Genomic DNA, 214,613 nt, shown 5'->3' with positions numbered 1-214,613 from the left:
TTGTTTATAAAAAACTGTCAATTTGATTTTTCTCAAAATTTGACCAGATGTTAAAAACGTTATTTTTTATTGTTTTTAGCACAAAATAGTTTTGGAGATGAAATCTTTTTTTATACCTCCAATTTTCGAGGTGACAAACATTTTTATTCAGTTTTTTGATTTATAAGAAAACCCGTTAATTGTATTTTTCCAAAAATATACTGGTTTGGTATCACGTTACAATATATAATATAAAATTTAATTTAAGTCTGCAGCGTTATTGGTTCGTGAGATATTTAGGGTTAACCAAAATGTTCACCTTGTTTTAAACTGCTATGGTAAAAAAAAACACCCAAACAATTTTCTTGAAGTCCATATCTCTACTACGACAAAAAAAAAAACGTCGACAACGTACGGACGTACGAACGCACGTACACACGCACGCACAGAAATATTTCTTAAAATATTTTATGTTGACCCTAGGGACCTTGAAATGTCAAAACTTTGAATTCGACAAATCGGAAACATTACAAAGGAAAGTTAATAAGTCAAGTTCTATGCTTTGTTTTATAAAATGCTGGCCAAATGGGTTCAATGATCACTTTGTTACTCTTTCTTTGTACAGTTGCCTTTTTTGTCCTAATCACAATTACGAAATTTTTAGAAAACTTATTGAATTAATTTAACATAATTTCATTCGCTTTGCCCTAAATGGTCTTCATTTGGATGATCCTTATGATCTGCCTCCCTATGAAGATCGTATTGTGCTTCTTCAAATGCAATCTCTCCATCAAAGTCGTGTTAATAATGATTTAATATTTCTTCATCAAATCGTTAACTGTGAAATTGATGCACCTCATTTTATATAACTTAAACTTTTCATCGATAGATTTAAATTTAAATAAGAAGGGAGTTAAATCATTGTTTGGAACCAGTGCTTCAATATAGTAAAAGTCTTCATTTTCTGTTCTCTAGTAGTTTATGCTAAATATTATTATTTTCATTATTATTTAGTATTATTTTTTTACTAACAACTAACGCTTAACGCTTGCTATAAACTAACAACTTTCTGATCATTCTGAAAAAAGATTTCAAGAATATTAGGAGAACAAATAAAGACCAGCATATTTTTCGGGCAATGAGGTTTTGTGTGGATTGATAGAGATAGAAAAATAGATACATAATTTTATTTTGTAAAAGATTTTACGAAACATGAGTATTGCTGGTTTAAAATTAGTTTTGGAAATTTAAAAATATACAAGCTTAGTAAGTAGACTAAGTTACAAACATACATATGTAATGAAAATTAATTTATAATAAGATTGCGATATTTAATTGACGCTTTTAAGAAGTAATATAAGTTTGAGTTTCAGTAGCCATTAAGAACTTTGAGAAGTTGAGAATGTCGCTGCCAAGAAGTTTTCTTCTGTACTTTTTGAATACTGGGCAGGTTCCAATGAAGTGCATGGTATTCTCCGATTTATCCATATTACATAATGTACATATTCCATCTGCATCTCCTTGTAAGGCTCTTCCACTGATATTAAGAAGCGAGCAGCGAGCTTCAAGAATTATGGAAATCATAAAACGTCAATTGGAGTCATCAGAGTAGTTCGGTATGCCAGAGTTCATTATTTTGCAATATTTATCGTGAAATTTAGGCTGTGTCGCACTAACTGTAAATGCAGTCTAGTGTTTTTCGTTCATTTTCAGTAAGAGAATGTTATGTAAGCTGGGCCATTCAAGTAGATGCATGTCCAAAAAAAAATCCAAGACACATCCATAAAAAAGATCCAACCATTCATTAGCTCAGAAGATTTTCTAGTTTATAATGGCTTTCGATAAAATATAGCTGGAGGGACGTTAGAAAACCCTTTGGTAAGCCTGTTTCAATGTGCAAAGCATAGTTAGGCGTATTATCGGGCTTTAAAAAACATCTTTTCATGAAGAAACGCTGCAACTCTTCGACTTGGTTGTATTTGTGGTATCCCCAAACTTGAGCACAGTACAACATAATAGCTTTTGAGGCGGCATTGTCTCGCAGCAGTCTCGACCAATTTGCATTGATGGAATTTTAAGATGCTCCCAATCTGTTTGTTAGATGCTCATTCCAAGACATGTTAAACACTACGTCAGAATTATTGTAAAACCATTTTTCGCACGCAGCTCTTCTTCTTCCGAAATATTACTATTTCCGACTTATCAAGATTTATTTCAAGATTCCATTGAATGTAGTAAGTCTTAAAACCCTCAATTATCTGTTGCAAATTGAAAGGATTATATGACAACAGTACAATATCATCCGCATATAAGAGGGCGTTAATTTGAAGATCGTTTAAAACAATACCGAAGTTCCACATGAAGATCATTTAAAAACAGAACGAAAAGAAGAGAGCTCAGCACACATTCTTGACGAACACTTTTCTTATTGGGGAAGAATTCTGACAAACACGAACCATCCCAAACAGCTGCAGTAATATTCTTATAAAGAGACTTTTTAGTAGCCAGTATCTTAAAAGATATTCCCAGAGTCGATAGTTTATAAATAAGAGCATTCCTTTCAATGCTATCAAAAGCAGCCTTGTGGATTGTCTAAGTCATTGTCTTTAATCGCCAGATAAATAAACTGCTACGACATCTTCAATTGCTACGAAAGCTGCGAAAACGATACATTTAGATCAACAGCAATAGCAATGTTTTCGATTGAGCGCACATGACACATAGAACTTACGACATCAAGATCTTTCATCCATTATCTTTAAAATTCTTCACAGTCTAAGCTGCATTTTTTGTTGAATAGACCGAAAATAATCCGCAGTGTTATGTGCAAAAAGTGGCTACGTTCTAATGGCAAATATTTAACTTTTATTATTACACGGATATATACGGATGCGAATAGGAACTTTAAACGATTATGTTATGCCAAGAGAGTTTCCTTTGAAAATTTAAATATTGCTGTTATAAATAGCACCCGCCCATCTTCAGAGTTTTGGAAAGCTGTTAAGCATCTTAATGGAAAAATAAATACTATAGCTCTGTGTTTGCAGGCATCTGATCTTAGAGACTACTTCATCAGCCTTCTCAATCGCTCAGCAAATGGTCCTTTGGTGCAATATGCAGCTAACTCGATCCTCGATGAGTACTTAGATGCACCTTTTTCGATCCAAGAAGTGAAAGAAGTTGTTGCAAATGCAAAATCAAACAAAGCCCCAGGGGATGACCGGATCCCCTTTGAATTCTTCAAACACGCCACGGAAAAATTTATCTTTCTTTTAACATCCGAATTCAACCGAATTTTCGAAAGTACCTCTGTTCCGGAAGTTTTTCATAAGTCAATTATTTTTCCGCTTCACAAAAAAGGTAGCTACGAGGACCCAGCAAACTACAGAGGGATTTCCTTTCTTAACACCTGCGCTAAGCTATTTGCTGGACTTATTCACAACAGACTGTCGAAGTGGGTGGAGGACAAGAACATTCTATCGGAATTCCAGGCTGGTTTCAGGAAAAGTTATTCAACCATAGACCATATTTTCTCACTGCTGAACATTGCTGATCTTTATAAAAGGAAGCAGAAAAAATTATACACTTTCTTTATAGACTTCCGTGCAGCTTTTGACTCTGTCGACCGTCAAGCTCTCCTTTACAAGCTCTCTGTATCAGGTGTGTCAAGTAAAGTTATAAACGTGCTAAGAGCGATGTACGACAACAACTTAGCTTACGTTTGGGATGGCGAGTCTATATCCGAGGAGTTTGCAACAGTAACTGGTCTTAAGCAAGGCTGTATTCTTAGCGCCCTCCTATTTATAATTTTCATAAATGATATTACTGATGAAGTGAGAGGTGGAATCACTGTAGAAGGATTGACTGTTCCAGCCCTTATGTATGCAGATGACATCGTGCTATTCTCCGAAACAGTAGATGGCATGCAGCTGATGATAATCAGGCTTGCGATATATTGCAATCGATGGAATCTGGAAGTTAATTTACAAAAATCGAAGATGATGATTTTCAGAGGTGGGGGTGGCAGATATTCAAGAAATGAGCAGTGGAAATATAACGGACAGACAATCGACATTGTTCGCGAGTACAAATACCTAGGAGTTTTGGTAACCTCAACCCTGAATATGAGACAACATCTGGAGGGAAAATTGGCGGAGGCCAAGCGCGCAATCTCTTCGTTATGGGAAAGGTGCTTCAGAAACAGGCATGTTGAACACAGTGCTAAGCAAAAGGTGTTCCGCTCTACAGCCCTGTCAATCCTGCTCTACGGAACGCAAGTTTGGGGATATTCCGCCTTTGAATCTGTGGAAAAATTCCTAAGATATTTTGTGAAAAGAATACTTTGTCTACCAAAAACTACCCCAAACTACATGGTTTACCTAGAAACGGGTACACCACCTTTGATTATGGACACCCTCGCAATACACTTCAACTATATTGTTAAGGTATTTGAAATGGATGGTAATCGGATACCAAAAAAAGTTCTAACAGCAGCTATCCAAGGAAAAGGATCAATGTTCGAAGAATGGACTAACCTCGCCGAAACATGTTGTACAACCATGAACATATCTTCAAGGGAACAACCGTCAATGCTAAGGAGAAAGTTCAATGAGATCCTCGAAAAGTTTGGAAGCATCTTGTTTGAGAGATATGCATCGGAAGCCAGTTCTTCTCTGTCTAGATGCTACTATAATCGTCTTAACTATAACCTTCAACAGAACTCGTACCTTCTAAATAAGAACTCATTAAATAAAATAAATATCATTTTCAAAGCAAGAGGAGAATTGCTCAGTCTCAACTTTGTAGTTGTACCCCACCGACCAGATCTCCCTTTACTGTGTAGTCTATGTAACTTGAAAGCGCGTGAAGATACATTTCATTTTATTGCAATATGTCCTGTTCTGATTGAAATTTGGTTAAGATACTTCAACAAACGCAACTTGGAAGAAGGAGAAATGCTCAGCATTCTCAACGGCGACCAGGGATGGGATGGACTTTACAACTATGTTATCACAGCACTGCGTTATAGAAAAGCTATTATTGAAGAAGATTTTTAATTATATAAAATAGTAAACAAAACAAATTTTAACAATTTCTGCATTTTTTCAATGAATTCATATTATAATATGTCACTCTGGTAGACGGCCAAATAGGCCATACCAATTAGGCTTTAGAAATTAATATTATGTAATGTTATTATTCTAAGAAATAAAGAAGTCAATTAAACTAAACTAAACTAACTTATGACACCTGAAAGCACGAAATGAATGACCCTAAATTTATTAACCAATTTTAAATTCAAATTTTAGAGCAATAGACATGTGGTTACAAAATAACTTTTTTTGCCAATACCACCCATCAGCCATATTATTTCCAAAACAAAGTAATAAAACAATTGATAAAAATTGTAATAGGTTGTTGTTTTTATTTATGACATACTCGTACATAACATCCAGAATTACGCAAACTTTAAATTTTATTCTGATTCCTTCATAAAAATATTATATACGAGTCAAATGCTCATAGACAAAGTGCTATATTTATTTTCGTTTTTATGGGGAGGCAGATGCAGAAATTATAAAGTATATAATATACTCGTATTCGTAGTAAAACTTTTCTGACTCAATAAACTCTATTTTTGTTTTCTATTTTTCAACAAAAATAAATTTAAACTCCGCTGTCTTTTTTCTTTTTCAACATATTTGTTATTTCAGCTACCATGGCTGCTTCCGGTGGTGGTAGTTTTTCTTCCGGTTGAAAGTCAGTGCGACGTTCGATTTGCAACCGAGCCCTTTCGGTGTTTAAGGAAATAGGCGTTTGCAACCACGACGAATAATCTATTTTCAGCGATCCCGTCAATAGCTGTGTGTATTATATAAAATAAATATTGTGATTTTTATAAAGTATTTCATTTTTAATTTGTTCTGTGGTGCGAATGACTTACCTGATCAAAAGGTGTGTTGCCAATGAAAAACATTGATCTAAGAATTGAAGTTTTAACTTCGGTTATGTTTTGTCCTTGAATAGATGAGGAGTCACTTGGATCCATGTCCGTGACATGGAGCTGTTGGAAAAGCCAATCCTTGTTGTTTTTTAAATAGTTGTAGGAAACCTAAAATCATAACCGATAAACATAAATTCATTTAATCATGTTTTTAAAAGTAATAAAAAAACAAATAAAGGTTAACAAGCCACCTTGTTGCGGGTGTCAACTATAAACTATTTGATAATTAAATAATAAAAATGAGATGAAAAAGAAATACCTCTTCGTTTTTTAAGAACGTACAATTTTACAATAATATGCGTCAATTTATAAAGGGTAAGCAAAATACAAGTCTTTTATTCAAAATACAATTCAAAGCGCAGAATTGAAAAGAGGCTGGGGTGCGATATTTGATATATATTTACTTGTATGTCAGCTTTACATCAAGTTAAACATACATATAAATAGTTCAGGATAAAAAACATTGATTTAAGATACAATTAACAAAAGATATATTTTGAACAACATTAACAAAAAAAATGGTTAAAATTAATTATACATTAAAAATTGGCTAAGATTAAGAATTTAAAGGTGGACGAGAGCAATAAAATGGAACGACTAGAAACACAAAAATTAAGGCTGTTATCATAGAACTTGGAGTCTCTTTAACAATTAATTCGAAGAGTAAAATACAAATATGATGTTCAAATGGTAGACATCTGCATTCAAGAGGACACAAGCGTCCACAGGTTTTTCTTAAAACCAACCTCTGTCTATCAACTCGTACTCTCACCTCCCCGCGGTGAACATCGGGTGCCTAGTACCTCAACTGGAGATTGGGTTCCAACCCCAGTGGAAAGTTGTTGGGGGCAGCAAACGAGAGAGGTGGGGAGAGGTGTTTCCACTAAGGCACCTCTCCTTATCCAGACGGCAGCGGAGGAATTCCCCAGATGGAATCAACGGTGGCGTCTACAGTTCCAGTAAGGTTGAACTACTTAGTGAACACCTTATAGGGCTTCTTCGACTTATTCGAAGCCCAGGCCTGTAAGGAGCGGTTTTATCCTGCTCCCAATCCTTGGAGTTATACTTAGGATCTGGCCCTATAGGTTGGGGGTTGTGCGTCAGGGTGACTTCCTGGCCGGACGGATTTACTGTTGACAACCAACGCAAACGAATAAAGGACAACGAACTTCGGATATGCACGTGGAATGTTAGGTCCCTTAACAGACCACGTGCGGCCGAAGAATTAGCGGAGGCCCTAGAACGATATAAAGCAGATATCACCGCCATCCAGGAAATACGATGGGATGGGCCGGGCAAAAAGAGGATGAAAAACTGCGATATCTACTATGGTGACTGCTACTACGAAAACCAACAGCATTTGTTTGGATGCGGATTCGTCAACGGAGCCAGACTTAGGCAAGAAGTCTTGAGCTATAGGTGCATCAATGAGCGCCTCATGACCATACGCATCAAGGCTAAATTCGGCAACATTAGCCTGATATGCGCGCGCGCCCCCACAGAAGAGAAAGACGACAACGCCAAAGATATGTTCTTCGAGCTCTTAGACAAAACATATGAGCAGTGCCCTAGCTACGATATTAAAATAGTCCTGGGCGATTTTAATGCCAAGCTAGGAAGGGAAGACATCTTTGGTGGAATAATCGGGAAGAACAGCCTGCACGACAACACTTCCGACAATGGATTCAGGCTCATAGATTTTGCCACGGGCGAAACGTAATGGTAGCCAGTACGCGTTTTCCACACCTCAACATCCACAAAGGAACTTGGACTTCCCCAGATCAATCTACCGTCAACCAGATTGACCATATTGCGATCGACGCCAAACACGCTTCCAGCATCATGGATGTACGAACTTTCCGAGGAGCTAACATCGACACACTTCGGATTTCCAGACCCAAGGCAAGACAGGGAGGTGCTGGGAGAAGATACAACGTCGAACGGCTGCAATCGCCAGAGATCGCCAAATCCTTTTCTGACCGCGTTACAAGTAACCTCTCTCGAAGTTCTCTGCCGCCAACACAATGTATCGAAAACCAGTGGCAACATTGCCAAGATGCAATCAGAGAAGCCGCCTCTGATGTGCTGGGTTTCAAACAGCCACCAACAAGGAACCCCTGGTTTGATGAGGAATGTCGGCAGGCAAATGCAGCCAAACAAGAGGCACGCAAAGCGGCGCTGCATAAAAGGACGAGAGCTGCTCGTAAGCTCTATGAGCAGAAGAGGCGAGAGGAACGCCGACTTCTCAGATGGAAAAAGAGAGGGCATGATAAGCGTGCGGTCGAAGATGTTGAGAGGTATAAAAGCAGGAATGAGGTTCGAAAGTTTTATGAACAGGTGAAACGAAATTCACAGGTACATAAACCTAGAACCGAAGGCTGCAAAGACGAAAGTGGAAACATCATAGTGGAACCGCAGTCAATGCTGAGATATGGAAGGACCACTTCTGCAGACTGTAAAACGGAGACGATGAACTGAATTCCGCTGTCAGGCAGGATGATCCATTTAACATAGACGACAAAAGCCAACAATCCCGTCCCCCCGACTTAGACGCAGTAAAGATTGCCATATCTAAGTTGAAGTCTAATAAAGCCGCTGGAGCAGATGGCTTGAATGCCGAGCTCTTTAAAGCAGCTGGGGATAAGCTGGTTAGGAGCATGCACCAACTTATTTGTAAGATATGGTCGGAAGAAAACATGCCCGATGAATGGAACCTCAGTATTGTTTGCCCGATCCTAAAAAAAAGGAGACCCTCTAAACTGCACCAACTATAGAGGAATAAGTCTACTTAACATCGCCTATAAAATCTTCTCTGCCGAAATATGTGAACGTCTAAAGCCCATCGTCAACAACCTGATAGGTCCTTATCAGTGAGGTTTTAGACCAGGAAAGTCCACAGTTGATCAAATATTCACATTACGGCAGATCCTGGAAAAAACTCAAGAACACCACATCGACACCCACCATCTTTTCATCGATTTCAAGGCCGCATATGACAGCATCTACAGGGACGAGCTGTATAGAGCCATGTCTAGTTTTGGCATCCCTGCCAAACTCACCCGGTTGTGCAGGATGACCATGGAGAATTCACGCTGCTCCATAAAGGTTGGAAACAACTTAACAGAACCTTTTGATGTCAAAAAAGGATTAAGACAAGGTGATGCGCTGTCATGCGATTTTTTTAACATCGTGCTTGAAAGAAAAGTGCAGAGCTCACACGTCAACACTAGAGGCACTATCCTTCAAAAGTATGTCCAATTACTGGCACAAGCTGATGACATTGACATAATCGGAAGAACTCAGCGTGATGTCAATGGGGCTTTTGTGAGTATTGAGGCAGAGGCGGCAAATATGAGTTTAACGGTTAATGAGGGCAAAACAAAAACATGCTGTCGTCAAGAAAGTACATACAACACCAACGTCTTAGTCAAAACGTCACAATCGACAGACGTAACTTTGAGGTAGTCAAGGACTTCGTCTACCTAGGCTCCGCTGTAAACGCAGAAAACAACACCAGGGCTGAGATCAAACGCAGAATAACTCTTGCTAACCGCTGTTTCTTTGGACTAAGAAAGCAATTGAGTGGTAAAGTCCTCTCTCGAGGGACCAAAGTGTTGCTATATAAGACCCTTATCATCCCCGTCCTGCTATACGGTGCAGAAGCATGGACCATGACATAAGCGGATGAAAGCACCTTGGGTCGCTTCGAGAGAAAAGTTCTTCGTGTGATCTACGGACCCGTATGCATCGAAGGGGAGTGGAGGAGAAGATGGAACGACGAACTGTACGGGCTGTACAGCGACGTAAACTTAGCCAGAAGAGTAAAAGTCCAACGACTAAGATGGCTGGGTCACGTAGAGCGCATGGAAACCAATGCCCCGGCCCGGAAAGTCTTCGAATTAGCACCCACAGGACAGCGCAGTAGAGGAAGACCGCGGATCAGGTGGCGCGCACAAGTGGAAGGTGACCTCACCCAACTTGGAGCGCGAAACTGGAAACAACTAGCTAGGGACCGAGCTAGATGGAGAAGTTTGTTGGGTGAGGCCCTAGTTCACACAGGACTGTAGCGCCACCTTAAGTAAGTAAGCATCATACACATAAATATGAAACTGACAGTAAGACAAAACATAGGGCAGATCATTAATGAACTGAGATCATATTTTGAAATTAAGCTCTTGATATAATTTGATTGGCTGAACGATAAGATCTCTTGAAATCTCCAGTCCTATGGTTAAGGTGGGTTCACCCATTTCCATAATTTCAAAAAATTGTTTAAGATGCTGTTTGAAATTTACAAAATTGGATTGGCTATTTGTTGCCACAACATATGCATTGGTCACAGTTTGAATTTATATAGCCGATTTCTTGAAGTTTGCTACCAAGTTTCTTGTTCCATTCATAAATTGACTTTTGAAGCTTACAGACCTTTTATTTGTCATTCAAAAAAACCTGCAGGCTGTTCCATGAAGATTTCCTCGCCCAAGTCTCCATATAAAAATGCCGTTGATACATTTATGTGGTCAAGATCTAGGTCATGTTCCATAGCAATAGCATAGAGCATACAGATAGAGCTTATTTCAGCAACTGGAGCAAATGTGTCCAAATAATCAACACCATACAGTTGAGAATAGCTTTTAGCTACTAACCTAGCTTTCCTTCTTTCGATGGTTCCATCAGACTTTCTCTTAGTCTTTAATACTCATCGGCATCCAATCACGTTTGTATCATTGGGACGATCTACAATCTTCCAGGTTTCATTTTTATGTAAAAAATCAATTTCGATTTTCATGGCTTCTTTCCATTCGTCAATATTTAAAGAATTTTCAACTTCTTTTAGAGTCTTAGGATCATCGTCTTTTGATTGGTTTGACAAGTATGATTTCTCTTTATAGTTGTGAATAGGAACGTTGCGTTTGGGTCTGGGGTTTGAGTCTGGAATTTCTTCAACATCGAATTTGTTTACATCTTGGTCATCTAGGGCTTCCTCAAAGTTTTCAGAGTCTGAAGTTTCTTCTTGCCTATCATTTTGTATTGGTACCTCTGTCGTTTTTTCATTTTCATTTTCTTCAGCTCTATCGGTTCCTTCTTCATCAGCTCCACCATCATCATCAAGAAAATCTGACTTTTTCTCAGACTTCTTAGCTTCTGTCGATTGTGGTTGTTCGTTTATCCATTCAAAATCAATGAATTTTTACAACTTCTTGTTTTCCTTATTTCCGAGAAAAACAACGTCTCTACTTATAATCACCGATCTTGTACCCCTTTTCCAAAGCCTATACGCTTTCGCATCGTGGCAATATCCTATCAAAAAAAATTCATCGCTTCTGGCATCGAACTTGCTTTGGTTTCCAGATTTATTCAAAACGAATGCGCCTGAAGCTATCTCTTTAAAGTACGAAACATCGGAAATCTTTGATCACCATAACTCTTCTGGGGTTCTGTTGTGATTTTCTGTAGTTGGACAACGGTTAAAAATGTGAGCTGAGGTTACAACTAGTTCAGCCCATAAAAAATCTGGCAAATTTGCTTTGATTTTCAAACACCTAGCCATTTCGACAAGTGTGCGGTTGGCACGTTCAGCACCACCATTTTCCTGTGGTTTATACGGTGAACTAAATTCTTGTTTGATGACATTCGATTCACACAACTCTCTAAAAGCACGACTAGTGTATTCTAATCCATTATCAGATCTTATTCGTTTAATTTTGGAATTCAATTGATTTTCGACAAGTTTTTTAAATGAAATAAATTTGTCTATCATTTTGGACTATTTTCGCAATGTATAAATGAATAACTTCTTACGTGTGCCACAGCGAAACATTTTTTTTATCGTTATCAAAACGTTACGTTGGGTATGTTAAACTTGCTTGTTAATAGTCATATAGTCAACTTGTTTTCCTGAATCTTAAAGTCAACTGCACTCAATAGAATTTCTACATGAACAATGAAAACAGTAAAGGTCCAAGGATTAATCCTTGAGGAACACCATTTTATTAAGCTTGCATACGATTGGTTAAAATATGAGTAAATAAGTTTTTTAGCTGTGTCAGAGAAGCTAAATAGGGTCGTCAATTTATCACAGAGAAGATAAGGGTTTACACAGTCAAATGCCTTTGAAAAGGCAAGTGAGGTTATCACAGTTGTAAATTTATTGTCTAAAGCATGTCTTATGTCATCAGATACGTTGTGTAAAGATGAAACACAACTATGTCCGGACCGAAATCCAGATTGCAAAGGATTAAATAATTGCTTGTCTTTATTTTATATATTATCTGGTTACTTATCAGACTTTCAAAAACTTCAGATAGAAAAGATATAATAGATATCGGTCTATATTTTAGGATGGGAATTATTTTCGATGTCTTCCATAGGATGGAATACGTAGATGCCATTATAATGGTGTTAAATATGTGCGTTATGTGGGGACCCACACTGATAACTTCCCATTCCGTCTGTCGATTTGTCTTCTTAAAAGGTTTTTTGGTTTTCATATTTTGTTTAAAAAGTTGTCGATTTTTTTCTAAACAATGAACCAAGAATTACCAACAACATTCTGCATATGATGAAAAAGTTTAATTACCAAATCTATTTTTGTTAAAGAGATTTTTAGTCAAAAAACTTTTTTATCAAATTTAATTAGCATTTTTAAATAGTTTTTATTTTACATATTTACAAATACAAATTGTTTTTTCACGAAAATTTAGCACAGAATGCAATTATTTTGGAGTCAATACCTTCGTTCATTCATGAGATATCAAGGACCGAACATCAATTTTTACCAATTTTGTGTACTTTTTTTGTAGATTTTAATTTCGTATGAAAAAAACTGACTGTTAAATTTTTATAAAAAATTACTGAATGTTGAAAACAATATTTTGCATAAGATAAAACTAGTTTAAATCCATTGTCTCCTAAAGTTTAAAAAAAAAGATTTAAGCCGAAAATCAATTTTTACCAACTTTTGTTAATTTTTTTTAGGGTTTTAATTTTTTGTAAGAAATTCGAATTGATTTATAAAAATACTGTTAATTGGATTTGTTTCCAAAAATATATTTGTTTGGTATCAGGTTACAATTTATAATATAAAGTTTAATTCAAGTTTCTAGCGTTTTCGGATCGTGAGTTATTTAGTGAAAACCAAAATGTTCATCTTTTTTTTAAACTGCTATGGTAAAAAACCGACCACGAAGTTTTCTTGAGAGCCCTTTCTGCATCTTTCTGCCTTATTATCCGTACGACAACATTTATTTGAAGTCGATATCTCTTCTGGTTCTTAAGCTATGAAAAACGAAAAAAAAGGTCGCGAACGCACAGACATCCTTCCAAAAACCTTTCGACTCTAGGAACCTTGAAACGTCAAGAAATGTCAAAATTTACAATTCGAAAAATCGGACCCATTAGAATAAATCCCTGTGGGGAGTTAATAAAATGCCAGAACAGATATTGAAATACAAGTTAGATACATGTTAAATAGAACTTCCAAAAGAAGCAACTTAAATTCCAGTCTTGTAATAGTCCTTTTAACTCAAATGGTGTTTTTGAAGTACTTAACTTACCTTAAGCGATTGTTTCCCTATATTCGATGTCAAAATATCACTCGCCAACATCTCGGGCACGCAATGTGCGGCCCCAACATCAAGTTCTGCGGGATAGTTAGTCGCACATCTCTCATTGGCTTCATCTAGTTTCGCCGTCCTCCCATCAACTATTGTGCCATCATCTAAAAGCACTGGGTCAAAAAAAAAGGTATCCTTAGCATAAGCAAGAAATGCATCAATTTGTTGCGTGTGCTTATCGTCCTCGTCTATCGAACAAATGGCCTCGGAAAGAGAATAGCATATAGTTGCCTTGGCTTCGTCCTTATCTGTAAACGATAAACTTTACAAACCAAGCCCAACATAACCCAACCAATTTCATACTTCTCTCGAATGTTTCTGCATTTTTAATCAATACCGTATACAACGCCGCACATAGAACTTGCAATAAAACCGAGTCACCTAAAATGCAAAAGAACACTCGTTTAAGTTGGTCATATCACTGGCATCGAATAATGTATGTGATATAACTTTGATGGACATACTCAGGGGCTTCGTTGACACAGAAATAATGTCCTGTAACAGAACTGTAACTTTATACAGCCCTTGCGGAATACATTCCCACATCTCGGATACACATGTCAAGGCTAGTGACATGGCTTGGTACATACTCGCTTCACATTCGACCGCATTTATCAACATATCAACAATGCAATCGAGGACAGGGTAAACCAGATGCATGATGGCCTCTAACCAGGGTGGGCGTTTTTGATTCCACACCTTAAATTATAGACAGTTTCATCTTCGTAACTTTGCGTGACAATTTGTGGAAATTTCAATTGCTATAGCATAGCTACTATATGTACCTACCTATGTACATATATATTTAAGTATAAAAGACTCACCTGTCGTTTATCAAGACAATCACACCAGGTCGGTGGAGCATTTTCTAAAGCACTTATTAGGCATGTTTTTATGTCAGTTGTTTTGCCAATTGTAACCAAAATGTACGTCAACGATAGGACTACTTGACTGTTTGTCTGTCCAACGGGGTCTAAAAAGAATCTAAGTTATTTCTTCTTTTAAGTTCATCTGATATAATCAAACCAACCTAGCTCATCTTTTATGAGTTCAGAAGCATTAAAGCACTCCCGACGACACAAGAATGCGCCGCATTTTTCATTACTTTCCGATTCGGTAAATGACCATTTAGTTACGTTTTTAAAATTTTCTGCTGCTGGAAGGTATTTCATTAGATGAGGTAAGATGATGGATGTTAGCTTAGCATCTCGCATAAGAATAACCTTAAATAAGTAAAAAGAAATGGGTATATATTAAATAAGGCTTTAAAAATGATGGAATAAGTTTCAGCAATACAAAAAATGGAAATTCTTCCTTTTCACAATATAGCTCGATATAAATATTTTTGATGTAGTACCCGTGGGGTGATGGTTGGTGCGTTGGACTGCGGTTCAATGACGATTCCTTGGCAAATGCCATAATCGCCGAGCAAACGGAACCCAGTCCCTTGTTAGTGACGAAGGTTGAGCTCATCTTCAGTTCAATAAAAAACAAAAAGCCAGTAGGTCTCGATGGTATTTCCAACGTTGTACTAAGGCATTTACCGATGGAAGCAATTGACATTTACACCACACTCTTCAACAATACACTGAAGAATGCATATTATCCAGTGCATTGGAAGACCGCTGTGGTTCATCCTCTCCCGAAAAAGGGAAAGGACAACTCCAATCCGTCAAACCTTCGGTCGATAAGTCTTCTTCCGAGTATCAGCAAAGTTTTTGAAAAGATCATCAATAGGGCTCTGACTAAGTGGGCTGCGGTTAGGTTTTAGGTTAGGTTATAGTGGCTGTCCAAGATGGAAACGGACACACTTAGGCCAGTTTAATGGCCCATTGTGATACCACATGAATCTTGAGGCTTCCTCCTAAGCTCAATGTAACCAGCTTGAGCCCCTTACGAAACGTGAGAGGCTGATTATACCGATATGATTTAGATCGTTTAGATCGTTAAAGAAGAATTCTCCTAGGTAATTCTTGCGTTTTCGAGCTAGAGTAGGGCATGTGCAGAGAAGATGAAGAACCGTTTCTTCCTCTTCCTCGTCCATACAGCTTCTGCAAAAGTCATTTGAGAATACGCATAGTCTCCTGGCGTGCTTTCCTATTAGACAGTGTCCGGTTATGACACCTATTATCGAGCTTATATGCGATCTGCTTAGAGAGAGCAAGCAAATTGAACGTTTTAAATCCAGTGTTGGCCAAATGTTTTTTGTGGCTTGTCACGTGGAGATGTTGTTCCACCTGGTGTCTGCCAACCTCGCAGCGTCTTGCATTAGCAACAGTTTACAAGTAGCGATTGGTATGCCAGTACTTGCTAAACGTGGTAGGATGGACTGTACTGTACCGTTCCTGGCGAGTTCATCTGCCTTACAGTTACCTGGAATGTCTCTATGGCCCGGCACCCAGCAAAGGTGAATATTAAATTGTTGCGCCATCTCCATTAGAGATGATCGACAGTTATGGACTGTTATAGAGTTTGTAGAGACAGAGTCCAGAGATTTGATAGCGGCCTGGCTGTCGGAGAAAATGCGGATATCAGATGTTGATATCACGTTTTCTTTGAGCCAAGACAAGACTTAATCGGAAGGCGGAATGAGAGACTTAATTTCAGTCGTTCAGAGTACACACCTCCACCAACCCCTTCTTTGGTTTTTGACCCATCTGTGTAAAAGTGGATTGACTCATCCTCCAAGAATGTCCTATCCTCCCAAAAAGATCTGGTGGATATAGAAATCTGGAAATTCCTGTCGAATTGTAGTTGGGGGATGGTGTAGTCTGTGTGCTTTGGAATTGATTCTAAGTACCTTAGAATTACGGAGTGGCCAATGTTGTTGTTAGTCCACTGCGACGAAGCATTGAGGCGAATAGCAGAGCTTGCAGCTATTTGTTTGCTAAATATGTCAAGAGGTGTAAGGTAGAGCAAGGTGTCCAGTGCTGCAGACGGGGTCGTGCGAAGCGATCCGCTTATACATAGGTGGGCTGCGGACAGCAAAATAATTCCGGATAAACAGTTCGGGTTGAAGGCGGGTCATGACACAATTCATGCTGCGCCTAAAATTATTTCTAATATCCAATGAAATAAATCAAAACAACAATGCACAGGTGCTGTTCTGGTTGATTTGGAAAAGGCCTTTGACACCGTTTGGTTTCTTTACTTAAAACTGAGCAGGTTTGGCATAAGCAAGCCACTGTTGTATATACTTTATGATATTCTTAACGGTAGAAAGTTTGTTGCCAAAAGTGGCAACGTAACTTCTATCACAACATTCTTAATTTAAAATGGTCTTCAACAGGGAGCGGTGGATTCGGCGATTCACTTCAGCATTTACACCAGCGATCTGATAGGTAGTCTTACAAAGGCAAATTCGTACGCCGACGATCTTATTGCGTACAGACCGGCCCGAAAGATTGAGGTTATTAGAATTATCTTGCAGCGTGATTTCGATTCAGCTATATTGCGACGACTGGAAACTGAAAACAAATGTCCACAAGTCAGAGACAATTCTGTTCCGGACTCCGTTGGCTAGGGCCACGAGGAATACTTGCAAATTTGGCGCAAGATCGTTGATCTTCAGTGTTGTGAAGGACCTCGGTATCTGGTTAGATCAGTATTTATATTTCGACAGACATACAAATGCTGCTCTGACCATTGCCAGAGGAGCCTTCTCTCTAACGAAAGTGCTGTTTTACAGCAGACGGCTTGACCCCAGAGTGAAGGTAATTTGCTACATAGCTCTTATACGGCCGATGATGGTTTATGGTTGTCCTGTGTGGTTTAACGTTGCCCCTTCCCAGATGGAGAAGTTTCGGGTGTTCGAGCGGCAGTGTTTACGACGCTGTACCTGCTTATATCGAACAGCCGAATCTTCTTATGTGCATTACTATTCAAACGAGGTCCTATGCAATGGGGCTCGAATCAACAGAATTGACAATTTCGTGATAAAACTCGTTCTAGGTCACATTGCAAGAGCTTTGTCTTCGACTAACAATTTAATTTTTGGGACGTTCTATTCGAACGACGAGTATTTTGAAAGTGCACGTTTGAGCGGCTTCATTCCACCAGAGGCATTCCACTTTTTAGACAAATGCGGTCTGATACAGGATAGATTGGCAGTTCCGTTAATCTACCACGTCAGACGAAGAACCGTAGATAGGCGACTCCTGTACAATCGGGACGTCTTGGCACAAGGTGGAGCGGAGCTCCTTCGGTTCAGTAGGGCTGTGTCCGAGCGGGACCGAACTGATAGGGTGAAGCAGGAGAACCAATTTTGGTGCCTTCAATCGGTACTTGATAGTGGGTAGTCGGGATGGTGTTTCCAGCCTTCGCCGACTTAAATACTTGTTTTATAGTTTAAAGGTTTAGTTTTAAGAAAAATAATTAAAATAATTAAAAACACGTGGAATAAGAAGAAAAAAAGGAAAATAAGAAATACAAATTTAAAACAACAAATGTTCGATAGTTAGATTTTCTGCTTCTAGTTTCAAGTAGTTTATAGGTAGAATAGGGTAGAATAGGTAGTTTAAGTTAGTTTTAAGTTTTATTTAAGGACCTTATTTTAAGTAGTTTTTAAGTAAAAATAGAAAAGGATATTAAACTCCTCCAAGAGTAATTCTTGTCATGAAAAGTGATTTCTCGAATTAGGCGTTCGGATTTTGCTTAAAACTGTAGGTCCCCTCCAACCCTAACAACATTGCTCGTATACAGTATTGGCAGAGAGATGTACATAAGTCATTTGGACCTAGTTCTTAACGGAAGCGGTTAAGTGACCTAATTTATTTATGTTTTTAAATGCTTTTCAGCAAGATGCTTATGTGTATAGGAAAAATTAGGTTTTCCTTCGGCTTTTTTGGTCACTTTGATCGTTGCAATGAAAGATGTTTCAATTTGAAAAAAAAATGTAGTTATTTGGGAAGCTGTTAATTTTGAAGATGTCATCTTCTGACATTTGACAAACTACGTCATTACTAACAACGCTTTAAAAACGCATTAAATTTTTTAGAATTCATTTCAAAAATGATAGAAATCCTATGATATATTCCAATGCCTTATAATCGATTTAAGACCTAAAAGATGAAGTTTATAAAGTTACAGAGGGCAGCCTTAAATACACGAATTTGTCGTTAAAAATTTCAAGCTAATATCAAATCATTTTTATTATAAAATAAACATAAATTGGGCAAATTCAGGCAACACAAAGGACTTCATTAGCAGTCAAATACACTCTTTGAACTTTTACTTTGACCAAGGTAACTTTTAAGTTTTTCAAGTGTCATAAATGTCAAAAGCTCGGAACTTTACTTCACTAACCTCTAACTTCGGATGATCGTGTCAAAGTAATTGTTGCCTACAAAACACATCTAAGGCAACTTACAAGTTCATTATCTTGTACTCGTATTTTGTATTGTAAAGAAATATTACTTATTTCTGTTCCAATTAGACAAGAGAAGTTACCCATTTATACAAAACATTGAATGGAATTGTGATAAAAGTAAATGAATCATAGAGTAATAAAGTTCAGCTTTTAGTTGAAAGAAAAAACATGATCAACTGTCATTTTGACATAAGTTAACTTGCGTTGATAGTTAGGGAGAATTTTCTTGGCTAACTTTTTAGTAAACGTTTTAATAAAGTTGCCCTAAATGAAGGCCAATTTTTGACAGCTGGCAATTTACACTAGAAATTTACCTTTCTTTCAAGTCGCTTATGTCGTCTGAACCTGCCCATTACGTCTAATGGTATTTGATTTAAAACCGAAAATCAGTTAATTTATTTTTTTTTAATAAAAAAGAAAAAAGGGCAAAAAAGACAACTAGGCGTTCTTACTAAATTAAATAAAGAATAATTTTGACGAGAGAAAATCACATACAAAATTGACCTCGCTCAAGTTCCACATAAGGAAGGAAGGAAGGTCCTCTTTTGCTTAAAAAAAATGAACTAAGAACAAGGATAAATGTTGTTTGTTTTAATGTATACATAAACAAAAATACATTTAAAATTAAAATAATGATGAAGTAATTTTTTTTAAGCATACGTACTTTAACTAAAAATGACCAATCCGCCTCTGGATATCCCAATAGAACTTTTAATTCCAAAGCAATTGCAGTGTTTGCATTTAATTCAGAAAATTCAGTGACCCATTGGCTCGAGTGATCTTTTGGGAATAATCTAGGCAGAACAAAAATAATCCAAGCACTTGGTAAGCCGTGACGTGATGAAAACATTTCCATATTTGCCAAGCCCTTACGAAAAACCTAAGAAAAATGTCAAGTAAATGTAGTATGTATAGTTGATATATAATAATGTACATAGTATTTTTGTGTGGTATGTGTAGAAAGTTATTTGAATCTTTTTTTTTTGATTTTTATGAAGGTATATTAAAGATAGTCAAATTTAAAACCTTATTAAGGACTCCAAGAGGTGCACCTCGCAGCAGTAGACAATAAAAGAGCTCTCGACACTTTGCGTGGATATCTCGTATTATGACACTCTGTTCAGTTATTCGAAGTCCTGAAGTTTTATTTAAATTTAAAAAAGAAATACAAAATAATTAATAAATTTGCAATTGAGAAAAATGTAAATTTATAATAATTCATATTAATATACATACATATACATATAATTGTACGAGTATATGTCCACCCATTAAATGTATGCAGCTAATATACTGTGCAAAAAAATATCTCATAAGCATTGGCATCGACCTTATCTTTTACGTAGCCTCAAAGAATAAAGTCTAAAGTCTGCATTACTTAATGTTATCTTTTTAATGTATTCGAAAGGTTCAGACGTTCGTAAGGGACTTAAAAGTAAGGCAGGTTTCAAATATTTGATTGCCCAGCTGTAAAAAAATTGCCTTCCAATTAAGATAACTTTATTGGAAAGTTGACTGAAAAGATAGTCAATAAAAATCATCCTAACTATCAAATCAATTCTACCAATGTCAAAAAATGACAGTTAATCGTAATTTTTCATTCAACTGAAAGCTGAACTTTATTACATACATACATACATCGTTATGTATTTATTTTCTATTTAATTTTAACTCTAATAACATTCCTTGTTAAATTGGAAAAGAAAAAATAAGTTATATTGTTCTTAAATACAAAATACAGGGTCCTGATTATAAGGTTCGTGGCGAATCATTGTCAATTCGACCATTCAAATTCGACTCGCGTCCTATTTCCTTATTAATAAATTCGCGGCGAAGCGAAAATAGTTCTTCCTATATTCCAGTATTTGGGATTTTTGGTTTCACTTTTTCTTCCTACATTCCAGTGGTTTTAAACTTTTGGTTTGACAGCTTTCCTTTATTGAATTTGTGATATTTGCGGTTATTTATTCTATATTCAATATTTTATTGTGGATTGTGGATAAATTATAGGACAATTAAAATAAAGCTAACTCACATTTTTATATCATTACAATCAAGAAAGAATCCACGAGATCGAACAGCGAATAATAATAAACACTTTTTCGCCTGGGAATCCGCCAAAAAAAGCTTTCGGACTTCAACTCGCCAACAAACATTATGACTTTTCAAATTCGCCTTCGAATTCGTTAATTGGTCGAATTCAAAACGAAGAAGGCGAAAGCAATAATTGAAAAATGGCAAACTCACAACCAAAACAATTCGCCGTGAGTCCAACAATCAGGCCTTGGGTCGAGATGGAATTATATCTTGCTTGAGGCACATAACTGCCTACATAAGTAATTAGTAGTAGTTTTTGCACGATTAACTGAAGGTTAGTGAAGTAAAATTCCAAGTTTGGAGTTTATGACACTTGAAAAACTGATTTATTACCTTGATGAAAATGTACATTCAAAGAATGCAGTTGGCTGTAAATGTTATCTGAACCTGTTGCATTTTTGTTAAGGTAGTAGTTTTATTTTTATCAAATGTCAAAAAATTACATCTTCAAAGGTGACAACTCAAAATAAAGTGATATTCAAAATTAAGCCTTTTTATGGGGAACGCATATTTTATTTGTTCACAAAGGTAGTACGTCTTCAATGTCAAAAACAACTTACACCTGACATTTGTCAGTCTTATTGTTATGTCACCGTTGTTTTGTTAAAAATTTTGTGTAGAATCTTAGTATATGATTCTAGTGTATGTAGTTTCTCGATCTTGCTTTTATCTTTTAAAAATTAAACTAAACGACGATAATTTCCACGCACTTTGATTTTAAACAATTGACATTATTCAATGGCTTTATTAAATTAGCAAAAAATGTTTGTTTGAAATTAATTGTTGGCCAAACGGATTTCTTGCCTTCTTCAAATAGAAGAAGGTTAGGTTAGTTAAGTTAAATTAAGGTAAGGTTAGTTAACCTAGACTAACCTTGTGGCTGTCTGTGATTAAGTAGGACAAATTTAGGCCAGTTTAATGGCCCATTCTCATACAACAAGAATCTTAGGGCTTTCTTTTAAGCTCGATGAAACCAGTTTCAGTCCCTTCCGAAACATGAAAGACTGATTATATTGATGATGCAATTCTTGCGTTTTTGATTTAGAGCAGGGCAAATGTATATAGAGGAGGTAAATAACTGTTTTCTTCTATTCCTCTGCCATACAGCTTCTGCAAAAGTCATTTGACAATACGCCTAGTCACGTGCATTGCTTTTCTTTTAGACAGTACAGATTTATGGCTTACAGATAGCAAGCTCTTTAAGCGCTTTAAATCTAGTGTAGACACGTGGTGATGTTATTTCACTTAATGTTTTCCTTCTTCAAAGCGTCTTGCATAAGCAATAGTTTACATGTAGCGATTGTTTCCATCATTAGCCAAACATAGTAGAATAGGTTTTACTACACCATTTTTGTCAAGTTCATCTGCCTTACAATTTAATGGAAAGTCTCTTTGACCCGGCAACCAACAAAGGCAAATATGTTGTTCCATCTCCATTAGTGATGATCGATAGAATGTTATATAGTTTGTAGAATTAGAGTTCCGAGATTTGATAGCGGCCTGACTATCTGAGAAAATACGGATATCAGATGTTGATATCACGTTTAACTTAAGCCAGGACAAGACTTCTTTTATCGCCAAAACTGCCACCTGGAACACGCTACAATAATTGGGAAGGTGGAATGAGAGACTTCATTTCAGTCGTTCAGGGTACACGCTTCCACCAACCGCTTCATTTGTTTTTGATCCATCTGCATAAGAATGGATTGGCTCCAGGAATGCCCTATCCTCCTAGAAAGATACGGAAGATATGAACGTTTTTTCAGACCTAAAGTCCATGGAAATTAACATTAACCCTGTTTTTTGGTATTCCATATGTACAGTGAGAAATTGCCAAAAATCGATCCACAGTAGTCCAATTTTTATATTTAAAAGCTGATACAATTAAATATTTGCCAGAATAATTTATCAAAAAATTCCAAAAAATAAATAGCGAAATTCAGACCAGGGGTAAAATCGGGTAAGCTGATTTTTAATAGTTAGTTATCAAAATCAAGAAATGCGTCAATTTAACATAAAATAAAAACTTTAAGAAGGGGGTTTGTTCGTAGACTACTACATAAACATGTGGTGTTGAAGCGAGCTTGAAGCTCGCCTTCAACATTTTTGAAGAAAAACCTGTGTGGAGGATTTGGGTTTACAGATAATGCATTATGGTCTGTGTATTTGCATGTTTGTGTACAAAAAATATAGTTTTGTTTTAATCAAATTAAAAAAAATTGCACATGCAGAAGCATATTCGTATATAGTGCTGAATTTTCAGTTCTTCGTTGTTTAACACGAATCAAACTATCTTACTTGCACTTCATAAGAAACATTAAAACCCCATTTGCATTTTAGAAAGTGCTGCCGAACTTAATTTTTATCAAATCTTCTTGTGTGGTGAAAACACCAACAAGATTTATATAATACTAACTGAGTTAATGCTTTGATGGAAACATAGCAAAACCTAATTATCTTTTCTATTGTTTTCTCTTGAAAAATAAGCCCAGTTAGTCCATTTTGATTAACAAAACTAAAATCGACAGTAACAGATTGATTTTTTTCATCAATGGAAAACACATGATTCCAAATGCACAACTACTTAACGAACACTGCCATCGAGATACAAATGCAATATCAATCGTATCAACAGTTGAGAACGAAACCACATACGATCCATTCGAGATTCGTGTAAATGTCAAAAACCCATCCGTAGTAACATTCTACTTTAACTTTTATCGGTAGTATTCATACTGTGGATATTGTTTTTGTTATTCGTGAAAAATCCTACTATAATATTGATAGATTTTCCAACAAAAAACGGGTATTATTAGCATATAAGCTCACCAAACATTCTGATTGAATGTAAGAGATATTAGTATCACATTTTATTATACACAGTACTGTATTGTTTATGTAATGAACATTGCACAACTTAACTTACCAATATATGCCTCCCCGCTTTCACTAATGTGAGGCAAAAGCTCAGATATGCAAAACAGCAAGTTGCATATATCAACCAGATGCAATTGAGACCGTGCTGTGCTTGTTATTATCTGAGGTGTAAATAAAAACATATTTTTTTAAATTAAAGGTAGGTACTCATGTGCGTTAACATTATTGAAGTGTTTACATGCGAGTAACGAACTGTTAAAATACTTAGCGTCTCGTTAAGCATTCCAGCAAAAATACGTTGGGCCATCTTTGGGGGAACAGAGTTCCATAGATCATCCTTCGTTCCCCTCAGGTAGTGCCACCAATTTTGTATTGTATAAGAGCCTCTTTCAGATTCAAAGAACGGCTGAGTGTCCTCCCAATCCAGAGAATCAGCATCTTGAACAACATAAAGCAGGATAATACGACAATGCAGATCTAGAAGACGTTCAGCAAGTGCTTCAGCCATTTGAGAGTATTGCTTTTGAGATAACTTTTTGTAGAAATGATAAAAACAATCCAAAAAAATATAAATAAAATGTGAAAATAATGATTTAAAAAACAAAAGTGTGAGTTAGTTACCTTTAGTGATCCACCCTTCTCATCACCCCTTGGAGGGCAATGTTTTGTAGTTGCAGCCGATAGATAAACTTTCAAACAGTTCTTAATTAGAGCAGCTGCACCAATAGTTGCTGTCAGTACTGACAAGTCTGCATGATCTAATGATTCTTGCGTCAGAATGTGCAGATGTTCCATTAAAAGGTCTGCTGATTTTGTAACCAAACTCACAAATTTATCAGGATCCGAATCCTTAACCACAACAGTAGCAGCCTTTAAGAGAAGAAATTGGCTTTAACTCATACTTTGTATTCATTTTTTTAAACAATGTTAGTTTTTTGTATTGTATTTGTTTAAATAAATTCTAGGAAATCATTTTTGATACAAATTTTAAAATTAATGAATAACATAATTTCCAAAACCTAAAATCTCCACAGAGAAAATTCCCATTTCAAAAATCTCTTATTCCAATAAAAAAACAAATTGAAATCGTACGATTTTGAGATTTTGTTGAGAATTTGGGGAATGAAAATTGATTTCTTCGAGATTTATTCCATGCTTATTTTTTAGGTTAGAAGCATGCACCAACTTATCTATAAGATATGGTCGGAAGAAAGCATGCCCAATGAATGGAACCTCAGTATTGTTTGCCCAATCCTGGAAAAGGCAGACCCTCTAAACTACACCAACTATAGAGGAATCAGTATACTTAACATCGGCTATAAAATCTTCTCTGCCGTAATATGTGAACGTCTAAAGCCTATCGTCAACAACCTGATAGGTCCTTATCAGTGTGGTTTTAGACCAGGACAGTCCACAGTTGATCAACTATTCACATTACGGCAGATCCTGGAAAAAAACCCAAGAACACCAAATCGACACCCACCATCTTTTCATCGATTTCAAGGCCGCATATGACAGCATCTACAGGGACGAGCTGTATAGAGCCATGTCTAGTTTTGGCATTCCTGCCAAACTCGTCGAATTCACTCTGCTCCATAAAGGTTGGAAACAACTTAACAGAACCTTTCGATGTCAAATAGGTTTTAGACAAGGTGATGCGCTGTCATGTGATTTTTTTAGCATCGTACTTGAAAGAAAAGTGCAGAGCTCACATGTCAACACTAGAGAGCCAATCTTTCAAAAGTCTGTCTAGCTGCACGGGCTGTACAGAAACGTAGACTCAGCCAGAAGACTAAAATTCCAACGACTAAGATGGCAGGGTCACGTAGAGCGCATGGAAACCAATGCTCCGGCCCGGAAAGTCTTTGAATCCAAACCCACAGGACAGCGCAGTAGAGGAAGACTGCGGATCAGGTGACGCGCACAAATGGAAAGTTCCTCATCCAACTTGGAGCGCGAAACTGGAGACATCTAGCTAGGGACCGAGCTAGATGGAGAAGTTTGTTGGGTAGGGCCCTAGTTCACACAGGACTGTAGCGCCACCTTAAGTAAGTAATTAAGTTATTTTTTTTTATGTTTTGTCCAGACTGTGTTAATTTTATTCTCAAAGCTGCCAACTTCTTAAAAAGATATTTTTTCAGGAAAATAAAATATTACAAACGAACAAAGCTTTAATACCTTTTTTCGGCTTTACATAAAATATCAAAACAAACTCACATCTTCTTCAGCTCCTGGTTCAGTTTCAGTGTGCAATAAGCCTGAATGTTTTCTATAAGCTGCATAATACTCCTCTTCCCACCTTTCACAAATTTGTACATTGAATTAAGACAATTTTTGTTGTACCAATAAAATGTAAACAAAATTCTTACCATACGACTATTTTTATAGCAGCAAAAGATGCACATCGTGGGAAGTCTAGTTTACCTCCAACAACCCCCTGGCAAATAGGTTCCTGAAGAACGCTTTGATGCTCCTTAAAAAAATTGAATGAGCAAGAATCTACATTAGTGTACTTTTTGTGTAAAATAATTTTTCACCTGATAATATTGAAGATCTCTCTGCAAAAGTATAGGAACTCTGTCCATTAGATTACCTTCTTCCATTACTTCCATGGTCGAGGAATAGTTTTGCTTGAAATTCTTATAATATAAAAAATAAGCACTTCTACTTAATAGTTCATCAATATGATTGTTCAAATTATTGATCAAACAGTCAAATTATCTCTTTTACTATAATTTCAATTTGTTTCGAGTTGCTTAGAGATGAAGTTCATAAATAGGCTTTTGAAAGCCTTTTTTTCGGAGTTGGTCTTTTCGACAGTTGTTACTTGATTTATGCTCAATGTTTTTTGACATATCATAGTGAATCATGAAAAGTTTTTATCCTAAACAACGTTTAAAAATCGTAAAAATTTATTTAGAAAATAATGTTTGGACTGACATATAGCAGCAATTACAGCAAAAAGTGGTCGAAAATTAAAGCTCTAGACTGGAATTTATTCGAGCCACCCGCGGCCCGAAAACGTTTTTAAAACAAAACGGCAAACACTTATCTTCATAAAAGAGCGGAATTCTAGGCCATAAAATTAAATTAGTACATGTGTTTAATTTTTTCTTGAAACTCGATTTTTAAAAATATCGCACCTCCGGTGCAATATCGACGCAATTGCAATTTTTTCTGAAATTGGGTTAAGAACGCCAAAATGTCAAGTTTTATCCGTGGTAAAATTGACGTGATTGTATCTTTGCTAGTGCCCAAAAAAGGCCACTTTTTTGTTTGACACAAAAGTTTAAACTATACAATTTTTCGGAGCAACAAAGTCGTAATGTACCTTGCGCTCCACAATAGTTCAAACCCTTCACAAGCTCAAAAAAGAAACAGGTGAAAGATATAAAAGGTAAGAATATAAACTCTAACTCGCTGAATAGTCAGCTATTTTTAGGACTCTTGAAGTCGATTCTGTAGGCCTATTTTAGGGCGATATAGTATTTTCAATAAGCAAGCAAACTTTAACCGTGATTCCTGAACATTTAAGAAAATTGCATTTATGTCATTATTGCACCGGAGGTGCGATATGCCCTTTGCTACAACAGAGATTGATTTCACCGATTATAAATTTCATGAGGAGATAAAAATGAAAAAAGTATCTATTTGACTGAATAAACACATCATTCACTATTGTTTTCCTTATCGGAGCCAAAACTTGGACAGAGCCTCTGGCGCCTCTTACCTCTAGGCACATCGGATCACAGTGTCATATCTTTCTATTTCTCGTGTCAAACAAATCCAGTTAAAAAAAGAGCTCCAAAGAGAAAAGTTTGGCACTACGAGAAAGCCAACTGGGACGGTCCCAATAATTTCTTCAGGATCTTTAACTGGTCATTATGCTTCCTCAGTAGTGTAGACTACAGTGCAGATACACTGCCAATCACTAGAATGAGGCCACATATTTTTCAACCGATTTTCGTTCTTTATACCTGCTGGAAATTTCGTACCAATAAAAATTTACTACATTTGAGAAGGTAGATATTTTCTTTAAAAAAGTAATAAAATTAAGGGGTTAAATAGAAAAAACAGTTGGAATTTCCCTACATTAATTAAAGAGCTACTTAAAAACAGTATGAAAAAGTGCGTCACTTGGATGAGGCCACATGAAAAATCTTATAAAATATCAAAAAAAATGAAAGAAATGTTTACAGTTTTTGGTTTTCAAACATTTATTAATTAAGTTTTAAGTATAATTACTAGTATGATTAATCTGGGAATGAAAACTTTTATCCCAAATAGTGTTAAGAGTAATAAACCTAAGACTAAATCATGGCTCGATTCGAGCTGCAAAAATGAGGCTGGGATGCGACCCACACTGATAACTTCGTATCCCGTCTGTCGATTTGTCTTGTTAAAAGGTTTGTAGGTTTTCGGGTTGTGTTAAAAAAGTTGTTCGTTGAATTATTCTTACAAATTTTAAAATTACCAACAATATTGTTCATATAAGGAAATTGCAGTTTTTTGTAAATTTTATATTTTTATGAGAAAACAAGTTTGAAGACAATATTTTTAATTTTTAAAAGCTTTTTGAGTCGTAAGTAAATTCTTACCAAGTTTTAGTATTGTTTTTTTTTGTAAAAAAATAGATTTTCCTCAAAATTTGACTGAGTTGACAACAATATTTTTTTATAAGATAAAAGAAGTTTAAAGCCAATATCTCAAAGTTTTGAGAAGATATTTGAGTCTAAAATCAATTTTTACCAACTTTTATTAATTTTTTTGTTCAGATTTTTATTTTTTGTAAAAAAAACTGTCAATTCGATTTTTCTCAAAATTGTTTCGAAACTTTGGGTAATGTTTTTTTTTGGTCTTTAAAATTTTCGAGGTGACAAATGTTTTTGTTCAGTTTTTTTCAATTTATAAAAATAAATGTTAATTGGATTTTTCAAAAATATATTTGTGTATTATCACGTTACAATATATTATATAAAATTTAATTCAACTCTCTAGCGTTTTCGGTTTGTGAGATATTTAGGGTAAACCAAAATGTTCATCTTTTTTTTAAACTGCTATGGTAAAAAAAGGCCACGCGATTTTCAAAAATGTTTGGTCATTTGTAAAAAATATGAGGAATTCTTCTCTTCCTTGGTTCCTACGCTCGTTGTCAATGACACTCCATTTTTTAGCTCTTTAGAGAAAGCTAATCTCTTTGCTACTGTACTGTAGTGAGAGTTCTAAAAGATTAACATGCATAAATCCGGTAGTCCGGATGATATCCCCGCTATTGTTCTGAAGAGGTTTTCTTCAACGCTGGCAAAACTACTGCGTAAGCTTTTTCATCTGTCTTACTCCTCAAGTCTCGTTATAAGCGGGTGAAAAACCGAATTTGTCCAGCCTATTCCCAAAAACGGAGAATCTTCCTGGCCATCTAATTACCGACCGATTGCACTTACGTCCCTTCTTTCCAAGGTCATGGAAACGCTGATTAATTATCAGCTCAAGAAATATCTTGAAGAACGGAATCTTCTTAATGACCGACAGTATGGCTTTCGTAGCAATAGGTCCACTGGTGATCTCATGGTTCATCTCACCGAACAGTGGAACAAATCTTTACATAGTTTTGGAGGAAGTAAGATTATTGCACTTGATATTTTAAAAGCATTTGATAGGGTTTGGCATCAGGCTCTCTTATCGAAAATGCGTGCTTTCCGTTTTCATGAATTCCTCCTTCATTGGATTAGTAATTACCTTTCGAATCGTTCAATACAAGTTATATTGGATAGATTCAAGTCTGAAAACCACAAAATAAATGCTGGTGTGCCCCAGGGCTCTGTTCTATCTCCAAAACTCTTTCTCATTTTTATTAATGATCTCCTGTCTGCAACATCTAATCCAATACATTGTTTCGCTGACGATAGTACTCTTAGCTTTTCATATTCGTTTTCAGATTCACACCCCTCTTCTTCGGATGTGGAAATGCAACGACAAAATATGATAAGCTCATTAAATTCCGACCTAAACAGCATTGTACAATGGGGAACGAAAGACCGTGTGGAATTTAATGCTTGGAAAACGCAATGCTGTCTTGTATCGTTAAAGCGAGATATACCCCCATTGCCATTATTCATAAATGGCACTTGCATCGAGGAAACCACCTTTTGTGGAACGGTCACATACGCGATGTCGCCAAAAATGCCGCAAGATGTTTGGGTTTTCTAAGGCGATGCAAGAAGTTTTTTCCCCCCTCTGATTGGGCTATTATTTACAAGATTTATATACGTCCAAAGCTTGAGTATAACTCCCATATCTGGGCATATCTCGGCTGGTGCTCCTGCAACTTACTTAAGCCTCTTGGAAAGTATTGAACGTTGAGCATTTAAATTGATTGGTGATATTACCATCATAAGATCATTTACGTCGATTGAACATCGGTGAAATGTTTCTTGTCTCACCTTCTTTTACCGTTATTTTAACGGCTTATGCTCTAGTGAAATAGCCAGGTGCATTCCTCCCCTTAAACAGTTCAACCGTAATACTCGCGCTTCTAGGAATGCTCATCAATATATCCTCGAGCCAATCTTCGGTCGTACTGTCAAGTACAGAGATTCGTTCTTTAGCCGTACTAAGCGAATGTACAATGACTTGCCACACTCTGTCTTTCTCAGCTATTGCAATATTCAGGAATTCAAAACCAATGTGCACCGACATCTCCTTTCAACACCTCTCTCCCTTTCCTAGTGCTCACACTGTATCTACATAATATGGGTAATATATCCCTTTGAGTGTGCAGCAATCGATTCGAATACTTTAAATTTGTTGTGTTGAACAGAACGGAGTGACAAAGAGTACACTATTGTCACAGCAAATTGAACGATGGACGTTGTTTTTCGAAATTAATGTGAATGTTTGTTTATCTTGCATCATATAAATGTCTTTACCAAGGCTTTATTTAAAGTCACTTGACATTAAACATCATTTTCCCATGCAATACCTTTGTGTTAAATAAAGTTCCTATAAAGTTTATCTATAAAACTTTAATATAATAATTTTTTGGCGTATAGTGTGAATCTTAAACCATTCAATTAGCCGGATGTCATAAAAAGTAAGATGAACCTCAATGATTTTGACATTGAAATTTATACACACTTGAACGAACGCTTGATTTTATTTCACAAAGATTCAAAATACAAAATCCAAACTAACATTTTTCTTTATCTTTTTTTCGGAAATTTGTTAGAGATTAAAATAGTACTAAGCTCATAATATAACGGGAACATATCGTAACGTAACGAGAAGAGACTTCACCGAATTCAATTATACCTGGCAATACTACTCGCACAAAAAGAAATGAACATATTTCAAATGTCATTTCTGTCAAATTCCAAGTAAAACGAAAATCGTTTTGGTTTTTTTTAATCAGAATTCGATAGTGTTTTAAACATTTCTTATTTAATTTCAATAATTTTGCATTTGTATGGCTTCTTGACGGCAAAAGATTAAGATTTTTTTAATAAATTAAAAAATTACTACCTTCGGTAGCATCAAATGTTCCTATATTTGTATTTTCTTTATTAATTCGGAACCAGTCAAAATTAAAATATTAAATCGGTCTTTCAAATTTCAAAGATTAAAAAAGATAACTTATACTTAATTGGTGTAAATATTGTGGTAAACATTTCTTCTAGAAATCAACAGAAATTTCTATGAGTATATCAGATGACCAGTGATCGATTGGACGCATAGTTTTGTTTGCAAAAAAAAAAAAGTTGAAATGCCAATATTTGGTTGGGGTAACACCATTCATGGCGAACTTGGACTTGGTGGAATTGAAGATGAATTTGTAAATAATACTTGATTATTCTTATTGGAATTTATACTTTGTTTATTGATAGTGTTTTTTATGGTTTAGGTTTTGACTCCAAGGCAGATGACATGGAATCCCGAGCAAGAAATCGTTCAGGTTTCTTGTGGCTCAACGCATACGTTATTTGTGACAGCTAGTGGGAAAGTGTTCTCTTGCGGCAACAACGATAACGGGCAGTTAGGACATGAACTGCCGACAAAAAGGCCACGTATGTCCTTGTTTAGTATGTACTCATCACATTTGCTTCCATTCTACTTCATTGTTGCTTGAGTTCCAAATTTGGTTTTTATTTCTGTTTCTGTTTTTTTTTTTTGGTTAATGTTGATCTTTTTTTAAATTATTTTCTTGTAGTTTGGAGCCGCTCCATAATCTTGTTTCGTTTAATCAGTTGACTTTAATTGTTTCTTAACTTTTTCTTGTGTTTCAATTTTAGTTAAACAAAAAACACAACCAGTTTGCTCACATATATTTTATTATTTTTAATTCATACTTGCTTTTTACTATGGAGTCACAATTTGGTGGAGAAATAGATAAAGAAAATATATAATACGGGTTCCACCTTTTTGAATTCCGGATGTCATATTCCCTTTTTAGGACCAGGACGTATAACAATGAGATAGGTACCAAACAAAAGCTGATGTTTAGGTAAATATGTATTTCCCAAATCGGTTTTGGAGATTTTGAGATACAAACTAATTTTATCTTGAAGTTGGAATAATACAAATAAAAAAAAAGACTTTTTTCGTAATACCACTTTTAGATAGATAGATAGATAGAATTTTTTATTTCTTATAAATTTTAATAAATCATATAAATAAGAAAAATGGTGACATTCTGTATCGAATATACAATTTTAAATAGTGTTGAATGCCACATAAAAAAATAACAATACAAAAAATGAAAATGAATTAATGGGTGGGGTGACCATCTGTAAAAAATTACAATGATTAAAAAATAGCTAGTAAATTAATAAAAGAAAAGAAAAAGATATGAAATTTAACCAAGGAACATACTTCAAAAATCAATCATTAAATTCATTATTATTAGCCTACATATTTTTAAAATGCAAAGAAAAGATGCAAAAAGGAACAAAAAAAAATAAGAAATATTTAAACAATATATACAAAAAAAAACTCATTTAAACCAGAGTGCCAGAAATGAATGACTCAAAATTTGAATAATTGAAACCAAAAAGCCAAATTTTCAAATGTTTTATAAACAAACCAAGTGATGAAATTGCTCTTATAGATTGAGAAAGCTTGTTAAATAAACGAAAAGAGAAAATAGAATAAAAGTTCCGAAATGCAGTAGTTCGAAAAAAAGGTACCGTGTACATGTTCAAAGAGTTTCCACGCAAACCGTGACTAGATATTAATCGAAAATTTCGATTACCAGACTTCATAAAGAAAGTTTTAAGCACCTTAAAACAATACAGATGGCGCACAGGTAGAATTTGTAGGTCACAAAATAAAGGGAAACTCGGTTGTCTACTCGCCTTGCGACAAATTTTTCTTAAGATGTATTTTTGCAAGAGGTTGAATTTTGTTTAGGTATGCACCACCCCAACAAGCAATTCCATATTGCAGCTTGGACTGAAAAATTCTATAATAAATTGTTTTTAAAAGATCGTTTGAAACGATACTACGCAAATAATAGAAGTGTCTAAGTGTGCATCGAAGATACTGTCTCAAATTATTCGTATGATTTAAAAAATTCATTCTGGAATCAATAGTGAGCCCTAAATATTTAAATTCATCAACTTTTTCGATCAAAAAGCACTTAGAGCTACAGCTTATATTGTCAAAATAAGTAGGAGAACAATTACCATGCACACAGTTTCAACTCGGTAGCTTATATTTTTGACATTCTGGAGCATGAAAATATGTGTTTACTTCAAAGTTTTGTAAAGAAGCCAAACTAAAAAGCATAACTTTAGTTTTGGAACTCATAACCAAATTATGTTCCGCAAACCAAATTCTCAATAACTCAAGATCATGGTTTATATCGGAAAACAGATTCAATCTATCGTTAGAGCCATATGAAATTCCAATATCATCTGCAAATGCAGTTGGTATACCTTGAAAATCAAGTGCAAAGAGTGAATTGATGTAAATTAGGAACAAAATCGGTGCCAAAAAAAAAACCTTGCGGTACACCTAAGTTAAGGAACTTAATTTCACTCCTAATCTCGTCCATTTTCACCCTCTGCGACCTATTCCCAAGATATGACCTAAAAAAGTTGAGCATAAAGCCACGAAAGCCGGCCTTTTCCAATTTTCTCAACAGGTAGTTGTGGTTAACCATATCAAAGGCTTTGGTAATATCGATAAATAAACCAGCTGTAGATTTTTTCAATCATCGTACACAGATTATTGCTCTCGAATTCGCAGAAGAGGAACCACTATTGATCACATCAATAGTCAATAGACAAAGCTTTGTTGAAGATTTCCTTAGCCTTATTTACAACGTTGGACTCGTTGACATCTGGTACTCCTGCAATTTCAATGTCATTGCTAAGAAGGTGCTGTTGATGTCAATTAAATTTACTCTCCAGATGAATTACTTTTGATTTGAGCTCAGCATTTTCAGTACGTAACTCATTTATTTGTTGTAAGAAGCTTCGATGAGGATTCTCCAAGTTGGTGAGTTTAAGATACACCATTTGTAGAGTTCAATGATTCTCGCTGTTGGTGACGATCGTAGGTGAACCATGCTCTATGTCTATGTGATGTACTTGACAACTTCCCTCTACGTCTTTGATGGCATTGACCGAAGAGAGAGAAATATTGTTGTTGGTATCATTATGTAGAGTCTCATGAAGGGAATGACGTCTGAGCACTTTACATTTGTCACAACGAAGCGGAGTAGCACTGGATTTATAGAATTCGAAATATTCTTTTTTAATATTTACGCAAGAAAAATGAAAGACATTTTTGCAATCATGGCATTCGATTTTTGGTGAAGAATTGCGATCAATTATATGCGAACACCCGAAACAAATCATGATGATCATGAAAAACATCTTATTAAATTGTTAAACTTAAACAAAAGTAAATAATTATGAACAAATCTGAAGTATTTCCCACTAATTTGCCCTGGAAAAATAATTATACAGTTGCTCCCAAAATTTAGCGTACACTCAATTAAGAGTTAGTTATTTTTAACTTTTCATATTAAAGAGGTAAAAGTAATGAGGAAACTTTGTTTAAACCTCCAATTGCAATAACTGGTTGTAGAGATATGGAAAACTATTGGGGTAATTTAGACCATGTTTGCAGTGTCTATCTCCATTAAGGATTTCAGGGGAAGAAAACTCAGTTAGAATTATAGCCGTCAAATCTCTTGGAGTAGAAGACACGATGCAAAGAAATGTGTGATGTCTTCTGCTTACCCGGTGTTACAAAGGCTACAAATTTGAGAAAGATCAATTCGTTGCGGCATAGAGTTAAGATTCAGTATTTCGACTCGGGCTCTAAATATGTAACTAATAGCCTCAGAAGAAAACTCATTACTGAAATAATTAGCCTGTGATGTTATTTGGTAGTTGAGGTTTCTATACACATTTCTTAATGTTATTGAGGCTCTTGAAAGATGTTCACTGAAGACATGTTCATCAGTTCTGGCGATCAGATCATTGAACATGGTGCGCTATTGATTCAAATTGGACACCAAAAAGAATAGATTACTGCCATTAGAAGAAGCTATCTAGTTGCATTCCTTAAGCGGGGAGGCATTTGTTTGCATGAGCCTTGTCATAATGGATTTTGAATGCTTTCACCTCTCCTCATAACTTTCATATGTAGTTTGAGTTGGCTTTAAGGATTGTAATGTAAAGAGGTGTTATGTCAGACTCTACATATGTATATAGCATAATTGGGTGTTGAAGAAGGCAATCTGAAACGAAGCGGGACAGGTAAAAATGTGGTTTGAAAAACTATATATGATTTATATATTCCGTTCCTCATCCTTCTTATCATACTTTGTTTTTGTGTGGTTTATAGATCCTAGGTTAGGTTAGGTTAAAGTGGCTGTGAATTCTTAATCCACACACTTAGGCCAAAATAAAAGTCCCATTGTGTTACCACATGAATCTAGAGAGATACTTCCCACTAGTCTAACCATTTTGAGCTTTTTATAAAGCGAAGAAGATATTTGATATCCGTTTTAGCTAGTTCACTGGGATTATCAAGAGAGTAGTCCCACAGATGAAGTTTGCCTCTTAGTAAAAGACCAGGGCAAGTGCGGAGGAGGTGAAAGATTGTTTCCTCTTCCCCCTCGTCAATATAGCTCCTGCAGAAGTCATTTGAGGCTACACCAAGTCGTATTGCGTGTCTGCCTATATGAAGTCTGTTTTGAAATAACAATTATTTATAGCGCCTTAGGGAAGGACCCCTATGTCTTGCGACACAGCTTTCAAAAAGGGTTGTGGAGGCTCGCATGAAGCGTCTACCTCATCTTTTTTATAGATACGTAGTGTAACTGTCTCGAAATCGTATCTTATTTAACTCGCAAGAGAGAAGCCACAGAGTCTTTATTGATTACGATAATCGCACTTCGATAAAAACCCTTTGGCTCCTCCAGTTTCGCTATCTTCCAGTCGTGACAAGGGAGGTCCGTACATCATCAGGACATGAGTGTTCTTTAGGTATCCAAGCGCGAGCTTTCGACCTGCATGGAATATCTTCTTTTGCAACGACCTCGAGTTTTGCGTCTGGCCAAACTTCGCCCAGCATGCCGACAGCAAGCGAATAGAGATCACGCGTCCTCTGATCGTTACAAGCGATGAGTTTGACACGACCTTGATGTAAGCTTGATAACTTTGAGGAAACCAGCCGAGAGCCCCAGTTTCACCATCTGCCAACGGTCAGAAGTAATCGTGCCATCAATATTGCTTCTATCAATAACCGCAACTATGATTTTGTTGGATTCCTTAAGTACATCACTAAAAGTCTTAGTGAGAGGTACTCTAGCAATGTGCGGAGTGCTGGTGTTCTGCACTTTGGGCTTTTAAGGGACGGGAGTGAGCTCCACCAAAGACCTTTGACGCTTTGACGTGGAGTCGTAGCGACTAGTTTTATCTAGAATGGATTTAGCCCACTCTTTCCTCTTACTAGGGATGGGATTACTTCCATCCCCCAATGTTGAACCAGGGGATTTTAGAATCCTCATCGCATAGCGCCGGCCGTTGTTTATAAGAGCTCCTAGGAGCATTCTGGAGAGGTTTTCTCTCTTTAGTAGTGGAAAGATCATTATTCACGAACTTTCCACTACCGACCTGAGAAGGCGTATTCGTCAGTGATACATCCCTTCTCCGAGTTTGGCACAGGTGCAACGACAGCCGACGTTGCCGCCGAACTGCCGCCCGGTGAAGCTGGAGCTCCGGTACCGGTTTGAAGTTTTTGCTTTGGTTTATGTTTTTGTTTACATTTTCCATTTGATTCCCACGAATCGGCGAAGTAAGGGGGGGTCCATCTGTGCAGAGATTCGCTTACACATATAATCCGGATATTCCGTTAATGACTGAGCCATTTTTAGAAATTGGGCCCTCAGCCTGGCTGATCATCGGCACGGATCCTATAACACATTAGATCCAGCCCAATTGGGAAGTTGGGAAGGACATGTTTTGGAAAAAGGAGAGACGAACAGCAATTAAGACATAAGCGTCCCAGGAAGGAAACAAGGTATTGACAGACAGTGATACACTATACAATCAGGTAATAAGGAGCCATCATCCAGCATAATAGCACAGAGCCGATGTAGGAGGGGAATGATTGGGAAGGGGAGGAGCGAGCGACCTTTGGTTTCAGGACTCTTCTGGAGAAATAATTCCCGAGACTCATTGACCTTACTCAGCTTCTACGACTCGACAAGTTCGACGCTCAAGTAGAAGTGATAGATCCTAACCTGTAGAAAAAACTCAAGGCTATAGAAGGTAGAGAAGAAGAAAAAATGATACTCAGGTTGAATTTATTGGTATTTAGGTTTCCTCCTCTTCCTTTCTTCTTTAGTGTTGATGTTGTTAATGTTTTGCTCCGCCCTCATGCTCGTCTTTGTCCTTTTTTTTGCTTATTTTAATTAAAATAATTACCCGGAGACACTTGCGCACGAAACAAAAATGGAAAATGAAATGAAATAAACAAAATATTCAACTAGCTTTGTGAATGCAAAACTACTCAGTCTGGAATTGTCATATATCATCATATTGATAAATGCAAATATATAAAAAAAGAAACATTTTTGATTTGACAACTTTAACTTATCTTTTTTGTTTTTAAATTCAATATAATCAAATTTAAGACACAATTTGAATGATTTATACATTTGTATTTAAATACTGAACTATTTATTTTATTTTATTCGTGTGTTTTTACCGAGCAGCTGATTGTGAAACGTCAAAATCTTCTCCACTAACTTTGTAGCCGATTTTCGTACACTACGTCGAAGGGGAAATTTCAACTACTTCTGTAGTTAGATTTAGCCAATCAGAATCCCTTGACTATATAGCCACTAGCTTTGTGAATGTGACCAATCATTGAGTAATAAAATTCAGCTTTTAGTTGAATAAAAAAACATGATCAATTGTCATTTTGACATAAGTTGACTTGACTTGATAGTTAGAGAGATTTTTCTTGGCTAACTTTCCAGTCAACTTTCCAATAAAGTTGCCTTAGGTTAGGTTAGGTTAGGTTATAGTGGCTCTCCAAGATGGAAACGGACACACTTAGGCCAGTTTAATGGCCCATTGTGATACCACATGAATTTTGAGGCTTCCTCCTAAGCTCAATGGAACCAGCTTGAGTCCCTTACGAAACGGGAGAGGCTGCTTATACCGATATGATTTAGATCGTTTAGATCGTTAAAGAAGAATTCTCCTAGGTAATTCTTGCGTTTTCTAGCTAGAGCAGGGCATGTGCAGAGAAGATGGAGAACCGTTTCTTCCTCTTCCTCGTCCATACAGTTTCTGCAAAAGTCATTTGAGAATACGCCTAGTCTCGTGGCGTGCTTTCCTATTAGACAGTGTCCGGTTATGACACCTATTATCGAGCTTATATGCGATCTGCTTAGAGAGAACAAGCACCTTGAACGTTTTATATCCAGTGTTGGCCAGATGTTTTTTGTGGCTTGATACGTGGCTTGAACGATGTTGTTCCACCTGGTGCATGCCCTCCTCACATCGTCTTGCATTAGCAGCAGTAGCAAGTAGCGATTGGTATGCCAGTACTTGTCAAACGTGGTAGGATGGGCTGTACTGTACCGTTCCTGGCGAGTTCATCTGCTTTACAGTTACCTGGAATGTCTCTATGGCCCGGCACCCAGCAAAGGTGAATATTAAACTGTTGCGCCATCTCCATTAGAGATGATCGACAGTTATGGACTGTTATAGAGTTTGTAGAGACAGAGTGCAGAGATTTGATAGCCGCCTGGCTGTCAGAGAAAATACGGATATCAGATGTTAATATCACGTTTTCTTTGAGCCAAGACAAGACTTCCTTAATCGCCAAAAGTTCCGCCTGGAACACGCTACAATGTTTCGGAAGGCAGAATGAGAGACTTAATTTCAGTCGTTCAGAGTACACACCTCCACCAACCCCTTCTTTGTTTTTTGAGCCATCTGTGTAAAATTGGATTGACTCATCCTCAAAGAATGTCCTATCCTCCCAAAAAGATCTGGTAGGTATAGAAATGGAAGTTTCTGTCGAATTGTAGTTTGGGGATGGTGTAGTCTGTGTGCTTTGGAATTGATTCTATGTACCTTAGAATTACGGAGTGGCCTATGTTGTTGTTAGTCCACTGCGACGAAGCATTGAGGCTAATAGCAGAGCTTGCAGCTATTTGTTTGCTAAATATGTCAAGAAGTGTAAGGTAGAGCAAGGTGTCCAGTGCTGAAGACGGGGTCGTGCGAAGCAATCCGCTTATACATAGACAGGCTGAACGTTGGACTATATTTAACTTATCCCTGTTTATACCTTTCTCTAAAGCAGTCCACCATACTGCCACACCGTACGTTAAAATCGGTCTGATTACCGATGTGTATAGCCAATGCGTGATTCTGAGTTGTAAACCCCATTTATTACCAATAGCTTTTTTGCAAGAAAAGAGAGCTACAGTAGCTTTTTTGACTCTTTTCTGTACGTTGCGTATCCAAATTAGTTTTTTGTCTAAGACAAGACCCAGGTATTTAGCCTCGTCTGGGAATTTTAATTGGATTCCTTTAATATAAGGAGGGTTGACAAATAGAATTTTGTATCTCCTCGAAAATAAGACCAGATCGGTTTTGTGTGGGTTAACACCCAGTCCACACCGATCAGCCCAAAGTATTAGTCTGTCTAAGGCATTTTGTAAGAGTTCTTTTAGGATATTAAGATGCTTTCCTGAAAATGCTATAGCAACGTCGTCCGCATAAGCTATCACTCCGAAACCCTCCGCATCCAGACTAGTTAGGATTTCATTCACCAGAGGAGAGGGGATAGAACACCACCTTGCGGTGTTCCTCTACTAACGAATCGTCTGCAAGAAGAGTTGTCCAGTTTTGAGTTAATTATTCTGCTAGTAAACATTAAATGAATTAACTCCCGAAGCGAACTCTCTACATTTAGTGTGCAGATGTGATTGCAGATGTGTCCACGTTGTTAAAGGCACCTTCGATGTCAAGGAAAGCAACCATAGTGAACTCTTTATGCTGGAGGGAATATTCGATGGTGCGTACTAAAGTCTGTAACGCTGTTTCCACCGATTTACCTTTACAGTAGGCATGTTGAGACGAAGACAAAAGTCTTGTATCGATACGTGCCCTTAAATGGATATCAATCGATCTGCATCAACTTAGTAGTCTAAAATGTTTACACTACGGCGGAGGGGAAATTTCAACTACTTTTAAAGTTAGATTTAGCCAATCAGAATGCCTTGACTACGTAACCACTAGGTTTGTGAATGCGACCAATTATTGAGTAATAAAGTTCAGCTGAATTAAAAAACATGATCAATTGTCATTTTCACATAAGTTGACTTGACTTGATAGTTAGGGAGATTTTTCTTGACTTACTTTCCAGTCAAGTTTCCAATAAAGTTGCCTTAATTGGAAGACAATTTTTTGGCAGCTAGAAACTTGCCTTACATTCAAGTCCCTTATGTCGGCTAAACCTGCCCATTGTGTAAAAAGAATAATTGTCTGTTAACTGATTCAAACAGTCGTGGGTTCTCTTACTATCTCTTGAAATAATACTAATAAGAGAATTATACACCAGACAATTTTTAATATTTCTTTTAGTTGTTGTTTTAATAAATTTGTTATTATTATTTTTTGCAGAGATAGAGTTTGTTTTGTAAATCGCGTCATTAAAATGTTAGCGCATTAAACGCTGCAACCATTTTGTTAGCATATTGTTAGTACTCTTGAAACATGTAATTCTAGCCATGTAGTGATAGCACATTCAAGTTGATGTAACATTCAAACACCTGAAATATATATAATACCCTTCCCAAGTCCTTCATTTCATTCATTTATACATAAGCAACTCAATTCAATAAATGTGAAGTACATCGAAACAAATTATCAAACATATTCTAATTTTCTAGTTAACGCTTTTTGGTTTCATGGACAGTTGACATTTTTGCTTTGAATACATTTTCTTAATCTATTCCGTTTCAGAACCGTTAACCGTCCTCGAAAACTATGACATCAAACAAGTAAGCTGCGGAGCCAACCACTCTTTGGCTCTTGACGAATGGGGTCATATTTATAGTTGGGGCTTGGATGATTATGGCCAATTGGGAATTGGTGATAGTGAAACACGACAAACGGTCCCTAAAATTCTTAAGCATTTAGTATCAAAGCATTTAGTTCAAATAGCATGCGGACACAATCATTGCTTGGCTCTATCAAATAGTAAGTCCTTCAGTTTTGATACTGCGGTATGGGGCCGATTTTACAACAGTTAAACCATAATTATAGGTGGAGAACTGTTTGCTTGGGGCTCGAACATGTATGGCCAATTAGGATTTGATAATAGTGATTGTAAACATAGTTCCATACCGAAGCAGATAACCGCATTGAAAGGAATTCCCATAAGTTTTATTGCATGCGGAGCGAATCATTCTTTTGCGCTTTCCAAATCGGGGGCAGTGTTTGGCTGGGGAAGAAATAACCGTGGCCAACTTGGTCTAAATGACGAAGATACTCGGAAACTACCCACACAGCTGCGGACATTGCGTAGTCTAAAAGTGCGTTACATCGCATGTGGAGAAGAGTTCTCTGTGTTTTTAACCAAAGACGGTGGAGTGTTTACTTGTGGTGCTGGAACCTACGGCCAATTGGGACATGGTAACAATTCCAACGAAGCGCTGCCACGTAAGGTAATGGAACTAATGGGCAGCACAATAACGCAAATAGCTTGTGGCAATCGCCATACCTTAGCATTGGTTCCATCAAGAGGAAGAGTTTACGGATTTGGTTTAGGTTGTTCAGGACAATTGGGAACACGCTCAACAAATAGTTCATCTGTGCCTCAGGTTGTGCTTGGTCCATGGGTGAGCCATATAAAATTACAAAAAAAAACGATTTGTCATAAAGTTGTTTTGTTTTTAAAAGGTCTCCCCAAGCGGATCAACGTTACTTTCAAACGACATTCCCGAAGTTAATGCCTTGACAATAAAACAGATATTCTCTGGCGGAGATCATGCGCTAGTTACTACTAAATATTTCATGGATAAAATACCGGCTGTCGACTATCGTTTGTATAAGTAAGATTTTATAAAAACTCAATAACCAATTTTCAAAAAATATTTCCCTATTAAAGATCCGAAACTCAAATCCTCACATTAACAAATACTTTAGCTAAAGAGTGTTTGAAGGTAGAAAAAGAAGATGCAATTGACATGGACTTATTGGGTTCTATCGAATTGATATTCAAGAGCTTAGAGTGCCTTAATGGATCATTTCTGTTGGATGACGATAATCATTACTGCTGTACATCAAAACATCATGGAGTCGATCTCTTAAAAGCTACCGAAGTTTTTGACGATATCAGAAAAATAGAAAACGAAAGCCTTAAACAAATAGTAAATTACCTATTTATTTACTCTTACGTCCATTTCAATCTTTTATGTTTGCTTTTTAGATTTTAAACACCATAGACAGTGGATTAATAAGTTCTCTAGCGCCATCGCCTCCGGATGTTGAAACCCTGAGAATATATTTAACTCTGCCTTTGTACCACGAATTTGATAATTCTAAGAACTATACCGCATTGCACACACAATTTAGCAATGCTGTAATGAAATTAGAGACGATTCCAAAGAAGATAGTGGGTCAATGGTGGGCTGAGGCTCCTATCGAATATTTCGAACATATGGTCTCAAATTTCAAAAACGTTGTGAGCTATATTATCAATTTTAAACTATCTCTCAAAACAGGATTAACGAAAAAGGTAAAATCTTATTTCAACTTAAGATCACAGCATGACAAATCCTCGATTATTATTAAATTGGGTTTGAGAACTTGTCCTGCTTGATCTGAAATCCTCTGTGCTCTCCCAGTTTTATTCGTTGCTTTGGAATTATAGGCAATAACGTTTGAGCCAAATCTATTTGGTGCTTTAAATCTTCTTGTGTTTCTTCATAAAATTAATCATTCTCAAAGAAAAGAAAAGTCGTCTTATGAAATATTCCATCTCCCTGATTTGATGGATCACATCGACATCCAACAGGAGTATATAAATTGGTACATGGATAAAAATGTAAGTTTCTTTGTTAATTTATTTATTGTTTTTTTGTTTTCTTCAACTTAATTCAAGCTTGATCAATAAATTTGGATTTTCTTTTTGAATTTGAATTAGTCACAGTTATTTAATATCTGCAACTATCCATTTTTATTTGATGCAATGATTAAAATGATTCTTTTGCAAACTGATCAAGCACTTCAAATGCATACTGCAATGCAAAATGCTGTCGCAACAGTAAGTTCTGAAAATTTAAGTATTTTCAAAAATTATTTATTTAAGTTTTAAATAATTTTCTTCTTGTTAGGGTTTTTTTGCAATGTTTAATATGGCACCACCAACATCGCAATTTATTGTTCTTAATGTAACTCGTGAGAACTTAGTTCAGGATACACTGAGAGAAATAATGCAATATAGTCAGGCTGACTTAAAGAAGCCCCTCAAAGTAAGTGAAAAAGAAGAATAAACAACAAGACTGAGTAAACTCCAAAAAAACACATCAAATAATAATTATAGGTGAAATTTAAAGACGAAGAAGCCGAAGACGCAGGAGGCGTACGCAAAGAATTTTTCATGCTTCTATTAAAAGACATCATCGACCCGAAGTATGGAATGTTCAAAGAATTCGAAGACTCTCGTGCAGTCTGGTTTTCAGATGTTTCCTTCGAAACAGATGACATGTACTTCCTTATTGGAATAATATGTGGTCTTGCAATCTATAATTTCACAATAATTAACTTGCCTTTCCCATTGGCTCTGTATAAGAAATTACTTAACGAACCCGTAGATATTAGCGACTTGCGTGATTTATCGCCAACCTTAGCAAATTCCATGCAAAGCATTTTGGATTATCAAGAAGATGATTTGGAGAAAGTGTTCGATTTGACTTTTGAAATAACAAGAGATATATTTGGTGAATCGAAAGTCGAACTACTTAAACCAGGTGGTGATAAAATTTCCGTAAATCAACAGAACAAGTAAGTTTAAAAAATGTACGCTTATGTATTGACATTAATGAACTTTTTTTATAGAAAAGAATTTGTGGATCTCTATGTGGACTTTGTGTTCAACAAATCCGTCGAAACAAAATTCAACGAATTCCAAAAGGGTTTTATGAAGGTAAATAAATGATAATCGTGGACAAATTGTTTCATTTCAACAACTTGTCTTTTAAAAGGTATGTTGGGGCAGAGTTTTGCAAATTTTTAAACCTCACGAACTCATGGCTGTGGTTGTGGGAAATGAAGACTATGACTGGCATGCCTTGGAAGCCAGTGCAGTTTATAAAGGCGACTACAATTCAGGCGATGAAACTGTAAATCAGATTTGAACACAAAATATAAATCATTTTGAATATGTTTATATTTGAATAGATTCGTTGGTTTTGGGAAGTTTTTCATGATCTGCCAATTGAGGAAAAGAAAAATTTCTTGCTGTATTTAACTGGAAGCGATCGTATACCTATTGGTGGAATGAGCAAAATTCAAGTATGCCTAACAAATTTTTACAAAACTTATAATAATTGTAATTTATTTTTAATTTAAGATTATAATCCAACCAACCACCGACGATAGATTCCTGCCAGTGGCTCATACATGTTTTAATCTATTAGATTTGCCACGTTACAAAACAAAGGAAAGGCTAAGATTTAAACTTCTACAAGCAATACAACAAACTCAGGGATTTAGTATTGTTTAAAAGGGAAACAAAAATGAAGAGATATGTTATGATCTTGTTGGAAATGTTTTGTTTTTTATTTTATAGATATAAAATCTGTTAATATGAACAAATTGGCCTTAGAATGGTTCTTGATCTTTTTTTGTTTTATTTTATGCTATGAGATTAAAATCTATTTATGATGTACATTTTTTTGATAAACGGAATAAAGCTAAAAATTGTTGAATGACTGACTGCAAATTATTAAAAAAAAACAATGATTTTTTATCACTTTATTTTCAAATTTAAATTAGAAGGAAAATAAGTTTGAGCTAAATCGTTAACGAACTAGCGGTAGTGTGCTTTTATCCAATAGATAGATTTTTTTTATTAATCATTATCCTCATCTTAATAACTATAACATTTGATAAATCTTGATGTTTGAAGATTCTGAACGGTAATAATATTTATTTTCAATACATCAAACATATAAAAATCGGTAAAGTTTGATAACGATAAAATAAACTAAGTATTTAAAAACAAAGTATCTAATCTCAACTTTCAACAGGATTGGTAATTACTGCGTAAGATATAGCCTTCACATATTGGACTCTGTAAGTTGTTCTGTTAGTCTTTTGTATATTTAAGTAAACGAGGTTGTCTCTTTCAAGTGTCTTTATTAGAACAATTTATGTAATTTCACAAAAACTGTTATACGTTAAATATTTAGTATACAATTGTAGAATTTAGTAAAACAATAGATAATATAAGGGTTAAGATGGTGTAGACCTACACTTATTTTTTTAACTTAATGCAACATCTCTCTTCACAAATCAATAATCACAAAAATGAAAACAATATTTCAAAGTTCAAGATATTTTCGTATAAATATTAAAAATAGACTTAACTTTCTAAATTTGCAATAGTTTACTTAATATATTTAGGTGCGGCTACGAGTGTTGTGAACCTTACGATCATTAGATGGAATTACAAATTCTCTTTGGGGTGTTATTGTATTATTAGATCTTGTTCTAATGTGACCTTTGTTCCGTCTATATCTTCCCCCTTCATTTAATTTTACCATATATGACCTTGGTTCCTGACATTTATAAAGAATTTTACCAGTATACCATTTTTTGTCAGGTTTTTGCATCCATACAGATTCATTTCATGAAAGGTCTCTCTTTATATATGAAGTTTTGTTAAAATGGTTTTGTATTTCATTTTTGGATGGAATCTTCAACGTTAGTGGGAATGCAAGTAGTTTGCCGTGTATGGGAACCTTAGGGTGTACTCGTCTATTAAACAAAAGTTGAGCTGGGGAATATTGCATTCCAGATAACGGGGTATTTCTATATTCAAGGAGTGCTATATTAATATCTGTTTTCGAAGCATGACTTTTTCTCAACAAATTTTCAGCAATCCCTACTCCTAAAGGTCCATTTTTGAACTTCAATATTTATCGATCTAGACCACCTAGATGGCTGAAATTTCAGAATTGTGATCTAGGAATCATTCCCTTTCCAATAATTTTGTGTGCCTACCTTTGTATAAGACGAATTTTACAACAAGTTATGGGCAAAAATCCAAGTTCAAACTTTAAATGCGAATATCTCGCTTGATATGCGTCGTAGAGGGTCGAAAGTCCACTCCCAGAGCTCCATTTTTGAACTTCAATATTTCTCGATCTAGACCAAATAGATGGCTGAAATTTCAGGATTGTGATCTAGGAATCATTCCCTTTCCAATGGTGTGCCTATCTTTGTATAAGACCAATTTTACAACAAGTTATGGGCACAAATCTAACTTTAAATGCGAATATCTCGCTTAATATGCGTCGAAGGGGGTCGAAAGTCCACTCCCAGAGGTCCATTTTTGAACTTCAATATATCTTGATCTAGACCACCTAGATGGCTGAAATTTCAGGATTGTGATCTAGAAATCATTCCCTTTTCAAAAGTGTGCCTATCTTTGTATAATTTTACAACAAGTTATGGGCAAAAATCCAAGTTCAAACTTTAAATGCGAATATCTCGCTTAATATGCGTCGAAGGGGGTCGAAAGTCCACTCCCAGAGGTCCATTTTTGAACTTCAATATATCTTGATCTAGACCACCTAGATGGCTGAAATTTCAGGATTGTGATCTAGAAATCATTCCCTTTTCAATAGTGTGCCTATCTTTGTATAATTTTACAACAATTTATGGGCAAAAATCCAAGTTCAAACTTTAAATTCGAATATCTCGCTTAATATGCGTCGTAGAGGGTCAAAAGTCCACTCCCAGAGCTCCATTTTTGAACTTCAATATTTCTCGATCTAGACCAAATAGATGGCTGAAATTTCAGGATTGTGATCTAGGAATCATTCCCTTTCCAATGGTGTGCCTATCTTTGTATAAGACCAATTTTACAACAAGTTATGGGCAAAAATCCAAGTTCAAACTTTAAATGCGAATATATCGCTTAATATGCGTCCTAGAGGGTCAAAAGTCCACTCCCAGAGGTCCATTTTTGAACATCAATATTTCTCGATTCAGGCCACCTAGATGGCTGAAATTTCAGGATTGTGATCTAGGAATCATTCCCTTCAATATTTATCGATCTAGACCACCTAGATGACTGAAATTACAGGATTGTGATCTAGGAATCATTCCCTTTCCAATGGTGTGCCTATCTTTGTATAAGACCAACTTTACAACAAGTTATGGGCAAAAATCCAAGTTCAAACTTTAAATGCGAATATCTCGCTTAATATGCGTCCTAGAGGGTCAAAAGTCCACTCCCAGAGCTCCATTTTTGAACTTCAATATTTCTCGATCTAGACCACCTAGATGGCTGAAATTTGTGGATTGTGATCTAGGAATTATACCCTTTCCAATGGTGTGCCTACCTTTGTATAAGACGAATTTTACAACAAGTTATGGGCAAAAATCCAAGTTCAAACTTTAAATGCGAATATCTCGCTTGATATGCGTCGTAGAGGGTCGAAAGTCCACTCCCAGAGCTCCATTTTTGAACTTCAATATTTCTCGATCTAGACCAAATAGATGGCTGAAATTTCAGGATTGTGATCTAGGAATCATTCCCTTTCCAATGGTGTGCCTATCTTTGTATAAGACCAATTTTACAACAAGTTATGGGCACAAATCTAACTTTAAATGCGAATATCTCGCTTAATATGCGTCGAAGGGGGTCGAAAGTCCACTCCCAGAGGTCCATTTTTGAACTTCAATATATCTTGATCTAGACCACCTAGATGGCTGAAATTTCAGGATTGTGATCTAGAAATCATTCCCTTTTCAAAAGTGTGCCTATCTTTGTATAATTTTACAACAAGTTATGGGCAAAAATCCAAGTTCAAACTTTAAATGCGAATATCTCGCTTAATATGCGTCGAAGGGGGTCGAAAGTCCACTCCCAGAGGTCCATTTTTGAACTTCAATATATCTTGATCTAGACCACCTTGATGGCTGAAATTTCAGGATTGTGATCTAGAAATCATTCCCTTTTCAATAGTGTGCCTATCTTTGTATAAGACCAACTTTACAACAAGTTATGGGCAAAAATCCAAGTTCAAACTTTAAATGCGAATATCTCGCTTAATATGCGTCCTAGAGGTTCAAAAGTCCACTCCCAGAGGTCCATTTTTAAACTTCAATATTTCTCAATCTAGACCACCTAGATGGCTGAAATTTCAGGATTGTGATCTAGGAATCATTCCCTTTCCAATGGTGTGCCTATCTTTGTATAAGACCAACTTTACAACAAGTTATGGGCAAAAATCCAAGTTCAAACTTTAAATGCGAATATCTCGCTTAATATGCGTCCTAGAGGGTCAAAAGTCCACTCCCAGAGCTCCATTTTTGAACTTCAATATTTCTCGATCTAGACCACCTAGATGGCTGAAATTTGTGGATTGTGATCTAGGAATTATACCCTTTCCAATGGTGTGCCTACCTTTGTATAAGACGAATTTTACAACAAGTTATGGGCAAAAATCCAAGTTCAAACTTTAAATGCGAATATCTCGCTTGATATGCGTCGTAGAGGGTCGAAAGTCCACTCCCAGAGCTCCATTTTTGAACTTCAATATTTCTCGATCTAGACCAAATAGATGGCTGAAATTTCAGGATTGTGATCTAGGAATCATTCCCTTTCCAATGGTGTGCCTATCTTTGTATAAGACCAATTTTACAACAAGTTATGGGCACAAATCTAACTTTAAATGCGAATATCTCGCTTAATATGCGTCGAAGGGGGTCGAAAGTCCACTCCCAGAGGTCCATTTTTGAACTTCAATATATCTTGATCTAGACCACCTAGATGGCTGAAATTTCAGGATTGTGATCTAGAAATCATTCCCTTTTCAAAAGTGTGCCTATCTTTGTATAATTTTACAACAAGTTATGGGCAAAAATCCAAGTTCAAACTTTAAATGCGAATATCTCGCTTAATATGCGTCGAAGGGGGTCGAAAGTCCACTCCCAGAGGTCCATTTTTGAACTTCAATATATCTTGATCTAGACCACCTTGATGGCTGAAATTTCAGGATTGTGATCTAGAAATCATTCCCTTTTCAATAGTGTGCCTATCTTTGTATAATTTTACAACAATTTATGGGCAAAAATCCAAGTTCAAACTTTAAATGCGAATATCTCGCTTAATATGCGTCCTAGAGGTTCAAAAGTCCACTCCCAGAGGTCCATTTTTGAACTTCAATATTTCTCAATCTAGACCACCTAGATGGCTGAAATTTCAGGATTGTGATCTAGGAATCATTCCCTTTCCAATGGTGTGCCTATCTTTGTATAAGACCAACTTTACAACAAGTTATGGGCAAAAATCCAAGTTCAAACTTTAAATGCGAATATCTCGCTTAATATGCGTCCTAGAGGGTCAAAAGTCCACTCCCAGAGCTCCATTTTTGAACTTCAATATTTCTCGATCTAGACCACCTAGATGACTGAAATTTCAGGATTGTGATCTAGGAATCATTCCCTTTCCAATGGTGTGCCTATCTTTGTATAAGACCAATTTTACAACAAGTTATGGGCACAAATCTAACTTTAAATGCGAATATCTCGCTTAATATGCGTCGAAGGGGGTCGAAAGTCCACTCCCAGAGGTCCATTTTTGAACTTCAATATATCTTGATCTAGACCACCTAGATGGCTGAAATTTCAGGATTGTGATCTAGAAATCATTCCCTTTTCAAAAGTGTGCCTATCTTTGTATAATTTTACAACAAGTTATGGGCAAAAATCCAAGTTCAAACTTTAAATGCGAATATCTCGCTTAATATGCGTCGAAGGGGGTCGAAAGTCCACTCCCAGAGGTCCATTTTTGAACTTCAATATATCTTGATCTAGACCACCTTGATGGCTGAAATTTCAGGATTGTGATCTAGAAATCATTCCCTTTTCAATAGTGTGCCTATCTTTGTATAATTTTACAACAATTTATGGGCAAAAATCCAAGTTCAAACTTTAAATGCGAATATCTCGCTTAATATGCGTCCTAGAGGGTCAAAAGTCCACTCCCAGAGGTCCATTTTTGAACATCAATATTTCTCGATTCAGGCCACCTAGATGGCTGAAATTTCAGGATTGTGATCTAGGAATCATTCCCTTCAATATTTATCGATCTAGACCACCTAGATGACTGAAATTACAGGATTGTGATCTTGGAATCATTCCCTTTCCAATGGTGTGCCTATCTTTGTATAAGACCAACTTTACAACAAGTTATGGGCAAAAATCCAAGTTCAAACTTTAAATGCGAATATCTCGCTTAATATGCGTCCTAGAGGGTCAAAAGTCCACTCCCAGAGCTCCATTTTTGAACTTCAATATTTCTCGATCTAGACCACCTAGATGACTGAAATTTCAAGATTGTGATCTAGGAATCATTCCCTTTCCAATGGTGTGCCTATCTTTGCATAAGACCAATTTTACAACAAATGATGGGCAAAAATCCAAGTTCAAACTTTAAATGCGAATATGTCGCTTAATATGCGTCCCAGAGCGTCAAAAGTCCACTCCCAGAGGTCCATTTTTGAACTTCAATATTTCTCGATCTAGACCACCTAGATGGCTGATATTTCAGGATTGTGATCTAGGAATCATTCCCTTTCCATTGGTGTGCCTATCTTTGAATAAGACCAACTTTACAACAAGTTATGGGCAAAAATCCATGTTCAAGCTTTAAATGCGAATATCTCGCTTAATACGCTTCTGAAAGGCATAAAAGTCGGCACCTAGGGGACAATTTTTAAACTCCAATATTTCTTGATCTAGACCACCTAGATGGCTGAAATTTTAGGATTGTGATCTAGGAATCATTCCCTTTCCAATGGTGTGCCTATCTTTGCATAAGACCAATTTTACAACAAGTTATGAGCAAAAATCCAAGTTCAAACTTTAAATGTGAATATCTCGCTTAATATGCGTCGTAGAGGGTCGAAAGTCCACTCCCAGAGGTCCATTTTTGAACTTCAATATTTCTCGATCTAGACCATCTAGATGGCTGAAATTTCAGGATTGTGATCTAGGAATCATTCCCTTTCCATTGATGTGCCTATCTTTGAATAAGACCAACTTTTCAACAAGTTATGGGCAAAACTCCATGTTCAAACTTTAAATGCGAATATCTCGCTTAATACGCGTCTAAAAGGCATAAAAGTCGGCTCCTAGAGGACAATTTTTGAACTCCAATATTTCTTGATCTAGACCACCTAGATGCCTGAAATTTCAGGATTGTGATCTAGGAATCATTCCCTTTCCATTGGTGTGCCTATCTTTGTATAAGACCAATTTTACAACAAGTTATGAGCAAAACTCCATGTTCAAACATTAAATGCGAATATCTCGCTTAATACGCGTCCTAGAGGGTCAAAAGTCCACTCCCAGAGGTCCATTTTTGAACTTTAATATTTCTCGATCTAGAAAACCTAGATGACTGAAATTTCAAGATTGTGATCTAAGTCAAAAGTCTACTCCAAGAGGTCCATTTTTGAACTTCAATATTTCTCGATCTAGACCACCTAGATGGCTGAAATTTCAGGATTGTGATCTAGTAATCATTCCCTTTGCAATGGTGTGCCTACCTTTGTATAAGACCAATTTTACAACAAGTTATGGGCAAAAATCCATGTTCAAACTTTAAATGCGAATATCTCGCTTAATATGCGTCGTAGAGGGTCAAAAGTCCACTGCCAGAGGTCCATTTTTGAACTTCAATATTTCTCGATCTAGACCACCTACATAGACGGCTGGAATAAGGATTGTGATCTTAACTAGAGACATCTAGCTAGGGACCGAACTAGATGGAGAAGTTTGTTTGATGGGGCCCTAGTTCACACAGGACTATATCGCCAACTTAAATAAGTAAGTTTTATACAATATTTACAACACCAAATTGTAGATAAACTAAATATCCATCTTACTAACACTCATTCCCAAGTTGTCTCCTTTCGCCTTTTTTTACAATTTCTGTTCCTTATTAAATGTTTGCGGTTCAATAGCTTTTAGAGTTTTTGCGAAAGAGAAGTGAAATCATGCGGGAATGCTTATATACATATGTTCAAACAACATTAAACTTATTTGCTTCTATTTAATAAAGTTTAAACTTTTATATGGGTACATACTATACACACTAAATACGATTTTAACTCTACCAGCTTATAAAATTACCATCGTTATTATTTCCCACAAATGTTTTTAATAGGAATGTTCATGTTTTAAATAATTATCCACAAATTCCCTGGCGATGTTGGTGATATGCATTTATTTTATCTTTATCGGCCCCCAAGTTAAAATTCTCTCTTTTTGATCAAAACTCCTTTAAATCACTTCAAAATTAACTTAACTGTAATTTCGCATGGGTTTACTAAACAAATATTCACGCAGTCAATTAATCGCACGAATTCTTTAAATAATACAAACTAATTTCATTACTTGCTTCTTCCGAGTTCCCCTACAAACTTTGGATAGTTGCTTTCTTAAGAAAATTAATTCTTTGAATGGGAGACCTTTTTTCATTCGAGAATTTAATTTTTAAGGACATTATTATTCTTCTATATAAAATAAATGTATTGTCTTTATTTAAAGGAACCGTATTGTTATAAATCAATCAATTTAATTATTACAAAATAAAAAAATTCTCTGAGATAAAATTAAAAGGTTTGAAATAATAAGTAACACATTTTTATTGAAATTTCATAAAAATAAAATACATAACATTAGTTTAAACATTATCACTGAATAAAATTTGTTCTATCATTTGTTTACTTTATTTTCCATAATCCAATTGGCAACGATTGCTCCCATTTGAATGGACGAACGCAAGACAAAGGCATGTTCAATGTTTTTCGCGTCTAAAGTCGCATCAACATTGGGTATATCGCGTTTTAGTTCATCATAATATTTCACTGGCACCCATCCATCACGGGTTCCATAGTAAAATTTCAATAAATTAACATTTTCTCTGACCACTTCTCTATCGAGACCACGAACTTTAGCCATTTCATCTTTAGCCAAAAATACCACCTTCTCGACGACGCACGGCTTTGAGTATTTCAATCCAGTACCGATAAAATGATTTGGAATGGAGAACAACCAGAAGTAGATATGCAGACAGAATATTCGAACGATGGGCGGCAGGCGAGCGAAGAATGTTATGAAGAAACCCAAGACAATGTATGCCGGCACAGCGATGTTTGTGAAGACCCAACCATTGCTTGATTCTACCATACGCTCCACTGTAGGGAAAAGCAAATAACCCTTCTGAAGGCGCTTCTTGATATTTTCATTCTTCAAGAGTTGTAGAATCATCCAAGCCCCAATGGAATGACCTATCAAATGAATTTTGACATTCTCTGGCACATATTCCTCGATGAACTTTAACTTGTGCTTAACTTGGCTTTCTAGATCGAAGAGAGCTTCATTGCCGGCAAGTGGAGGCACTTCACGTATACTTGTGGACGGTGGGTCGTCATGACCGAGATGACCTTTGGGTTTTATAACATATAATCAAAATCAATATCAGTTAGAGATAAACAAAGCGCTACGTACCTATTACCCAAATGGGAATTTCACAATTTAACTGTCGATGGACGTTTCCCAGGAACTCTGTATAGAATCCCGGCAGTCCAGGATTTCCAGTTATGCATATTACAATTTCCTTGACATCGTCCAGTGATTCTTCGATCCACTTGCCCCATGTCATTATGTGAGTGGGAATACCACAGATATTAACATAAGCTTCCTGCATTCTTGGTTATTAATTGACTTTTGACTTTTTTAAATAAATTAACTCAATTTCTAGACTTTCATTAAGTTATGAATAATTTTTGTCCACATCAACACTTCAATTTTGTTTGGCCCTAGCGCTAGAGAAGTAAAATGCATAAATGCAGAATAGTGGCAGCTGGCAGGCGAGCCGGTGAAATGCTGATTTGACAGTTCAGTTTAGGAACGTACATAGGTCGATCGACAGGGTTGAAAAAGTTTATAAAATTGTACTATTTTCGGTACACTTCGATTTTGTTGATGCGGTGTTACACCGCGCATGTATTTCATTTCTAGTTATGGGCAATTTTGTTTTGAAGTGTCATGGAGTGAATTGTTCGTTGCCGTTATTACTTTGCGTTCGTGACTTTTCTGATTTTTCAGTGTTGTGCATCATTTTGACAGTTTATATTTCATTTCAACTTGTTGTGTAGTTTGCTTCGTGTTTGGGTGTATGGTTAAGAAAATACAAAAAAAAATAACAAAAATTTTAAAATGAAATTAGATTCAGTGTCGGCTTAATTTCATTTTCAGTAATCATATTGAAATGAGTTAAGCTGTTTAATTAACAAGGAATAGGGAAGAAATAAAATAAAGCAAATTCGAAAAACAGCAAAGAAGGAGAAAAAAAACCGTCAAAAACACGAAAGGAATATTCTGCCCACACATATCTAAAGCACTATTCACATCATAGACACATCATATATATATCAAAAATGTTTAAAAATGCAAAAATTGGAATTCATTTTGTCATTTGACAGTTAAAGTAGTATTCACATTAGTGCGACCAACGAACGACGAATAAATTACAAAATGTTAATTTGTGTACGTTTGAAGACATTATTTCCACACAAATTCTTAACAAAACGATAACGATAATAATATAGTTTCTATTTGATTTATGAAGCATACTTTTAGTTTTTAATGTCATATATTAATAAATTTAAGAAAACAAATAAAAAATTTAAGTTTATACGAACTGTCAAACTTTATTCGCATTCCACATTATCCACACTCGCAACGAATAAAATAATCGCGTGTACTTAACCTAAAAAAATTATTCTTGTTTTGGTTTTGGTGGTGAATGGTGTTTGGCTGTGGCTCCTTGTCAAACTTCATTCGCGACGAATTAAAAACTCTCATGTGAAAGAAACGTCAAAATCGACGAATATTCGTTCATTTGTTGGTCGTGCTCATGTGAATAGTGCTTAAAACCAAATCTAAAATTCTCACCATAGCAATTTAATACAAAAAAAACATAAAAATTGCAAATACAACAATGTAAACAAATGGGTGTTGGAGGGTAAAACGTACGAAAGATACCGGTCTTTATAACGAATGAACGAATGAAATGTGTTGAGAAACTTACATGTACATATGTATGTACCTACTTACAAAAACCCTTATACAAATTTTGACAATCACCCCTATTACCAATGTCGTAAACGACAGCAAAATATATGACACGACACAATCTGCATTCAATAAGTCTTTTTCAACTTTTGTCACTCGTTTTGTTGTCGTGTGTAAACGTCAAGTGTGTTGAACGCTTTCATTCAGCATTCTGTAAGACAAAAGGAAACAACGACAATGGAAAAAAATGACGGTATCTCTAGTTTGAAAATCACGACGAAGAAATAGAAGTTCGAAAAACTGTACGTTTCCTTGTTAAATAATTTATTTATGGAATGTATTAGTACTTTATTCGCAATAAATAAAAACAAAATATTTGTTCACATTTGCAGCTGAAATTAACAAATCAGAATCGGAACCAGGCCCTCGTCGAGCTGATGGATAGCAACGAGCAGTTGGCTAGGGAATTTTTAAAGGGAATTAACAAAACTGACATACAAAATAGCTGAGCAGCTGAACAGCAGGGGTTCTCCAGTAAGAGATGGAAATGGTGGGCAAAAGGTTTAAATCGCTTATTTCGTTGATGTAATAAATATTTTGTAATGTTTGCTTTAAGCAGGTTTGGAAGACTTTAAGTTCAAAGTGAAGAAGAAAATAAAAAACAATTCAAAAGAAATAAAAGCAACTGGAGAAGGTCCAAACCAATTGCAAATTTTATCTCCGTTGGAAGATGCTGTAGCAAATTTGCTTAAATACAAACAGTGGTAAACCCAAACGGAAATCCAATTGGTGCATCCCAGCCCAATTTACTTCCAAATACTTTGACGACTACATGCGGACATACATCAGCACGAACTCGGGCTACAGATGCAGACGCAAAACTTCGCACTTCACCTTCTTCATCATCATCACTATCGCCACTCGTGTTATAATACATTTCTAAACTTATCATTTTAATTACTTATTTGATTTTTTATTTAGACTTTAATTTCATTTTGACAGATGTTTGTTACTTTTACATCGTTTAAAAATCTGCTACAAACTCGTCGCGTCGATTAACTTATGGAATGCCACTTAAAAAACCACACGACAGAGAAAACGAGAGTCGTCGAAAAAAACGAGACGACATCGGTAATAGCCATGAATATCATTTTTAATTTGGTTCCAAGTTCATCAGAAATCCTTTGTCTAATTAGTTATCTTGTATACATTTGTTAAATTGTTTTTAATTAACATTTGCGGATATCACAAATATGAGAGTTTTTTTTACATCGCCTTTTGTATACAAAACTTCTAACGAGTCTATGTCCAATGTAAAAATTAACAGCGCCATGATAGTGCTGAAGATCTTATATACAAAGATGACATTGTATTCGAGTTATTAAATGAAAATGACAATAACTTACAGTTTTGTTATTACTTTTTTATTTGTTATTGTTTTTAGACAAGTACAATTTAACTATCAAATAAATGATACAAAGCTCTTCGTATTCTGATGTCTTTATTAGTTGCTTGACTTCGAACCAGATCTACTGCGTGAACGAGATTTAGACTTCGAATTAGATCTTGACCTTGATTTCGAGGCTGATCTAGACCTAGAGCCAGACCCAGATCGTGATCCAGATCTTGATCGAGATCGTGAACGACTGCGACTAACCGATTTAGATTTACTTCTGCCCGATCTCGACCCAGACCGCGAACGAGATCTTGATTTTGATTTGGAAACCGATCGACTTCCACTGCGTGATCTAGAGCGACTACCACTTCTCGATCGTGAGCCAGATTTTTCGTCATCTGAGACAATACGTTTGCGTCCTCGTGTTTCATTGTTGCTGTCACTGTCGCTATCACTTCCACTCTTATTTTTGTTTCCACGATCACTCTCTGATTCGCTGGTCGAAATGGTAGCCTTCGAAACGATCTTAAGACGTTGTTTTGAACTAAGTTTATCCAACTTGGACTGTTTTTCTTTTTTCTCTTTAGGTTTGCCTGCTTTACGTTTGCGCTTTTCTTTGGGTGCATCACTGTCGCTGTCATTAATATCTGCAGCTGATTTGGCGCTACGTTTCTTGCCAGCAGCTTTTTTACGTTCACCTTTAGGCTTCTTCTTCGGTCTTTCCGAGTTATCGTTTGGCATGTCACTGCCAGAATCAGAGACATAATCATCTTTCCGCGGTCGGCCACCACCTTCAAGTTTACAAAAGAAAGAAAAAAAAGAACATGAATAAAGTTCCCCTAAAATAACGTTATTCTGAAATATATTACTTTTCTTTCTATCTGGTGGGGGTTCACTGAACAACAGAGCATTCTTTGTTTTCTCCACATACTCTTGACGTTTGAGTAGCATGACTTCTTTAGATTTGTGTTTTTCTTCTTCTCGTAGACGACGATCCTCTTCTTGTTTCCGCTTGAATGCAAGACGCTCCTCTTCTTGCTTACGTCTGAGGGTTTTTTCTTCATCATCAATTCGTCGGGCGCGTGTAACATGGTACTGAGCCTGGGACAAAAGATCCTGACATTGGTTAGCTTCTATGCCGGCTAATTCAATGTTGTAACGAGTTTTATCTCCGTTAATTGACAAATACTGGAAGTATCTACGCAGAGTAAACGAAACAATTTTAAAATTAGTTTAATTCAGACAACCCACTCAAGGACTTACTTATGGGCTAGTCCAAGTTCATGTACAGCTTGCAAAACAATTTGAAGAGTAGATTTTTCGTCTTTTAATATGGCCATTGCCAGTCTTTGAAGAACTATGGCGATATTGAAAAGTAGAACCTAAATAAAAATTAACTTTATTTTAAAAAATTAAAAACTAATTAAAAAATCAACAACAAACCGTATCTTGTGGAGCGACACGTCTTGCTTTGAGAAGAACCATTTTTGCTTCTTTAAGCTTGTTTGCTCTAACATGAGCCCTTGCTAGATATTGCATAACCTCAACATTGTGGTGCTTGAAGAATTTTTTCATGCAATTTTCATACATTTGTATTGCACTTATGTATTGCTTTTGCTCGACATAAACATGTGCAATATTCAGCCAAACGTCACAGAAATCAGCAGTTGCTTCACGAACCTGGGCAAATATATCTCTTGCCTCAATTACACATCCTTTATGTGCGAGTACTGATCCAATTCCATTCGTAGCCCAAATATTACGAGGATCATTTCGTAAGACCTATAAACAGAGATAAGATGGATTAAGTACATCAGAAGAAAAAGAAGCATTTAAAAAGAAAAAAGAAAAACTAATGATGTAAAGGAAAAAGTTATAAGGAAAATACTAAATTATGAATCCGTAGCAGTTTTTCGAAGTTATTGCCCATTAGAAAAACAATAACAAAAAGAAGAACACTTCCTTAAACATTTGTATAGCAGGAAGCAAATACGAGAAAAATTAAAATGATAAGCGTTTTTATTAAGAGTACTACGCTACGGTTCAACTGTTTAATAGGAGAATTCAAGTGGCTGTAACATATATTGAGAGACCGATATTCAAGACATACACTACGCAAAAAATTAACTATAAGGGACATACCTAGAACTTAAAGCTGTTAAGCCCCAAGGAAGTGACATTGGGCGAGGGGGGGTTTCTTTTTACGGTATTAATACAAGGCAGAGACTCGTAGATAATGCGGACATCGAGGGCACATGAGCGTCTATTTTTATTTCAGAATTGAAACTGTTCAATGAAACTTTTATTCCGAAAGTTATTTTTTAACTCAACGAAGAATATATGCATCGTCACCAAAAGCACGCATTTGCGATGAAGGGATGTAAGTGCAATTAAACGATAGTTAAGAGTGAGAGAAAGATTCGCCTTTATTGTACAGGTCGAACAAATGCTTAGGCAGTGGTTTTACCAGCGTTTGAGAACATCTCTTCAAAACAATAGAAGAAATACTTACCGGGTCAGGGAATTTGAGGATGTAAAGTTGTTTTAGTATTCTAGAAAATGCACAATTCATAAAGGAGATTCGCCTCATAAAACTGTTTATGCCCTCAATTACAGCGAAGCCATGTAAAGGTGGGTGTCCATTTGAGAGGAGACGTGCTGCGAGTCGCTCTCAAGCTGCTCTCGCGAGCGATCTCGCAAGTGGACTCTGGATAGTAGCTCTCTCGACATTCGATCTTTTTGAAAGTCACTCGCACATGTGTTTATACCAAAACAGTTCGAATTTTGCGAGTATCTGTCGAGAGTAAACATGGCAAAGCAGTGGACATTGGAGGAAATCAATCAAATTATTGAAAAATATGTCTTCAGTTGAATTATTGTGGAGAACAACGGATAAATCATTACGCCGATAGAAATAAAAAAGCGTAATATAAACCGAATTTCCGAAACAGTTTTCGTGTTCTGAAGACGAAATAAAAAGAAAGCTTCAGAACTTAAGAAACCAGGCGATTCATAGCTTACCGGAAAAATCTACACTTAAGTAGGTTCGAGTTAACAGACAAATGTTTAGGAAGTAAACATAATTTATTTATTTATATAGCTTAATACAAGCTATAATTTAACATGACTTAACCTAACTTAACACTAACTTAACAATTTAATTAATTAATTATTTCATGTGGGCCCTAAGGCTCTTTAATGTACAAGAACTAACAATTTTGATTTTATTAGACTTAAAATTAAAAGGGACGAGGAATTCAGTCTCAAAAAGAGAACAAGCAAAGGGTATCTTTCAGATCTGATTTGGAAATGTTAAAGTCGAAGACTAGCATAGATAGCAGCGTTGCAGTGACGAAGAATTCTGGACATTGATTCAAAGTGCTCGTAATAAGTGCGGTAATGAGGGATATTTAAAAGGGAGACAGACCGTACATTTCGAGGGTTGGTGTTAAGATAAATATCACTCAGGAGTGCCGGGGAATCTATATTGCCCATTAACAATTGATGAGCAGAGTTTTTGCGTCTAATATATAAGGGCTGCAAATCTATCGAACGAAACGTCTTTGAACATTTTCAATTCTGAGCGAATGGTTTTCTTAAAGGGGAGACCATACTTGGCATGCATGTTCAAGATGAGGACGGACTAGGGAAATGTAAAGCGCTTTAGTTACATACTGGTTGGAAAATTCTTTTGGCCATCTCTTAATAAAACCGAGAGATCTATTAGCTTCATTAATAATTTGGTCAAAATGGGATTGGAAATTCTGGTGCTTGTCACACATAATACCAAGATCTCTAATAGAATCGACTACGTTGACGGTGTCATTAAGGAAGGAGTAAACTCTATGAAATGGGATATGTTTGCGCACAAAGGTCATAAAACAGACATCGTGGACACATAAGACGAAGAGAAGGGGGCCAAGGTGAGTACCTTGTGGACGCCAGAAGTTGTATGTATGGGACTTGAAACTGAGTTACGGAAAAGGACTCTATAAGTTCTATTGGCAAGGTAGGAGCCTATCCAGTTTATAAACATAGATGGAAAGCCTAGGGCTCCAAGTTTGAGATAAATTATCTTATTATCAAAGGCTTTGCTGTAATCTGTATATACAACATCAACTTCATTACCATTCTCAAGGGCTGACAAAACTTTTGATATAAATTCAATTAAGTTAGTCGTAGTGAATCTACCTTTAAGAAAACCAAGTTGAGCGTTGGAGAAAATGGAAATAAACGGAATCATAAACTAGGCTTTCAAAAAGTTTTGGGATGCATGAAATTTCCGCAATAGGTCTATAATTGTTAATTTCAGTTTTATTGCCTTGTGAAATATAAATTAATCTTTCCATACATGAGGAAACACACCTTGGGAAAGAGAGAGTTCAAAGAGTGCAGTTAGAGGCTTTGACAGAAAATGCATACATTTTTTAGAACAACTGATGGAACGCAATCAGGACCAGGGCTAAAGTTTTCTTTGAGGCTTACGATTAGCAAATGGATTTGATATGGTTGTTGTATCTGAGGAGATTATGTTGGAGAAACTCATTGAAGGTGGAAACCCATCAGATTTTTGTTCGACATTTATAAACTTGAAAAATGTCCTTGCATCGTATCAGAAAGGTTGTTTTCCATTTGGTTAAGGTATTGGTTATAATTCAGAGAAAGAATAATAGGCGAGAAGATAGTTGTTGTGATCAGTATCAGATTTGGACGGTAGAAAGATCTTCCTAAGCTTGTTACGGGTATTTTTTAGGCTACGGAGCTCTCTGTTGTACCAAGGGGGAGCAGAGGTTAAATCTTTTTTACGAGAGAACGGTACTGATTCTTCAATTCAGTATGAGAGAATCAAATAAAACCATTTTGTAAGGGACTCTACTGTTAAGTGGAGGAAAATTAATTCAAAGTCGGCAGAGATCAGAAGATGGTTGAGTTTGGAGAAATCAGCCCTACGAAAATCATAACAGTAATTCTCCATTTTAAAAAAGTTGTTTTCAAATTCAATGGGGAAGGAGAGATTAAGGGGAGGATAACAGCTATCCAAGGTTGAGAGAAGGTGAGGGCTCGCGGAGACAACATGAGACAGCATGAGAATATAAGATCGAGGTGTCTCCCCATAAAGTTTGCTACTCCATTTAGTTAAAAAAGACCACAATCAGACAGACGATCAACGAACAGCGATTCAGATTCAGAGGAGATGTTAGTTGGAAATAATGATGTCTGGTCATATGAGGTGGACCAATTGAGATGGGGATGATTGAAGTCGCCAGGAACGATGATCAAATTATTAAGTTGCACTTATTCAAGCAGATATTCGATGCATTAACAGCAGCTTGGTATGCTTTAATTTGTTGGGCTGGTCGAATATAACAACAAAGGACAAAAAGGCAAAACTTAGGGAGTGTAACCTTATCTGATACACCTTCAAATTCAATTGGAGTATGGAGTAATGAACTTTCAAAATTACTATTGATAGCTAAAAGCACACCACCGCCATTTTTATTACTCGCACATTCCACGACATCCATTCGATAGATGGAATAGTCGCTAGTGAAGAGTTCGGTACTAAGGATATCGGGTGTGAGGTTGGTTCCGGTAAGGGCAAAGATGTCGTAAGAAAGGTTTTGGGAGCTTTTAAAGACGACATACGTTTTAGACCTTAACTCTCTTACATTTTGGTAGTAAAGGCTAAGACATTTATTTTTAGTGTTCTTTAGATTAGGAGCGAAAATATTTCTTCATATCTGCACGGGATTTTTGGATATGAGATAATCGTTTTGAAAAGATAAAGGACGCAAAAGATGTTAGGTCTTCTCTCACTTTTTGAGGAGAAATTTCAAGACCATTATGAAATTTCAAAAATATTTTCATAAGTGCATTACGTTTGTAGGGAGGCCTTCTTGGGAGATTAAAACCTTTATGTTTGTATTTGTTTTACTTTCAAAGCAAACAGAATCTGGTTTGTCGTGCAGGACAGCTACGTAAAGACGAACATTATTGTAAATGTTGTGGTCTCTAAGATGGGACATAACATACCGATCATTAATTAGTATTGGCCCCAGATAAATGTTTATTTAACTTGACACAAGGAATCCTTGTGGTTCTTTGGAAACTGATGAAGAAGAAGCAGCGTTAAGGGTGTGAGAATGGAATTTTTGTATACAATTCAAACAATAATTTTTGCACGGTAATATTTCATCGGATGTAAAGGTAGTTGTTTTTTTTTTAACTTAACCTAGTTAGCTTTACAACTATGAAAACTTCCTTCTGTAACCCTGATAACCGCGCTCAACGATTCTTTTAACACCAGTAGATGAAGCGAGATTGTAAGATGTAAAGAATTCCTTTACATGAAGTTTTTTTACAAGAGCAACTGGCAGATTTTTCACAGTCCTCCGATGTGCACAGATGCTATAAAAACTGATGATGTTCTGTTTAACGATTATTTATTTGGTGTCTAAACACAATATACGAACAATACCAATAACAAAATAGCTTTTAAGGTACCAATATCTTTAAAAACATCGAAACAATTAAACCGATATTAGTTCCAAAAATTAAACTGTGCTGCATTTGGAAACAAATCTTAATTTAAAACAAACCTAGGTTAATAATATTCTAAAATATTTTCAAACAAAATAAACACAAATGAAAGATGTTTTTATAATTTAAGTCACCAGCAAACATGATCATATCAAAAACATTTTAGGACGTTGCAAAATATTCTTACCTGTTTATAAATAGCCAAAGCCTTCTCTTGATGTCTTTTCTCTTTTTCCTTATCTTTCGAAGGTTGGTGTAAGGATTGTAATGAGAAATTTCCCAACGCAATCAACGAATACGCATCATTGGATGTAGCTGGATTTTTTAGAATTGTTTCAAAATTCTTTTGCCCCAAAGTAAATTGCATTTTTGCCAAATGTAGATTCCCAAGCAGTGAACTAGAATTAATAATTAAAAAACGTTATTAATTTTGAAACTTTTAATTTAAATTTAAATATTACCGTGCATCTGGATTGTCATTGTTTATATTGAGAGCATCCTTAAAGAAATCCGATGCAACAAAAATCAAACCCTTGTCCCGTGCCATACAACCCAAACGCAAATAGCAATCGATATAATTTGGATGTTCTTTTAGAATATCCTTATACAATTTATCGGCAACATCAAAACTGCATCGGGCTTCATTCAATCGTGCCAAATTGTACTTCATTGTTACTGATATAGAGTCATAGTATTGGGGATCATTAGTTCTTTGTGTGTTCGCTCTCTCCAATGCCTCGAGCAGTTTTTCATTTGCCAAAAGTAAATTTCCCAAACGATAATGCAATGCAGCTACGTTATTTAAGATCTCGGCAGGAATATATTCTTTAACTTTGTCACTTAAAATACTTGTTGCGGTACCGTAGGCATTTAGTGATGCTTGTAAATCGTGTTGTTCTAGAATTTGAGCCAGCTCTATCCAAGCCTCAACATCATCAGGGAATTGTTCGGTGACTTTTTTTAAATGTGTCTTTGCCATGTCGCGTTTGGTTTGAGAGTTTGAACTGGCATAGAGAGATCCTAGAATTTTCATTGTTTCATAATTACCCGGTTGAACTTTCAGAACTTTTTCAAAACACTGAGCAGCCTGAAAGAACCAAACAACAACTGTTTTACCACATTTTGTGAAAATATTTAATGTTTACTTACATTTTCTGTATCACCACGGTAGATGTACATTTGACCCAAGCCATAATGCGGGAGTACAAAATTAGACGGCGCTATTTGCGTCGATTGGTAATAATATTGAAATGCTTGATCATAATCTCGTTGGGCGTGAAATGATCTTGCCAATTGATAACAACTCTCGGCGCGCATTGCTTCGTTTTCTGTATTGTGAAATGCATGCAGGGCTAAATGTTGTACTTTTTGGTAATCTTTTTTGAAGAAAAAATGATTAGCCAGATGATTGAGAACCATTGGACTGGTTGAATCAATTGTGTATGCTTTCGAAAGCATTTGAACTCCCAGTTTGTTTGAATCTGGTTCATGAAGATTTAATTTTAATATGGCCAAACCAATGAGGGCACCTACGCAATTCGGATCAAGTTCGAGAGCTCGTTGAAAAGCCAATCTAAAATAGCAGACAATTTTAATTATATTAAAATAAATGATAATAAAATAATTAAATAAATTACTAAAAAAACAGCAAATAAAGAAAACCTGCTTGGTAATTATATTAATAAAACCTTTTAAACGTTTATTAAATTTTAATATTTAATGCTTTCAGGTAACTTTATTAAATTTTAGGGACCCTAGACCTAAACAAATATCAGCTGCAAAAGTCCCTAGATAATCAATCAATGTGCATACATATGCACAACTTTATTTATGTACATTAACACATCAAACAAGACAAATATCTTTTGCAGGACAAAATTTACATAAGCAGAGGAGCTTAAGACGCCGTGGCGTTCGATTGCATGGATTGGAGGGTTGACTTTAGCTATTTTTGCAATTTGTGTAGTGAAAGAAAATCTCTGTGAATCCATTGTTCTCCCCAGGCTATGATTACGATTAGGATAGGTGGAGATTGGGTAAAGGTTTCGGCCATATTACAGAAATATCCTGGTTTTAGGTGAAAATTCAGAATTTTTTTCAGGGGCAAAAGTCGTCGAAAAAGTATTTTGTTTTTTTTTCTCTTAGTTAGACTTTGACAAACTCAGCAGAGTGCAACGCACTGCTTGTCTCTGCATAAGCGGGGCATTGACAACCACACCCTCAGCAGCGTTAGACACTCTCCTCCATATGACAACCCTCGACATATTCAGCTAACAAGTGGCAGCGAGTACAGCTATAAGACTCAACGCCTCATCTCAATAGACCAACAACAATGTGGGGCACTCCATCATTTTTAACCTCTTTGGTTCTATACCAAAGTATATAGACTACACTATTCCTAAACCACGATTTGGAAAAAACTTTCAAGTATCCATTCCATCTAGAGATGAATGGGAAGACAAAAAACAAAAGCATTAATTTTTATACAGATAGATCCAAGACAAATGAGGGAGTTGGTAGTTATGTGTACTCAGAAAAGCATAATCTAAGCATCTCATTTCGCCTTCCTAATCATTATAACGTCTTCCAAGCGGAAATTTTAGCGATCAAATAGGTTCTCCCCCGGCTAAGAGAAAACGTTATATCAACTTCTGATATCCGCATCTTCTCTCAGTCAGGCTACTTTTAAATCTCTTGCCGGTGTCTCAACCAAATCTCAAACGGCCCTCGATTGTCGATCGTCTCTTATGGAGATGACGCAGAAATTTAACAATGAACTATGTTGGGTGCCGGGCCACGGAGACATCACGGGAAATTGTAGAGCCGATAAACTCGCTAAAAATGGAACCGTCATGCCTATTTCACCTGAAAGGGAGGAGATAGGTATATCGATAGCTGCATGTAAACTTCTGCTAAAAGAAACAGCTTTTGCTGTAGCAAACTATAGGAGGCACAATTTACCAACATGCGCAGCCACAAAACTCATATGGCGTTCACTGGCCCTAAAGCGCTCTAAAGAATTGTTATCTCAAAGCAGACTTCATAAAGCTCCCTTGTGTAGTACCCGTGGCATGGTGGTTAGTGCGATGGATTGTCATGCCTTGGGTTTGATCTCTGTCTATGCCATCTAAAGTTTTATTCACGGGTACTGCCTCTTGCGAGGAATTGACAAATTCTCTAAGAGTAATTCTTGTCATGAAAATTGCTTTCTCAAATTTGCCGTTCGGTTTCGGCTTAAAACTGTAAGTCCCTTCCATCAATGACAACAATACTCGCACACAGGAATGGTTGAGAATTGTCAGTCACTAGGCGCTAGTTCTCAAACGGACTGTTGCGCCACCCAATTTATTTATTTATTTTTTTATAATAGGTGTCCTTACGGGACACTGTCTTAAAGGCAGACGCGCAATACGACTTGGTGTAGCCTCAAATGACTTCTGCAGGAGCTGTATGGACTAGAAAGAAGAGGAAACAATCTCTCACCTTCTCTGCACTTCCTGCTCTTTCACTAAGACGCAAACTTCATCTGGGAGACTACTCTTTTGATAATCCCAGTTAACTAGCTAATAAGGATATCAAATATCTTCTCCGCTTTATAAAAAGCTCGAAATGGTTCGACTAGTAAGAAGTAATTCTCTAGTTTCATGTGGTATAACAATGGGCCTTTTCTTTTGGCCTAAGTGTGTGGATTCTGAATCCGCAGCCACTTTAGCCTAACCTAACCTAACCTGGGCTTTGACATGAGCAGAGCACAGAAAAAGTATTGTCCTACTTCTCGTTTCTTCACACCCTCTACATAAATCACATGATGTGATACCCATTCTGTTCTTCACCCAACAGAGGGTAACCATCTTGAGTTTTGACCTTGTGACAATTTTTAAAATTTTTTTCGAAACAAAATTAATTTAAAATAAATGCTTGTAATCTATAGGTGTGTGAGACGAAGGGAAAGTATGTTTTCATTTTTGATATATTTTTTACTACAACAATTGATGTTCTTTACTCCATTTATTTTCATTTTTTATATACTTAAACTTTTGATTTCAAGAATTGCAAAAAGTATGATGACTTTAATTGCAATCTGAAAGCTGACGAATAGAAATGTCGACAATGTGAAGAATGGAAAATCTATGGTTAAGCTCATCTAATTTTGATGTCCTTATTTTACAACAGGTAGGACACAAAGTTTAAAACAAAACTAAAAGTCATTATTTTGAATAAGTACCCAAAATATGTCCTGAATTTCCGAAAAAGGTTAGGTTAGGTTTAAGTGCATATTGGTTGTCCGTTTTGATAGATTGCATCTAAGGATGTCCCCTGCTCGTTAAACTTAATAATAAAGCATTTGAGAAAGTAGATTTCCGAACTTGTGAAACTGCTGTGGTCATTATAGTAGAATTCTCCTAAGTAGACCATCGTCTTTGTCATAATCCCTACCTATTAAATGATCCTACGTATGGACATCTAAAACTGATTTACTAAGATATAAAGCAGCAGATGGAAAAGCGGAAGGTGCAGACAGGATACCGGCGGAATTCTACAGATATGGCACTGACGAACTGATTAAGAACCTGTCAAACATATATACAAAAATTATTGAAACTGGAATCATCCCTCAGCAGTTTAAAAATTGATTTTTGCGATAAACAAAAAAGGCAACATCAAAGATCCAGCCAACTATAGAGGAATCTCGTTTTTGAACGCTTCCTATAAAATCTTTACTGTGATTCTACTAAAGCGGCTGAACACGTGTATAGAATTGAATAATCTATTATGTGAGTATTAAGCCGGATTAAAGTCGGGTTACTCGACCATCGATCATATTCGTTCGTTGATGAGTCTTTTTTGGAAAAAAATAAAAAGCTATACACTTTTTTTGTGGATCTTAAAGCTGCATTTGACTCAGTTGATCGAAACGCATTTAAGTTCAAGTTATTTGGATCGGGGATGTCTTTTAAGTTTGGAAGAGTTATTCAGAACTTGTACGCAGACACGAGAGCGGTATGGAATGGAAAGCAGGTATCTGAATGGTTTCAGACGCAGTCGGGAGTAAGACAGTGCTGTGCTCTCAGTCCTAGCTTATTCGCACTATTTATACATGACATCACTGACGCATTACCAGGAGGTTTTAGATATGCTGGAGAGGTCATTAAAGCCTTACTCTTCGCAGATGATATAGTCGTGCTGGAAAACTTACAGAAATCCTTATAACTTATGATAAATCGTTTCTGAATACTGTAGACGATGGACCTTGGTAGTGAACCTCAACAAGTCGAAAGTGATGGTTATCAAGAAAGGTGGAGGAAGGTTAAGCTCAAGTGAACAATGGTACTTCAACAATGAGAACATAGAAAGGCTAAAACCGCGATTAACGTGGCAACGATTGTTACAACAAAAACATTGCTTATAGCAGTAAATATAGAGTTTTCGAAGCAGTATCCCAATCAATCCTGTTTTACGCAGTCCAAGTGTAGGGAGCAAAGAAAATTGGAAACTATGGAAAAACTTCTAATATTTTATTTAAAACGAACATTGCAACAGGCTTATCGCCACTCTTCATAAAAACGTTGAAGCTGCAAGCAGTATCCCAATCAATCCTGTTTTACGCAGTCCAAGTGTAGGGAGCAAAGAAAATTGGAAACTATGGAAAAACTTCTAATATTTTATTTAAAACGAACATTGCAACAGGCTTATCGCCACTCTTCATAAAAACGTTGAAGCTGCAAGTCGATTGCATTCTGAAACTACTGAATATGCCCAATAATCGCTTACCAAAAAAAGCAGTTTTACAAGCGATACAAAGCAAAACTGGATGGGGTAAAGAGTAGGTTGGGCTCAGTGAACACAATACATGGAAATCGTCACTGAACCAGCTAATTAGGCGTCTGAATGAACATTTTAGAAATGTGTTCACAGAACAGGCATCCAGCTCACTTCATCGGATGATCTATAGCAGGCTAAATTATAATCTTAATGAAAGAAACTACTTCCAGGACATAAATACTGTAGAGCAAATCTCCAACATGTTTCGGCTAAGGGGTGAGCTGCTAACCATAAATTACGTTCCACATCGCGAAGATCTTCCATTGCTGTGTAATATATATGCAACATGGCTGAACGAGAGGATATTTTTCATTTTTTCGGAAGATTTCCAGTCCTGAGAGAAACTAGAAGAAATGTACTTGGTAGAGACTTTTTATAAGAAAACGAAACTTTAGCTCTCTTATATGAAGTAGATGTGTCTAAAATGCTTATATATTGCAAAACAGCACTTATTTATAGAAGCAGAATTAGAGATGAAAATTTTTAGTTAACACAACTGCAACTTAAATTAATTACAAAACTTTAATACAGTTAAAACTTTGTCAATCAGGCTGACGGCAAAACCACGTTTTAAAGATTGTTAATGAAATTGTACAAATAATTGCATGTAAATACAAATCTATCTATCTGCTAAGATATATGAGTTGCTTTGAACGTTTAGTCTTGTGGACAGGGAAGTGTTGGAGGTAGTCTATCTGTAAATCGCTTTTTCTATGGTTTAGCACAAAATTACATGTAGGTAAGCAAAGAAGACGGTCTAAGTTTTTATTTTATAGGTTATCCGTTCATACATCCCTTCAAGACTAAAAAACTAATTTTATAACCTGTCACCAGGCAACATTTAAAATCTTTTTAGATCAGCAAATTCATAATTTTATTAAAGAGGACCTATGAGAGAAAACAAAAACATCAATATTTTAATTTTCTTACTTGGCTTTATCCTGATTGTTCATTTTAAGGAAACAGTGTCCCATTCCCATTCGTACGTTGGCCGGACAGTTCGGGTTAGTTCTCAATGCTTTTTTATAGAACGCCAAAGCCCCTCGATAGTCTTTTTTATTGAATGCTATACAAGCTTTGCCCAGCAATGAGGGAATATTTGATGGCGACTGATTCAAAACGAAGTTAAATTGAGCATCAGCCTGTTCCATTTTATCCCCTTCCAGCAAACAAAAGTATGCTCTACCCAGTAAATGGTTCTAAAAATGATTTTTAAATTCAATATAAAGGCGACGTTTTCATTATAATCAAAGTTTCGAATTACCTGGTCGTACATAATGATCTTATCGGCAGTTGTGTACAAATTCGTAGCCTTCATAAACAGTTCACGTTTTTTATCTTTTGATTTCTCTCGATTTGCTTCCTGCACATAGTGAGCAGCGAGCATATCGTACGCTCGCATTTGATCCTTTTCATAGTCACGATAATCAACATTGGCTTCGATCCTTGCCGTTTCCAAAAGCCGAATAAAATCAGAAGTTTTCTTTTGCTTATAATATGCAAGCTAAATAAATACATTTGTTATAAATATTATTAAAAATCGTAATTAATATATAATAATTTTATACTCACAGCAACATTAACCCAAGTATTTAGTTGCGATCTTTCTTGTCGTAAAATTCCAAGCACTTCTTGACACTCGGGCAACTGGTCAGGATGCACTTCGATTACCTTGGAATTATACAAAAATTAAAAGGTTTTCACACTTTAAAATGTAGATGTTTACCTCGTCGGTATCCCTGAGAGGGATTTCAATAGTTTGGGACATTTTAAAGTCCGTTTTTTTAATAAAATTCTTATATTTATAATTAAAATATTTGTGGCAAAGAAAACAACGCGGCGAACACACTTGTCAAAATTTTATAACTGACGTTTTCAAACAGTTTAGCCAACCTTAATGAATAATTAAGTTTTTGGCACTTACTTATAGGGTGACTCCTTTTTATTTTTAAATTAAAAAAAAATACGTGGGTACATAATATTACCAATCAAATGAGTATAAGCGCATGTATTGATTATTTTCGTACTTGATGAGAGAAAAATGAATAAAAGTGGAATAGCCAAGGGTAAGATCATTGAAGTTCAAGATGATATTTTTTCTCATACAAAACACCTATTAAAAGTGATTATTTGTAGTATTGGCGGAATAAAATATAACTAATTTTTAAACGCCATATGCTCAAAAGTTTCTCCATATATCCGCTGAACCTACAGAAGCGCTAGTAGCGTTAAAGAACAGATGAATTTATCAATTCAATCAATGGCTGTTTTTTCTTTCACTTTTTTTGCAAGGAAGGACATTTTTCTGTATAGTAAATATATCCAACAATTTAACACACAAAATAATTGTATACTCATAATTTTTTAATTCAAGAGAACGCCTGTGCCAACGCCCTTACAATTGACAACTCAATGACTCTCCACTTATAAATACTAATTAATCTTTAAGGCGATTCGCGCACATGCAACTTTTAGTTTCGAAACCGAGAACCATAGACTTATATGAGAGTCCCCGCACATGTAGAAACCATTTTGTGGCCATTCGAGCAACTTTTTTTTATATGTAACTGCCGGACATTCAACTAAATCGTTTAATAATTTTCTGTAAGTGCAAGAGAGAGAAAATGTTAGTTTATGTTTATTGTGTATTGGTTTATATCGTTGATTTTCGGAGTTGCTTATGTGCACGATGTTTGGGCAACTAATGATCGAACTATTTGGTTTCGAAAAAGTTCCATGTGTGCGCCTATCCTAAGAAGTACTAAAATGATGATGAGAAAATAATTTAAATATTTCCAAACGAATTGCTTCGTTGCTCCCACATGTTTTATAAAAAATACAAACGACCATTCAACTGGAGGAAAAATAACGCAAGTAACACAAAAAAGTCATTTGTTTTCAACTTCAATATAATATGCTTGCATTTAACTAAAAATATAAACACGTCATTTATATTTAATTATTTTCTCATGAAGTTACTTGCTTTTATAATAATTCCTCAATATAAAAATATTATTGGAAATAAACATGCAGATAAAATTTGCATTATTATTATTCAAGCTTAAAGGATTTGACTGAAAAGTAATTTAAATGGAGTCTAAGGCTAGGCGCGCATGCAACTTTTTCGAAACCAAATAGTTTGATCATTAGTTGCCCAAACATCGCGCACATAAGCAACTCCAAAAGCAATCAACGAAATAAACCAATACACAGGAACCATTTATTCACTTTTTCTATCTCATATACACGAAACGAAATTGTTTCAAATCTGTCTGCGCCTAGCCTAACTATTCACAGCTTTACTTTTACAATGTGAAAGAGATATTTATTCTATTTCTTAATCGGCTTAATTACAATTTGCGATGCGAATCATTTTCGCTTTTTTTTTAATTTTCCTTTGGTGTTGCTTATTCCTATACTAACCACCATCCTATTTTTTATTTTTTTTTCTTGAGATATAACAATCATCTGATTTATATTAATAACTAAATGGGAAAGATTTCCCTTTTTTGACAAATTTTGTTAAGGCAATTTAGGTATCCGCAAAATTTTGCAGCTCAATAGCTTATACTATGAAACCAAAACATGACATTTTATCTTAAGCTGAGTACCCCTCGTATAAAATGCAAAATTTTTCCTTGACTAAGTTTTGGAGAGAATTTTGAATAAAAACTATATTTTAGCTCGAGCCACAAACCGTTATTTAACAAACAAACTTAAACATTTCCTACCTAACTCATTTTATCATAATTTGCAAATCGCAGGAATATTTTCACAACTTTTATCCCCATGTTAGTTTCAATGTGCTATGAGTTTATCTCTATATATTAATATCATGTTGAATTCCTCCTTAACTAGCACATTTATTGAATTAAACCTACGTTTTTCTTACTGTCTTAGTTACAGTTGAAGCTTGATTGTCAAATAATTGGAAATGGTTTGAAAACTTAATAATTTCATCACACCTAATCACAATCTTTTTCGCTAAGAAATTTGATTCATAATTTAAAATCATTTCTTTTTACTTTTACAATTACAAAGTCTATTGTCTAATTTATATTTCAATCGAAAATCTTCATTCCTCATTGCCATTTGATTAAAACGATTTTTGCACTTTTTAAACTATTTAAATTATTCACAAATTCAATAAAACCATCCATAATTTATAAAAATTATGAAAAGATTTCTCTTTCTTTCTCTCTTTACACTTTCTTTCTCACTCTTTTTTAAATATCATAATGATTTTGATACTAAAACGGCTGTGTATCGGTTCTGATACTCCTATGAACCAGTTTTAGCTTATTACGCTTCTAACACTCGTGTATTTGTTTAAAAATAAAAATCAGTTTACGCCGTAGATAATAGGAGTTATTAAATAAGTCTGATATTGTTTATTTTCTCGCTAATCTGCTTTCTTCTACGGTGTAGTAAAGCAAACGTAAAATTGCAGACATTTTGTTTTATAAATAACAATTTTTTGACTTTGCCTAACCCTTCGTTATTCCACTTTATTATTATTAATTTATTAATAATGATGTTTGCTTCACAACCTCCTTGGAACTTATTTACTATCTTTAAATTTTGCGTTTGCAAGAAGTTTTGAATGCAGCAAATTACTAAATTAAGCGCTGAACTTTCAACAATTTCAATTTTGGAACGTACCCAGTAATCAGCATTGCCAAAAGCCCACCAAATAGGATTAGAAAACAAACGCACCACTGAACATCAAGGCTACTCCAAAATGTATTTCAAGCATATGTTTCCTCAATATTTCGAATTTATGATTATGACGTAGAACTTTATACCGATAATTCCCTTGCTCCGACAATTGACAAGTAAAACTAATTTAATCTTTATTAATTAGATAATGAAGTGTAACTAACATTGCCAGTTCTTTTACAATTAAATTAGTGTAATTCCTATAAAACCATGAATGTAAACAAACTCCCTCTCCTACTGTCGTCATCTTATTTTCCTTGGTTATCATTACGTAACGAACTGTTTAGCTGCTCGATAAACAACATTCAGCGTAAGTTTACCAGTGCTCGTTGTCTTGTTGATTCCTTCGGTAGCAACCCTCAACCACTTACGAACTATCACTTGAGCTTGACGAATTGCATTTCCAATTCAAATTATAGGCATTTGTCCAGATATTCGGCAAGCACCATTATGCGTCCTCATTCGAAATCATTTTCTTTCAACGACTACGATGTCATCGGATTTGACCTGGATGGAACTATATTGAGATACAATCTGGACGAAATGGTTCCCCTGGAATATGAACTTCTCTGTCAATTCCTAGTTGAGCACAAGGGATATTCAAAAAACCTGTCGCGACTCCTAGACAAACCGGATGATATAGATTTTCTGCAAAAGGGTCTATTTCTCGACGCAGAACGTGGAAATCTTCTGAAGTTGGACAATAATGGATGTATCCTCAGAGCTAATCACGGAACGAGGGCTATGACTGATTCAGAAATTGTGGCTGTTTATGGTGAGGAAAGGAAGTGGTCTGTGACAACACAGTTTATAAATGAACCCTTATGCGCATGGAATGGTCCGTTGGCGGAAAAATTGCGCTCTTTACTAGACTATTTTGATATTAGCGTTAGTTTGGTTTTCGCAAATGCTATTGATGAGGTAGACGCCTGTAAAAAGTCAGACCACATAAACGAGAAGGCTTCTTATAATGTGTGGGCTGATATTCTAGAAGGCCTAATACATATTTACACGAGGGAGAATTTTAGCAACGGAAAGAGCGGTTATTTTGAAAAACTGAAAAGCGATCCAGATCGGTTTCTACTTAAAACAAGCCCAGTTGTGATCGACTGGCTCCGAGAACTAAAAGCTTCGAACAAAAAACTGTTTCTTTTAACTGGTTCGCATATAGATTTTGCTAATTTCACAGCCTCGTATGCGCTCGGCGACAATTGGAGAGATTTATTTGATGTTGTGATATGTTTTGCCAGAAAACCCGGTTTTTTCCATGGTTCGAGAGAGTTTCACCAAATAGAAGGCTTCCAAGAAACTGACCCGATAGCCTTAGACGGGGAGTTGCATTTGAATAAAGTGTATTCCATGGGAAACTGGAAACAGTTGCAGAAGTTTTTTGCACAAAGTATTGACATTGATGTGAGTAAGATTAATTCGTTGTACGTCGGAGACAACCTTATTCAAGATGTATACGCACCTGAAGCCCTGGCTGGCATGGATAGCGTTGCTATATCTGAAGAAATGCTCTCCGAGTCGGTCACGGATTCGTCAAACAATTTCAAAAACATAACTGCCTCGCGTTATTGGAATTCGTATTTCTATCACGACGGAATGCCAACACTATGGACGCATATAATAACCAAGCACTCGAAGATGTGTGTTCCAACGTTGGAACATGCAGCTACGAAGCCAATTGACTACAAATTTATGATGAGCAATGAATTTGGCTTTTATCCATCGCCACCGGTCGTAGAATAAACAAAACAGAAACACAAGCAAAGAGCACAAATATGCGCATTTCTACACTTAACACTATCGCTTTAGTAATTTAAGTAAAAAATAAATAATGCATCTTAGTTCATTAGAATAAAAAAGGAAAAAGAAAACACAATTTTGTAGCTAATTTTGAATAAATATATTTTATTGTTATGTTAATAGAAAGATGTTTTATGTGTAACAATATTTAAATACGTTCGACAGCCATGGCAATGCCCATGCCTCCTCCAATACACAAACTGGCGATACCCTTCTTTCCTCCAGTTCGTTCTAGGGCATACAGTAGGGTGACAAGAATTCGAGTACCTGAGGCAGCAATTGGATGACCCAATGCTATGGCTCCACCGTTTATATTTACTTTACTGGGGTCAATTTCGAGGCACTTGAGAACGGCTAAGGCTTGAGCGGAGAATGCTTCATTCAATTCGTACAGATCAACTTCCTCCTTGGTCCATCCAGCTTTAGCCAACTTAAAAGTAACATTTGTTGTTTTTTTTTAAATATAGCATAAAAGTTTTAACAAAATATGTTTACATACAACTGATTGAACTGCTTTCACGGGTCCAATGCCCATCACTGTAGGATCACAACCAGTCTGTGACCAAGCAACAATTTTCGCAAGGGGTTTTAGGGCACGTTTCTTGATTTCCACATCGGACATAAGAAGAACAGCAGCAGCTGAATCATTGACTCCAGATGCATTTGCTGGTGTTACAGTTCCATTCTTCAAGGGTTACAAAATATTGAATGTTTTAGATACAATTAATTAATTAACAAATAACTACATATACATAGAGTGGGTCATATTCATAGTTCCTTGATAAGTTCTGATTTTGGCTTTGCTAAATTAAACTTCAGTTTACGTTATTCATAGAAAATTTTAATTTTAAAACTACATATAATCTGGAGTCCAAAAATAAACACGACGGAACTTATGTTTACGTCAAAAATAAACAAACTGATTGAGAAAATTAATTTACGAGACATTTTATTCGAAAATTTTCAACCAAAAATTAAAATGTCAAAAGACTTAACATTGGGCAGGTTCAGGCGACATAAGGGACTTGAAAGTAAAGCAAGTTTCTAGCATCTGATTGGCCAGCTGCCAAAAAATTGCCTTCCAATCAAGGAAAGTTAGTCAAGAAAATTCACCCTAAAGGCCCAACTATAATAGGCATAAGCTAGCATATGCGCGCATAAATAAACGTCAAATACAAAGAATCTCAATGCGAGTGAACATAATGGAGTCTAGCTCCGTTTCGTTTAATTTTTCTCAGTTTCGTTAACTTAAGCACACTTAAGCAAGTGCGATCCCAGTCGCTCGCCGCATAAGTAAAATCTGACATGTAGGTACGTAAGCAAAATTGCAGTATGGCTATGTAGTAATTTCGCAAACTTAAGTGAATTTTCGTTGGGTTTTTGACATAAGCTTATGTTTGCTTATGCCTATCCTATTATAGTTGGGCCTTAACTATTAAGCCAAGTCTACTTTTAAGAAAACGACAGTTGATCATGTTTTTTTCATTCAACTAAAAGCTGAACTTTATTACTCTATGATTTAATTATTTTCTACACAGCTTGATTTAATGCTTTCTGAAAAAGGGTTCTTTGTCCATTTGGAAAAGAAATAAGTAGATAATATTTCTTTACAATACAAAATACTTGCTTGGGAGTGTTTTGTAGAAAATAATTTGTTTGGTACCTTTTGTGCTATGAATTTAAAGTAGAGGTTTGTGAAGTAAAGTTCTGAATTTAAATTGGTCCAAATTTACGTTCAAAAATGAAGTTGACTGCAAATGAAGTCGTTTATGTTGCTTTAATCTGCCCATTATATCAATATTTTGATATTTTGCTGGATGTTGGAATGCTACCAACTAACAGAAAACGAAGTTATACTTAACCCGTTCGGACCCCTTTGAAATAGATGAAGACGATTTGTATGAAAGGTATCGATTCTAGAAAAAAAAACTGTCAAGTTTATGATTGACCTTCTAAGTATTATAGATGGAAATTCAATGAAGTGTTTACTAATATCTGCGTGCTTCCAAGTCTTTAAAGCACCAGCGCGACTTCATAAAAATTTTCAACTAACAGCGAACAAAATAATTTAAACGGTTTTTAAGATTTTAGCGCTCCAGCTAACGCAATTAAACCTGTTTCTAACTAAACAGAGCTGGCAAATTCTTTAGCAGCTGTGTTTGTCTAACCCAGCTATACTCAACGGTTTAATAAATTCTTAAAATATCGAGTGACTGCAGAAAAACGTGAGAAAATATATCCTTTTGAGTTTTCAAAACGGAACCAACACTAGAACGTACAGAAGTGGACATTGTGTCACTTTACTCCTTTCAACGCCAGGAATAGTTTGCACAACTAAATGAAAAACAAAATGGAATCATTTTATTCAAATTTTGAATGGAAAATTCATAAACACAGCAGTGCAGGCATAATAAGGCAAGGAAACAACTTTGCAGACATATCTCGTTTTGATGATTAGGTACTTACATTTTGAATTTTAATTAGTGTGGTTGCAGTGAATTTTTAATTTGAATTTGTGTAAATAAAGAATAATTGCAGGAATTTCTTCTTTAGATCATTTCAAGATTAATGGGAAACAGAATATTTTGCTGTGCCAAACAAAACAACGCGACTGTTAAATATGCCATGAAAAAGTTATTTTAAAAAAGTGTAATATTGGTCATCATTTCAATCAACGAAACTTATTCTCCTGGAACACAATTAAAGATGTCATTACAACAGCAACAAAATGTGATGTCCTTGGTTTTATCTCAAGACTCTGTGGTAAGTAAGGAATCTTACGAAATTTGCTATACTCTTGGTAATCACATCAAACCGTTCACCGATCCAGAAATTGTCAAAGAATGTTTCGTAAGTGCTGCCGATAACCTGTTTGATAAATTTGGCAACAAAAACAAATATTATTCGAAATAAAAGAGCTACATGTGTGAGACGTATTGAAGGCATTTCCAAATATATTCGTTACAATTTAGTAGAAAACTTAAGGAACTGTATGTTTCTTAGCTTGGCTTTCGGGTCCAGCACTAATATTTCAGCAATATCTCAATGCTCGAGGTTTGTTAGATATTGCATAAAATTGAATTTTGGTTTAGAAGAATTTTTCAAATTCCTTCCGATTAAAAGTCAAATCCGGGGAATAGATTATCTTGATACAATTTCAAAGTTTCTGGAGCAAAATATTGATATTAAAAAAATCGTGGGTATATGTACAGATGGCTGTCCAACCATCACTGTCGAAATTTACAAGGACAAAATAACATAATTTCGCAGATGGCAAGTAAAATATTTTTCATAAAGAAATAAGAAGTAATCAGCTACAAAATTGTCCAACAATAGTAATGGCTACAAAGGACCTCATCGACATATCTGAAGAAAACTGCTCAACAATATTGAATTACTTAACAGCACTGTCAAAAGAATTTGAAAAAAGGTTTCATGATATCAGACAAATAAAAGAATTGCTGAACGCTCGTAGAAAACAAATGGCATCTGAAAACAACGACTATTTCACTGTTGTATTCTGTTTTAAATCAATATCAAGCAAAGTTTTTTTATGAGTTCGATTTCAAATCTTAAAGCTCTGTTTAAGGAAAAAAGGGAAAAAGTTTTATACTTAGAATTTTCGAGCATCGTTCCCGAAAAATCAATCGTCAAAAGAAGTTCACAGATTCTGCTGACATTATTTGGATCTACATTTGTTTGTGAATCTTCGTTTTTGAGAATGAAATATACAAAAAAAATTACCGTAACAAACTAATGGACTCCCACCTATGTAGATAATGTCATTAGGTTTGCATCGTGCAACAAACAAGATCTAAATTAAGTTCTTAAAATGTGTTTTCATTTACAAAAATCACATTCAAATATTTTCAAAATTATCATTGTAGCCCATTAAAAAAAAAGGTTGAGTATGGCTGGTCTAACCTATATGTTACAATCAGACTCCAGTTCAAATAGACTCGTGTTTAAAATATGACTATAAATATACCTCAGTTTGTTAAAGCGCAATATTAAGTTTAATTTATCTAAAGCACATATCTGTCTGTTCTTTAAGATTATTAAGTTTCCCACAAGCAACATTGCTTCTACCCATTTTTATAGCTTTGTCATTAATTCTACTACAAACCTATGCATGCATGCCAAAAAACACATTGTGGCCATTTGAATAGTTTTTGGTCGAGTTCTAAGTACAATTGAAGTTTAAAGCAAGAACAGATGTTTTTAAAAATTTGCTTAAATTTTGTTTAAATTTATATGCGCAAGTGAGATTGATGTCCATGCAAAAGGTGTTTCAATAAGAGTTTTCATTTTCATATTTGAGAAACGGAATATTTTTTTAATTACATATGTATATTTAATTGCAAAGAGAAGGTATGCCAACGAAAGTCGATGTCAGCTAAATGATGTTTTGAATATTTATTAAAATTTAATAACTTCACGAATTTTATATTTAAGGTATTAAACTCACAGTGGAACATAGGCATATACACCTTGTGGTGGTCCAGAGTGTAAAATAACTTTCGCATCTTAACTTGTAACACACCCTGTAACCACTAAATCGAAAACCTTGAAAAAGGATTATAAACAAATGATCATTAGAAACACACCCTTTTACTTTGCACTATGTTTTTGTTTTAAAGTACCTCGTAAGCTTAACATATTTAAGAAAAGAATCATGCGGATAGAAAAGATTTTGTATAGTCAATAGATCAGTTCAAGTTAAAGCGCACAAGGCATCACTGTACCATATTTCTTCATTGCACAAAACTTTATAAAAATAAATTACATATGTTATTGAATTTTAATAAATGATAAAGTTAAATATCATCTCTTCCAAAAATAACACGGTCATGAAACTTTTCTTGCAAAGTTGTGTTTGCTTCACTACTTGTGTGGCGCGTATTACCATGAATTTTAATTTGTTGTTGAAGCACGTATCATTTCATTTTTAGTAATAGGGTAGTTTTTAATTGTGAAATGACAAAAGATAGCAACTTCAAAGCCTGTTCAAAATCAAAGCTCTTATTGGAAAGCCACATAAAAACCCTTCTATTTATACTAATTTTCACCCTTGGAAACAAATTCGAACTAATCTTTTGTTGGAATCAATTTTATTTTTAGCTTAACTGAATGAAGTGGTATGGTCACCCTAAAGAAGCATGTGGACTTTAATAGAGAACAGGTGATTATAATTATCATTAAAATTAAATATCAATTAAGTGGTCAAGTCCTTATCTTTTATTCACATCATGTATGCCTATCAATAGGGTGTTGCTTTCCAAAATAACTTTTTATCAAACCTCTTGTGATTAAATTTCTACCAAAAAACTATTATAAACTAATCTTAATCGGTTTCTATATCAATATTTCCTTATATATTCTAATTTTAGAAGCTATCTTTTTTGTGATCACAATCTAACTAAACATTTATTTAGATTTAAGGTTGACAAATTTGCGCTTGCTACAGTGACCCGAAATATTTTACTTCTAACCTTTAAAAATTTAATGAATTCGAATGCGGAAGTAGGTACCCATATTGTTCTCTTCTCGCTTGTAAGATTTGCAAAATTGTAATCGGACTGAACCCATTTAGGAATATTAAAGAAATTTGAAACAAAACTAAGTACATAATGTAGTTTAAAAAAATATGTTGTATATACTTACTTAAGATAAATATACTTACTTCGACAAAAAATGGTTTCAATTTTGCAATAGACTCAAGTTTTACGTCCTTCTTAATGTATTCATCTTTATCAAATACAATGGTGCCTTTGCGATCAATAATTTCCACAGGTGCAATTTCCTTATCAAAATAACCATTTTCTTGTGCAGCCTGTGCTGTGTTCTGGGAACGAACTGCATTTTCATCTTGTTCGGCTCGGCTAATGCCATACTGAGTGGCTAGGTTTTCTGCCGTTACACCCATGTGAATGTTGAACATTGCATCGGTTAGGCCATCATTCAACATAGTATCGAGAAATGTTCCAGGTCCCATTTTAATGCCGTCGCGCATATGCATGACATGGGGGGCCTTCGACATACTTTCTTGTCCACCACATACGACAATAGAAGAATCACCTGACCGTATCGATTGATAGCCCAGAACAACAGACCTGTAAAATGGATAGTAGTCTAAGCGCTTGTATAATGTTGAACTTAGTTATCTCACTTCAAGCCTGAACCACAGAGCATGTTTATGCCATAGGCAGCCACATCGAGAGGAAGACCAGCCTTGAGTGATGCCTGCCTGGCTGGATTTTGACCTTGTCCAGCAGTAAGGGTCTACTCATTGTAGTGTAATATAATTCAAAATAATGAGCATAAGTTACAAGATATACAATCTATATTCTATACCCATCTATTACCTGTCCGAATATAACTTCATTAACATCGGTAGCTTCGGTGTTGGACCTTTTGAGAACTTCTCCGATCACAATGCTACCCAAATCTGATGCTTTCAGCTTGGAAAGCGTGCCATTGAAAGAACCTTAATTTAGAGAAAGTTTTTTTTTTATAACATTTGTAGAATTCATTAATTTGTTTATCAAATGGGATGGGTTTGACGTTGGAATTCTAATTCTATAAATCAGTCATTTATTTATCTCATTATTCAATAAATATAAATTAAATAGAACGCAAAAATCAACAATGTTACGAAACACAATACAGAAAGATGTATGCAAATTAATCTACGTACCTATTGGAGTGCGGGCGGCAGCAACGATGTATACTTCGGGCAAACTCATCTTATAAACAAACAACTAGAACCAGAACTAAGTAAAGGCAATTTAATTTATTTTGGAATGTGAAAGCTAAGCAATGCACAACAATCTTAAGCGAATCGCGTTTCTTGACTAAACTTACTAAACTACAACTTAAATAAAATTCACATTTTATATTTCAGAATTTCTCTTTTGCTATTCCTCAAAACTTAAATAAACTTTTACTTGTTGATGCCAAAGAGTATGTCATTTCGTTAGTTGAGTTAAGCAGATGATGTATAAAAGCTCTGTCAACATTTCGATAAACCGTCAAAAATTTTAGAGTGTGTTCTTAGGAGCTTTTCTCATTTTGTTGTTCTGAACATAGTTTGAACTGTCAAACTTAAATTCATCTTTTCCGCATTTAGAGCTTTAAATTCAATTGCCGTTTTTGTATACAAAATATAATTAAGTTATATCATATAGTTTTTTTTACGTCTCCCGTAGCCTCAAACCGGCGTCGGAAAAATTATTAATATATGTGAGTTAAATCGAAAAAAACTGCAATAGCTTAGTCGCCGTAACCACTAGCTACCACATCCGTAAAAAACTCTCCAGAGGTAAACTGGCAGAGGTAAACCGGCGAAGGTAGACTGGCTGAGATAAACCGGCGGAGGTAAACTGGCATAGGTAGACTGGCTGAGATAAATCGGAGGTTAACTGGCAGAGGTAGACTGGCGAAAGGTGAACTATCCCGCTTCGATAATATTACTATAATACTATTAATATTATTTAGTAACAAATAATTAAAAGTAACCTGGTAATTACAATTTCATATAGAGCCTTGCTGTGAGGACTATTAGCTCTGAAGTTTAAAAGAAAATCAATTTTTGTATTTAAGATTACAAATATGTATGAGTTCATTTACTGTTTGGATATTTTTTGAATTTGGAGTTTGGATGACTTCATTTATACGACTATTTGAGTCTTTGGAGAAAGAGTATAATTGTGTTTTTGTTTCTGTACAATTTTTTAATACATTTTCTAGATGGAGCATACAGCAGGGGTTTGTTTGTTGAGAAGATGTTCGTGTGTGAATGAAGTGTTTTCAAGCCTTAGCCGAACAAAATTTGTTATCTTTGTTTTTGGAGCGCTGGGATATCGGGGTTGAGATCTGTCAACATTGATTTTTCTACAGTGGTTATGGTATTAGTTCCAATCTTTTAACTGTTTGGTTTTCAATAAGTTTCGTATGGAGTTAGTTAGGTCATGTTTAGTAAAGATGTTAAAGTTGCATATGGGTGCATTATTAGTTGATTTGACAACACGGTCTGCTTCTTCGTTGCCGCGTATACCAATATGCACGGGAACCTACATAAGTTTGATAATTGGAATTTAAATAAGATGATTCCGGATTTCAGTTTTTAGGTAATCGTCTTTGTTTGGATTGGCGATAGCTTGTAATATGGCTATACTGTCGAAGCAGATAATTGTATTTCCGCTAGTCTTTGTTCCTGTTCATTTTGAAATTTTTCCCTTTTTTGTGTTTCAGTGCTACCAGAATTACGTTTTATGAGGATATTGTTAAAATTCTTAATTAGATTGGGGCGTATCCATAGAGAATTACTTAAGCCGTGATTTCTTGATCTGTAGTTTAAGGACTATTGGTTAAATAAAAACAGCTCTTATTCATAGTCGATTTCCTAGCTGTGTTTAGTAAAACCCCAGGTTAAGGTTGTTTTCTACTACAACTATACTTCAAATGATAACAAAAAAATACTGTTATTTCCAAACTTGTTATTTTGTGCTGTCATTTCTCAAATTGATTATCGAAAAAAGTAAGTAAAACAAAACTATTTTATAACAAATGAAAAAAAGCAACTAACAACGATCTATAACATTTTAGATCAACAGCAAAGAAAATATAAAACACGGGCGGCAGGAAAACTGGTGGCAGTCAGAGAAGCGATTTGCCGGCACATCAACATTGTCGACGATTAGAGAAATGATGTTACGATAATAATAAAAAAAAAAGGATATTGGTTCGATATGAGGGCCTCTGGCTATAATAGATTCTGTTAAAACCTGGAGATTGCCAAAAAATTGTTATCCTCTTTTGCTTCGTTGTTATTCAATTTTAAGTAAATTTATAATGAACATGTGCCTTTTTCTATATCCAAACGATATCTTTTGTAGAAATCCTTGTTGCTTAATATAATTGGATTAAACCGTGTTTTTATATTTTTCTTTCCTTGGTGCCATATTTTGCAGATAATGACATAACTCAAACTCCTCTCAGATGTATATAAATTCTTTTATTACATTATCAATCGACATTTTTCTAGACAGCAAGTTTACAGCACATTTATTTGTTATGATTTACTTTTTCAGTTGTTAATTTACAAACACAGATCAAACATGACATTTGGTTGTGATAATAACTACTTAAACACAGCATTTTCTATGTTTATAGTTAGACCATACTTAGGTTTAAATTTATCTATAAATAGCCTAAATTCTATGAATATACTCCATTTAAGATGAATACTTTGCTACAGAATAAGAATAGAACCAACGACCACAAAAACTGGTTATATATCATCTAGTATTCAAATGCAAAAACCACGCACTTATCCCAAATCTTATAGTCCCCCTACATGTCCCTCTATTTTTTTGTTGTAATATCCACAGAAAAAAACAGGACGTGTACAGTTATTTAAAAAAAAAAACAACTTTAAAGAAAGTCGGATTCGATCTAAAAAAGAAACCTTTTGTTAATGATTGTTTCCTTAACTCAATAATTTAAACCTTTTCTTTTTAGAATACTGAGGCTGAGGTAATCCAAAGCCACCTTATTATTAATTCTATAAAATATTTCTTGAAACTAATTTGATTATTTTTATTTCCTTTTACTTTGAAAATTTAAATGACTTAAAACCTTTCTTCAAATATTGTATTAAAAAATGAAATCACTGAAAATCATACTGAATGTTGATTATGACGTTTCTAAGAAGACTACAAGGGTGTATCCATGTATTTATGTTTACGAAATCAGTTCGTAAATCAAGCTTTGGGACCAAATTCAATGCAATTTTTTTCAAAATGTAAATTGAAGAAACTCAACAATTAAATTGAAGAAAACAACCAGTTTTCAAAATACAAATTGAAGAAACTCAACAAAGAACAACTGTTACAACTACTTAACTAAACAGCGTTTCCGAATTATAATTATCGCATGAAGAGATGCAGCGTTTAAAACATTCATTATAAAGATATTTACAATTGTTTGAACATAGCCTTAATTCTAATAAAAATTAACTTTCTTGGCATCACTCTTTACCCGCTTGTTTCGTTTTGACAGTTCAAACTTCAAACATTTTAAAATTATTTTGATTGCTATTTGGTTTTAAACTCTAATTTTTCATTTAAAAAATGCCGGCACAAATGGAAACTTCTTCAACAGCAGAAGAAATAAAACGAAAACATCTACCATGGTACATAGTTGTGGTTAAATTATTATAAATCTTTTTGCTTAATTTGAATCTCACACAGGATTGAAAAATATCGACCTTCAAAATTCGACGAAATTGTTGGCAATGAGGATACAGTCAGCCGACTTTCCGTGTTTTCTACTCAAGGAAATGCGCCAAACATAATCATCGCCGTAAGTTTGTCTATAATTATTTTGTAACGCTTTATAAATATTATTTTAAAATGATAGGGTCCTCCGGGAGTGGGCAAGACGACGACAATTCAATGCCTTGCAAGAATTTTGCTGGGTGACAGTTATAAAGAAGCAGTCCTCGAATTGAACGCATCAAATGAAAGGGGTATCGACGTGGTTCGCAACAAAATTAAGATGTTCGCCCAACAGAAAGTTACCTTACCCAAAGGCAGACACAAAATCATTATACTCGACGAAGCAGACAGCATGACTGAGGGAGCCCAACAAGCTCTGAGGCGCACCATGGAAATTTACAGTAACACAACTCGTTTTGCCTTAGCATGCAATACCAGCGAAAAAATTATCGAGCCAATTCAATCTCGCTGTGCGATGTTGCGCTTTAGCAAACTATCTGATGCTCAGATTCTGGCAAAGCTTATTGAAGTTTGCCAAAAGGAAAACCTCACGTACGAGGAAGAAGGCTTAGAAGCTATTGTTTTTACTGCACAGGGTGACATGCGACAAGCTTTGAACAACTTGCAATCAACAGCTAATGGCTTTGGCACCATAACGGGCGCAAATGTTTTCAAGGTTTGTGATGAACCGCATCCAATGCTGATCCAGGACATGCTGGAACATTGTGTGCAAAATGACATCCATAAAGCATACAAAATCCTTGCAAAGCTCTGGAGGTTAGGTTACGCTGCTGAAGATGTCATTGGAAATATATTTCGTGTTTGCAAAAGAATGACCTTTGATGAGAAATTAAAACTTGAATTTATACGTGAGATTGGAATAACACACATGAAAATCGTCGATGGATTGAATTCTTTGTTGCAACTTACCGGATTGTTGGCTAAGCTTTGTGCCATTTCTGAGAAAAGTTAAATGTCAGTATGTTTTAAATATAAACGTAATTTTGTATTATTTATTTTGTCATTTTATTACAATAAGTACTACTAGACAAAATGAAAACTCTTGGGGTGATTACCTCAAAGGTAGGTGCAATTTTTAGTGAGGAAACATTACTTTTTGAAATAAGGGGCGCATTTCCATATTTGTGATATGCGTTCTTGCTATTTTAGCACCACCATGGATTACATTTTTTATTTTATTCTCTTCATTAAGCAAAATTCATGCACAATTGTTTCTGAACTGTAATCTGGTTAAAGTAATGCAATTCTCTAAAAGAATGAAATTTAATGAAATTTAAAGTTTGTTAACACAAAGTTTTGATGGATATATAACATATCTATGAAATGATGTCGATGAAAAAGCTTAATGGGTTGTGCGTAATCAATTTTACACTTCTTGAAATGAAATAAGTTTGGAATAAAATTCGAAGGACCTGTTGCACAGCCGTTGTTCAATATTTGATCATTGGTTCAAAATCTTAATAAGCTCCTGATTTATGATGATGACAATTTATCACAAACAACTTTGTCCTATTAAATTCAAAATTATAAAAGTCAACAAAAATTTTTAAAACCTTTTTAGAAGAATGCTCACCAATAGATTTGAATAAAATAAGCAATAAAAATGCCTTCACGTATAAATGTGTGTTTGGTAGAATGTTATAAATAATGCCTGTGGGGTCCTTTTTCTATAAAAAATTGCTCAGCTCATAGATTTCATTCCTTTTTTATTTTCTAGAGGAGAATAACTATTTTTGCGTGTTTTGTTATTGATTGATTCTCTAGCAGAACAGTATATATACACAGCTGGTGAAAAAAATAGGTGTGAGAAAATGTTTGATATCCACTCTTGACTTGATGCTGTTGTTTTGAATGAATTTTTTTTAAAGAGAGAACAGTTATTTCCTCTATGAGGATGCTAAACTTTTTGCATTTGAATAGTGAAATGCTAAGGAGATAAGTTTTGTCGGAATAAGATTCTGTTTGTAGTTCAGAAGTTGGTCACAAAAATAGGTGTGCTCCAAATAAAATTCAAGCTTCTTATAATATTCTTTATTTTATGGTATAAACTCTTGAAGTGTGTTGTTTATAATAATTGTGCTTGAAACAATAGTTTTTCATTTTTTACTGTTTGAATACGGGTAGTAAAGTCTACTGCTCACCAGAGGAAAAGAAATTAGTTCTTCGAATTAGAGATGAGGTCAAGACCTACAAATTTATTGCGGAGGTCCTAGGCAGATCTCAAAATTTAATAACAAATGCTCTCAAGCCCAGAGGAATACGCAAAAATAGAGGCCAGCCGAAAAAAACATCAGCTACCACTGACCACCACTGATTTAAAGAAGACTTCAGAACTCGAAGATCCCAGGAAGAATCGCCGGGAAAGTTCCATTCCTTAGGTCTAGCAATATAAGGTCCAGAAAATTATTTGCCTTAAACCATGCTAATTGGAACGAACCAGAGGGCGTACAAAAATGGCGAAATATCTTGTGGAGTGCTGAAATAAAAGTAAATTTGTTTTTATCGGCTCAATTAAAGACGACCAAAGGAAGTGACTACCACCTCCGCTATATACCGAAAACTATTAAACACGCGGGAGGGAATATAATGACATGGGGCTGTTTTTCCTGGTACGGTGTAGGTCCTATATTCCGTTGGAATAACATCTTAACAAAATACAGACATAGAGGCCAAGCCAATCACCTGATCACAATCCTATTGAGAACTTGTGAAGTGAGCTCAACCGTTAGTTAGGGGGTCAATATTTCACTAATGGAAACCAATTGTGGGAAGCGGTTCAAAGGGAATGACATTCCATACCCCAGCAAACGTGCCGTTAGTTAATAGAATCAATGCCGAGACGACTTTAAAAAGTTTTGGATAATAATTGAGGATACTCAGGTTATTAAAGTTAGTAAAACAAAAATTGTGATAAGACACAGAAATTATTATTAAAAACGATAATATTACTAATTACTTTTTTGTCCAAGTGAAAAAAACTCCGTCTGTAGTTTTGGGGCTATATTATCTATAATTGTAATGTATTGCAAAGCCTTAAAGTGTTTTTTATTTAAATAATATAAGAGCTTTAAAAATATCTACGTAAAATAAATATTTAACATAAAAAAGGATTACAAAATTCATTAATACATAAATAAATTATCACACCTACATATGTGCATGTGTTAAATCCGATAGGTAATATTTTGTATTTATTTATTCATATGGTCTGCTTAGACTTTAAGATATATTATCTTATTTATAGTCAAGCTTTATAATTGTACAAATATATGATTAGATTAGATTTTTATTTATTTTTTTTAATAATAAAGTTTACAAAATTTAGTAAATAAATAAAAGGTTATGGGCGTGGCATTGCGGTCTACCCGATTGATTCGTTTAACATTTTGTATGTATGTAATATAAAACAATAATTTTTTAAGTAACTTAAATGAAAATTAAAACTTCTAATTCAGAATTTTGTAATTAAAATCGTGAAGAAAAGTACCTGTCGCAAGAAGATGATGTAACTACTATGTAACTTCAATATTTATGTAGTGTCTATATTTGAGTGCATCTTGCATCTTTTAGATAACTGATGAGGGCTACCCAATTAGAACCATTCACCGAAGTAATTGCATCTTAGTCTCTGTAGATAGGGCATATTGCTAAAAGGTGAAAAGTGTCTTCTTTTGCTCTCATATTGCTTATTGTGAATAGGTTTGATTTTTTATTTATGTATGTTGAACCATTTAAATTAAGCATATCACATCTAGCTCTGCAAAAAATCGATTGGATGTTATTCGAATCTCGAGTAACTTATACGGATTTTGCTTCAATTCAGCCCGGTCTTAGTATTACAAGTTTTAGTTGAATCCACATTTATCAGACAGAGTTTTCCATTCGATAACTTATTCCACCTTCCTGTTTATTACAAACCAGGAGGAATTTATAAGCTTTTTAGCGGAAATCAGTTTTCTTTCAATGTGGAGAGAAAACTTCATGTTTGATTGCAGTATAACACCAAGATATTTGTATTGTGTGACTATTAATTGATTCACCATCTAGAAACCATCCACCACCACCTTAATTAAAAAAAAAATAAATTTCGCGGGTACTGCCTCTTGCGAGGAATTGACAAATCCTTTAAGAGTAATTCTTGTCATGAAAAAGTGCTTTCTCAAATTAGCCGTTCGGATTCGGCCTTAAATTGTAGGTCCCTTCCATTCCTGACAACAGTACTCGCACACAGGAATGGTTGAGAGTTGTAAGTCACTAGGCCCTAGTTCACAACGGACTGTTGCGCCACCCCATTTGATTTGATTTTTGATCTAGAAACCATTTTTCGTCGTCATAATTTTTGATTTTTCTAAATTTATTGCAAGCCTCCAGGTTTTACAATAAGTAATGAGTTTATTGATCAAAAGTTTAAGACTCTGTGGAGATTCAGCGAACATAACGATGTCGTCAGCTTAAAGAAGCACTTTAATTCTTATTTCTGCTACGCATACTCCGGCAGATAGATGAAAAGAAATAATGCCAATGAACAGTGAAAACAATATTGCACTCAGAAGACAGCCTTGCTTCACTCCTGATGTTGTGTTAAACCATTCTGACATACTTTTGCCATTCCACACCGATTGTCGAGTATTTTGGTACATATTTCTGAGGACTTTTAACAGCTTCGTAGACAATACTTTCTGCTTTAAAGTCGAAAAAAAACATGTATAATTTTTTATTTTGTTTTAGAAAATGTTGGGCGTGTTCGTCACAGTGAAAATGTTGTCTATCGTTGAGTAGCCTCTACGAAAACCTGCTTGATACTCACTCAATACTTCGTTTCTTTCTATCCATTCGTTTATTCGATTTAGTAGAATTGCAGAGAAAATTTTTGCTGTTGAGTTCAGGAACGATATACCCCTGTGTATACAAATATATGATATTGTTTATTTTATAAAAATGTGAATTTGGAAACTATGCAGAGCAAAAAGTCAAAAATATATTTGTACTTTATGTATTTTTAAAATATAGTGTAAGTCCTTTGAGTTATGCTTATTGACAAAAAACTGACGTTCAGACGTTATACAGGTAAAGTGAGGGATCAATAAGTGTCAAGATCTACTTGAATTTTAAAATGTGATTTGCATGTAGAGATCAGTGGGTAGTTCTAAATCGATGTGTTAAATTTAATTTTTAGTTCAAACCTTGAGGATTTTGCTCCGAATTAAGTAATTTCTCTCCAAATCCCTAATACAATCCCCACCACGGTAGCTACATGAGAACGTAGTTTTTCTAAACTTAAAATTATTAAAAATTATCTTAGGACAACCATGACTCAAGAGAGATTGGAAGGCTTATCTATAATGTCAATTGAAAAGGAATTATTAAATTCTTTAGACTTTGGTGATCTTGTTTCTGAATTTGCAAAATGCGAGGCCAGAAAAGTAAGTTTCCAAGTTTAAACGTTTCCCCTCTGCTCATTTCATCGCTGCGTTTTTAGTTTATGGTTAAGGGTTACTTGAAATACCTCTATAACAAAAACAAACTGAAAGTCTACCTCCTGTCTACCTCCAGTTTATGTGTGAAAATATAAAAGGGGCCCTTTCTACTAATCTTGCACAGGGTGCAAGATTGCCTGGGGCCGGCCCTGTTTCCAACTAATATGATTTCAATATTTTAAATTATTTTGTGTTGATTTGAAACTGCAGAACAGTGTTATTCCATCAATATGTATAAAATATAGATTTTCGACGAATGAATCCCTGAGTTAAAGAACAATAAAAGGACCAGGAGCCAAATTAGAATTTAAAATTAAAATTTTTACAGATTGAATTATACAGCTAGGTTCTAAATATCACTTCCCTCGAAACAAAATTGAAATCGATTATCGATATGGATTTCAATTTTTTTCGAACTTAAAACGACGAAAATTTACATGTTCTACATTTCTATTTTTGCTATCAAGTGATTTGAATTCGACCAGATAAGATTTAAATTCAACAAGAAGAACTCAACTTCTCTATTGTCTACTTTCTTTTTGAACGAAGGCACAAAGCATTTAAATATTTTTCAATACACCAAATGTCTTCTCTATTACCAAAAACATGGTTTTTTTAAGAACCTTCAAAACACTTTCAGGAACCTAACTTCAGTAGCGGATTCTTTCCCACACGATATTTGTAAACTGCTTATCGCAAATCTGCAGCATATGTGTGCATCACAACAGTGCAAATAAAAAACACTAATATTTTACTTTTATTTTAATAAAAAAACACAACAAATAAAAACATGGAATTATACAAATTGTAAAAACGATAAATGTACAGCTGCTTTAATTTTAATTGAAGTGATTTCAAAAAGTATTCTAAGTTATGAATCGATCAAATTAAAAAAAAACCCTTAAACAAATGGTCGCATTCACAAAGCTAGTGGCTACGTAGTCGAGGCATTTTGATTGGCTAAATCTAACTACAAAATTAGTTCGAATTTCCCCTCCGACGTAGTGTACAAATTTGTGCTACAAAGCTAGTGCACACTGGTTTTGACGTTTCACAATCAGCTGCTCGGTAAGGACACAAGAATTGAAAATGAAATGAATCTTTCGGTATTTAAATACAAATACATATAAGTCAATCATATTATACCTTCTATTTGGTTGTATTGGATTTAAAAATAAGAAACAACTTAAAAGTTTTGAAAACACAAATATGTTTCTTGTTTATATATTTGTATTTGCCATTAATATGACAGTTACGGATTGACTAGCTTTTTAGTGCAATTTAGCATTCACAAAGCTAGTTGAATTTTGACTGCGTAGTCACTAGGGCTCAATTTCACTCGATTTTCCAAACCAACTCATTTACTTTTCAATAAAACAATTTATGTATTACCAGTACCACTAAAACATCTGTCAAAGCGTTATACTTTTGCGAACTCGATACCCAGAATATTGCATTTGCGTAAAGTTTCTCATTGAAACTATGCACAACATTCATGGAATTAAGTTTAGCAGAAACCCAATCTCCATTCCTCAATCTTAAATGACTTCGTGTACATAGATAAAATACACGCTAGCGAGGTCAGCTCTCAAAAGAAAATTTTTCAATCTTAAGGAAACTTTAAATTATTTTAAATTTGAAAAGGTTCTGTTTTTAAAACTGTGAACAATGCCTTAGTTTATAACCTCTACTGTATTCGTACAGTCATTAAGAATTTGGTCTAAATAAGAAAATTCGTGAGCTCATCCACAGATGTCGCTGTTAAAACGCCATCTATATTTAGTACTCGGGTGTTGCACTGCTGATTTTTCTTTTCTGTCTTCTGCTTCTTCTGCCTGTGCCTCCGTCATATTGTTCTAAAAAAATTCCAAGTGACTGATGTAAAGTGAGAAAATATGGCGAGTCTTGGGGGCGAACAATTAATTTCTACAAATAGTCAATCAGGTACGAATAAAACAAGTGAAAAACTATTAAAATATCCATATTCAAATGTTAAACAATGTAATTGTGTATAAAATAATCGTGTGTCTAATGCAAATCGCCCAAAAACAATCGATCGAAAAACAGCCTTGACAGATTTCTAAAATGAAAAAATAAAAAAAAAAATATTTTCCACTGTGCTCTGAGCTGCTTTCGTTTTTTTTTTGTTCTTCTAATTTCACATAGGTGAATAAAAATAATTTTCAATTCCTAAGATGTAAAATAGTGCATTTAGCATTTAGGTGGCAGTTCCAGTAGAAATTATTAGTCAATTCGTATTTTTCTTCAAAAAATTTTCCAAAGAAAAACCTACATGCTCCGACTGAAGAGTGTTTGAGTCGTCGCGAAAAAAAAACCGATTCGATTGATAGCACTGTGCCCATGTTTTTCGGCAATTACAAGACAAGTCATTGAAACTCGCACATATGTAGTATAGAAAATATAAAGGAAGAAGGAAAAGCGAAGAAAGGGGCTGCGGCTGAGAATGGGTAATGAAACTGTGGGCAGTGGGGGCTTATGGCCCATCACAATTTACAAGCAGAGTCAGACACCATTCATTCTTTCCATAGTTTGCATACTTTACAACGACCATGCACCAAAGTCAGTGAAAATTGCGATGAAATAGTTGTCTCTCAGGGTGCGATTGTGATGGTTATGGTTATGGTGATGACGATGATGGCACCGTTGCGTTTCATTATTTATTTCAAGGTGTTGTTCCATAAATCTTTCTTTGTGCATCTTTCAGTTGAATTTAACGTACAAATATTGAAAATACCCCCTAGTTCGCATCAACAAAGAAAAAAATTAATTTGACAAATCATTATTGGAGAATGAAAATATTTGTCTTGCGAGTTCATACATACACTTTCTTTCTTTGGGCTTTGATGAGTCGGGGTCTGGTGATGTCTATTATGATATGAATAATAATACAGTAGAAAACCTTTAAGCTTTTCGTACATAACAAATATTTCTACAATAACAAAAAACTAATCTTATTTGATCTTAGGAAACTTATTGAGTAAGTGGGTGTTATCAAGCACTTAGTTAAAAAAAATGTTTTTTATATACCTACACGGGTACATTAAGTTTTGATTATCAAAGCTAACTACCTTTTTTTCTATAAAAGAATGCAGTACCTTATTTTGTAACAAAATGCAAAATTTTATAAAAGATTTAATTATAAATAGAATTCATTATACCCTGTATACCTACACATAACTAGCATTGTCTCGCTGATTCTAACCGGAATCTTATACAAATTATTATCGAATACTAATTTAAAATACGCAAAATAAAAAAAACGTATGTCTTTGTATTTTATGTGTATCTTAAAAAAGTTTAAGAATATTTTAAAACTAGTAGCCAGTTGTTTGTCATGCCAGAGGTTGCAGTCCAAAAAAAAAAGACATAACTTTTTTACGGGCACGGCTCAAGACAAATGATTACCTTCGGTTGTCATGAAAAAGTATTTGTACCTACATAAGGATAAGCTAAACCCCCTAAATTTCCGTCATATCACGCACATGGAAACTGATTAGGAGTGCAAGTTTGTAGGTTGTAGGTCTTTTTAATTAAAAATTTAATTGATTCTTTTCACTAAACAAAATGTAAACTATTTTAAAATGTTACGTTTTTTTTTTTAAATTTAATTCAAATTTGTTTAAAATGTCTACCATTTTTTGATTTCCTATGGCTTTTGACGGAAAATTGTAAAAGATTTAGAAATTCGCAAAAATTAATGCTTAGATTACCTTATAAGTACTTAGTATTTAATTTTCTGTGTAATCACCAGATAATGCTAGAGCCAAAAAATTGATCGAAGTGAGTCAATTATTTATCGTTATATGTAATTTTGAATATAGATTTGGGTTATTAATAAAATTCGGTTTGCTTATGTTTTTAAAATTCCAAAATGTTTGTATAAATTCATAATCAACTTTAACTTTTGGTAGCTGGATGATCGATTGTCTCACATTTCTTTTTTTTTTTTTCAATTTATTCAAGTTAATTTTTTATTGCAAATCAACGATATTTCGGAAACGACAGTAAAAGTAGAAAAAGTTTTTATTAATAAAATTATGTCGTTATGATCCCAAATGTTGAGTTGTAAAATTTGGCCAGCTTATACAGTGTCGAGCATAAGTCATGGTACACAAAGTGCTCTTATTAAAAGCTTTGAAAGAAAAGAAAACTTAAGTACTTAATTTTCATGCATCGAGTTATTTATTATGATAAAACCTTATTCTTTGTTTTAAAAATAGAAAAAATTCAAAAACAAATTCCATTTTCTAGCAAAAAATAATAAAACCTTGAAATCTATGAAAAAAGTAGTGCAAAAGTCTAGGTACTTCTGCACTTTACTAGTTTTAACTGTTTAGATTTGTAACGGTCCTGTTGGCTTTGTTTTTTTTTTTTGCATGAAGCTTGTAATATGACATGTCTGTGTGTCAATCAGTACAAAGCGATCGGTCGTGCAGGTTAAGGTTAAAGAAATTTTGTTGTTTAAAACCAAAACAGCGATGGTTAGAAAAGAATTAACGATAAATGAGCGTACAATTATTATTAATTGCCATGAGCAAGGTAAAAGTTATGCGGAAATTAATAAAATAATTGGAAGACCCAAATCTACCATACCAAAATGTGATAAACCGTTACAATAAAGAAAACCGAATCGAAAATAAAGTCAGGTCTGGTCGTCCGCGCAAGCCGAAAAATCGTGAGTATAATAAAAGAGATCCATTCAAAAGTGCTCCAAAGATTGCTACCGATATACAGATTAGTTTAAATAAAACAGTTTCTCCTTGGACAATTGCAAGATCGCTCCAGAGATCTGAGTTTAAGTCGTGCACACCTCGTAAATAAATAAGTAAGTGAAATAAATAAAAAGAAAAGACTGGACTTTGCAAAGGATTATAAAAACAAATTAAATGAATTTTGGGACAACGTAATATTCTCCGATGAGTCGAAATTCAACATTTTTGGCTCAGATGGGCGGATTAGAGTGTGGAGAAAACAATCCTAAAAACACAATTAAAACTGAAACTTGGTGGTGTAATGGTATGGGGGTGTATATCATCCAGTGGTGTCGGGAATTTGACAATAATTGATGGAATTATGAATAAGGAGGTTTATTTGAACATCTTAAAACAAAACTTACAACAAAGTGCAGAGAAACTTGGGATCGTAGACACATATAACTTCCAACAGGATAACGATTCCAAGAATACGGCTACAAATGTAAAGTTGTGGAAGTTACACCCCCCCCCCCCCAAAGATTTTAACCCAATCGAACATTTATGGGATGTCTTAGAGAAAAGACTTCGAAAACACAATATATAATGAGCAAAACCCACCTTAAAGAGCTCCTGGTATCAGAATAGGGTCAGATGTCACGCGAAAACTTGTGAAATCTATATATATATATTTTATTTTTCTGTTTTTCTTGTGTTAATTTGTTAAATAAACTTACACTTGAATAAATCAAAACATAAATTGAAAATTGTGTCTTAATATCATTTATACAACTCATTTATCAAGAATACCCACACGGGTACCATGACTTTTGCTCGAAACTGTACATATTTCTCGGATCCAAAGGTTTGTGTATTCTCAAAAATATAAACAAAATTTCTCATATCTGCTGTTAGAAATCTGCGAATACAATTTGTTCAATTTCTCAAAATAATTTTATCGCACAATTCAAAAAGAAAAGAGAAATGTAGGACTAATTTGATTGTAAGGTGAGAATTTATAGTGACTTGTTTTTATATCCCATTCTCAGAAATCTTAAAAATATAAATTGGGCATTTGTGTAAATTCTATTCTATCTATTATAACACTTAAAAATTAGTAAAACAATTCGTAGTCCGTCCAAAACCAGTGCTTCACTGTAATTTTCAAATCACAAAAATAGTTTCAGAAGAAGTAATAATCAATATTTGCATATAATTTGCTCCATGTCAAATACATATAATATCATGCATTTACTTTTTTGTATGAAAATATTATTTCCAAAATAATGTAAAATCAATACATCGACCGAGAGCGATTTGACTGTAATTTATTTTTATTTAGTTTTCCATTGAGTCAATTTCAATGACTAATCGTTATGAAATGGTCTTATTCCAGATCCAGCTCCAATTGATAGAAGCCGCGAGGGGAGTGTAGAAAGAAAAGGTGAGTGACTTTATATGTATATATTTCTTTGCAGTTATTGCTTTGAAAAATCTTAGGGATACATGATTTATTGGTGTTATCTATCTATCATTTTGCATTACATTGTTTTTGTCTTATCTATCTACTTGAAACAAACAAACCAAAAATAAAAAAAAAAACAAAAATTTAAAGATAACGAAAAACAACAACAAGCAATAATGGAGTGTTCCAAAATGACGTCAAGTCTGCATTGGTTTGCTCAGGCTGGAGAAGATTCCAATTCAAATCAAGGTATACACCAATTGCCTGTGTACCGCAAGGTGCATTCCAATTTATCCACTCGCATGCACTACGAGCTAATTGCAAATAATTTATTGTACTTACAAACATTTAAAATTGTTTTGTTTTTTTTTTATTTTTTTTTTATTATATACATACCAACATACTTCAATTCAAATTGTTTTTGTTTTTTTTTTATTTGCGATTCATGCTGAGAGTATTTTTTAATATATTTTATTTGTGTAAAGATAAAAGTTTGTTTACGTTGCTTTACTAACAAGAATAACCAACTTCAATTATGAGGTAGCGAAGTAAAGAGAAAAAAAAGACTGATGGCATGTCCTTCTAAAGGTCACTTCAACATTAATATATGTAATTCTTTTAGCAGTATTAAGAGTTCTTAGAAAACAAAGAGGATTATATACATACATACGTATGTACATCTGGTACTCGTATATACATAAATATATATTTGCATATATGTAGTTACTTTGCGTATTAATCAATTCGTTACTAAAATAAACCTATGTCCTTAACAAATACGTAGTCTCAAGTGTTGAAAGAAAAAAATGATGGTGGTTACTAACGTTGCTATTTTTATATACAATTTGTTTAGTTTTCTATCTCTTTTGATTGGAAAACAAGGAGAAAGTTACTTATTTAATTATGCCAAGTTGGTTAAGGTTCTTCCTCACATCACCATGGCACCCTCGGGATTAGATTTAAAGATTTTCCGGGTTGGAGCTTTGATGTCAATGCACTATACATGACTCAGCCATCTAAGTCCTTAGACTTTTGTTGTGGAGTGATTACATATTGGACATCGCCAAAAATGCTGCTAAGTGTTTTCTCCAACGATGCAAGAAGTTTTTTACTCCTTCTGATCTGGCTATAATTTACAAAGCTTTTATTCGTCCTAAACTCGAGTATAACTCTCCTATTTGGGCTGGAATTGAAAAAAGAGCTCTAAAAATGATAGGAGATCGTTCTCTCAGCGAGATAGACATTTGCTTCTCTTGAACACTGCCGCAAGGTCTCTTGTCTGTCATTGTTTTATCGCTATTTTTATAAACAATGCTCTAGCGAAATAGCCAGTTGCATTCCTCCCCTTAAACAATTCAACCGTAATACCCGTATTTCTAGGAATTTGCCCTTTATTTCAATTTGCCCTTGAGCCCAATTTTGGACGTACTGTTAAGAACAGAGATTCTTTCTTTAGCCGCACTATAAGAATGTGGAATGCTTTACCTGACTTAATATTTCCCACTCATTACAATGTGCAGACATTCAAAACCAATGTACATACATCGGTTTCTCCTTTCTAATCCTACCCTCCTTTCCTAATTCCTCGCACTGTGTTTAATCATTATAAGGGTACTCATAACCCCTTTAGTGCGCACTCAATATATACAAAAAAAATTCTTTTAACCAGATCATTATTCACGGCCCATATAGATAGTCGTTGTATCTTCTCCTCGGCTGTCTATATATGCTGACGGGATCAAAATTAATTGGGAAAATGTTTGTCTTTTTGTCTTAAAACGGATAGTATTCCCCCTATTGTTCTTAAGAGGAGTTCTTTATCGCTGGCAAAACCACTACGTAAACTTTTCCATCTTTCCTACTCTACAGGTCTCTTTCCGAGCGGATGGAAAACAACAGGCGAATCATCCTCCCCCTCTAACTATCGTCCAGAAGCACTCACGTCTTCTTTTTTCCAAGGTCGTGGAAACGCTGATTAATTATCAGCTTACGAGATATCTTGAAGAACGGAAGCTTCTTAATGACCGGCAGTATGGTATACACAAATCTGCTGGCCCGGATAGTATTCCCCCTATTGTTCTGAAGAGGAGTTCTTCAACGCTAGGAAAACCAATGCGTAAGCTTTTCCTTCTTTCCTACTCTACAGCTCTCTTTCCGAGCGGATGGAAAACAGCATTGTACACTTGTACAGCCCTAAAAAAGTTGAATCATCCTCCCTTTTTAACTATCGTCCAATAGCACTAACGTCCCTTCTTTCCAAGGTCGTGGAAACGCTGATTAATTATCAGCTTAAGAAATATCTTCAGGAACGGAAGCTTCTTAATGACCGACAGTATGGCTTTCGTAGCAATAGGTCCACTAGTGATCTCATGGTTTAGCTCATCGAACAGCGTAACAAATCTTTACATCGTTTTGGAGAAAGTAAGATTATTGCACTTGATATTTCAAAGGAATTTGATAGAGTTTGGCATCAAGCTCTCTTATCAAAAATGCGTGCATTTGGTATTGATGAATCCCTTCTTCGTTCGGTTAGAAATTACCTTTCCAACCGTTCAATACAAGTTGTATTGGATTGTTTTAAGTCTGAAATTCATAAAATAAATGCTATTGCCACCCTGGGCTCCGTTTTGTCTCCGACGCTCTTCCTTATTTTTATAAATGATCTTTTGTCTGAAACTTCTAACCTATTTAATTGTTTCGCGGATGACAGTTCCCTCAGCTTTTCGTTTTTAGATTCTCATCCTTGTCCTCCAGATTTGGAACTTCAACAAATGAAAAGCTCATTAAATTCTGATCTCGACAGCATTGTACAATGGGGAATAAAATACCGTGTATAATTGAATGCTTCGAAAACTCAAGGCTGTCTTTTGTCGTTAAAGCGTAACCCACCCCTGATGCCACAATCCATGAGCGGCACTTGCATAAAGCAAACTAATCAACTTTCATTACTCGGTATGTATATCACAGATCACCTCTTATGGAATGATCACATATGCTTAGGATTTCTCCGACGGTGCAAGAAATTTGTCACCCCTTCTGATCTATCTGTAATTTACAAAGCCTTCATTCGTCCAAAACTTGAATATAACTCGCATATTTGGACAGGTGCCCCTAAAACAAGTTTAAGTATTTTGGACAGGACCCAAAAAAGAGCTTTGAAAGTGATAGGCCATAGAACTATAGCCGAAACAATTACGTCACTTGAACACCGCCCCAATGTTTCATGCCTTTCGTTGTTCTACCGATATTTTTATAAACAGTGTTCCATCGAATTAGCCAGTTGCATTCACCCCCTCAAACAACTGAGCCGTAATACTCGTACATACACATAAGTTTAACCTTGAGCTCAATTTCAGACGTACTGTCAAGTATATAGATTCTTTTTTACCCGCACAACGAGAATGTGGAATGCTTTACCCAGCTCTGTTTTTCCCTGTCATTTTGATATTCAAAACTTAAGACCAATGTCCACCGGTATCTCCTTCCTATCCTTCCCTATTTTCCTAAACTTTAAACATTTTAAGGATATTAATAACCCCTAAAGTGCCCGTTTATTATAAAAAAAAATAAAGTTGAACATAAAACTTTGCATTTATATTTATGTATGTATATTTATAAAAAGAATTTTGAAATGTATACATTTTATAAAACAAACATTAATAACATTTATTTTAGTTTGAAGGATAGAAAAACTTTATTAAACGATAAAGTAAATATTATTGCAAGGGCATTAATGACACCCTAAAAACTAATTAGTTGCCTTAATTTACTTTTAGTTTGAACCTGCTAATTCATTTTCTAAAACAAATATAATTTTAATAAATAATATGTATACATACATACATACATATGTATATTATTGTTGTGGAGCAAAAAAAAAGTATTGTATAAAAAAGGCAGATCTTGCAGATAACTGTAACTTCTGATTAACAACACGCAAATAGGAATAAATGAGATTGTCATGAAAATAAGCGCATATTTGTCATTAGCTTCCCTAACATACTCGAAATTCCAGCACACATTTCTGTAATGAATTATATAGTTGTTATAAACTTAAAACTACCATGTCTTGTTGTATTGAATCTAAGTTTAAAACTTAAAATGTGCAATTAATTAAAAAAAGAGCTTATGGCATTTACCAACAAATATAAATTATGCATATGTGATTTGATAATGTTCTTAGGTGAATGTCATTCAAATAGTAAATTGGCTATCTTATACTGAGCCAGCCTCTTACTTGTATGATACTTTCCTGTTAAAGTTGGTTAAAGAAACTCTCATAGAAAAGAACCTTATAAGTTTTCGGTTTTATCCAAAAATTTAGTAAAACTTAACTACAACAAAATACAACTTTTTAAATGAATTATTTTGTAATCTCATTTCTATTTTTGCAATAATAGAAATAATGACTTTGTTATTCCCGACAAAACCAAAAGAACAATCTGATAGCCGTTATCTAGCTGAACTATGAAGTGCGTATACATAAGATTGATTAAACAGTATTTATCTCAGATTCACTATGGGTGCAGTATAGAATACTATGCATAGAAATATCGAGTACGACATTATTCGAGAACAATTTGACAAATTTAAAAAAGCAAGCAGGGGTGGAATCGGCTTAGGTGATTGTTGATAAATGACAGTCAATTACAGGTGATGGTCAAGTTGATACCTAAAAAGCTATTAAAGCAAAAAATGTGATAGTCATTTTCATACAAATATGTCAATTCCGAATAGAGCTACCATACGCTTTCAAAAACAAATTGAACATTTTTTCAGTTACGTTTTTTTAGGTGCAGTTGTGTTCATGAAAATAGCATTGCTCTCCAAATAAAACAAAAAGGTCTTCAATATCATCGTTATAATATATTTCATTAAACTTTTAATAACAAACAAAAATAATTTATTTATAACAACAGAAAATAAGTACTATCGTTTTTTACCATTCTGTTTGTCACAATAAAAACCGTTTTCTAAATATATGGCTGCTCATAAAAATAGCAGTGCATGACAAAGTACTAGATCTATTACGTGAGAATAAGAAAAACTGTAATAAGTTATATGAACATATAATATACATATACATATAATGTTAGCTTACAATTAGTACTTTGTTGCATAACCATTGTTTTTTATGATGCTTCACATCTACGTGGCATCGAGTCCACTAAAACCTGATACCTCTCGGCTGGTATTGTGTTCCACGAATCACGCACTGCTTCCCACAATTCTTTCGAATTGTTGGGTTTTGCTTTATGAACTGCGTTCTTAACATCCCCCACAAATTTTCTATGGGATTAAGGTCGGGAGATTGAGCGGGCCACTCCATAACGGATAACTTCTTTTGCGCAAACCATGATTTTGCCTTTTTTACGTTTGCTTTGGGTCATGGTCTTGTTGGTATAACCAAACCAACGGCATTTCCTCTTCAGCATAAGGTGACATAACCTCCTCGAGAATTTTCACATACTAGGTTGCATCTCTTATACCCCTGATGGCATAAATAGGGCCGACCCCGTAATATAAAAGCAAGCGTATCATAATTTTCCCTCCACCATGCTTCACTGTTTTTATAGTAGTAGTCATCCTTTTTGGGCCTCACTTTTCCGCTTTATTTTGTCATTTTAAGGCGTTACTGACCATTTTTGCTGAGCATTTAGGATGTCTTGAATATGTTGGTAGGTTTTCCCTCCAAACACAGTTTTCGAATTTCTTCGGTTCAATGTCTTGACCGTCCCATTGTTTATTTTTGAGCTAATATTTATTAATTTGTTATATGCTAGTATGTTACAAATACTTAAAAATTTAAATAGTAAAATATTTACTTACCGAAAAATAAAAAAATTGAGTTTTTAATACTTTTTAATAATAAAATCAAAAGCACTGCTATTTTTATGAACACTCTATATCCAAAAAGTTTGAAAAGTGTGTTTACCGGGAAAAGTAGAGTATTACTTCAAGCTTAAAGTCTCTAATATGAAAACGAAAGACCGTTATATGTAACATTTCAAATCATGACAGTTTAGTGCTCAAGTTGTTTCATAATTAAATCGGAGAGCTTTGAACATACTCTGCTCAGAACTCTACTCTACTCTACTCTACTCTACTCTACTCTACTCTACTCTACTCTACTCTACTCTACTCTACTCTACTCTACTCTACTCTACTCTACTCTACTCTACTCTACTCTACTCTACTCTACTCTACTCTACTCTACTCTACTCTACTCTACTCTACTCTACTCTACTCTACTCTACTCTACTCTACTCTACTCTACTCTACTCTACTCTACTCTACTCTACTCTACTCTACTCTACTCTACTCTACTCTACTCTACTCTACTCTACTCTACTCTACTCTACTCTACTCTACTCTACTCTACTCTACTCTACTCTACTCTACTCTACTCTACTCTACTCTACTCTACTCTACTCTACTCTACTCTACTCTACTCTACTCTACTCTACTCTACTCTACTCTACTCTACTCTACTCTACTCTACTCTACTCTACTCTACTCTACTCTACTTTACTCTACTCTACTCTACTCTACTCTACTCTACTCTACTCTACTCTACTCTAATCTACTCTACTCTACTCTATCTACTCTACTCTACTCTGTTCGCTTAGACCCTGTTTAGAACTCAGCTCTGAACTAAAAAAGAAAATCGCCAAAAGTTGACTATCAAAAATATGATAGTTAACTATCACCTTAGCCGATTCCACCCCAGGTCTAACTTGTTTTTTTTTTTTTAATTTAGAATAAAACCAATGCAACCCAACAAATTTCTACCCAAGTTTTTTTCTATTTTCAAAAACTCTGAAATAATATCGGGTTCGAAAAAGAATCTGAAGTCAAGTTTTTTAGTTTGTGTTCAAAAATTGAGGAAATAAATCAATGTAAAGTTAGTTAAAATTTTTAGTCCGAAAGAAATACGTTGCAACGCATTAATTAAAAAAACATGAAAACGCTTCATAGTAGTAGATTATTACTCCACAACATTTGACGATGTTACTGGATTTAAACTTTAAGCTATAATATATCAAGTGTACTGCTTCTTGCTAAGAATTGACAAATCCTCCAAAAGTAATTTTTGTCATAACATGTGCTTCTCGAAATCGGCATTTCCCTCCATTCTTGATATTACTCGCATAATGGCTTAATTGAGAATTTTAACACACACGTTCCTGGTTCTCCACGAGCTTTGTAGAGCCACCAAACTTATTTATTTTATCATTTAGGCAACGGCCTAGTCACTGATAAAGCTTCGGTTCCTATCGATCACCGAAATCAAGCATTATTGAGCGTGGTTAATAGACAGATGGAGGACAGTCTCGAAACCTGTCATGTGTTTTTTCTGTCTGTTGTTCTTTCTCTTCTGTCCTTCTGTCTTGTATTAATGTTTTGTGTTGTTATCACCTTACATAGTCTAGTCGCTCAAGGTGCTGTCTTCTCTGCTCTTTACATTTATATGCTGAGTATTGTGTAGTGTAATGTATTTTTCCATTTAACTTTAATCTTACATCGAAATAACTAGGCCCATAAAAAAGAAGTTACTAGAGTCCATAAAAAAGAAGTTACTAAAGCTTACAAATCCTAGATATTGTTTCCGTAAATCTTTCCCATTGCTAAGTATTAATAAAAGTACATAATGTAACATGAAATTACAAAGTTTCGGATTTCAAAATAACTGGACTCGAAAAATCCAATATGATAAAAGTAAAAGTGGGAGAATGCTGATTAACCTCGAACTTTGATCACTTCCCTATCCAAGCATTAGGTAACTAGGACAAGAACTCGACTAACCAATTTATATGTACTTCTCTTTAAGCGTTTTGTTTAGCTAGAATTTATACATTGACTTTACTCTATTTTAAGTTGGTTCGTCGTCGTTCAATTAAAAAAAAAATAACCAATTCATCAATCCCAGAAACTTGGTTTGTGAATAAGTCTATTTTTGGGTACATTCGCCGAACACAAAGCTAAAAGGTTTTACTTCAAATCTACTTATTTGAAATAATTCTTACAAAAGCCAGCCACACAGCTTGAATTCTTTTAACCAGCATTTTTCTTTAGAAAGCAAGCTTCAATTAACAAAATAAAAAGAATTGTTAAGCTTATTAATTTTATAAAATACTTCCATATATACATATATTTAAAATACATAAAAATAAGGCAATTATATTTTGTTTGAATATTTGATCTTGTAATATATAAGAACATCAGTGTTATTGTGCAACTCCTCAAACATTTAATATGAATTTGCATATAACTAATCATTATAAAAAATAAGCAAAACAAAAATAAACAATCAGCTTTTTGTTTACGTGTGTATTAGTTTTCTTTTGCATTTGTACCATGACAGCTTCCTATGATGTAGAACATAATCATTCATTAAAAAAAATTACATTGTTTCACAACAAATTAAAACCTTAACTCAATAAGGTTAAACTAATACGGAGCTAACTTAACGTACAATTAAGCTTTAATTGCGTAAATGTTATTTATTCTACGATCGCATCTCATACAAATAAAAATAATAATCACCAAATTAAAAATTCACACTGCTCCAATTTTAGAAAGATACAAAAATAATAATATCTTTTTTTTTGTACTTATGTATATCTTCATCACCATCCAATTAAATTCAGCAGCCAGAGACCGTGAAGAAAAACTTCGACTAGCCAAAGAAAGGCAAAATGAAGAAAGACAAAAGAAGATTGAAGAGCTCAAAGCTCAGGCCGAGGCTGCACAAAAATATCGCGAGCAAAAAGAAGAAGAAAGGAAGCGTCGTATCGAAGAGATAAGACTCCGAGATACCGAAAAGCGACAACAGGTCGAAGAAAGAAAGAAAGCAATCATTGAAGCCGAAAAAGAACGCCGCGAGTATATACTTCGAAAGAATCAGGTAATTAATAAATATTCCTAATAATTAAAAAAATAAAAAAAATATATAAAACCAACAAATGAACATTAATAAATCACTTTTACTTTCACTTCTTGCAACTCGCAACAATCTTACACAGGAGAGAGAGGCCAGATTAGAGGTTAAGAAACGCGATAGAAATTCAATTGGTTTTGCTTTTGGTTCATCAACACCTCGTCTATTGGAGCCTGCCGATTTTGGAACGGTTTCGCCCAGCATTTATTGGGGTCATCGACGGTATTCCTAAATTTATTTTTATATAATTGTTTCTTTTTCCCTGTTCTTTTCCATCTACTTCTAGTTAAATTAAAAATTATTACACAGTCAAGTCTTTCCCGATTTCAAACAAAGATAAATTGTGGACATATATATAAATTATTGTACTCATTTACTTTTCTTTTTTTTTCATTTATTTGTCTGTGGTCAAAACACACACATTATAGGTCAACGTCTATAACAAATGTTGCTTATACTGGTGCTCCACTCTCACGTCGAAGTTCCGAGAGGGAGCTTGCAGACGGCTCAAAAAAGCGAGCAACATCAGCCAGTGGAGCGGATCGACATGACGGTAAGTGAATCAGTAACATTTGGAGTCACTTAATTTACGGCAATATAATTTTATACCCTTTCATAAGTTGTTATTTAAGCAAGTTACCAAGAGTTTTTTTTTATATATTTATTTTTTTTAAGACACACGTTTTGTTAATTTATTTTTTATAATTTTGGTAACTCATGTTTATTTTAAATAAGTTTTTTTTTTTTTTAAATAATATTCGCAATTTCACTTGTCTTACAAAAAAAAACATTAATGTTATTTAAATTGAAGTGAAAAAGAAGACAAAAAAGAAACAAAAATGTAAAATTGTTTGAATGAAATGTTAATTGTTACGTTATTTCATATGCACGCACACACGACATTTATATACATACTTTATTACTACTACTACTGCCTATCCACATCTAGATCATCGTCGTAAGTCATCATCAATGTACGAGGTTTTTAATTGGGGATATTCGAATGATGAACCTCCCAAAAGGTTCTCCCTATCTATTGTTGGAAGTGAAATTAACATAGGCGAGCCCCCTTCTACTACCAAAACAACAACACAGTGTTCTGCTCCTCGCAGACAGTATTCAAAAAATATTTTCAAGGGTGAGGGTGGTGTGTCTAACAATAAAAAAAAACCGGAACACTTGTTTTTTTTTTCAAAACTAATCGAACATACAAAAAATCTATAATCACAAGTTTTTCTATATTTTTGTATGTCTCTGCATCGTGGTATTCTTTTTTTTGTCTAAGTGCATGATTTAGGAGAAATTAACATATACTTTTTGTTATGTCTGACAAAAAGGTGCATGTTGTGTGCAGTGAGTGATGTGGCGATAGTCTAATATTAGTAGTTAGAACATTACCAACAGTTTATGCAAATCAACGAATTAATTATGTATTTAGTTTTATTAATTATATCTACAATTATATTAATAATAATGATTATATTGGTTATAATATTTGGATGCTGGGAAAGGGTGGAAGATGTACTCCGATGTAAAAACATATCATCTTGTTAGGTTTACAATGGAGGCATGAAAAGACGTATTTTTCATTCATTAAAATGTTGTTAAAATATTCGGTGGCACTCGAAAGTTTTTAAACGACGGCACAATACAATTTAAAAAGTCACTCGTTTGACAGCACTGGTCAACAAGGTTTTGTAACTGATGAAACTTTTCCCAAAATTTTGTGTGGACTTAGTTTGTCATTATCATTCTTGAATGGTATTAAGACTTACCTTTTAAATTCGAAAAAAAAAACATCTTATTAGGTTTTTTGAGGCAATGTAATTTCATAAACTATTTTTAGTTTCATTAAAATTTTGTGACGGTTCACAACAAAACCCTTCCTTAATATTCACTTTAAATATTTTCAGCTTTAACAATTTTTGGAAAATCTTTAAAATCTGTATAAAAAACACTGACACATTTATGTTAGAATAGTTTTTGACAAAAAAAGGATTTGAAGGACAAAAATACATTTTTTTATGATAACAAATCAGTTTTTCAAACAAGGTTAACTTTAAAACATATTTTTTTGTAACCATGAAATAAATACATACAATCGTGCTCATAAAATTATGCCATCAATAAATAGCAAAAGATTTCGTTGAAAATGAAGAAACTTAACAAAATGATAAATTAAATTATTTATGCAAAATATACATTTTGTAACTACAAGTTCAGATGATATTTTATTTTTAAAAAATATCTATGAAAAAATTATTACAGTAATGATATTTTGTTTTAATCGATTTTTGAAGAGGACTTATAATTAAGTCATCTGCAAGTCATCTGAAGTACGTTTATAAATACCTAACCCTATTGAGGGCAACTTTTGTACCTTCTGTGCAGCTAGTATTTAGTTGAATATCCTTTCTGTTTTATTACTTCTGTGCATCTTTTTTGCATTGAACCTACAAGCAAGAAACACTGGGCAGGAGTTATTTTTGACCACTTTAACAATGTTCCAAAGATAAGCCTTTTCTATAGCCGCAACTGCTTTTTTTTATGATACCCCATAGATTTCCTATGGGATTCAGATCCTGGCTTTGAGCAGGCGTGTCCAGGACTTAGGTTGAATTTGATTCAAACCAGGATTAAACGAGCCGAGAGCAATGCTTCGGGTTGTTGTCCTGTTGAAATATCCATACCAACGGTAAATTGTCAACATCAAAAAATCAAATGGGGTGGCGCAACAGTCCGTTGTGAACCAGGGCCTAGTGACTTACAACTCTCAACCATTCCTGTGTGCGAGTACTGTTGTCAGGAATGGAAGGGACCTACAATTTTAGGCCGAATCCGAACGGCTAGTTTGAGAAAGCACTTTTTTCATGACAAGGATTTGTCAATTCCTCGCAAGAGGCAGTACCCGCGAAAATTATTTTTTTTTTATTAAGGTGGAACAGGCAGGGATTGAACCCAAGACCCCTTGCATGACAGTCCAACGCACTAACCATCATGCCACGGGTACAATTGTCAACATAATCCCTATTTAAATGACTTTCCAAAATGTCCTTGTACATTTCTCTTATAAATTTCCATGAATTTGCACCAATGGACCAACTTCTGATGATGTAAAACATCCCCAAACTATCACGGAAAACCCTCCATGTTTTACAGTTTTTTTTTTTGTATTTCGGGTCCAATTCTTTCAATGGAGGTCGCGTCACATACTGTCTTCGTCACTGCCAAAAACGTTGAACTTGGATTCGTCGCTCCCACGACCAAATTCCAAAAATATGGACTTTTATAAAGGTGTTCTTCAGCAAACCTCATTCTTCGAGCAATATTTTTTTTTTGACAGGTTGGGCTTACGTCTAGCGATTCGTCCATTCAATTTTTTTCTTGAACTCGCCTTCGTATGGTTCTTGCTGATAATTGAACATCATAGTTCTCCTCCATTTGGGCTCTTAGTTGAACGGCTGTTAAAATGGGTCCACTTTAGAAAGCTTTACTAATGTTCTGTCCTCAGCTAAAGTCGTTTTTCGAGCCTTTTTTCGAGGTAGTTTCTCAAAGGTTTGTTGTTTTTTAAAATATTCCTAACCTCTTTCAAAACCCAGTAATTTGCTGACTTTCATTACATTTTTGTACTTTTTGAAGCATTTGACAATCATTTTTCTTTCACATGGAGAAGAGGTTCCATTATTTCCCATAACTGTTACCAATTAAATATTTTAATTTTTAAAAATACATTTCTTTAATAATAAAACAGTTTTAATACATTTTGATAAAATATCTACATGAAATATTATAAAAGTACATGTTTCAAATGTAATTTCTTAATTATGTGACCACCTGCACTGCGACTTAACAACAAATGAAGCGCTTTGTTTAAAAGCAAAACATCTATGAACCTTGAGTGACATACGGATCTTTTATTGAGATCATGTTAATTGTTAACCGTTAAAAAAACAGACACAAAGTGATACAGGAAAGCTTTATTGAAGAGAATAGGGTACATTCGTTTTGTGGCTTAATTGTATGACCACGACTGTATGTATAGGTACATATGTTTAATAAGATTGTTAACGTATTTATTTTTGATATTATATGTTGTATTACATTATTGGAAATTAATTATTTATTTGTGCTCCCAGTGATGTATCAATCTTCGCAATTGACCACATCACCAAACTAAAATTCCAACCAACTCCTTTCTTGTATTCACTTTACACACAAGACAATTATTTAATTCTGACGGAATGCGAATTGCATTATATAAAATTAACAACTTATTTTTAAGACATAATAATATAAAACTATAAGTCACAGACCCTTTCTCAGAATCTTAACATTTTTTTAGAATTTCAATACTTGCATCATCGAACATAAAAGCGAACTTACAAATGCGTATAATCCATTGTTTTTTTTTTATTTGGGCAATTATTTCTGCAATCAAATAAATGAATTGTTTTTCAGCGCAGTCTTAAAAAGCATGCCGATCCTAACGAAGCTAGTTTTGATTTTTTTTTTTAAATTAAGCTCTTATAAGCATTTTTACAATATAACTCCTTTAAAATAAAGAACAAAATATACTATAACACAAGCAAACCCACATTACAGAAGATAACGTCGATTCAGCTCACATTGCTTTTCGAAGTGTGGCAAGGAGAAAAACCGATCTAATGCCAACAATCCCTAGCCCGAGGGACACTCATTACGGATCAAAATCTTCTTTAAGCACCACTCCCAGAACGCCAGGTAAGCATCACTTGCTTCTTTCTCAGCTATAAGTCACCCACCGTCATTTTTGGTTTTTATAACTGAAGAAGGTTTTAAAAAATTAAATATACATAAGATCGGTCGCAACGGGAAAACTTTTCGTATCAGCATTTTATTATTAATTGTTAAGATTTTGTTTAAGCATTTGTTTTTGAAGATTAAGGATGATATATATGACTTAGTTGAAATACTTTTAATAATTGTTCTGAATGCTTCTGCTAGATTTTTTGTTACAAAATGCAATTTGGCTTGCCTATTTTAGTGATTTTATTTTATATTAATTATATAATTTAAAACAACAATTTTCCCTCATTTATTCATTCATACATAACAATTTTATTTGAAAAAAAAAAAAACAACAAAATATCAACGCTTACCTCTATGTGTGCTACAATCGCCAAACAAAACACAACACGACAACGAATTGCATGCGCTTTATTACCAACTAATAAGGACGTGCCTTTTCGATGAACCGTCTGGATCAGTTGGCGCAACCAATTCGTCGAAATGGCGAGCACATTCGCGCCATTGTCGAACGTGAACGACAACATCAGCTTGAGATGCTGATGGAAACTGAATCGTTAGATTCGTCCAGTATGGCAGCATCAAAGAGAAGCCGCAACCACAGCAACGGAGGAAGCCGCAAAAATATGTCTCGCAGCATGACTCACTTAGTATCGTCTGGACATTCGAAGTTAAGCCTTTCGAAGCATATCGATTCAAATGGATCAACCTTCCGTCCATTAAATGAAATGGAATGCAAGGTTTTAAATCAAATAACAGCTCGCAGAAAAACCACCCAGAGTAGTGTTTCAACAGGTGTGTGTGTGCGCTTTGCATTTAATTATCCAAAACGAAAACAATAAAAAAAAAACTCCAAGTAAAATGGATTCGAACAATCGATTTAAATACTCATTTTTATATTTTCATAAATTTATGTTGTTTTGTTTTATTTTTATTTTTATTTCCATTTTCATTTTAATTTCCATTTTAATTTTATTTTCGGGAAAGCGAAGTCTATGTTTTTTATTTATACTCAAAAATCCATTTGCTTACAGATTCTAATTTAAGTTAAATACCTTTGCTTTAACTTAACAGTCTGGATGAATTGTATGGTCTTTTCTCTTCGCTATGTTTTTACACTGTAGAAATGCTATAAATGCGTAGGTTTTTGTATCCAGGAAACAGAGCATATAGAAACAATATTGGAATGCACATCAAAAAACACACTCAACTAACACATCTACCATGTGGCTAATTTTGTTTAATTACAATTTTTTTCATTGTTTTAAAATTATATCCGTTGTTTGGTGATTTATTATTATACGTTGCAAATTTATTATTTTTGGTTTTGGGCCGCCCCTTTTTATTTTTTTACTATACATTTTTCTATCGCAGGTGGTGGTTATATTTTGTTTTTTTTTTTTTATTACCAATATTTTTTTAATTTCAATTCATTTAAAATTGTTCCATAGACATGATGAGGAGTTGGTGAAATTTTATTTATCATTATTTTGATTTAATTTAAACAATTTGTATAAATGTCTTAAATTCTCAATAGGTTACCGATCTGGTGATGTGACACCAGGTGGCAGCAACAACACTTCTAGACCAGGTAGTGCAATGTCTACATCCACAAATATGTCCATGTCTGGATACGTGCATAGACGCCCTGCAACAACACCAAGAAAACCAAGGCCAGCTAGTATTGCAGGAACTGGTGTATCACTTGATGGTAAGCTTAAATCGATAGTAAATGAAAGATTTATAAGAGTCCCCGTGATGATATTTTATTTCCATCTTGGTTGATATGGCTTAAAGAGAAACCACATTCACTAATAAAATGAAATGACTAATTTTTGGTATATATTCGATTATATGATAGAAGTCGTGTTAAGTTGTTGATAATTTGTTAATTCCATTCGAAGTTACTACTGAATTGAAATTAATTTAATAGACTTTTTTAGTCAGTTTGACTTGATGCAAATAAATCATATTTCTAATAGCGTAGGTCGGATACTAGGCCTTATTTTTGTAGATAAAGAATTTAATATTTATGTTGAAAAATCTGATACTCCAAATGTGAATAATTCTGCCCATTATATTGCACTTGAAGGTAACTTATGTTTTTATACTTTTATGAAAAAAGTTTTTAATAATAATACTTTTAGTATTTTTTATCTATTCCTTGGGAATCGCTTTTATCTTAAAGTGAATTAAATAACGCTAATGATACTCTAGTATCTATTGTCAATGAATCTGTACGTAGATTTGTTCCAAATAAAAAAGCCAAATCTAGAAATACTCCTGCATGGTTTAACAAGGGACTTATAAATCTTAAAAATAGAAAAAGTTACTTAAAACTAATCGCCATGATCCAAATTTGAGATCTAAGCATATGTCTATTCAAAAAGAATTCGACAAGCTTAATAAATTTTTATATCGGGCTTATTTGTTCTCTATTGAGTCAAATCTTCTTAATATATAAAAATTCAGTGTCATATGTATGTTCCCAGTGAACTCTTCACCAAGTCAACCGATTTCGGTGAAAGTTGGCATTTTATGTGTAATTTGGTCTAACTTGAGATATAGGATAGTTTATATTTCGAGTAATGGTCTAAATTGTTTACATACATGATGCAAATGTAAAATACTTTATATAAAATCTACTGTTCTAATTATATATGATCATTATTGTATACCGATATTCCATGCTATTTTACATGGAACATGTCAACTAAAAAATGGGAGCCACGTAAAAAAGGAGAACCAAATCCTTCTATATCAGGTATATTTAAAGCTGAGACACTAGGGCGACTTTATACAGTACATCCAAAACAACGTGAATGCTTCTTTTTGCGTTTGTTGTTGGTTAATGTTCCTGGACCAATCTCTTTCCAATTTTTACGAAAAGTTAATGGTCGAGTGTTCAGTACGTATCAAGATGCATGTCGTGAGTTGAAACTTTTAGAAGATGACAATCATTGGGATCTGACATTTGCTGATGCAGCTTTAACGTCCTCGCCAAGTTTTATTCGTCAACTATTTGCCATCATCTTGACGACATGTTTTCCAACACAGTCATCTATACTGTGGGAAAAATATAAAAACTACATGACTGAAGATATACTATACCGACTTTAACAAACAAACCAATGTCCAAATCTAGATTCCTCACCAAATATGTATAATGAAACAATGAAATTAATTGAAAACATACTTAGTCATTATGGTATGCCATCACCTAATAGTCCAGCTATAGACTTAGTGAATAGCGATTTGCAGCGAGAAGAACAATTTAATAATCTTGATTTAGCTACATTTTTTGCTAATAATGAACCATTATTAACTGACGAACAAAAAAATGTATACAATCGGATTATGTTGGCTGTTGATGCTAAACAAAGTGGTTTATTTTTCTGGATGCACCAGGTGGAACCGGTAAAACATTTTTGATATCGTTGATCCTTGCGAAAGTACGGTCACAAAAGAAAATTGCATTAGCAATTGGATCATCATGCATAGCTGCTACTTTGTTAGGTGATGGTCGAACAGCACATTCTGCTTTTTAGTTACCACTAGATGTCCATAAAAATCCAAATTCTATGTGTAACATTAAGAAAATTAGTGGAATGGCTAAAGTGTTACAAAGGAGTTCAATCATAATTTGGGAAGAGTGTACCATGGCTCATAAACATTTACTCGAAGCATTAAATAGAACTTTTCAGGATTTGAACAGTAATGACAGACTTTTTGGTGGAGCTATTATCTGGTGATTTTCGGTAAACATTACCAGTGATTCCTCGCTCTACTTTTGCTGATGAAATCAACTCTTTCGTCCCATCTCCCTCCTCATACGAATCCAATCGAAATCGTTGGCTTATGAAAAAGAGAGGAGATAATAGAAAGAAACTGAATAAAACAACAACAATTACTTGTGTGTGCTTAGAAAAATGCTAATCGGTTCAGTATAGTTCGATAGAACGAAAAAACCTGTAATTGGCTTACAACTTTCATGTGGGTGCGGTGGCGTAGTGCGTAGTGCACTAGCTCCTCACACGCTAGATCGCTTGTTCAAATTAAATTGAACAAAAAGCGATTAAGCACCACTAAAGGAGTCTGATGATCGGGTTGGCCCTCGTGAAATAGATATAACTCCAGCCTATGAACTTGGTGGTAGCACACACAAGTTGTTGTTGTTTCATTCTTATATTCAAGAAATCAATGCATGTTTAAAATAATCATTTTTATGGAGAAACGTTGAAACACTAAGGTTAACAAAAAAAAAATGCCAATACAACTCCAAAATGATCCGACAGCACGAGTATTTTCTCAGCAACTATTATATATTGGAAACGGTGAAGTGGAATTTGATCAAGATACCCAATGCATAAGATTGCCAGACAATTTATGTACTGTTGTTGAAACTAAAAATCATCTGATCGAGAGTGTCTTCCCAGATATAATAAATAACTATCTAAATCACAATTGGCTCAGTAATCGTGCTATTTTGGCAGCAAAAAATGTTGATGTTAATCTAATTAACTACCAGATACAACACTTATTACCAGCCGATATAATGTCGTTTAAGTCAATCGACGCTACTGTCGATGAAGACGAGCCAATGAATTTTCCAATTGAATTTTTGAATTCTTTAGACATATCAGGAATACCACCACACAATCTTCGGTTAAAAATTAGATCACCGATTATTCTTCTGCGTAATTTGAATCCCCCTAAACTATGCAACGGTACACGTTTGGTAATCAAAAAAATCACTGGAAATGTTCTCGAAGCAATTATTTTGGCAGGAAAGGAAAAATCGTTCTGTTACCACGCATTCCAATGATACCGTCAGATTCTCCAATACTTTTCAAAAGAATGAAATTTCCTATACGTTAAGCTTTCGCGATGACTATTAACATATCACAAGGACAAACAATGTCTATTTGCGGCTTAGACTTAGAGAATTCATGTTTCTCTCATGGGCAATTATACGTGGCCTGTTCACGTGTAGGGAGACCATCGAGTTTATTTGTGTTGACAAAAGACAGGCTGACCAAAAATATTGTTCTTCGATTGACACTTCAGTAAACTTTAACTGTGATTCTATTTAATTGATGTTAATCATAGTATTTATTAATAAAATAAAATTAAAGATGTTATGTAAATTAGTGTTCAATTTTGTCTATTAAGTCCTTCCTTAATTACTCAGCCACAGCAACGCGTGGTCGGGTCTGCTAGTATTTAATATAAAAGTGAAAGTTTTTGGAAGTACATTAAGCTAAGCGCAAAAGCAATGGTATCCAAGCATGAAGTATCTGAATAAATCAACGAGTGATGTTGAAGAAATTTGTAACTTATTTGCTGTTTATTTTCAGTCTGTTTACTCCACAAACACTCCAACAAATGTTTGTATACCAAGAGTTTCTTCTATCGTTAACATAGGGTCTATGGTTCTGACGGTTTCTGAAGTAGAATCAGCCTTACTACGTTTAGATACCAACACAAATGCTGGCCCTGATGGGATCCCGCAAATTGTATTGCTTAAATGTGCCTCGTCTTTAGCTATTCCATTGACAGCCATTTTAAATCTATCGCTCTCGAAAGGTGAATCTTTAGAATGTTGGAAACTGTCTTATATTACACCAATTTTTAAATCTGGTTCTTAACAAGAAATTACAAATTATAGACCAATCAGCAAAATATCTGCTCTTCCTAAGTGATTTGAGAAATTAGTCTGTGACAAGCTCAATTTTTAATTAAAAGATTTTTTATCCGATTTCCAACACGGCTTTATATCTGGAAGATCTACAACCACTAATCTTACATTAATGACTAACTATATAATTAACCCTAGAAAGATAACCATATTTCATAGACTATAAGTGATACGCATGATTTATACGTCAATTCGACGTAGGTTATCTTTCTAGGGTTAATAATTTTGAATCTTATAGTCAAACTGATATAATTTTTAGTGATTTTGCTAAAGCATTTGACCGCGTTAATCATCATATTCTATTACACAAACTTTTGAAACTAGGATTTCATTCTAAGTTTCTGGGTTGGTTGAAATCCTATTTAACATCGAGAGTTCAAGTCGTTAAGATTGACAAGTATCACTCTAATCAAATATTGGTTCCATCTGGTGTCCCTCAGGATAGCCACTTAGGCCCTTTAATATTCTTAATTTTTGTAAACGATATTCCCAACATTTTTCAAAATTCTCAGTGTCTTCTTTTTGCGGACGACCTTAAACTATATTAAATGTTGTAATGATTGTGTTTTATTAAATTATGACTTAAATAAATTGGCAGATTGGTGTAATATAAACTCCTTATATCTTAATATTTCTTGCTTTCGTACGATTTCCCCAATTTTTTACGACTATCAAATTTATAGTTCTATATTGGATCGTGTAGCACAAAAGAAAGATTTAGGTGTTACCCTTGATACTAAACTTTCTTTTCTTCCTCATGTTGACTATATCATAAATAAATCTAAAAAAAAATGTTAGGGTTCCAGTTTCGCGCTCCAAGTTGGGTGAAGTCACCTTCCACTTGTGCGCGCCACCTGATCCGCGGTCTTCCTCTACTGCGCTGTCCTGTGGGTGCGGATTCGAAGACTTTCCGGGCCGGAGCATTGGTTTCCATGCGCTCTACGTGACCCAGCCATCTTAGTCGTTCGACTTTTACCCTTCTGGCTAAGTCTACGTCGCTGTATAGCCCGTAAAGCTCGTCGTTCCATCTTCTCCTCCACTCCTCTTCGATGCATACGGGACCGTAGATCACGAAGAACTTTTCTCTCGAAGCGACCCAAGGTGCTTTCATCCGCTTTTGTCATAATCCATGCTTCTGCACCGTATAGCAGGACGGGGATGATAAGGGTCTTATATAGCAACACTTTGGTCCCTCGAGGACTTTACCACTCAATTGCTTTCTTAGTCCAAATAAACAGCGGTTAGCAAGAGTTATTCTGCGTTTGATCTCAGCGCTGGTGTTGTTTTCTGCGTTTACAGCGGAGCCTAGGTAGACGAAGTCCTTGACTACCTCAACGTTACGTCTGTCGATTGTGACGTTTTGACCAAGACGTCGGTGTTGTATGTCCTTTCTAGACGACAGCATGTACTTCGATTTGCCCTCATTAACCGTTAAACCCATTTTTGCCGCCTCTGCCTCAATACTCACAAAAGCCCCATTGACATCACGCTGAGTTCTTCCGATTATGTCAATGTCATCAGCATATGCCAGTAATTGGATAGACTTTTGAAAGATAGTGCCTCTAGTGTTGACGTTTGAGCTCTGCACTATTCTTTCCTTGTCTAAAACCTTTTTTGACATCGAAAGGTTCTGTTAAGTTGTTTCCAACCTTTATGGAGCAGCGTGAATTCTCCATGGTCATCCTGCACAAACGGACGAGTTTGGCAGGGATGCCCAGACTAGACATGGCTCTATACAGCTCATCCCTGTAGATGCTGTCATATGCGGCTTTGAAATCGATGAAAAGATGGTGGGTGTCGATTTGGTGTTCTTGAGTTTTTTCCAGGATCTGCCGTAATGTGAATATTTGATCAACTGTGGACTTTCCTGGTCTAAAACCACACTGATAAGGACCTATCAGTTTGTTGACGATGGGCTTTAGACGTTCACATATTACGCGGAGAAGATTTTATAGGCGATGCTAAGTAGACTGATTTCTCTATATAGGTGCAGTATAGAGGGTCTTCTTTTTTCAGGATTGGGCAAACAATACTGAGGTTTCATTCATCGGGTATGCTTTCTTCCGGCCATATCTTACAGATAAGTTGGTGCATGCTCCTAACCAGCTTATCCCCAGCTGCTTTAAAGAGCTCGGCATTCAAGCCATCCGCTCCAGCGGCTTTATTAGACTTCAACTTAGATATGGCAATCTTTACTTCGTCTAAGTCGGGAGGACGGGATTGTTGGCTTTCATCGTCTATATTGAATGGATCATCCTGCCTGACAGCGGAATTCAGTTCTTCGTCGCCGTTATACAGTCTGCAGAAGTGGTCCTTCCATATCCTCAGCATTCACTGTGGTTCCACTATTTCCGCTTTCGTCTTTGCAGCCTTCGGTTCTAGGTTTATGTACCTGCGAATTTCGTTTCACCTGTTCATAAAACTTTCGAACCTCATTCCTGCTTTTAAACCTCTCAACATCTTCGACCGCACGCTTCTCATGCCCTCTCTTTTTCCTTCTGAGAAGTCGGTGTTCCTCTCGCCTCTTCTGTTCATAGAGCTCACGAGCAGCTCTCGTCCTTTTATGCAGCGCCGCTTTGCGTGCCTGTTGTTTGGCTGCATTTGCCTGCCGACAATCCTCATCAAACCAGGGGTTCCTTGTTGGTGGCTGTTTGAAACCCAGCACATCAGAGCTAGATGAAGAAGTTTGTTGGGTGAGGCCCTAGTTCACATATGACTGTAGCGCCACCTTAAGTAAGTAAGTAAATGTTAGGGTTCATCAAAGTAAATAGTAAGGAATTTACCGATCCGTATACAATAAAAAACTCTATATTTCTCTCGTTCGATCTTTGCTTGAGTACTGCAACACAGTTTGGAACCCTTGCTATAATAACTCAATTGTAAGAATCGAGAAAATCCAGAAAAATATTTCAAGGTTTATGTATTATAAACTTCATTAGGGTATTGTTATTCCATCGTATGAAACTAGATGTCTCTTATTTGATTTGCGGAGTTTGGCAAATCGGCGATAATGTTTTTTAGAGATATATTTAATAATCATATTAAATGTGCTCAACTTCGTGCACTTATGTCTATTCGTGTTCCTGGTTTTAATTCTAGAGGTAATATTCTTTTTCTTCTCTTCTTTCTTCTTTTTTTCTTCTTTTTTTGTAGTACCCGTGGCAAGATGGTTAGTGCGTTGAACTGTCATGCCAGAGGTCTTGGGTCCGATCCCTGCCTATGCCGTCTAAAAGTCTTTTCACGGGTACTGCCTCTTGCGAGGAATTGACAAATTCTCCAAGAGTAACTCTTGTCATGAAAAAGTGCTTTCTCAAATTAGCTGTAGGTCCCCTCCATTCCTGATAATATTACTCGCACACAGGAATGGTTGAGAGTTGTAAGTCACTAGGCCCTGGTTCTTCATGGACTGTTGCGCCACCCAATTTATTTTATTTATTTAATATTCTTTTCATACGAGCAATTTCATAGATCTAACTATGGTCGTAATGAACCGATTTCTTGTTGCATCAGAAAAGCAAATTCAGTTTGTACTAGTTTGGACGTTTTAGTATTTCTACTAGAGATACCTTTAAAATTTTTGTTTTAAATATACTTATGTAGATCTACTTGACGTTTGTATATATTTATACATTATAGTTATTTTTATTTTTGTATATATTACTGCAGTTATATTGAAATATTGTTATCTATTAGTCTATAAAAGAACTTGGTTCTTTGATTGATGAATAAATAAAGAAATATAAGTTCAATCCTTGCATTGAGGTTTTCCAACTTTCAAACTTTCTTTAATTAATGTTTGGAAAGAAATGATTTTACAACTGATCGGAATGGTTTAATTAATGGAAAGGCTCTTTTCTTCGTTTCGAAACAATAGCTACTAGATAAAAATAAACTTGAACAGTATTAAATTTGTATTTATCTATTTTATTGAAGAAATCAACAAACAAAGAGAAAAACACAGGACTCCAGTGAAGAATAGTACTCAAACTACTCCAAAACGCTCGAGTCTTATGACGACTTCTACGTCTTCATCTCGTGTTTCTAGTGTCGAAAGGAAAACTCCAGCAAAGAAGGTCGGCTGATGTTTATTTAACAAATGACAACATTATTTTAAATATATATTTGTTTTCCAAATTGCAGGATGTCGCTCAAAATAGAGTACAGACCACACCGAAATCATCTCTTTCTAAAACTTCTAGTTCGGAGAAACTTAAGGATAAATCCAAAGAAATGACTCAATCCTTGATCTTAGAAAATCCGAAAACAAAAGATGAAAAGAACGCCCTCAATGTTGTTAAGACAGAAGAAGCATCAGAACAGCAAGTAGTAACCATTGATAGTTCCCCATCAGATGTGGACACAGAAACAAAATCCATTGGTGAAACAGTAATTTCTAATACTATTGAAACCGAATTATCAGAGGAAAAGGCAGATCAAGGTAATGAGAAAGAAATAAAAAAAGAGGGCAACAACAGCAAGGAGGGTTCCGTAGTCCGAGAGGTGCAACTTTTGTCAGAAAAAGACAAACAAGACAGTAATATTAACGATATGTCAGCTTCTATGATAGCCAAATCTAAGATAACTACAGAAGAAGAAGCAAAGGCTGCATTGGCAGAACGCCGTAGGGTTGCCCGCGAAGAAGCCGAACGTCAAGCTGAGCTTGAGCGCCAACGTTTAGAAGCTGAACGTTTGGCTGAAATTAAACGACAAGAAGAAGAGGCCGAGAGAGAGCGCAAATTCGAAGAGGAAGCTCATCGCTTGGCTCAGGAACAGCGTAAAGCAGAAGAAGAACGATTGCGTCAAGCAATTGAGGTATGTTTTATTTTCTTGATACTGAAGAAAAATAATAATATTGTATTAAAATTTGAATTGTTAGGAGGTAAGTCGGCGGGAAGAAGAAGAACGACTCAGACGCGAGGAGGAAGAGAAGCAAAGAGTGGAACGTGAAGAAGCTGAGAAAAAGGCAAAGGAAGAGGCGGAGAAGCAAAAAATTGAAGTAGCCGAACGCCTGAAACGCGAAGAGAAAGAACGTGAAGAGAGAAGAAAACGCGTTGAAGCGATTATGTCTCGAACAAGAAAAGCAGGATCTGCAAATACGCCCAATTCAACACCTGTAAAGGTAAGTTCATTTTGAAACACAATATTATTAGTGGTTGCACTTCATATCTGAGGATTATTTTCATATTACCAAGAATATGTTATTGTCAGTATAGAAGATGACATATTTAAACGGTTTCTTATTATTTTGTTCATCGGTTTAACGATTGAAGAAAACAATTGTATTTGTTACGAGAAATTGACAAATTCTTCATCTGTAAGTAGTAAATATTAATTTATTGATTCGTTGTTTTGATACATTTGTTATTCATTGTGAAAGACTTTAAAGCTATGGCATTGCCGTCAGCTCGGTAAGCAATTTGAGGGGTTTCCAGTTCGTTTCGTTCAAAAGTGTTATTGTTTCTGGCATTGTTAATGTTTTTTGTCCGCAATACGATATCCGTTGAGATGCAAAAATGGGACATATACTGATAAAATGAAAGCAGTCTTCTTTGGATTTAAGATTACATAAGGAACAAAATTGGTTGAAACTTCCATCGTAGGGTCCTCCGTTAAGTCCTAAGAGTTCGCATCTTGCTTTAAAAATTAAGCAATGATTTATAATTTTGACCAAGTTGATGTTTATGTTTGATTTGAGAACAATTAAGTGGTGATTCTCATCGGCTTTGTTGATCTTTTTGATGATTAAATGAAAACAATTTTCATCTGATTTTTCCCAACGTTTCGACGGTGATTGCCGTCTTCTTCAGGGGATGTCTTTATTCACATAAATGATAAGAGTGTTTATTAAATACATACGAATATTATGTAAAGCTTTCAAGTATGACTTACATTGATTTAAATATTACAAAAACATTAAAACAAAAAACAATTTAAACAATTAAAACAATTAAAATTTAAAGCGCTTCCGACTTTGAAGACTTGTCACTGTTAAATGTAAACTGTTGAATTGTTTGTGTCTGAAACTAAGTAACAGTAAACGGCGGATATGTTTTGAGTGTCTTGTTTGCGGTTCATATTATTTCAATTGCTTCGTATTCTTCCATACCCCTAAGTATTTATATTCGTTAACCACTTCCAGGAGGTTACCATTGAAATACCAATTATAACGAATCTGACTCCTAGAAGATCTGGAAAATACCATGATCTTGGATTTATCAGTGTTTATAAGAAGATCCCATTTGCAGCAATATTCTCATAGACGATTTATCATCAGTTGTAAAACATTGGGTGACTCTTAAAGTAAAACCAAATCGCCGGCATAAAACAGTACATTTATTGACATTCCAGCGATCCGTATTCCACCAGGAAGGCAATTCACTATGTCATTGATGAAAAGTGAAAACAAAAGGGCACTGATTAGACATCCTTGTTTGACACCATTGTCTGTTGGAAACCATTTTGAATAAACTGACCCATCCCAGACAGATGCTTGAGGATCAAAATACATTTCTTTTAAACCATGGATAAATTTAGTTGAAATACCTGTTTGCGAGAGCCTTTAGAAGAGAACATTACGATTCACCAAGTCTGAAAGCTGATTTAAAATTTACAAAGAATGCGTAGACCTTTTTGTTCCTGGCTTGGAATGCTTTGACAATCGGAGTAATTGAGAAAATGTGGTCGGTCGTTGAGTAGTTTTTCTTAAAACCAGCTTGAAATTCAGGATATTGTTGACGTCAACCCATGATTCCAATCTGCCTGCAAGAACTTCACAAAACAATTTCGCCAGGACATTCATAAAAGAGATTCCTCGATAATTTTCAACCAACTCCAGGTCTACTTTTTTGTGAATCGGGAAGATCACTAACTTTTTAAATGAACTGGGGATGACGCTTTATTGAAAAGGATCCTCAGTTGGTTGATGAAGCTCGGAGGAGCGTTCTTGAAAAATTCGTATGGAATTCCATCTTCGCCCGGGGCTTTTCCATTTTTCGCTCTGTGAATTACAGCATATATTTCAGAAGCTGAGATTTCCTTGTCCAAACAATCGTTGGTTACCAAAGGTTCCGCAAAGTGGTAGTTTAATAATGATTTTCCGTAAAGGAGATTTTTGAAGTGCAAAGTTGGATCCATTTATCTCATTTGTAATCTTCCAGAATTCTTTAGAGCTTTTAGTTTGACCAAGTTCACATGCTTGATTATTTTCATATTCACTTTTTTTTCAAACACATTTTTTTGTACCGTGAGTTTGCTTCAACGTACGATTTTCTTAAAGCTTGGTAGTTGGAGTTCCGCATAGCATTAAAAAGAGAAAAGGATTTTTACGACTTTTCATGCATTCATAGTGAAACCAATTTTGTTTGAACTTTAAGATTCCATTTGGTGCCATAGATGATGCGACGTTTCTAATGTAACGCACAAGTTGGTTTGATGGTAATTCAGTTGAATTATAGTTAACATCTACCGTTGATAGTTGGTGTTCTAAGTTTTGTTTGTATTTTCTGTATCATAGAAAAGTGGTTCTCATATTTGTGATTATGTGGTTTCCACTTTTTTTCACACTCGATGTATAAATAAATATTCACTACAATAAACGGTGATTTTTTAAGAGCTTGAGAACTTTTTTTAAAAAAAAATCGCATAAAATTTGCAAAATCTCATCGATTCTTTATTTGAAACGTTAGATTGGTCCATGACATTTACTTTTTGAAGATAATTTCATTTAAATGTTGACCGCGGCTGCGTCTTAGGTGGTCCATTCGGAAAGTCCAATTTTGGGTAACTTTTTCGAGCATTTCGGCCGGAATAGCCCGAATTTCTTCGGAAATGTTGTCTTCCAAAGCTGGAATAGTTGCTGGCTTATTTGTGTAGACTTTAGACTTGACGTAGCCCCACAAAAAATAGTCTAAAGGCGTCAAATCGCATGATCTTGGTGGCCAACTTACCGGTCCATTCCTTGAGATGAATTGTTCTCCGAAGTTTTCCCTCAAAATGGCCATAGAATCGCGAGCTGTGTGGCATGTAGCGCCATCTTGTTGAAACCACATGTCAACCAAGTTCAGTTCTTCCATTTTTGGCAACAAAAAGTTTGTTAGCATTGAACGATAGCGATCGCCATTCACCGTAACGTTGCGTCCAACAGCATCTTTGAAAAAATACGGTCCAATGATTCCACCAGCGTACAAACCACACCAAACAGTGCATTTTTCGGGATGCATGGGCAGTTCTTAAACGGCTTTTGGTTGCTCTTCACTCCAAATGCGGCAATTTTGCTTATTTACGTAGCCATTCAACCAGAAATGAGCCTCATCGCTGAACAAAATTTGTCGATAAAAAAGCGGATTTTCTGCCAACTTTTCTAGGGCCCATTCACTGAAAATTCGACGTTGTGGCAGATCGTTCGGCTTCAGTTCTTGCACGAGCTGTATTTTATAAGGTTTTACACCAAGATCTTTGCGTAAAATCTTCCATGTGGTCGAATAACACAAACCCAATTGCTGCGAACGGCGACGAATCGACATTTCACGGTCTTCAGCAACATTCTCAGAAACAGACGCAATATTCTCTTCTGTACGCACTGTACGCATTCGTGTGGTTGGTTTAATGTCCAATAAAGTAAACTGAGTGCGAAACTTGGTCACAATCGCATTAATTGTTTGCTCACTTGGTCGATTATGTAGACCATAAATCGGACGTAAAGCGCGAAACACATTTCGAACCGAACACTGATTTTGGTAATAAAATTCAATGATTTGCAAGCGTTGCTCGTTAGTAAGTCTATTCATGATGAAATGTCAAAGCATACTGAGCATCTTTCTCTTTGACACCATGTCTGAAATCCCGCGTGATCTGTCAAATACTAATGCATGAAAATCCTTACCTCAAAAAAATCACCCTTTATTTTGAATTATCAATATAGAGTTTTTCGTGAATTGAATATTTATTGCAGTTCCCAGTATAATGGCGTCTCCTTCTTTAGTTAATTTCTTGCAACTAAATTGAGCGGACATCATAGGAAAGTTATTGTTATTACATTAAATCTTAAAGATTTATTTTTGTATTTTGAAAGACTAAAGAGGGTTTTTATTGCTTTTAAGAACAGATTCCTCTTTCCGATATAAATTAAATAATAATACATTCTATAATCCTCGACACTAATAAAGCTTAAATCTTTTTTTTTATACTCATAATCAAACAAAATATATTTTCTGTATAAATTTATCAAAGCATGTTAACCAATTTTATTGTAAAAACTTTTTAATTCAGGAAAGCGAAAATTCCAAAGCCGAAAAGGTAGTCCCTCCAGTACAAACACCTGTGACTGAAGTCAAATCTTTAATTGACGATAGCATAAAAAGTCAAACAGACGTGACTGCGACCCCAATAACAGCAACATCAGAATCTAAGGAAAATGTTATGGCTTCAAACGATAATACTGCTGCCACATTAGAGCCACAAAATTCACAGGCCATGTATGAACAATCTGTTAATGACAAAGAAAGCGCATTAATGAAGAGTTTTTCTGCTATGATAATTGATGAGAACACTAAGAATTTGCATAATCTTCAACAAAACCAATTGGTTGATGTAACAAATGGTAAAATTCCCGAATTCCCCAGCAGTGAAGATCTTCTTCACAATACAGTGGCGAATGGAAATGGCCACTTAGAGAATATTAATAATAAAAAGTAAGTTTGTCAAATTAATGATTATTATTTTTAAAAATTAAATTATCTATTTTACAGTGAAATTAATATTCTTCAAGATGTTTCCTCAACGAATCAACTAATTGATCTTAGTATTGAGTCACAAGATATCAACAACGCTGTGAATTTCAACAATAACAATAGCTTATTGGCAACTACAACTACCCTAGTCAATGCTGATAGTCACGAAAATAAAGGTAAACAACAAAACACTAACCATCAAAATAATTATATTTTCACAATCTTAAATTGAATTTATGCTCATTATTAGTTTATTTACAATAATAGCTGTGTTTTGTTGGAAAATCTATTAATAGTATAGTAGGAATTTACATGAATAACAAAAACAAATTCCGCAGTATGAATAGTACCGATAAAAGTTTAAGTAGAATCTTGCTGCGGGTTTTTGCCATTTATACAAGTCTCGAATGGATCTTAACCCTTTACTGCATGGTGGCTCATATATGAGCCAAACCGTATTTTTGTCGATATTTTCTAGTTTTCAACAAATACTGTTGTTTTGTGCATACAGTGAGAAATTAGTAACATAAACGCTCTAAATTTTATTGATAAACGCCATCTATTAACGAGTTTCGACAACAATTTTATCCGTCAAACTCGTCAAAAAGGGTGCAGTACGAGAAACGCATGTTTGAGAAATTCAAAATGTATAAAAAATATAAAAATAAAATGTAGTGCTTAAAATACCAGTAAAGCAAATAATATAAATATTATTGACAATGTGAATTTTTTCGATTTTATGAAGTAACAAGTATTTATAAGTTGAGAAAACGGTTTGGATCAAATATGGCACAGAAATATACGTTTATTTTTTTACCGAGATAACAGAATTCAGATATTGACCAACGTTAGTTTTACGGAGGTATCCATACTTCTATACAAAATTTTCCCGACAACAGCAGTGTGGAAGATTTTTCAGATGATGAGCACGAGGTAAACTGCCTCTATATATTCCAGAGTCTGATGAATCCGATTGGGAATTAGAAGATAACATTTATCTATTCCAGATGGTACCTCCCTCAAATAGAAGTGCGAGAGCTGAAAAAACCTAGAGGTGCGATGGGTTTTTGGAAAAAGGTGATAACGAAACCGCATTCACAGGTGAACGCCAATACAATTCTACAAGTACTCTTTACAGACTAAATGTTCAAATATATAGAACAAGAAACAATCAGATACTCCTGTGAAAAATATACCGAAAAAATTGCCCATATAACAGTAATGGAACTTGAACAGTTTGTTGGAATAAGCCATTACATGTCCATCGTACAGTTACCATCAACTAGGCTTTATTGTAATGAAAGCCTAGGTTATCCAAAAATAAACTCTGTAATGGCATGCAACCGGTTTGAAGAAATAAAAAGGTTCCTATATTTCAACACCAACTCGACGCAAATACCCAAAGGACAACCAGGACATGAACGCCTTCATTGTTTCCACCAAAGGTTTATCTCGGTTTAGATAAAATAAAATTCTTTTGGTGTTTCCACCGCACAAGAAGATTTAAAAATGATTAAGTTTGACAGAACTTTCTCAAATGCAAATGGTCTTTCGATGTTTCTTGTGAAATGCAAGTGAGATAGTTTGATTTGAACCAACTCCTACACACAGGTTTTTCTTCACAAATTTCGAACCGACTCCGATCCCCGACCAGATTTATTTATTTTATGTCAATTTGTTTGGTTAAAACTTTGAAATTTCAGATATTTTCTTATTGTTTCTTCTTGAAAATTGTCCATTTTAATAGTTTTTTTTTTTTGCTGAAGTTTATTTTAACTTTTGACTTTCACAAAACTTTCTTCTATTTGTGTTTTTTGTTATTATTATTCTGATAGGTCTTCTTTCAGTTGTACCAATTTTTAAATACAAAAATCTGGCTACTGCCGATGGGGTCTCTTGGGAATTTTCTACTATACTTTTTATAGAATGCCAAAAAATCACGGGTAATATAAGGAATTATGTTTACTAGGGACCTCATAGCCTGGGGCAGGAAATTGCAATGTAGCAGCTTTTTTTTCACGACGACTTTTTGGAACAAGGTATTAGCGTTATCCCGCCCCTACGCTAGACTTTTCCTTTATCTAGATGAATACAACTAAATTCAGCAAATAAAACAAGGAATGAGAACTTTTATACCAAACAAGATTAAAAGTATCAGACCCAAGGAAAACACATGGTTTGATGCGAGGTGTAAAGAGGTTATTAAGGGCAAAGAGGTAAGTTTCCGTTGGTATAAAGCCAACCGTACTGAGGAAAGCCAGACAAAGTTCAAATAACCCAGGAAGGCCTGTAACGCCCATATTCAGCGGACCAAATTTTTACATGACCAAAAATGACGGCAAAAAATACTACAGTCTCTCAAAGGCAGTACAAATTTTTTCTCATTTGTTAAAAACATGAGGAATTCTTCCTCTTTATCGGTTCCTACGCTCGTTGTCAATGACACTCTATTAGTTAGCTCTTTAGAGAAAGCTAATCTCTTTGCTAGGCTTGAGCGAGTTAGTGATTCTATGGGACCAATCTTTTTTCGCACTCGTACTGTGGCGAGAGTCCTTAGAGATCTAAACACACATAAATCCGCTGGTCCGGATGGTATCCTCGCTATTGTTCTGAAGCGATGTTCTTCAATGCTGGCAAAACCACTGCGTAAGCTTTTTCATCTGTCCCACTCCTCAGGTTCTCATTTTTATTAATGATCTCCTGTCTGCAACATCTAATCAAATACATTGTTTTGCTGACGATAGTACTCTTAGCTTAGCTTCGAATGTGGAACTGCAACGACAAAATATGATAAGATCAATGGGGTTTAAAAAACCGCGTAGAATTTAATGCTTCGAAAATGCAATGCTGTCTTGTATCGTTAAAGCGAGATATACCCCCATTGCCATTATCCATGGATGTCACTTGCATCAATGAGACTGAACACCTCGATATTCTCGATGTGGCCAAAAATGCAGCAAGGTATTTGGGTTTCCTTAAGCGATGCAAGAAATATTTCACCCCTTCTTATCTGGCTGTTATCTACAAGCCTTACACCCGTCCAAAGCTTGAGTATAACTCCCATCTCTGGGCTGGTGCTCCTGCAACTTACTTAAGCCTCTTAGATAGTATTGAACGTAGAGCATTTAAATTGATAGATGATAATATCTTCATAAGTTCATTTACTTCGCTTGAACATCTACGTAACGTCTCTTGTCAGACCCTTTTTACCTTTATTTTATCGGTTTATGCTCTAGTGAAACAGCCAATTGTATTCCTCCCCTTAAACAGTTCAACCGTAATACTCGCTTTTAGGAATGCTCATCAGTATACCCTCGAGCCCAACTTCTGCCGAACTGTCAAATACAGAGATTCGTTCTTTAGCCGTACTACGCGAATGTGGGATGCCTTACCACACTCTGTCTTCCTAGTCATTGCAATATTCAGGAATTCAAAACCAATGTGCACGGACATCTCCTTTTAAACCCTCTCTCCTCTTCCTCGGGCTTACACTGTGCCTCTGCATAGTAAGGGTAGTAATATCCCCTTGAGTGTGTGCTTTTTAGAAAAAAAAGCATTATAAGTAACTTTCAACTTGAGGATTTAAATTCCAGGTCCAATAAAACTGATAGCATCTTTATATTTTCCTTTTCATGACCGCAGATATAATTTTGTTCCTCTTAATTTTGAAAGTGACCATATGATCGTCACACTCTGTCTTTATTCATTTCTGAATTGTTTTCGTGGGCGGCACAGTTTTTGGATTCAATATCACGATTGCCATTGTTGTATGAAAAATGCCGCACCCCCAAATCCGGTGCGTTAACTACGGCCGAATGGACTGTAGAAGGATTTACCAATCGTTGGTTACCTATTGGGGAATTATTACCGTTCCTTGTCATGTTTCATAAAAGAATAAACTTCTCGCTCCATTCGGTGTTTTCCCGGATATGGTTATTAACACTATCTGCATAATGTGTTAACTACATTATACACACAAGCCTTCGATTCGTCTTTTGGATGGTCGAACAGATACAATAAAACAAGGCCGCCCAATGTGGGGAAACAGTCGCTTTTTGTAGCCGCCCAATATGGGTACAGGCGCTTCCTGCTGCTGCCGTTGGCCTTCTAGAAATAGGCTCATCTGCCATCAGTCTACCATGCCGTTGACCACTACTGCAGTTCTTCCGCCTTTAAGAAGATTTTCTTCAACCCAAGGATGAGTCTGTGCCCATGCCAGCAATGCTGGGTTGTTTGCTTATACCGGCAGTTAATCGGTCCCCTTTATGTGCGTTAGTGCGACCCACCCTCTACCACGTGGAGGTACACATAGGGTTTTTTCTGCCGCCCTATGCTCCAGGAGGAGTTTAAGTGCCGGAAACGAAGAAGAAACTTTTTGGATTTCTTCATTTCACATCGTTATCATATTCATAATAGATTCGAATAGAAACATTTATACTTATGACTTTTGTCTGCAAAACTAAAATTCAAAACAAAGTTTAAAAAATAAGTTTTATTCACTAACTCCGTTGACAGTAAATTTCACAAACGGATTCCACGAATTTCTTCAAAGGACATGAACCAATGGTTCTATGTCACAGCTATTGATTTCCTATATTGAAGAAAAACCAAATAAATTATATGAAATTAACTTTTTATTTAAAAAAAAAACTTTAATAAATAATTGTATTTATTTCTTTCTTATTTTTTACAGAAATATCTTTGCTATGAGTCTAAACAAATAGAAATTATGTTGGACTACAAGCAACGAGGAATGAATGTTTTCAAGATGTGCGTAAAAAAGATGGTTACTAGACCTTAAGGCTAAACATTAGTTTATAGATAAATACAATTAAAAAAAAATAATGAAAAATGTTCCTCCTCAAGATGTGTGGAGTAAAAAAAAGTATGTGTATTAAAAGTGAAACAAAGCGTAGTTACAAACAAAACATAAAACGGAAGGCAAAAGAGCATAATAAGATGGCAAAAATGGAATATCTAATGTATTTTCGCATTATAAGATACAAAAAAAGTAAAAAAAAAAAACAAAAAACAAATATATTTATATTATAAACTTACTAATATCTAATTAACAAATATTTTTCGATTGTACGCAATAAATTATTACTATTATTATTATATTAACTATATTAAAACTATTCTAGAAGTTAGAAAAAAGTAGAGATTTAATGGTGATTGCAATACCTACGGTATTGCACGTAGTATCCTCAAAAATAATAAAAAAAAAAAACATAAAACAAACAAAAAATAACTGCTACAATATTCAACATTCAGCACAAAAATATCATTTTGTCACTTTATTGATTGATTGAATATTTCCATTAGTTTTTCAAATTGTAATCAGCACTATCACAGAATCTTTGAAATACTACTATGAAATTAAACTCAAAAAATATTTCACAGAATCCTTTTACAATTTCTGATCTCACGAACTTTTATTGTAAAGAGATCTTGTGATTTTAATTGTTTGTAATTTGCAGGATAAGCGTTTACAGTGGATTCTGTGATAGAGATGAATATAGAGCCGATAATAAAATATATTTCACACTATAAGAACGAGATTAAATTAATAAATTGATAGCTTTTTTTACACATACCTACATATTTATATGATTACACAAACTTTGTGCTTTTCGTTAACCTACCACTCACTATACAAGGGCAACATGAAAATTACATAATTTATACAAAGCAGAAAATAATTGCGAACAAAAAACTACAGTAAAAAATAAACTTCTTACGTATAACGTACTAATAACTAATTTAATTATATACAGTACCCATTTACCAAGTAGGAGTTAAAATTTATCAAAAATGCTTTACCAACTATATAAATTATATAATGTACGTGTAAACAGAAAAATATTTGTTCGTTTCGAATCATTTTCTTATAGTCTTATATATTCTAAAAAATATCACTTTGAAAAAAAAAAGAAAACAAAAATCTTGCACCGTCGAATTTGCCGAATTCACAAAAACAAAAATGTATCTAAAATAAAAGCAAACAATGCCACTTTTTACTAATAAAATCAATTAAGCCAGTTTTTATTGACAGTGGTGTTGTAGTTTGAGTTTCTCACCCGAATTACAGAATGCGTCGTAATCGATCTTTTGCAGCAGGTACTTACTGGCTCTATAAAAATGGCTTGGTTTGTATCTATTCATGCATCTTTTCCACTGAAATCTTCTTCAACCATGACACATCACATAATTTGACACCTCGAGGGGAACGGACACTTTGGCCAACATGAGGAAATACCCTCTTTTGTTAGTCAGAAGGTTCTGAACGAATAATCCGTCCCTTACTTACTTGTTTTAATCTTTCATAATTTAAGATAATACTGCAATTTTATGTTTTACATGCTGGAAATAAATTTTAAATAAAATTCTCGTATTCTGTCTAGAATTTTCAAAAAAAAAAATGTAAAATTCCAAGATAAAGAAAATGCATATTGATGTGCTTGAAGTTTTCAGCTACTTCCTCAACCATGCTGTTCTTACTGTCTTGTCCAATATTCTTGGCATAAGTTTTTAATTACAAATGGATCCTGTGATAGTTTTTTATTTGTATCAACATCAAAATCCCGATTACGATAAATTCTGTAATAAGGGTGATTAAATCAATTTACAATCGTTTTATTTGTCGTTTAGTTTATTATTATGTAATTAGGATATTATAATAATAAAAAGGTATGTAGTTAGTGTAACGTTTATAATCATGTATAATGTATATTTATATAAACTGTTTAATTTGTTAATTGTTTTAAAAAGCAAACATATTATTTTAAGATATAAACAAATTAATTACACACATTTACATCTATATTTTTTCATGTTGTCTGCACTTTTTTTATTTTTTCAAATAAAATTTACAAAATTACACCCAATTGCCTTTTAAATTTGTTTAATTCGATTGGAAAACTAAACGAATTTCTCCTTATAGGTATTCATTTTTTCACCACAATATATGATTATATATATATTTATAAAAGAAGTTTAAAATAAACAACAACAACAAAAACAAAAAACAAAAAAACACATCATATAATTAAAATATGCATTAAAATTCAAAATATTTTAAGTTGCAAATAATTTATAAGAAACTATACTGTTACAGCATGTTTGTTTAAGCAAGGGTAATTTTGATTAAAGTTGCTTTTATGTTAAATTTAATTAATGAAAAAGTATGTATTATCAAAATATATGTATAACTTAGTTAAAAACATGTGTAAAACTCTATTATACTATGATAACTCCCAAATCTTACATGCATAAACTATATGAAAAACGTATTCAAAAGTTATAATAAACAATTCAAAAAGAACAAAACGTGTGAACACAACATTTATTTAGGTTATTTTTGTTTAAAAAAAGAGGTTCCATATTTCCTGTGATAACATCTACATAATTTGTAAGTCGATTATAAAATCGAAAATACTATAACCGTTATAAATAGTGATGCAGTGTTTTGACTACAAATAATATAAAGAAAACACTCGATAACAGTTTATTTTAACTTTATAGTTAGCCATGGGCAGGGAAATCAGAACCAGAAAAGCAATTACTATTTTTTTTACAAATGAATAGGTTTTTTTTTCATTTCGAAGAGCATATCCTGGTCTAAAATAGCTTAAATAAAACCTCGAAGTAAATAGTTCAAAAAATATTATTGTTGGAATCCACGTAGGTAGTAGTTAAGCCCCTGAAGCGTGTCCTAAGTCCCCCAAAATCTAACTATCGATTTTGTCTATTTAGAAATGGTGAGAGTTAGAAGTGCTAGATACATAAATTCATCCCTATCATGAATTCCATCGTAATCGGAAATTTTTACGAATCCCGAAAAACTGTATCATGAAATCCGTTCGTTATGCAAACTTGTATGAGATTTTCCACTACGAACGGATTTCATGATATAGTTTTAGTTTTAGTTTTACTTTAATTCATCAATTAGAGAATTTTCATCTCTTACAGACTTATTAAATACAAATATAATATTCACATGTTTGTAGGTGGGTATATAATTATACAATAAATAAATTAAAAATTCTTATGTATTAAACAATAAATAAAATAAATAAATAAATAACTTAACAGTGAAACCACGCATAGGTATTACAAGATAAATATTAAGTTAATAATAGAACATAACAGCATAAAAACATAATTCGAAAACATCTTTAATCAGATTTAAATTTGGCTAAGAATAATAGATTTAAAAGCATCTCTTGTACAATTTAACATAATATCAATTCTTTCGCATAATGCATTAGCTTCTCTGATGCAACGGGTGATAGGCTCATTGCGCCCATAGTTTCTCTGATGGAATGGTTCATAAATCAAAAATCTTTCACGCGTAACTCTTGACGGAGTATTTCCCTCATAGAACAAATCTATAAGCGGAGGACATTTTATATGCCTAGTTATTATATCCCTGACGAACATTATCGAAAAATATTTCCGCCGAGTTTCTAGAGATTTCATTCCAAATAATAAGCATAGGAAGGTCTTATAATCCTCCATCTCAATTTAAAAAAAGCATATCTTGTAAAGTTTCTTTGAACATTTTCTATCCTTTTTGATGAATTTGAATAATATGGATTCCAAACTGTACAGCAGTATTCCAGCACAGATCTAACCAATGAGTTATATAATGATATTAGAGTATATGAATCATTAAACTCTCTTGTATTTCTTTTAAGAAACCCCAGCATCTGATTTGCTTTGTTGATCATATAATCAAAATGTGCGTGGAGTGACAAGTTGACATCAAGAATAACTCCCAGATCTTTTTTTGTATTACTCTTTCTAGGTTTATGTTGTTAATGCTATAATCAAACATTATCTTACTAAAGTTCCTGTAACAAGACAAAACTTGACATTTAGCAACATTAAGATTCAGGTAATTTGCTTGACACCAAGTTGCCAAACTATGCAAGTCAGATAACAAAAGATAACAGTCAGAATTGCAGGAAATCCTTCTGTAAAGTTTAAGATCATCTGCGAAAAGAAGACAGGATGAGTTTTTAAAGAAAGTGGGAATATCATTGACAAACAGGAGAAATAAGAGCGGTCCCAAATGACTCCCTTGGGGGACACCCGATGGGACATCTATATCATCGGATCTATAATTTTTAATTTTAACAACTTGAACCCTACCAGTCAGATAAGATTCAATCCACATTAATAAAGAAGAGTGAATACCAAAAAAGAAAAGCTTGTGAATCAGAATTTTGTGATTAACTCTATCAAAAGCCTTTGCAAAATCGGTGAAGATGATGTCAGTTTGATAGCCTTTTTCCATATTAGATATAATGGCATTTATCATAATCATTAAATTTGTAGATGTTGATTTACCTGCAACAAAACCATGCTGAAAGACCGATATTTTACCTTGGGTTACAAATGAAATTCTGTTATAAACTATTTTTTCAAATAATTTAGGTATTGCAGAGATCTTACAAATCGGTCTGTAATTTGTTATTTCGTGTTTAGATCCTGATTTGAAAATCGGAGACAAAAACGAAATTTTCCACGAACGCAAGAAATTGCCACTCGCAAGAGATAAATTAAAAATTAGGGTGAGCGGCTCTGCTAACGCTCATGCACATTTTTTTAGAAGTATGGGCGGAATATTGTCTGGACCTTCACTTGTATTCACATCCAAGCTTAAAAGAGCTGATTCAACTTCAACCTGGTTTAGAATAAGTGACCCAAGATCAATACATTTTCTTACCCCTGAAGGCTCATCAGTTAAAACAGATTCAGAGGAATAAACTGATTGGAAGTAACTTGCAAATAAATTACAAATCTCGGATAACTCACTCGTAATAGTGCCTAGGTACTGCATACAGCTTGGTAATCCACATGATTTTCGTTTGGTATTTAAAAAACTCCAAAACCTTTTACTATTACTTCTAAGATCGATTTCAACTGAAAGTAGATAATTATGATATAAAAATTAATTTAGATAGTCAAATCTCTTTTGAATATCTAGATAGCTGTTTCGAAGACTTGGATGATTTTTGTTCTTTTTATATAATTTATATGCTTTATTTTTTTGGTTTTTGAGATTACTTAATCTCCTGTTAAACCAGATAGTAAGAATGCGATTGAGATCATTATATTCATGGTTAATTTGGACTAAATCATATTGACTTAAAAAATCTATAACAAGTATTTCAACTTCAGTTGTAACTCCAAATGGAATTAAATATTTATCTTCTGAGTCGAATTCCCATTTAATATTACCAATATTAAAATCTCCAGCAAAAATTATATGTTGTAGGTTATTCAAATTATCTAAAATCTGTTTTAAATTCAATAAGTGTAAATTATAAAAGTCTAATAAGCTCTTAGGTGGTATATAACTTGCAACAATAAACAATTCTGATTCGTTTACTTTAATGGCAACAATAATTTGATCAATATCTTGGTTAGTATCTGAGCAGCTTGATTCCAATACAATTTCCCTGCATGATAGAGAAGCACGAATGTCAATCAATACTCCTCCACCCCTATCCATTCCTGTTTTAATTTTGCATCTATCTTTTCGGAAAACTGTAAAATAACTTGGACAAATTTCCGAAGTATAATGATTTTCAGACAACCAAGTCTCAGTAAGAACAATAATATCATAGTTACATGCAGAAAAAGAAACAAATACATTATCAAGTTTAGTTCTTAACCCACCTACATTTTGATAATAAAAAGAAAAGCTTTTATTTCCAAATTTGATAGATGATGATCTTGTAGAAGAATTTAAAGATGAAAGCGGAGGCAGGTTGGCAGCAGTTTGTGTATTATCATTCAAAGAGCATGAAGCATAGTTCTCAGATCTTTGAGAACTGGTGATTATTCGTTTTTTGGAAAATTTATAAATAGGCGTATCGTAACCCCACTAGGCCAAAAAGCAGCATCGTATATTCAACTACTGTACTCCAATGGGACAATTATTTTAAAATTAATAAAATGTTGCTTCCTTTGCTTATTAGTATTGAGCAAAAAACAAGATATCCCTGTAGGATTTGGATACGCACCTAAGTTTGAAACAATAAATTCAGTGATTGCATTAATTGTAGTATCAGGGTGGAAACCAGAGATATGGAAACATTTATTTTTTCGCATAACCTTTATATTATCACACTGACCTCTAATACCATTGAGGCCTTGGGGTCTTCGATTTGGTATTTTGGAATTATTAGTTATAGGGGGGTTATTATAAAAAACGAAACTCGTTCAAAATAACGCTTATTTGTTAAATTGCGATTAGAAAAAACGATTGTAGTGGCACTAAATTGTCAAATTGCGATTAAGAAAAAAGAGAATTGTAAAAATGACGATACTCGTATTTTTATTTACGAGTGCCTTCAGTTCTCGTTCAGGGGGATTATTATGAAAAACGATAATCGTTTTTAATACAGAGTATTTGTGAAATGGCGATTACACAAAACGATTGCAGAAGCGCGTATTTGTAAAATTGCGATTACGAGAAACGAGAATCGTAAAAAAAACGATACTCGTATTTTTATTTACGAGTACCTTCAAGCACTCGTTCAGCTTTTGTTTCGGCGGGTTACTGTCAAGTGCCAAGCATTATTGTGCTTTGGTTTGTTTTTTTTTTTTTTTTTGGTTTTCATTTTGATGAGGGAGAACAAATTTAAGTTAAATAATAAATATAATGGTGAAAAACATAAAAAACACATTTTGACATTTGTAAATAGGTGTGAAGTAAGTTGCGTTTAAAAAAAATATCAATTTTCATTTTTGGCTGGCAACATTTTCTTGATTCCATTTTCGTTTCTCATAATCGCTCTACGCCATGAATTTCCTTTTTCTGGGTTTCGTTTTTTCTGCCGTTCGTTTCGTATTTCATGATAAGGGTCCAGCTTTCGTTTTGGGGGTAGATGTTTTGTTAAGTGCGCAAAAAAATGTAAGTAAATAATAAATAAAATTGTCAAAAACATACAAATAAGTTATTTCTAACCTTCTAGGCCTACAACTAATGCTAAGCAGTTGGATTTGCTGGTAGCTTTTATGGAAACCAATCCAAACAGCAAAAAATTACTTGCCGACGAGCCAAGCCAAAGCCAAATCCAAAATTCTTTGACTGATAAGCTAAATGCCTGCGGTCCTCCAGAGAAACCAATGAATGGTTGGAAAAGTGTAGGTTTCCTTAAAACAAAACTGCGTTTATGAAATTCTGTTCTTCGTTAGGTATGGAAAGATTTTAGGTACAATCTTAAGCGCAAAATGCGTGGAAATTTGCTCCATCGAAGTGGCACAGGGGGTGGCCCGAATAAGCAAAAAAAAATATTCAGAAAATGAAAAAATGACTGTCAATATTTTTGAGAGGGTGACCGACAAAGTTGGTTGTGCCATACCAACAAGGAAGTCTTGTCCGGTTCCTCTTTGGTAACCACCCTCGGCCAGAAACCGAAGTGTTCCAGCTAATTTCAATACATTTGGTATGTATGTAGATTTGAAACTTGGAAGGTGAGGATCAATCTCTTCTAATACATATTTGAATGCGTCCTTGTTCAAACGATAAAGAAGCTTGAACCTGGCAAATATTTAAGGAGTTTTTTTTTAATACTAGATGGAAAGGATTTCACTTTACTTACGTTGAACTTGGAAGGCTCATTGGGTTCGATGAATCTCTTAAAACTCTTCTTTTTATACGCATTTCCTCTTCTTCGTTAGTTTGGGATTCATCTTCGCTTTCAAGGAAATAGTAGCAGTGAAAAAAGATTTTATACAGTTTTAGTACAGTTTTCATGTGTAGGATATTTTATTAAATCTGTCCGGTTGATCGTATGGTCGGCTGGTTGGAGGCTTGGACAGACGTTCAATAGGTGTTCTATTGTCATTTTTTGTGGGTTGTTGCAGAATAAACAGGAAAAGTTTGTTAAGCTTTGTCGATTAGGTGTATATATGTAAGGTGAGTATGTCCGAGTCTTAGTCTGATGATTGCTCTCGATTCAGGTCTGGTGAGAGTTGCCAGTATTTGAACTGGAAAACATAAATGGTTAGGTTAGGTTATAGTGGCTGTCCAAGATGGAACGGACACACTTAGGCCAGTTTAATGGCCCATTGTGATACCACATGAATCTTGAGGCTTCCTCCTAAGCTCAATGGAACCAGTTAGAGTCTCTTATGAAACGTGAGAGGCTGATTATCCCGATATGATTTAGATCGTTTAGATCGTTAAAGAAGAATTCTCCTAGGTAATTCTTGCGTTTTCGAGCTAGAGCAGGGCATGTGCAGAGAAGATGAAGAACCGTTTCTTCCTCTTCCTCGTCCATACAGCTTCTGCAAAAGTCATTTGAGAATACGCCTAGTCTCAAGGCGTGCTTTCCTATTAGACAGTGTCCGGTTATGACACCTATTATCGAGCTTATATGCGATCTGCTTAGAGAGAGCAAGCACCTTGAACGTTTTAAATCCAGTGTTGGCCAGATGTTTTTTGTGGCTTGACACGTGGTGATGTTGGTCCACCTGGTGCCTGCCCTCCTCACAGCGTCTTGCATTAGTAGCAGTTTACAAGTAGCGATTGGTATGCCAGTACTTGCCAAACGTGGTAGGATGGGTTGTACTGTACCGTTCCTGGCGAGTTCATCTGCCTTACAGTTACCTGGAATGTCTCTATGGCCCGGCACCCAGCAAAGGTGAATATTAAACTGTTGCGCCATCTCCATTAGAGATGATCGACAGTTATGGACTGTTATAGAGTTTGTAGAGACTGAGTCCAGAGATTTGATAGCGGCCTGGCTGTCGGAGAAAATACGGATATCAGATGTTGATATCACGTTTTCTTTGAGCCAAGACAAGACTTCCTTAATCGCCAAAAGTTCCGCCTGGAACACGCTACAATGATTGGGAAGGCGGAATGAGAGACTTAATTTCAGTCGTTCAGAGTACACACCACCACCAACCCCTTCTTTGGTCTTTGAGCCATCTGTGTAAAAGTGGATTGACTCATCCTCTAAGAATGTCCTATCCTCCCAAAAAGATCTGGTAGGTATAGAAATCTGGAAATTCCTATCGAATTGTAGTTGGGGGATGGTGTAGTCTGTGTGCTTTGGAATTGATTCTAAGTACCTTAGAATTACGGAGTGGCCAATGTTGTTGTTAGTCCACTGCGACGAAGCATTGAGGCGGATAGCAGAGCTTGCAGCTATTTGTTTACTAAATATGTCAAGAGGTGTAAGGTAGAGCAAGGTGTCCAGTGCCGCAGACGGGGTCGTGCGAAGCGATCCGCTTATACATAGGCAGGCTGAACGTTGAACTTTATTCAACTTATCCCTGTTTATACCTTTCTCTAAAGCAGTCCACCATACTGCCACACCGTACGTTAAAATCGGTCTGATTACCGATGTGTATAGCCAATGCGTGATTCTGGGTTGTAAACCCCATTTATTACCAATAGCTTTTTTGCAAGAAAAGAGAGCTACAGTAGCTTTTTTGACTCTTTCCTGTATGTTGCGTTTCCAATTTAGTTTTTTGTCTAAGACAAGACCTAGGTATTTGGCCTCGTCTGAGAATTTTAATTGGATTCCTTTAATGTAAGGAGGGTTGACAAATGGAATTTTGTATCTCCTCGAAAATAAGACCAGATCGGTTTTGTGTGGGTTAACACCCAGTCCACACCGATCAGCCCAGAGTATTAGTCTGTCCAAGGCATTTTGTAAGAGTTCTTTTAGGATATTAAGATGCTTTCCTGAAACTGCTATAGCAACGTCGTCCGCATAGGCTATCACTCTGAAACCCTCCGCATCCAGACTAGTTAGGATTTCATTCACCACTAGGTTCCAGAGGAGAGGGGATAGAACACCACCTTGCGGTGTCCCTCTACTAACGAATCGTCTACTAGAAGAGTTGCCCAGTTTTGAATTAATTATTCTGCTAGTAAGCATTAAATGAATTAACTCCCGAAGCGAACTCTCTACATTTAGAGATGTCAGTGCAGAAGTGATTGCAGATGTGTCCACGTTGTTAAAGGCACCTTCGATGTCAAGGAAAGCAACCATAGTGAACTCTTTATGATGGAGGGAATATTCGATGGTGCGTACTAAAGTGTGTAACGCTGTTTCCACCGATTTACCCTTACAGTAGGCATGTTGAGACGAAGACAGAAGTCTTGTATCGATACGTGCCCTTAAATGGATATCGATCAATCTTTCCAGGGTCTTAAGAAGGAATGATGATAGACTTATAGGTCGTAAATCTTTAGGATTAACTTGGGAGCATTTACCTGCTTTAGGTATAAAGACAACTTTAACTTCTCTCCATGCCGAGGGAACATGGACCAGGTAAAGACAGCTGGTAAAAATTGCCTCAAGGATTGGTGCAATTATATCAGAGGCTTTTTGTAATTCTGCTGGTATTATTCCATCTGGTCCTGCAGCTATAAATGGTTTGAAGCTGTTGAGAGCCCATTGTAACTTATCCTTTGTGATCAGACCTTGTGGATATGTTGTATTTGAACTTGAACGTGCAAAGCTGTTGCAAGTTTCGGTAAGAGAACTACCAGGAAAGTGAGTGTCCAATAGTAGGTTCAGTGATTCATTACTTGAATTAGTCCAGGAGCCGTCTGCATTTTTCAAGCAGCTTGGCATAGCTGGATTAGTTGAAAGAATTTTCCGTAACCTAGAGGCTTCAGAAGTTTCTTCTATCATGCCACAGAAGGATCGCCAAGAAGATCGCTTGGATTTCCTTAGTGCCTTCTTGTAGATTCTTAGAGATTCTTTGTAGGAGTCCCAATGAGAGGCTAGTCTTGCAGCTTTGGCTCGGTTGAAAAGTTTCCTGCATTCCTTCCTGAGCGAGTCAAGCTCTGAGGCCCACCATTGTGGTTTCCTCTTTCCTCTTATGTGTATAAGTGGACAAGAAATTTCTAGCGATCTGTTCATAGCTGAGGTAAGGTCATTGACTTTGTTGTCAAGTTCGTTAGCGTTAGAGGAAGGACTAGATAGTCCAGGTTCTAGTAAACTCTGTAATAAGTTCCTGTATAAAGCCCAGTCAGTTTTCCGATAGTTTCGAAAAGTCAATGGACTCGGGTTATCATCCACATTTATATTGAACTGGATATATCTATGATCAGAGAACGAGTGTTCTTTGGATACTTTCCAGTCCAAGATCATATGGTGTATACTATCTGAGACAAGAGTTATGTCTAAGACTTCTTGTCGAGTTTTAGTTATGAAGGTTGGTTCATTACCAACATTACTTACTAAGAGGTTAGTACCAAGAATATAATCAAAAAGAGACTCACCTCTGTCGTTGATATTCGTACTGCCCCATACAGTATGATGAGCGTTAGCATCGCTCCCAATAATTAGGCGGATCCTTTGCCTTTCCGCTTCAGCGACGACTTTCTCCAGGGTTTTTCCAGGGAGAGGGCCAAGGTGGTCATGCCCAAGATACGCCGATACCAGCCAGAAACTTCCTTTGGTTGTTTCTAGCCTAGCTACGGTGGTATCTTTGTCACTGAAACGATGGAGTAAAAATACATTAATGCTACGTTTCACTAGTATGCAAGATCTAGGTTCACCTTTATCTGTCACACAAAGTGTGTAGTATCCAGGAGTCCTGAGTCCTCGAACAACGGATCCTGCAACCCATGGCTCTTGGATCAGGACAATATCTTCCCCGTTAGTCGCCAGACGGAGAAGAAGTGAGGCCGAGGCCTTTATGGAGTGTTGGAGATTAATCTGTACTAACTGCAGCATTTTGGCTACAATTAGGCAGATCAACCTCCACCACGGTTTTGTTTTGATCCTCTGTGTCTGAGGATGAACCCAAGAGTTCGTCCTCGCTCAGAAGGATCATGTTAAGGTCGTCCTCAGTCTCCATTAAGGATGGACTGTCCACGACTTTTGTAGAGGGTGCATTCGCGATTGGAGAGGACAAGAGTGCATCGTCACCCTCTGTTAGGAGAGAAGACGACGTCCCAGGTTCACCAACCGCTAGTTCACCTTCGGTAGTTTTTGGAGGCCCGCTTTCCGCGTTAACCTCATCTTTTTTATATATTCGAATTTTAATGGTTTCGAAACCATAGTTTATGGAGCCCTCGTTTAGGGCTAGAGGAGCCAAGGATTCTTTATTGAGTACCACAATGGCGCTCCTATAAAGACCCTTCACCTCCTCTAGCTTGGCTATTTTCCAGTTATGCGTCGGAAGGGACGGGTTACACACTTTGACCATCTCGAGAATGTCCTCGATACCAGCAGGTTCAATCGGTATCCAGATACGGGCTCTAGGTCTGCTGGGAATGTCTTCCACAGCGACAACCTCGAGCTTCGCACCTGGCCAAACTTCACCTAACCGGCTGACAGCAAGCTTGTAAAGGTCACAAGATCTCTGGTCGCCACAAACCATGAGTTTGACATGGCCTTGATGCCAACCCCCATCGCTTATGGAAGGAAGTGGTCCTGGAAGCTCTCTCAAAATGCTCAAAAAGCCACCCGAGAGCTTAACCTTGACCAACTGCCAACGATCAGCCGATATTGTGCCATCATCATCGCTCCTGTCAATGACCGCAACCACGACTTTGCCCTTCGCGACGTCACTGAAACTAGATTGTTTCCTGATGGGATTGAGGGGGGTGCTCGTGTTATGCACCCGAGGCCGTTTTGGTGTCGGTGCGGCCCCCTCAAGAGATCTTTCTCTTTTGGACGTAGAGTCCTTATTGGATCTAGTTGTAGCAATTATGCTTTTGGCCCATTCGACGCTAGCGGTTTGCTGCGGTGTCTTTTCAGCCCCCGATGATGCACCAGAGGCCTTCAAGATTCTCGCCGCATGCCGCCTTTGTCTATAAAGACCTTTAGAGATTTTTCCATTTCTGGAAGTGTTCTCAGTAGTAGTGGTAGGGCCATTTTTCACAACCCTGCCACTACTGAAATTAGGTATCGCTACCTTTTTATTCTCGTTGCTACCAACAGCAGAGGAGGGTCCATGGTTAGCCACTACTCCCTTCTCTGTGTTGGCCGCAAGAGATACGACAGCAGGCTTTGACACCAAGCTGCCGCCCGGTCCTGAAGTGATACCGGTCTCACATGTGTTTTTGTTTTTGTTGTTGGTTTTGTTCATTTTGGTCCCACGAGATGCGAAGAAAAGAGGTCCATCTGCACAGAGATTCGCATGTACAGATAAGGCTAGTTAATCCGGAGGTCGCCAGGTATCCGGATACTCCGTTAGAGACTGGGCTATTTTTGAATTGGGCCCCCAGCCAGGCTGATCATCGGCACGGGTCGTTTAACACCTTAGATCCAGCCCAATAATGATGAGAGGTGGTGGGGAGGAAGAGAAAGGGTGAGGAGTCAGTTGACGTTAATTCATCATTCTGACTTGTAAGGAAAGATTGGGATTCGGTAACAGCAATTCAGCTAGGTTACCTAGAGTGAGAAGGAGTATAGGAGATAGGATCGTTGCTAGCTTTTTCGCCATTACAAACGTGGGAGGTGGGATGGGAGTTGGTGACATAAGCGTAGGCCGGTATGCCTTGTTTATGTGGGAATGGATGATGATTTTGGGAAGGTAGAGGGATAAGAACGTCCTTTGGTTTCAGGACTCATCTGGAGAAAATTCTCGAGAATCATTGACCTTACTCAGCTTCTACAACTCGACAAGTTCGACGTTCAGAGTAGTTTCATACTAAGTGTAAATGGTTAATAATTTTTGAATTATAGTCGTTTAAATTTTTCAAATAGCTTAAGGATTTTTCCATCTGTGTGTTTTTAATGTTTTTGAGGAAGTCGTTTGGGTTGACGACTTTTGAAGAGGTAGTAGGCTTCTCTTGCAGCAGCATCAGCTGCTTCGTTACCTGGGATGTTAACGCGGCTAGGGATTCAAACAAGCTTCATCTTGCAGTTGTATTGGCATAGCTTGTTCCGAATTTTAACGATTGGAATAAGGTTTCAGTTTAGGTTATGGGAGAAAATGCAAAATTTGCCTTTTCTTTGCTCCGCATATTCGATAGCTCCTAGTATTGCTGCTGATTTGGCGGTGAATATGTTGTTGTGCTCATAAAGACTTAGAGCTTGGACAGTTTTAAAGTTATTGTCAACTATGGCATAGGCAACTTTATTATTTATTTGTGAGCCGTCGGCGATGTATAGAAAATTATATTTAAGTTTTGATAGGTTATCGTAGATTTCGTTAAACATTTGCCTGAAATGGATAGGATCTAGGTCTGGTTGGTGTCAATGTTCCCTCTCTTCAACATCCAAGGGGGGGATCGACCTGTATTGAGTATTTTAAGTTGAATATCAAGCTTCTTAGAAATTTTGTATACCCTGTAGATAGTATGTTCACATTTGGGCTGTGTCTTACGTTTCATACTAAGTGTAAGGTCTTTTTGTATTGGTGATCCATATGACGTAAGAAATTTTGGAATTAGTTTTGCGGTTAGGAAATCTATGCGTTCTTCCAGGGTCCGGAATCCAGTTTCGGCAAGAAGATTAGAAATAGGTGTTGTGCGGAATGCACCTAGAGCTATTGTAAGCGCGGCGTGAAATGGAGTTTTAAGTTTGCTCAAGTCGCTTTTTGAGCACTTACCGTAAATTGAGAGGCCATAATCAATTTTTGACAAAATTACGGCACGGATAACATTAAAGATTGAGTTGGTGTGAACTCTGCTTTCTTTGTTACAAAAATATTGTATTATGTTTAAGCGGAAAATGAGAACTATATTAAGTTGCTCTTTGTGTGGAGACCATCGATATGCTTTATTTATGAAGTTTTAATGTACTAACGCTTTCTGTAGTGAAGGTACCAAGGTCTAAAGAGTAGTCTTTGCAGCTAGGATTTCGGCAAATATGCAGTTGCTGGCTTTTTTCCGTTGAGATTTTTGCACTAGAAATTTCAGCCCAATCGCTTAGTTTATCTAGAGCTCTCACGAGCGCTTTCTCTGTCAGATTAGTGTTTGTTATTTTGGCAATGATGATGAGGTCGTCAGCATAGATTCCATGGTCTAAGATTTGTTCGGTGTTAATAATAGTACTGACTGTTGAATGCAATTAGAAAAAGTGTAACGGATAGCGGAGATCCCTGTAGGATTCCATTATCCAAAGGCCATATTGTTGAGTATTCATTATTGACTTTGGTTCGTAATTTGCGTTTGGTTAAGAAATGCTGGATGAAATTAATAATTTTGGGACCTAGTTGCCATTCTTTTAGTTGTAGAATATTGTGTGCGCCGATCCTTTCAAACGCTCTTTCAAAGTCTAATGAACCGTGACTCCGAGTTGATAGTATGTTCCAAAGGGTGAAGTCTACGTGTAGAAGAGCGTCCATTGTACCCTTTTTTGGTCTAAATGATTGATGTGAAAGGGTGTTTTTGAGCGTTAAGGAATGTTAAGTGGTTAGAACAAAGGCATGTTTAAAATTGATGGACTACAATTTAGATGAAGACTTTCTGTTATCTAAATTAACCCAGAAAAGATATGCTTTAGTGCCGCACTGCTTATCATCTTTATTATACTTTACGGGTAAGCATTCAATTAACTTTTTCTTTAAAATTCAAATCAACTGCATTTAACAGCAAATTGCACAATTGAATAATTAATAAGACGCATAACTTAATAAGACGCATTGTAAAGGGTGGTTTTTTAGCTATTATCTTTTTGACAACACTGATTTAAAAAGCTGATGTACGTTTCGTGTTTTATTTCACTGTCAAACATCTTAAGTTTGGTCTATAATTTAACCATAAATCGTCTTAAAAACGAACACCGCTTGCAAATTATTGAATTTTATTTTACAAAATGCGTGCTCTGTTAAGAAATTTCATCGCGCGCTTCTTCCATTTTATGGTCAGTTTGATCGACCCACTGAAGCGGCTATTCAGGCTATTGTAACTAAATTTCGCACCAAATTTACATTGTTGGTGAGCGCTACCGTGAGACGATATCCAACCTTTTTTAGCCCAAAATGCAAAAGCTTGACTTGCATGACATGTGGTTTCAACAAGACGGTGCCACGTTCACGTTCGGGACCGGTCAATTTGCCGCCTAGATCGTGCTCGGAAGCAGTAGATCTTGGAATGACTGGTAGTGTTAGTCGGAAATTGCCAGTTAATAAAATCATTGCACCACCAAAACATTTCGAGTCAATGCGTAGATCTTTTAATGTTCGGTCTAGTGCTTCCAATGCACGTTTGTGCGCCATTGTGCATTCGTCCCATGTGATTATTTTTGATGCTACTTAAACTTTGGACATTGCGGAGTGTTTCGAAATGTTAAATGTCGGTTGTTCAGTAGTTTAATGACAATTTTAACCCTGAGTGAGCCCTACGGCATCCGTCTAACAATGTGACCGCTATTCCAAAAGAAACAATCGCTACCGCAATTTCTGATCTCGCCAAAATCAATGACATGAGGAATGTCTTCCTAGTTCCACCTGGGGCAACCAAAAAAAATAAGCCGCCATTTCCATCATCAATTGCATTAATCAGTGTATCATAGACTTCCCTCTGCTCAGGATTCAACAGAGATACATTCGTTTGAACTGATTGGATTAGTTCATGTGGATCATATTCACGTTCACGTTCCAATTCGCTATTAAATGCGTCATTCATTCCGCGATCTGGCGCTGGCATTCCTAACCTAACTAACAAACTGCCGCACAGGAGGTAACACATATCTTCGATCAAGAGCAAAGTCTGGTTATGGATCTCCTCATTCACCTCAAGATCGGAATTTCTTGAGCTGACGCGAATTCGATGTAAAATACCAAAAACCGCCATGTCGGTCCTTTTCGTGACATATTTGCAAATGTATTTAATTGACTTGACCGATTGCGATACTCAACATTACAATGTGATTTGAATGTTTTGGAAAGAAGTGGCGAAAATGGAACAATCCAACTGTTGTCAACTACGAAATCGTTTCCTTTCACTTTATTTGTGATAGTTCTACCATTATCATGGGGCGATCGACGCCGATACAATGGATAACCATCGTTGCCTGTAATGGTCTCTGCTGTCAATTTTCGTGGATACCGTTTGGAACACTTGCCGTCGACCATGCACGGTGATTGTCGGTTGATAGTGCCACACGGTCCAATAATCATATTCGTGACTACAATATATGTAGGTCTGGATCAGTTTCAGGAGCAGGAATGTCCGCACATATGATGACATTTATTTGATCTGGCCAAATTCTTTCGACTAACTTTCTTTCGGGTAGGCCCCGTTTTTGCCATTCGATTGAATACATCCAGCATCGAGTGTTGCCAAAGACGTGTTGCTTAACAATGTAATTGATTAGTGACCGAATTTTTGCCTGAAAACACGTGCGGTGATGTCGTGTCGATCACGTGATGTTTGTCAGGGAAGCAGCAATTGAATAATTTCTATCCACTTCGGATTACATGTAAATGTAATGAAAAGATCTGGCCGACCATAATGACGAACATATTTCATAACATAAAATAGTCAATTGACCAACATTTTCTGAATCTCCTTCTTTTCTAATTGCATCGCGTAAATGGATATACTCTTCCGAACGCAATTTAGCTTGATTCAAGCGAATGAAAGTCAGGCGCTCCGTTTCGATTTTAACGTACATGTCAACGCAATATTGTTGAAGCAGCCGGTGAAATCGCAATAAATAATTGTTGTCAAAACTCCAGAACTATTTCCATGCATTTCTTATTCGTTTATTTATTTCTTCACTTGTTCAAACGATAAGAATATGAAATGCTATTATATCTGCATTTTAAAAGTGGCCTATCCTACTTTTGGAATAAGTCATTTTACTTTACTTAAATTTTTTGGCTTAAAACAAACGACTTTTCGGCCTTGGTGCGTTATCCGGATTAAACTTTAGAAAAGCTGATTCTTTTATTCGTTGTAGTGTGGTTAGAAAATAATATTTTATGTGAAATGTGGTTTAGGAGACAATGAAAAGATATTAAAATCAACGGAAAATTAAATTTGATACTAATTATGTTCTTAACAGTAGGGGAGTCCAAAAGGGGATTTTGGGATTTATTAAAGCGCGGCAGATTAATATACAGGGAGGGACCTAGTATCCCATTAAACCTCCAATAAGTATTAACCACGTATATATGGCCGCGCGTCAAGGATAAAGGATCAGATTAGTAAAAAATATTGATCATCTGAAATTCTCGAGCGCGTCAGATTAAGGTAAGTTAGTTATATGCTAAAAAGTGTATATTCCACTAATCTGACAATTTTCGATTGACGATAAGAAGTACATAGGTGGGTTACAAACTTGTAAAAAAAACGTCATCTTGGCTTCCTCGAGCGTGGCTAAATTTGTTTTATTTTGAAGTCAATAATTCAATTAATATGTAAAGTGTGTGTTTTGTGGTAAAACTAATTCACAACAAACTATTAAATTTACGTTAGGCACATTACAAAAATGTATAAATGTATTAAAATATCGTCAGAGTAAATCGGTTCTGAGGCTTACAAAAGAGTCTTCATTAAATGAAGTATACCACGCACAGTGCTACAAATTATTAACAGCAGTAAAAATACCGCGAGATATTCAGCATTTACAACAAAATTTATATTTTGTATACTTATTTTCTCGTAAATAAAAGATTTGTACTTCCAAGAATATATACTGTTTTCTTTGCATGCTATTTTGTCAGCTTTTAATTGGTTAAGTTAAAAGATTTGAAAAAATTAAAACCAAAATTCTTGCCATTGTTAGATTAGGCGAATCCCTCCAGATAATCGTCAGATTACGAGACAGCACGTTAAGGGTATATAAATGAACCATATATGTATGTATATCTTAATATGACGCGCTCGAGTATTTCAAAATGGCGATTTTTTTTGCAAATTATATTACCCGTGTTTTGTTGGGAAATCTATCCATAGTAAAGTAGGATTTTACACGAATAACAAAAACAATATCCATAGTGAGAATAACACCGATAAAAGTTAGAGTAGAATCTCACTATGGATAGATTTTTGACATTTATACGAGCCTAGAATGGATCTTATGTGATTTCGTTCTCAAATGTTGGTACGATTGATATTGCATTTGTATCTCGATGGCTGTGTTCGTTGAGTAGTTCTGCATTTGGAATCATGTGTATTTTCCATTGCGGAAAAAACAGATCTTCTTTCAGTTGTAACAATTTTTAAATACAAAAATCGGGCCACTGCGGATCGTTTTGTTGGGAATTTCTCACTTTACTATATATGAAATGCGAACAAAACGCACGTATTAATGGCCACTAGTTCGGGTCACATCCAAATCGTCAGATTATTACATAAGATCCCTCTTTTAGGTTCACTTAAAATCCCTTTGAAAATCTGACGCGCTCGATTAAATTTTTTTGTTTTCCGTTGTCAACTCTTAAGCATCTTGCACATGAGCTACGAACTGCGAACTGTGGATGTTCGCATATTATGAGTATGACTTTTCTTTCACATGAGCTTTGTTTCTATTCGCAGACAGCGACGAACTGTCAATTTATAATTACCCTTTTCAACAAACAAAATAAGAGAGATATAATTTTGAGGTTAAGTTGAGCGCGAACAATTTATTCGTTGCAGTGTGGATTGTATGTGGAACGCGAATAGAGTTTGACAGTTCGTAGCAACCACATTGCAATTCGTTGCTAACAAATTGTTTTTACAAAATTGTCTTGTTTTAGAGAACAAAATGCAAATTTTATTATCCTAACTTAAGTGTCAATTGGTTTCTTATAATTTAATTGTGTTTCTGTTTGAAATTGACTTTTTGAAATGTATAAAATCACGTTTGTTCGTCCATTCGTTCATTCGTTGTTCGCTCTCATGTGCAAGGCTCTTTAAGTACGACCATCCCCACCATGGAAACAATCAGATTACATACGTATATTTTAAAAAATACGTAGGATATGGATGCTATTAATATCTGACGCGCTCGAGTATGTCCCCAGGGTTTTTTACATTTTTGAAAATTTAAAGCCGCCCCCCCACTGATGAACGTGTATATATGATATGACATTTTTTCTTCTTATCATCTAAACTTCGCAATACAATAGGTCTCTTTGAAGCTCGAGTAAATCCCGATTTAGCTTCCCTACTATAAGTGTTGGCAACTCTTAGATAAATAAAGGGTGTCCCAAAATTAACGCAAGATTTGAATTAAAAAGAAAACGCCGTTTTTAGTCTTTTGATATTTATATTTTTATTGACTCGTAAAGTACATAGGATAGGGTTATGTATGGAATAACACATCGGACAAATGGCCTCCACGGCTTTGCAGGCACATGCGCACTCTTTTGTTAAAATTTTCCATGACCATTCTGCATAAATGTGGCTGAATTTCGTTGATGCAGCGTTGAATCTCCTCCTTTAATGCACGGGTGGTTGTGGGCTTGTTGACATAGACTTGTGATTTCAAATAACCCCATAAAAAGAAGTCTAATGGTGTTAAATCACAAGTTCTAGGAGGCGAATTTTGATCACCGAAACGAGAGAGTACACGACCTGGAAATGTCTCATGCAGTAATTGAATTGTTTCACGGGCTGTATGACAAGTGGCACCGTCTTGTTGAAACCACATATTGGACACATCATTATCATCCAATTTTGGCAGAAAGAACTGTGTAATCATGTCGCGATATCGAGCACCAGTAACAGTCACTGCTTGACCAGCATCATTTTCAAAAAAATATGGCCCAATTATGCCTCCAGCCCAAAATCCACACTATATAGTCACGCGTTGTGGATGCATTTGTTTTTCGACAATCACATGTGGGTTCTCCGAACCCCAAATGCGGCAATTTTGGCGATTGACAAAGCCATCAAGATGAGAATGTGCTTCATCGCTTAGGATGATTTTGCTCGAAAAATCAGGGTCCATTTGTTGATGTTCAATAATCCATTCAACGAACTCTCTTCTCTGTCCATGGTCATTAGGCTTCAATTGTTGTGTTAATTGAATATTGTAAGCATGAAGACACAGATTTTTGTCGAGTATACGCTGTAGAGAGGTTCTTGAAATTTGCAATTCTTGTCCACGACGTCGAATTGAGGTTCCTGGATTGTCAGCAACACTCTCACGCACTGCTTCGACATTCACATTTAAACGGCTTGTTTTTGGACGACCAGTGTGTTTTTCATCTCCAAAGGATCCAGTCTCCATGAATTTTTCAATTAATCTCTTCACAGTTGACGAAGTTAAAATACTATTCCGACCATATTTTGTATAAAATTTTCGAACTGCAGCCGCCAAGCTTTCACTATTTTTGAAATATTCTTTAATAATGAAGACACGTTGTTGTATCGTGTAACGCTCCATTTTTAATAACCCTATACTGTTAGCTGTCAAATTGCTTTCTTCAGGGTTGCCAACACTTCACTGCACAAATGGCGGCAAATTCAAATCTTGTGTTAATTTTGGGGCACCCTTTACATTAGAGAGTTGTATCACTGATAAAGCAAATTGAGAAGAAAATAAAGTGTACCGTTACTTATTAGTATACCGTTTATTATTATTAATCTTGATGTACATGGTTAGGTACATGGTTTTAGCGGATATTGGAATCCGATTTGAGGAAAGAAAAAAAATGTTTTTTTCCAAAAGGAATTTTGGTGGTGGCAGCTGTATGGTTTGGGGGGCCTTCTGCGAGCGTGGTAAGGTTGCACCTACTCTTACTTCTACTAGAATGAACAGTTCAGACTACACTTCGGTCATTGAGGAAAATTTGGCACCTTATTTAAGACGATTTTGTCGAGTTGAGCATGTCTTCCAGCATATATTGCCCCAATTCATGTAAGTCGTCAAAGTTTGGATTGGTTCGGATCGAACAACATTAATTTGATGGAGTGGCCGTCACGTTCTCCAGATTGTAACCCCATCGAAAATCTTTGGGGAATTTTAACCTGCCAAATGTGTGCCCATAATAGGCAATTTGCTTGGGTTGCTCAGCTGCGAGAGGCAGTTGTGACGGAATGAAACGCTCTCTGACGACTCCATATTTGAAAATCTAGTGAATAGTATGCCCACCAAAATTTGCATTTTGTTGGAAAATATGCAATAAAATTGCATAGTAGGTTAGGTTAGGTTGGAGTGGCTGTCCAGATGTCATTGACTCACCTAGACCTCAAGGGTCCATTGTGATGCCACTAATGAGGTTACTCATGGGAGAGTAATGAACTTAAACAAACCATTTTGTACTTTTAATAAAGTTAGAGAGACATTTTGTGTCAATCGTTGCCAGTTCACTGGTATTATCGAACAAGGAATTACCGATAAAGTTATTTCTTCTAATGAAGAGTGCTAGACATGTACATAGAAGGTGTTGGACTGTTTCCTCTTCCTCCTCGTCTATGGCTTCTACAGAAGCCATTTGTGTAGACGCCTAGCCTCAGAGCATGTCTTCCTATGAGGCAGTGTCCCGTTATTACTCCAATTGTAGAGCTTATACTTTGTCTACTCAGTGATATCAAGCCTTTTGACCGTTTTAAGTCAATACTTGGCCATATATGCTTGGTTGCTAGGCAGGTGCTACTCTGTGACCATCTAGCATTTGTTGATTCTAGAGCATATTGTTTGAGAAGATATTTGCATGTAGCAAGTGGTGTTCCTATGTTATGTTTTTGTCTAACATAAGGCAGAAGTGTTCCGTTTTTGGCGAGCTCATCGGCTTTGCAATTTCCCGGAATGTTTTTGTGGCCCGGCACCCAAATGAGGTGAATGTTAAACTGTTCCGTCATCTCCTTCAGAGATGATTGACAATCGTGGACTATTCGAGAGTTTGTGGAGACAGACGCGAGAGATTTAAGAGCGGCTTGGCTGTCCGAGAAGATTCGTATATCCTTACAAGATATAACGTTTTCTTTGAGCCAGGATAGTGCTTCTTTAATCGCCATTACTTCTGCCTGGAATACACTACATTGATTGGGAAGTCTATAGGATAGACTGAGATTCAGTTGTTCTGAAAAGATACCACTTCCAACTCCGTGATCGGTCTTTTAACCGTCAGTATAGAAGTGTACCGCATCGTCTTTCAGGGGTCCCTCTTCTTCCCAGGAGGATCTTGAAGGGATGGACACATGGAATATTTTACCAAATACCATTTTTGGGGTGGTATAGTCTAAGCGATCTGGGATAGATCTGAAATTGTCTAGAATAGTTGTATGTCCAGTATTGTTACTGGTCCATTGAGAGGTGGCTCTAAGCCTTACACATGAGTTGGCAGCCACCTTTTTAGAGAAGATGTCAAGTGGTGTTAGGTTTAAAAGCACTTCCAGTGCTGCGGTTGGTGTTGTGCGAAGTGCTCCTGTGATGCACATACCTGCTGACCGCTGGACTTTAATGAGTTTATTTAGATTTACCATCTTGTCCAGTGCGGTCCACCATACGACGGCTCCATAAATGAGTATCGGCCTGATTACCGAAGTGTATAGCCAGTGGGTTATTTTTGGGGAGAAGCCCCATTTTGATCCTATGGCCTTTTTGCAAGTAAAAAGCGCTACAGTAGCCTTTTTTACTCTTTTATCAATATTTGCCTTCCAATTTAGTTGTTTGTCTAAAATGAGGCCTAAATATTTAACTTGTTCGGAAAAGCTTAATCTTGGGTGGGATAATCTGAGGAATTTTGTACCTTCTCGAAAAGAGTATTAATTCTGTTTTATGCGGATTGACGCCCAAGCCACTTTGCTTAGCCCATTTAGTTAGCCTGTTTAGGGCATTTTGTAGGAGTTCCGAGAGCTTGGGGGTGTTTCCCAGATACAGATATTGCAATGTCGTCAGCATAGGCAAGGCAATCACCCTGAAAATTGCATATTAGTTTTTTGTTAAAAAATGAACTTAAAACAAAATAAAACAAATAAATGCGGTTATATTTTTGCAATGCATCAAAATCTGTTTTGAATTTCAAAAACACAAAACGAAATAACGGTACTTTATTTTCTACTTAATTTGCCTGATCAGTGATGCAACACAATACAAAAATAGTAAGGAGTCACTCCTATTGTAGGTTTTCTATAACACGAATTTTTTCAGGTGCGGTTATACTTATGTGATGCACTGTAAAAAACACAATAAGGTTCAAGGCTTGAGTAAGACATATCATATTTCTACAGAAACTACTTCTTGAATTTACAAACAAATAAATTAGGTGGAGCAACAGTCCGTTGAGAACTAAAGCCAAGTGGCTCTCAACCATTCCTGTGTGCAACTACTGTTGTCAAAGATGAAGGGGACCTACAGTTTTAAGCCGAATCAAAACGGCTAATTTGAGAAAGCACTTCTCACGACAAGATTTACTCTTGGGGGATTTGTCAAGAGGCAGTACCCGTGAAAAGAACTTAAGATGGCACAGACAGGGATTGAGCCCAAGACCTTTCGCATGACAGTTTAACGCACTAGCCCTCATGCCACTGGTGCATTTACATAGCCTCAAAGTTATATCTCAAACACAACGTTAAATTCAAAAACTTTAAAAAAAAGTATGGGATTTGTTTTAAATGAAATAAAGATGAATTTTAACCTATCATACAAATTTAAATAAAAATAAAACTTTTATTTACTTCAAATTCCAAAACTATTTTTATCCTATTTTAACAATTTAATTATTGTGTTACATTTTAAAGTAGTACTTTTTTAGTTGCGGCCTATGAAAGGAGACAGCACTGCTTGATACTATCTACCACTCGATTTCCGCTTTTAAAAATTAAAAGCAAAGCTTTTATTGAAAGAGCTTTTCAAAGCTCTTTTCTTTCTTTCAATTTTAACTGGTTCGGTAAATAGGCAGTTTTCAATTCAACATTTTTGTGTTGATTTTGTATATTCAATTAATTTAATGTTAGTCAGCTTTTAAATTTCGTTGCGCGTAGACGTGCCCTGTGATAAGTTGTTATTAAGCAAATCTTGTGTTTGACAAACTATTTTATTTAAGTTCATAAGCAAATAAACTCCCTCAACGCCAAAATGTCAACCAATCGTGCCCCAAAGTCTGGATTTGCTGCCGAAGCTCAACGCAAAGTAAGTTAAAACAACTACGTTACGTACCTACATTCTTTTTTAATCAGCATTTTAGCTTTAACAGAGTAGGTATAGGTAGATAGGTACTTGTACTTTGTTATGCTGTCCAAGACCAAGACGAGTTCTTTTCCAGACCACCTCTGACACAGAACCTTACAACTTTTTGTAAATAAAAAAAAATAAAAAATGTTGATGACAAAGCGCTGAGGAACCAAACCACAAGTGGTCGACCTGGTTTTCAAAACTTGAACGAACCGCCAAATACAATACAATACAATATTGACTGTGCTGCGTTTCGTTCTTATAGTGCGACTTGATAGCCTTCCATCAGTCCAGGGAACTGGAACTGGGATTAATCTAATTGGATTCAGGCCCTACCAAGGAAGTAGAACCAACCATAATCTCTGGATTATTATTTTGTGGACATTCCGCATACGTTTCACTTTTACTTTGCAGTCAACTAAATAATTGTGTTGACTTGTTTTTTTTTTTTATATGTATTATGTAAAAAAGCGGATTCCTGAAGACTGCTTCAGGTTCAGATCTGGAATTGTACCTATAGCTATCTAGCTAAGAGTATATTTCAAACGTGGAATGTTTTATGGATGAAATACTCATCTTTCTAGTTGGTATTTGGTATTCATGTACAACTAACTACGTACGAATGGTGACTTGGTTATATGTACATCCGAATTCAAACCGAACCAAATGACGAGGACGGACGTTCGTACATAATGTAGGTATGTTCGTCTGAAGCCGGGAATGATGTCATCGCTTTAATAACTCTTGCCATTGCCATGATAGTAATATTTTGTTTCTCGTGCACGTATAGTAGTATGTAGGTAAAGAGTGAAGGGGTCTACCTATATAATTTTTGTTTGTTAATCTTTATTTAGGTAGATAGGTATTCATATTCATATTCATATTCATATCTGTCGAAGAATAAATCGCGTATACGTGTGAATAATAGACACACCATACCTATACCTTTAAAAGATCTACATAGCTTTGTGTGGTGTTCTATTGTTCTGTGTTGTGACTGTGACCATTGGACTTGGGGCGATTCTTGAAATTAGTTTGAGTTAGTTTATTTTCTAATTTTTCTTTTCATCAAACGAGTTTTGGTTATTATTTTGAAATATTTCTTTTAGATTTTCTAACGGTCAATGTTTACTAATTTATAAGAGGAGAACATGAAGTACAACGTAACGAACTTAGTCACCGACTTATTTTGTTAATCTGTGGTTGAAAGCTTGAAAGTTTGTAAGTTATAATGTAGATGTACCATAACTTTAGTTTTTGAATAGCAGATGATAGCTCTCACTCATTCAAAAATATATTTATACCTATATAAGTCATTTTGGTGTCTGATGAAGAGAAACAATCAATTGAGAACGAGAGCCTAATTAGTGGCGTGAAGTGCATGTTTATATTACATCTATAAATATACTGGTTAGTCAGGAAGACGTTGCTCTTCTTTTTCTTGTTGAAGAAATGATCAGTTTTTAATAAATTACGCATAGTTTTTTAATAGTATTTCATGAAGAACTTTCTATGAAAAGTAGTTTTGAATATTTTTAAATTTTCAATTATTAAATGAGTCACTACATATACAGTAAGTGCCATTAATATTCGTTTTTTTTTGTTTCGTTCCATAAAAACACTTTACTTTTCACTTTAAACTTAAAAAAAGTTTTAAACCAGTTCTTATTTAAAATATTTTAAATTTCAGTATATGTACATATATACGTTTTTAATTAAAATAGCAAATTAACAAAATAAAATAAATAAAGAATACGACAACTCAAAAAATAACACTTCATTAATATTCGTTTTTTTTTTACATACTTATATTAACTTTTTAATAAATCTTTCTTATCATTGATTGGGTAAAAGTCCGTCCAGTCGTATTTTTTATAATTTGTTGAAGGTAGTCAATGCCTATTTTGCTCCGTTCTTCTTGAAGCTGTTGCTTTAGTGCACTTATTGACGGGCCAGGGTTTTCGCGAAGTCGACGATCCAATTCATCCCACAAATTCTCGATTCGGGTTAAGGTCTGGAGATTGTGGAGGTGTTTTGATAACTTTTAGACAGTTATACAAAAGCTATTCGCTTGCAACATGCGCCTTATGCTTCGGATCGTTGTCCTGGTAAAATTTGAAATTCCTTAAAATGCTCATTTTCTCAGCACTTTGCCTTAAGTATCTTGCACATGAGCTACGAACTGCGAACTGTGGATATTCGCATATTTTGACTTTTCTTTCACATGAGCTTTGTTTCTATTCGCAGACAGCGACGAATTGTCAATTTATAATTACCCTTTTCAACAAACAAAATAAGAGAAATATAATTTTGAGGTTAAGTTGAACGCGAACAATTTATTGGTTGAAATGTGGATTGTATGTGGAACGCGAATAGAGTTTGACAATTCGTAGCAACCACATTGCAATTCGTTGCTAACAAATTGTTTTTACAAAATTGTCTTGTTTTAGAGAACAAAATGCAAATTTTATTATCCTAACTTAAGTGTCAATTCGTTTCCTATAATTTAATTGTGTTTTTGTTTGAAATTGGCTTTTTGAAATGTGTAAAATCACGTTTGTTCGTCCATTCGTTGTTCGCTCTCATGTGCAAGGCTCTTTAAATTTTCTTTTAGGATCCTTAAATAGTATTCGTTATTCAATATACCGTCGATGAATACTAAATTTCTCATGCTTTTTGCCGAAAAGCACCCCCAAACTATGAGGTGTCCGCCTCCATACTTCACCGTTGGCTTTGTTTTCCTGCTTTAAGCTCTTCATTTGGCTTGCGGCACACCATAACTCTTCCTCTAACTCTTACTCTTGTCAGCAATTTTTACATTATCCCACCAAGTTGCATCCTTATTTTTGTGTTGCCTCAAAATTTTATCAGAATTTGCCTGTTGCGCGTATTGATAAATGGCTTTTTTCTGGCAACAGGACCATTGTAGCCAGTTGTCTTTATGGTTCGGCGTACTATTGATGCAGATATTTACAATTTGCATTTAATTAAAACTTATTTCACAATTTTCGGTACACTTAAACGAGGATTTGCTTTAATTTTTCTTACTATAAGCCGTTCTTCTTCCGTTCTGAACTTTTTTGGTTAACCCATCTGCTTCTTTAGTTCGATCCTTCATTCTCTTTTATACCTCCGAACAATATCACCGACAGTGTTTTGGCTTCATGTCTAAAATATCAGCAATTTTTTTTGTATGTTTTACCTTTATTATGGTGAAAAATAAGAAGGTTTATTTTTTCAAGGCTTGCATTTTTTCCTTTGCGCCCCATGATTAACTTTTTAAATAAAACCATAAAATTTTCTGTATAAAAAAATGTATGCAAACGTCTAATGAACACTTTATTTTAACGGTGCTCTTGAATAGACAAACTGTTAATCGGGACAAATGTCAAACTCAGCAAAGAAAACAAAAAACCGAATATTAATGTAGGGCTTACACGTGTCCTTTTTGTTGTGTTCATAAATGCTTCGCATCTACGTGGCATCGAGTTCACTAAAACCTGACACCTCTCGACTGAAATTGTGTTCCACTAATAACGCACTGCTTCCCAAAAATGTTTTCGAATTCTTGGGTTTTGCTTTATGAACTGCGTTCTTAACATCCCGCAAAAATTTTTGATTAGGTCAGGGTCGGGGGATTGAGCGGGCCACTCCATAACGGATAACTTCTTCTGCGCAAACCATGATTTTGCCTTTTTTGACGTATGCTTTGGGTCATAGTCTTGTTGGTATACCCAAACCAACGGCATTTCCTCTTCAGCGTAAGGTAATATAACCTCCTGATGGCATAAATAGGGCCGACCCCGTAATATGAAAAGCATATCATAATTTTTCCTCCACCATGCTTCACTGTTTTTATAGTGTACCGTGGATCGTATGCTACATTTTAGGGTTTTCTCACATATTCTCGACGACTCTTGGCCCCAAAAAAGACGATTTAGCTTTCATCGCTCCACAAAACATTCCTCCATTTCTCTTTTGCCCAATCTCTATGTGCTTTAACAAACTCCATTCTCTTTGCCACATACCGTTTCGTCAAGAATGGTATCTTGCGCGGACTTCGGGCTGGTAACTTTGCTTATAAAAGTCGTCTTCGTATTGTGATAGCGCTAACAGACAGTTTAAGTCCATTTCTTATTTTCCTAGAGCCTATGGAAGGGTTCTGTTTTGCTAACTGAATATTTTTGTTGTCAGTTCTTTCAGTAGTCATCCTTTTTGGGCCTCTTTTTTCCGGTTTATTTTGCCATTATAAGGCGTTACTGACCATTTTTGCTGAGCAGCCATCCTAGGCTTGAATATTTTGGTATGTCCCTCCAAACGCAGTTAAGGAAAAAGTAATTCTTAAAGAATTATTTTGCAACTTATTTTCCATTAGCAGTGAATTATAGAAGCTATGTATCTCTATAAATATACACACTAACCTGAATTTTAAATATGTGAATAAGCTAGACAACGTTTAAATGTTTAAAGGCACAATAGTATTGTAAGGGCTACATTATAGAAAATATAAGTTCAATTAACTATTGTGTGTAGATTTTTCGTCAAGAATTCCAAACTATCATGTTACTACATCTACTGGAATGTAAGTGACACCAAGTGCAAAACAAAATCGTACTCATCATTATTTTTATTTCGAATTTAAAACAAAACTAAGAATCGTGCACTGTTAAGTAACTTTTTCATTGTCATTTTTACAGAAAAATTATACCCCTAACGATGGTCATTTACTTATACACCTTTTGATATTTGTATTCGATAAATGCGACGACTTGGCATATAGGGGTGGACAAAGCTTTACGCTCAAGAAGGTGGTCTTACAGAAATGCAATATTTATACATTTGATTCCATGAGATCCAATAACTCTAAATAAAATAACCTTAAATTTAGCCCAAATAAATTATTAGAATTTTGTTTTTTTTTGCGTTTGCTAACAGCCCTAAATTGTCGATCATCTCTTACCGAGATGGCTACACAGTTCAACATTCACCTTTTCTGGGTGCCGGGCCATAGAGACATTCCAGGAAATTGCAAATCTGACGAAATTCCAAAAAGCGGAACAACTTCATCTCTGTTGGCTCACAATGCTAGCATAGGCATTCCTTTAGCTACATGTTAACTCATGCTAAAGCAAGATACCATAGAGAAGACAAACTTCAGGTGGAATAACATCACCACCTGTTTAGCGATGAAGCTTATTTGGCCTAATCTTAGCGCCAGGCGCTCAAAACAATTAATCTCTCTGAGTAGATTGCACATTAGCTACGTTTAAGGTGTCCTGACTGGGCACTGCTTAATAGGAAGGCTTGGAGCCCCTGCAAATGATTTTTGTAGGAGTTGCATGGACGAGGTAGTACCCGTGGCTTGATGGTAAGTGCGTTGGACTGTCATGCAAGGGGTCTTGGGTTCAATGCAATGCAATCCAATCCAATCAATTTGTCAGTACTCGCACACAGGAATAGTTGAGAGTTGTAAGTCACTAGGCCCTGGTTCACAACGGACTGTTGCTCCACCCAATTTAATTTAATATGCATGGACGAGGAAGAGGAGGAGACAATCTCTCATCTTCTGTGCACATGCCCTGCCTTATCAGAAAGACGTAGAATCCACCTTGGAGACTACTACTTCAACGATACCAGCGATCTAAAATATTGGCTTCAATTGGTTCGACGAGTTAAGTTGATCAACTCATCCATGTTGTATCACTACGGACCATACTTTGGTCTAAGTGTGTTGGACTTCCCAACCAACAGCCACTTTAACCTAACCTAACCTAACCTAGGGGTTGCAAGCTCTCGAAACATGTTAACCTTGTCGCCAAGAAAGCTTTATTCCATTTAAGGTATAAGTACATTGCATGTGCCACTATAAAGTGCAACAATATGAACAGGAAACCACAAATTAAGCAGCTTTTATTAGCATTAACACTTTAGATACGATCTACACTAAAATGAAAAATTCAAATCTATTTGAAATTATTCATTTAAAATTAATTTTGTTTATTATGCGTTAGTAAAATGCAAACAGTATCATTTTCCATATTTTTGTTATCTGTTTGTCACAAAAAATACGTATTTTGAAATAAATATATTGTATGAACACATTATGACATTCAGAGTTAATTTGTTTTTATTAAACTTGTTTATCTAGATTTTATGCTGAATGATGAAAACAGTTATTAGGACGCGGTAGTTTATTTTTTGATTAGATAATTCAGATTCACAAAATTTAAGCGACCTTTAATCCAGATAAAAATGTTGTGTTGATAGAAAAAAAGTGTCTCACTTTCGCAAGCGAAGTCACATACTTATTCACAACTGTAGGTCGAATCGAAATTCATATACAAACAAATAAACTAATCAATTTTCTTAAAAATGAAATGCCATAGAACGCAAAAACCTAAAAAATTCCTAGAAAGACTAATGACATCATTACCTTTCCTCGGTATACCTTAAAAACGTACAGAAAACAGAGGTTATTATATCGATATATTGGTTGGTATGTATTTAGATTCATTTTGTAGCCATGCATATAAATATTTTTATTTTACGATCATAAAACAATTGATCATTAAATAATTAATAATAATCTGGTTGCCGATACAGTGAGCATTTTATTTGCGGTTAACTTGAAGTTGCCAATTCTTTGTATGTGGATCTGAATATCAATTCACAATTCACTGCAATCTTAACAAAAATAAAATAAAATACAAAACAAAAACAATCAAAAAATAACAAATAATAAATCAGATTGTCGCCATAAATCGAATACGAATTGAATTCATCATAATGTAGGTAAGATACTTTAACAGTGTCAATTGAATTCATTGCAAAATTATTTGCAATTTGCTGATGAAGGTAGAATTGCAAAAGTCGCTGAAAGCTTAGTTTTGGTTTTGGAACAATTTTAAGTCCTCTTTCCACTGAATTTTTGTTTTTCAAGTAGATCACGTATATACATATGTGCATACATATATTCATATATGTAATTGAAACAAAATTAAGATTGGATGTTTCAATTATTGAATGAAAAAAATGTGTTTTTTTTCAAATTCATTTTTATTTATTTAATCTTAAACCTATCTTAAAGCTAGACAAAAATTCATAAAACTAGCCTAATAATCCATAACTTACAACTAACTTAATGGTCCCATACGGACACTCTAAGTTAAACTATAACACTTAAAACTAATGCCTTTCGGCCCTAAGATCTATTTACTTCATTTAAATTTTATTTATTTTGTATTTATTAGAAAATTTGGAAAAAAAACTAATATCAATATCCTTTTTTATTTTTACTTACAAACTACTTAAAATAAGGTCCTTAGATAAAACTTAAAACTAACTTAAACTACCTATGCTACCTATAAACTACTTAAAACTAGAACAACCACAGCAGCAAATCTAACTATCTAACATTTTTTTTTTATTTATTTATATATTTTTAATGTTTTTTTTTATTTTTTTTTTAATTTTTAATTTTTGTTTTTTTTTTGTTTTTGTATTTTTTTAAATTTTTTTTGTATTTTTTTTCTTGTGCCACCATGCCTATTCTACTTAAAACTAAACCCTAAAACTATAAAACAAGTATGTAAGCCGGCCAAGGCTTAAACCCCAACCCGACTACCCGTACCCACTATCAAGTGCCGATTGAAGCCACCAAAACTGGTTCTCCTGCTTCACCCTATCAGTTCGGTCCCGTTCGGACACAGCCCTACTGAACCGAAGGAGCTCCGCTCCACCTTTGTGCCATGACGTCCCGACTGTGCGGGGGTCGCCTATCCACGGTTCTTCGTCTGACGTGGTAGATTAACGGAACTGCCAATCTATCCTGTATCAGACCGCATTTGTCTAAAAAGAGGAATGCCTCTGGTGGAATAAAGCCGCTCAAGCGTGCACTTTCAAAATATTCGTCGTTCGGATAGAACGCCCCGAAAATTAAATTGTTGGTCGAAGACATAGCTCTTGCAATGTGACCTCGAACGAGTTTTATCACGAAATTGTCAATTCTGTTGATTCGAGTCCCGTTGTATAGGACCTCGTTGGAATAGTAATGCACATAAGAAGATTCGGCTGTTCGATATAAGCCGGTACAGCGTCGTAAACACTGCCTCTCGAACACCCGAAACTTCTCCATCTGGGAAGGGGCAACGTTGAACCACACAGGACAACCATACACGATCATTGTAGCAAATTACCTTCACTCTGGGGTCAAGCCGACTGCTAAAAAACAGCCGTTTCGTCAGAGCGAAGGCTCCTCTGGCCCTGGTCAGAGTAGCATTTATATGTCTGTCGAAATATAAATACTGATCTAACCAGATACCGAGGTACTTCACTACACTTTTGCTCGCTAATGGCTGCCCATGAAGATTAACGATGACCATCTTGCGCCAATTCTTGCACGTATCCCTCGTGGCCCTAGCCAATGGAGTCCGGAACAGAATTGTCTCCGACTTGTGGTCATTTATTTTCAGTGTCCAGTCGTCGCAATATCGCTGAATCTTGTCGAAATCACGCTGCAAGAGAACCTCAACCTTTCGGGCCGTTCTGTACGCAATTAGATCGTCGGCGTACGCAATTGCCTTTGTAAGACTACCTATCAGATCGCTGGTGTAAATGCTGAAGAGAATCGGCGAATTCACCGCTCCCTGTTGAAGACCATTTTTAATTGTGAATGTTGTGGTAGAAGTTACATTGCCACTTTTGACAACAAACTTTCTACCGTTAAGCATATCATAAAGTATATACAAGCATACATATCATAAAGTATGCCAAGCCTGCTCAGTTTTAGGTAAAGACCCTCTAACCATACGGTGTCAAAGGCCTTTTCCAAATCAACCAGAACAGCACCTGTGCATTGTTTATCCGGAATTATTTTGTTGTCCACAGCCCACTTAGTCAGAGCCCTATTAATGATTTTTTCGAAAACTTTGCTGATGCTCGGAAGAAGACTTACCGACCGAAGATTTGACGGGTTGGAGTTGTCCTTTCCCTTTTTTGGGAGAGGATGAACCACAGCAGTCTTCCAATGCAATGGAATAATATGCATTATTCAGTGCATTGTTAAAGAGTGTGGTGTAAATGTCAATTGCTTCCGTCGGTAAATGTCTTAGTACAACGTTATATTGTACATATATAATCGACACCTGCTGACTTTTTATTTTTTATTAACTTGAAGATGAGTTGAAGCTCAACCTTCGTCACTAACAAGGGACTTGGTCCCGTTTGCTCGGCTATTATGGCATTTGCCAAGGAATCGTCATTGAACCGCATGAAACCGCGGTTCTCAGATCGCCAATGTGTGATATCATTACGGAGGTAAAAGTGATTAAGTAGGGCTCTGTTTTCCAAGTCGTGGTTGGGGCGAATGCTAACATTTAAAAATGTGTGATACCACCCTCATCGAAGATTTTGATATCAAAATATGAACTTTATAAACAACGAGCTGAATACAGAGTCCACAGATGCACTATCTAATCAACTTACTGAGTCTATTCAAAACGACGCACCAAACAAAACTACAGGCATGAAGAAAGTATCTTTTAAACAAAAATGGTGCGATAAAGACTGCTGGAAAGCACGTACTAAATCATTTGCCCTTCTTCGAGCCCTGCGATCTACGAATAATGATTGTATAAAAAATTGATACGTTGAACAAAAATTTATATTTCAAAAACTTGTGTTTTCAAAAGAAAATCGAATTTGAAAATCAACAAGCATTAACATTAGGTCGAACACAATACTCGAAAGAATTCTGGAAAATTGCGATGGAAATCAATGGAAAGAGTTATAAGATTAGCGTAGGTGTATCTGATGTAGATCTTGCACCAAATTTTAGACGTCTTCTGACGGTATCCCATACGAATTCTTCAAAAATGCAACACCTACATTTTGGAATAACCTTCAAATTCTCTTTAACAAAATCTTGACTACAGCCGAAATACCCTAATCATTAAAAAAATCTGTGATATTTCCCATACACAAAAAGGGCTCTTTTGACGTTGTGGAAAATTATAGAGGGATTTCTTTCATAAATGTGATACCAAAAATATTTTGCGGTGTTTTGGTAAAAAGGCTGGAAAAGTGGGTAGAAATGAAAAGTATTCTAACAGGGCTACAAGCTGGCTTTAAAAAGAATTATTCAACGACTGATCAGATTTTTACACTTTCATCCATCTATCAAAGCGTTTCATGCAAGGAACAAACAAATATATTCATTTTTTGTCGACTTCAAAGCAGCTTTTGACCTTGTTAATAAAAATGCCCTTTTTTACAAGCTCTCTCCAATTAGCAAATCCTCAACATTTATTAATGTGGTTAAAAATATGTACACAGATACAACTGCAGCAGGTTGGAATGGTTTGCCACAAATACAGGTGTGAAGCAAGGATGTCTTCTCAGTGCACTGTTGTTTTCCTTATTTAAACGGTGATTTTTTAAGAGCTTGAGAACTTTTTTAAACAAAAAACGCATAAAATTTGCAAAATCTCATCGATTCTTTATTTGAAACGTTAGATTGGTCCATGACATTTACTTTTTGAAGATAATTTCATTTAAATGTTGACCGCGGCTGCGTCTTAGGTGGTCCATTCGGAAAGTCCAATTTTGGGTAACTTTTTCGAGCATTTCGGCCGGAATAGCCCGAATTTCTTCGGAAATGTTGTCTTCCAAAGCTGGAATAGTTGCTGGCTTATTTGTGTAGACTTTAGACTTGACGTAGCCCCACAAAAAATAGTCTAAAGGCGTCAAATCGCATGATCTTGGTGGCCAACTTACCGGTCCATTCCTTGAGATGAATTGTTCTCCGAAGTTTTCCCTCAAAATGGCCATAGAATCGCGAGCTGTGTGGCATTTAGCGCCATCTTGTTGAAACCACATGTCAACCAAGTTCAGTTCTTCCATTTTTGGCAACAAAAAGTTTGTTAGCATTGAACGATAGCGATCGCCATTCACCGTAACGTTGCGTCCAACAGCATCTTTGAAAAAATACGGTCCAATGATTCCACCAGCGTACAAACCACACCAAACAGTGCATTTTTCGGGATGCATGGGCAGTTCTTGAACGGCTTCTGGTTGCTCTTCACTCCAAATGCGTCAATTTTGCTTATTTACGTAGCCATTCAACCAGAAATGAGCCTCATCGCTGAACAAAATTTGTCGATAAAAAAGCAGATTTTCTGTCAACTTTTCTAGGGCCCATTCACTGAAAATTCGACGTTGTGGCAGATCGTTCGGCTTCCGTTCTTGCACGAGCTGTATTTTATACGGTTTTACACCAAGATCTTTGCGTAAAATCTTCCATGTGGTCGAATAACACAAACCCAATTGCTGCGAACGGCGACGAATCGACATTTCACGGTCTTCAGCAACACTCTCAGAAACAGACGCAATATTCTCTTCTGTACGCACTGTACGCATTCGTGTGGTTGGTTTAATGTCCAATAAAGTAAACTGAGTGCGAAACTTGGTCACAATCGCATTAATTGTTATGTAGACCATAAATCGGACGTAAAGCGCGAAACACATTTCGAACCGAACACTGATTTTGGTAATAAAATTCAATGATTTGCAAGCGTTGCTCGTTAGTAAGTCTATTTATGATGAAATGTCAAAGCATACTGAGCATCTTTCTCTTTGACACCATGTCTGAAATCCCGCGTGATCTGTCAAATACTAATGCATGAAAATCCTAACTTTAAAAAAATCACCCTTTATGATGTTAACTAAAGTGTACCTAATCGGTGAGGTTTACACTTGAACTTAAACTTAAGAATTATATTTTATTTTGCTTAAGCTTACTATATATTTCTTAAAGTGAACATACTTAAGTTCTAATACCAACAAGTTCTATGATGCATAACAGCAATCAAACTGTTATACTTATAAAAGTATATATTTTGTGAGTAAGTCAATTTTTGTACCTATTGAAATTAAGTGGCTTTATTTCTTCTTCTCACTTCTCGCACCTTCAAAAACATGTATTATTTGACCAAAAACAAATTCATTACTTACAAATACCAGACGATAAAATTGTTAATGAATGGTCTCAAAATACGTTGTCTTCCATAGCGGCCTCTGCCTGTCTTCCACACACTTCCTAAGGCATTTCTCACTTCCGAAGTACTGGTAAATTTGGTATTTGGGTGTCATAAGTAAAATTATGTTTTTAACGGTTAAACAGTATAATGTTTCCGCAGTTGGAATTGTACAAAACCTACAAAGTTTAAATGCGTCAGAGTGTTTACGGGTATGTGCTATAATCCAGCTCTAAAATTCAACACACGTAGTCGACTTCCATTTTTAGTCAAATACTAGAGGAACTCGACTCACACCCCTAGAACACCATGTTGCCATTGCATCTATATTCAATTCCACTCGAAGTTGTTTAGCTCGTTGTACAATCGATGATGATAACTGGGGTGGGGTGTCAACGTGTCGTTTGCCATTTGGTTTTTAGTTAATTTTGTTGTGCTTTGCTTTTGTTTGTAAATTAAAACCCAAAGAAAGTTTTCAAAAATATTCAACGAAGCTACCCAGAAACAAAACAGAATGTAATACGAGCTCAAATGAATTCAAACCACCACCCTTGTTATTTAAGACATTTTAAGCACTTATCTTGGATAATATCGAAACGGGGAAAAATCCACTGTTTATTTATGCCTGACCAATACAAAAATTAAAATGTAAGTGTTTACCCTACTTTATTGAGTTAGATGACATCATCTTCACCATTTATTTAAGCATGCATGCTTTTATCGAAGCGCCAGAGATGATGAGACTTTTATTAAAGGTCTAGCTTTTGCGAATATGTGTTTCGAAATTGATTACATCACACTCAATCTTTAGTTTAGATGACTTATGACTCATTGAGTACACATAACAGCTACGAAATGGATAAAACCATTCAAGTTTGAACCGCGCCACTTCTGATATTTAGGTGTTTTTTTTATGGTTTGAATATTTTATTTATTCAACAAGGCTTTTTCTATTGAACATAGCTTTTGTCTGTTGTCTAAATATCGATTCATAGATGGTGACTTATCTATTTGGAATTAATTACGTGTTGTTAAGTTGCTGTAGAATTTCGTGAGTCTTATTGTCAGTTAACTTTGATCACCTGAAAGTCAAAAGTTGTTAATATTTGGATAAGTATTATGAATTTCTTGAGATGTTTGAAATTCAGGTTGATGTGTGTCTTCTTCTGAGAATGGAAAACTGAATTCTTTGCAGCTTATGAATGTCTGCATAGTTCTAAAAAGTAGTAATTTTTAAGAAAAATCAACTGATGATTTTTGTTGTAAGGAAAATACAATGAACAATGGAAAAAGATATCAGCCAAATTCTTCACTGATACTTTTGCAGCAATCATATGCTTTTCATTAAATTGATTGTGAAGAATTGGTATAGACCTAATCTTTTACTTCCTTGCCATAGTTCGATCTTCTTGATGTATGACGTAAAGGAACTTGTCTTCTAATACTTGAACGGCCATAAATAATGTTTAATTGCTCCAAAATTTATGGTGATATGACTGACCCATTGATTAATTTTATAATAAGCTGAAAGTACTCTCTGTGTTTAGAAAGCGATGGAAGATTTATGAGCGTGAGCCTATGATTGTACGGTTGAAGTTCGAGCCTATTGGACCATGGGAAGAAACGGATGCAGAAGCTCATGAATCTTCACTGTACGCCTTCTATTCTGTTTATATGGACTGAATAACAGGGAGTCCATATTATGCAGCCATGTTCCAATATTGGTCTTGAAAATTATGTATAAAGAAGTTTAAGAATATAATATATATAGCGTTCTTAGATATTGAAGGAACTTTCAACAACGTCAGTTACCAGGCGATCACAACAGCAATGGATAAGCTGAAATTAGAGAAATCACTCATAGATCTCATAAGTCTCATGCTCAAAAGCAGGACAATAACTTCTAGCATGAACAGTTTTACTACCACCAGATCGGTGAATCGAAGCACCCCCCAAGGTGGGGTTTTGTCGCCTCTTTTATGGAACATGGTAGTAAACGACCTACTTACATCATTGGAAGCAGAGGGTTTCAAGGTGATTGCCTATGCTGACGATGTTGCGATATCCGTATCTGGGAAGCATCCCCAAGTTCTCTCGGAACTCTTACAAAATGCCTTAAATAGGCTAACAGAATGGGCTAAGCAATGTGGCTTGGACGTCAATCCACATAAAACAGAATTAATACTCTTTTCGAGAAGATATAAAATTCCTCAGATTAACCCACCCAAGATTAAAGGAATACCATTAAGCTTTTTCGACCAAGCTAAATATCTAGGCCTCATTTTAGACAAAAAACTAAATTGGAAGGCAAATATTAATGAAAGAGTAAAAAAGGCTACTGTAGCGCTTTTTACTTGCAAAAAGGCCATAGGATCAAAATGGGGCTTCTCCCCAAAAATAACCCACTGGCTATACACTTCGGTAATCAGACCGATACTCATTTATGGAGCTGTCGTATGGTGGACCGCACTGGAAAAGATGGTAAATCAGGTATGTACATAACAGGAGCACTTCGCTCAACACCAACCGCAGCACTGGAAGTGCTTTTAAACCTAACACCTTGACATCTTCTCCAAAATGGTGGCAGCCAACTCATATGTGAGGCTTAGAGCCACCTCGCAATGGAACAGTAACAATACTGGACATACTACTATTCTAGATAATTTCAGATCTATCACATATTCGGTAAAAGCTTCCATGTGTCCATCCCTTCAAGATCCTTCTGGGAAGAAGATAGACCCCTGGAAGACGATGCGGTACACTTCTATACAGACGGTTCAAAGATCGATCACGGAGTTGGAAGTGGTATCTATTTGGAACAACTGAATCTCAGTCTATCCTATAGACTTCCCAATCAATGCAGTGTATTCCAGGCAGAAATAATGGCGATTAAAGAAGCACTATCCTGGCTCAAAGAAAACGTTATATCTTGCAAGGATATACGAACCTTCTCGGACAGCCAAGCCGTTCTTAAATCTCGCGCGTCTGTCTCCACAAACTCTCAAATGGTCCAAGATTGTCGATCATCTCTGCCTAGCAACAAAGAAAATATGGCCAAGCATAGACTTAAAACGGTCAAAAGGCTTGATATCCTTGAGCAGACAAAGTATAAACTCTACAATTGGAGTAATAACAGGACACTGCCTGATAGGAAGACATGCTCTGAGGCTAGGGGCCTACACAAATGACTTCTGTAGAAGCTGTATGGACGAGGAGGAATAGGAAACTGTCCAACACCATCTATGTACATGTCCAGCACTCTCCATTAGAAGGAATAACTTTCTCGGTAATCCCTTCTTCGATGGTACCAGTGAACTGGCAACGATTGACACAAAATGTCTCTGTAACTTTATTAAAAGTACAAAATGGTTTGTTTAAGTTCATTACTCTTCCATGAGTAACCTCATTAGGTAGTGGTATCACAATGGACCCTTGAGGTCTGCGTGCGTCAATGATATCTGAACAGCCACTCCAACCTAACCTAACCTAACCTATGGCACAATTTATCAAAGGCCTTACTGAAGGCTGTGGAGTTACAGTCAACTTGTTTCCGTTTTTCAAACGAATCTAAACAAAATGAACTAAAATGAAAGAGGTTAGTAACTGTTGACTTATTTTGAACAAAACCCTGTTGACTGTCACAAATTATAGACTTACAATTAAACGATATGACTCTATAAATAATGGACTCAAATAACTTAGGGATGACGGACAGTGTTGCAAAGGGACGATAATTTTGTATTTCATTTGTTTTCTAAATTTCAGAAAAAATTGAACATTTAAGCGATTCATTAAAAAGAATATGAAGATAGGATAAATAGGATGCGATTTTTTTCAAAATATAAGAAGGTACACCATCTGTTCCAGGGCTATAACAAACGTCAAGTTCTGAAGCTTTGCAAACGATTTCATCTTCAGAGATCCAAAGACTAATTAAATTCAAATGAGGGTAATCTTGTGATGGCGTTTGACAGTAGTTCGTTACTTCAAAAGCATCTTTGAAAAAAATTTTGAAATTTTTTCAGAGTCATGGCTAAGTTCGTTGTTGAAAAACATGCAGTTTGGATACATGCAGTTTGGATACCCGTCTCTTCCTACTAACATAGCTCCAAAAGTGTTTTGGGTTGTTCTTTATATCGGTTTTAGTATTTAAAATAAAGTCATTATAAAGAATATCTGAATAGTCAATAAACATATTTCTTACCTCATTATATATATAATGGTAATATTACCAAGTCATTATCAGCTTTTGGTATATTATATTTAGGAACTCGCAGTTATACAATCTACTCATAAATAATATGCATCTTGTCAATATTCCTACTGCTCATATAACTCATTTCTCTAACTTTAATACTGTCGCAGCACCCAAGTCATTTAATGACTTACCAACATCTATCAGAACTTCTCAACATTTAAACTCTTTTCTGAAAAAAAAGACTGGCTTTTCACGATTGACTTAAATTGTATAGATGATATTTGAACTTTGATGTATAAAAACTAAGTATCTACTTTTTACCAGTGGCCGTGGTCTTGGGTTCGGTCCCTGCGTATGCCACCTAAAGTTTTTTCATGGGTACTGCCTCTTGCGAGGAATTGACAAATTCTCCAAGAGTAATTCTTGTCATGAAAAGTGCTTTCTCAAATTTGCCGTTCGGATTTGGCTCAAAACTGTAGGCCCCTTCCATCCCTGACAACAGTACTCGCACACAGGAATGGTTGAGAGTTGTCAGTCACTAATAATAACTTATTATTATTAATATTTAGAATTTTTGCAGCATTGATTGTGACCCCACATCAGTTTTAAGATTATGTAAATCTACATTCGCTATGTAAAGGGTGATTTTTTTGAGGTTAAGATTTGTATGCATTAGTATTTGATAGATCACGCTGGATTTCAGACATGGTGTCAAAGAGAAAGATGCTCAGTATGCTTTGACATTTCATCATGAATAGACTTGCTAACGAGCAACGCTTGCAAATCATTGAATTTTATTACCAAAATCAGTGTTCGGTTCGAAATGTGTTTCGCGCTATACGTCCGATTTATGGTTCAAATAATCGACCAAGTGAGCAAACAATTAATGCGATTGTGACCAAGTTTCGCACTCAGTTTACTTTATTGGACATTAAACCAACCAGAGAATATTGCGTCTGTTTCTGAGAGTGTTGCTGAAGACCGTGAAATGTCGATTCGTCGCCGTTCGCAGCAATTGGGTTTGTGTTATTCGGCCACATGGAAGATTTAACGCAAAGATCTTGGTGTAAAACCGTATAAAATTCAGCTCGTGCAAGAACTGAAGCCGAACGATCTGCCACAACGTCGAATTTTCAGTGAAAGGGCCCTAAAAAAGTTGGCAGAAAATCATCTCAAGGAATGGACCGGTAAGTTGGCCACCAAGATCATGCGATCTGACGCCTTTAGACTATTTTTTGTGGGGCTACGTCAAGTCTAAAGTCTACACAAATAAGCCAGCAACTATTCCAGCTTTGGAAGACAACATTTCCGAAGAAATTCGGGCTATTCCGGCCGAAATGCTCGAAAAAGTTACCCAAAATTGGACTTTCCGAATGGACCACCTAAGACGCAGCCGCGGTCAACATTTAAATGAAATTATCTTCAAAAAGTAAATGTCATGGACCAATCTAACGTTTCAAATAAAGAATCGATGAGATTTTGCAAATTTTATGCGTTTTTTGTTTTTAAAAGTTCTCAAGCTCTTAAAAAATCACCGTTTATCTTTCAACACCAGCTTTAAAGCTAAAGGATGATAACTATTATTTATTCCTTATATTTATTATTTATTCCTTATATATTGTAGAAATTTTATTAACTAGTTGTAAAATGAAAATGAATGAATAAAATGTATTTCTAATTCTAATGATAAATTAAAAATGAAATTATAAATCAACAGACTTGCTTAGATATATGTAAGCCAGTCGTCTGTGATACCTGATTTGCATATTTTGTTTAGTGTGGCACTGCCCCTAAGTACCTACATACATATGTATGTACATATAATTTCTTGTGTACATGTTTAATTTAATGAATTAAATCTTATATTTATAACACAATTATATTCATTTGTTAGGTGAACAAGTGTATCTAACTTTTAACAGATGGCTTTGCAATGTCATTCTATATTCATTCGACTGATCTTTTACACCCTTTTATAGTCATTTCATAGCCAGACTGGTCAGATTTTGGAACTTTATATGGGAATGTTAATAGAGTCAAGATATTCTGTTATGAAACAAAAATTTCAAATACATAAAAGGATAGTGTGTCGTCACGGATTTATTGTGCGTTTATTTTAAGTGTTCTGTCTTGTTTTCTTTTTTTGTTGAATAAAACAATTTAATTTTAAAAGGCAATAACAATAATAAATAGAATTGTGATTGCGTGACATTCCTCGTCTAATTATTTAATTTTGTTTTCGCTATCGAGCCTTTCCCCAAAACAGGTGTTTAACACCGAAAGCAAATAAAAAAATATATCGATTGTGGTTAAAAATATTGAGTGATGTATTGATGATTTGAGGAATTTTTTTTTGTTTAAATGGCATTTAAGGTGAAAACCAAGTAAATAGGTGTGACTTTTTACGATACATTGTAGACATGCAACTTGATATTATTTTAATTTTATTATTATTTGTTTCGATTGTGTTCAGAGATTACCGATTGGTTACCAAGTCAGGAATTGATACGTACAAATAAATATAACTTTACTTAAAGAGCTTCATGAGAAACCTTCCATATAACGTTTAAGTTTTACTTTTATTATTATGATAATTCAATGATAGGTTTTTGTACAGACCTTATCTAACATTTGATAAAATATTCAATTGATTCGGTCATGTTTTTAAGACTAAAAGTAAATGTACACAACTTGTGAATAGATAAAAACAATATTGCAACAAAACACATTGGAAAAAGTCTTCATCATAAGCAATGCAATGACGGAATGTTGAATTTGATATAATTGAAGGAAAGCATTGGAAAGCTCTAAAGCAGATATTCAACCTACATATAAAGGGTCTATAGAAAACATTGGCTTTTGTCTAAATATGATTCCGAGAAAAATGAGAACATTTTTGTTTTGAAAAGAATTTAAATGTAGCTTGTGTAAAGTTGAATAAAGATCTATTCCATCTGATATCAGATCTATTTTTATTTCATACCCGTGTTTTGTTGGAAAATCTATCCATAGTATAGTAGGATCTTACACGAATGGCAAAAACAATATTCATAGTATGAATAACACCGATAAAAGCTAGAGTCAAAAACACTCTATTAAAGATATGAATCCTTCGTACGTATCACCCTCCAAAACCCATTTGTTTACATTGTTGTATTGGTAATGTGGACGAATTCAACGAGAAAAATTGACGTGTTTTCACGCATACACAGACACACTTACTGAGTTTTTTGGTTAAATTTAATAAATTAGAGGAGAAATTACACGCACACTATGAAAAAGTTTATGAGGCTGATTTCCGGTTTAGCTTGTAGGCAAACCAAGATGTCTACCGAGGATTTATATCTTTATATAGAGTGTTTTTGGCTAGAGTAGTATCTTACAATGGGTGGATTCTTGACATTTATACGAGTCTCGAATGGATCTTATGTGATTTTGCTCTCAAATATTGGTACAATTGATATTGCATTTGTATTTCGATGGCTGTGTTCGTTGAGTAGTTGTGCATTTGGAATCATGTGTGTTTTCCTTTAGGGAAAAAATCAGTCTATTACTGTTGATATTATTTAGTTTTGTTAGTGAAAATAAACTAACTGGGCTTATTTTGCAAGAGAAACAAAAAGAAAAGATATTTATGCATTGCTATGTTTGATTAAACAAATCTTTTTGTTGTTTGACATCACTTTCTAAAATTCAAATTGTATTTCGATGGTTTCGATGTGTGAAGTGCATGTGATTGATTTGTGTTAAACAATGAAGAACTTTAATAAAAATGATTTAAAATCATGAAAATGAATATAAAAAATAAACCAGCTTGGTGTTCAAATATGCGTTTCGCCCCGATGCAATGGTTGGGCTCATCAGAAGATGACCATTACACCTTGTCTGGACGCATATTTTCTCGAATAAATCGAGAATCCATATAATATGAGCTACATAGAGCTACTGTGAATTATATGGTTGCTACAAGTCTTCAGAGAAGATAAATTGTAGCTACTTTTATTTCCTTGCTATGGGACATTTGAAGATGATCTGGCTACTTCGGATCGTTTTGTTGGCAAATTCTCACTGTACTATATATGGAATTGAAATAAAACGCACTTCACGTTGGTAAATAAGTTTCAGAGATTTTGTAGAGAACTCTGTCTTGTACTCCGACAAAATCCTTTAAAGTGTATGAAGCTGGATGTGTTCATTAAACGTCAGTTGCGATGTTGTGTAGGTTTAATTGTAAAAAAGTATGTTTAGAGAATGAAATCGGTGTTACTACTTAGGAATTTCAATTTTAACCTTTGCCATGTAAATTGGATCCTAGATCCTGATGTGTTGTGCCTTATACCTTTTAATGTTAGTAATGTTCATGAATGTTAAGTAATTGATTCGTTTGTTGAATATGACCTCATTCAAATAAATAAATTCTGTATCGATTTAAATCGTACTCTTGATCTTGTTTTTGTCAATAGAGAATTTTGCACTGATATAAATAAAAATATTTGTCCAATTTTTCGTAACACTATTCATCATTTAGCTTTTTGTATAAAATTTGAAGCCTATGAATATTTTAAACCTTTTATTAATGAATTGTCTAAATATGATTATAAAAATGGTGATTTTAACTCAATTAATAATTATATGAATATCTTTCCTTGGAGTTATGTATTTATATATTTGATAACTATGATTTATGTGATGCTTATAATCATCTGCAATGTTCGTTAACTGAGGCAATGAACCATTACATTCCAAAAGTAGTTTTTCGTAATAATTTCAGACCAGTCTAGTTTAATAAAAGATTAAGTAACTTGTGCAACAAAAAAATAAAGCATATAAACATTTCCGAAAGTCTAAAGGCAATAATACTTTGCGAAATAATTACAAACTAAGAAATGTTCTAATGGTATCCCAAATTGCATGCATTATTCAGGGATTACATCAAGTGACCCTATGACGATCTACAACATTTTTTCAATCGGTTTTTTCCCCATCCCAATCATTTTTCAACTAAGGCACCTGGAAATCAGATAAATGTCGGTTCCTTATATTTAAACTCAACTGATGTCGAAGAAGCTATATCTGAATTAAACCAGGATAAACAACCAGGTCCTGCTGGTATTCCTCCTTTAATTTTAAAATCTTATATATCATCCCTCACTGATCCGTTAACGCGACTCTTTAAGGCATCTTTAAATATGGGACTTTTTTAGATGACTGGAAGGTATCGTATATTGTTTCGATTCATAAATCAGGTCCTAAGCAAAGTGTTTCTAATTATCGTCCAATAAGAAAACTTTCAACGATCCCTAAATTATTTGAAAAAATAGTTTACGAAAAGTTATATATCATTGTTCGGGAGCTTATTTCCCCTGCTTAGCATGGTTTTGTTTCTGGAAGGTCAACTACTACAAACTTAACAATCTTAACCAATGATGTAAGAAAAAACTTTGAAAATGGTTATCAAAGTGATGTAACATATACAGATTTTTCAAAGGCCTTTGATAGGGTAAATTACACAGTCTTAATAAAGAAGCTTTTAGCCCTTGGTTTTCACTCAAATATATTGAGATGGTTTGAATCTTATATAGAGGGGCGCGCCTAATATGTGCGTATTAATAACATAATATCTGATCTCATAATTGTGACTTCTGGTGTACCTCAAGGAAGTCATTTAGGTCCACTTCTTTTTCTGCTCATTATTAATGATATTCCCGATTGTATCAAATCTTCTCATTGCCTTATGTTCGCCGATGATATAAAAATATTTTAATGCATTAAATCCGTCAATGACTGCCATCTCCTTTAGAATGACCTTATCAATTTAGCCGATTGGTGTAACTCAAATCAGTTATTTCTAAATGTTGCCAAAAGTTTTTTCGCCGAAATATTTCACCTATAAACTATGTTTAGTACATTGATGATATTCCACTGCAAAAGGTTACAGACAAAAAAGACCTAGGTGTCATCTTTGATCCTAAGCTAACGTTTTGCCTTCATATTGATTTTATTGTTGCGAAAGGAAATTCCTTACTCGGTTTCGTTTCACGTAACTCTTAGGAATTTTCAGACCCTTATACACTCAGAACATTATTTTATTCCTATGTAAGGCCGGTCCTTGAATACTGTTGTGTAATATGGAACCCCTACTATGCTGCTATCCACTCAAATAGAATTGAAAGAATCCAAAAGCGTTTTACCAGGTTGGTCATTTATAGACTTTATTGGAACATACGAATGCCTCCTTATTTTACTAGATGTAATTCAATCGGTCTCCAGTCTTTAGAAACTCGGAGAAAATATTTTGGAATAATTTATATTAGAGACATTATTAAAAATCAAATAAATTGTTCTTTTCTTTTGTCCCTAATAAGAATATATGCTCCAACAAGAGACCTTAGAGTACATAGTATATTTTTTTAACCTTTTCATAGGGTACATTATGGTCTTAATGAGCCACTAACAAGGTGCCTTAGGGAGGCCAATTTAGTTGCTAATCATATTGACTTCCATAGCAATATTAGTCGCGATGCTTTTGAAAGTCTTATTATTAATTTATTAACTTTTTTAAACTCTGGTGGTTAGGTGTTTTATTATTTGTAAGTATTTAGTTATTTTTAGGTATTTTTTCTTTGACTTATAAATATGAAAATTTTGTCGGTCACACTAAATCTTAGTTATTTCTAAACGGTGATTTTTTAAGAGCTTGAGAACTTTAAAAAAAAAACGCATAAAAATGCAAAAAATGCAAAATCTCATCGATTCTTTATTTGAAACGTTAGATTGGTCCATGACATTTACTTTTTGAAGATAATTTCATTTAAATGTTGACCGCGGCTGCGTCTTAGGTGGTCCATTCGGAAAGTCCAATTTTGGGTAACTTTTTCGAGCATTTCGGCCGGAATAGCCCGAATTTCTTCGGTAATGTTGTCTTCCAAAGCTGGAATAGTTGCTGGCTTATTTGTGTAGATTTTAGACTTGACGTAGCCCCACAAAAATAGTCTAAAGGCGTCAAATCGCATGATCTTGGTGGCCAACTTACCGGTCCATTCCTTGAGATGAATTGTTCTCCGAAGTTTTCCCTCAAAATGGCCATAGAATCGCGAGCTGTGTGGCATGTAGCGCCATCTTATTGAAACCACATGTCAACCAAGTTCAGTTCTTCCATTTTTGGCAACAAAAAGTTTGTTAGCATTGAACGATAGCGATCGCCATTCACCGTAACGTTGCGTCCAACAGCATCTTTGAAAAAATACGGTCCAATGATTCCACCAGCGTACAAACCACACCAAACAGTGCATTTTTCGGGATGTATGGGCAGTTCTTGAACGGCTTCTGGTTGCTCTTCACTCCAAATGCGGCAATTTTGCTTATTTACGTAGCCATTCAACCATAAATGAGCCTCATCGCTGAACAAAATTTGTGATAAAAAAGCGGATTTTCTGCCAACTTTTCTAGGGCCCATTCACTGAAAATTCGACGTTGTGGCAGATCGTTCGGCTTCAGTTCTTGCACGAGCTGTATTTTATACGGTTTTACACCAAGATCTTTGCGTTAAATCTTCCATGTGGTCGAATAACACAAACCCAATTGCTGCGAACGGCGACGAATCGACATTTCACGGTCTTCAGCAACACTCTCAGAAAAAGACGCAATATTCTCTTCTGTACGCATTCGTGTGGTTGGTTTAATGTCCAATAAAGTAAACTGAGTGCGAAACTTGGTCACAATCGCATTAATTGTTTGCTCACTTGGTCGATTATGTAGACCATAAATCGGACGTAAAGCGCGAAACACATTTCGAACCGAACACTGATTTTGGTAATAAAATTCAATGATTTGCAAGCGTTGCTCGTTAGTTAGTCTATTCATGATGAAATGTCAAAGCATACTGAGCATCTTTCTCTTTGACACCATGTCTGAAATCCCGCGTGATCTGTCAAATACTAATGCATGAAAATCCTAACCTCAAAAAAATCACCCTTTAAATACTAATAAAAACATACTATACGCCATGGCGCGGCGCATCAATTGTGTTATTTTAACATCTTTTGAAAAATTCAATATTCCCATGATTAATCTTTTGATTTAATTTTGCGAAACATTCATTTTTGTATTCCAATTAGGAACTTCACGTAATGAGAAAGTACTTTTTAAATTAATTATTTCAAATGTCACAAGTCTAGCAGACAAGATGGCAAAAAGTTTTATATGTATCTAAAGAAAATTGTACCACACGCAAACCTTTCGGATCAACCCATAGATAAACATTATTTTAAATAGAAAATAAATCAATTGTTTCTTAATTTTTGTATCTCACACCAAAGTGTCACATCGAATAATTAATTTTTAAACAATAATATAATCCACGGCGATATAAATATCAATGAATGTTCTACTTTTTCTTTCTTTTCTCTTTTTTTTAAGGAAAATCTTACAGTTATATAAAACTTATAATAATTATACGTATGAATAGACTATACGCCACGAAGAGTAAATTTCGCTATTTTAAGTTCTTTTGGAAAGTTAGATATTCCCATTGTAATCAACTCCATATTTGGAACCTACAACAAAAGTGGTTAGCTATGGTTCAAAAAAAGAATATACAAATAAACACAAATTTTGATTCTTTATAATGCTGGGACAGGCATCCAGGAGATCATATATTAAGTAGCGTTGGTACTTCCGGATGCTGCATACGCCATATATTGTTTGAGCACTTATATTATGGTACTTAAACAGCGGTAATTTAAAATGAATGAGGAAACACTTCACCACTGACAGGCCTAGCAGCTTTGTAGCATCCAATTGTGTTGATTTATATTATCTACTTGTTGTTTTATTTCGCCTGTTATCAAAGTAAATTGAACGCTTAAATCTTGTAGACCAACTGGGGTTAACGTTTTAGGGCATATAAAAGAAGGGTAACTACGCGTTATTATTATAAATTCTGTGTTTAACAAAAAAAATATACCGGAGGTCTGGTTTCAAACTCTGCCTGTGCTACCGTTTTTAGAAATACTCCAAAAGTACTTTTAATTGAAAAGTGCTTCTTAAATTAGGCAGGTTCAGGCGACATAAGGGACTTGAAAGTAAAGCAAGTTTCTAGCATCTGATTGGCCAGCTGCCAAAAAATTGCCTTCCAATTAAGGCAACTTTATTGGAAACTTGACTGGAACGTAAGCCAAGAAAAATCTCATTTACTATCAAGTCAAGTCAACTTATGTCAGAATGACAATCGATCATGTCTTTTTTATTAACTGAAAGTTGAACTTTACTCTCTACGATTTATTTCATTTTATATTTTGTGTAAAAGGGTTTCTCATCAAATTGGAAAAGAAAAAAGTAATACAAGGTGTCTCAAAAGTAAGTTCACATTTGATTATCTTATTACGCAAAAGTAACTATTCTGAGTGGCGCGGGGGGTATGTCAGTCGGTAGTCTGGCTCTTGGGAATTTATACGCTATGGAGCGTTTCTCTGGTGCGGACCGTGCGTTTTGCGTACGTGAGTTTTACAAAAACGGTAATTCGGCGACTGAAGCGCGTAGAAAATTCTGCAGTATTCGACATATTCGTCACTTAATTGATACGGCAAGCACTCGACTCATTGCAAAATGGGTTGAGAAGTTTGAAGAGACTGGGTCAACTCTGGAGAAACCAAAATCTAGGCGGCCAAGAACATCAAGAACAGCCGAAAACGTGGACAGTGTTACTCAGTCTATTTGAGATGATCCAAACCTCTCTTTAAATGTGCACAGATCTTCATTATGCCGCATTTTACACAAAGATTTAAAGCTGCACCCGTACAAAATTCAGTTAGTGCAAGAACTGGAGCCTCAAGATGCTGGTCAGGGGCTTGCCTTTGTAAATCAGATGATTGAGTGATTTCCAACGTTCACCAACATCTTGTTTTCCGATGAATCCCATTTTCACCTGAATGGGCATGTAAACAAGAAAAATTGTCCTTACTGGAGTGCAACCAACCCAAAACAAAAACATCAAAACCGCTACATTCACCCAAAGTCGCCGTATGGGCAGCGATGTCGGCGCGCGCGAGGAATTGTCGGCCCTTACTTTTTTGAAGCTGGAAGGGGACCCACACTCACATTGAATTCAGAGCGTTATGTGGAGATGTTAGACGAGTTTTTCGTACCCCAACTGCAAAACTTTCCTGGTTACAACCAAAGAACATGGTTCCAGCAGGATGGAGCAATTTCACACACCTCCAACAGATCTCTGCCACGAGTTCGAGAAATTTTTCCGAACAAATTAATCTCCAGGCGAGGTCACATAAATTGGCTTCAACGGAGTCCCGATTTAACGCCTATGGATTTTTTCCTGTGGGGTTATGTCAAATCAAAAGTTTACACTAACAAACTGACTTTCCTGGCACAATTAAAAGAAAATATCCGAAATGTTAGCCATCACGGAGACTACCTGCCGAGCTGTCATAGGCAATTTTAGTGCAGGACTAAATGAATGCCGAAGCGCAACGGTTTACATTTGGACAATGTTATTTTAAAAAAAAATAAATTCCCAAACAGTGTACTTCAATATAAAATAAACATTTTTTCAAGAAAGCTAAGACTTTTCTTTTAAAAATAAGATTTAAATGTGAACTTTCTTTTGAGACACCTTGTATTTCTTTACAATACGAAATGCAAATTGGGATAGACTTGTAGTTTGTCTGAGGATTGTTTTATAGACAACAATTTTTTTGGTAGTTTTTGTACCGTAAACTGAAGGTAAAAGTTAGGGAAGTAAAGTTCGGAGTTTGAAGTTTATGACACTTGAACAGCTAACTAGTTGACTTGGTCAAAATGTACGTTCAAGAAATGCAGTTGACTGCAAATGAAGTCCCTTATGTTGTCTGAACCTGCCCATTATCCGTTCAATTACGGAATACAACTGTAGGTCGAGTTTGACATTACACGTATACAGTTATGTTACTAGGCCCTGGGTCTCTACATGTGGTCCCTTTCATAAATGGACGTTTGGAAGAGCGGTTCTAGATTTCATAGCTTTTTCGAAAATGTTTTTTATCGTAGTCAACTGCTTTTCGTTGTGTTTTTTTTTTCAAAAACTCCGCATCCAATAATTCAACCACTTGAACCTAAGCCAAAACCTTTTATATATAAAATTTAAAATAACGTTAGATACATATGAGTTTTTACTTGTTATTGTTTAAGGCAACTATGCAAAAATAATTCGTCGCCTTAGTGACACAAAGACGTATGTCAATATTTGCTAATTTTCAGGAGAGACGATTTTGTGATTTTTTTTTACCATTTTTCATTTATATGAGTTCCATGAATACTTTTGTAAAGTTAACTTTTAAAAATTTTAAGATTAACATTCTAGCTATAGAATAGATAAAATATTCTTAATTTTTTTGTGACTTTAAAGATATTTTATTCAATAAAGTGAAAATATAGACTGTTACGTTTATGTGACTCTAACGATAATAATTACTTTGACGCTTTTTTTTTGTTACGTTTTTGAATAAAATAATAATTTTCAAAAAAGCTTTCTTATTTATTTTATGTTATTTTTTTTTTTCTTGTAATATAAGTACATAAGGCATTTAAATCTAGTTATCACTTTCGTCATCCAAATCGGAAGTTCTTAACGATTTATAGAAATCATGGTAATGCGAGGGTATTATACCTTTGCTACAAAGGTCCAACAAATCACTATATTTTTCTGTTTTTATAGACTTAGGTCCCGTAAAACATTGAGTTAATTTTGGTAACTCATCTTTCCTTGATTGCCGCCGAATTATTTGTACAGCTTTGAACTCTTCCAGATCCTTGTCATACTTAAAAAAGATGTTATTTGTATCAGTTTTTCTATACTGCTGCCAAGATATTTTTAGCCAATTAACATTGTTCCCTTCAGTATCAACCTTACGATTTTTAATCAAAGTTGAACTTACTGCTTTGAAGCTAAAGATATCCTCGCGTCCCATTTCTACCACTGTATATTTTGATTGTTTTGATGACATCCTTACGACAGTGTACCATCCAACGGGGTCAAATATATTAATGTTTTTTGAACATCGTTCAATATGGGCATGAACGGAATCGCACTCCATCATAGAGTGTCCAGGTTCAAAATAGCAATGGTCTATTTTCGGGATGTCAAGTGATTGGACAGAGTAGAGAAGCATTGCCGAGATGTTAACGTTTCGATTCTGCCCTCCACAAGTATCGCTCATCAGGACAAATGGTTTACCGTCGCAGTGTTGCCTAAAATACATATATAGACAAGATGCCACTTCGTCCGAACCTCTTCCAGCCATTCCCTCATGCCACATAAAACAGGTAGCTTCTTTGGTTCCAACATTGTATACAGTTTTTGGCAATAGCATCTTCTTTAAATTTATCATGGAATTCTCTAGCACTTACTTTTCTTTTTAGGTGTTGCTCATATTCATCACGAAGCTCATTTTTTTCCTCCTCATAAGAATTTTGAAACCGAAAGCATTTATCACACATGTCTTTTCTCGGAGTGTGGAATTTAAGGTAGAAGTCGTTTTTAAATACTTGTCTATAAAGCCATAACTTTTCTGGCAGTCTATTTTCCTCTTGGCATCTTTGTAAGTAACATTCGTAAATTTTTTGTAAATTCAGATCCGAGGGCAAGTACTCATAATTGGTTGACTTTCTACAATAATGAGAAGGAACTTTTGGGAAAGAATTAATATGTTTTTTTATAAATTCTCTCGCATCTTCAGGCCGTTTGATTCGAGGTGGATGACAGCCTTTTTTACTAAAGGCAACAACGTTACAATCTGATCTATTTTTTACAATATTTCTCACAAATGTTTCAGAAACGTTGAATGTAGCAATAAAAAAACCTTGACAAACTTGAATTTTCACACCATTTTTAACAAGGAAAAACATCTTCGTGTTTGAACGTCGTGAATGTTGAGCTGGAGTTCTAACTGATTATTTTGGTATCTCTTCAATCAACGAAGAAAGATATTTTTTCTGGTTTTCGGTACCTTTAAGCTTTTTCCAGAAAGTTGTATGCAAATAATGCCTAGCCTCTTCGTCAAAATGAGTGTTACACCTTCTGGGGCATTTTGAACAATCTTTGGGCTGTACACTTCGCGCTTTGACACATTTCCCACGGGTCGACACATATGACTAACCCGATTGAAATAAAGCCTTTCGAATATTCTTTTTCCATGATTTGGGATCAAGCTGTCGCTTTCTTTTTGGTGTCGCATCGTTCTCCTCACCAACGCTGGCAATGTTATCGACTTCAATATTAATTGATAGACTTTCGTTTGGTAAACCTGCTACTGGAACGGAGTTATCTTGAACGTGGTTTGGCGAATTCTGCATATTCGACGACAGAGATTCGGATGACGAAAGAAAGAAATGGGGATCGACAACTGAATCATCGTCAGTAAAATCATCTGAAGTTCAATCGTTATCACCTTAGGATGAAAATCTTATATTTAAAACTATTATGATTCTATTTTTACTAATATTACCATCATTGTTTTCATTATCGAACATTGATACAGACGGTGAATTAGTTTCATTAATTTCGGCATCAAATTCTTTCTCTAGAGAAAACACAAGATGAATTTATGAAAGTAACAAATCTCTCTTCACCTGATTATTATTATTATTCAACCTACCATGTTCTATTCCTTTGGAAGTACATGGGCGAGACGAAGGTGAATTTCTTTTCGAAGAATCTTTTATAGATTGATTTTACTTTAATTTTTTAATTCACAAAATCACGATCTTGCAATCACAAATAATGAAACTGAATAACGCATCAGAACAACGATAACGGCAATTTTTTTTTGTCAACCAAAGCTAAAGCTAAGCCTAAGTGTTGACAGTTGACATGCAAATTAGTTGTTGACAAAAAAAACATTATTGAATTTGATGTACAGGTCAAACGGTATAAACTTATTGCCATATTAACGTATCTTGATTCGAATTTCTAGAGTTTGGGTCATAGAAACGTAACGCCGCATACGTTTGTTTGTTTCGATGTATTTTTAAAAAAATGTTGATACGGGAAGTGCTAACTTCTAAGCTACTTCACTTAGAGGTACAATTTTTTGCCACAATATAGAATACTATATTTTAAGGAAAGTGGCATACCCAGTCCAAAATCGTAAAAAATGTAGTTACGTTCTTGTGTCTCTAAGGCGACGAATTATTACATTAAACAGACACACAAAAATATGGATTTAAGTAGCCACTTAATATGTAAGTACGTTCCTTAATTATTAAAAGTTTGTACCTATCTATCCCAAAGCAGAAGTATACCACCCAAAAAGAAACCACTCTAACGGCTTTCGGCACAAGCTTGTTAAGAAAATCAATACTGAATCTTGTTTGGTTGTCTTTCTTTTTGTTCAAAGCTAATAGAAAATTTCCGTTTGGATTACAAGCGACAAGCAAACAATTGTAATATGAAACTCCAAGAACTTAAAACAAAGACATAAAGGTAAGGAAATCAACAACCGCCCACATTCTTATACAATTTGTGCGACTGAGGAAGAGAACTTCAAGATCTTTTCCAAGATTTGTCGCTGTCGCCCATTATATACTGTTTGTGTAAGTGGCTGATGGCCGGCGTGGCGGCTTAAAACGACCAGACACTGAAGGTACGATATTCATTTTATGCTCACTGTCAGTAAAGTGATTTGAATTTATTTTTCTTCTTATGGTTAGTTGCCGTTATATGAATATACAACATATAGAAAGTCGATAAAGAATAAAAAGGCTTTGTAATCTCTTAAACAAAAACAAATGCGTTGGGTTGCCCGCCCTTCTATGAATTTCTAAACATACCTTATGTACATATGTATGTTTATAATTGTCATAGAAAAAAGTTAAATTTGTTACAAAATATGTACAAGTGAACACACGAGAGTTAAGACAGCAATGGAAAATAACAAATCAAATAAAATCACGGTCAAGACCATTTTGACAACAAGTGGCTGCCTGAACGGAGCTGAGGCTGACGTTTGACTCACATATTCGTTAACATTTCACGGACAGCTTTTTATTCCACATACGGCAACTTGCCTAAGTCTGTAGTTGGAAGAAAACATTTTATAAATAAAATAACCAAACGAACCCTCCTCGGCCTTTTATGGTGGAGGTCTGAATGTGTGGAATATATGTTTTTATTTTTTCTAATTTTATTTTGATAACGATTATAAAGATTGACCTAGATTTGAATTCATAACGAGTAACAAGGTTTGGAAGCTTTAAATGACGTTTTTAGGAGCTTTCAGGGAACATTCTCTTGTGACCTTGGTGCAAATGTGGGTATAATATGTTTTGCTTTATATGTATACATATATGTATATATATATTGTTGCTTCACATCACCAACATGCAAAGAAGATTTATTCAAGGGGGATTAACCCTAAATCATCATAAATCGGTAGAGATATGTTTATTTGGCGTTGAGTATGTAGGTCAGTATGTCGGTTCATATCATACCTACAGAATTACATTTATTTTATTCTTTGAAGGCACAAACAAGTGCCTTAGGGATTTTTCTCAAGGATTCCTTTTTTTAATTTTTTACAGCTATTATAAGTACACGCCTTGCAAGGAATAATGACAGACAATAATGTGCGAATCTGACAAGGATTGAGTATGAAAGAAAATGCAAAGGAACTGAATCGCACAAACTAGCGTTTGAGGTTTAAAGCTAAATAAAATGTTTATATGAATACTTTTAATAATTTGGCAGCTATAAAACTTTTGTAATTTTTAACCAAATTGGAAACGACAAAGGTTTATACAACGAATTGAAAAAGTTAAAATTTTGCAGTCATATTGCAGGTTCAGACTTCATTTGCAGTCAATTTCATTCTTTGAACGTACATTTTGATCAAGTCAACTAGTTATTTTTTCAAGTGTCATGAATTTCAAATTCAGAACTTTACTTCACAAACCGCTACTTTAAGTTCATGGTACAAAAACTACCAAAAACATTACTGCCTACAGAACAATCCTCAGACAAGGTACAAGTCTATCACGATTTGTATTTTGTACTGTAAAGAAATATTAATTATTTCTTTTACAATTTGACAAGAACCCTTTTACAAAAAACTGTAAATAAAGCTATGCAGAAAATAAATAAATCATAGAATAATAAAGTTCAGCTTTCAGTTAATGGAAAAGACATGATCAACTGTCACTTTGGCAGAAGTTCACTTGACTTGATAGTTAGGCAACTAACTTTCCAATCAACTTTCCAATAAAGTTGACTTAATTGGAAGGCAATTTTTTGACAGCTGGCCAATCAGATGCTAGAAACTTGCTTACTTTCAAGTCCCTTATGTCGTCTGAACCTGCCCAATGATGAAACTGTTGCAAATATGACGTGATGTGTAGAATCGAAACCGTGTGTGTAGCTTAACTTGTGCGTACAAAATTGAATACAAGGCTGCTCTAGCACGAACGTTGATGAAAATCCGGATTTCTCTATTCCTCGGTGTAATGTCTTATGGGTAATTCCAATATTCGACATGTGGACATTTTTTAAGTTATTGGAAGTTATTGATATGGACGAATTTCAAATTTGAAAAACGGACACAACGACTTCAGTAAGGCCTTTGATAAATTTTGCCACAAAACGTTAACTTCCAAACTTAAATCCCAGGGCTTTAACGATAAATTTGTTAGTTGGGTTTTTTCGTACTTGTATAATAGATCATACAGCGCAGTCCTCATATTTTTATACCAACTATGGCGTACCACAAGGCAGCCACTTAGGACCTTTACTGTTTATTTTGTACGTTAACGACTTACCTTCTATTATAAAACACTCATCTGTTTTAATTTACGCTGATGACATTCAAATTTTCTAACGTATTCACTCACTTGACGACTGTTTACTCCTACAAGATGATCTAAATAGTTTTCGCGAATGGTGTTTTATAAATAAGCTTTTACTAAACGTAGACAAATGCAAATCAATGTGTTTTACACGCAAACAAAATGTTTTGACTTTCAATTATCAATTAGACTCTTCTTATTTGACTAAACTCTCTACATTCTCTGACCTAGGTATTATTCTTGACTCAAAATCACCTTTTACAAATCATAATGAATATATTATTAAAAAAGCAAATGAAACACCCGGATTTATAAAACGGTTTTCACATGATTTTCCCGACCCTTATATTCTTAAACTTCTTTATATATCATTTGTGTAGTACCCGTGACATGATGGTTAGTGCGTTGGACTATCATGCAAGGGGTCTAGGGTTCAATCCCTGCATGTGCCACCTCAATTTAAAAAAAAATAATTTTCGCGGGTACTGCCTCTTGCGAGGAATTGACAAATCCTTCAAGAGTAATTCTTGTCATGAAAAAGTGCTTTCTTAACTAGCCGTTCGGATTCGGCCTTAAATTGTAGGTCCCTTCCATTCTTGACAACAGTACTCGCACACAGGAATGGTTGAGAGTTGTAAGTCACTAGGCCCTGGTTCACAACGGACTGTTGCGCCACCCCATTTGATTTTGATATATCATTTGTAAGGCCAATATTGGAATATGGTTGCATAATATGGACTCCCTGTTATTCAGTCCATATAAACAGAATAGAAGGCGTACAAAGAAGATTCATGCGCTTCTGCCTCCGTTTCTTCCCATGGTCCAATAGGTTTGAACTTCCACCCTACAATCATAGGCTCACGCTCGTAAATCTTCCATGGCTTTCAAAACAAAGAGAGTACATTCAGCTTATTATAAAATTAATCAATGGGTCAGTCATATCACCATCAATTTTGGAACAATTAAACTTTATTTATAGCCGTTCAAGTATTAGAAGAGAAGTTCCTTTACGTAATGACTCTTTTTGAGCAGAATGGTGTTAACAGATACATTTTTCTAGTAATGAGCATCAAATAATTTTGTATATTAAAAATATTATCTTTCCAGTTAAGATTAAAATCAATTGTAACTCCTTGATATTTAAAACTGTGCACTGAATCAATTTTGAAACAAAAATCGGAACAAGAACCAGCTTCTAAAAAATTAGGTCTATCACAAAAGCTGATGGCTTGAAGTTTTAAATGACATTATTTTTGTTTTTTTTCACTAAGGATTAACTTATGAACAGAGAACCAAGTTCTTAGAATTTCGAGATCTTCTTCAACTTAGATGTTACAATTATTATGTTCTGAGTTTGACTGGTGGGTAATCGATATATCATCCACAAAAGCCATAGGAAGGCCATTCAACTGCAACCTAAAGAGAGAGTTAATATTAACCAGAAAAACAAGGGACCGAGTACGGAGCCCTGAGGTACTCCAGATTTTAGATATCGAGCTTCACTCATAACACCATTAACTACTACTTTTTTAACTCTTTCTTTTAAATATGACTTCAGCCATTGAAAGATAACTCCCCTAAATCCTGCATTATATAATTTACTTACAGTAAATCATGATCAACCATATCAAAGGCTTTAGCCATATCAATAAAAAGAGCCATAGTCAGTTTATTATAATTCAAGCTGCCATAGAGTTGACTGCAAAGTCATTGGTGTGTGTTTGTGTACCTGCATTTAATACGTTTCATTTCCTTAGATGAAACTCGTTTCCGGAGTTAAAAATAAAGGGTCTTCAAATAACATTAATTATCAATGATTGGGACTATTTTGTAGACGAGCGAAATAAATATGTACAATTTGGAAGACTCACATTTTCAACAGTTACCTTTCAATCTGTCAATTCGTCAAAAAGAGAATCTGATGAACATTTCTGATTTAAAGCATCTTCGAAGTTCGATTCTAAAGAATGTGCTTTTCGATCAATAATTTTACCTCATCATTCATTCCAGCTTAGTCCATCCCTGATTCAAGTTAAATCATCAAGAAAACATCATGTCATACCTATTTTATTGATAACAACAAGAATGTTTATTTTAGGAACAATCAAACCTTACACCAATCATTCTTATTTGTTTGTAAATTGATCGATAGAATTGATTAAATCGAAATGAACATCATTTTTATAGACCCATTTCAGGTAATATTTAATACAAAATGCATAACTTGGTTGACGTAGTTAAAAATAAAAATAACAATCAACCAATCAGAAAACTAAGTTGTTAGTCATTTATTATGCTGTTTGATCTACGGACATCCGCTCCTAAAAAATTCTTATCGTGTTGTCTTATTTGCATAGTTTAAGCTTTTTCTGCCTCAGATATGGAAATTATTTAGAATTTTCCAAGGCTAACAATTTGTTTGCTAGACTTGAAAATATTTATCTGATAGATTTATAAATGAAAACAATGCTTAGAACGGAAAGGTATTCCAGGTCTTGCTGTGATAAAGTTTATTTTAAACTATTTTGTTAACCAGTCATCGGTTTTTGAAGCACATTGTTTAAATAACGTCTGGGCGACTTTAAAAATAAGTCAAATCTTTTCAAAATGTAGTTTTTAAAAAAGATCACTCAAGATTTCACCATGTCTGTTAATTCTCAATAAAATATGTTGGAGTAGTATTAAAACTAATAGCACACTTTCTTTTCAGATCAACTCCAAATATAGCGAAGAATTAGCTCAAGAATGTCTAGAATGGATCAAAATTATTACCGACGAGCCAATCAACACATCTGGTGACATGGATAACTTCTTCGAAGTCTTAAAAGATGGTGTTCTCTTGTGCAAACTCGCAAATTGCCTACAAGCTGGTTCAGTTAAGAAAATAAATGAAAGCAAAATGGCTTTCAAGTGCATGGAAAATATTTCCGGTAAATATACTTTTTCAATATTAGTGTATTTTGTATTAACGTTCCTACATTGTTTTTTTCTCTTTTCAGCTTTCTTAGCTTGTGCAAAGAACTTCGGTGTCCCAACACAAGAAACATTCCAGAGTGTTGATCTGTGGGAAAGACAAAATTTGAATTCTGTCGTCATATGCCTGCAATCACTTGGACGAAAAGTAATTAATTTAAAATATTCTTAGTTGAGAACTCAATTTAACCAACTTTTATTTCAACAAACCTTTTAGGCACACAACTTTGGAAAACCTTCGATTGGACCAAAAGAAGCTGACAAAAATGTTCGAAACTTCAGCGAGGAACAGCTCAAAGCTGGCCAAAATGTCATATCGCTCCAATACGGTTCAAACAAGGGAGCTAACCAAAGCGGAATCAATTTCGGCAACACCAGGCATATGTAAATTTTTGTAAAAAGTTTTTCGCGTACTTATTTAAATTTAAAACAATATTCACATAGCATTCCATTTAAGATCTAAAAAGTGAAACAATTGTGAAAATCACTAATAATGTATTTAAAATTGATATAACTATTTTTGTATAATTTTAAGAAAAAAATGTTTAACTTCTTTTTTCCAAATTTTTTTATAAATGTTTGTTTATACTTTATTGGCACCTTAAACATTCCTTAAACAAAACAAAGACAATGAAAAATCATAAAAAAGACCAACTTTACATTAAAATATATATGTATTTATTTGTTTTTAAATTCTATAAAATATTGTGCCATTAAGCATTTATAATTTTTTTTTTAAACAAGCAGAACAATCTAACTAAAATGAAAAATGAAAAATGCAACCTGGCATTATTTTGTATTATTACTAACTTTACAAGTCTTTTAACTTAAAAAAGATTATTTTTAAGACATTAACGTTTACGAGAGTATTTTTGAAAGGCCTTTTACACAAAGAATTTAATCAAAGTAGTGTCTTTTTAAAGTTGAAATGTTATACATCTTATGGATTATATATCGGTATATATATTTGATATATTATGTCTGGTTATCTGTTAAATTCCTTTTGAAAAATAAATATATTTTCTTTTTATGAGAAACATTGTTTGTCTTTTCGTTAAAGAATTAAACTCATTGAAACAATTGCAAGAGTAAGTTAAAAAAGGTTGGTAAGTTCACAAAAATATTGCAGTACAGTAGGTTAGGTTAGGTTGGAGTGGCTGTCCAGATATCATTGACACACGTAGACCTCAAGGGTCCATTGTGATACCACTAATGAGGTTACTCATGGGAGAGTAATGAATTTAAACAAACCATTTTGTACTTTTAATAAAGTTAGAGAGACGTTTTGTGTCAATCGTTGCCAGTTCACTGGTATTATCGAAGAAGGGATTACCGAGAAAGTAATTCCTTCTAATGGAGAGTGGTGGACATGTACATAGAAGGTGTTGGACTGTTTCCTCTTCCTCCTCGTCCATGCAGCTTCTACAGAAGTCATTTGTGTAGGCCCCTAGCCTCAGAGCATGTCTACCTATGAGGCAGTGTCCCGTTATTACTCCAATTGTAGAGCTTATACTTTGTCTGCTCAGTGATATCAAGCCTTTTGACCGTTTTAAGTCAATACTTGGCCATATTTGCTTGGTTGCCAGGCAGGTGGTACTTTGTGACCATCTAGTATTTGTTGTTTCTAAAGCATATTGCTTGAGAAGATATTTGCATGTAGCAAGTGGTGTTCCTATGTTATGTTTTTGTCTAACATAAGGCAGAAGTGTTCCGTTTTTGGCAAGCTCATCGGCTTTGCAATTTCCCGGAATGTCTCTGTGGCCCGGCACCCAAATGAGGTGAATGTTAAACTGTTCCGTCATCTCCTTCAGAGATGATTGACAATCGTGGACTATTCGAGAGTTTGTGGAGACAGACGCGAGAGATTTAAGAGCGGCTTGGCTGTCCGAGAAGATTCGTATATCCTTACAAGATATAACGTTTTCTTTGAGCCAGGATAGTGCTTCTTTAATCGCCATTACTTCTGCCTGGAATACACTACATTGATTGGGAAGTCTATAGGATAGACTGAGATTCAGTTGTTCTGAAAAGATACCACTTCCAACTCCGTGATCGGTCTTTTAACCGTCAGTATAGAAGTGTACCGCATCGTCTTTCAGGGGTCCCTCTTCTTCCCAGGAGGATCTTGAACGGATGGACACATGGAATCTTTTACCAAATACCATTTTTGGGGTGGTATAGTCTAAGCGATCTGGGATAGATCTGAAATTGTCTGGAATAGTTGTATGCCCAGTATTGTTACTGGTCCATTGAGACGTGGCTCTAAGCCTTACACATGAGTTGGCAGCCACCTTTTTAGAGAAGATGTCAAGTGGTGTTAGGTTTAAAAGCACTTCCAGTGCTGCGGTTGGTGTTGTGCGAAGTGCTAATGTGATGCACATACCTGCTGACCGCTGGACTTTAATGAGTTTATTTAGATTTACCATCTTGTCCAGTGCGGTCCACCATACGACAACTCCATAAATGAGTATCGGCCTGATTACCGAAGTGTATAGCCAGTGGGTTATTTTTGGGGAGAAGCCCCATTTTGATCCTATGGCCTTTTTACAAGTAAAAAGCGCTACTGTAGCCTTTTTGATTCTGTCATCAATATTTGCCTTCCAATTTAGTTTTTTGTCTAAAATGACCCCCAAATATTTAGCTTGATCGGAAAAGCTTAATGGTATTCCTCTAATCTTGGGTGGGCTAATCTGAGGAATTTTATATCTTCTCAAGAAGAGTATTAATTCTGTTTTGTGTGGGTTGACGTCCAATCCACATTGATTAGCCCATTTAGTTAGCCTGTTTAGGGCATTTTGTAGGAGTTCCGAGAGAACTTGGGGGTGCTTCCCAGATACGGATATCGCAACGTCATCAGCGTAGGCAATCACCTTGAAACCTTCTGCTTCCAATGCTGTAAGTAGGTCGTTTACTAGATAGATAGATAGATAGATAGATAACTTCTTTATTAACAAAAATTTTTGATTAATAATATTTCTTTTCTTAAGAATAATGACATGGCTTATTCTGCCGTCTGCCTGTTATGACATTTCATTTAGTGTTATAAAGAATAAAAATGAAATAAAATAAATAAAAGTAACAAGTTTTTTTTTTTTTTATATAGTATACAAAATCAAAAAAAAACATAAAGTAACTAAAATTAGATTTACATAATTCAATTAAGAAATTTAACAATTTTAATATGATTTGAAACACAAAAAGATACCAATTTTGAAATGATTTGAAACACAAATATATTTATACGTTTTCAATTTTTAAGTGATTTGAAACACAAAAGATACCAACAAAAATTTTGGTGCTTGAACTGCAACAACTGCTGTTTTAAGGTACATAACTATTGCGATATGCTAAGGCGTGTTTGCAGTACTTATAGAGGGTAGACCATCCTATCGCTCCATTGAGTATTTCATAGAGTCGGTTTAGGGTGAGATGACTTGATTCGAAATACAATCGTCGGATTTCCTGCAGCATTGGACAGATTGCAATAAAATGGATTGTATCTTCATTCTCTCGTCTGTTGCAAAGCTCGCAAATTTGTGACAAGTCAGCTCGGTGGGGCATAAAGTTTAAGTTCAACAATTCGACACGAGCTCTGAATATGTAGCTTATAGCTTCGGCCGAAAATTCAGTAGAGAAATAATTCGCTTCCGAGGGTAACTGGTGATTTAGGTTCTTATACATATTTCTAGATGTAGTTTCATTTGCTCTAGATAGATGCTGGGTGTAAATTTTTTCATCTATTTTAGCGATGACATTAGCAAAAAGCACCGGCCATTCATCAACGTTTGTTTCACTTAGGGGAAGATTAGTTCCGTGGGCTAGGGCTAACTCGTTCCAATCCTTGAATGGTGAAGCCCTCGTTTGCAACAATCTTACCATGATTGATTTATGAAGACTTCTTCCGCTTCTTCTCATAACTCTTATTAAATAGTCGGAGTTTGATTTTAGATTTTCAATGTAAAGAGGCGATAATCCTGATTCCACGTAGATGGCATAATTTGGCGTTGAATTTGGCAATCTAAATAAGCGCTTGAAGAAATATCTTTGTACTGCTTCGAACGCCTCTATATAAGTATGTCCGAAAACCGGGGTACCATAGCACATGCATGTATTCACAGTCGCGCGAAACACACGGTATTTTGACAACAGATCAATTTCTTGGTTCGCAAAGAACTTGGGCCACATTATGCTCAAAGCTAATTTAGCCTCATTACTTTTATTCTTAACATGCTTTGCGAAGTTAAGGTTGTGTGTGATTAAAACTCCCAGATACTTAAATTCCTGCACCACTTCAATAGCAATATTATTAAGTTGCCAATTCTCTTCGGGAAGCCTTCTTCTTTGACGAGTCTCAAAAATCATCACCTTAGTTTTGCTAGTATTGATAGCTAACCCCCATTTCTCGCAGAATGTATTTAACCTGTTTATTTGCAGCTGTAGAGTGAAAGGGTTTTCAGCCAGCAATACTAGGTCATCAGCATAGAGTAAGACTTTTACTTGTATGTCGGCAAAAGATATTCCTCCTGGAAGAACATCGGAAATATCATCAATAAATAAAGCGAAGAGGATTGGGCTAAGAATGCAGCCTTGTGGGACACCTGTTGTCGTTTCAAACCAATCTGATAGATGCGATCCATCCCATACCGAAGCAGTCGACGAGATAAGGAAATTGAAGTATAGCTGCAAGAATTTCCGAGAGATTCCAAGCATTGAGAGCTTGTACAACAATGCTTGTCTATTCACCTTGTCAAATGCAGCTTTGAAGTCAACGAAACAAGCATATAATTTTTTCTTTTTATCAAAACATTTCTTGGCAATACTTGTTAACGCAAATATATGGTCCAGCGTTGAGTAACCCGCTCGTTTACTATCATGTTCCATAAAAGAGGCGAAAGGACTCCACCTTGGGGAGTGCCTCGATTCACCGATCTGGTGGTAGTAAAACTTCTCATGTTAGAAATTACTGTCCTTCTTTTGAGCATGAGACTTATAAGGTCTATGAGTGACTTCTCTAATTTCAGCTTATCCATTGCTGTTGTGATCGCCTGGTAACTGACGTTGTTGAAAGCTCCTTCAATATCTAGGAACGCTACCAGGTTATATTCTTTGTATTCGAGGGAATGTTCAATAGTACGTACCAGTAAGTGAAGTGCTGATTCTACTGATTTTCCTTTGGAGTAAGCATGTTAAGCTGTGGAAATGAGACATGGTTTTAAATTATGTCTGATATAAATTTCAATCAATCTTTCCAAGGTTTTAAGAAGGAAGGATGATAGGCTGATTGGTCGTTGATCTTTAGGGTTAACGTGTGAGGGTTTCCCTGCTTTGGGAATGAAGACTACTTTTGGCATTCTCCAGGCTTTGGGAATATATCTCAACCTCACACAGCTTGTCAGAATGATTTCCAATGGTGGAATAATCATGTCTGAGCATTTTTGTAGTTCGGCCGGAATGATTCCATCTGGTCCTGGAGATTTATATGGATCAAAGCTGTCTATGGCCCATTGCAGTTTTTCCCGCGTTATTAGATCAACTAAATCGCTTGTAGAAGCTTGAGACTCTGATGTTAAGTCGTTGAGTATGTTAGAACTACCTGGAAAGTGGGTGTCTAATAACAGATTAAGAGATTCTTCATCTGTGATAGTCCACGTGCCTGCTTCTGTCTTTAAAGCACTGGGTATTGTTGGACTTTTTGAGAGAATTTTCCTGAGTCTTGAGGCTTCTGAAGTATTTTCTATTTTACCACAAAAATTTCTCCAAGAAGACCTCTTACTCTTTCTTAATTCTTTTTTATATTGCTTTAGAGCTTGTTTGTATAAGTCCCAGTCAGAAGGAGATCTAGTGTACTTAGATCTGTTGAAGAGTTTGCGACAGCTCTTTCTGAATGGTTCTAGTTCTTTATGCCACCAATGAGGTTTCTTTTAACCCTTTAAAATGGTTACAGGGCATGAAGATCTCATTGATTCATTTAAGGCTTCGGTGAGATGATTTACAGAAAGGTCTAGTTCATCTTTACTGGAGGAGCTTTTAAGAAGGTTGTGATTAAGCAGTTGTGTTAGTACCTCCCTATAACGCTCCCAGTTTGTATTCCGGTGATTTCGAAATCCCGTAGATGTATTTGCTATATCTTTGAGCTCAAACTGCAGTACAGTATCATTGATATATTTATAAAATTAATAATTTTAATAAGCATAAAATATTCTTTGATTATTTACAAGTACATACATAGTTTATTCCTTTTAATAAAGTTGGCTGTACAGTACCGAAGAAATTTGATACTTGTGAGTCTTAGTTTTAGTTTTATTCATCAAATAGATTACAGTTAATCTCTTAGACTATGATAAAAGTACATAATTTAATTGTTGGTGGGAACTATGTATTTAATAAACATACGACTGTTACAAATAGAATGTTTTATTGTCTTACATTAAATAAAACATATTTAATTACAATTAGGAAAAAATTATTCAAATATTATTTAATACAAGAGATTTGAACATGTTTCTTGAACAATTAGAATAAAAATCAACCCTGCTACAAATTAAATTAGCCTCCCTAATACAAGAGGAAATAGGTTCATTTCGAACATAATTGCTACGATGAAACTGTTCATAAATAAGAAATCGACAACGTGTTGTTCTTGATGGAGCATTTCCTCCAGTTACTAATGATAGTAAGGGGGGACAATTTATATGATACGTTATGATGTCTCTAATAAACATCACTGAAAAGTATACTCTACGATCTTGAAGAGATAGTATTCCAAGCAGCAAACACAGAACACTCTAGGACGGTCTTGGAATCCTCCATTTCAACTTAAAGAAAGCATAAAATATCTAGTAAAATTCTTTTGAACTCTCTCAATTCTATCCCTTGAATTATTATAATAATGATTCCAGACTATGCTGCAATACTCTAGAACCGACCTTACAAAAGAATTATATAGTGATTTTAATGTATAGGGATCTGAAAATTATCTGGTGTTTCTTTTGATAAAACCAAGCATTTGATTAGCTTTATTAATCATATTGTCGTAGTGAGGTAAAAATGACAAATTGGTATCTAAGATAACTCCTAGGTCTTTCTTTGTTCTCACTCTTTCTAGTGTTATGTGTTTGATGTTATAAACAAACAAAATTGGGTTGTAATTCCTGAAACACGACAAGACTTGACATTTAGAAATATTAAGAAGAAGGTGATTCTGTTGGCACCAATCATCTAATCTTGTTAGATCCTTCAAAAGAAGCGAACAATCAGATTCACTGCTTATTTTACGATAAAGTCTTAGATCATCCGCAAAAAGAAGGCAATTCGAATCATTAAATACATTATGTATGTCATTTACAAATAACAAAAACAGTAATGGCCCTAAATGACTTCCTTGACGAACCCCTGATGGAACAAAGATGTCATATGAGAACGAGCAATCTATTTTTACGTTTTGAATTCTACCTGTCAAGTATGATTTTAGCCACTTCAATAACGAAGAGTGAATACCTAGGGAAGTTAATTTTTGAAGTGAGACTTTATGATTAATTCTATCGAATGCTTTCGCAAAATCTGTGAAAATAATATCCGTTTGACACATCATTTCCATATTTGATATGATATCGTGAGCGAATAAAGCTAAGTTTGTCGCAGTTGATTTACCTGAAACAAATCCATGTTGGAAAACTGATATGTGGCTACGAAACAAAACTGACAGTTTGTTACAAACTAGCTTCTCGAATATTTTTGGTATTGCAGAAATTTTACATATTGGCCTATAATTAGTAATTTCCTGCCTTGACCCCGATTTTAAAATTGGAGACAAAAACGAAATTTTCCACTTATCCAAAAAATTTCCTTCTGCTAGTGAAAGATTGAAAATTATAGCAAGTGGTTCAGCTAACGCAATTGCACAATTTTTTAAAAAACAAGCAGGAATCCCATCGGGTCCTTCACTTTTATTAGCATCTAATCCAGACAGGGCCTCTTCAATTTCTTTACGACTTAAGTTCACCGAGCTGAAGTCGACAATTCTATTTACGGAAGGCATCTCTTGGATGGAAGGAGCGTCTCCATTGAATAAACTGATTGAAAATAAGTAGCGAATAAATTGCATATTTTTGGTATTTCACTAGTCGTGGTGTCGATGTACTTCATACAACTAGGTATTCCATTTGACTTCCGCTTCGAACTTATGACATTCTAAAAATGCTTGCTATTTGATTTTAAATCACTCTCAACCGATAAAAGATATTTTCTATACAAGAATTTGTTTAGGATTACGAAGGAACCTGGCATTCATATTTTTTAAGTTTAGATTAAATGTTGTAAATAAAAAATGCAGTGAATCAAATTAGAGCGGCTCGCTTACACTAAAACCGAATTATCGGGTCGGAACAATTTGAACGACCGTCTCGGATGTTCGACTGCATATACACTCCTTCCGACCGCGGATGATATCGGTCTGGAGTCTGAATTTGTGAAGCTTGTATTTAAAAATAATATTTTTTTTAATGGAAGTTTTCAAAGAAATGTTTATTTTCGAAATTCATACAGTCATTTAATGCGTCAACGTACAAGACGTCGTTAATGAAATATTTATGCAAATAAAAGAACTGAAGATTTGAAATTACAACCCATCAAATGTATCAATCTGACGATATTAATCGACGTTATAATTGTTTCTTTCCATAAATCCTCCAAATCTTTGAGAAGTTAAACGTTGATTTTGAGTTTTATTTTGTTGTTGTGACTTGGGTAACTCAGGTCGGGATTCTGTTGAGGTTCCCGGCTGCGATAAAGGTTACGGTTCTGTATCTTCTTCTTTCCTGGGACTCCCTATTTCATTTGTTTTGCTTAAAATAAAAGTGATTCGTAGTAAGTTTGTTTTCGGAGGTAGCACCAGACCTTACAGCTCCATTGCACTTGGTGTACTCTTTTTGGAATTGGTCCCTTAAAATACTCCATTTTTTCTTTATATCCGGAACAGTCAGTTCCATCTCTGAAGAAACTTCGCCCCATAGCTGTTTAGCAAAGTATCTGTTGTTTTATAAGTTTTTGACAATTTATCGGAGAGAGGTAGCCAGTTGTATGTACATATATAAAATTAGTTCATTTAATAGAATATCATCAGTCTTGTGATAATATTTATTCATATAAGTAAATTCTGAAATCCTAAGAAAATCCTTAGGGTAGAACCCGTGGCGTGATGGTTAGTGCGTATGATTGTCATGCCAGAGGTCTTGGGTTTAATTCCTACCTAAACCACCTTAAGTTCTTTTTACGGGTGCTACCAATTCCGAGTAAATCCTCGAAGATTATTTCTTGCAACGAAAAGTGCTTTTTAAATAAGCCGTTCGGATTCGGCTTAAAACTGTAGGCCCCGCTATTCCTGACTATATTACTCGCACACAGGAATGTTTGAGAGTTGTAAGTCACTAGTCTAATTTAGTTATAAACATGCAGTTGAAAAATAATGTGGGTGTTTTTATTAAACCCTTTTTTGTTTTCTTGCTAAAATTCGTTCGAGGTTTTGTTTGCTTTATATTTCTATAGCTAAGAGGCATTTTAAAGCATCTTCTGGCCCAATTAATGTTTTCTTTGAATTAACTCTCAACAAAGACGTAGTACGGATCACATACCTTTCTCTAAAAAAATTCCCGTTTTCTGCCATTATGTCCTAGATGGCAACATCTTATGAAGAAATTCATCTTAGATATATTTATTACAAGTAGCTTTAGAACTGTGGTTTTGGTACAACATGGATCTTCCCTACAAATTTGGTCAACTTGGCTTGAATAGTTATAATAGCAGTGTCCTGCCCAGATCCTAAGACGTTTTAATTGAGTAGGGCATGTACAAAATATTTGAAAAACTATTTCCTCTTCGACCATATACCTGTTACGGAGGTCATTGTAGAAACTTCATCAGGCTTAATTTTTAATATCGTATGTAATGTAAAAATCATTTTTTTTTATAATTTGTATTCGAACCTATTCTCAAAGCCAATAATATGCTTAGAACGTATTGCAACAGACCAATTACTAAAATGGCTGCGATGGAATGTCGAAATAAATTCTTACTTGGTTCATTTTCGCTTATAAGACAAATTTGTAAAGGTCTCTAAGAGAAAAAGAATGTCTTGATAGACATAATCAGACAAAATGTTCAAATACAGACAATTAAAGTTTTGAAAGTTTATTTGAAACAAAGTGTTTAATTCATAGCCCGTCCTGTTCTTATTTCTGGAATGGATAATAATCCAGACCAGAGTTGTAATTGTACTTTTTCTTTTGTTTTCTCTTTGCTATTTCAATCATTTTCTGAACATCCTTCCTATATGCTGGCGGTTGAAGTTCTTCATGTAATGTACATTCCACTGGCTTAGTCTCTTCCAATTTGAATATATGTTTGCGAATGATGTCGATATCCCTTCCGTATTCTTCATTTAAATCAACAATTTTATTTGGAGCTGTATCAAATTGAATAGCAAAGTAATTCCCTTCGCGATGGACGAGACCGTGCTCGCTTATCTTGTGTGGCAATGCTCGTGATCCCAAGTTCTCTAGCTTTCGAATAAAACCTCCTTTCTCGAATATAGACTCAGCTGTACGTTTCAGTACAGAAACAATTTCCGGCTGTAATGTTAACATTTTTGTATTTTCTGGTTTGTAAATTAATGTTACATGATTGTCTCACCCGATTCATTTGCCGTAAAACTAATGATAATTCATAAGTAGGCATTTTGATATAAACTTTATTTGAAAAACAACTAATTAAAGATACACCTTCTTCGTAACCTTTTCATAACAATTCATAACCACAAAAATAAAGAACTAAATGTCATATTTATGTCAAAACCAAACTGTCAAATCGATTGAGGATTTCAATAAGTGGTGCCAGTATCACTTATTTCTTTTCTATATTGGCCGCGTTCGTGTGCATTTTTTTAGCTATCAAATTTAGAATTCTTTTTGTAAAGGGTGTTTTTATTAGATGTGTGATTTCAATCTGGCAATACTTTTTTCAGAGTTGATTTATATTCGGTTCAACTTTCCATTACCGCAGCACAAATTTCAACACTCGTTTATTTTTATTTGATAGATATGTGCAAATAAATAATAATTATAGCAATTATAGAGCAAGGACACATTTATTTCTATTTTTAATTAATTTTTAAAGTTCACTTTTACAAATACAAAACACGCAAACATTTTTTTGTTGGGGGTTTCTTTGATTTAAGTGTTCAAATGCAAACAGAACTTCGAATACACTGAAAACCACACCCAACCCAAATCCTATAATGACCCAAGCAGGGGGTAGCATGGGGCCAGCATGCTCCCCTTACATACCTAGCTGTTAGTTCATCGTACTATCAATTCAAAACAAATTGTTTAAGGTTCAAAAAACGAAATACAAAAAAAGTAAGGTGAGGTACGAAAAAAAATATTTTTTTTATGACTTAAAGGTGTGTCACGCCTTAATGTTTAAAACATGTACTATTGAGACCCCTAACTAACTGTTTAACACCGCTTGGCTATATTTTGTGTTCAGTTTAAATTTCTGAGAACTTTCTCAGTCAGTTTGACAGATAAGAAAAATGAAATATAAAGACAATTCACTATTCCTTCTTACTTTGTACCAAAGGTACAAGTGAAAATCATGGAACGGATACTTCAACTTAAAGCCTTTAAAAATTATATTGTTTAAAATTTTGTTTGTTTGTTTTTTTGTTTGTTTTTTCTTATATCTTTTTGTTGCTTTTTTCCTTTCTATTGAGAGCTGTTACCATTATGGCAGCTTGTCTGCACGTATCTCTGCATGTTTTTCTGCACCCAACACACCCGTGTATACTCTCTGCCATGTAAATGATGCAAAGTTACATAGTTCTGTCATATAAAATGACAACATGGGTCTCAAGCATTATTCACATGAGCACGACCAACGAATGAACGAATATTCGTCGATTTTGACATTTCTTTCACATGAGAGTTTTAAATTCGTTGCGAATGAAGTTTGACCGCCAAAACCAAAACAAGAATGATTTTTTTTAGGTTAAATACGCGCGATTATTTTATTCGTTGTGAGTGTGGATAATGTGGAACGCGAATAAAGTTTGACAGTTCTCATCAACTACAATTTTTTTCGCGACGAATAAATTTGTTTTCTTAAATTTATTAATATATGATATTGAACAGTAAAAGTATCCATCATAAATCAAATAAAACTAAATTGCTATTTGTTAAGAATTTGTGTGAAAATATGTCTTCAAACGTACATATATAAACTCACATTTTGTAATTCATTCATACTTATTTCAAAAAACTAGAATTAATGTTGCCTATCCTTCTGGTTGTGACAATCTATGTGATCCTTAAGTGGATAGCCAACCGAACGCGGGCTGTATATAATGGCCAAGTGACAGATTCCAAAAGTTAACTATATCTTTGATCTTTGGTTAAAGCTAAAATTTGTAAACAACCACAACGTGATTTACTTCAAAGAACTTTCGAATCGGAAATAAAACAAAACAATTTGAAAGTATGACTGAAATTTGTAATGAAGTTAATCTTATGATACCGCCTCTTGTAACTATCAAGGTTTCAGACATTACATTCGGTAAGATTTATCAACAAAGTTTAGAAAAATATTGTACATAGTATCCTTCTAGTGAAACAAGTCCGCTCTTTATTCCTTAAACGGAAGACTTCTCAATTTGATTATCTTCAAGATGAAATAGCTAATAGTGCTGCATTACTATCCCGTTTAATGGCGCGCCGTAAGAATTCCTTTCACAACATGAATGGCTTTAAATTCCTTTGTAAGCTGAACACAGCATTGAGTCGTCTTCTGAAGCTTGACGTGGAAAATAGGCTAAGTAATTTCTATCAAATGCTACCAGATTCATCATCGTATAATCATCATGAGGTACCTTCTAGAAACAGTTTCGATTACATTCTACTGCGACTAATGTCTGTGCATAAAATCTATCAACGTATTGCCTATTGCTGCCTTGAATCAGCTACTTATTTTAACAAACTCTTAAGGAACAACTTTTTCATGGAAACTATCACACTTTTCTTGGCTGTGATAGCAAAGCTTTGGGACTTAACCAATAAACTTGGAAATACTTACTCGGAATTCTATGAAAAATTGATGCCTTTTCGAAAACATTTTCCACAAGTAGATTCCCAGAATAGTTTTAAAAATGTCGACTTTCCGAAAGAGCTCGAACGATTTTCAATCAAGCCCACAGCCCACATCGAAATAGATAAAGATCCCGCCCAGGTTAACAGCATAAGAATGGATAAGGAGTTTGTTAATACAACACCAATTCCAGTTGTAAGTGTGCTTCAGAAGTTACAAAAGGAAGAAGACTTTGGAATGCCAATTAGCAGGGAGTCATTAAAGCCAGTAATCGATCTAAGTCGTATTCACAATGTAGACGATATAAGAGAGTTTTTCAAAGACGAAGATGCTAAACGGCAAAAATGTTTAGACTCATGTGCCACTAAGTATGTTCTTAAGCACGAGTGGCTTGCCATTCAAAAACTAGTGGAAAGAAAAATAATTGCAAATGATCACAAAAAGGCTCTCAGTGTTTTTAGAAAGTTTATTACGAGCAAAACTTAAGAATATCTTTATAGAAAACACCTATAAACTAAGCAATATGTTTAAAAAACCGCAAGAGCATGAACTCTACCTTTGAACTTTGGTCTTTCTTAAAGAAGTCAATTAACAGATTGGTTGCACTACAGTTGGAAAAGTTCGGATGATCTGCGTTTGTGTTTTGTAGTTATGTTTCTGTAAAATAAAAAAAAAATGTTTAATATTGAAACTTATAGTTTTTTTTTATAATAAGCGCACACTCAAAGGGATATATTACCCTTATTATGTAGACACAGTGTGAGCACTAGGAAAGGGAGAGAGGGTTTGAAAGGAGATGTCGGTGCACATTGGTTTTGAATTCCCGAATATTGCAATAGCTGGGCAAGACAGAGTGTGGCAAGGCATTCCACATTCGCATAGTAAGGCTAAAGAACGAATCTCTGTACTTGACAGTACGACCGAAGTTGGGCTCGAGGGTATATTGATGAGCATTCCTAGAAGCGCGAGTATTACGGTTGAACCGTTTAAGAAGAGGAATGCAGCTGGCTATTTCTCTAGAGCATAAACCATTAAACTAACGGTAAAAGAGGGTGAAGCAAGAAACATTTCGACGATGTTCAAGTGACGTAAATGATCTTATGATGGTAATATCACCAATCAATCTAAATGCTCTACGTTCAATACTATCCAAGAGGCTTAAGTAAGTTGCAGGAGCACCAGCCCAGATATGGGAGCTTTGGACGTATATAAGTCTTGTAAATAACAACCAGATCAGAGGGGGAGAAAAACTTCTTGCATCGCCTTAGAAAACCCAAACATCTTGCGGAATTTTTGGCGACGTCGCGTATGTGATCGTTCCACAAGAGGTGGTTGATGATACACATACCGAGAACATCGAGATGTTCAGTTTCCTCGATGCAAGTGCCATTTATGGATAATGGCAGGAGGGGTATATTTCGCTTTAACGATACAAGACAGCATTGCGTTTTCGAAGCATTAAATTCCACGCGGTTTCTTATTCCCCATTGTACAATGCTGTTTAGGTTGGAATTTAATGAGCTTATCATATTTTGTCGTTGCAGTTCCACATCCGAAGAAAAGGGGTGTGAATCTGAAAACGAATATGAAAAGCTAAGAGTACTATCGTCAGCGAAATAATGTATTTTGCAGACTAGAGATCATTAATAAAAATGAGAGTGTTGGAGATAAAACAGAGCCCTGGGGCACACCAGCATTTATTTTGTGGTTTTCATACTTGAATCCATCCAATACAACTTGTATTGAACGATTCGAAAGGTAATTACTAATCCAATGAAGGAGGGATTCATGAAAACCGAAAGCACGCATTTTCGATAAGAGAGCCTGATGCCAAACCCTATCAAATGCTTTTGAAATATCTAGTGCAATAATCTTACTTTCTCCAAAACTTTGTAAAGATTTGTTCCACTGTTCGGTGAGATGAACCATGAGATCACCAGTGGACCTATTGCTACGAAAGCCGTATTGCCGGTCATTAAGAAGCTTTCGATCTTCAAGATATTGCTTGAGCTGATAATTAATCAGCGTTTCCATGACCTTGGAAAGAAGGGACGTAAGTGCAAACGGTCGGTAATTAGACGGTGAGGAAGATTCGCCTTTTTTGGTAATAGGCTGGACAAATGCGGTTTTCCATCCTCTCGGAACGAGACCTGAGAAGTAGGACAGATGAAAAAGCTTACGCAGTGGTTTTGCCAGCGATGAAGAACACCTCTTCAGAACAATAGCGGGGATACCATCCGGACCAGCAGATTTATGTATGTTAAGATCTTTTAGGACTCTCGCTACAGTACGAGTGCGAAAAAAGATTTGCCCCATAGAATCAATAACTCAATCAAGTACAGGCGAAGTCATAACACTCACTGGCAGCGTTGAATTTGCGGCGAACTGCATAGCAAAGAGATTTGCTTTCTCTAAGGAGCTAACAAATGGAGTGTCATTCACAACGAGCGTAGGAACCGAGGAAGAGGAAGAATTCCTCATGTTTTTTACAAATGACCAACAATTTTTACTGCCTTTGGGACATTGCAGTATTTTTTGCCGTAATTTTTGGTCATGTACAAATTTGGTCCGTCCAATATAGGAGTTGCAGGTCTTCCTGGCTTGCTTGAACTTATACCGGTTTTCCTCAGTTGGATTGGCTTTAAAACAACGGAAATTTACCTTCTTGACCCTAATAACCTCTTTACAGCTCGCATCGAACCATGCGTTTTCCTTAGGTCTGATGCTTTTAACCCTATTCCGGATAAAAGTTCTCATTCCCAGGAGTTTATTAAGATGCAACGGTACATACATAGAACGAGGTTAGTAACTGAATGCAGTACTGTGCAAAACCTAAGTAACCAATTTATTTGCTGGGATTCTTAACTTTTCGTACAAATTACTATTTTGAATGTTCTTTTTAAAATTAAATTAAAACATATAATGAAATGATTATAACACGTTTAAAAAAAATAACAGTACAAGAAATATAAACACAAGATTGTGAATGAACAATATTTTCACTAAAATTTCCATTCGCTGGCATCTTGCATTGCTATGCAATTCCGTAAAGATGAGAACATGCTTAACAACGGCAAAAGAGCCATTATGGCTTTAGTAAAGAGAAGTGCTGTTGAAGCCACCTTGAATTAAGCAAAAAAGAGTGCATTTATCTGAGGTATATTCTGCACATCTTCACAGCTATGGTTTCCGACACCAAATAAAATTTATCGAAATCAGTTAGATACTTTATGAGAAAATAAACCTACCGAAAGAAGGTTCAGAATTACCTGAATTACTTTTAAATATTAGAAACTTGTGTATATGAAATAATATTGCTGACTTAAAAAAGCATTTTTGTAGTTATTACCTTTATGAACGCCTTGAAATTCTTCCTATTAGTATCCAAAGATGTGTTTGACGACTCTCGACTAATCGAAAAGTTACTTCCTTTTGATGTCAAATTCATTTTACGAACTCGAACTGCAAAGCCTTCTTTCAACGAATCAATCCATTCTCTTTGCTTCAGGTCATCTAGTGAACAATTTTTCTCTTCTTTTACGTTCTCGTCTTCATCGCATTTTATTTTTAAAATGCTCATAGCTGACAACCAACCATCAGGTGCGGCTTTTAATGGTGAAACTTTAATCTTGGAACTTACAATATTTGCCTGACACGACTTTCTGTTAGGAACGAAAGGCTGTGTTTTGGGCAAATCCAAATCGCTGATTTTTTCCGCACGATCAACGTCATCCTTGGGGCTCTTAGTTCCAAATGCAAACAACTCATCCTCGTCATCAGATATGCACCCTCCAGAAGGTTTAGATTTTTTTGGTGACGATCCAAAGTTAAAAATATCATCATCATTATCGTCGCTGTCATTGTCGGTAATAAGGGCAATTCGACCGCGTTTGGCGGCGATTGATCTATTTTTGGTCTGTTGGCTTTCTTGTAATACTTCTGCTGGTTGTGTATGAACTATTTGACTCTTTTGTAAGAAACCGGGTAAAATCGGTTTTACTTGAGGGGTAGTTTTCTTAGATGAAGAGGATGGGCCACTTTCATTTGACTTTGCTCGATTTTCATTGTCTTCTTTACTTTTACCACCCAATGGCGACCTTGCTATTCTGGGTTTTTTATTCACTTGCTTATAATTTTCAATAGGTGTGATTGGTCTTTTTTGTGATTGAGAACATTCTTTCGAGGGCAAATCTGAGGACAGAACAAGATTTTCACTGAAGTCATCATCGGAGAAGTCGATGTTTTTTAAGTTATCAATTTCGTTATTATCAGTTCTTGCACTTTCTTCTTCAGTTGTCTTGGGCATTATATTGTCTGAACTTTCTGAGATCATTTTCAAGCTATCAATTGAATTTGTGATTTTCGAATTATCTTCTACTACTACGACTTCTGAATCGTATACTTCCGACTGAATTGCCTTCTTCTTCAAACAATTACTCTCTGGAACATCAGAATATTGAGAGAAGATGGTATTGATTTCCGATTTTTGTGATCCAGTGTTCTCTGCTAACATAGTGCCAATATTTGGAGTTTCAAGAGCCGAATCAGGAAGTATATTCGAAATTGCATTGAACGCTGGATTACAGTACTTTTCAGTCGTACAGCATACAATTGCTAATCCGATTTCATATTCGGGTATAGTGCGAAGGGAATTAGCTTCCAGATACTCTAGAAAAACATAAGTTAAAATGATTTTTATTTTATATTAAGACCAATGTCACAGTGAATTCAAAGAATAGGTAAGCACATTGGTACCTATAACTCTTTAAAGAATTTCGAATTACGTACAAAGGATATGTTCATGATACCAACTGCGTACAGTTTTTACTTACCAGATATAGTGTTAATTGTTTGCGTCCCTTGCGATTGTGTTGAGGCAACGTACTGTATAACTATGGTATTGCTCTTCAACAAAAATGATTTGGAAACATTATTTTTTAAGTCTTTACATTGTCCTCCCGCTTTTGTCACAATTGGCGCATACATTTCTAAATGCTTTTTACTCATAAAAACAAATGTTTTCCCAGCAAACAGTGTTTTACGATTCTCATTAAAACCCATATGTCCATCTTGAATTGCTGATGATAATTGGATGCTTCTTTTTGGCAGATAGTTACTTGGATTAGGTGGTTCCTTTTTGTCTTGAATATTTGTATGGTAATCTTTCCAAAAACTACACGATACTATGGGAATCTTCTCGATCAATGCGTGTAAGACTTTGATAGTTATGGTTATCTCGGGCATAGTTAAATGTGTACATTTCGATTCCCATTTGGAAATAATATTCCCACCCAAAATATCAAGCTGATTCTTTATTTCAACTAAGTCTTTAGCATTTAATGAAGATACCATTGTATTAATGTTGTTTTTTGAAATTACCCATTCATTTTTTAAAGCTCCAAACAAAATGCGATCACCTTCTTTGAGTTCGATCAAATTGCCTTTGGGGATCTTTTGTTTGTTCTCAATGTGCTCATTGTGATATGTACCGTACTTGGAACCTTTATCTTCGAGTTTCAAGGATTTATTTGATACTTGGAAAAGTGCATGAGAACGACTAATGGATGTATCATCTGTTAAAACGATGTCAGATCCTACGCGGCCAATTGTGTATTCCCTTCCCGAAAGAAGGTACATCTTTTTACCTGTTTTATAAAGATGTCTTATTATTGATAGTGGGAATTAAACTTTTACACAATTTACCTGAGTGTAAATGGTTAGCTATCCACATGATGAACAAAATATTGTCCAACGAAATATCAAACAAAAAATAATTATATCTTTAATTTGTTTATAGTTAATTAATTCAACCAAGAAAAATTTTGCAGAATTGTTAAGCAAAAAAAAAAACAATCAACAGATGCTTTTTTTAAATTTGTCATTTGTCAAAATTAAAAAGAGCAAAATATACAATCCATCCAATCTCAAGTGAACCTAGGAACTTATATATAAATGATCTAAGGTTCGAGTTGAATTTTGGTTCAAATAATCAGAGTTAAGCCGTTTTAAATTTATTTCCATCTGCAGTGTTAGAAAAAGAAGCGGAGTAATTATGTGACTTAAAACCATATTTAAGAAAAAGCACCTTTATAAAGGCGAATATGTTCAAAATCTTTATTTATAAGAATCTGCTGCTTTTGATCTACTGTCTTTACCAAATAAATGTCACTTTTATAATTTAAATATTCTGGGCCATTGATATACTACATATGGACTGCTAGTCGATTAAAAAAATTAATTAACTTTCAAACGTCACCTCTTGATTCTAGGTCTCATAATTTCTTTTCAAAGAAAGATTATTAGACATTTTTACAAGATACAAGTCAAGTTGCTCCATATTTGCACTAGAACAGCCAATAGCGTCAAGGAATAGATGACACCAACGTGAATGGAAAAAACACTTGTTTTCATTTTATAAAAAAAAACAGTATTCATATTATAGGTTCACCTATAGGTTTCGGCTAAAGAAAATTCTATTCAAAATGAAACTTTTTTATTTTAAAACTTAAATTCAATAAGGATTCATCTACTTAGAGTTATCTTTGTAAAAGTTTTCACTTTTTATACAAAATTAGCTTATTCTTGAAATAGAGTCAGTGGAAATATAGATTTTGAATCTTTTTGAATTTCAAAATTTTGCTTTAAAAAAAAACTCAAAACAAGCCGGTGATCAAAACGCAACTTAAATTTCGTGTAGCAAAACGCAACATTAATTTCGTGTTGTAAAACGCACCTTTACTTTCAACTTTCCGACATTCTGCAACATCCTGGAACGCACTTCATTACATAATTTGTTCTGACGTTGAAATGTCAAATTCCTGCTGTCAGAAGAAAACTCATCTGCTATCAACTTTTTGAAGAACCTATTGCGATAAATTTTTATTTTAGAAAGTCTAGGGAAGTTGGCGTAATAAGTTGTTGACGAATTTTATTTTGAATTTGTGTCTTCTAAACAATGTTACGCACAGTCCTACAAAGCACTAAAGTGCTTCTTGCCAAGCCAAATAAATTTCCACAAGTATGTACACAATATTCCAGAAACCTCTCAGTTACTGTTCCTAACTTCGATAAGTCCGAGTAAGTATTTTGTATGCATAATCACAAAAAAAGATATTAAGTCATCGATCACTGTAGAATTCAAATAACATTTGTGAAAGCCAGTGGTGAAAAAATTACCTCAAAGGCAAAAGTGGGAGACACGATCCTAGATGTTGTGGTAAACAATAATATCGACCTGGATGGATTCGGAGCCTGTGAAGGTACACTCACATGTTCAACTTGCCACTTGATATTTAAGCCCGCCGACTACGAAAAGCTCCCTGACAAACCTGGCGACGAAGAGCTCGATATGCTAGATCTAGCCTATGACCTCACTGATACGTCTCGTTTGGGTTGTCAAATAACGCTCACCAAAGATATGGACGGCTTAGAAGTTCAAGTTCCAGCGACTGTCAATGACGCTCGTAGTGCGTAGCATCGTCAGAGTCGCGCAAACTGCAAACCTGCTATGAATATCTAATTCTAGAATCATTTCTTTAGGTAGCTCTATTTTCGGTGTGTTACAATGTAAAGTTTGTATTGTTATGAAATATAAATAAAAAACAAAGGTGCATATATTTTTTTAAAAATTAATCTATTTTCTTTATCTTCAAAAAAAAAAGAATATAGCCAGAAGTTGCATTGCGTCTTAGAAAAGAAAATTAGCATATATCAGAAGCTTCATTATAATATGTACATAAATATGTGAGTATTTGAGTATGTTTGTGCTTCCATCCTCTAGTTTGATTGTTTGATTTGCTGCTGCCCTTGAACAAACAAAAACTAATCATTTATAATAGAGGAATAGACACACTCCACGCAAATTTGATTAAGATCTAAATTTTTCTACTTCTCGCTTTAATAAAACCTTTAAACTATTTTAAGGAAATATAGTTTTATAAACAAAAGTACAAAAACAAAGTACATCTACCTATTAATAAATGGTTTTAAAAACGTTTGAATGAATGAATGTAGAGACGATTAATGTCAGCTATAATTAATGAAAACAATATTGGTATATATTTATCTATGACTTATAGTCATTTGAAGTGCACACACGCAAAAACTTAAGTACCTCGTGATAAAACATACATTTGGTATCTACATAAATAAATATATAGATTTAAATCTTTATTAAATATGAGTTCTGTTTGAATGTTGCAATAGGCAAACTTTCTAACGTTATAAGACTGTTCGTTATCTATAATCAGG

General features: G+C 35.1%; 13 protein-coding genes and 1 long non-coding RNA gene across 27 annotated transcripts; 8 read left to right on the top strand and 6 right to left on the bottom strand.

Annotated features, from left to right (window-relative positions):
• Window positions 1-5,403: 5,403 nt before the first annotated feature.
• Window positions 5,404-26,609, bottom strand: LOC129945964 (uncharacterized). Its single transcript, XM_056055960.1, has 15 exons — window positions 26,479-26,609; window positions 26,311-26,414; window positions 26,159-26,240; window positions 24,563-24,811; window positions 24,180-24,473; window positions 23,991-24,102; window positions 19,994-20,103; window positions 19,632-19,847; window positions 14,630-14,822; window positions 14,424-14,572; window positions 14,064-14,298; window positions 13,903-13,980; window positions 13,540-13,847; window positions 5,924-6,091; window positions 5,404-5,841 (listed from the first exon to the last, which is right to left on the bottom strand). Exons 1-15 carry the CDS (start codon window positions 26,551-26,553, stop codon window positions 5,647-5,649), a joined length of 2,568 nt encoding a protein of 855 aa, XP_055911935.1. The 5' UTR covers window positions 26,554-26,609; the 3' UTR covers window positions 5,404-5,646.
• Window positions 26,610-31,320: 4,711 nt separating this feature from the next.
• On the top strand, window positions 31,321-45,322 carry LOC129946167 (probable E3 ubiquitin-protein ligase HERC4). Of its 2 annotated transcripts, none has more exons than XM_056056250.1 (15): window positions 31,321-31,769; window positions 31,839-32,001; window positions 41,443-41,679; window positions 41,746-42,320; window positions 42,382-42,533; window positions 42,590-42,851; window positions 42,911-43,219; window positions 43,355-43,528; window positions 43,628-43,747; window positions 43,818-43,955; window positions 44,027-44,487; window positions 44,542-44,629; window positions 44,688-44,825; window positions 44,884-44,997; window positions 45,056-45,322. In XM_056056250.1, the coding sequence occupies exons 1-15, from the start codon at window positions 31,701-31,703 to the stop codon at window positions 45,206-45,208; spliced, it is 3,153 nt and encodes a 1,050-aa protein (XP_055912225.1). In that variant the 5' UTR covers window positions 31,321-31,700; the 3' UTR covers window positions 45,209-45,322. The 2 variants fall into 2 exon arrangements, with proteins under 2 accessions (XP_055912225.1, XP_055912224.1); XM_056056249.1 differs by having other exon boundaries at window positions 31,839-32,016.
• A 7,665-nt stretch (window positions 45,323-52,987) lies between these two features.
• On the top strand, window positions 52,988-57,207 carry LOC129944697 (uncharacterized). 3 transcript variants are annotated; one of them, XR_008781480.1, is made up of 3 exons: window positions 52,988-53,346; window positions 56,199-56,356; window positions 56,426-57,207. It is a non-coding gene; the product is annotated as an uncharacterized LOC129944697 (long non-coding RNA). The 3 variants fall into 3 exon arrangements; XR_008781478.1 differs by lacking the exon at window positions 52,988-53,346 and adding an exon at window positions 55,441-56,108; XR_008781479.1 differs by lacking the exon at window positions 52,988-53,346 and adding an exon at window positions 55,441-56,108 and having other exon boundaries at window positions 56,199-56,367.
• Window positions 53,355-54,614, bottom strand: LOC129944696 (lipid droplet-associated hydrolase). Its single transcript, XM_056054318.1, has 2 exons — window positions 54,238-54,614; window positions 53,355-54,173 (listed from the first exon to the last, which is right to left on the bottom strand). Exons 1-2 carry the CDS (start codon window positions 54,434-54,436, stop codon window positions 53,443-53,445), a joined length of 930 nt encoding a protein of 309 aa, XP_055910293.1. The 5' UTR covers window positions 54,437-54,614; the 3' UTR covers window positions 53,355-53,442.
• Window position 57,208: 1 nt separating the features above from the next.
• Window positions 57,209-71,442, bottom strand: LOC129944695 (RNA polymerase-associated protein CTR9 homolog). Its single transcript, XM_056054317.1, has 11 exons — window positions 71,292-71,442; window positions 71,138-71,236; window positions 70,830-71,069; window positions 70,496-70,764; window positions 64,892-65,315; window positions 64,204-64,829; window positions 63,930-64,140; window positions 58,646-58,984; window positions 58,466-58,584; window positions 58,072-58,400; window positions 57,209-57,993 (listed from the first exon to the last, which is right to left on the bottom strand). The coding sequence occupies exons 1-11, from the start codon at window positions 71,331-71,333 to the stop codon at window positions 57,311-57,313; spliced, it is 3,381 nt and encodes a 1,126-aa protein (XP_055910292.1). The 5' UTR covers window positions 71,334-71,442; the 3' UTR covers window positions 57,209-57,310.
• Window positions 71,443-74,299: 2,857 nt separating this feature from the next.
• LOC129944365 (5'-nucleotidase domain-containing protein 1) lies at window positions 74,300-76,219 on the top strand. 2 transcript variants are annotated; one of them, XM_056053743.1, is made up of 2 exons: window positions 74,300-74,594; window positions 74,704-76,219. In XM_056053743.1, exon 2 carries the CDS (start codon window positions 74,735-74,737, stop codon window positions 76,034-76,036), a length of 1,302 nt encoding a protein of 433 aa, XP_055909718.1. In that variant the 5' UTR covers window positions 74,300-74,594; window positions 74,704-74,734; the 3' UTR covers window positions 76,037-76,219. The 2 variants fall into 2 exon arrangements, with proteins under 2 accessions (XP_055909718.1, XP_055909719.1); XM_056053744.1 differs by having other exon boundaries at window positions 74,504-74,633.
• On the bottom strand, window positions 76,179-82,978 carry LOC129944366 (acetyl-CoA acetyltransferase, cytosolic). Its single transcript, XM_056053745.1, has 6 exons — window positions 82,791-82,978; window positions 82,459-82,580; window positions 82,263-82,375; window positions 81,777-82,206; window positions 76,593-76,778; window positions 76,179-76,523 (listed from the first exon to the last, which is right to left on the bottom strand). Exons 1-6 carry the CDS (start codon window positions 82,837-82,839, stop codon window positions 76,242-76,244), a joined length of 1,182 nt encoding a protein of 393 aa, XP_055909720.1. The 5' UTR covers window positions 82,840-82,978; the 3' UTR covers window positions 76,179-76,241.
• Window positions 82,979-86,152: 3,174 nt separating this feature from the next.
• On the top strand, window positions 86,153-87,389 carry LOC129945882 (replication factor C subunit 2). Its single transcript, XM_056055834.1, has 3 exons — window positions 86,153-86,288; window positions 86,347-86,458; window positions 86,516-87,389. Exons 1-3 carry the CDS (start codon window positions 86,227-86,229, stop codon window positions 87,344-87,346), a joined length of 1,005 nt encoding a protein of 334 aa, XP_055911809.1. The 5' UTR covers window positions 86,153-86,226; the 3' UTR covers window positions 87,347-87,389.
• Window positions 87,390-93,687: 6,298 nt separating this feature from the next.
• LOC129948550 (ensconsin) lies at window positions 93,688-134,548 on the top strand. Of its 10 annotated transcripts, none has more exons than XM_056059609.1 (16): window positions 93,688-93,815; window positions 97,980-98,027; window positions 98,199-98,297; window positions 106,703-106,956; window positions 107,075-107,211; window positions 107,418-107,542; window positions 107,939-108,127; window positions 111,592-111,729; window positions 112,204-112,569; window positions 113,312-113,485; window positions 121,406-121,545; window positions 121,613-122,284; window positions 122,349-122,591; window positions 126,740-127,161; window positions 127,219-127,376; window positions 131,894-134,548. In XM_056059609.1, exons 1-16 carry the CDS (start codon window positions 93,767-93,769, stop codon window positions 131,908-131,910), a joined length of 3,231 nt encoding a protein of 1,076 aa, XP_055915584.1. In that variant the 5' UTR covers window positions 93,688-93,766; the 3' UTR covers window positions 131,911-134,548. The 10 variants fall into 10 exon arrangements, with proteins under 10 accessions (XP_055915584.1, XP_055915583.1, XP_055915586.1 ...); XM_056059608.1 differs by having other exon boundaries at window positions 106,700-106,956; XM_056059611.1 differs by lacking the exon at window positions 98,199-98,297.
• A 22,422-nt stretch (window positions 134,549-156,970) lies between these two features.
• Window positions 156,971-194,266, top strand: LOC129946872 (myophilin). Its single transcript, XM_056057238.1, has 4 exons — window positions 156,971-157,157; window positions 192,967-193,186; window positions 193,256-193,377; window positions 193,447-194,266. Exons 1-4 carry the CDS (start codon window positions 157,104-157,106, stop codon window positions 193,615-193,617), a joined length of 567 nt encoding a protein of 188 aa, XP_055913213.1. The 5' UTR covers window positions 156,971-157,103; the 3' UTR covers window positions 193,618-194,266.
• A 9,132-nt stretch (window positions 194,267-203,398) lies between these two features.
• On the bottom strand, window positions 203,399-204,071 carry LOC129946306 (probable 28S ribosomal protein S6, mitochondrial). The gene is made up of 2 exons (XM_056056440.1): window positions 203,916-204,071; window positions 203,399-203,854 (listed from the first exon to the last, which is right to left on the bottom strand). The coding sequence occupies exons 1-2, from the start codon at window positions 203,958-203,960 to the stop codon at window positions 203,456-203,458; spliced, it is 444 nt and encodes a 147-aa protein (XP_055912415.1). The 5' UTR covers window positions 203,961-204,071; the 3' UTR covers window positions 203,399-203,455.
• A 1,614-nt stretch (window positions 204,072-205,685) lies between these two features.
• Window positions 205,686-207,054, top strand: LOC129945593 (uncharacterized). Its single transcript, XM_056055422.1, has 2 exons — window positions 205,686-205,835; window positions 205,888-207,054. Exons 1-2 carry the CDS (start codon window positions 205,760-205,762, stop codon window positions 206,847-206,849), a joined length of 1,038 nt encoding a protein of 345 aa, XP_055911397.1. The 5' UTR covers window positions 205,686-205,759; the 3' UTR covers window positions 206,850-207,054.
• LOC129945592 (nibrin) lies at window positions 206,816-212,224 on the bottom strand. The gene is made up of 4 exons (XM_056055421.1): window positions 212,067-212,224; window positions 211,196-212,008; window positions 209,713-211,031; window positions 206,816-207,020 (listed from the first exon to the last, which is right to left on the bottom strand). The coding sequence occupies exons 1-4, from the start codon at window positions 212,092-212,094 to the stop codon at window positions 206,952-206,954; spliced, it is 2,229 nt and encodes a 742-aa protein (XP_055911396.1). The 5' UTR covers window positions 212,095-212,224; the 3' UTR covers window positions 206,816-206,951.
• A 969-nt stretch (window positions 212,225-213,193) lies between these two features.
• Window positions 213,194-213,995, top strand: LOC129945595 (adrenodoxin-like protein 2, mitochondrial). Its single transcript, XM_056055423.1, has 2 exons — window positions 213,194-213,440; window positions 213,498-213,995. The coding sequence occupies exons 1-2, from the start codon at window positions 213,319-213,321 to the stop codon at window positions 213,835-213,837; spliced, it is 462 nt and encodes a 153-aa protein (XP_055911398.1). The 5' UTR covers window positions 213,194-213,318; the 3' UTR covers window positions 213,838-213,995.
• Window positions 213,996-214,613: the final 618 nt, after the last annotated feature.

Source organism: Eupeodes corollae, chromosome 2, assembly GCF_945859685.1.
Source record: "Eupeodes corollae chromosome 2, idEupCoro1.1, whole genome shotgun sequence".
Taxonomy (NCBI): domain Eukaryota; kingdom Metazoa; phylum Arthropoda; class Insecta; order Diptera; family Syrphidae; genus Eupeodes; species Eupeodes corollae.
Note: the sequence above shows the minus strand (reverse complement) of the source record. Positions and strands in the feature narration are given on the sequence as shown.

Excerpts from the sequence above, each read along its gene's own strand:
- LOC129944366 (XM_056053745.1), bottom strand. The coding sequence starts at position 82,839 with ATGAGTTTGCCCGAAGTATACATCGTTGCTGCCGCCCGCACTCCAATA. Across the intron at positions 76,779-81,776 it reads TGAAACCATTTTTTGTCGAA|AATGGAACTGTAACACCAGC; the intron begins GTAAGTATATTT and ends TAACCCTTGAAG. Across the intron at positions 76,524-76,592 it reads TGAAAGCAGTTCAATCAGTT|TTGGCTAAAGCTGGATGGAC; the intron begins GTATGTAAACAT and ends GTTACTTTTAAG.
- LOC129945593 (XM_056055422.1), top strand. The coding sequence starts at position 205,760 with ATGACTGAAATTTGTAATGAAGTTAATCTTATGATACCGCCTCTTGTA. Across the intron at positions 205,836-205,887 it reads GGTTTCAGACATTACATTCG|TGAAACAAGTCCGCTCTTTA; the intron begins GTAAGATTTATC and ends GTATCCTTCTAG.
- LOC129945595 (XM_056055423.1), top strand. The coding sequence starts at position 213,319 with ATGTTACGCACAGTCCTACAAAGCACTAAAGTGCTTCTTGCCAAGCCA. Across the intron at positions 213,441-213,497 it reads CCTAACTTCGATAAGTCCGA|AATTCAAATAACATTTGTGA; the intron begins GTAAGTATTTTG and ends CGATCACTGTAG.
- LOC129946872 (XM_056057238.1), top strand. The coding sequence starts at position 157,104 with ATGTCAACCAATCGTGCCCCAAAGTCTGGATTTGCTGCCGAAGCTCAA. Across the intron at positions 193,187-193,255 it reads GTGCATGGAAAATATTTCCG|CTTTCTTAGCTTGTGCAAAG; the intron begins GTAAATATACTT and ends TTCTCTTTTCAG. Across the intron at positions 193,378-193,446 it reads TGCAATCACTTGGACGAAAA|GCACACAACTTTGGAAAACC; the intron begins GTAATTAATTTA and ends CAAACCTTTTAG.
- LOC129944365 (XM_056053743.1), top strand. The coding sequence starts at position 74,735 with ATGCGTCCTCATTCGAAATCATTTTCTTTCAACGACTACGATGTCATC.
- LOC129948550 (XM_056059608.1), top strand. The coding sequence starts at position 93,767 with ATGGCGAGTCTTGGGGGCGAACAATTAATTTCTACAAATAGTCAATCA. Across the intron at positions 113,486-121,405 it reads AACTGGTGTATCACTTGATG|AAATCAACAAACAAAGAGAA; the intron begins GTAAGCTTAAAT and ends ATTTTATTGAAG. Across the intron at positions 127,162-127,218 it reads GAGAATATTAATAATAAAAA|TGAAATTAATATTCTTCAAG; the intron begins GTAAGTTTGTCA and ends TCTATTTTACAG.
- LOC129945592 (XM_056055421.1), bottom strand. The coding sequence starts at position 212,094 with ATGTGGATAGCTAACCATTTACACTCAG. Across the intron at positions 212,009-212,066 it reads AGCTAACCATTTACACTCAG|GTAAAAAGATGTACCTTCTT; the intron begins GTAAATTGTGTA and ends TTTATAAAACAG. Across the intron at positions 211,032-211,195 it reads AACAATTAACACTATATCTG|AGTATCTGGAAGCTAATTCC; the intron begins GTAAGTAAAAAC and ends ATGTTTTTCTAG.
- LOC129945964 (XM_056055960.1), bottom strand. The coding sequence starts at position 26,553 with ATGGAAGTAATGGAAGAAGGTAATCTAATGGACAGAGTTCCTATACTT. Across the intron at positions 26,241-26,310 it reads GCTATAAAAATAGTCGTATG|GTGGGAAGAGGAGTATTATG; the intron begins GTAAGAATTTTG and ends AATTTGTGAAAG. Across the intron at positions 24,474-24,562 it reads AGAAGGGTGGATCACTAAAG|TTATCTCAAAAGCAATACTC; the intron begins GTAACTAACTCA and ends TTCTACAAAAAG.
- LOC129946167 (XM_056056249.1), top strand. The coding sequence starts at position 31,701 with ATGCCAATATTTGGTTGGGGTAACACCATTCATGGCGAACTTGGACTT. Across the intron at positions 42,321-42,381 it reads AGGTTGTGCTTGGTCCATGG|GTCTCCCCAAGCGGATCAAC; the intron begins GTGAGCCATATA and ends TGTTTTTAAAAG. Across the intron at positions 43,220-43,354 it reads AAACAGGATTAACGAAAAAG|GCAATAACGTTTGAGCCAAA; the intron begins GTAAAATCTTAT and ends TTGGAATTATAG.
- LOC129944695 (XM_056054317.1), bottom strand. The coding sequence starts at position 71,333 with ATGTCCCAAACTATTGAAATCCCTCTCAGGGATACCGACGAG. Across the intron at positions 71,237-71,291 it reads CTCTCAGGGATACCGACGAG|GTAATCGAAGTGCATCCTGA; the intron begins GTAAACATCTAC and ends TATAATTCCAAG. Across the intron at positions 57,994-58,071 it reads CCCACCAGATAGAAAGAAAA|GTGGTGGCCGACCGCGGAAA; the intron begins GTAATATATTTC and ends GTAAACTTGAAG.
- LOC129944696 (XM_056054318.1), bottom strand. The coding sequence starts at position 54,436 with ATGCAGGAAGCTTATGTTAATATCTGTGGTATTCCCACTCACATAATG. Across the intron at positions 54,174-54,237 it reads AATTCCCATTTGGGTAATAG|GTCATCTCGGTCATGACGAC; the intron begins GTACGTAGCGCT and ends TAAAACCCAAAG.
- LOC129946306 (XM_056056440.1), bottom strand. The coding sequence starts at position 203,960 with ATGCCTACTTATGAATTATCATTAGTTTTACGGCAAATGAATCGG. Across the intron at positions 203,855-203,915 it reads TTTTACGGCAAATGAATCGG|CCGGAAATTGTTTCTGTACT; the intron begins GTGAGACAATCA and ends TTAACATTACAG.
- LOC129945882 (XM_056055834.1), top strand. The coding sequence starts at position 86,227 with ATGCCGGCACAAATGGAAACTTCTTCAACAGCAGAAGAAATAAAACGA. Across the intron at positions 86,289-86,346 it reads AAACGAAAACATCTACCATG|GATTGAAAAATATCGACCTT; the intron begins GTACATAGTTGT and ends AATCTCACACAG. Across the intron at positions 86,459-86,515 it reads CGCCAAACATAATCATCGCC|GGTCCTCCGGGAGTGGGCAA; the intron begins GTAAGTTTGTCT and ends TTAAAATGATAG.